We start from the raw sequence: 260,753 nt of genomic DNA on the forward strand, positions 1-260,753 counted from the left end.
AAGGAGGCAGCCAGACAACTCTCTAATACCAAATTCTACAGGCCACTTCCCTCAGATCCCACTGAGGAATACACTAAGAAACTACAGCATCTACTCAGGACACTCCCTACACTAACACCAGAAGAAATCAACATACCCCTAGAGCCCCGACCAGGGTTATTCTATCTACTACCCAAGATCCACAAACCCGGAAATCCTGGACGCCCCATCATCTCGGGCATTGGCACTCTCACTGAAGGACTGTCTGGATATATGGACTCTCTACTCAGACCCTATGCCACCAGCACTCCCAGCTATCTCCGCGACACCACTGATTTCCTGAGGAAACTACAATGCATTGGTGACCTCCCAGAAAACACCATCCTAGCCACCATGGATGTAGAGGCTCTCTACACAAACATCCCACACACAGATGGAATACAAGCTGTCAGGAACACTATCCCTGATGATGCCACAGCACAACTGGCTGCTGAGCTCTGTGCCTTTATACTTACACACAACTATTTCAAATTTGATGACAATATATATCTCCAGATCAGTGGCACTGCTATGGGCACCCGCATGGCCCCACAATATGCCAATATCTTCATGGCCGACCTGGAACAACGCTTCCTCAGCTCTCGTCCACTCACACCCCTTCTCTATCTACGCTACATTGATGACATCTTCATCATCTGGACCCATGGGAAGGAGACTCTGGAAAAATTCCACCATGATTTCAACAGCTTCCACCCCACCATCAACCTCAGCCTGGACCAATCTACACGGGAGGTCCACTTTCTTGACACCACGGTGCAAATAAGTGATGGTCACATTAACACCACCCTATATCGAAAACCCACCGACCGCTATGCCTACCTTCATGCCTCCAGCTTCCATCCCGGGCACATCACACGATCCATTGTCTACAGCCAAGCACTGAGGTACAACCGCATCTGCTCTAACCCCTCAGACAGAGACCAACACCTACAAAATCTCCACCAAGCATTCTCAAAACTACAATACCCGCATGAGGAAATAAGGAAACAGATCAACAGAGCCAGACGTGTACCCAGAAGCCTCCTACTGCAAGACAAACCCAAGAGAGAAACCAACAGGACTCCACTGGCCATCACATACAGCCCCCAGCTAAAACCCCTCCAACGCATCATCAAGGATCTACAACCCATCCTGGACAATGATCCCACACTTTCACAGGCCTTGGGTGGCAGGCCAATCCTTGCCCACAGACAACCTGCCAACCTGAAACATATTCTCACCAGTAACTGCACACCACACCATAATAACTCTAGCTCAGGAACCAATCCATGCAACAAACCTCGATGCCAACTCTGCCCACATATCTACACCAGCGACAACATCACAGGACCTAACCAGATCAGCCACACCATCACTGGTTCATTCACCTGCACATCCACCAATGTAATATACGCCATCATATGCCAGCAATGCCCCTCTGCTATGTACATCGGCCAAACTGGACAGTCTCTACGGAAAAGGATAAATGGACACAAATCAGACATTAGGAATGGCAATATACAAAAACCTGTAGGAGAGCACTTCAACCTCCCTGGCCACACTATAGCAGACCTTAAGGTGGCCATCCTGCAGCAAAAAAACTTCAGGACCAGACTTCAAAGAGAAACTGCTGAGCTTCAGTTCATCTGCAAATTTGACACCATCAGCTCAGGATTGAACAAAGACTGTGAATGGCTTGCCAATTACAGAAGCAGTTTCTCCTCTCTTGGTTTTCACACCTCAACTGCTAGAACAGGGCCTCATCCTCCCTGATTGAACTGACCTCGTTATCTCTAGCTTGCTTGCTAGCACACATATATATACCTGCCCCTGGATATTTCCATTACATGCATCTGAGGAAGTGGGTATTCACCCACGAAAGCTCATGCTCCAAAACGTCTGTTAGTCTATAAGGTGCCACAGGATTCTTTGCTGCTTTTAAGTCCTGGGGTCTTTTGGGGGCATTTCATTCAGGGACCTCTGTCCCCTGTGCTCTTTGTACCAGTCCAAACCAGCTTTCTGAGGCATCCTCAGCTTTCCCAAAACACATGGCTTCAAGGATGCAAGACTCTGTTTTCCCCCTCTCTGACCTTTACTGTCTCACCAGTTTTGCAATCCCCTGCCAAGCTGACCCCCCCACCCTTTTCCCACATTTGGCTGGGATTGGGTAAGATGCAGATGTGGCTAGAGGTTTCTTGGCTGCATAGAGTCTGTTTGAGCACCTTGACCTTGAACTGGAGCCAACGTCTTATCGTTGGACTGAGCTGAGAGCTGAGGCATTGAGTTAACCCGTTCTCTTCTCCCTTCCTCCCCCTTTGGCCTCTCGCAGCTGCAAAGGAATCTTCTACTCCACACTCACACCTTTAACCCTTCCCAAAGTGCCTTGTGATGCTTGCAACAGCATCAGCAACATACAATGCTGATCTGCCTCCCCAGGGGACCCCCTGAGGAAGGGTTCCACTGGGTTGTGACTGAGGGAGGGGGCCACTGGGTTGTGACACTGGGACAGGGATCCAGGTTCATTCCCCTATCTCTGTCAGAGAGGCAAAAGAATTTGAACAGGGCTCTGCCATCTCTCAGGAGTGCTCTAACCACTGGACTGTGGGATACTCTGCAGTGGGGCTCCCTCACTCTCTCCTGCTGCAGCTGTTCTGCTGTGGACAAATCATGAATGAGTGACTGGCCTGGACCCAGGGTCTCCTGCCCCAACCCCCTGGACTCACTCTCACATCCCCAGTGATTGTTCCATGCAGGCTAAATACTGTGACAGTCAGAGGGTGAGTGTGTGAAAGATTCTGTGGTCCAGTGACTAGGGCACCCAGCTGGGAAATGGGAGACCCTTGGTCCAGGGCCCTGCTCCAATCAATTTTTCATTGTTTATAGTGTGACCATATTTCCCTAAACTGAAAATGGGATGCCCCCAGCTGAGCCAAGTAGCAAAGCTGGGAGTAGGAGGAGGAGAAATGGGTCTGGGCAGCAGCGCAGGGTGTGACTGTGTGTGAGCCCTTTCAAGCTTGGAGCCAGGAGGTGAAGCAGGCAATGACTTTTTGGGGGCTGGGAGGGCAGAAGGGCAGGAACGAGGCTCCAGGTAGTGGCAGGGACCAAGAAGACTCCAGAGAGCAGCCCTGGGGAGGTCGAGGAAGGCTGGGATGCAGGACCAGCATTTCAGATTTTGATGTGGGGGAGGCAATGTCTGGCCGGTGAGGGGTGGGGGGAGAGGAGCAAGTGATGCGGGAGAGGGTTGCTCCTGGAGGGGTGGGGGGAGAGGGTCACTGCTGGCCGGTGGGGGAGAGGAGTGAGCGATGGGAGGTGGGGTGGGGGAGGGAAGGTCGCTCCTGGCTGGTAGAGGGAGAGAAGTGAGGGACGGGTGGGGAGGGTTGCTACTGAAGGGTTGGGGGAAAGGAAAGAGCAACTGGGGGGGTCACTCCTGGCCGGTGAGGGGAGAGGAGCGAGGGAAGGGTGGGGGGAAAGGAGCGAGCGATGGGGGGGTCGCCTCCCAGCCAGCAAGGGAGGGGGGAGAGGAGCAGCTGAGGGGGGGGTCACTCCTGGCGGGCAAAGGGTGGTTGGGGTAGTGGAACGAGTGACTGGGGGGGGTCACTCCTGGACAGTGAGGGGAGAGGAGCAAACAATGGGGGGGTCGCCTCCCAGCCAGCAAGGGAGGGGGGAGAGGAGCAGCTGAGGTGGGGGTCACTCCCGGCCAGCAAGGGGTGGTTGGGGGAGAGGAGCGAATGATGGGGGGGAGGGTTGCTCTTAGCCAGCGAGGTGTGGGGGTAGTAGAGCGAGTGACTGGGGCGGGGTGACTCCTGGCTAGTGAAGGGAGAGGAGCGAGTGATGGGGGAGTTCAGTGGGAACGGCGACTCTGGTCCCGAAAGCGTGTGAGCCTCCTTCACTAGCAGCTAGATACGGGAGGGGGCTGTGTGCAGGCTGCTGGGTTGTTCTGCTAGCTCAGAGCTGGGAATGAGGTGCCAGGTGAGGTTACTTTCCTTCGTTTGTCCAGCAGGGCCTATTCCCGCAGCCACAGGGCTTGTGAAATCTCTTGCACTAAGGAGGAAGCCTCTAGACTTGGCCTGCCCCTGGGGTCTCAAACTCAATTTACCTTAGGGCTGGTGCCAGTCCTCAAATCCTCCCAGTGGGCCGATAATGTCACTGAAGAGGATGTTCAGAAAAGAAAACGTTTATATTTTATTTTTTATTTTGAATTTCTCAGAAATAATAAAACTGTCATACAGCTTTATACAATTCTTCTCCTGCCAGAGAGTTTTTAGTGTTTGCCAGAAACCTGGCAAGGCTTCAGTTCTGTCAGTTTGTTGATATTTGGCCTCAGTGACGGAGCAGTTGAAACCTTCAGGATTGCAGCAAGGTGTGCATCAGCTAGTTCTGTTCAGTCCACTTTCCCATGCTCTGCTGACAGCAGGCCCTGGGCTGGGCCTCCTTGGGCACAACAGCGTCTGAGGAGGAGGCACAGTCATGGTCTGCCCACTGGTCAGATGCAGGGGGTGAGGCGCATGGCTACTACCCTAAAGAGATGGGGCAGCGGGTGCTTCTAACCCTCCTTGTGTGTCTGGGATTATGCTCCCATCAGGTTCAGTGCCTCCTGGTGCTCCCGCTGACATGACCCTGTTCTACACAGCCTGCCAACATTACATGGGACAGTGGGTAAAAAAGGGCCCAATTTCATTACACAGACCTGCAGTGCCAACAGCTAGAAAGAACCTCTTTCCTTTCTTCTTATCTTCTCCTTATCTTATCTGCAGGCATCAGACACATTGGCTCCGTGCAGGCGCCACCCCCTGGAGCTCCCATTGGCCCCGGAGTCAGCGCTCGGGAAGGGGGGACGGAGGCAGAGTGCCCCCTCCCGCTGTCATTGGAGCCTCATGAGTCACACCACCTCCCAGCCCGTTTCCCACCCTTTTCCCTTGCTCCCTTGGCCTCATGCCACCCTGCTGACTCTGCCCGCTGACTAGTGATGCTGCCTCCATGGCTGACTCTGCCCAAGGACTAGTGATGATATCACTGACCCTCTCCCCCCGCCCCCCTGGGCTGGCAGCCACGAGGGCTGGATGAAAGAACTTTTTTAAAAGTTCCTGCAGGCCACACTGGGGAGGTTCTCGTGCTGCAGATGGCCCACAGGCCGGGACTCTGAGACCCCTGGCCTACCCAAAATACTGAGTTGATGACCTGCCAGGGCTGCACCTAAGTGTATTAACTGGGGCTGATCACAGCTTAAAAATGGAAATGCAGCACACAGAAAGCTTGCATGCTGGGACCTGGAGCTCCTCAAAGGTATTTAGGCACCTAACTTCAACTGATGTAAATGGGAGTTAGGCACCTAAACATCTTTCAGGGTCTGGGCCTTTCTGCTTAAGGAGGGCACAGGGCTGCGGGCTGCAGTTGACCACTATGCCCACGGGCCTTGGTTTGGCTGCCCTTGCCCTTAAAGGAAGCCCTGCCTGGATCTGGTGACAGGGTTGTTCACAGTAACAGATGTAGGCCCAATTACAGTCCAGCACCCAGCCCCAGAACACTGGGGAGGAGCTGGGATGGAAGGGCCTGGCTGTGAGGGGCAAGAGATGCCCCAGTTATGGAGTGATTGAGAGGCTGAGGCGGGAGACCTTCCTCAGGGAGCACATACAGTGGAACTCCGTTAATAGCTGCTTGGATCAGAAAACCAGTGAGCAGCTATAGAGAAGCCTGATCTCAAGGAGGACTGAATGAACTGCTTTGGGTAGAATCGGAGCTGACTGACCCTCTGCCCACAGCTAAAACCAGCTGAACCATGGATTTTTGTGAGGATTCTTTGTTCCCCCTCCCATCTTCATGTTGATTTTTTGCAGCTGCCTTTGCCATTCTAGGTTGTGGGAGTGGATCTGATGTGGGGACCCCTGCTGCAGAAACCCCATGAATAATGAGCATCTGCATCAGAAGTTCCATAATCCAAGCTTGGCTCCAATTGGAAACTGAACCTGAAGCCCATTCCCCAGACTGGCATAAGTGAATTATGTTTTAATGTAAGGATTTACCTAGGCTGCAGCTAAGGACAGCTGCAAATTCTAGCACTTCCTCTGGTATGTTTTGGACATGTCAGCAGTTTGGATCTGGCTTGCTACGTCCTTGGTTATTCTGGGACCAGAAGCAGATATGCTGTGCTGGAAAGGTTGTTGTCAGGGCCGGCTGCTGAATTGTGACCGAAGAGCCGGATGTGCCGCCCCTTTCCGTTGGCAGCCCCAAGCACCTGCTTGCTGCGCTGGTGCCTGGAGCCAGCCCTGGTTGTTCTTGTGAGATTTCCAGACTTGAAGGAAAATTCTCTGCTGGTGTTAATTGGTGGTACTCCACTGACTTTCATGGAGCTGCATGGATGAGCACCAGTTAGTCAAGGGGCCCACGATGTGAAGAAAAAACACACTGTGGGGTGCTTACTGGAACCAAAGTTTAATTTTGTGAGGTTTGCTCATCACTACCTGAAGGTCCATCAAACCAAGAAGTGAGCCAAGGAAAATCTAACCCGACTTGAAGCTTTGCAGGTTAAGACTTTGGAGAAATGGAAGTCCTGGCACAGTCAAGGAACTATGATGTAATTGGAATAACAGAGACTTGGTGGGGCAGTTCACATGACTGGAGCACTGTCATGGATGGATATAAACTGTTCAGGAAGGACAGGCGAGGGACAAAAAGGGGAGGAGTTGCACTGTATGTAAGAGAGCAGTATGATTGCTCAAAGCTCCAGTATGAAACTTGAGAAAAAACTGTTGGGAGTCTTTGGATTGAGTTTAGAGGCAAGAGCAACAAGGGTGATGTCGTGGTGGGCATCTGCTATAGACCACCAGACCAGGAGGACCAAAAGGACCAAACCCCAGACCCAGGACAATAAACAAGTCAGATCTTACCCACAAATCATGCTGTTGCCAATCCTTTAGCATCTATATCTAAAGGTTTATTCACAAAAGGAAAAAGATATAGATGAGAGCTAAAATTGCTTAAGTGGAATCAATTATATACAGTGATGGCAAAGTTCTTGGTTCAGGCTTGTAGCAGTAGTGGAATAAACTGCAGGCTCTAATCAAGTTTCTGGCGTACATCCCCAGCTAGGATGGGTCATTCAGTCCTTTGTTCAGAGCTTCAGTTTGTAGCAAAGTCCCTCCAGAAGTAAGAAGCAGGATTGAAGACCAGATGGAGGAGATGCAGGAGCCTTTTATAGTCTCTTGCCCGTGGAAGCACACCATTGTTCACATGTTAGTTTGAACATTTCTAAGAAAGCTCAGATGTGGATTGATGTCTCCCAAAGTTCATTCTCAGTTCAATGTTTCTTGATTGGCCACTTACTGGGAATAGTCCCTTCTTAAGAAGCTGATCAAATGCTTCACTGAGGCTACTTAGAATCAAAACATATTGATATACAAGTACATAGCCACTATTCATAACTTCAACTACAAAATGGCACACACATACAGATAGCATAATAATAACCAGCAAATCATAACTTTTCCCTAGACACCTTACAGGACAACTTCTGTACAATATTTGCTGCAAATATATAACAGTGATTGCAACAATGATGGTCACATGTTTTGTTAGTAATGTCACAGGAGGAGTATAAGAATATTTCTCAAGCATGCAGGGGTGTAATCAGGAAGGCCAAAACACAACTGGAGTTGCAGATAGCAAGGGATCTGAAGAGTAACAAAAGGGGTTTTTACAGGTATGGTAGCAATAAGAAGGTGGCCAGGGAAAATGTGGGACCCTTACTGAATGGGGGAGGCAGCCTAGTGACAAATGATATGGAAAAAGCTGAAGTAGTCAATGTCGTTTTTGCCTTGGTCTTCACAGACAAGGTCAGCTCCTAGACTATTGCACAGGGCAGCACAGTATGGGGAGGAGGTGAGCAGCCCTCAGTGGTGAAAGAGCAGGTTAAGAACTATTTAGAAAAGCTGGACGTGCACAAGTCCATGGGGCCGGATGCAATGCATCTGCGGGTGCTAAAGGAATTGGCTGATGTGACTGCAGATCCATTGGCCATTATCTTTGAAAACTCGTGGCGATCAGGGGAGGGCCCAGATGATTGGAAAAAGGAAAATATAGTGCCCATCTTTAAAAAAGGGAAGAAGGAGAATCCTGGGCACTAGAGACCGGTCAACCTCACCTCAGTTCCTGGAAAAATCATGGTGCAGGTCCTCAAGGCATCTAATTTGAAGCACTTGGAGGAGAGGAAGGAGATCAGGAACAGTCAACATGGATTCCCCAAGGGCAAGTCTTGACTGACCAACCTGATTGCCTTCTATGATGAGATAACTGGCTCTGTGGTTGAGGGGAAAGCAGTGGATGTGATATGGCTCGACTTTAACAAAGCTTTTGATACGGTCTCCCACAGTATCCTTGCCAACAAGTTAAAGAAGTATGGGCTGGATGAATGGACTATAATGTGGATAGAAAGCTGGCTAGATTGTCAGGCTCAACAGACAGTGATCAACAGCTCGCTGTCTAGTTGGTAGCTTGTATCAAGCGGGTTTTTTTCAACATCTTTATTAATGATCTGGATGATGGGATGAATTGCACCCTCAGCAAGTTCTCAGATGACACTAAGCTGGGGGGAGAGGTAGATACACTGGAGGGTAGGGATAGGATCCAGAGTGACTGAGACAAATTGGAGGATTGGGCCAAAATAAATCTGATGAGGTTCAACAAGGACAAGTGCAGAGTCTTGCACTTAGGACGGAAGAATCCCATGTACCGCTACAGGCTGAGACCGACTGGCTAAGCAGCAGTTCTGCAGAAAAGGCCCTGGGGATTACAGTGGACGAGAAGCTGGATATGAGTCAACAGTGTGCCCTTGTTGCAAAGAGGGCCAATGGCATATTTGGCTGTATTAGTAGGAGTATTGCCAGCAGATCGAGGGAAGTGATTATTCCCCTGTATTTGGCATTGGTGAGATCACACCTGGAGTATTGTGTCCAGTTTTGCCCCCACCCCCACCCCGAAGGGATGTGGACAAATTGGAGAGAGTTCAGCGGAGGGCAACGAAAATGATTAGGGGGCTGGGGCACATGACTTATGAGGAGAGGCTGAAGGAACTGGGCTTATTTAGTCTTAGGGTAACCAGATGTCCTGATTTTATAGAGGCAGTCCCAATTTTTGGGTCTTTTTCTTATATAGGCTCCTATTACCCCTCACCCCCATCCCAATTTTTCACACTTGCTGTCTGGTCACCCTATTTAGTCTGCAGAAGAGAAGAGTGAGGGGGGGATTTGAGAGCAGCCTTCAACTACCTGAAGGGAGGTTCCAAAGAGGATGGAGCTAGGCTGTTCTCAGTGGTGGCAGATGACAGGTAGAAAGCCAAGGCCCTGGGAGTGAAGGCACTGCTCTTCTGCTGAAACATGAGGCTTTGGAAAGAAAGCAAGTAAGTTTATGGGTTGGTTGAGATGAAAATGGGATATTTGGTCGAAATTTTGGTAGAAACTTGGGATGCAAGAGCAGGGAGATTTTGTCCGTATGGAATGTGGTGAAAGATGGGGTCGGTCATCATGGCTCCAAGTTCACCTGCCCTTGTTCCCGAAACAATAGCCACTAGCAAGGTGACCTTCATGAAAAGAAGGGAGAGAGACCATGAAGCCAGTGGCTTGAAGGGTGGTTTCATTAATGCTGAGAGAATGAGGCTGAGTTCCTACTGTGGGGGCGGAGGGGGCATAGGTTGTATGGATGGGAAAATCCTGAGACCATTTCAAAACCTGGTAATCAAGGGATGTGTACATACTAAGTGCCCTTTCTGGTGGGACGAGGGGAGTGAAAGGCACTGATAGCAGCTATGTGGACCTAAAGAAAATTGAGGGTGAGTCCCGACATCTTTAAGGCTAGTCCAAAAGAAGAGGAATGTCCACTTCCTCTGGGCAAAGCCCTGCTGGGCCCAGGAGGCAAAGCATTTCCACTTGGCCCAATAAGAAAGCCTTGTGGACTCTTCTCTGCTGCCTGAAAGGATGTCTTGCACTGCTGACAAACACTCCCATTTTAGAGATGTACGTCCAAATACAGTAAAAGCTTTGTTATCTGGCATAATGGGGGTGCTGGTAAGTCAAAAATTCCGGTTAACTAAGAGGGAGAGAGTTTGGCTGCGGGAGCGGGCTCAGAGCTGGGGTGCAGGAGGGAGTATGGGGCATGGGGTCTGGGAGGAAGCTTGGGTGTGGGGGATTGGTATCTGGGAGGGGTTTTGAGGTGCCAGATCCAGACAGAGCTCACCTTGGGCAGCTCCCCACAAGCAGCAACATGTCCAGAGAGGGACGGTCAGGCGGCTCTGCGTGCTGCCTCTGCCTACAGGTGCTGCCCCCACAGTTCCCATTGGCTGCATTCCCCTGCCAATGGGAGCTGCGGAGCCAGCACTGAGGACGGGGGGAGTGGCAGCACCCACAGGGAGGGATAGCTCAGTGGTTTGAGCATTGGCCTACTAAACCCAGGGTTGTGAATTCAGTCCTTGAGGGGGCCACTTAGCGATCTGAGGCAAAATCAGTACTTGGTCCTGCTAGTGAAGGCAGGGGGCTGGACTCAATGATCTTTAAGGGTCCCTTCCAGTTCTAGGAGATAGGTATATCTCCAGTTATTTATTTATTTTATATTTATAAGCCCCCATGGCCATTCCGCCACCTAGGAGCATTGATCACAGCCAATGGGAGCTGCAGGGTCAGTGCCTGCAAGCAGAGGCAGCATGCAGAGCCCTCTGCCCCAGCCCCCCACTCCAGGGACTGCAGGGACGTGGTGCAGGCCACTTCCGGGAGTGGTGTGGGGCTGGCAATCCCATGGGCCGGAGCCAAAGCCCTGATGGGCCAGATCCAGCCCGTGGGCCGTAGTTTGCCACCCCTGAGCTAGGCTTTTCTCAGTGGTGGCAGATGACAGAACAAGGAGTAAGGGTGCGCGCGCGCGCGTGTGTGTGTGTGTGTGTGTGTGTGTGTGTGTGCGCGCGTGAGAGAGAGAGAGAGAGAGAGAGAGAGAGAACAGGGGGTTGGACTAGATGCCTCCTGAGGTCCCTTCCAGCCCTGATATTCTATGATTCTCTGATTCTGTGAAATACCAGAGCTCTGTGTGTGGGATAGGCAGGGCTGAAATACCAGGGGTGCTATAGTTAGCATAGAGGTGCACCAGCAGAACTGTGGATGAGAGGAGCAGGGCTGGGCTAACACAGATAAGGTGGAGTGGGTCAGGACTGGAACAGCAGAGGAAAGGAAGGATGGTGCAGCATTACGAGTGTTAGCTCAGGGCTTAGAAAATTCCGGTTCAGTTCCCTGCTCTGTCACAGACGTCCTGGGTGATGGCAGGAGACTCACTCAGTCTCTCTCTGTGCCACCCATAAAATGGGGCTTCTGTTGCTGTGCTCCCAGGCTTAAGGCATGCACAATGCTCAGCCCCTACGGAGAGGGAAGTGCAGGGAGCCTGCCGCCCATCTGCAGGGATATGAATAGAGTGTAAATAACTCTGAGGTGGAGCAGGGTCCCTGCTGCTGAGTGCAACCTGCTAGGGAGAGCCTGGGCTTGAGAGGGGAAAGGTGCTCTCGGGCAGGGCTGGGCACTGGAATGTCAGCAATGTTGGCAAGGCCTGCCGCTTTTCTGGAGTCCCCATTGTTCTGTGTGTGCTGGCAGTTCACTGGCATTAGCAGTGTCCCAGCCCAAGGGCATCAGAGCCAGTGCCTAGATGAATGGGTCAAGGCTGTCTGTCACAGCCAAGAACCTGGTGTGGCCACGGCTGTGCCTGAAGAGCTAAGCAGGGGCCCTGCTGGCTAGGCAATGACCCTAGTAATGACCCCTTCAGCCCCTGGGCCTCTGGAGAGCCTCCCTGGATGGTTGACAAGTGAAAATTAATGATGGCCCCTGGTGCTTGGGCAGAGGAACCCAAAGGCCAGGGGTACTGGGACAATGCGTATAGTGGGGGTGCTGTAACCCCTATATATATGGAAACCACTTCAAGCCAGGGGGAGCAGCAGCCCCACCCCCTCACCCCTATTTCCAGCACCTGTGCCAAAGGTTCCTTCCAGCACTCATCCATATCGCTGCAGAGAAGCATGGGGCCAAGGTTTGGAAGCTGGTGCCCGCAGCAATGATGTGGGGGTCTCAGTCAGTAGCTGCCAGGGAGTCTTGTTTTCAGTGACTGTATTTCCAGGACTAAGGCCTTGGGGGTTGTAGTCCTCTCACAGGCGCTCCTTGCCCAGGGCAGCCATCTCTGGGTCATGGCATGGCACAGGAATACACAGCTGGTGCTGCGCCTCTCTGGCTGGCAGCAGCGCCTGGACTGGGCTCTGAACCTGAAACCAGAAACTTCCCTGGGGATGAGCCCCTGAGGAGGCAGCGCTGGAGGGCGAGATCTCATTGAGCGATGGAAGCTGCTGCCCTCCTGATGCGTAGTGACTGCAGACGAGCCCATCAGCAGCTGATGTTTCGGAAAGGAGCTCGTCCTAATGGGTAGGGGCGAGGGAGTGTATGGGTAACCTATTCACAACAGCGATAACAAGCTCAGGAGATTGAAAAGCACTTTAGGAAAGGGTCAATATTGTTATCCCTGATTTCAGCTGGGGAAACTGAGGCACAGATACAGGACATGACGGTCCAAGATCACCCAGCAGCAAAGCCAGGACTAGAACCCAGGTCTCAGCACAGTGCATTGTCCCTTAGGACACACTCGTCACAAAGTGATGCCGCTGAGCTCAGCCTGGTTGAGCCTAGACTTGGTGTTTAATTCCCAGTCTCACTGCCATCTCCAAACCCCCACGCGGCTGCCCCCGAATTCAGCACCTACGTAGTCAGGGCAAAAGGTGCCTCAGCACATGTGCTGCTGCCTCTGGGCATGTGCACTAGGCATCCGGCCTTCCCAGAGCAACGCACAACCCAGGGGAAGATCGTACCTACGAGGCCAGGCTCAGCGCATGCTGAAAGGATCGAGCCCTATGTGATGGCGGTGCCTGCCTCATTGCTTTGAGCCCACTGGTTAGAGCCCATTCCTGAGAGGTTGGAGAGCCTGTTCAAGCCTTTTCCCTCTCGGGCCCAGGCCTGCCACATCCCACGTGCGTGCACCAACCACGGGGATGGGCACCGCCATGTCACTGTGTGGTGCAGGCAGATAGCTGACTCAGTCCTGCCAGCATGCTGAGTGCCTGAGCCGCCTGCCCCAGAGCGAGTGCCTGCCTGCAGCCCAGACATGGCTCCTAGCTCCAGGACACGCTTCTCATCAGGTCTCCCATAGGTGGCTCCGTTAAGCATGCTGGCTTTTGGGGAGCACGTTCTTAGGTGCTGGGCTCTCCCCATTCATTGGCTTTGTGCACCCCAGGGATGTACCCATGGCCCCTAAAATGTAGCCCCTGCAACGCTCAGCATTGCCACATTTAAGTCCCTCTGTGGATCCAGGTCATTGTGTCCAGCCCTAACTTCCCTCTAAGCTGCGCCTCTCCCCGCTGGCCCCAGCCCAGCCCTTGACCTCCCATGGCCAGGGGGACCTCCCTTGGCCCCAATCCAGCCCCAGCCCGGACCTGTCGCTGCCCGGGGAAAGGCACCTATCCTGTGGCCCCCTCCCACACTCCAAACCCCTCGGCCCCACCCACGCAACACATCACCTCCCTATTGGTGCACATAAAATTCATTCTGCGCATGTGAGGGAAAAATCAGAGGGACGGTGGTCTGGCCTCTTCTGGGCTTAAGAAGAAGAGCCTGGACCTGTGTCATGAGGGAATTCCCTACTGCCCCTGTAGTCTCACCAGAGCTGTAAGGCCCAGAGCTGCTAGGTGTTTACATCGAGTCATTTAACTCCAATGCCAGCAGCTGTTGCCTAAACCCCTCCCCACAGAAGCAGGAATTGGCCCAAAGGAGCTGGAAGTGCTGCCACAGAATATCAGGGTTAGAAGGGACCTCAGCAGGTATCTAGTCCAACCCCCTGCTCAGAGCAGGACCAATCGCCAAAGAGATTTTTACCCCAGTTCCCTAAATGGCCCCTTCAAGGAGTGAACTCACAACCCTGGGTTTAGCAGGCCAATGCTCAAACCACTGAGCTATCCCCCCCAAACCAGGCTTGATGATTTGCTTGAGTCTTTGGGGGCCTGGAGTTTTTCTAAAAATGTGTTGGGGTGAGGTGAGGTGCGTGATGTGGTAGTGTGGGAGCAAGGGGGCTTTCCCCATGCAAGCCCAATGAATGGGAATGTCTCTTGCTCTAGCATCTGGTGGGGCTCTGTTTAGACTGGGGTATTCCAAAGTCCTTGTCTCCATTAGCCTCCCAGGAGACTTGGGACTGAATCCTGCACTGGGTTGTGATTGAAAAGGAATATATTTGCCTGCCTTGCAAAATTCCCAGCCAGCTGAGCAGTCTCTTGTCAGAAGAAGCTGAGGCCCCATAAGTGGGTTAGAGAATGGGACCTTTCTGGAGAGTTTTTAAGCCAAGCTATTGAAGTCTAGTGTAGCGGTAGGATGCTCCATTCAGTTTCCTAGAGGTTTCTGGAGAGGCCTGGTTGATTATTGGTTACATTCCTAATACATTCTATAGCAACTGTCCTTAATGGCTGGAAAGGCGGGGAGGTTGGGACTACAGGTCAGGTGAGATGCAGGCGCTCAACCACCTTTGTGATGAGCCCACTAGAGATGTCGGGCTCAGCTGGGAGCTGCCTGTTTCCCAGCGCTCGCTCTGCAGGCTGTACCCTTTGCTGCCCCTGCAACCCGGCCTGTTGCTGTGCAGCTCCTGTCCCTGCTTGGCCGCCAGGGGCCCTCTGTCTCTGCCCGTGCCACTGCTCCTGCCTCCTTGGCCGCTGGGGCTGGGGCCGGGTTAGCACAGCCCTGGCAGGGGGGACACCCCACAGGCCACCTGGGCACCAGGCCAGGCCAGCAGCAATAGGGTCATGGCACCATCTAGTGGCTCTTGGGAGCATGGCACCAGCGAGGACAAGATCCCAAGGACAAGGCCCCAAAGCCGAGCAGGTGTCTTGCAGACAGCTATGCACTGGTCCCCAGTGAGGCCTGATCCTGGGCCTCAGCTGACACTGGCCGGGGGAGAGGCCCAGCGGGGACTAGCACGGGGACAGCTGTTTCGGGGGGGGTGGGGGAGAGCAGGAAGGAACCCAGTGAAGTCCAGCTAGTGGGACCCCCCGAGCTGGAGACCTGCGGGGAGCAATGCGCCCAGCCATGTGGCTGCTGGGCTCGGCTTGGCCCTGGTGCTCCGGAGTCACTGGGTCCCAGCCTGGGGTCATGGGCGCTGGCTTGCAGCAGGCCCCCACACACTTTGTCTTGCTGTGGCTGAACCTAGGGGTGGGGACCTGCCCCGACTCCATCCTCTTTGCGCTGGCTCAGGGCTCTGGGGAGGCACATGGCGAGGTAGCTTTGCCTAGCAGCTGCAGCACAGCCCCCTGGAGGGCAGGAGAGCAGGGGAAGAGGGGGTTGAGCGTGACTGACACCGAAATGCCTGGGGCTTGCTTTGCAGAGGTGCGACCTCACTGATTTCAATGGGAACGGGGAGGTAGCTGGCCCTTTTGGAAACAAGGCACAAGGGCCTGTAGCCTCAAATATATCACTCCTCCTAACTGCTATTGATTTCAATGGATGAGGTGCCTCAATGGCTCTGGGCCAAGGTGCTTCAGGTGAGACACCAAAATCAGGGAGCACCTTAAAAAATTATCCTTAATCTGCATCAGTGTCACAATCTGAGAAATGGGGCATGTGGCGTAGCCTTGCCTTGGAGTGGGATTTACCCCATCACAACTGAGATCCTTGAACTATGCAAAGTATCATCCCTGTCTGGATGGTTCAGGGCCAGGCCAGATGCCTTGGTCCTTGGCCCCCTGCTCCCGAAACCCACCTGGGAACTGCTCAGGGAGTTCATTTTACTTTCCAACCTGTGTAGCCTAAAAATCATTTTTGCAAAGAGCATCATCTTACAATGGCGATAAATAGAACTTTATTTTATACATATGTCACCAGAAACACAAACACAAACACAATCTCGGATTTAAAAAAAAATTAGTTTCTGAACATTAATTTAGAATTGGATCCAATGCATTTTATGTTGCTTTAAAAAAAAAGGAATACAACACAGACATAAAATACCCTGGGTGTTCACAGCATAGTTATATTACATAGACAGTAGGCAGTTTCAAATTAAATACATACACATCATGGCATTGTACCTTCCTGCCCGCAGAGGAAGCCATTTCAATTTTTTTTTTTACACTGTGCTGTGCATGCCCCCACATGAAAACAGACCCATGCCTACACACCAGCTCATCCGACTTCAGGAGCTAATGGACTCGGAGTGGCTGGTGACCCCTGTGGCAGCCAGGAAGCTGCTCTGGAGAGCAGCACAGGTCTGCTCTTTGCAGTCCATCATGTGCTGCCCATGACCCGGGGCAGTGGCACAGAAGAGGTTAATATCACAGCTGGCAGACTTTCCCCCCCAAAATGTTTTTTTCCAACAAAAAAGGTATTTTTCAGCAAAATGATTTTTTTGGGATCCAAAATTTTTATTTTGGTAACATTTCCCCCCCTGCCCAGTTTTTGTTGTTTTGGGGGGGGGGGGCAGGGCTGGCTAGGTTCAGGGACTCCTGGCACCCTGTGTCACTTTAGTCAAAATGTTCCTGTCAATGAAAAAACATAAATGGAACATTTCTGGATTAAAATATTTTCAAACAAAATTGGAAATTTGACCAGAAAGGTGTTTGTGAAAACTCACCATTCAGGGGTTTCGGGTCATTTTTTTCATAAAAAAAAAAAAATACTGCAGGAAGCTTTCTGGGAAAAAAATATTTTTTTAAAAAATCCCTGAAAAAATGAATTGGCTTTTCCCGCCCAGGCCTGTCGACCCTCCCTTGCCGCTGGGCTACTGGTGCAGCATGTCAGCTAGCTGGCCAGCCGCCTGCAGCAGGAGCCGGGGTTCACCTGTGTGGCTGCGATGGGTCTGCCAGGCGCCATGGCTCTTTGGGATAAACAGACTCTAAGGGCATGAGGCGTTTGCCCAGTCCTGGGTTCACACACTCTGATTCCATCCTGCTCAGGCCTGGGTGCCCCCGAGCTGGGCAGTCGTGAAACCGAATGCAGCCGAGCTCTCACAGACCCGTCTGGAGGCACTGCCCCCGCACTGCTCCTCACAGCCATTCGCATGCCCCACCCGGCCCACAGCGCCCAATTGCTCTCCGCACGACTCTGCTTCCAGGGTGTTAAGAAGAGAGTGGGGGCTGAGCGCCCCTGGCTGGCCACGGGGCAGAGCTGCAGTGGTGTTTGTGGAGAGTATGAGCCTCACTAAGGGCAGGAGGGGAGCAGTGTGCACAGGGAGCCCCTGTGCTGGGGCCCAGGTGAAGCCCCCCCCATGCTGCCAGGCCCATGGAGCAGCTGGGACATAAGGTGCCAGACCGAGGGGACTCTGCATAGGGGCACTGCGCAGCCCTGTGTTACCAGTGGGGGGATGCTGAAAGTCTGGGCTAGTGTCCCACAGCACTGGGACACCACCGGCTTTTGCCTCCATGCCCAGGCCAGCCACACCCTCACTGGCTTGCGGAGGTGAAGCAGCCCTCCCTCTGGCAGGGAAGAGCCATTCCAGGCCTGGCTCTTTCCTCCGCAGCCTGGGCATCAGCCCAGTGCCAGGGCTGCTGTTCAAGGCCATGCTCGGTGGCTGTGTACAGATGGCGGTGGGGGGGGTATATACACCTGCCACTGGAGATCGGCCAGCCTGTCGGAGTGCTGCAGGGGGGCTGGCAGTGCACAGCTGGAGGCACGGCCTTCCAGGCCAGGGCAGGGTCAGACCTTCTCCCTTGGACCAGGGTCCCACTGCTAGTTTGCCAAGTCTCCCAATCCCTCCTTCCCCCAGGACTCCTCCCTATCCTGGGCTCTTCCAGTGACAGGCATCCTTCACCCTAGATACCATCTATGTGCCAGCCTTCCTCCTCTGGGGCTGGGTCAGATTCCCAGGGATGGCCTTGAGGAGGCTCTCAGGGTAAGACTGGCCAATGTGGGGAACGGGGAACAGCTGGCCGGGAGAGGTGGGGGCTGGAGAGTCTAGCTGCCACGGGTGATTGGCCCGTCAGTGGGGAGTGGCTGGGCTCTAACACACCATGGCATCGTTCCTGGCAGCTGAGTGTCGAGGTTCCTTCAAAGCCTGCCAGGTGCCCTGGGCTGCAGGACATGTCCCAGGGTCCAAGGGCTGGGCATGGATGAAGTGTTTGGCACGGCATGTCCCATCAGGAAAGTGCAGAACAATCCGAGCTCTGGGTGGGGACTGGGGACATGACGGGCAGGGCCATCAGGAATCTCTTCCAAGGTCTTGATTGCTTGCGGGAGAGGCTTTTTGGGCACAGGCAGATGGCCTGAAGCCTCCTCAGCCATGTGGTGGGACCTTCCCACTGTGCCACGCTGGCTCTCAGGCAGCCAGTGCCTGGCCGCATTGTGGGAAGGGAAGGAGGGAGCTGGCCTGGCCATCTTAGGCCACAGGCTTCGGCTGCTGGCTTCAGTGATGGGCCAGTCGTCTTCAGCTGTGACAGAGGTCAGGGCCCTCCGCAAGCCCTTCAGCTTGTGCTTCTTGTGTGGGTGCTGCAGGCGAAGGAGAGTGGGGCAAGGGCGCTGGGCACAGGCCGTAAGAATCCCCGTCTTCTCCAGGCTGGGGGAGAACAGAGACGGGGGTAACCATGGGTACGGAGGCGGAAGGGATGACAGGCCAGAGGGTGGGACATGAGGAAACACAATCTGTGCCCCAAGATCTGAGAAGACCACGGCCCAACAGGAGAAGGGATCCCACAAATGATCCATCTGCCAGCTGACCTTGGGGTGACTTCCTGCCCTGGTGCTGGCAGGTCCCAGAGCCCTGCGCTTTCTGCACATGTGGAGACAGCTCTGCGTACTGGGCAGAGCACGGGCCATATGCCAGCTAGGCCCTTGGCGTGGGCTGGGAAATCAGGATTCTGGGTTATGAGTGGGGGATTTCTCGCCCTCCAGCCACCCTATGCCAGCTGTCGACTGGGACTAACAGATGCAATGGGGATCCCCTTGGGGGGCCTGGAAAACCCCTTGCCCAGGAGCACTGAGGAAGCAATACAGGCAATCCACAGAACGTGCTGCTCTCCATCGCCTCTTTCATGGACGGGGAAAGAATGGGGCAGCCCAGGAGCTCTGCCCACCCTGGACACAGAGGGCAGCTCAGAGCTGGCTCAGCAGCTCCTGGGCCGGCTGCTGACATGGCACAAGGCAGCTGCCCAAAGGCCCAGGGCCCAGCTCAAGTGCCACTCCCAGCACACAGCAGAGCAAAAATCCCAGGGGGGTGGGAGGGCACTTGTACTCCCAGCAGGAGGGGGAGACCTACCCCCTCATAACCATCCTGCCCCAGGTTCCTGCAAAGCCCTGTCCACCCACCCCCCATAACTATCCTGCCCCAGGTTCCTGCAAAACCCTGTCCACCCCCGCCCCATAACCATCCTGCCTCAGGTTCCTGCAAAGCCCTGTCCACCCCCGCCCCATAACCATCCTGCCCCAGGTTCCTGCAAAGCCCTGTCCACCCACCCCCCCTAACCATCCTGCCCGAGGTTCCTGCAAAGCCCTGTCCACCCCCACCCCCCATAACCATCCTGCCCCAGGTTCCTGCAAAGCCCTGTCCACCCCCACCCCCCATAACTATCCTGCCCCAGGTTCCTGCAAAGCCCTGCCCTTCCCCCAAACCGTCCCTCTCCAAGCACCAGCAAAGCCCTGCCCCCCATAACCATCCCATCCCCAGGCACTGGCAAAGCCCTGCCCCCCCCATGATATCCCACCCCCAGGCACCAGCAGAGCCCTGCCCTCCTCCCGATAACCAGCCCTCCCCAGGCTCTGGCAAGCCCTGCCCTCCATCTCCCCAACCATCCCACCCCCAGGCACTGGCAAAGCCCTGCCCACCCACCCCCCATACTATCCTGCCTCAGGCTCCAGCAAAGCCCTGCCCCCGCCATAACCATCCCTCCCCAGGCACTGGCAAAGCTCTGCCCTCCCCCCCATATCCATCCCTCCCCAGGCTCCAGCAATGCCCTGCCCCCCCATAACCATCCTGCCCCAGGCTCTGGCAAATCCCTGCCTACCCCCCCATAACCATCCTGCCCCAGTCTCCAGCAAATTAGGCAGGACTGAGGGTGCTGACCTTCGTGGGATGCACGTCCACGGAGACTAGGTGAGGGACTAGCAGCTCTGCATGGACAGACACACAGACCGGGACATTAACCGCAATACTGGGGTCACAAACCAACCCACAGAGAGCCACCACTTCGGGGTTCATCCAGCCCTGGGGCAGACGTGCCCTGGGTTCACCATCAGCCCAGCCACAGAAGGGTTTACTAGTTCTCCGTCTGGCATGCTGGCTAGGCCAGAGCGAGTGGCTGTTCCTGGCCCAGGGATTGCGGCCCCTTGCCCTGCAAGCAGGGACCAGGACACTTGGTGCCTTTGGCTAACGTGGCCCAGCCCTGAATGCGGGAGCAGACGGAGACTCAAAGGCAAATCTGGGATAAGGGTGAGTTAGAAGTATTTGACCCACAGGCCACAGGCTGCACGTTGACCCCAGGGAATCTGGATAAAAGCTGTCTCCTTGAGGGCAAAGCGTTGTCCACTGGTGCTGAGCCTACGACAGCTGCATGCAGCTCCGTGAGGATCTCTGGAGCCCCAGACCAGGGACACGTTCGGGCTCCCAGACCTGCCACAGGCAGGATGGTGGAGTGCCCAGAGCTGGGTCTGTTGTGGTTCCTTTGCAGTCAGTGGTGCTAGCCATCTCGGGGGGGGGGAGGGCATGCAGTCCCTGCTGAGCGCTTTGGAGAATCCCACTTCATACAAAAGGTTCCTGCCCCCGCCCCCGTGCACCCCCTTCTGCTGCTGTTGGCCAATGCCTCAAAGCAGGGGTGATGGAAGGCTCAGAGCGTCCTGCATAGGGGACATAGCAAGGGCCAGAACGCTGCAGCTAGACGGGCAAGGCCGCCCAGAATTGGGGGGCATGGCGCCACGTTCACAGGCCTGAGAGAGATGGTTAGGAATTGGCCCTCTATGCGCCAGGCTCTCAGGTTGGGGAGGGGAATGGACACTGCTTCTCTTCTGCAAAGCCGTGCTGGTGTCAAGGTGCTGAGTAGTGGGGGCTCCTCAGGGTGGCACTGGAGTCCCTCTAACCTCCCCCACTCGCGGGCAGGCCCCATCCTGCATGCAAACTCCCCCTGGCCTCTCCCCAGGGCCCTGCCCCTTAGCCCCAGCACACTAACCAAGGAGGGCATGTGCCGCTCAGACCTCTCCAGCTGGATTTTGATCTCCGGACAGGCAGGGTCTCCAGGTTTCCTGGGCTCTGGCTGGGGAGACTGGGAGGGGCCTGGAAGGCAGAGTCAGATGAGGATGCGAGACGCAAGTTCCCAGCACGGCCAGGAGAACTAAATGCCTGATGCTTAGTAGCCAGAGACCTGGTGCACAGGCAAGTGGTGGAGCCATGTTCATAATGGATGACACAGGGGACTGATTCCCATTTGGCCCAGGCCAGAGCTTGGGCAGGAGTCGGGGAGAGGATGGGGGCTCTGAGTGCTCCTCTTCTAATGGAGCCACGCAGAGGCCTGCATGGCACCCGGTGTAAATTACTGCTCCCTTGGGGCTGCTCTAACTTACGCCCTGCTTCCCGGAGCCCTCTGGGGAGCAGAGAATAGCTGCAGGGCAACGTCCCTGACCACAGCCTAATCCGCCCTGGTGTGCCTCCCGCCCGGCCTGGCTGGGAGCAGGGCAGGTACAGAGTGTTTCACTGGCCGTGGAAGCCCCCTGCACATGCAGGCTTCACTGACACCATTTCTGCTTCCCTTTAAGGCTGCTTGCCGCTTCCCCGAGAGGCACAAAGGAACCTGGCTACACTGAAGCCAAAGCCAGCGTGCTTCGCATTACCAGCTAGCTGTGCTTGCGCCCTGCTGTACTATCTCCAGCAGCCTAGAGCAGCGTGAGCAGAGACGGCAGCTTCAGCGTGCCGTGGCCTGAACTCAGGGCTCTGCCTTTCCGCCAGCAGCATCTCCCTCCTGTGGCATTTCTAGTGCCCCCTGAGCAGGCTGCCCAGCTGGCAGCAGGAAGATTTCCTGCCAGCTGGAAAGTTTGAACCCTTGCAGTTCTTTTCCTGATGTTACGGGCCCCTGAGGCTCCACTCCCCAAACTGTATGCCCCACCCCCCACCTCTCCACCCAGCATGGCCTAGTGGACAGTGCACTACACTGGGATTCAAGAGACCTGGGCTCTATTCCCAGCTCTGCCAGGGGCCTGCTGTGTGAATTTGGGTGCCTCAGTTCCCCCATCTGTAAAATGGAGACTCAGATCCCCCTGCTAATGGCATCTGAGTGCCCAAGCACTTTGACATGTTATACAAGAGCTAGTGATTTCACCTGCCCCTTTGGTGCAACCAGCCCCAGATGCCAGACTATCCTGTCCATCCCCAGAGCCGTTCGCTGGCAAGGTAGGTGCACAGCTGTCAGGCGGACACACAGGCAAACGCAGAAGCTTGAGGTGCTACAGAAGGGGTCACTGTGCCACAGTATGGGAGGTGTGGGGGGGCACTTGGCTTCCCTTTCCCCCATGGCTGGGGTTCGGGGCAGTGTGATCGCAGTCCCCTGCTGGAAGGTCTGCGGCAGAGGCCAGGCTCCTGCCCCATAGATGCATCAGGAGCATCTCAGAGAGGCAGTGCCAGGGGAGGGCGGAGGGGACAGGTGGTATGGGGGGCTGGGGCCGGCGGGGGCTGGGGCCGCACTGGGTGGGGTCCCGGTTGGGTACCTGGAGAGCTCCCCCTGCTGGCAGTGCTGAGGCTGTCATCCAGCCATGTGCTGTAGATGAAGGAGTCTCGCTTATGGGGCGTCCCCGAGGCCTGGCTCTCCTGCAGGACACACAGGAGAGGGATGCAGGGCAGTGAGGCAGACACTCCCCAGCTGATGAGCTCTGGAAATGGGCTCTTCCTGGGAGACTCAGAGCCTCCTCCCAGCTGAGGATGCTGGGCCCCCCCAGCAGCCGAGCCCCCCTGGGCCCAGCTGACAGGAACCTCCCGCTCAGGCTGCGATCCCCCCTCAGGGCCCCGTGATCAGCAGGGACCTGCCCTGTGCAGTAAAGGCCCCTCCAGCCCGAGGCTGGGAGGGCAGGGAAAGGGGCCAGTGTGCCAAGCTCCATCCTCACTTACCACGCCCGTGTCATCGTCAGCACCCTCGTTCTCCTCCACCACGCTGCCGAAGCTGCTGGCGCTGGATGACGAGGAGAAATCCCGCAGCACCTCGGGCCTCTGCAATGCTGGCTCCCCCCTGCAAACATGGGGCAGTCAGACCCAGTACCCCCCTAAAGCCCCTCCCGGAACACTGAGCAGTCAGACCCAGCAGCCCACTGTATCCCCCCAAGACACAGGGCAGTGAGACCCTGTTCACCCCGAGACACTAGCCAATGAGACCCAGCACCCCGTGACGTTATTGGCATGAACTGTGACTGTATAGATCATTGTTGCAGCCAAGGTCCTATAGTTGCACCAAATCTGGTACAAAGGAGGTCAAGTAAGGTGTCTATAGAAAGGTTGCAATTTGCTGGTTATGATTATGCTGTCTGTATGTGTGTACCATTTTTGTATGTGAAGTTATGAATATGGTCTATGTACTTGTATCTCAATGTTTGATCCCAAGTAGCCTCAGCAAAGCATTTGTTCAGTTTCTTGAGAAAGGACTATGCTCACATAAATTTGAGAGTCTCTAAGGTGCCACAAGTGCTCCTGTTCTCAGTAAGTGCCCAATCAAGAAACACTGAACTGACAATGCGCTTTGGGAGACGACAATCCACATCTGAGTTTTCCTGGGAACTTTCAAACTAACTTGTAAATAATGGCGTAGGCCTGCACACTGAGTCATGCATGGACATGTGATTTGCCCATGTGACTCCAGACTCCATCTTGCTGCTGGGATTTTCCACAGTAAGAACGGAGGGGTGTCCTTCCACATGCAGAGAATATAAACGGCCCTGAAAACGGCTCCATTTTGTCTTCAATCCTGCTTCTTGCCTCTGGGGGAACCTTGCTACAAACTGAAGCTCTGAACAAAGGACTGTTGACCCATCCCAGTGGGGGATGTTCTCCAGAAACCTGATTTGAACCTGCAGTTTATTCCATCACTGCTATAAGCCTGAACCAAGAACTTTGCTGTTATTGTATGTAATTGATTCCATTTAACCAATTCTAGCTCTGATCTACATGTCTTTCTTTTTATGAATAAATCGTTAGATTGTAGATTCTAAAGGATTGGCAACAGCGTGATTTGTGGGTAAGACCTGATGTGTATATTGACCTGGGTCTGGGGCTTGGTCGTTTAGAATCAGGAGAACCTTTCCTTTTACTGGGGGGTTGGTTTCATAACCATTCATCCCCAGGACGGGTGGTGATACTGGGAGACTGGAGTGTCTAAGGAAATTGCTTGTGTGACTTGTGGTTAGCCAGTGGGGTGAAACCGAAGTCCCCTCTGTCTGGCTGGTTCGGTGATGCCTTAGAAGTGGAGAAACCCCAGTCTTGGGCTGTGACTGCCCTGCTCTAAGTAATCGATACTCTCAGTAGTGTCCCGCCAAAGGCTGCTTCGTTACACTCCCCTACATCCCTCCCCAAGACACAAGGCAGTGAGACCCAGCACCCGCTCCGCACCCCCCTGTGACTCAGGGCAGTGAGACCCAGCACCCGCTCCGCGCTCCCCTGTGACTCAGGGCAGTGAGACCCAGCACCCGCTCCGCGCCCCCCTGTGACTCAGGGCAGTGAGACCCAGCACCCGCTCCGCGCTCCCCTGTGACTCAGGGCAGTGAGACCCAGCACCCGCTCCGCGCTCCCCTGTGACTCAGGGCAGTGAGACCCAGCACCCGCTCCGCGCCCCCCTGTGACTCAGGGCAGTGAGACCCAGCACCCGCTCCGCGCCCCCCCTGTGACTCAGGGCAGTGAGACCCAGCACCCGCTCCGCGCTCCCCTGTGACTCAGGGCAGTGAGACCCAGCACCCGCTCCGCGCTCCCCTGTGACTCAGGGCAGTGAGACCCAGCACCCGCTCCGCGCTCCCATGTGACTCAGGGCAGTGAGACCCAGCACCCGCTCCGCGCTCCCCTGTGACTCAGGGCAGTGAGACCCAGCACCCGCTCCGCGCTCCCCTGTGACTCAGGGCAGTGAGACCCAGCACCCGCTCCGCGCCCCCCTGTGACTCAGGGCAGTGAGACCCAGCACCCGCTCCGCGCCCCCCTGTGACTCAGGGCAGTGAGACCCAGCACCCGCTCCGCACCCCCCTGTGACTCAGGGCAGTGAGACCCAGCACCCGCTCCGCGCTCCCCTGTGACTCAGGGCAGTGAGACCCAGCACCCGCTCCGCGCCCCCCTGTGACTCAGGGCAGTGAGACCCAGCACCCGCTCCGCGCCCCCCTGTGACTCAGGGCAGTGAGACCCAGCACCCGCTCCGCGCTCCCCTGTGACTCAGGGCAGTGAGACCCAGCACCCGCTCCGCGCTCCCCTGTGACTCAGGGCAGTGAGACCCAGCACCCGCTCCGCGCCCCCCTGTGACTCAGGGCAGTGAGACCCAGCACCCGCTCCGCGCTCCCCTGTGACTCAGGGCAGTGAGACCCAGCACCCGCTCCGCCCCCCTGTGACTCAGGGCAGTGAGACCCAGCACCCGCTCCGCACCCCCCTGTGACTCAGGGCAGTGAGACCCAGCACCCGCTCCGCCCCCCTGTGACTCAGGGCAGTGAGACCCAGCACCCCCATAACCTGCCCATCGAGACACCCCCTGCACCCCCCTCAGACACTGGGCAGTGAGACCAAGCACGCCCTCTGTGCCCCCCTAAGATACAGGGCAGTGAGACCCAGCACCCCCCAAGACACCGCCTGCACCCCGCTGAGACACTGACTAGTAAGACCCAGCATCCCCCTATTCCCCCCGAGACACTGGCCAGTGAAGCCACTGGCCAGTGAAGACTCCCTGTGGCCCCCCCCCCATGAGACACTGGGCTCTTAGACCCAGCACGTCCTCTGTGCTCCCCTGAGACTCAGGGCAGTGAGACCCAATATCCCCCTTTTCCCCCCCGAGACACTGGCCAGTGAGACCCAGCACCCCCCCTACACACCTCCCCCAAGACTCAGGGCAGTGAGGCCCAGCACCCCCTAACCCACCCATCGAGAAGCCCCCTGCACCCCCGAGACACAGGGCAGTGAGACCCAGCACTCCCCTCCCCCCGTGCCCCATAAGACACAGGGCAGTGAGATACTGCATCCTCCCTGTACCCTGCCCAAGACACAGCATCCCTCTGGTACGCCCCCAAGACACAGGGCAGTGAGACCCAACACCCCCTTAACCTGCCCCCCGAGACACAAGGCAGTGAGACCAAGTACCCTCTGTGCCCCCCAAAACACTGGGCAGTGAGACCCAACACCCATCATGTACCCCCCCAAGACACAGGGCAATGAGACACACCACCCTCCCTGTACCCCCCACCCCGAGACAGAGCAGCCCCCTGGTACCACCCCAAGATACAGGGCAGTGAGACCCGGCACCTTCCAACCCACCCCCAAGACACAGGGCAGTGAGACCCACCACCCTCCCTGTACCCCCCACCCCGAGACAGAGCAGCCCCCTGGTACCACCCCAAGATACAGGGCAGTGAGACCCGGCACCTTCCAACCCACCCCCGAGACACAGGGCAGTGAGACCCAGCACTCCCTATTTGACAAAGTGGGGATTCCTCAAGGAATCAATTCTGAAGCACTTAGAGGAGAGGAAAGTGATCAGGAACAGTCAGCATGGGTTCACCAAGGACAAGTCATGCCTGACCAACCTAATTGCCTTCTATGAGGAGATAACTAGCTCTGTGGATGAGGGGAAAGCAGTGGGCGTGTTATTCCTTGACTTTAGCAAAGCTTTTGATATGGTCTCCCACAGTATTCTTGGCCAGCAAGTTAAAGAAGTATGGGCTGGATGAATGGACAATAAAGTGGATAGAAAGCTGGCTAGATCGTCGGGCTCAACGGGTAGCGATCAACGGCTCCATGTCTAGTTGGCAGCCAGTATCAAGCCGAGTGCCCCAAGGGTCAGTCCTGGGGCCAGTTTTGTTCAATATCTTCATTAATGATCTGGAGGATGGCATGGACTGCACCTTCAACAAGTCTGCAGATGACACTAAACTGGGAGGAGTGGTAGATACGCTGGAGGGTAGGGATAGGATACAGAGGGACCTAGACAAATTAGAAGATTGGGCCAAAAGAAATCTGATGAGGTGCAACAATGACAAGTGCAGAGTCCTGCACTTAAAGAATCCCATGCACTGCTACAGACTAGGGACTGAGTGGCTAGGCAGCAGTTCTGCAGAAAAGGACCTAGGGGTTACAGTGGATGAGAAGCTGGATATGAGTCAACAGTGTGCCCTTGTTGCCAAGAAGGCTAACAGGATTTTGGGCTGTATATTGCCAGCGGATCAAGAGACGTGATCATTCCCCTCTATTCGACATTGGTGAGGCCTCATCTGGAGTACTGTGTCCAGTTTTGGGCCCCACACTATAAGAAGGATGTGGAAAAACTGGAGGGCAACAAAAATGGTTAGGGGGCTGGAGCACATGACTTATGAGGAGAGGCTGAGGGAACTGGGATTGTTTAGTCTGCAGAAGAGTAGAATGAGGGGGGATCTGATAGCTGCTCTCAACTACCTGAAAGGGGGTTCCAAAGAGGATGGATCTAGACTGTTCTCAGTGGTAGCAGATGACAGAACAAGGAGCAATGGTCTCAAGTTGCAGTGGGGGAGGTTTAGGTTGGTGTAGCAGGGTGGGACCGGGGCTCAACCCTCCCTGAGGGTGGAGGGGAGCCACACCGGCTCACCACACTCTGTTGGACCGGGGCCCACCCCTTGCTTCAGGCTGTGTGGCGCCACCCAGTCACTTGGGGGCTCAGACCCTCTGTTGCAGGGCTGAGCAAACAACCGCAGTTAATAGGCAGCTCAGGGCTCAGGCCCTTCAGGAGGGGCTGAGCAAACACCAGGAATGGCCTCCCCAGGCGAGGGAGGAGGGGGAGTTTGCCACCCTTGGAGGGGTGGCAGGGGGGACGCAGGCCCTCCCACTCCACTGCGTTCCAGCCTGGGGCCCTAGCAGCTGTTAACACCGCTGACGGTCAGTGGGGGATCGTGACCGAAACACACTGACATCGACTCAGGTGAGTCTGCAACCTGACTGCAGTCGGCTGCCCCCGGGCCACTTCCAACCTCCCCATCACTGGGTACCTGCCATCCGCCGGTGTCGCCTGGTGGGTCCCAGACCATGGGTTCCTCCGGGTACCGGGAGGTCCAGTCCACTCCTCTGGGTACTGGGCATCGGGAGGTCCCAGCCCCTCCTCGGGGTACTGGGCATGGGGGAAGCTCAGGCAGCTCCTCTGGGTACCGGGTAGGTCAGGCCAGCCCTCCTCGGGGTACCGGGCGCGGGGTAGGTCAGCCCAGCCCTCCTCGGGGTAGCGGGTAGGTCAGGCCAGCCCTCCTCGGGGTACCGGGCGCGGGGTAGGTCAGCCCAGCCCTCCTCGGGGTACCGGGCGCGGGGTAGGTCAGGCCAGCCCTCCTCGGGGTACCGGGCGCGGGGTAGGTCAGCCCAGCCCTCCTCGGGGTAGCGGGTAGGTCAGCCCAGCCCTCCTCGGGGTACCGGGCGCGGGGTAGGTCAGCCCAGCCCTCCTCGGGGTACCGGGTAGGTCAGCCCAGCCCTCCTCGGGGTACCGGGCGCGGGGTAGGTCAGCCCAGCCCTCCTCGGGGTACCGGGTAGGTCAGGCCAGCCCTCCTCGGGGTACCGGGTAGGTCAGGCCAGCCCTCCTCGGGGTACCGGGCGCGGGGTAGGTCAGCCCAGCCCTCCTCGGGGTACCGGGCGCGGGGTAGGTCAGGCCAGCCCTCCTCGGGGTACCGGGCGCGGGGTAGGTCAGCCCAGCCCTCCTCGGGGTACCGGGCGCGGGGTAGGTCAGCCCAGCCCTCCTCGGGGTACCGGGCGCGGGGTAGGTCAGCCCAGCCCTCCTCGGGGTACCGGGCGCGGGGTAGGTCAGCCCAGCCCTCCTCGGGGTACCGGGCGCGGGGTAGGTCAGCCCAGCCCTCCTCGGGGTACCGGGTAGGTCAGCCCAGCCCTCCTCGGGGTACCGGGCGCGGGATAGGTCAGCCCAGCCCTCCTCAGGGTACCGGGCGCGGGGTAGGTCAGCCCAGCCCTCCTCAGGGTACCGGGCGCGGGGTAGGTCAGCCCAGCCCTCCTCGGGGTACCGGGTGCGGGGGAAGCTCAGGCAGCTCCTCTGGGTACTGGGCACGGGGTAGGCTGGGCCCAGCGGGAGCTCATGCAGCAACGTCTGTCTTCTCCAGCCACCTCCTCCCAACTGAGCGCTGGGGTCGGACTTTTATACTTCCAGTCCCACCCCTTGACTTCCAGGGGGCGGGGACAGGTGGCGGTGGCTCCGCCCACTGCCGTGCCTGTTCTGGCTTGTTCCTCTCAGGCGCAGCGGGGAGTGAGGCCTCCTTGCTACAGTTGGATATTAGGAAAAACTATTTCACTAGGAGGGTGGTGAAGCACTGGAATGGGTTCCCTAGGGAGGTGGTGGAATCTCCTTCCTTAGAGGTTTTTAAGGTCAGGCCTGACAAAACCCTGGCTGGGATGATTTAGTTGGGAACTGGTCCTGCTTTGAGCAGGGGGTTGGACTAGATACCTCCTGAGGTCCCTTCCAACCCTGAGATTCTATTATTCTATGGTATTACTTTGCATGGATGCTGTGTGTGCCTCAGTTTCCCTGTGTACTGCACCAATGTCTAGGTGCTGGGATTAAGCATATGTGCCTTTTGCAGGGGTTGCTCCATCTGCCTGCATGGGTGCTATGGCCACTCCTTCATAACCTGAGACCCAGGAGGGGAATGTGACCAGGTGACTCTTGGCGAGATAAAGACCTGAGGAGGAGGAGCGGGCAGGGTGGGGGCAGGCAGCTAGAAGCATCGGGCTCAGGGAGAGGACCAGCACCCTGGCTCTGGGACCCCCTTCTTGCAAGATGGACTTGGCTGAAAGTCACTGATTTCTGTGCTAACAAGTTCTGCCCTACGTTGTGTTCCTGTTGATTAATACACCTTCTGTTTTCCCGGCTGGCTGAGAGCCATGTCTGACTGCGGAGTGGGGGTGCAGGGCCCTCTGGCTTCCCCAGGAGCCCTGCCTGGGCGGACTTGCTGAGGGAAGCTCACGGTGGGGCAGAGGATGCTGAATGCTGCGATGTCAGACCAAGGAAGGTCAAAGCTGTGTAAGCTTCTTGCCCTGGAGACAGTCTGCTGAGAGAGAGGATGCTCCCCTAGAGTCCTTACTGGCTTCATAGGGAATAGTTCCAGAGCACCGCCCTGGTGACTCCGTGACAACTGGTGGCAGTAGTGGGATAAACTGCATCCCGTGGACAGCATCCTGCAGTAAGGGACTGGAGAAGAGTAAAACGAAGGGGGATTAGCAAGAGACAGGTGTGCTGGAGGCTCCAAGAGGTGCGGTTCCAGGAGGCAGAGGCTCAACCCTGAGAGAGGCGGACCTCCAAGATGGGCTGTTGCACTGAAGGGTTCCACCCAGAGATAGTGGGGAGCTGAGAGAGCAGAGGCCTGAGAGTCTGAGGGACAGGCAGAGCTGGTGTAACCACTAGAAGAACTAGGCGGCCGCCTAGGGCACCAAGATTTGCGGGTGCCAAAAAGCGGTGCCCCCCAAATTTTTTTTACACTACTGTATTCATTTTTTAAAGTTTATAATAAGCGATGCTCTGAGGGGAGGAGGGGAGCAAGGTGGAAGTTTCACCTAGGGCGCAAAATATCCTTGCACTGGCCCTGGGGACAGGCATGCTGAATGCCCAGAGAGGTGTGGTTCCAGGAGGCGGGGGAGCCTACGGTTCAACCCAGAGAGAAAGTGGACCCCCGAGAAGGCTGTTGCACTGAAGGGGCTCCTCCCAGGGACCGTGAGGGAGCTGAGACAGCACAGCCTGTGAGTCAGACTACTTGGGAACAGCGTGGAGATGGCCTATAACCATCTCCTTAAGAAGGACACTGTAGAGCTGAGCAGAGAGAGGGCTGTGCATTGGAAAGCTTACTAAGGCACAGCTGATTGCTCTAAGGAGCCGGTTCCTAACCCAGCTGAGGCCAGAGAGGCTGGAAGCAGCCAGGCAGCCCCAGGGTTCACACCAGTTCCTGACCCAGCTGGGGCCATGAGAGAGGCTGGGAGCAGCCAGGCAGCCCCAGGGTTCACACCAGTTCCTGACCCAGCTGGGGCTGCGAGAGAGGCTGGGAGCAGCCAGGCAGCCCCAGGGTTCACACCAGTTCCTAACCCAGCTGAGGCCAGAGAGGCTGGAAGCATCCAGGCAGCCCCAGGGTTCACACCAGTTCCTGACCCAGCTGGGGCCGCAAGAGAGACTAGGAGCAGCCAGGTAGCCCCAGGGTTCACACCGGTTCCTGACCCAGCTGGGGCCGTGAGAGAGGCTGGGAGCAGCCAGGCAGCCCCAGGGTTCACACCAGTTCCTGACCCAGCTGGGGCTGCGAGAGAGGCTGGGAGCAGCCAGGCAGCCCCAGGGTTCACACCAGTTCCTGACCCAGCTGGGGCCGTGAGAGAGGCTGGGAGCAGCCAGGCAGCCCCAAGGTTCACACCAGTTCCTGACCCAGCTGGGGCCGCGAGAGAGGCTGGGAGCAGCCAGGTAGTCCCAGGGTTCACACCGGTTCCTGACCCAGCTGGGGCTGCAAGAGAGGCTGGGAGCAGCCCGGTGTCCTGGAGACCCGTGTCCCTGACCAGCAGGGAGGTCTCCGCCGGGTTCCCCGTTGGTGGATCTGAGATAGATGGAATTGTGGAATTGGAGCTGAGATCGAAGGAGTCAGAGGACCATGAGAGAAAGGAAAGACTCCGGTGTCTAGCCCCCTTCCTGGATCTCAAGGCCATAGAGCTGTTTAGCCAGATGGGCGGGGTGGCAGACTGGCTCTCACTTTGGGCCCCAGCGTATATGTCTGCGTGGAGTCTCCTGGGCTCAGGCCCCTCGGACCCTCAGTGGGAGCGGAAGGTGGTGGTCAACGGGGAGACCTGTCTGGGGTGGCGAGACCCTGGGACACAGAGAACTGTTGTCAGGCCCTGGATAGTGCAGCCTCATCAGATGCTGCAGGGCTGTGTGACCTGGGTGAAGGTCCCTGGGATGAAGACCCTTGCCCCACCTATGGCTCGGATCCCTGTGCAGACACAGAAGGGGTCACGCTGGCTGGTTGTTCGGGATCTCCAAGGTATCGGCTGTGAGGTCCAGTTGGGAGGTGACTGTGTCTCTTTGGGACAGGATCCAGGCCCTGCTCCTCTAACGGCCAAGGATTTGAATTTGAATCCAGGGAACGAATTGGCTAGGATGGAAATGGTCAGTGAAAATACAAATGACCTGGCTGGCAGCGGGGAGGAGCTGCTGGGCTCAGGATACCTGCCTGTCTGTAACCAGAGCCCTGGGGTTGAGTGGGAGGGAGAGATGCTCCCTGTCCCCCTACACATGGGGGAAGGGGCTCACACTGGCTGATGCTGTGAGCAAAGCAGCGGGCTCCCTGCCTGCCCTCATTGGGACAGCAGGGGCAGAGCTGAGCCCAGGGGGATCAGAGACCCCAGCTGAGTGTGGGGAACCACAGCCAGCGGGGGACAGCTGCCAACCAGGGCTGCCTTGTCCAGAGATGCAAATAGCCTGGGGGTAAAGCAGCTTTGGGACACCTGCTTGTCATGGAGGAGCCTTTCCAGAAGGTGGCCCTGGACTTGGTGAGGGATGAATAGGAGGGGGAGGCCTCCCTTGATGGAGAATCAGTGGTGGAGCATGTACTGACTTTCCGGGAAAAGCTCACTGAGCTCATGGGTCTGGCCAGGGAGAACCTAGCCAGGGCCCAAGGGAGGCAGGTCCGGTACGACCACTCAGCCTATAGTACCAGGAACCAGGGGAGGGGTCTCGTCCCGGTGAGGAAGAATAAACTGCAAGCTGCCTGGGACGGGCCCTTCAAGGTCATCAAGCAGGTGAATGAGAAGAACGATGTGGTGGAACTGCCCAGTCGGGCTCACAGCCACCAGGGGACAAGGTCAACATGATGGAGCCGAACTGTGACAGGGAGAGGCTGGTACTGGCCGTGTGTGGCCATGGGGAGAAGGGGGAAGATCCCCTGGTGGGTCTCTTCCCTGAGACCAGAGCCGGCCCCTTGCTGGAATCAGTTCCCCTCTCTGACTAGCTAACCCTGCCCAGCAGGCAGAGATCAGAGAGATGCTGCATTCATACCCACAACTGTTTTCCAATCAGCCTGGGCTCACTAACCGAGCTGTCCACTGGGTGGAAATGGGAGCCGACCCTCCCGGCAGGTGTTCCCCATTCAGAGTAACGGGGAACACAGCCCAGGAGGGAGAGGTCAGATACATGCTCTCTTTAGGGGTGATCCAGCCACCCACCAGCCCCGGGGCCCTCTCCCAGGGCCTCTCCCGTGGTCCCCAGGAAAGATGGGCCGATTCTGTGTGGCCTGTCAGAAGCTCAAGGCCTTCACCATGTCTGCCCATATCGAGGCCTGATGAGATCCTAGACAAGTTGGGGGGGACTTGGTACCCCATGACCAGGGATTTCACCAAAGGCTACTCACAGATGCCAGGTTGAAACCTGCTTTTATCACCCCTTAGGGGCTGTACAAGTCCCTAGTCCTATCTTTTGGCCTCAAGGAGGCACCGGTCACCTACCAACACCAGGTGGATCAGTCACTGAGGGGGATGGAGAATTTTACCCTTCCGGACATTGATGATATTTGTGCCATTAGCCAGACCTGGGAGGATGAGGTGTCCCAGATGAAGAGGGGGCTGGGGCATCTCCAGGAGGCAGGGCTGACTGTAAAAGCTGGGATGTGCCAGGTGGGGGTGGCAGTGGTGTCGTACCTGGGCCACAAGGTGGGGAGTGGCTGCCTAAAGCCAGAGGCGGCCACGGTGGAGGCGATCAGAGATTGGCCTGTTCCCCAGACCAAGAACCACATCCAGGGATGGCGTGGAACCAGCGGAGGTTGGTACCCCACTTGAGCTCCCGAGCTGCCCCCATCACTGGGCTAGGCAAGAAGGGGAAGCCAGACAAGCTGGTCTGGACCGGGCAGTGCCAGAGGGCTCTCTGCGTGCTGAACGAGGATCTGGTCAAGGGCCCAGTGCTGGGAAACCCAGACTTTGACAAGACCTTTATGGTGTTCACCCATGCCCCACACACAGGGCTGGGCGCGGTGCTGGGGCAGGACAATGCAAAGAGGGAGAAACACCCCATCATGTACCTAAGCAGGAATCTGCAGCCCTGGGAGCAGGGCTATGCAGCTATAGAGAAGGAGTGCCTGGCCATGGAGTGGGCCCCTAAAAGGCTGCAGCCAGATCTATTTGGGTGGCGCTTCCCCATGTACTTGGACCACTCGCCCTGCCGTGGCTGCACCAGATGAGAGGGGCCAATGCCAAGCTCCTGCGGTGGAGTCTGTCCTCCCAGGATTGTGAAATGGAGAGTGCAAATGTTATAGTTGATGCTATCTTCTGGAGAGGGGGGCCTGAGCTTCCCCAGGTCACTGGCTAAGGTGACCCCGCTCAGCTTGGCCTCAAAGGGGGGAGAGATGTGACAAAGTGGGGATTTCCCCTTGCTATGTTGTATGTGAGCCTTACAGTTTTGCATGTGTATTGCACCAATGTCTAGGTGGTGGGATTAAGTGTGTGTGACTTGTGGGAGTTGCTTCAGCTCCCTGCATGGGTGCTACGGCCGCCCCTTCGTAACCTGAGACCCAGGAGGGGGCTGCGACCAGGTGACTCTTGGCCTGGGAAGCGAGACAAAGGCCTGAGGAGGAGGAACAGGCAGGGCAGAGGCCAGGCAGCTGAAAGTGTGGGCTGGCTTGGGGCTCAGCGGGAGGACCAGAGCCCAGGCTCTGGGCTCCCCGCCCCGCAAGATGGACTTGGCTGAAAGTCACTGATTTCTGTGCTAACAAGATCTGTCCTACCCTGTGTTCCTGTTGACTAATTAACCTGTTTTACTGGCTGGCTGAGAGTCACTGCTGACTGCGGAGTTGGGGTGCAGGACCCTCTGGCTTCCCCAGGACCCTGCCAGGGCGGACTTGCTGCGGGAAGTGCATGGTGGGACAGAGGATGCTGAATGCTCCGAGGTCAGACCTGGGAAGGTCGAAGCTGTGTAAGCTTCTTGCCCTGGAGACAGAGAGAGGAGGCTCCCCCAGAGTCCTGTCTGGCTTCGTAGGGAATAGTTCCAGAGTATCGCCTTGGTGACTCCGTGACACCCCGTGCCCCCCAAGACACTGGGCAGTGAGACCCAGCACTCCCCAAAACTCCCCACTAAGGCACAGGGCAGTGAGAGCCAGCACCCCCCTAACCCACACCCAAGACACCCCCTATGCCCCCACCCTGAGACACTGGGCAGTGAGACCCAGCACCCCCCAAAACTCCCCACTAAGACACAGGGCAGTGAGACCCAACACCCTCACATACCCTCCCGAGACACAGGGCAGTCAGGCCCAGCACCCCTCCGTACCCCTCCAAGAGAGAGGTCAGTCAGACCCAACACCCCCCTAAACTCTCTCCCCCCCTCAAGACAAGGGCAGTGAAACCCTATGTTCCCTGAGACACTGGGCTGTGAGACACAGCACCCACTCTGTGACCCTCCAAGACACAGGATACTGAGACCCAGCACCCCCCTAAACTACCCCCAAGACACCCCCTATGCCCCCACCCTGAGACACAGGGCAGTGAGACCCAGCACCCCCCTAACCCACACCCCAAGACACCCCCTATGCCCCCACCCTGAGATACAGGGCAGTGAGACCCAGCACCTCCTCCACACACACCCCAGGACACAGGGCAGTGAGATCTAGCACCCCCCTAACCCTCCCCAAAGATACAGGGCAGTGAGACCCAGCACCCGCTCCACACACACCCCAGGACACAGGGTAGTGAGACCCAGCACCCCCTCCACACACACCCCAGGACACAGGGCAGTGAGACCTAGCACCCTCCTATGCCCCCACCCTGAGACACAGGGCAGTGAGACCGAGCACCCCCCTAACTCTCCCCAAAGATACAGGGCAGTGAGACCCAGCACCCGCTCCACACACACCCCAGGACACAGGGTAGTGAGACCCAGCACCCCCTCCACACACACCCCAGGACACAGGGCAGTGAGACCTAGCACCCTCCTATGCCCCCACCCTGAGACACAGGGCAGTGAGACCAAGCACCCCCCTAACCCTCCCCAAAGATACAGGGCAGTGAGACCCAGCACCCCCTCCACACACACCCCAGGACACAGGGCAGTGAGACCCAGCACCCCCTCCACACCCCCCTCCGAGGACACAGGGCAGTGAGACCCAGCACCCCCTCCACCCCACCCCCCAGGACACAGGGCAGTGAGACCCAGCACCCCCTCCACCCCGCCCCCCAGGACACAGGGCAGTGAGACCCCGCACCCTCCTATGCCCCCACCCTGAGACACAGGGCAGTGAGACCCAGCACCCTCCAACATGTCCCATTCTCCCCCTCCCCCACCCTTGGCGAGACAGGGAACTCAGACCCCTTACTGGCTGCCCCTGGACAAGTCTCTTTTCCTGGTCCCACCCACGGGTGCCCAGAGCCCTGCGGCAGGGCTGGGTCTGGACCACCCTCTGATGGGCATTTTCAGAGTACAGCAAATGAGTGCAGATCAAGTGAAAAGGACCCTCTGCCCCCCAGCCCAGCACCCCACGTAGGAAATGCTCTCGCTCTCTGCTGACAGCCCATGTGGCTCCCTGGGAATCCCAGCCCTGGGCCAAGGAGGAACTGACTTGTTCTTCGTGGTGGGCATCTCTGGAGAGCTCTGGTTGGACGAGTTCTCCGACTTGGGCTCCTGGGACATGGGGCCGCTGTCAGGCGTCTTCTGAGGACCTGCTGGGTTCTCCCTGTGAGAGGCACCAGGGACATGCTTGGGCCAGAGCGGGGGGAGCCATGCTCGCTGCTGGGCAGCTCTCAGACCCAGCTGCCCTCCCAGGGGGCACCAAGATTTTCCCGCCCATAGCATGGCAGGGCTGGCTTGGTGACTGGTGACCCTGTCCTGGTCTCCCGGGCTCAGTGCCAGCAGCAGTGAAGCACAAACCCCGGCTGTGGCCAGGCTGGCCTGGCCCTGGCAGTGCTTGGCAGCATCCCCACTCCCCTTGGGGTCTAAGCCAGGCTGAAATCGGGGTGAACTGCAGGAAGCTGCCCTCACAGGGAGAGCACATACCCAGCCTGCCCGCCCTGCCCCGCCCCACCCCGGCAGTCTGCTGGGAGCAGCCTCGGAGAGACGGAGCCGCGTAGCCACCGGGGAGGCTCTCTGTGCTCACTGAGGTGGCCCCTCCCTCCTCCTCCCCATCACTCTACTCCCTGCCCCTGCTGTGCCCTGTCACCCATTGGCACGGGTGCAGCACAACGCGGCTGGGGCAGGGCAGGTGGGACCCAGTTGTCTCTTCCTGGGGTGGGGGGTGAATGGAGCTGGTGCTCCCTCTTGCAGGTCTTGGTGCCCCTGCTCCTCCTCTGCCAGGGCTTCACCCACCTTTTCTCCTGCACCTCTTGGATGTTCTCAATGCCGATGGCACTGCTTCTCCGGGGGCTGAAGGGGCCAGATTTCTTCCGTGTCGGGCTCTTCCCAGGAACAATCAGCGACTGGAAAAGACTTGATCCCATCAGCCAGACAGTGCTGGGAAGCTCTGACTCCCCGCGGGACACTGCCACCTTGCTCCTCACTGGAGCCAACCCTGCAATGGGCAGGTGCCCCCATCCCAAGGGCTGCTCCCCCTACAGCGTTTGCCAGGGCACCGGAGTCCCCTGCTTAGCCGGGTCGCATGGGTTACTGCTCACACACATCTCCCACTAGGGAGCCCTGGGTGCCACCAGTGCTGGGCATCAGGCTTAGAGCCTCCTCCAGCTGGAGCCCCATCAGAGTGCCAGGGGGCCGGGTGGAGAGGAGGAATTGGGCGATGACTCTGCCCCATTGCATGGTGCCAGCTGCTAGCCATGGGGCAGAGACTGGGGCTGGGCAGGGCTGATGGGGTCTGGGTGCCTGATGCTATGGGGGAGTGAGCATCTGTCCAACCGACAGTGCCCAGCATTGGAGGGGTACTGCTGGGGTGCCTGCACCATGCCAGAGGGGCTGGAGGGGCAGCACCTGGCAGATAGCATGGCCTCTCAGCTGGGCTTCCTGACATGGGGAGAGGTGACCCGGGCCTGTGGGGCACTCCAGCACAGCTTGAAGCAGTCACAGCCCTTTGCAAAGCCCTGCATCCATCTCTGGCACCTTTCACCTGAGGATCTCCAAGTACTGCATGGACTGGACCAAAGCCCTGTGAGGAAGGTACCATCACCCCCCTTGTAGAGGTGGGGAAACTGAGGCACAGCGAGGTGCTGTGACAGACAGAAGAACACAGGAGTCGGTACTCCCATGCCCCTTTCTCTAACCACTGGCTTGCACTGCCTGCCAGCTCAGGCAGGGCCATGCACGGCGGCTGTGTCCATAGCTGGATCTCAACTTGGAACCAGCGACACTGGCTGGGGACAGGGTGGAGAGCAGTCTGGATTGACCCCAGTTATGCAGAGGGGCTAGCCCAGCTGGGGACCCAGTCGTGTCAATGAATTAACATTTGTTAGCCCTCGGCCAAGGTGAAGGGAAGGCGAGGGGGCCATGTGGGAACAAGCAGGGCTGGGCTGTGGGCACTAGCCTCCTGCTGGCATCTCACTGGGCAGGGGGGCTGTCTGCATTGTGGTTAGCCTGAGGGGTGTATGCCCAGAGACTCCTCTGGAGTCGGCTCAGCCCCGGGGAGCTCGGCCACACTGTGGCATAAGTCTCCCCTGCTGGGCTTGTCGCACTGCAGGGGGCTGGACTGCGCTGTGCTGCTCTGTGAACACCTTCTCAATGGATAGCAGGAGAATTCATCTGTCCTTCCGGGCACAGCAGCTATGGTGGGATGCTCCTGCAGACTGGCACCACTGGCAGCTAGCTGCAGCCTCACTGCAGAGTGGTCACTGTAGCAGCTGACGAGTGCTGCACACTGGAGCTCCGTCTGTACCCGCCGGGTCAGCCACAGCCACGGCCTGGCATGTGCAGAGGGAGCGGGAGGGGCAAGGCGGGTGAGAACCCCAGTTCACTCTGCAGTGAGGCCAAGCTTGGGGCAGAGGGCTGGAGGGGGAATCGCTACACGTTGCTGGGCCTGAGGAGAGGAAAGGCGCTGGGCTAAGAGGAGGGGAGGCCGCAGGACCAAGGGACTGTGGGTGCCAATACCCAAGCAGGGTGAAAGCAGCAGGTGCCAGGGACGCTGACATGCCTCTCTCCCTACCCAACCCCCCGAACTTAGCTGCAGAGAAGCTGGGCTCCCAGCACCTCCCTGCAGCACCAGAGGCCCAGCCGGGCTGCCCTGCATGCTGGGATGGCATCCAGGCCCAGCCAGCCAATGTCCCCACCGCGGCCCAGCTCCCCCATCACATGTACAGCGCTGGCTCCGGGGGTGGGGGAGAGAGAGAAAGAGAGCGAGAGAGACATCAACCTCTTCTATGGTTCCTATCCCTATGGCGCTGCCTCGACGTCCACACCTACTTGGCACTTTTCCAGGGACAAGCAATGACTGGCAAGCAGACAGAGGAGAGAAGCAGAGCGGGGGAGAGGGAGAAGAGGGGGGAGAAAAAGAGAAGAGAGTCATGCAAAAAAAATGGCTTGACCATCGTAACAGGGCTTGTTAACAGCACCCTGTAGCTGCCCGTCACCGGGTGAGCATGTGGGTGTCATGGTGGCCTGTGCGGGGAGACACTGTATCTGTGGTGGGGATCCCCACTGAGCAGCTACTGGCTCTGGATGGTTGATTTGGAGTTGGCAGCTCTCATGGGAAGGCCTGAGAGGGTGTTGTGGAGCTTGCACAGTGGGGAGAGAGGAGGGTGGGTGGGGAGCAGCTGGGAAAGGGGGCAGGGCTGCATGACACAGAAAAGAAGGGGGCTAGCTCAAGGCAACTTTTGCAGACAAAAGCAAACTCTTCCTTCCACCCCGCCCCAGGCAGGTCAATCTCTCACAATTGGGGAAACTGAGGCACAGAGGAGGCCATGGTTTGTCTAAGGCTACACTGCAAGTCAATGTCCAAGCTAGGGACAGAACCCCAGATTGCTGGCACCTCTCCTCCCCTGAGGCCCAGCCAACCATCCCTGGGCATCGGGGTCTCAGCTCCTGCTGTCACTGCCAGGACCGGCAGCGTGGCCATGGCTTTCCGTAGGAGCAGGAGCCCATGCTGGGGGACTGGCCATTGCTGCGCTCAGCACAGCCGTGGAGCCCTGGCATTCCAGGGCAGTAACACCAGCAGGCAAATTATCCACCAAGTGCAGCCCCATCTCCTTCCCTGCCAAACTTTGGGGCCTCATTCCTCCTTTGGGGGCACATGGACATTTAATGCAATCAACAGGAGCGGCGCCAGGGTTTCTGATGCCCTAGGCGGACGGCCATTTTGCCGCCCCCCAGGGCTCCAGTGGACCTACCGCAGTCATGCCGGCGGACAGTCCGCTGCTGGAAAAACTCCGGTGGAGCTGCTGCAGTCATGCCGGCAGGCGGTCCGCTGGTCTAAAGGCTCCGGTGGACTTGCCGCAGGCCACCGGAGCCTTTAGACCAGCGCACCGTCCGCCGAAATGACTGCGGCAGCTCCACTGGAGCCTTTCCAGCAGCGGACCGTCCACCGGCATAACTGTGGTAAGTCCACTGGACGCGCGTGCCGTCCCCCCCTGCAAAATAGCGCCCCCCCAAAATTCTGGCGCCCTAGGCCATTGCCTAGGTCGCCTAAATGGTAGCGCCGGCCCTGGCAATCAAGCCCTCTTTTGCCCAACATGCACAGTAGCTGGCACATCCTGTACATCCCTCAGACCTTCTCTGGCTGTTGCCCTCACCAAGCAGGGCCAGGGCCATCACTGGACAAGGGGGGAACCGCAGACGGGTGCAGGGCTTGGCTGCTGGATTGTAAACTGAGCTGCAGCGCAGTGCAGTGAGGTGCAGTGCGGTGCGTGGCATGGCCACACGATAGCGGCAGCACCTAAGAATTTGGCAGTGGGCTGGTTCTGAGGACGGTGAACTCACATCCTGAAGCTAGTGTTTCCTCTTCCCGCTCCCAGTGGGGACAGACACCGGTGCTTTGCCCTTCCCTAGCCCCTTCCCTCCGGGGTCTCCATGCACTTTGCAGGCATCGATCAGTATGCCTCACAGCCCCCACTCTCTCCCTGGTACAGATGGGGAAACTGAGGCACAGAGCGAGGCTATGACTCACCCCACGTCACAGCCAGTCAGTGACAGAGCCGGGCAAGGAACCTAGGAATCCTGAATACAAGCTCCCCTATGCTAACCACTAGACCACACAGCCTGCTGGGTGGGCTTGGCCACACAATGGGGAGTTAAAGCTGTGGGGCTCAAAGCAGGGGGTGGGCTCAGGTCCAGGGGCAGGGCTCAGAGCAGAATGGGGTCAGACAAGTGGGACTCAGAGCAGGGGTCGGGCTCAGAGCAGAATGGGGTCAGACAGGTGGGGCTCAGAGCAGGGGGCGGGGCTCAGAGCAGAATGGGATCAGACAAGTGGGGCTCAGGGGCGGGGCTCAGAGCAGGGGGAGGGGCTCAGAGCAGAATGGGGTCAGACAAGTGGGGCTCAGAGCAAGGGGCGGGGCTCAGAGCAGAATGGGGTCAGACAGGGCTCAAAGCAAGGGGCGGGGATCAGAGCAGGATGGGGTCACACAGGTGGGGCTCAGAGCAGGGGGTGGGGCTCAGAGCAGAATGGGGTCAGACAGGTGGGGCTCACAGCAAGGGGTGGGGCTCAAAGCAAGGGGTGGGGCTCAGAGCAGAATGGGGTCAAACAGGTGGGGCTCAGAGCAGGGGGCGGGACTCAGAGCAGAATGGGGTCAGACAGGGCTCAGAGCAAGGGGCAGGGATCAGAGCAGGATGGGGTCACACAGGTGGGCCTCAGAGCAGGGGGCGGGGCTCAGAGCAGAATGGGGTCAGACAGGGCTCAGAGCAAGGGGCAGGGATCAGAGCAGGATGGGGTCACACAGGTGGGCCTCAGAGCAGGGGGCGGGGCTCAGAGCAGATGGGGTCACACAGGTGGGGCTCAGAGCAGGGGCGGGGCTCAGAGCAGATGGGGTCACACAGGTGGGGCTCATAGCTGATGGGGTCACACAGGTGGGGCTCAGAGCAGGGGCGGGGCTCAGAGCAGATGGGATCACACAGGTGGGGCTCAGAGCAGGGGCGGGGCTCAGAGCAGAATGGGGTCAGACAGGTGGGGCTCAGAGCAGGGGGTGGGGCTCAGAGCAGATGGGGTCACACAGGTGGGGCTCAGAGCAGATGGGTCACACAGGTGGGCCTCAGAGCAGGGGGTGGGGCTCAGAGCAGATGGGGTCACACAGGTGGGGCTCAGAGCAGATGGGGTCACACAGGTGGGGCTCAGAGCAGGGGCGGGGCTCAGAGCAGATGGGATCACACAGGTGGGGCTCAGAGCAGGGGCGGGGCTCAGAGCAGAATGGGGTCAGACAGGTGGGGCTCAGAGCAGGGGCGGGGCTCATGGCAGGATGGGGTCTGACAGTGGGGCTCAGAGCAGAGGGTGGGGCTCAGACCAGGGGCGGGGCTCAGAGCAGATGGGGTCACACAGGTGGGGCTCAGAGCAGGGGCAGGGCTCAGAGCAGATGGGATCACACAGGTGGGGCTCAGAGCAGGGGGCGGGGCTCAGAGCAGATGGGGTCACACAGGTGGGGCTCAGAGCAGGGGGCGGGGCTCAGAGCAGATGGGGTCACACAGGTGGGGCTCAGAGCAAGGGGCGGGGCTCAGAGCAGGGGGCGGGGCTCAGAGCAGAATGGGGTCAGACAGGTGGGGCTCAGAGCAGGGGCGGGGCTCATGGCAGGATGGGGTCTGACAGTGGGGCTCAGAGCAGGGGGTGGGGCTCAGAGCAGGGGCGGGGCTCAGAGCAGATGGGGTCACACAGGTGGGGCTCAGAGCAGGGGCGGGGCTCAGAGCAGATGGGGTCACACAGGTGGGGCTCAGAGCAGGGGGCGGGGCTCAGAGCAGATGGGGTCACACAGGTGGGGCTCAGAGCAGGGGGCGGGGCTCAGAGCAGATGGGGTCACACAGGTGGGGCTCAGAGCAAGGGGCGGGGCTCAGAGCAGGGGGCGGGGCTCAGAGCAGAATGGGGTCAGACAGGTGGGGCTCAGAGCAGGGGCGGGGCTCATGGCAGGATGGGGTCTGACAGTGGGGCTCAGAGCAGGGGGTGGGGCTCAGAGCAGGGGCGGGGCTCAGAGCAGATGGGGTCACACAGGTGGGGCTCAGAGCAGGGGCGGGGCTCAGAGCAGATGGGGTCACACAGGTGGGGCTCAGAGCAGGGGGCGGGGCTCAGAGCAGATGGGGTCACACAGGTGGGGCTCAGAGCAGGGGACGGGGCTCAGAGCAGATGGGGTCACACAGGTGGGGCTCAGAGCAAGGGGCGGGGCTCAGAGCAGGGGGCAGGGCTCAGAGCAGATGGGGTCACACAGGTGGGGCTCAGAGCAGGGGGCGGGGCTCAGAGCAGAAGCAGGCCCAGCAGGGATGCGGGGACGGTCACACTCACTATGCCTGTGGTTTTGGCCATGTCTGGGTTGTTGTGGCTGAAGCTGCCGCTGTGGCTGGTGGACACTGTGTTCTGCTTCTTGCTGCTGAGGCCCACGGCATCCATGGACTGGCTGCGGCTGCGGATCACGCGCTGGAAGGGAATTCAGTCAACATCACTCACTGCCTGTGCCGCTTTGGCTGTGTGCCCAGGGCCACCAGCCCACAGCTGCTGGCCATCCCTGGGCCTAAGCACAGAGCTGCAGCAGGCTGGAGGGGAGAGACACCGGGACACGCTCTGGGGAGCAAGGAGGGGGTTGTGGGAAGCAGAGTCTGAGACAAACCCCATCCCTCAACACCGGCTCCCCCGACAAACGGCAGTGCTGGGCCCGTCACCTTGAACATGGGCTGTGCTGGGTGGGCCTGGACCACGAGCCAGACCCTGGCAATGGAGAACTCTTGATGCTCCAGAAAAAGGCTAAAGTCCCCTTCCCACTAATGTATGTAGCAAGGGGTGTCCATGGTGGGGCTGAGGGTTCCTGTAGCTGCTGTCCTACAGCATGAGAATTGAGAACCAGCCGCCAGCCTGCGTGAATGGCTGTAGGACGACCCACTCACTGGACGTGGCCTATGAGCCCAGGTGGCAGGGAACTCCACACAGTGACTTCTCACCTCGGGAACAATGAACTCCTAGTGGTTAGGGGACAGCCGAGGCCAACAGCCCCCGCAGCACAGAAAGCATGAGCAGATTGGAGTGGCATTGCCCAGCTGTGGGGGCAAAGTAAAGCTGCCCACTCCCGTTGCAGGCTTCCCAGTGCTGTTTGCCAGCTTGTACCAAGCTCCCGGCCCAGTGCTAGCCCCATCTGAGCAGCTTCTCCTCCCAGCCCCGCCATAGGGTGACTGCATTTCCCTGACACCCCCAGCTGGGCTGGGGGCGGGGGCTGACTGCGGCTGGCTCAGTGCTGGGACAGCATATCCGGCTCCTGGCCTGGGGCTGTAACTAGCGGAAAGGAGCACTGCATGCGTCAGTTCACCTGTACTTCCTTGGGGGATGCGCAGGACTTGGCTGGCACAGCCTGGGACACGTTTCACTCTCCTGTCCCACCAAAGGAACCACAAGCCAACGTGGCTAGTGCTGAGAGCAAGGACTGGCACCAGGACTCCTGGGTTCCACTCTCGGCTCTGGAAGGGATCGTGTCTAGTGCTCAAAATGGCACTGGCAGCCAGGACACCCTCCACGCTGGAAGGGAGTAGGGTCTAGGGCAGCCAGGATTCCTGAGTTCTATTCCCAACTCTGCCTTCCTATGGACCTTGAAGAAGTCACCTAGACTGGCGTTTTCAAAGGTGTGGAGATTCCCTGGGCATTGGGCACCCAACTCCTTCAGTCCCTTTCAACCCTGCAGCCATAACTTCCCAGTGCCCTGACCCCCCTGTATAGGAGTGACCCCACTGCCAAAGGGGCTGCAATCCTGCTGGGCTGGGCAAGCTCAGCACCCTTCCTGTGCATGGAAGGCGTGCCTGGAGGCAAGTGCCATGGCTGAATCCTCAGGAAGGGGCATTTGCCTGGAGCAGCTTTCGCTGCAGTAGGGTGAGATGGGTGCCAGCATGGCCCACTGCCAGGCTCTGCCCCAGCTCCAATGCTGTGCTTCAGAATGGACCGTGGTGAGTGCCACATGCAGGCACCAGATTGGTGGGGTGCCAGAGTCATGCAAAAGGCTGACAGGTGGGTGCTTGCCAGGCAGGCTGGGAGGGAGACAGATGTGGACAGGGGGAGACAATGGGAGTCCTGCTTATTAGTGTTTCCTGCTGACTAATACGGAGAACTGCGGATGTGCCTGAGAGTCGGGGAAGACACTATGCACCTCACTGCTAGTCTGCAGCCACGTCCCCTCTCTCCTCCTTGGCTAGATCTGTCCCCATGCCAGGGGGCATGCAGGAGACGGTGCAGCTCTCATCAACCTGCTTAGTGCAGGCCAAGGCCTGCAGGCCAGACCCAGAGTCACCCTTGTCCTCTATGGATTTAGGGCTCCTCTGAGAGCTGACATATCCCTTAGGTCCCTGGGGAACAGTTGGACACTTCTCTACCCCACCCGTCCAGACCAGGTTAGCAGGGCCAGGCGAGTCCGTCTGTGCCCTGTGTGACACAGCGCTGCTGGGAACTTGGGTGCGCCCCCTCGGCCAGGTGCGCAGGAGCCAGAGCCCCCAGAGGTGAAACCCAGACAGCAAAACTGATGAGCAAACTCAGCACACTGGCCACTCGCAGGCAGCTCTGTCATGAGGACCATTGAGCCCTCCGCAAAGATGGCTGGGCCACCAGGCCAGCCTGTGACATTGCACTCCATATGCTTTTATGAAAATATGCTAATAAGTGTGAATATAATGTAACTGAAATATGCTTCATGCAAAAGGTCTCTTGGAAGGTATCATTACAAAGCTTATAATCTACTGAGTGTGGTCATCCTATTTGTATAAATGTATCATTCCTGTATCTGAAACTAGAAATATGAACTATAACTCTGAGATCCTATTGTAATTACGCAAAGTGGGGGCCATTAATGGTGGTTTGGAATCTTGATGGCTCCCATCAACTAGGACATTGGTTGTTGTCATAAATATAAACGGAAGGGTAATAACCTTTATGTATGAAGTAACATAAAATCCCTCCTGGCCAGAGGTACAGAATCATTTTACATATAATAAGGTTAATCAGTTCAATTAACCTAGTTGGCACCTGACCAGAAGGACCAATGGGAAAAGAAGATACTTTTAAATCATAGGGGAGGTGTTGTTGTTGTTTATGTTCTCTGTTGGTTCCCTCTGGAGAGAGAGAGAAAGAGAGAGAGACCAAGCAGGTAACCCATCTCTTGAAAACATACCCTAAAATGATACATCTAAAATTACAGAAATTGTAAGTAAAGGCAAGGAAATGCATTAGATTATCTTTTATTTTAGCTTGTGAATTTTCCCTATGCTAAGAAGGAGGTTTATTCTATTCCTGTCTTTGTAACTTTAAAGTTGAGCCTAGAGGGAAATCCTCTGTGTTTTAATTCTTTTTATCAGCCTATAAAATTACCTTCCATCCTGATTTTACAGAAGTGCTTCTTTTACATTTTTCCTTATAATAAAGTTCTTCTTTTAAGAACCTAATTGATTTTAGTGTCCTAAAAATAAAGAGTCTGGTCTGTACTTTTATTAAAGGTGATTGATTGGTATATTATTCTCAAGCCCCCCCAGGAAAGGGGGTGAAGAGGCTTGGGGGGATATTTTGGGGAAATAGGAACTCCAAGTGGTTCTTTTCCTGAATCTTTGTCTAAATCACTTGGTGGTGGCAGCAATACTGTCCAAGGACAAGGAAAGGATTTGTGCCTTGGGGAAGTTTTCACCTAAGCTGGTAGAAATAAGCTTAGGGGGTCCTTCATGTGGGTCCCCACATCTGTACCCCAGAGTTCAGAGTGGGGAGGGAATCCTGACATGGTGGCAGCACAGTGGGATCATTTTGAACCAGAAGCACGGACTTCAGGATATTAAGAGGAATTTTTTTTATTTTAGGCTTGAAAACCAGGGAGATATTTTTTTAAAAGGACACTTTTTCTTTTTTTTTTCTTTCTAGCTCTCAGGTTAGGCTAGGCTAAGTGCAGGAAGGCTACGATGACAGAAAGTGAGGTCCAAAAGAAACTAGAATTAGCCAGATTGAAAGCTGAAGAGAGACAGAAAGAACGTGAAAGACAGATGGCCTTAAAGTGCTTGGAGTTGGAAGCAGAGGAGAGAAAACAGGCAAAATACTTGGAGACGGAAATGGAGGCAAAATACTTGGATACAGAGTTAGAGCTGAAGTGCTTATATCTGGAAAGGGCTAAGCTGGGTCTACCAGGTAACCCTAACAATCCTTCTCCAGGTACCGCTCCCCATTCCAAATAATTCCCCACCTGCAAGGAAGGCGATAATACAGAGGCCTTCTTAGAAAATTTCGAAAGGGCCTGCCTTGAGTACAGCATCTCTACAGACCAGAATGTGGTGGCACTGCAGCTGCAGCTCAGTGGACCCTTAGCAGAGGTGGCAGCTGAAATGCCTAAGGAACACGTGAACAGCTATAAACGCTTTTTTATAAAGGCCAGAATTAGAATGGGGCTAACACTGAGCATGCTCATCAGCAGTTCAGAGCCCTAAGGTGGAAACCAGACGTGGCATTGTCCCAACATGCCTACCACATTGTAAAAAATTGGGATGCCTGGACATCAGGAGCAAACGTTACATCTCTGGAAGATCTGTCTTTACTAATGCAAATGGAGCAGTTCTTAGAGGGTGTTCCTGAGGAAATAGAAAGGTACATTCTAGATGGGAAGCCCAAAACTGTAATCGAGGCGGGGGAGATCGGAACCAAATGAGTGGAGGAGGCGGAAAAGCTAGTATCAGTTGGAGCGGATACCAGAAGGGACCACCCGAAACAACACCCTACCACTGGGGGCAGCCCACAGCCCCGCCTACATCACAAGGAAAACCCCAAACACCTTATCGTCCCACCACACCAGTCTCCAGCAACTCACCTCGCCCCAGTGACCAGTCAGCTGGGCAATGTTTTAAATGTACTAAGCTGGGGTATGCGAAGGCCAACTGCCCCAAGAACCCCAACAGATTGCAGATCCTTACACCAGAATCACACCAAAGTTCCCCAGGCCCAGATGCCTCCCAGATACCCTCAGAGCGAAGGGAAACTGTGAGTGTGGGTGGGAAGAAGGTTATCGCGTGGAGGGACACTGGAGCACAGGTGTCATCAATCCTTAGTGGACCCTAAATTCATCAACCCAGAGGCCCAAGTGACAATTCAATCCTTCATGTCAAACTCTTTAAACTTGCCTACAGCCAAGTTACCTGTCCAGTATAAGGGCTGGTCAGGAATGTGGACTTTTGCAGTCTATGATGATTATCCCATTCCCATGTTGCTAGGGGAAGAGTTGGCCAACCATGTGAAGCTAGCCAAGAGGGTGGGAATGGTCACCTGCAGCCAGGTTAAGCAAGCTTCCACACCTATCCCTGTTCCTGAGCCGTCCATCAGGGCCCAGTCTCTGTTACCAGAGCCCGAAACTGATCCCCTGCCAATGACTGCAACAGCTGTAGTGGATTCAGTCCCAGAGACCCAGCCAAAGCCAGTCTCAGAACCAGAATGGGCTGAGCAACCAGCACCAGAACTATTGCCAGCACTGAATCCAGCACGTCAACCCCGTCTGCAACTCCAACGCCAGAGGGCACTACGGAGCCCGCACAGGCAGCAGCAGCTAAACCAATGCAAGAGGCTCAGCTGGAGCCTGAAATACCACACAGTGCACCAGCGGAGAGTGGTTCACAGTCAGCTGAAACAGCCCCATCACCTACATCTCTTCCAGCGGGACCAAGCCCAAGTCCACAATCCAGTGAGGAACGGATGTCTCCAGCATCAAGGGAACAATTCCAGGCTGAGCAGGAAGAAGATGACAGCCTCCAGGGAGCTTGAACGGCAGCACGGAGCAACCCACCGCCTCTCAGCTCTTCTAACCGATCCTGGTTTGTTGTAGAAAGAGGAATTTTATACAAGGAAACTCTTTCTGGTGGGCACCAGGAAGACTGGCATCCTCAGACACAGTTGATAGTTCCAACTAAGTACCAGGTAAAGCTCTAAAGCTTAGTCCACGATCCTAGTGGCCATGCTCGGATGAACAGGACCAAAGACCCTTTGGGGAAGTCCTACCACTGGGAGGGGATGGGCAAGGACATTTCTACTTATGTCCGGTCTTGTGAGGTGTGCCAAAGAGTGGGGAAAACCCAAGACCAGGTCAAAGCCCCTCTCCAGCCACTCCCTATGATTGAGGTTCTGTTTCAGAGAGTAGCTGTGAATATTCTGGATCCTTTCCCAAAAAAGACCCCCAGAGGAAAGCAGTACATACTGACTTTCATGGATTTTGCCACCCAATGGCTAGAAGCAGTAGCCCTAAGCAACACCAGGGCTACAAGTGCGTGCCAGGCATTAACAGACATTTTTGCCAGGTAGGTTGGCCCACCAACATCCTTACGGATTCGGGAACTAATTTCCTGGCAGGGACCATGAAAAACCTGTGGGAAGCTCATGGGGTGAATCACTTGGTTGCCACCCCTTACCACCATCAAACCAAGGGCCTGGTGGAGAAATTTAACGGAACTTTGGGGGCCATGATATATAAATTCATAAATGAACACTCCAATGATTGGGACCTAGTGTTGCAGCAGTTGTTCTTTGCCTTCGGGGCTGTACCACATCCCAATTTTTACCATTTAAACTTGTGTATGGCTGTGAGGTTAAGGGGCCATTACAGTTGGTGAAGCAGCAATGGGAGGGGTTTATGTCTTCTCCAGGAACTAACGTTCTGGACTTTGTAAACAGCCTAAAAACACCCTCTGAAACTCTTTAGCAATTGCTAGAGAAAACCTAAAAGATGCTCAGAGAGAGCAAAAGGCCTGGTATGATAAACATGCCAGAGAATGTTCCTTCAAACTAGGGGACCAGGTCATGGTCTTGAAGATGCTTCAGGCCCATAAGATGGAAGCATTGTGGGACTGGCCATTTATGATCCAAGAGCACCTGGTAGCTGTTAACTATCTCATAGCATCTCCCACCTCAACTCTAAAGCCTAAAGTGTACCATGTTAATTCTCTAAAGCCCTTTTATTCCAGAGAGTTAAAGGTTGTCAGTTTACAGCCCAGGGAGGAGATGACGCTGAGTGGTCTGAAGGTTTCTACTACGAAGGAAAAAGTGACGGTGACATGGAAGAGGTGAACCTCTCCATGACCTTCGGACGTATGCAGCAACAGCAGATCAAGGAGCTGTGCACTAGCTTCGTGCCGATGTTCTCAGCCACCCCAGGACAGATAGAATGGGCATACTACTCCATTGACACAGGTAATGCTCGCCCAATTAGAGCCCAACCTTACCAGGTGGCTCCTCAAGCCAAAACTGCTATAGAATGGGAGATCCAGAACATGCTACAGATGGGAGTAATCCACCCCTCTAAAAGTGCATGGGCATCTCCAGTGGTTCTAGTTCCCAAACCAGATGGGGAAATACACTTTTGCATGGACTACCGTAAGCTAAATGCTGTGACTCGCCCAGACAACTGTCCAATGCAGTGGTTCCCAATGTGGTGCCCTTGGGCGCCATGGCGCCCACCGGGGCATTTATGTGCGCCCACTTAGTGCCCAGCAGGGGAGAGAAGCCGCAGCTCCGTGCCTGCTGGGGACCAAGAACTCCGGGGCTGCAGGCTGCGGGTGTTCTCTGTCCCTGGCAGACGTGGGACTGCGGCTTCTCTCCAGCTTCCCCGGGGCTGCAGGCGCCAGTGTTCTCGGTCCCCGGCAGGCGCGGGGCCGTGGCTTAAGCCGGAGAGAAACCACGACCCCACGCCTGCTGGGGACAGAGAACTCCGGGGCTGCAGGCTTCATTCTATGTTAAAGTAAGAATAATAAATATATTTGGACCAGCAGTTCAACAATGTTTTACTTTTTTAAAATAAATAAGATGAAAACTGTTTATGATATTTATTTTGTAAAAAACCCTTAATTTTTCTTACAGGTAGATAAAAAAGAGCAAATTCACATAGTAAGGTGAAAGAGTAATTGCAGAATAATTTAATTAATACCTTTTACATGTAAAATTACCCTTTTTATCTTTCAGATTCATATATTATGTAATATTAAATATGATGTTTTTCATATTATTTAATGTACAAATACAAAATAAGCTTTGAAAAATTGTTGGTGCCCGCCACACTCTTCTGAAAACATGAATGTGCTACTGGCCACAAAAACGTTGAGGACCATTGATCCAATGCTATGCAAAGATGAGCTATTAGAGAAACTGGGACGTGCCCAGTTCATCTCTACTTTAGACTTAACCAAGGGGTACTGGCAAGTACCGCTAGATGAACCCGCCTAGGAAAGGTCAGCCTTCATCACCCATGCAGGGCTGTATGAATTTAATGTGCTCCCTTTTGGGCTGAGAAATGCACCCGCCACCTTCCAGAAACTTGTAGATGGTCTCCTAGTGGGATTGGGAGAATCTGCAGTCACATACCTTGATGACGTGCCCATCTTTTCTGATTCAAGGGCAAAACATCTACAAAAAGTCTTTGAGCGAATAAGGGAGGCAGGACTAACTGTTAAGGCTAAAAAGTGTCAAATAGGCCTAAACAGAGTGACTTACCTTGGACGCCAGGTGGGTCAAGGAACTACAACCCCCTACAGGGCAAAGTGGATGCTATCCAAAAGTGGCCAGTCCCAAAGTCCAAGAAACAGGTCCAATCCTTCTTAGGCTTGGCCGGATATTACAGGCAATTTGTACAGCACTACAGCCAAATTGCCACCCCCACTGACAGACCTAACCAAAAAGACACAGCCAAATGCAGTTCAGTGGACTGAAAAGTGTCAGAAGGCCTTTAACCAGCTTAAAGCGACACTCATGTCTGACTCTGTGCTAAGGACACCAGACCTTGACAAACCTTTCCTAGTAATCACAGATGCATCTGAGCGTGTTGTGAGAGCAGTTTTAATGCAGGAAGGACCAGATCAAAAATTCCATCCTGTTGTGTTTCTCGGTAAAAAACTGTCTGAGAGGGAAAGCCACTGGTCAGTCACCGAAAAGGAATGTTACGCCATTGTGCACGCACTGGAAAAGCTATGCCCATAAGTTTGGGGATGGTGTTTCCACCTGCAAACTGACCATGTTGCACTGAAGTGGCTTCATACTGTCAAGGAAAAAACAAAAAATTTCTTCAGTGAAGTTTAGCTCTCCAAGATTTTGATTTTGAAATACAACACATTTCAGAAGCTTCTAACAAAGTGGCTGATGCACTCTCCCGTGAAAGTTTCCCAGAATCAACTGGTTAAAATCGTCCTTGAAATGTGGAAAATATTGTTAGTTTTTATATAATCAGTAGTATATCTAAAGGTGCATGTGTCTTAGTAACTCTGTTGTCTCCTACCGCTCCAGGAAGAAATCACAGCCAGTGTGGAATAGGCTGCCCAGCACTGTCTGTGATTTGGGAGGAATGTCATAAATATAAAGGGAAGGGTAACAACCTTTATGTATGCAGTAACGTAAAATCCCTCCTGGCCAGAGGTACAGAAAGAGGTACAGAATCATTTTACCTGTAAGGGGTTAATCAGTTCAATTAACCTAGTTGGCACCTAACCAGAAGGACCAATGGGAAAAGAAGATACTTTTAAATCTGGGGGGAGGGAGCAGGGTGGCGAGGAGGTTTTGTTTGTGCTCTCTTTGTTGTTTACCTCTGGTGAGAGAGAGAGAGAGAGAGACCAAGCAGGTAACCTATCTCTTGAAAAGATACCTTAAAATGATACATCTAAAATTACAGAAATTGTAAGTAAAGGCAAGGAAATGCATTAGATTATCTTTTGTTTTAGCTTGTGAATTTTCCCTATGCTAAGCGGGAGGTTTATTCCTGTTTTTGTAATTTTAAAGTTAAGCCTAGAGGGGAATCCTCTGTGTTTTAAATCTTATTATCACCCTGTAAAATTACTTTCCATTCCGATTTTACAGAGATGCTTTTTTTTACATTTTTCTTATAATAAAGTTCTTCTTTTAAGAACCTGATTGATTTTAGTGTCCTAAAAATAAAGGGTCTGGTCTGTACTTTTACTAAATGCAATTGGTTGGTATATTATTCTCAAGCCTCCCTAGTGTGGAAACAGGGTCAAAGGATTTAAATATAGGCCTGTTAGTTATAAGAAACAGAGCAACTCTCATGCTAAGTCTTAGCCTAATATCGCGGGACCTGTAGAAGCAGAGCTTATGTCAGAAGCGGGTGGGAAGATAGCAGAGTTGAATCAGCGTGACCCAGCCTTGAGATAGCGATGTTTGAGCACAGAAGTGAGAAAATACAGAAATGGGCAGGACATAACATAAACAAACTGCAGATGTTTGTAATTAATGCATTAATGACACTAAAATGTTGCTTGTGTGATATTGCTTGTACTTTGAAGAAACTGAGGCAGAGATGCTCTCTGTCAGCTGTGTTCTTCCCTTGCAATTGCATGTCCTGAATAAAGCTGTCTCTGATTTTGTTGCTTTCAACCTGAGAGTGGAGTTCGTTTCTTCCACACCAGGAAGAACTGGGGTTTGGAGGGATATTTTGGGGAAATAGGAACTCCAAGTGGTCCTTTTCCTGAATCTTTGTCTAAATCACTTGGTGGTGGCAGGACTCCTGCTTCCCAGCCCCTGCTCTAACCATTGGATGCTACTACATCCCTTTAAGGCAGAGCCCCACAACGTGGGGGGCATGGAGGAACTTTGGGGTGAGTGCAGTGGGGCCCTGGCCAGCCCTCATGAGGGGCACAGTGGGAGTACCATGCAGCTCCCCTCTGGCCCCAGGCTCCCAGCTCTGCTCCAGCCACGGCCGCAACCCCAGCCTCGCTCCCAGCCTTCACCCTCGACTGTGGCCCAGCCACGGCTTCCACTCCCAGCCCTTGCCTTAAGCCCTGCCCCCACCTATGGCTCTGCTCTCAGCCCCAACCCCAGTCTTGAGCCTAGCTTCAGCCTCCATCCCTGTTCCTGGCCCCAAACCCACTCCCAGCCTTGGCCCCATTACCCCTGTCCGCCCCCTCCCCCACCCAGGAGCCATGGCCCTGCTCCTGGCTCTGGCTCCTGAGGGGTATGGGGGTGGGGATGCAAAGAGGTGTTGGGGAGGCATGACGGTGAAAAGTTTGGAGATCACTGCTTGAAGGGCTAAAAGTGTGGGTTCCCCCTGCCCTCCAACACATCCCTAGATCGTCTGTCCCCTTCCCAGTGCTCTGAGCTGACGTGCTGCTTCCCAGGGCTTGGCGTCCCTGGCTGGGGAGCTGCGCTGCCAGGTACTGGGCCACGCCCCTCTCACCTTGAAGGACTCGAAGAAGCCTCCGCTCCCCCCGCTGCCATTCTCCAGCTTGTCCTCGTCCCCACCCAGGCCCATCATGGACTGGCTGTTAACATGCAGCTCCTCGTACAGCGTCTCCAGCAGAGCTGCCCGCGTGCGCTCCTGTGGCAGGAGGGGCACAGGCGGCATTAGTGGCATTGGAGGCACGGGCTGCGGGCAGTAGCAATCAGGAACAAAGGGAACAGAGGGGACTGAGTATTGGGGGGACAGAGGACGAGTTGTGATTCTGTCCCTGGCTCCTGCTCGGTGCCCGGCTGTCGGTCCTGGAAAGCAGGGGTGTCCCCAGGAGCCTTTGGCATATGCTGCACTGCCACAGGACCAGCTCAGTGGCTGTATCCTGGGCCCGGCGTAACAACTGCATGCAGCTGTGCAGCGAGGCATGGCCCTGACCCCAGAGCCGACGACCGAGGGCACTGTCTCGCCACCCTTGCTCCCAGAGCCCTAACGCAGGCACTGAGGCACATCGGCTCTTACAGGAATGAGGGTTCATGGATAGAGAGATGGGGCCAGAATGAGGCATGGGGCAATGGGTGAGGGGAGGGCAGGTACTCGGCATTGCTGGGGGGGCTAGGGAGGATGCCAGCTCAGAACGCAGCACCTGGCACGTGGCTCCTGACCCACCTCCAGCTTGGCAAACTTCTCAGCTTTGTAGCAGGCATACTCGGCATTGATCAGCTTGGTCAGCAGAAACTCCTGGAACTCGATGCCCTGCGGGAGGAGAAACCCCACATCAGCCTCTGCCTTTCCCTAGGGAATGAGCTGGGTAGGAGCCAGCATCAGCCAAGGCACTTGGCAGCGGCCGAGAACCCCTGGTGGTGGGACCAGCACGTAGCAGCAGGAAGCTCCACCCACCCTGGGCCCCGCCTGCCCCAGAGTTCCAGGCATTACCGCAGTGGGACAGGGCAGTAACCAGCAGACTCTATGGCTGGCTGCCCAAATCCCTGCTCCGAGGCCCCCCTGGGCTCCCTGTCCAGTGAGCGCGGCATTCCCAGCAGAGAGCGTGATTCCCGCACAGCACACAGCCCCAGCCAGCCTGGTCTGGAAGTTGTCATAAACAGATAGTTAAGGGTTAACGTCTCTTTTACCTGTAAAGGGTTACAAGCAGTGAACCTGGACCACCTGACCAGAGGACCAATCAAAAGACAAGATACTTTCAAATCTCGGTTGAGGGAAGTCTTTGTTTTGTGTTGTTTGTCTGTTGTTCTCTCTGGGTTCTGAGAGTAACCAGACGTACCTATAGGCGCTCTAATTTTCTGTTCAAATAGTGAGTATAAGTACAAAGGCGGTTTAGTCTTTTTGATTGTTTTCTTTATTTGCAAATGTGTATTTTGCTGGAATGATTTTAATGTGTATTTGTGCTGGGGGGAAGGCTCCTCTCTAGTGTCTATAAGCTGAAAGACCCTGTAACATTTACCATCTAAATTACAGAGACAACTTTTACTTTTTTTCTTTCTTTTATTAAAAGTTTTCTTTTTAAGACCTGATTGATTTTTCCCCTTGTTGAGGCTCAAGGGAATTGAGTCTGTACTCACCAGGGAATTGGTGAGAGACAGGGAGAGAGAAGGGAGGGGGGGAAGGTGGAATCCCTCTGTTTTAGATTCACGGAGCTTGAATCTGTATTACCTCTTGGGGAGGGGAAAAGAGGAGGGGGAAAGATGCACTCCTCTCTGTTTTAAAATTCAAGGAGTTTGAATCACAGTGATCTTCCAGGGTAACCCAGGGAAGGGAAGCCTGGGAGAGGCAATGGTGGGGGAAAGGGTTTACTTTCCTTGTGTAAGATCCAAGGGGTCTGGGTCTTGGGGTCCTCTGGGAAGGTTTTGGGGGGACCAGAGTGTACCAGGCACTGCAAGTCCTGGTTGGTGGCAGCACTACAAGATCTAAGCTGGTAATTGAGCTTAGGGGGATTCATGCTGGTACCCCATCTTTTGGACGCTAAGGTTCAGAGTGGGGGTTATACCATGACAGAAGTGCAGACAGATGAGCTGGCCCCAGGGGGCTCCCTGGGACTAGGAAGTTCAACATGTCCCCTCTGGGGAGGTCAGTGCCTGCCTGGGGCAGCAGCTGGCCTCAGGCTTCCTCGCCTCTCACCTTTCTGAAAACGGCTGGGTCAGGCAGTGGGGGGCCAAAGAAAGGCACATCGTCGCGGGCTGTGACGGAGACCTGCAAGACATGGCACGGTCAGTCCCACCTGAGCCACATGCTGCCAGGCCAGCGGGTACATCTAGACAAGGGAGGGCCCAGATGGGGTGGGCAGCTGGGCAGCTCTTTCCTGCAGGGCCTCCTGTCTTGCCCCACTTACTGGACGCTGGGATGTCTTCATGGCACAGGGGAACCACCCTCCTGACAGCCTGGGCAGGAGCGCTGGGGCCTGTAGTGCCCGGGAGCGGAGCATCCCTCCGAGCGGTGTGCCTGCCCAAGATCTCACCCCTCCCTCCCCACTAGGCTGTGCTGAGCAGCGGCCTCCAGCCCCCTGACCATGGGCCTAGCCCTCTGGCCAGGACTCTCTGGAAGCATGTGGTGAGAGCAGTGCTGCTCCCCCCAGAGCTGCCATCTCCCCAGATCACTGGGTCCAGGGGCTTAGCACTGAACCAGGACCTTCCACTTCAGGTCCGCAGGGTGTCCTTGGGTCAGCATCAGCCTGGCTCTGGGTGCAAGCACCTCATGCCATGTGCTCTGGACAGGGCTCTCCCTCCTCCGGTGATCATCCCAGGGGGAGCAGTGATAACACCCATGCTTCAACTTGGGACTCACATGATCATTAGTCCTAAGAGATAACTGAAGCACAGAGACTGGCTCCATATCACACAGAGTCAGTGTCAGAGCAGGAACAGAACCCAGGAGTCCTGACTACCAGCCCCCTACTCTAATCTTGAGACTTCACCCCCTCTCAGAGCTGGGAACAGAACCCAGGAGTCCTGACTACCAGCCCCTATCTATAACTACTAGGGACTGTCACTCCCATATTAAGAACCTTGTGGCCAATTTCTGAGTGTCATCGATTGCTTCCCATGCCCAGTGCTCTTCCCAGGCCTTTCCCTCAGCTCCCGGTCCCTAGCTGGGAGCAGATCTGTGGCCCAGCCCCTGCCCTGTTAGTGCCATGGTAACTTGGTGGTGCCGCACCAATTGGGCTGGGTCCCTGGCGGGCTGCAAGCAGGCCCCCAGGTGTGTGCTCACCTTGTAGAGCGTGCTCTCGGAGCAGGGCTTCTCCGCCTGCACCACGATGTAGGCGTGCAGGAAATTGGAGGCGATCATGTCTGGCACGAAGGGTGTGTTTTCATCCTGGAAGACGATGGCCACAATGTCGTTCCCGATGTGCCTTTTCCTCTGCAACTGAGCGCAGTGGGGAGGGCATTACTCCCACAGCCCAAGCCCCATGCCGCACAGATCAAGAAGGGGAAGTGGTGGGAGATAGAGCAGGGAGACTGGGAGCTCGATGGGGGGCAGGAGCATGGACAGGCTGAGCTAGAGGGACAAGGGGATCTCCTGGCTGCCTCTTGTCGATATCCCCTCTCCCCTCTGGGCCGAGACGGGGCCTTGGTACTGGTGAGTGTCTCTTCAGTCCAGTGGGGGAATGGGGCTGGGTTAGAACTCATGGGGAGCAGGCCAGGGGCTGTGTGGGACGGCTATGTGTCACACTGCTCACAGTGACTGCGTAGAAGAAGGGTGATATGCGGGTGCATGAAGAGGGTGGGGGGTGTGTGTGTGCCCATATATGTGCAGACATGCATGCCCGTGTGCAGCCCCTGCCAGGGTGGGTGGGGTGCACATGCAGGGCTGGAAGGCTATGTGGGGCTGTACTTTAGGGGGTGTATACATGTGTGTGCCCATACACGTGCAGACATGCATGCCCGTGTGCAGCCCCTGCCGGGGGGTACTGCAGCTCTCTCCTACCTGCTGGGTGTCGCCCTCGGTGTAGGGCAGCTTTGTGGACACGTGAAACATGATCTCCTTGCTGTGGAAGGTGCAGTAGACGGATTCTGTTCCTGTCTGGCCATGGGTCACATCCAGCCCCCCCCGGAACCTGCCACCAAAAAGACCCAGGCCTCAGGCAGATGCCCACCCTGCCCTGTCCCTCCACTCCCAAGGAGCCTGGGACAGCAGCTGCAAGGCCAGGCCAATCTGTGGTACCGCGAGTGGCATAGGCTTAGCAAAGAGGGGCCAGAGCAGTGCAGGGGGCCAGCCTCCCTCCTCTCCACACACAGGCCCAGCAGACCCAGGCTGGGGGGAGCTCGCTCACCCTTTGAAATCCTGCAGCTGGACTTTCTGGCCCAGGAAGTCGAGGAACTCCACGAAGGCTGGGCTCTCCTCGGTGGTGCCAAACAGCTCCTCCTCGGACGTCTGCAACATGGCCAGCAAAACAGAGGAGTTAGGACAGGGCTGGGCCCCCTGCCCAGCTTAGCATGAGCCCAGGGCTGTGCTGGGTTGAGGCCTGTCCAGACAGCCTGGCTGGAGAGAAACTGAGTCTGTGAGAGGGGGCAAAGGAGCCACTAGCAGAAGTGGTGCTTGTAAAGGTGCAGGGGTGAAGAGCCTCTGCTACGGCCGAGTCTCCCCCGGGTCTATGCCATGAGCTGAGCTCTGACCTGCAGAGTGAACCCGTCACACCCCCGATGGCAGTGCCTGCAGAGAGCATGACAGCCACTGGGGCCCAGCTCTGGGGAGTAGCCATCACAATCCTTCATCTGGGGCTGTCACAGCCCCTCACCAACAGCTTGTATGTGCACCCAGCTTCGGGGTTCTCCCCATTTAACTGGTGGGGAAACTGAGGCATGGGTGACATGACTTGTAAAGGGTCATGGGAGAAGTACGTAACAGAACTCTCCAGACTCACAGTTCCGAACCTTAACCATTAAATGATGCTCTTCACCCCAGCCTACCTCCAGTAACAGAACCAGGACAAATGCTATGTAGTCAAGGGTACGATTTAGCTGGATAGCCCCTGCCATGGCTCCTGAATCCATTACAGCTCTTTGCAAAGCACATGGGCCATTGCTGTGCTGAGATGAAAGCAGCTGGGAGAGCGGGATGCCAGGGAGATGTCCCTGGTGTGCTCGGGAAACCCGGCTCCAGCCGCTCCTGTTCACCAACGGCCATGCTGAGCTGGAGCGGCAGCCGGAGGGTTGGGGGCTCCCGTCCCCGCCGCAGGCTGCTTGTCAGAGGGGAAAGCCGGAGGTGGAGGCTGGCAGGCTAGGGTAGCCCCAACCCCCTGTGAGATCAATTCACTGTCCCGGAAAGCCCAGCCTCCGCTCCACAGAGACTGACCCACCTGGCCCAACTTCTGGTAGATGACACCGAACTTGAAGTGATTGCTGAGGACATGCTCGTCGAAGGTGACAATGAGACGGGAGGCCTGGGGAGACGGGAGAGGCTGGTTACATCTGGCTGCCAAGAAAAGACGGTTACTCACCTTTGTAACTGTTGTTTTTCGAGATGTGTTGCTCACATCCATTCCAGTTAGGTGTGCGCGCGCTGCGTGCACATTCGTCGGAGACTTTTTACCCTAGCAACACTCGGTGGGCCAGCAGGTCGCCCCCTGGAGTGGCGCCGGCATGGCGCCTGATATATACCCTTGCTGGCCCGCCCGTTCCTCAGTTCCTTCTTGCCGGCTACTCCAACAGTGGGGAAGGAGGGCGGGTGTGGAATGGATATGAGCAACACATCTCGAAGAAGAACAGTTACAAAGGTGAGTAACCGTCTTTTCTTCTTCGAGTGATTGCTCACATCCATTCCAGTTAGGTGAATCCCAAGCCTTACATAGGCGGTGGGGTCGGAGCGAGATTTTGCGGACAGTAAAACCGCTGCGCCGAAAGCGGCATCGTCTCTAGCTTGCTGGACCAGTGCATAGTGTGATGCAAAGGTGTGCACAGAAAACCAGGTGGCCGCACAGCAGATTTCCTGTATGGGGACATGAGCCAAAAACGCGGCAGAGGAAGCCTGAGCCCTGGTAGAATGGGCGGTAAGGGCCCCCGTTGGCACGTGGGACAAGTCGTAACATGTCCTGATGCAGGACGTGACCCAGGATGCGATACGCTGGGAGGAGATTGCCACGCCCCTCATGCGTTCCGCTACTGCCACAAACAATTGTGGTGAACGTCGGAAGGGTTTAGTTCTCTCAATGTAGAACGCGAGAGCCCTTCGGACATCCAAGGAATGGAGCTGTTGCTCTCGTCGGGATGAATGCGGCTTTGGGTAAAAGACTGGCAGGAAGACGTCTTGGTTAATATGGAAGGTGGAGACGACCTTAGGGAGGAATGCCAGGTGCGGTCGCAGCTGTACCTTGTCCTTGTGGAAGACAGTGTACGGGGGGTCGACGGTCAGAGCCCAAAGCTCCGAGACTCGCTGAGCTGACGTGATAGTGACTAGGAAGGCCACTTTCCAGGACAGGTACAGCAGCGAGCATGTGGCTAAGGGTTCGAAGGGGGGCGCCATGAGCCTGGTCAAGACAAGGTTCAGGTCCCAAGTAGGGGTAGGCCGTTTGACCTGAGGGTATAGTCGCTCCAGGCCCTTGATGAATCTTGACACCATAGGCTGGGAAAACACGGACTTGCCAGCCTCGCCTGGGTGGAAGGTGGATATAGCCGCGAGATGGACGTGCAGAGAGGAGATCGCCAAGCCCTGCTGCTTGAGAGACCACACGTAGTCCAGAATGGTGGGGACTAGCACGGAGAGTGGGTCGTGGCTGTGCTGGTTGCACCAGCAGCAGAAGCGTTTCCATTTCGCTAGGTAGGTTGAACGCGTGGAAGGCTTCCTGCTGCCCAACAACACTTGTTGTACTGCATCCGAACAGCGCAACTTGGACTGGCCTAACCAGTCAGGAGCCATGCAGAGAGATGGAGGGACTGTAGATCCGGATGGCGCATCCTGCCGAAGTCCTGTGTGATCAGATCCGGCCAAGGAGGTAGGGCAATTGGATTTGCCAGGGACAGATCGAGCAGCATGGTGTACCAAGGCTGTCGCGGCCAAGCCGGAGCAATCAGGATGAGGCGGGCCTTGTCTCTCTGGACCTTGATTAGGACTCGGTGGACGAGAGGGAAAGGTGGAAAGGCGTAGCAAAGACGTCCCGTCCACGGAATGAGGAACGCGTCCGACAGGGAGTCCGGGGAGTGACCCTGTAGCGAGCAGAATATCTGGCATTTCCTGTTCGATCTGGAGGCGAACAGATCTATCTGGGGAAACCCCCACCTCCGGAAAACGAAATAGAGGACGTCCCGACGGATGGACCATTCGTGGGACAGAAAGGATCTGCTCAGGTGATCTGCCAGGGTGTTCCGCACTCCCGGGAGAAAGGAGGCCACTAGATGAATAGAGTGGGCTATGCAAAAGTCCCACAGACGTATTGCTTCCTGACACAGTGGGGAGGACCGAGTCCCGCCCTGCTTGTTGATGTTATACATGGCCGTTGTGTTGTCCGTGAATATCGCGACACAACGGCTGTGTACATGGCGTTGAAATGTCTGGCATGCCAGGCGAACTGCCCGCAGCTCCCGCACATTGATGTGAAGAGTCAGCTCTCTCTGTGACCACAGACCCTGTGTACCCAGGGACCCCAGGTGCGCACCCTAGCCCAGCGATGACGCATCCGTTGTCAAGGACACTGAGGGCTGAGGGGCGTGAAACGGTAGGCCCGCACACACTTGGGAGGGCGTTGTCCACCAGTCTAGGGAACCTAAAACATTCGGTGGAATCGTTACGATTGTGTCTATGGCGTCTCTGCCTGGTCGATAGACCGACGCGAGCCAGGTCTGCAGCGGGCGCATGTGGAGTCTTGCGTGCTTGGTGACGAAGGTGCATGCGGCCATGTGCCCCAGGAGAGCGAGGCACGTTCGAGCAGACGTGGTCGGGAAGGCCTGTAGACTCGTGACCATGGACACTATGGCTTGGAATCGGTGCCGGGGGAGGCTGGCCATCGCGAGGTTGGAGTCCAGCATTGCCCCAATGAACTCTATGCTCTGCGTAGGCACCAGAGTGGACTTGTCCGGGTTGATGGTCAAGCCTAGACTCGCAAACAGCTCCCTGATGATGGTGATGTGCCCGGTCACCTGCGTCTCCGACGTGCCTCGAATGAGCCAGTCGTCGAGGTAAGGGAAGACATGTATACGACGACAGCGCAGGGCAGCGGCGACGACCGCCATACACTTGGTGAATACCCAGGGGGCTGAGGAGAGCCCAAAGGGGAGGACCATGAATTGGTAGTGGTCCTGATTTACCACAAAGCGAAGATATCGCTTGTGTGGGGGAAAGATCGCAATGTGGAAGTAAGCGTCCTTCATGTCGAGAGCGGCGTATCAATCTCCGGGATCCAGGGAAGGAATGATGGTTCCTAAGATTACCATGCGGAACTTGAACTTTTTGATGAATTTGTTCAGGCCTCGCAGGTCCAGGATGGGTCGAAGGCCCCCTTTTGACTTGGGGATTAAGAAGTACCGGGAATAAAACCCCTCGCCCCTTAGCTCCCTTGGCACCCCCTCTATAGCTCCGATGAGCAGGAGCTTGCGAACCTCCTGGACGATAAGTAGCTCATGAGAGGGGTCCCTGAAGAGGGACGAGGAGGGAGGATGGGAGGGGGGTGGAGAAATAAACTGAAGATGGTAACCAAACTCCACCGTGCGCAGGACCCAACGATCCGAAGTTAGATGGGACCATGACGGCAGGAAGGGGAGGAGGCGGTTGAGGAAATGAAGAGGATCCAGGGAAGGGATTGGTAAGCTGCTCTCGGGCGCACCTTCAAAAGTTCGCCTTGGGTCCCTGTGTTGGCTTGTCGGACCCAGAAGTGTTACCCCTTTGAGGACCTGACTGACATCTACGGTTCGGCCGGCCTCGCCTCCGGTTAAAATCTTGTCTGGGGCGAGGCAGGGGGTAAGTGCGCTGATGGTAGGGGCGGAATAGCCTTCTCTGAGTCTGGGGCGTGTGCATTCCCAGTGAACGCATGATGACCCAGTTATCCTTCAGGCTCTGTAGCCTGGGATCCGTCTTCGCAGAGAAGAGGCCCTGCCCGTCGAATGGCAGGTCCTGAATCGTGTACTGTAGCTCCGGCGGTAGTCCGGAAGACTGCAGCCACGATATACGGTGCATGGCTACGCCTGACGCCAGTGTTCTTGCTGCTGAATCTGCGGCATCTAAGGACGCTTGTAGCGAGGTCCTGGCTACCCTCCTGCCCTCTTCCAGGAGAGATGAAAATTCCTGGCGTGAGTCCTGGGGAAGCAGCTCTGTAAATTTGCCGATGGCCTCCCAGGTGTTGTGGCTGTAACAGCTCAGGAGGGCTTGCTGGTTCGCCACACGGAGCGGAAGGCCTCCCGCAGAATAAATCTTGCGGCCCAGCAAGTCCATGCACCTGGCTTCCCTGGATTTTGGCGCAGGAGCTTGCTGGCCGTGACGTTCCCGCTCGTTAACTGATTGTACCTCCAAGGAGCAGGGAGCGGGGTGTACATAGAGGTACTCATACCCCTTGGATGGTACCATATATTTCCTTTCCACTCCGCAGGCCGTGGGTGGAATGGAGGCCGGAGACTGCCATATGGTGTCCGCCTTCGCCTGTATCGACTTGATGAAGGGGAGGGCTACCCTGGTCGGTGCCTCCGCAGAGAGGATGCTAACCACTGGGTCCTCCACTTCTGGGACTTCCTCTACAGGAAGGTTTATGTTCTGGGCAACTCGCCTCAGAAGGTCTTGATGTGCCCGGAGATCAATCGGCGGGGGCCCTGATGAAGATGTGCCCGCTACCACCTCATCTGGGGACGAAGAAGAAGACACCCCAGGGAGGAGTGGTTCCTGAACGGAAGCCTCGTCGAGAGGGACCTGCACTTCCAGGGCATCCTGGTGCGCCAGGGGATCCGCAGGGTCTTCCTCCATACCTGAGGGGGGAGGTCGGCTGACTGTGGCCTATGGTGCACGATGCTCCGATTGACTGGAGCGAGCTGGCCCGAAGGTTCGCCCTGGGCTTGGTGGTATGCCCAGGGCGTCCAAAAGGACCATTGTGGTGGTCCCTGGTCCTGGCGGGCCTGAACATCCGAACCCCCGTAAGAGGCGCTGTCCATACGGGAAGAAGCGGACGAGTGCCTTGAAGGCCATGGAGGAGCCGTCAATGACTGCGGCAGGCCTCTGCGCACCCCGACGTCGCTGTGCGGTGCCAGCGAGTGGTACCAGGAGTCATGGCGGTACCTCGATCTGGACCGGGACCTGCTACCAGTTCGGTGCCGGGAGGTTGACCGGTGCCGTATGCTGCCGTGCCGGGATCGGCTGCGGTAGGAACGTCGGTGCCACGATCTAGACCTGTGCCGAGAGTAATACGACGGCGACTGGGATCTTGATCGGTGCCGCGAGTATGACCCGGTGCTGCTGGGAGCGGTCCCGGGACTGCGAGCGTCGTCTGGATCTCGAGCGGCGACGCTGCAAGTGGTCCCTCGATTTGGAGCGGGACCGATGCCCAGTAGTGCCTGGCGAATGCAGCCACACCATGGCGGGCTTGCGCATCGATTGGAGAACCCGCACCGACGGTGCCGGGGGTTGGGGCAGCTCGGGCTCTGTCATGGCGATGAGGTCGCGTTCAACGGAGAAGGTCTCCTGCGTGGAGGGCATGACAAGCTCAACCGCTGTTCTCACTGGGGAGCTGAGATGCACCGGACTCAACGGTCCCTGAGGAGCCGGAGTCGACGGTGCGATGACGCTCGGTGCCGCGGCGGATGACGGTGCCGGGCGGTCAGGTTTGGAGGCACGCTCTGACTGCGGTGCAGTTGTAGGTACCGCAGGAGCCCTGTGCTTCTTGCTCCTCGGGGAGAGGGAGCAGTGCCGGCTAGGGTGCCGGGCCGGTGCCGAGCGGTAAGTTGAAGCCTTTGCCGACGCCGGGCGGTCCGGAGCGGAGGTGACACTTGGTCCCGGTGCCGGAGTCGGTGCCGACGGTGGGGGAGTCAGCGCTGCCTCCATCAGGATCTGCTTCAGGCGACTGTCCCGCTCCTTCTTCGTTCGGGGCTTGAACGCCTTGCAGATCCGGCACTTGTCCACAAGGTGGGACTCGCCTAGGCACCTCAGGCAGGAGTCGTGCGGATCTCCTGTGGGCATCGGCCAATGACAGGCCGCACAAGGCTTAAAGCCGGGTGAACCGGGCATGGGCCCCGGCACCGCGGGGAGGAAAAGGGGCGAACCCCTGATCCTCTGTATAACTATTTACAAACTACACTTAACTAACTTTATAACTACAACTATTACTATAATTACAGAACTATATACACTATACCGTAGAAGAGTGAAATGCTAGGGAGGTGGAGAACGGCTAGCCATGCTCCACAGTTCCAACGACCGACACGGGCGGTAAGAAGGAACTGAGGAGCGGGCGGGCCAGCAGGGGTATATATCAGGCGCCATACCGGCGCCACTCCAGGGGGTGACCTGCTGGCCCACCGAGTGTTGCTAGGGTAAAAAGTCTCCGATGAACGTGCACGCGGCGCGCGCACACCTAATTGGAATGGATATGAGCAAGCACTCGAAGCACTCGAAGAAGAACCCCTGCTCCCTCTGGGCTGTGACAGGGACCTGGCCCTGGGGGGGACTCACGATCCACACATGGCGGGGATGCTGCATGGAGCAGGTTCCTCTCAGGGCAGTAGGTGTGGGGTGTGAGGCATGGGGCAGTGCAGAATCTGGATTTTTGCGGGGAGGAGGGTGTCTCATGATTTCAACATTTCTTCTGTCCCAGAACATTTGAAATTTCCCACAAATCAATTTTCTGAAAGAAAACTCATCTGGGGCTGATTGAAGCTCTGACAAAATCTGACCCTTCCCTTCCCAGCGCCACTTTTTGCCCCATTTTTATAATACATAATACTCAAAAAAATGGAAGGAAACGTTGTTTCAAAATGGAAAACCGAAATGCTGCGTTTGGAAAAGATCAAAGTGGAGCACTCTGAATGGTACCTCCCAAGCTTTGCACCTGACAAGGACGCCCCGTGCCTGGCAGGACACGTATGGCACCACGCAACGGCCCCGGCCCTGCACCCAGCACTTCACTTCCATTTGGAAAGGAATTTGCCAAGGCGAGACGATTCCATGGAATGTTCGCTGTCTCTGAACTGGCATTTCCAATGGAAAAACATCCCATTAGAAAATTTCCTCCCACTGGCAGGTGGGCGAGGGGAGCCCTTGTAGCAGAAACAAGCCACACAGACAGGGACTGGGCTGGCTCTAACAGGCTTTTCCCATCTCTGAGATCAAGGACTCTGGTTCTTGTCTCCACCTGGTGCAAGCCCAGGTCCCTCACACAGCTCTGTGCGAATTCCTAGCACTGTGACCAGGAAGTCCCACAGAGCAGGGCCCTGAGGGTTGGGGAACTTTGGAGCAGAGGGCCATGAGTGCAGCAGGGACCAGAGCTCTTTTCCAAATCCAGCCGTTTGTGCCTTCATCCATGTGTAGTTACTCACAATGCTTTTCTGCCTGTCAGCAGACACAGGATGGAGCCAGAGCTCTGGGACATTTGGGGGGGCATGTGTCTGGGAGTCACCCAGGGATGCCCCTCTTTCCTGTGAGCTGGTGAACCAGAGTGCTGTCTGGTGTCCCCCTCCCCGCCTCAGTGGACTTCAGGTATGTGCTGTGGGAGGGAAGGACTCTCCCAAGTCCAGGGCTTCCTCTGACCCACCCCAGGGATGGGAGCTTCGCCATGGAGCAGCTGGACCCCAGCCCAGCCCAGGACAGAATGCCCTGAGCTGAGCGCTCTGCCCTCAGCACTGGAGTCAGGGAGCAGAAGGAGGCCAGCCCTGTTATAAACCCCGTCAGTGAGGTAAGCCCCTAGGATGGAGGCACCTCTCCTGCAAAGAGGAAGCTCCTCCAAACCCCTGGGTGGGGCCCTATGCTGGGCTGGGAGCACTCTGAGACAGGCTCCCTCGGGAGAGGGGGGGTGCTTGGCACTGCTGCCTCTGGCCATGGGCAAACCTGGCAAAGGAGCCAGCCAGGGTCAGGTCTGGGGCTAAAGCTGGACTAAGGGAATGCCCAGCCTGCCCGTCCAACATCCTGGTGCCTGCTGAAGGCTGGGGTTCCCTGCTGGGACCCCTGGTGGGAGCCCCCAGTGGTGAAGAGGCAGGCTGGGTGTACATGGGCACGCGGGAGCTGTCAGAAAGCGCAGGCTGGCTTCCGTCCCCCTGGCATGCTGCCTCCAGCCTACCTTTGGGTACAACACGGGATAGAACCGATCCACGTTCACGTCCTCGCACGCCAGCTGAAACACAGATGAGAGAGTGAAAACGTGCATGGCACGGAGTGTGGGGGAGTCCAGGCCCTGCACCCTCACTTCCTGCGATTCATTGTGACTCTCAGCCAGCCAGTAAAACAGAAGGTTTATTAGACGACAGGAACACAGTCCCAAACAGGGCTTGTAGGTACAACCAGGACCCCTCAGTCAGGTCCCTGGAGGACGGGGGGGAGGGGGTCAGGGAGCTTAGACCCCAGCCTTGGGGTTCCCTCCGGTCCCCCAGACCACTTCAAACTGAAAAACCTCCTCCAGCCGTCTCACCCAGCCTTCCCCTGGCTCCTCCCCCAGCCACACAGCCTGCCCCCAGCATCTCCCCCAGCCACCCAGCCATCCCCCGGCTCCTCCCCCAGCCTTTGTCCAGGTTCCCAGGCGTGGCCACAACCCCCCTCCTGGCTCAGGTCACAGGCTCAGGTATCATCCCTCAAGTGAAGTCACCCCCTGCTCTCCCATCCCCCAATGCAGACAGTCCCAGTAAACCCCCCTGCGCCATCCCCAGGTCACTCCTCCCCACTCCCTGCTCTGTCACATCTCTCCCCTTCAAGACTGAACTGAGCGGGGTCACTCTGCCCAGTGACCCGGGGAAGTTCAGGGCCCCCTCTCCAGGACAACGCGTCCGCTATCAGGTTGGCACTTCCCTTCACATGGACCACGTCCATGTCATAGTCCTGCTGGAGCAGGCTCCACCTCAGGAGCTTGGCGATGGCTCCTTTCATCTGGTGGAGCCAGGTCGGGGGGAGTGGTCGGGGTACATGGTGAAGTGTTGCCCAAACAGATATGGCTCTTGGTTCTTAAGGGCCCACACCATGGCCAGGCATTCCTCCTCGATGGCTGCGTAGAGGAAAATCACGTATAGTGAAAATTACCATAAAGTACAGTCTACACAGTACACACTGTCTACACTAGAACAGGGGTCCTCAACCTACGGGCACGCAGGGCCGGCTTTAGGCCGATTCGCCCGATTCCTGGGAATCGGGCCCCGCGCCTAAGAGGGCCCCGTGCTTTAGGCGCCTTTTAAATTTTTTTACTTACCCTGGCTGCGGTCTGCTCTGGGGTCTTCCATGGCCCCGCTCCCCTGACCAAACCGCTGGCGGGAGCGCGGCTGCCCCACAGCCCCGGTCTCTCAGCTGGAACTCTGGCCGGAGCGCGACAAGCCCCGCGGCCCCGCTCTCCCGGCTGGAGCTCTGGCCGGAGCGCGACAAGCCCCGCGGACCCGCTCTCCTGGCTGGAGCTCTGGCCGGAGTGCGACAAGCTCCGTGGCCCTGCTCTCCTGGCTGGAGCTCTGGCCAGAGCGCGACAAGCCCCGCAGCCCCGCTCTCCTGACTGGAGCTCTGGCCGGAGCGTGACAAGCCCCGCGGCCCCGCTCTCCCGGCTGGAGCTCTGGCTGGAGCACGACAAGCCCCCTGGCCCCGCTCTCCTGGCTGGAACTCTGGCCGGAGTGCGACAAGCTCCGTGGCCCTGCTCTCCTGGCTGGAGCTCTGGCCGGAGCGCGACAAGCCCCGCGGCCCCGCTCTCCTGGCTGGAGCCCCGGCCGGAGCGCGACGAGCCCCGCGGCCCCGCTCTCCTGACTGGAGCTCTGGCCGGAGCGTGACAAGCTCCGCGGCCCCGCTCTCCTGGCTGGAGCTCTGGCCGGAGCGCGACAAGCCCCGCGGCCCCGGCTGGAGCTCTGGCCGGAGCACGGCAAGCCCCGTGCCCCCGGCTGGAGCTCTGGGCCCTTTAAATAGCCCCCAGAGCCCTGGGATAGTGGAGGGCTTGGGGGCTATTTAAAGGGCCGGGGCTCCAGCTGCCTCTGCTGCACCCCCTGCCCTGCCTGCACCAGCCCCGCCCCCCGCTGCCTGCAGCCAGCTCTGCACCCCCTGCCCACAGCCAGCCCCTACCAAACCCCCTGCCTTGTCTCCAGCCAACCCGCCACACACCCCTGCCCGCACCAGCCCTGCACTGCCCACCCTGCCCTGTCTCCAGCCAACCCCTGCTGCACCCCCCTGCCTGAAGCCAGCCAGTCCCATACTCCTGTCTCCAGCCCTGCCAACCCCTGCTGCACCCCCCTGTGGCCCTGCCTGAAGCCAGCCTGCCCCACACTCCCCTGTCTACAGCCAGCCCCGCACCCCTTGCCCTGCCTGCAGCCAGACTCTACCTCCAGTCAGCCCCTGCCCTGCCTCGAACCAGCCCCATGTCCACTGCTGCCCTGCAGTTCCCAGGCCAGTAACCTGCACACCTGCTTCAATGAGGGGGGCAGGAAGCAGCGGGGACCCACACATGTGAAACGGCAGTCATTAATAACCAATCAACAGCATATATGATGCAATGTACATAATATACAATTTTATTATTTATATAGTTATGGAAAGTAAATAATACATGGAAGAAATGGAAGGCTTTTTTTTACACTTTTTTCTTTTTAAGTCATCCCTGCCAGGGCCCCGCCGAAAGTGTTCGAATTGGGCCCCGCACTTCCTAAAGCCGGCCCTGCGGGCACGCATGCCACAGGTGGCACGTGAGCCGATTTTTTTTGAATGGCAGGTTGCGGGTCCTGGCCACCGCTGAGCCCTCTGCTGGCCTGGGGATCCCTTCACTCAGCCGGCAGCGGGCTGAGCGGGCTGGAGGCTGGGGGTCCCAGCTGCCGGCCTTGCTCAGCCCGCTGCCAGCCAGAGTCCCAGCTGGAGGCTCCACTCAGCCTCCTGCCAGCCTGGGTGAACAGTCTGGGGTTCCGTTCACCCAGGGTTCCATCTGCCAGCCTGGGATTCCGTTCACCCAGGGTTCCATCTGCCAGCCTGGGGTTCCGTTCACCCAGGGTTCCATCTGCCAGCCTGGGATTCCGTTCACCCAGGGTTCCATCTGCCAGCCTGGGGTTCCGTTCACCCAGGCCACCAGGAGGCTGAGCGGAGCCGGTGGCTGGAACCCCAGCTGGTAGGAGCCAGTGGACGGAACCCCAGACCGGCCACCGGCCCCGCTCAGCCCACTGACAGTCTGGGGTTCTGGCTGCCGGTCCTTTGCCAGCTGGGGTCTCGGCCGCTGGCCTCGCTCAGCCTCCTGCCAGTCTGGGTGAATGGGACCCCAGACTGGCAGCGGGCTGAGCTGCTCATCTCACTGCCAGTCTGGGATTCAATCTGCCGGCTCCTGCCAGCTGGGTTCCTGGCCGCCGGCTTGCTCAGCCCGCTGCCAGCCCCGTGCAGCCCACTGCCGGCTGAGCGAACAGAACCCCAGGCCAGCAGCAGGCTCAGCGGCGCCGGGGACCCGCAGCCTGCCATTCAAAAAAGACCGGCTCGCGTGCCACCTTTGGTGTGTGTGCTGTAGGCTGAGGACCCCTGTTCTAGTGTACACTGTGTGTATGCTGTATGTACTGTGTGTACACTGTGTGTACTGTGTACACTGTGTGCACACTGTGTGTACTGTACTTTACGCTAATTTTCACTATACGCGATTTTCACTACACGTGATTTTCCTCTGACCTTAGAACCTAACCCCCACGTAAGATATGACTCCACTGGTTTCATTTTTGAAAGTTTATAATAAGCCAGGGGGAGGGGCTGGGAAGGGAGAGCGCAAGGTGGAAGTTTCGCCTAGGGCACAAAATATCCTTGCACCGGCCCTGGGGGAAGGCATCAGATACAGTGATGGCACTGAGCTTTCGATAGTCCACACAGAACCGGATTGACCCGTCCTTTTTGGGGACCAGCACCAGTGGCGAGGCCCAAGGGCTGGAAGATGGCTGGATCACCCCCAAAGTGATCCTCTCTTTCCAGGTCCTGAGCAGTTTTCCCTGTGACTCCGAAGGGGGAGCATTTATAGGGGGATGTGACCCTGTCTCCACTGAGTGGACAGTCAAATTAGTGCGTCCTTGGAAAACACCTGTCGGTATAGATACAGCACCCCTCTGATCTCAGCGTGCTGGGCCGGGGTCAGCTGATCAGAGAGGGGAATTGTTTCCAGGGAGGAGCCAGCTCTTGTTCCAGGGAATAGATCTGCTAAAGGGTCATCTCCCTGCTCCTCCCAATGTCCACACACGGCCAACACCACATTCCCCCTGTCATAGTATGGCTTCATCATATTCACATGGTACACCCGGCGGCGGTGCGCCCGGTTCGACAGCTCCACCACATAGTTTACCTCATTTAGTTGCTTGACAACCTGGAAGGGACCTTCCCAGGCAGCCTGGAGTTTGTTCTGTCTCATGGGGATGAGAACCATCACTTGATCCCCGGCGGCGAAGGCGCGGGCCCGCGCTGTGCGGTCATACCAGACCTTCTGCTTCCTCTGGATTCTGGCCAGATTCTCCTTGGCCAGACCCATGAGCTCAGCAAGTCTTTCCCAGAAGGTCAGGACATACTCCACCACTGACTCTCCCTCGGGAGCGGCTTTCCCCTCCTATTTGTCTCTCATCAGGTCTAGAGACCCCCTTACCCGCCTTCCATACAACAGTTCAAAAGGTGAAAACCTGGTAGACTCCTGGGGCACTTCCCTGTATTTGAACAGCAGGTGAGGTAAGTACTTGTCCCAGTCCTGCGGATGCTGGTTCATAAAGGTTTTCAGCATCATCTTTAGCGTTCCATTGAACCTCTCCACCAGCCCGTTGGACTGGGGGTGATATGCTGAGGCTCAGCTGTACCGGAACCCACAGTTCTCCCACAAGCACCGGAGCGAGGCTGACATGAAGTTAGCTCTTTGGTCTGTCAAGTCTTCCTTGGGGAACCTCACTCTGCTGAAAATGGTCAGCAGCGCATCTGCCACGGTGTCTGCTTCAATGGAAGCTAAGGGCACTGCCTCTTGGTACCGGTTAGCAAAATCTCCCACTATCAGAATGTATTCCTTTCGCAACCGTGTTGTCTTGCCGAAAGGCCCCATTATGTTCATAGCCACCTTCTGGAAAGGCTCCTCTATGGTGGGCAAAGGTCTCAAAGCTGCTTTCCCCTTGTCCCTGGCCGTCCCCATCCTGAGGGTCACAGGATTGGCAGTACTGTTGGACGGTGGTAAAGACCCCAGGCCAGTAAAAGTTCTGTAGCAGCCTCTGCCTGGTGCGCCGGATTCCCTGGTGCCCTGCGAGAGGGATATCATGGGCCAGGTACAGTAGCTTGTGGCGAAACTTCTGGGGAACCCCCAGCTGCCTCCTGATCCCCCATGACTCTACTTCCCCTGGGGGAGCCCATTCTTGGTACAGGAACCCCTTCTCCCACAGGAACCTCTCCTCGCAACCTCTCCTCATGGTCTGTACTGCACTGAGGTCGGCCAGGTCCCTTAGCTTCCACAAGGAGGGATCTTTCTGAAACTTGGCCTGGAACTCAGCAGCTCGGGAAGGGATGAGGACCTGCACCCTCCTGCCGGCTGGGTGTGAAGCTGCAGGCCTTCTGAGATTTGTCCCTGTGCACTCCCTCCCCACCGGCGTAGGGTCTTGCACCTCTAGTGAGGTACCCTCCCTGAGGTCAGGGCATAGTGCCCTTCACCGGCTCTGGATACAGGTCATGAGTAGGGCATTCTGGGGGTTGCTTGGCCATTCCTCTAGGTCACCCCCCATCAACACCGCAGTGGGCAAATGGTGCTGCACCCCCATGTCCTTGGGGCCCTCCTTGGCCCCCCATTTCAGAAGCACCCTCACCACAGGCACCTTGAATGGGGTCCTACTCACACCTGTCAGGGTCAGGTAGGTATCAGGCACTACCCGATCTGGGGCCACCACGTTGGGCTGGGCCAGCGACACCTCAGCACCCGTATCCCAGTATCCATTGACCTTCCTTCCATCCATCTCCAGGGGAACAAGGCACTCACTCCGCAGGGACCATCCTGTGCCAACACTGTAAACTGAGAACCTTGAGTCTGGAGCATCCAGCCCCCCAGAGAAGCTGGCCTGGGAAACTCCTCCCTCCTGAGCAACTGATAAGCTGCCAGCCCCCCTTGCCTGGGAAGCCTGCCCCTCGTCCGGCTGGGTCCCTACCCAGTTAACCCTGTGCCGGTTTGGTCTGCTCAGTCTGTCCTTGAGCCTGGGGCACTGGGTCCGTATGTGGCCTCTCTGGCCAGAGTAATAGCAGCTCATGTCTCGTTGACCCCCTCGATCCGGTTGGTTGGTCCTGACACCGGATGTTCCCCTTGGGAGGGTGTTTTCCATATTCCCCCATTGGGATGTCCCAGGGTGACTCTTTTGTGGCATCGTGGCGGGCCTGTTCCTTTGGGACTCCTCCCTGCCACCCCCTGACCAGCTGTTCACAAACTTCTCGGCCAGCTGCCCTGCGCGTCGTGGGTCCAATGGCTTTTTATCCATCAACCATAGCCTCAGGTCGGATGGGCACTGTTCATACAGTGGCTCCAGGACAATCAGGTCAAGCAGGTCCTCCTTAGTTTGGGTCCCCTCTGCCCACTTGTGGGTGTATCCCTGCATCCGGAGGGCCAGTTCTAGATTGTGACCTCAGGGGTTTCACGCTCACTCCAGAACCTTTTCTGGTACATCTCAGGAGTCAGTCCAAACTTGTGTAAAAGGGTTTTTTGACCAGTTCATAATCCCCTGCCTCTGCCCCTTTCATTCGCTGTACATCGCCACAGCTTTGGGGCCCAGTAAGGAGATGAGAAACTGGAGCCTGTCTGCAGGGTCAACCCTGTGCAGCTCACAGGCATTCTCAAAGGCATTCAGGAAGTCATCTATGTCCTCCCCTTCCTTACACCAGACCAGGACGCACTTATCAAATCTTCACACAATCCTGGGTCCCCCATCACTCACCACAGCCGGGGACTCGCTGCTCCTCAGCCTTGCCACCTCCAGCTCATGCTGCCTGTTTCTCTTCATGCTGTCTCTGTTTCTCTTTGTCTGCCAGTTCCTGCTGCTTCAACTCCAGCTCTTTCAGTTTTATCTCTCTCTCCCATTCCAGCTGCCTCAGCTCCAGGGATGGGGAGCTCCACTGGGAGGATCCCCTGCTGGCTGCAGGGATCACGGTGCCCTTGGTATTCACTGGGCTCCTCCCAGCCCTTCCCCTAGGCACAGATAGGAAGGGTCCCAGGATGCCCGTGGCAGCTGTCTGACCACTCCCAGCTGGGACAGATGCTGGTGCCCACCCTGCATCTGCCAGGCTGCTTCCCTCAGAGACAGGGATTAGTTCATTCGAGCAATCTCCCTCCTCCAGCTGGGCAATCAGCTGTTCTTTGGTGAACCTCCCAATGCGCAGCTGCCACTGCCTGCGCAGCTCGACCAGGTGGCTCTTAAGGTGCTCCTTACACATCTTCCCATTGACCGCTCGCAGGCCTGGGTGCTCTCAGGTCCCCACAGATTCCAGGAGGAACCCCTAGTGTGCCAGCCCTTCTCCAGGTCACCATCTCTCTCCCAGAGCCAAACTGCAGACTCCTCCACCCCGAGCCTGCTCACCACAGTCCCCAGAGGGACCCTGTTACTGCAACAGTCCTTCTCGCTGGTCACACATTCCCAGGGGTTAAGCATAGCTCATCTGCCCCCCGAAACTGCTCCTCTCTGAATCTTCAGCACACCTGGTCCTTGTCAATCCCCCTTCATGTTACTGCTTCCCAGTCACTTACTGCAGGAGAAGTCATCCATGGGGTGCAGTACATCCCACCTCTGCTACCAGTTGTCATGGAGTGTGGAGGAGTCCGGGCCCTACACCCTCACTTCCTGCGATTCACCGTGACTCTCAGCCAGCCAGTAAAATGGAAGGTTTATTAGAAGACAGGAACACAGTCCCGAACAGAGCTTGTAGGTACAACCAGGACCCTCTAGTCAGGTCCCTCGGGGAGGTGGGAGGGGGAAGGGAGCTTAGACCCCAGCCTTGGGGTTTCCTCTGTTCCCCCAGACCACTTCAAACTGAAAAACCTCCTCCAGCCGTCTCACCCAGCCTTCCCCCAGCTCCTCCCCCAGCGTTTGTCCAGGTTCCTGGGCAAAGGTGTCGCCGGGCCACAACCCCCCTCCCGGCTCAGGTCACAGGCTCAGGTATCATCCCTCAAGTGAAGTCACCCACTGCTCTCCCATCCCCCAATGCAGACAGTCCCAGTAAACTCCCCTGCGCCATCCCCAGGTCACTCCTCCCCACTCCCTGCTCCGTCACAGTGCAACTCAGAACCACGTGTGTGCATGTGCCGGGGGGAGGAGGAGGGAAGCGTGTACTACTGCCCCCTGCTGGATGGCAGCAGCCAGAGCCCACGTGTGTGGGATTTCAGGGTGACATTCTCTGTTCTCTCAGGCTCCCTTCGGGGAGCAGGGTGGGGGGTTGTATGTGTGCCCCTGTGACAAAGTGGGAATGTTCTTGATACGTTATGTGAATGTTGCGTGGGGAGTATTAACCTGGGAAGGTTGCAGGGGCGTTTGGGACTGCCTGCATCTGTTTTACTGGCTGTCTGAGAGTCATGGTGAATCCCAGAAAGCTGGGGGTGCAGGGCTCTGACTCCCCAACGCTCCATGACAACTGGTGCCAGTGGTGGGATCTACTGCACCCCAGTGGAGGGCGCTTCCTGCAGTAAGTGACTGGGGAACAGTAAAACGAAAGGGGACTGATGGGAACCAGGCGTGTTGAAGAGTCAGTGAGTGACAGTCTCAGGGGGCGATTAAACCCTGGGAGTGTGTAACCAGCAAGAAGGACTTTTGCAGTAACAGGGTCCCCCTGGGGACTGCAGCGAGTGGTCCCAGGGGCAGAGAGGTGGTGACCTCGAGAAGGGCTGGCACACTAGGGGTTTCCCTGGAAACCATGGGGAGCGGTGAGCACCCCGGCCTGTGAGTGGCCCGCAGGAAGAGGTATGCCAAGCGGCTTAAGGGCGACCTGGTGGAGCTGTGCTAGCAGAGGGGGCTGCACAGTGGGAGGATCACCAAAGAACAGCTGATTGCCCAGCTGGAAGAGGGAGATCGCTTGAATGAACTGATCCCTGTCTCTGAGGGAAGCAGCCTGGCAGATGCAGCGCAGGCACCAGTGTCTGTCCCCGCTGGGAGTGGTCAGCCGGCTGTGGAGAGCTTCCCGAGACCCCTCCTGCCTATGCCCAGGGAAGGGCGGGGAGGAGCCCAGCGAATACCAAGCGCACCATGCCCCCCCCGGCCAGCAGGGGATCCTCCCGGCGATGCTCGGCATCCGTGGAGTGGAAGTGGCTGAAATGGCAGAGAGAGCTAAAAATGAGAGAGCTGGAGGATCACGAAAAACAGAGACAGCATGAAGAGAGACAGAGGCAGCATGAACTGGAGGAGAAAGAGAGACAGAGGCAGCATGAAGAGAGACAGAGGTAGCATGAACTGGAGCTGGTGAGGCTGAGGGGCAGTGAGGCTGCGGTGAGTGAGGGGGGACCCAGGACTGCGCGGAGCTTTGATAAGTGCATCCTGGCCCAGTGTAAGGAGGGGGAGGACATGGATGACTTCCTGGATGCCTTTGAGATGGCCTGCGAGCTGCACAAGGTTGATCCTGCGGACAGGCTCCAGGTTCTCACCCCCTTACTGGATCCCAAAGCCATGGGATTGTATCGCCAACTGGAAAGAGCAGAGAAAGGGGACTACAAACTATTCCGAAAAGGCCCTGCTATGCAAGTTTGGGCTGACTCCTGAGATGTACCGGGAAAGGTTCTGGGGTCAATATAAAACCCCTGAGGTCTCATATTTGCAACTAGCCATCTGCACGGAGGGATAAGCCAGCAAGTGGGCAGATGGGGCCCAAATGAAGGGGGACCTGGTTAAACTGATCATACTAGAGCAATTGTATGAGCGGTGCCCATCTGACCTGAGGCTGTGGTTGAGGGATAAAAAGCCAGAGAATCCACAACATGCAGGGCGGCTGGCCGATGAGTTTGTGAAGAGCCTGTCAGGGGTTGGCAGGGAGGAGTCTCAAAGGAACAGACCCGCCATGATGCAGGAAGAGAGTGACCCTGGAACCTCTCATAGGGGAAACATGGAGAACCCCCTCCCAAGGGGAACATCTGGCATCAGGGCCAACCGGCCGGCTCGAGGGGACCAATGGGACATGGGCTGCTACTACTGTGGCCAGAAAGGCCATATATGGACCCAGTGCCCCAGGATCAGGGACAGACTGAGCAGACCAAACCTACAGAGGGTTAACTGGGTAGAGACCCAGCCAGACGGGGGGCAGGCTTCCCAGGCAAGGGGGGCTGGCAGCTTATCAACTGCTCAGGAGGGAGGAGAGCCCCAGGACAATTCTCTGCAGAGCTGGATGTTCCAGACACCAGGTTCTCCGTTTATAGGGTGGGCGCAGGGCTGTCCCTGCGGAGCGAGTGCCTTGTTCCCCTGGAGGTGGATGAGAGGAAAGTCTATGGATACTGGGACACGGGCGCTGAGATGACGCTGGCCCAGCCCAAGGTGGTAGCTCCAGATGAGGTGATGCCCAATACCTATCTGACCCTGATGGGAGTGGGCAGGACTCCATTCAAGGTGCCCGTGGTGAGGGTACACTTGAAATGGGGGGACAAGGAGGGCCCCAAGGAAGTGGGGGTGCACCACCATTTGCCCACTGAGGTGTTAATGGAGAGGGGACATGGAGAACAGCCCTGGTCGTGACCCGTAGCCAGAGCCTGCAAGGGACACTGCACCTTGACCTCGGGGAGGGTACCTTGCCTGAGGCGCAGGACCCTAACCTGGTGGGGAGGGAACACCCAGAGACACAGCTCAAGGAGGCTGCGGCTTCAGACCCAGCTGGCGAGAAAGAGCAAGTCCCCATCCCTGTCCCAGCTGCTGAGTTCCAGGCCGAGTTGCAGAAAGATCCCTCCTTGCGGAAGATAAGGGGCCTGGCCGACCTCAGTGTGGTACAGACCATGGGGGGAGGTTGCCAGAAAAGGTTCCTGTGGGAGAAGGGATTCCTGTACCGAGAATGGGCTTCCCCAGGGGAAATGAAGTAATGGGGAATCAGGAGGCAGCTGGTGGTACCCCAGAAGTATCACCATGAGCTGCTGTGCCGAGCCCATGACATCCTTTCTCAGGGTACCAGGGAATCTGGCGTACCCAGCAGAGACTGCTATGGAATTTGTACTGGCCTGGGGTCTTTATTACTGACCGACAGTACTGCCGATCCTGTGACCCCTGTCAGAGGGTGAGGAAGGGACAAGGGGAAAACAGTTTTAGGACCCTTGCCCAGCATAGAGGAGCCTTTCCAGAGGGTGGCCAAGGTAAAAAGGAGGGCTCTTAACCAAGAGAGCCCGAATCACAGCCCTCCAGACTGGAACGCTGGGAAAAGACCCCACCCCAGTTTGAACCCGTTTGAACCTTTGGGGCGGAAAAGGCACGGGCCGCATTAGCCTTCCCACATGCAGACTATGAGTGCCCTCGAGCACACCCGACCTAAGTGGGGGTAGGAATCTGGAAGGCCCTGGTGTAATTCTCCCCCAGGAAGGGGGGGATACTGGGGTGTCCATGGGAACATGGGTAGGTTCGAACTTCAGTCACTGGCTGAAGTGACCTGCTCAGTTCGGTCTCAAAGAGGGGAGAGATGTGTCGAAGTGGGAATGTTCTTGATGTGCTATTTGAATGCTGAGTGGGGAGCATTGACCTGGCAAGGTTGCAGGGGAGTTTTGCTGGGATTGCCGGCATTGGGGAAGGGAGGATACCTGAGCATGGAACCTGAAAACCCAGGAGAGGGGTTGGAGGCCAGGTGACACCTCTGCCCGGGAAACTGGACAAAAGACACAAAGGCTGGCGGAGGAGCTAGGGGGAGGCTGGGGGAGAGGCTAGAGGGAGTTTCAGTTTGGAGCTGGCTGGGAAAGAGAGGGGCGACCCGACCAACAGGGCTGTGGCCTCCCTGGGGCCCCCAGATGGACCTAACTAAAGGGGGTCCTGTTGTTTGTATCGGCAAGACCTGTTTTGGACTGTGTCCCTGTCATCTAAATAAACCTTCTGTTTTACTGGCTGGCTGAGAGTCACGGTGAATCCCAGAAAGCGGAGGTGCGGGGCTCTGACTCCCCCACACTCCGTGACAGACCCAGCCCAGCCCCTGCCCCCCACCAGGCTATCAACTTCAGCGCCCTGAGAGAGAATGGGCCATACAGCCACAGTGCCTCGGACTGCCTGCCACGGTCACCAGGCAGGCTGCAGACAAATGAACCCCTGTTGAAGCCAGGAATGGCCCCAGCCATAGGGCACTAACTGGCCCTCACGGCCCAGCGCTCTCCTCAGCCCTAAGGCAGGGAAACAGGACCTGGCCTGCACAAGGGCTGAGTGAGATCAGGGTACAGGCTCAGTCCATGGAGCTGGAAGGGTCCCGCCGAGGTACCTGCCTTGGCCATTTGCACGATGTTGGGGAACTCAGTCAGGCAGGAGATGGGGATGACATCGTGGTACGTTCGGCACTTGGTCCTGCAATAAGAGACGACGGTGTCACAGGATCTGGCAGGGCCCCCGAGAGCCCTGGCCTCTGGCCCCTGCAGTGCGGGGAAGGAGGCACTATCCAGGCCCCTGTGGCTCGGGCATTGCCCCGGGGACACAGAGGGCCCCGCACGCACCTGAGCAGCAGCCGCAGGTGCTCCTGGTCACCAATGACATCATACTTGAGAGAGAAGACAAGGTGGCCCAGTGCTGTGTCCAGGGAGTAGTAGTTGAAGTGCTCCTGGGGAAAAACAGATGAGCCACTGAGAGACCAGAGCTCAGCCTCCCACCAGGGGTTGGCATAGCTCTTTGGTCCCGTCTCTGGTGGGGGACACAGTCCATTGCTGCCGTCGGGGGTAACGGCTGCCCTCCTGGCTCACATGACAGCCTGACTCCCGTGAGCAGGAGCTAAGGATTTCTGCCCCTTGGGCCCCAGCGCTGGGCAGGATGGGGTGCCCCCCACAGGGCCTGGGGCACCTCCAGGTAATAGAGGGAGGGAGGGGCAGTTTGCTGGCTAGGGCCTTGCACAGCCTGGCAGGTGAGGGCCAGCTGGTGACCACGGAACAGGGCTGGGGGGGGGCAGTTAGGCTCAAGCAGCAGATCAGACACCTGCCACCATGCGCAGGAGGGCAGGGTCCTGCAAGTGGCTGACGTGTCCCATGTCGGCTACTCCAGCTCATGAGCATCTTGTAAGAGGCACACACCCCTGCCACTCCCCGGCATGCTGAGCACTGCCCCCCACAGGCTGCTGGGCCAGGCTGGTATGTCCTGCAGAGCCCCTGCCTTGGGACTTGGAGCAGGACCCCATGACCTGGAGATGTACCACAGGGTCTGTCAACACCTCATGCCCCTCCACGGCCTGTTGCAGGGCCAGGAGTCAACAGAGCCAGGGACCCGACAAGCCCCAGAGACCAGTGGGCAGCACAGGTAGGGGATGCACCTGGGAAACCCCAAAGAGTCTAGGCTGCTGCTCCCACTTCCCCACCAGCTGCAGGTGAACTTGGCCAACAAGCCATTCCCAGCTGCCAATGGGGCACCCCTTCATGCCACAGCTCCCTCAACTACTGGCTGCATGAACCAGGGCAGGCCGGGACCTGGAGGTGCCCTCCGGGGGGGCTCAGACGCTCTAACACAGCGGCACAACAGGCCTTTCCCAAGTCCCCCAGCCCCAAGCGAGGGGCACTCAGAGCAGCTGTGTTGTGGAATCCACCCCATAGCACAAACCGCCCCCTCCGTGATTGTGGCGCAATGGGTCAGCCTGGCCCACGGGGAGACGGAAGGGCCGACACACGGGGAGCAAACCCCAGAGCGGTATGGGCCATCCCCACCCCAAAGGCTGTGTAGGTTTCCCACACTGGCAGAGCTTGGGCTGCCAATCCCATGCCTGGATTTGAGCATCATCCCTGGGACCACTGGGCATGGCCCTGGGCACATCCCAGAGGGATTAACCATGGGTAGCCCTGACTCACGCCAAGCGACTGGGGACATGCAGTAAAGCACTGCTGGGGGCCTCACACCCTTTCCCCAGAACATTTCTCCCTACCAAGACAACAGCACTGCCCAAAACACTGTGACGCAGCCAGCAACGCGCTCCAGCGTGCCGCAATCCCCAGAGTCCTGCCAGGAGCGCAGTGCAAACAAACAGCTGAGTCCAGGGAGCATTTAAACCCCCACGAGGCGGATACAGCCAGAGTTCTATGGCATGTAAACAAGGCCCCAGCACAATGCTCTGCTGGGACAGCAGGAGCAGAAGGGATGCAGCAATGCAATCAGGGGGCGTGCTCTCGCCATTGGAGGTGGGTGCAGGGTTGATTCGTGCTAGCATGGCTCAGGGCCACGGAAGAGACAGGCTGTGTGCAGGTGCCGGGAAATTAATCCCAGCAGCAAGGGGTGCAGAAAAGCAATAGTTTGTAAGTACTCCAGCAAACAGTGTGAGAACCTTGTGCAAACAGAGCCTGGGACTGCAGCCCACACCCTGAAGGAGAGCCCAGGGGCCTCAGGCCACCGCATGGGCTTTCCCAGGCTTAGGCCTGTTTGACTGAGGACAACAGAGGAGTGCTGCTATTCTAACTATGCAGCTTCTTCTCAGCAACGAGCAGCACTAGCAGGATCCTGTGATCCGGCCTGCGGGGGCTAGAGACGGTGCCAACCTCACCCGCCCTCAGGTACCCCAGTTCTGTGCATGTGGGGGGCAGGGAGAAGCCTGAAGCCAGCTTTGAACTCCCACTTTTTGGTGACCTGCCCAGCCCTTGGAGTGGGGTAGAGGGCCCCTGGGAAACAGAGAACTGCTGTGGAGCAGCAAATGCCAACCATGCTCCCAATCCACCCCCTATGCCAGGGCTGGGAGCATGGCTGGCACAGAGCCCTGACACCAACTCCGTACTGCTCAGGGAGGCCACCGTATAGGGTGGCTTTTCAGGAAGTCTTTTCTGCTCCCTTAAAGACCCCTTTATGCCCCCAGAGCATCTTAAAGGGGCCTCAGCACAATGACTAACCAGACCCCTAAACTGGATCCAAACACTAGCAGTATCCACTCCACCCCCTGAGCCCCAGGAAACTGGCTAGTCCTCAGCTGCATGTCACCTGGGAGCTGGTGAACTGCGGGAGCAGCTGGGGAGCACTGGGCAGGACAGGGCTTTTGGGGGATCTGAAATCAGACTGTGGTTTGTGTGTTAAAGCGCCCTGACAGTGGGACATCCCGGGCACCCCCGATGGCAAGATGTCCCAGGTCACCATTGCCTTCCCCACGCCCCTCTCTGCAGACAGGAGTTGAGTTCTTTTCCTTGTTCGATTCCCACAAATCCAATCCCCCCGTCCTGTTCACACAGGAAATTTGCTACATGGCTTCCTTGGGGGGCCCAATGGGGCTCGGCTGGGTTGTTCCAGGGACAGAGAGCACATGAGTTAGCCCCAGCCTGGGCTGTCCCCAGCCTGCAAATGAAACAGAGACCCAGTATGAGCCTGCTCCAAAGTCCATTGAAACCAGGGGGAATCAGAGTCCCACAAGCACCTGGAGCCAGAGAAACCGTTCTGGGCGGGGAATCACCAGCAAAGGGCTGGAGACCAGCCAGTCTGTGCTAAAGGCAGCGCATGGCGAGCGCCTGGATCATCTTCCTGCTGGGCTGGGGCTGAGGGGTGGGTGGAGAAGGGGTGCCTACCTTGCCCAGGAAATGCTTCCTGTAGATCCTGGCCATGTGGTTACATTCCAGTTTCCCCTTGGAGGTTGGAGACGGAAGCGACTCCGTTTCAGGGATGCCGGTCAACTCATGGTTGGTGCCTTCGATCCAGTAGCCCCCGAACTGTGGAAGCAAGATGAGGGGAAACGGCCCCTCACGCCCCAGCACCTGGAGAGAGGGAAGCGCAGGAAACTGCACTGAGGAACGCTGACCGGCTTCCCAGAGCAGCGCCCCAATCCTGGTATGGAGACCCACAGCCCTGTGGAGCATGCACCTAGGGTTTCTACAACGCCACTCTTCCAAAGGAGCCCAAGGGCCTTCGCAAACAAAGTGTTCTCCTCGTCAGCCTTGGGGGCCCGAGGCAGCAGCCAAGGGCACAGTGGAGGAACGGGAAGCCGAGAGGGCACTGAGGGAGTCAGACAGTGCTCACTGTCAGGAACCAGGCCCATAGGGAGCACAGGCTCAGCACTGACACAATGGGATGAGGGAACATCTTTCGTTGGGCCAACTCCTGCACCTTGAGGTGATGAAAGGTCACCTCTCCCCCGTGGCTCTCTAATATCCAGGGACCAACCCGACTACACCAACACTGCAAACTGCAAAGGGGCTTGGTTTTACATCCAAAAGGCAGAGCTGACAGGAGCACAGCACTTCACAGCGCCATGCTGGGGTAGTCGGGAGACGAGCACCCAGTACTGGCTAATCACCACCACTCCCTGCTCACCGATCCACAGCCTGGCCAGGCCAGATGCTGCACAGCTTAGGAGATCTGCTAGGATTCTAGCCCAGCCTCACACAGCTGGGGACAGACACTGTGTTGGCTCACCAGCAGGCTTCCAAAAGAGGGGTGCACTGAACCCTCTTACCTTATAACTTGCTTTGGATCAAGATAGCAGGGACTAGTGCTTAGTGTACTGGCCTGGGCCTCAGAAGACTTAGATCTGTTCCCAGCTCTGCCCCTGGCCTGTGGAGTGACCTTGGCAAGTGCCTGCCCCCTCCATGCCTCAGTTTCCCTGTCTGTAAAAGGGGGCTGTAAAGCACCTGAAGAACTCTGGGTGTAAAGTGCAATCAAAGAGCTACAGCTTGTTCTCAGAGCGACTGACACTTAGCAGCGCCCTAGGAAATCAGCCAGCGGAGGCCCTGGGATATCTGTGCAGGAATTGGCTGATGGGGCGGCAGCTGAATTTCAACAGGAAGTGCTTCCCTCTTGGTTTCTATTGAAGCAATCCCCAGCCTGCTGCCAGAGAGATGGATGCCTCTGCCAGTTGCTATGGCAGGGCAGGCCGGCTAATGGTTGTTAAAGACCCTGAAGCCCCTTCCCTACATGTTGGAGCCTTGGCCTCAGTACCCTGGCCTAGTAACCACGTCCATCCCTTCCACTCCAACCCCACCCCCCCAGTGCTACATGCCCGCCGAGATCCCTGGGGAGCTGGGAGATTTACCAGCACCCCTGTGGGCTGCCACCATCCCTACGAGTGCCCAGCGTGTACCCTGTGATCTGGCAGGGCCAGCCAATCACTGCAAGACTCAGGTGCTGGTCTGGCAGGGCAAGGGGAAGATCAGCAAGTGGTTGGGACGCAGCAGAACAGCCCGCCCTTCCCTGCTTGTCCCCTCGTTACCCACTGCACTCCCTACCCCTGCCCACCTGTTCATCCCATTCACTCTGTGCCTTCCTAGGGACTCTAATCCCAGGCTGGCCACTGCCCTCCTCTAGACCTGCCCTGCTGCAATGCCAGACGCTGGTGGCTGGTCAGAGTGGGCCCCACCCTGCCTTTGTCACATGTCTCCTTAGACTGAAAGCTCCTTGGGGCAGAGACCAAGCCCTGGGGTATGCACAGCACCCCAGACCGGGTTCTGGTCTCCACAGCAATGTAAACATGACACAGGCAGAGCATGGGCACCTTCATTACCTCATGGACGCTGGGATATGGGATATAATCCTCTTCAGTCTGAAAAAGACAAACACAGCAGAGGATCATCGACTGGGAGAGTTCACCCTGTGTGAGAGCCAGGCCTGCTGCTGCCCTCCCTGGGCCCCGGCCCCCCAGCCAGGCCTGGCCTTCCTTCAAGAACCTGCCAGACAGAGAAGAGGCTTATCCTTAAAGCCCAGCATCCACATCTCCCCTGGGGGATGGAGCTCAGAGAGCAGAGCACTTTGGGGTGCGTACTGGTAGTGGAAGCTGTAGTGTAGACAGGTCTCTACCACCAGAGGAGCTGCGCTGGTGCACAATAATGGGACGCCTCATTGTAGAAAGTGGTGCTGCACAAGGGGCCTAGGAGGCACTCGGAAGCAGAGCAAATATCTGTGATGGGGCAGGCAGGACCCACCAGACGCCAGCCCCCTGCGAAGGCGATCGAGGAACAAAGCCAGACAGGTCACTGGTGACCCCCCTAGAGCTCATTAAAGGCTGAACATTCGGATCAGCAGGGACACTGATGAGTGCCGTTGTGGGTAGCATGTGGTCAGGCCAATGAACTGTGCCGGCCCGCTGTGCATCTGTCAATCAGCCGTCCCTTCTCCTGCCAACAGCCCAGCAGGGACGTCTCCACGGCCACTGGGCACCCCGCACAGCGGCTGGAGACAGGGTGCACTCGCTACGGTCAGCCCCTGGGAACAGGCGATGGCTCTCAGGGATGCCCATCCCAGCTGGAGCTGCTCTCTGCTGGCTGAAGGCATTAGCTTGTCACCTTTGGAGATTGGGGTTCAAATCCCGCCTGAGGTGACCAGGAGAATGAGTCAGATGGTCTTCCCACTTGAGCACAAGAGCAAACCACACTGCAGAACAGCTGACAGCTTCTATGTAGGAGGCTGCGGGCCAGCACTGAGGGGTGTTGGCAGAGCAGGGGTTGGGTACGACTGGAAAAGCAAGGAGGGCGGTGTTCAAAGTAAAGCACAGTGGCAGAGCAGAGGCTGGGAACCCTGGACAGCTCCTGCTGAGCAGCCCTCAGAGCTAGGGGCCAGGGGGGGCATCGATTTCTCTGCCTCTAGTCAGAGCCTCTTTGTGGGCGCTGAGCTCAATACAGAGCGCAAGGGGTGCCAGAGCCAACTGCAGCCAGGTGGTGCAAAGCACCGGCCCCATCCGACGCTGCAGAGGGAATCCCAGCATGAGTGGGTAACCCCAAATGTGCTGGGGGAAGGAGAGCCAATGCCCCTGCCCCCATGCAGCATCCTCTGGGGCCTACCTTGAGAGGGGGTGGGAAGGAGCATCGCTGTTCATCCATTCTGCTTCCCTGTGAGAGACAACAAGGAAGAGAGAGTCAGTGGGTGGCCCTGAGCACAGGCCCTGGCACCAGAGTGCGTGTTTGCTCTGCGGGTGGGGGCTGCTTCCTGCTTGGCACAGATCTGCAGGCAGCTGTGGGTCACAGCCGCGTGGCTGTCCCTGCTCTTTATCCTCCTCTGAATCGATGGCTGTGGGAGGGACTTGGGGGTTGTGTCCATCTGCGGCAGTGCCTGGCAGGATCTCTGCAAGTGTGTCCATGTACTCACAGCTGGGGGTGGGGGGCTGGTTGCCACTGTGGCTGCGCAGCCTCTGCTAGAGTCTCTGCATCGTCGTGTGTCTGTGCAGTGCATCAGGACAGGGACAAGTCCCAGGGCTGCAAAGCCCCAGGAAGCCATTCAGCTCTGCTCATTTGGAGAGGTCGGCTTTGCACGCTGAACTGGCTGGGCAGAGCCTTGTTCCCAGTCTGGGCCCTGCTCCTGCAGATGCCTCTGCTTGGCGACTTAGCCACTGCCAGCAGCCTGCTTAGAAACGCCAGTCCCAGGAGGGGATGACGGAGCAGCTTCATCCTCAATCCCAAGTCAGGGTCCACAGAGAGACCCCTCCCGAGGGGAGCCCAGTGCAAAGGGCCTTTCTGGAAAGCACCTAGGGGTTTGCAGGGCCCCCATCCCCCTGGCTCTGCTCAACCTGCAGCATCAGAGGAGACCCTGCTCGTACCCGTCCCCTCCAGAAATGTATTGAATCAGCTGCAGCGAGACACTGAAAAACTCAGTTAAAAGCTCTCTAGGCTCCAGCCACAGCAACAGCCTCTGCCGAATGTACCGAGTCAACACCCTGTCCAACCTCCTCCAATCTCTGAGCCTCAAGGGCTGCTCCTGCCCGGGCTCTCCCATGGGACACAGGGGCCCTGGCGGATCTCTCATCGGGAAACTCCCCGGGCTGAGATGGGCCCAGAGCAGGGTCCTGCTGGGAATCCCTTCCCCAAACCAGCCTCCACTTCTTGGGTGGCTCCCCAGAGTCCGCCTGCCCCCCAGCCATGCCTCCTAGTGTGCACTGCACCTTCCCTCCTTCCTTTCTTCTGCCCAGCCAGCCATGGGCCCAGCTCCAGGGAGGTGACTCACCTGCATCTTTTCGATCATCTCAAACAACTCTGAAGTCTGCAAGAGAGAGAAAGCAGCCTGCATCAGTGCGAAGGGCCGAGACCCTGCTCTGCAATCCCAGCAGGCCTAGAGTGCCCATTGTCATAGGGCTGCCACCAGTGCCCTGCACGGGATAGCCAGGCTGCCCCCATGAACCTCAGGCAGGGCAGGCTGGGATAGCGCGAGCACTTCAGGGGTAGGTCTGATGAGACTCAGAGACAGCCAGGTCTCAGCCCCTGCCCCAGCCTGGCCCTCACTCCTCCCATCTGCCCCACCACTGCTCTCAGTAACTGTGCTGGCCTCAGGCCTCCGCTGACACTCCCACTGCCAGGGGACTCCCTCCCCAGCTGAGTCTAATCTTGGGGCAGTCAGTGAATCCAGGGGGAACGCTCCCTGCTCGAGCCCATTAGCCCTTGTCCCAAATGGGATGAGAGCTGTCCTCCTTTTAGGCCATGCACCCCTCAGCCTGCAGGGTGGGGGCAGTTCTGGCCTGTCCCAGGTGGGAATTGTCTGGCCCATTGATGGGGCTCGGATACGATGGGCTGGATTTCCCAAGACATTACATGGAGAGCCCCGATGTGCCCTGCCCTTTGGGGACCAGCACAGGGTGGGGGTAGGGGGAGCTTGCTCACCAGAGGACAGAGCTGCTAGATGGGCGAACCCCACCCCCCGACACTTACTGAGATACCTGTGTGCAGGGTTAGCCCCCGAACAAATACGTAGCGACAAATATACACTCACTTGTGTTGAGATACAGCCGTGTACACGGGCACATGGCCAAACACAGACATGCACCCATATAGGAATCCACACACACAAGGAGAGAGAGACACACACACAACTTTCCCTCCCCCTCCATAAACACCCTTGTGCACCCAGACATGCTCCTGAACATAGACACACCTGCCAACATGCATGTGCACACAGACACCCTCCTCACACACCCACATGCAAACTACAGACACATTGCACACACACCTACGTGCACCCCCAAGAACTCATTCACATGCACTCCTGGACACACACCCCACATGCGCACATACGGTACGGGCCCCTGTTCACCCCTAGGCATGCAGGGTTAACCACTTTCCCTTCTAACACAAGCAATTGCGCTTAATTACTTGTCTTGGCAGCAGCTCCCAGCTGGAGTGGGCGGAAGGGCTGGAACACAGAGCCCTGAACTTCATATGAAACAGCTAGACTGGAAGCAGCCCTGGCTGGTTCGGGGGCTCCTCCCCCTCACTGATCCCCCTCCAGGCCAGCGCTTCTCACTGCCTCCCCCACATCCCAGCCCCATTCACCCACTTTGGTGTGCGTCCCCTCCTGCCCTTCTGTCGCCCCAGCCTGCAGACCTGCTACAGCATTGGCTCTCTGGGCCAGTGGTCAAGGGTCGGGGTCACTGTCAGGCACCACCCGAGCAAACCCAGCCAGGACAGGCGGATGCTGCTGGAGGCCCCAGGGTCCCCGATGCTGATGCCACTGAGTGCCCGAGACGCTGCTCTTGAGCAGACTCACGTTCCAGCCGTACTCAGCTGAGTCGCTCCTGTGCAGCCCTGGTGCACCAGAGGAGAAGGGCTGCAGCCGAGCCATCCTGATGGGCTGGGACTCTCCTGGGGCACTTCCCCAAGCACCACACAAGCCCCAGCTGCTCTGAGCTCCTGTGGAGCAGCCAGCCCCAGCCCCCGGCCCCTCAGCCCCGGGATACCAGGAGGCACGGAGGTGAGTAGTGGCTCACCCGGTGCTGGGATTCGCTGTGTACTTTATGGGCGTGGAGCCAGGTGCAGGAGAAAGCCGTGCCAAGGGGCAGGTCTCTCTGCTCCAGCCTGCCCCAGGGTGTGCAGAGGAGCCAGGGAGTTGGCTTCAGATCACCTGGATGGCCAGGGGTCTCCACCACGACGTACCCCAGCGGCTGGGTGTGTGAAAGACTCAGGCTGCTCCCACCTGCTCCCAGGCTCACGCTGTAACAGACAGCAGCTCAACTCAGCCCATGCCAAGCTCTCTGCTGAGCCCCAGCCCTGCATCCTCAAATACCACCCCGGTTATTGGGGAGGGGGCAACTTTCTCAGCACTACTGCTCAGAGGTCATGTGAACAGCAGACCAAGGCTGCTTTCACACACAGCCCTCGACATGGGGGAGCAGCACCCACTAGGCCAGTGGTTTTCAAACTGCAGGTTGTGACCCAGTACTGAGTCACGAAATGTCAGGCTCTGATCAGCACTGCCGACCGGGCCGTTTAAAGTCCCATCGGCAGTGCTGTTCGGCTAAGGCAGGCTAGTCCCTACCTGTCCTGACACCGCGCTGTGCCTCGGAAGCAGCCAGCAGCAGTAGGCAGGGCGGGGCAGGGGGCCCACTGGGCTCTGTGCGCTGCCCCTGCCCCGAGAACTGCCCAATGGGAGCTGGTGGGGGGCAGTGCTTGTGGGCGAGAGCCACGTGGAGCCACTGGCGCGCCTCTGCCTAGGAGCCAGACCTGCTGCTGGCCACTTCTGGGGCACAGTGTGGTCCGTGGTGCTAGGACAGGCAGGCAGCCTGCCTTTGCACCCCCACTGTGCCACTGACCAGGAGCTGCCCAAGATAAGCCTATGTCCCAACCTTGCACCCCAATCCCCTGCCCCAGCCCTGAGCCCCTTGCAAACCTGGAGCCCCTTCCTGCACCCCAAACCCCTCATCCCCAGCCCCACCCCAGAGCCTGCACCCCCAGTCCAGAGCCCTGACTCCCTCCCTCCCTTCCGAACCCCAACCCCAACCCCCTGCCCCAGCCCAGAGCCCCCTCCCACAACTGAACCATTCACTCCCGGCCCCACCCCACAGCCCTCAGACCCACACCCCAACCCTGACCCAGCCCTGAGCTCCTCCTACTCTCCAAACCTCTCATCCTCAGCTCCGTTGGGTTGCGGGCATCAAAAATTTTCTTCAGAAAAAAAGTTTGAAAACCACTGCACTAGGCCAGCCAGCCACCAGCGGTCCCCTATCCTGTCCAGCCCCACTGATCCAGAGCCAACTCCCCTCCCCCAAGTTAGGATGCTTTAGTGCCCCTGCCAGAGTCTTGGAGCTAGGAGCCCAGAGTTGTCATCTCAGCTCTCTGTTGACATGGGTGACACACAGCCTTCCATGCCTCAGTTTCCCCTCTTGGATAAAGGGACCAATCCCCCTTCACAAAGGGTTAATTAGGTAGAGACCCAGCTGGACGAGGGGCAGGCTTATCTAATGCTCAGGAGAGAGGAGGGCCCCATGCCAGCTCCTCTGGGGGGTTGGATGCTCCAGACTCCTGTTTCTCGGTTTACAGGGTGGGAGCGGAGTTGTCCCTGCAGAGCGAGTGCCTTGTTCCCCTGGAGGTGGATGGGAGGAAGGTCAATTAATACTGAGACATGGGCACTGAGGTGACGCTGGCCCGGCCTGAGGTGGTAGCTCCAGATTGAGTGATGCCCAACACCTACCTGACCCTGATGGGGGTGGGTGGGACCCCATTCAAGGTGCCTGTGGCGAGGGTACACTTGAAATGAGGGGCCAAGGAGGGCCCCAAGGAAGTGGGGGTGCACCACCATTTGCCCACTGAGGTGTTAATGGGGAGGGGACCTGGAGGATTGGCCAGGCAACCCCCAGGGTGCCCTGGTCGTGACCTGAAGCCAGAGACAGCAAGGGGCACTCTGCCCTGACTGCAGGGGGAGTACCTTACCCGAGGTGCAGGACCCTACCCCGGAGGGGAGGGGGTGCCCAGGGACACGGCTCAGGGAGGCTGAGGCTTCAGAGCCCGCAGGCGAGAGGGAGCTAATTCCCCGTTCCTTCATCAGCTGCTGAGTGTCAGGCTGAGTGCAGAAAGATCCCTCCTTGCAGAAGCTAAGGGACCTGGCCGAACTCAGCGCAGTACAGACCATGGGGAGAGGTTGCCAGGAGAGGTTCCTGGGGGAGAAGGGGTTCCTATACCGAGAATGGGCTCCCCCACGGGAAATGGAATCAGGGGGGATCCAGAGACAGTGCTCCTGTGTGCAGGGTTAGCTCCCCAACAAATACAGAGCGACAAATATATACTCACTTGTGTTGAGTAGGCGCGGAAGTTCCACAGAAGTTTCACCACAGGCTACTGTACCTGGCCCATGACATCCCTCTCGCCGGGCACCAGGGAATCCGGAGCACCAGGCAGAGGCTGCTACAGAACTTTTACTGGCCTGGGGTCTTTACCACTGTCCAACAGTACTGCCAATCCTGTGACCCCTGCCAGAGAGTGGGGAAGGCCCGGGACAAGGGGAAAGTGGCACTGAGGCCTTTGCCCATCATAAAGGAACCTTTCCAGAAGGTGGCCATGGACATAGTGGGACCTCTCAGTAAGACGACTTGGTCAGGGAAGAAATACATTCTGGTGGTGGTTTCAGAGTAGTAGCCATGTTAGTCTGTATCCACAAAAATAACAGGAGTGCTTGTGGCATCTTAGGGCTTGTCTACATCACAAAGTTGCAGCGCTGGTGAGGGGGTTACAGCGCTGCAACTTAGGAGGTGTACACATCTGCAGGGCATCACCAGCGCTGCAACTCCCTGTTTGCAGCGCTGGCCGTACTCCCGTTTTGTCTCGGGTGTAGAGGATCCAGCGCTGGTGATCCAGCGCTGGTAATCAAGTGTAGACACTTACCAGCGCTTTTCTTGACCTCCGTGGAATAAGCAGGTATCCCAGCATACCTGAGGAAGCCTCTGGTAATCAAGCAGGTCTCCTTCCCCGGTTTGCTCTCGCGTTCCCCGAACCCCCGAGCAAGCAGGTCTCCTTCCCTGCGGTTTGCAGGGGGGATCGGGGAACGCGAGAGCAAACCGCGGCGAAGCTGGTCTCCTTCCCCGGTTTGCTCTCGCGTTCCCCGAACCCCTGAGCAAGCAGGTCTCCTTCCCTGCGGTTTGCAGGGGGGTTCGGGGAACGCGAGAGCAAACCGCGGTGAAGCTGGTCTCCTTCCCCGGTTTGCTCTCGCGTTCCCCGAACCCCTGAGCAAGCAGGTCTCCTTCCCTGCGGTTTGCAGGGGGGTTCGGGGAACGCGAGAGCAAACCGCGGCGAAGCTGGTCTCCTTCCCCGGTTTGCTCTCGCGTTCCCCGAACCCCCGTGCAAGCAGGTCTCCTTCCCTGCGGTTTGCAGGGGGGTTCGGGGAACGCGAGAGCAAACCGCGGCGAAGCTGGTCTCCTTCCCCGGTTTGCTCTCGCGTTCCCCAAACCCCCGTGCAAGCAGGTCTCCTTCCCTGCGGTTTGCAGGGGGGTTCGGGGAACGCGAGAGCAAACCGTGGTGAAGCTGGTCTCCTTTCCCGGTTTGCTCTCTCGTTCCCCGAACCCCCGAGCAAGCAGGTCTCCTTCCCTGCGGTTTGCAGGGGGGTTCGGGGAACGCGAGAGCAAACCGCGGCGAAGCTGGTCTCCTTCCCCGGTTTGCTCTCGCGTTCCCCGAACCCCCGTGCAAGCAGGTCTCCTTCCCTGCGGTTTGCAGGGTGGTTCGGGGAACGCGAGAGCAAACCGTGGCGAAGCTGGTCTCCTTCCCCGGTTTGCTCTCGCGTTCCCCGAACCCCCGAGCAAGCAGGTCTCCTTCCCTGCGGTTTGCAGGGGGGTTCGGGGAACGCGAGAGCAAACCGCGGCGAAGCTGGTCTTCTTCCCCGGTTTGCTCTCGCGTTCCCCGAACCCCCGTGCAAGCAGGTCTCCCTCCCTGCGGTTTGCAGGGTGGTTCGGGGAACACGAGAGCAAACCGTGGCGAAGCTGGTCTCCTTCCCCGGTTTGCTCTCGCGTTCCCCGAACCCCCGAGCAAGCAGGTCTCCTTCCCTGCGGTTTGCAGGGGGGTTCGGGGAACGCGAGAGCAAACCGCGGCGAAGCTGGTCTCCTTCCCCGGTTTGCTCTCGCGTTCCCCGAACCCCCGAGCAAGCAGGTCTCCTTCCCTGCGGTTTGCAGGGGGGTTCGGGGAACGCGAGAGCAAACCGCGGCGAAGCTGGTCTCCTTCCCCGGTTTGCTCTCGCGTTCCCCGAACCCCCCTTGAAGCCGCCCAACAGCGCTGCAGTGTGGCCACATCTAACACCACTTGCAGCGCTGGTTGCTGTAAGTGTGGCCACTCTGCAGCGCTGGCCCTATACAGCTGTACTAATACAGCTGTAACAACCAGCGCTGCAAAATTGTAGATGTAGACATACCCTTAGAGACTAACAAATTTATTTCAGCATAAGCTTTCATGGGCTATAGCTCATCAACGGGCTGGTGGAGAGGTTCAACGTGACACTAAAGATAATGCTGAAAACATTTATCAACCAGCACCCGCAGGACTGGGACAAGTAGTTACCTCACCTGCTGTTCGCATACAGGGAAGTACCCCAGGAGTCTACTGGGTTTTTTCCTTTCAAACTGTTATATGGTAGGTGGGTGAGGGGGCCTCTAGACTTGCTGAGAGACGAATGGGAGGGGAAGGCCACTCCTGATGGAGAGTCGGTGGTGGAGTATGTCCTGACCTTCCGGGAAAGACTAGCTGAGCTCATGGGCCTGGCCAGGGAGAATCTGGCCAGAGCCCAGAGGAAGCAGAAAGCCTGGTATGACCGCATGGCGCGGGCCCGCGCCTACGCCACTGGGGATCAGGTGATGGTTCTCATTCCCGTGAGGAAAAACAAACTACAGGATGCCTGGGAAGGTCCCTTCAAGGTTGTCAAACAGCTAAATGAGGTAAACTATTTGGTGGAGCTGTCGAACCGGGCAAACCGCCGCCGGATGTACCATATCAATATGATGAAGCCATATGATGACAGGGGGAATGTAGTGTTGGCCACGTGTGAGGAGCAGGGAGCTGACCCTTTAGTAGATCTATTCCCTGGGACAAGAGCTGGTTCCCCTCTGGAACAATTCCCTCTCTGAGCGGCTAACTCCTGCCCAGCAAGCTGAGATCAGAGGGGTGCTGCATCTGTACTGACAGATGTTTTCTAACCAGGCTGGATGCACTAATTTGACTGTCCACCAGGTGGAGACCGGGTCACATCCTCCTAAAAAAAGAACAGGAGGACTTGTGGCACCTTAGAGACTAACACATTTATTTCAGCATGAGCTTTTGTGAGCTACAGCTCACTTCTTCGGATGCATAGACTGGAACACACAGACAGGAGATATTTATCCATACAGAGAACATGAAAAGCTGGAAGTAGCCAGACCAACAGGAAGAGTCTAATCAATTGAGATGAGCTATCATCAGCAGGAGAAAAAAAACTTTTGAAGTGATAATTAAGATGACCCATAGAAGGTGTGAGGAGAACTTAACATAGGGAAATAGATTCAATTAGTGTAATGACCCAGCCATTCCCAGTCTCTGTTTAGGCCTGAGTTAATTGTATCTAATTTGCATATTAATGCGAGTTCAGCAGTCTCTCTTTGGAGTCTGTTTTCGAAGTTTTTTTGTTCCAAAATTGCCACCTTCAAGTCTGTCAGTGAGTGGTTAGAGAGGTTGACGTGTTCTCCCACTGGTTTTTGAATGTTATGATTCCTGATGTCAGATTTGTGTCCATTTATTCTTTTGCATAGAGACTGTCTGGTTTGGCCATGTACATGGCAGAGGGGCATTGCTGGCATATGATGGCATATATCAGGTTGGTAGATGTGCAGGTGAACGAGCCTGATGGTGTGGCTGATGTGGTTAGGTCCTATGATGGTGTCACTTGAATAGATATGTGGACAGAGCTGTCATCGGGCTTTGTTGCAAGGTGTCACGGAGTGTGGGGGAGTCTGGATGTGATGGAGTAGGGGCTGTCTGCATGGGGGATGGGAGAGCAGGGGAGGACTTTAGGGGATGGACAATATCTGAGCCTGTAACCTGAGCTAGGCAAGGGGGGTGGGAAGTCAACACTTCTGCCCGGGGAAGCTGGACAAAGGAAGGGGCCGGCAGGAGGGGGTTAGTTTCAGTTTCATTTTGGGACTGTGTGGGGGGAATTCAGGGTATCCTAAGCTGGGATCCAAGCACCCTGAAACTCCAGAAGGACTCGGTGGAGGGGTCCTGACTGTGCCTGGAAGCTCTGCTGTAACCTGTGTTCCTGTTGTCCAATAAACCACCTGTTTTACTGGCTGGCTGAGAGTCACTGTGAGTCCCAGGAAGAGGGGTGCAGGACCAGACTCCCCCACCCTCTGTGACAACTGGTGGCAGTGGCGGGAGATACTGCACCCCGTGGATGGCGCTTCCTGCAGTAAGTGACTGGGGAGCAGTAAAACGAAGGGGTGACTAACCCCTGGGAGTGTGTGCCCAGTGAGAAGGACTTTGCAGTAACAGGGTCCCCCTGGGGATTGCAGCGAGCGGTCCCAGGGGCGGAGGAGTCTGCAGCTCGACCCTGGCAGAGAGGTGGTGACCTCAAGAAGGGCTGGTGCACTGGGGGTCTCCCTGAAAACCGTGGGGAGCGGCGAGCACCCCGGCCTGTGAGTGGCCAGCAGGAAGATGTATGCCAAGTGGCGCAAGTGCGACCTGCTGGAGCTGTGCAAGCAGAGGGGGCTGCGCGGTGGGAGGCTCACCAAGGACCAGCTGATTGCCCAGCTGGAGCAGGGAGACCGCTTGAATGGACGGAGCCCTGTCTCTGAGGGAAGCAGCCGGGCAGGTGCAGCGCAGGCACCAGTGTTGGTCCCAGTTGGGAGTGGTCAGCCGGCGGCTGAGGGCTTCCCGAGACCCCCCCTTCCTATGCCTAGGGGAAGGGTGAGGAGGAGCCCAGCAAATACTGAGGGCACCGTGACACCCCCCAGCAGGGAATCTTCCCGGCGAAGCTCACCCCCCAGCAGGGGATCCTCCCGGCGAAGCTCACCCCCCAGCAGGGGATCCTCCCGGCGGCACTCGGCATCCATGGAGCGGATGCGGCTGGAATATGACAGGAAGCAGAGACGGGAAGAGCTCGAGTTAAGGAGGCAAGAACTGAAGGAACAAGAGATCCAGCATAAACATGAAGTGAACCAGCGCCAGCGTGAGCTGGAGGACAAGGAGAAACAGCGCAAACATGAGCTGGAGCTGGCCTGGCTGGCGAGCAGTGGGGCCCCGGCTGCGGTGAGTGAGGGGGGACCCAAGCCTACAAAGAGCTTTGATAAGTGCTTGCTGGCCCGGCGTAAGGAGGGGGAGGACATAGATACCTTCCTGACGGCCTTTGAGAATGCCTGCGAGCTGCACAGGGTTGACCCTGCAGACAGGCTCCAGTTTCTCACCCCCTTACTGGGCTCCACAGCCGTGGAGGTGTACAGCCGACTGAAAGGGGCGGAGGAAGGGGACTACGAACTGTTCAAACAGGCCCTGCTCTGCAAGTTTGGGCTGACTCCTGAGATGTACCGGAAAAGGTTCTGGAGTCAGCATAAAACCCGTGAGGTCACATACCAACAACTGGTCAACCGGGCGCAGGGGTATGCCCACAAGTGGACAGCTGGAGCCCCAACTAAAGAGGACCTGCTTGACCTATTCATACTGGAGCACCTGTACGAGCAGTGCCCGTCCGACATGAGGCTGTGGTTGATGGACCAGAAGCCGGAGAACCCGCAGCACGCAGGCCAGCTGGCCGACCAATTTGTGGACAGTTGAGCAGGGGATAACAGGGAGGAGTCTTGAAGGAGCAGGCCTGCCTCAACGCAGAGAGAGAGTCACCATGGGACCTCCCAGCGGGGGCCTATGGAGAATCCCCACCAAAGGGGAACATCCAGCATCAGGTCCATCCAACCCACTCAAGGGGACCCATGAGACATGGGCTGCTATCACTGTGGCCAACGAGGCCACATACGGGCCCAGTGCCCCAAACTCAGGGACAGACCGAGCAGACCCAAGCCGCAGAGGGTAGACTGGGTAAAGACCCAGTCGGAGGAGGGGCAACATTCCCAGGAAAGGGGGGCTGGCAGCGTACAACCTGTGAAGGAGGGAGGAGGTCCCCAGGTCAGCTCCTCTGGGGGGCTGGATGCTCCAGGCTCTGGGTTTTTGGTTTACAGGGTGGGCGCAGGGCTGCCCCTCCGGAAAGACTGCCTTGTTTCGCTGCAGATAGATGGGACGAAGGTCACTGGGTACTGGGACACGGGCGCAGAGGTGACGCTGGCCCGGCCTGAGGTGGTGACCTCAGATTGGATGGTACCCGACACCTACCTGACCCTGATGGGCGTGGGCAGGACCCATTCAAGGTGCCCGTGGCGAGGGTACACCTGAAGTGGGGGGCCAAGGAGGGCCCCAAGGACTTGGGGGTACATGCACATTTGCCCACGGATGTGTTAATGGGAGGGGACCTCGAGGACTGGCCAAGTAACACCCAGAGTCCCCTGGTCGTGCCTCATAGTCAGAGTCAGCGAAGGGTACCTGAGCAAGAAGACACCTCAGAAACCAGTCTTGCACCCCTCTTCCTGGGACTCACAGTGACTCTCAGCCAGCCAGTAAAACAGAAGGTTTATTGGACAACAGGAATGTAGGTTACAGCAGAGCTTGCAGGCACAGTCAGGACCCCACAACTGAGTCCTTCTGGGGGTTCAGGGTGCTGGATCCCAGCATAGGATTCTCTGAATTCCCCCGCCCCAGCCCAAAACCGAAACTGAATTGCCCTTCCTCCAGCCGGCCGATTCCTTTGTCCAGCTTCCCGGGCAAAGATGCTGACACCCTCCCCCCTACCTGGCTCAGGTTACAGGCTTAAAAATTCTGTCCCTCACCTAAAGTCCGCCCCGGCTCTCCCATCCCCCACACCGACAGTCCCTAGTCCATCACATCTCTCCCCCCTTCGAGACTGAACTGAGCGGGGTCACTCTGCCCAGTGACCTGGGGAAGTTCAGGGCCCCCTCTCCGGGACAATGCGTCCGCTATCAGGTTGGCACTTCCCTTCACATGGACCACGTCCATGTCATGTTCCTGCAGGAACAGGCTCCACCTCAGGAGCTTGGCGTTGGCTCTTTTCATCTGGTGCAGCCAGGTCAGGGGAGAGTGGTCGGTGTACACGGTGAAGCGTCACCCAAACAGATATGGCTCCAGTTTCTTAAGGGCCCACACCATGGCCAGGCATTCCTTCTCGATGGCCGCATAGTTCTGTTCCCAGCATAGCAACTTCTTGCTCAGGTAGACGATGGGGTGTCTCTCCCCCTTTTCATCCTCCTGCATTAACACCGCCCCCAGTCCCGTGTCTGAGGAGTCGGTGAACACCATAAAGGGCTTGTCAAAATCTGGGTTTGCCAGAACTGGGCCACTAACCAGAGCCTCCTTCAGCGCCCGGAGAGCCTGCTGGCACTGCTCAGTCCAGACCACCTTGTCTGGCTTCCCCTTCTTGCACAGCTCAGTGAGGGAGCGACTATGGCACTAAAGTGGGGCATGAACCTTTGATAGTACCCCGCCATCCCAATAAAGGCCTGGGCCTGCTTTTTGGTTTGGGGGGCAGGCCAGTTTCTGATCACCTCCACCTTGGCTGGTTCCGGCTTCAGGCAGCCGCTCCCCACCCAATGGCCCAGGTAAGATACTTCAGCCATCCCCACCTTGCACTTCTCAGTCTTTACTGTTAACCCAGCCTTTCGGAGTCGGTTCAGCACTTGTTTAACCTGGGACATGTGGTCCTCTCTGGTCTGGCTAAGGACGCAGATGTCATCAATGTACGCCATAGCAAAACTCTCCATCCCCCTCAGTAGCTGATCCACCAGGCGCTAGAAGGTGGCCGGCACTCCCTAGAGGCTGAAGGGCAGAGTCAGAAACTCGTAGAGCCCCCGAGGGGTGATAAAGGCCGATTTAAGCCTGGCATCTGCGTTCGGCAGCACTTGCCAGTAGCCCTTGGTAAGATCCATGGTGGTGAGGTATCGAGCACCTCCCAGCTTGTCTAGGAGCTCGTCAGACCTGGGCATGGGGTAGGCATCAGATACGGTGATGGCATTGAGCTTTCGATAGTCCACACAGAACCGGATTGACCCGTCCTTTTTGGGGACCAGCACCACTGGCGAGGCCCAAGGGCTGGAAGATGGCTGGATCACCCCCAAAGCCAGCATGTCCCTGACCTCTCTTTCAAGATCCTGGGCAGTTTTCCCAGTGACCCGAAAAGGAGAGCATCTTATAGGGGAGTGTGACCCGATCTCCACCCGGTGGACAGTCAAATTAGTGCGTCCTGGCTGGTTGGAAAACAGCTGTCGGTACAGATGCAGCACCCCTCTGATCTCAGCGTGCTGGGCCAGGGTCAGCTGATCAGAGGGGAATCGCCTCCGGGGGGAACCAGCTGTTGTTCCAGGGAATAGATCCACTAAGGGGTCATCTCCCTGCTCCTCCCAATGTCCACACACGGCCAACACCACATTCCCCCTGTCATAGTATGGCTTCATCATATTCACATGGTACACCCGGCGGTGGTGCGCCCGGTTAGACAGCTCCACCACATAGTTTACCTCATTTAGTTGCTTGATAACCTTGAAGGGCCCTTCCCAAGCAGCCTGGAGTTTGTTTTTCCTCACGGGGATGAGAACCATCACTTGATCACCGGTGGCAAAGGCGCGGGCCCGGCCGTGCGGTCATACCAGACCTTCTGCTTCCTCTGGGCTCGGGCCAGATTCTCCCTGGCCAGGCCCATGAGCTCGGCAAGTCTTTCTCGGAAGGTCAGGACATACTCCACCACCGACTCTCGATCAGGAGTGTCCTTCCCCTCCCATTCGTCTCTCATCAGGTCCAGGGGCCCCCTTACCCGCCTTCCATACAACAGTTCAAAAGGCGAAAACCCAGTAGATTCCTGGGGTACCTCCCTGTATGCGAACAGCAGGTGAGGTAAGTACTTGTCCCAGTCCTGCGGGTGCTGGTTCATTAATGTTTTTAGCATCATCTTCAGCATCCCGTTGAATCTTTCCACTAGCCCATTGGACTGGGGGTGGTACGCTGAGGCCCAGTTATGCTGGACCCCACATTTCTCCCACAAACACCAGAGCAGGGTCGACATGAAGTTGGACCGCTGGTCCGTTAAGACTTCCTTGGGGAACCTCACTCTGCTGAAAATGGTCAGCAGCGCATCTGCCACGATGTCTGCTTCGACAGAGGACAAGGCCACCGCCTCGGGGTAGCAAATGGCGAAATCCACCACCACCAGGATGTATTTCTTCCCCAACTGGGTCGCCTTGCTGAGAGGTCCCACTATGTCCATGGCCACCTTCTGGAAAGGTTCTTCTATGATGGGTAAAGGCCTCAAAGCCGCTTTCCCCTTGTCCTGGGCCTTCCCCACCCTCTGGCAGGGTTCACAGGATTGGCAGTACTGTCGGACATGGGTAAAGACCCCAGGCCAGTAAAAGTTCTGTAGCAGCCTCTGCCTGGTGCGCCGGATTCCCTGGTGCCCTGCGAGAGGGATGTCATGGGCCAGATACAGTAGCTTGTGGCGAAACTTCTGGGGAACCACCAGCTGCCTCCTGATCCCCCATGACTCTACTTCCCCTGGGGGAGCCCATTCTCGGTACAGGAACCCCTTCTCCCACAGGAACCTCTCCTTGCAACCTCTCCTCATGGTCTGTACCGCACTGAGGTTAGCCTGGTCCCTTGGCCTCTGCAAGGATCTTTCTGCAACTCGGCCTGGAACTCAGCAGCTGGGACAGGGAAGGGGATCTGCTCTCTCTCGCTGGCTGGGTCTGAGGCCGCAGCCTCTCTGAGCTGTGTCCCTGGGCATTCCCTCCCCACCATGTTAGGGTCCTGCACCTCGGGCAGAGTACCTTCCCCATTGTCAGGGTGCAGTGCCCTGCGCCGACTCTGACTACGAGTCACGACCAGGGCACTCTGGGTGTTACTAGGCCAGTCCTTGAGGTCCCCTCCCATTAACAAGTCCGTGGGCAAATATGGGTGTATCCCCACGTCCTTGGGGCCTTCCTTGGCCCCCCACTTCAGGTGTACCTTCGCCACAGGCACCTTGAATGGGGTCCCGCCCACACTCATCAGGGTCAAGTAGGTGTTGGGCACCATCCGATCTGGGTCCACCACCTCGGGCCGGGCCAGCGTCACTTCTGCGCCTGTGTCCCAGTACCCAGTGACCTTCCTCCCATCTACCTCCAGGGGAACTAGGCACTCTCTCCGGAGAGGCAGCCCCGCGCCCACCCTGTAAACCAAAACCTCGGAGCCTGGAGCATCCAGCCCCCTTGAGGAGCTGACCTGGGGCCCTCCTCCCTCCTTCGCAGGCAGTACGCAGCCAGTCCCCATTTCCTGCGAATGCTGCCCCTCGTCCAGCTGGGTCTCTACCAAGTTAACCCGGTGTGGGGTCGGTCTGCTCAGTCTGTCCTTGAGTCTGGGGCACTGGGACCATATGTGGCCCCTCTGGCCACATTGATAGCAGCTCACGTCCCGTTGGTCCCCTCAAACCGGTCGGTTGTCCCTGACGCTGGGTGTTCCCCTTGGGAGGGGGTTCTCCCTATTCCCCCTCTGGGAGGTCCCAGGATGACTCTCTCTCTGCATCATGGCGATCCTGTTCCTTTGAGACTCCTCCCTGCCACACCCCGACCGGCTCTTCACAAACTCATCAGCCAGCCACCCTGCATGTCGCGGGTTCTCTGGCTTTTGGTCCCTCAACCATAGCCTCAGGTCGGATGGGCACCGCTCATACAGTTGCTCCACTACCAGCAGTTTAACCAGGTCCCCCTTCGTCTGGGCCCCATCTGCCCACTTGCTGGCGTATCCCTCCATGCGGACGGCTAGCTGCAGATATGAGACCTCAGGGTTTTATCCTGACTCCGGAACCTCTCCCGGTAAATCTCAGGAGTCAGCCCAAATTCGTGCAGCAGGGCCTGCTTGAATAGTTCGTAGTTCCCTGTCATAAACAGATAGCTAAGGGTTAATGTCTCTTTCACCTGAAACACCTGACCAGAGGACCAATCAGGAAACCGGATTTTTTCAACTTTGGGTGGAGGGAAGTTTGTGTCTGAGGTCTTTGTTTTCTGGCTGCCTGCTTTCTCTGAGCTTTGGAGAAGTAGTTCTGTTTTCTAATCTTTTGTTTCTAAGTGTAAGGACAAAGAGATCAGATAGTAAGTTATATGGTTTCTTTTCTTTGGTATTTGCATGAATATAAGTGCTGGAGTGCTTTGATTTGTATTCTTTTTGAATAAAGCTGTTTATTCAATATTCTTTTAAGCAATTGACCCTGTATTCGTCATCTTAATACAGAGAGACCATTTGTAATTTTTCTTTCTTTTTTATATAAAGCTTTCTTTTAAGACCTGTTGGAGTTTTTCTTTACTTCAGGGAAATTGAGTCTGTACTCACCAGGGAATTGGTGGGAGAAAGAAATCAGGGGAGATCGGTGTGTGTTGAATTGGCTAGCCTGATTTTGCATTCCCTCTGGGGGAATAGGAAAGTCCTTTTGGTTTCCAGGACCGGGAACGGAGAGGGGGAGTCACTCTGTTTGGATTCACAGAGCTTGTGTCTGTGTATCTCTCCAGGAGCACCTGGAGGGGGGAAGGGAAAAAGGATTATTTCCCTTTGTTGTGAGACTCAAGGGATTTGGGTCTTGGGGTCCCCAGGGAAGGTTTTTCAGGGGGACCAGAGTGCCCCAAAACACTCTAATTTTTTGGGTGGTGGCAGCAAGTACCAGGTCCAAGCTGGTAACTAAGCTTGGAGGCTTTCATGCTAACCCCCATATTTTGGACGCTAAGGTCCAAATCTGGGACTAAGGTTATAACATTCCCTTTCTCCTCCTCTCCCAGCTGGCGGTACAATGCCACGACCTTGGGGTCCAGTAAGGGGGTGAGAACCTGGAGCCTGTCTGCTGGAGCTACCTGGTGCAGCTCGCAGGCCGTCTCAAAGGCATCCAGGAAGTCATCCATGTCCTCCTCCTCCTTACGCTGGGCCAGGATGCACTTATCAAAGCTCCGCACAGTCCTGGGCCCCCCCTCACTCATCGCAGCTGGGGGCCCGTTGCCCCTCTGCCTCACCAGTTCCAGCTCATGCTGATGCTGTCGCTCTTTCGTCTCCAGTTCCCGCTGTCTTTATCTCTCCTCATGTTCTCTCTGTCTCTCACGATCCTCCAGCTCTCTCAGTTTTAGCTTTCTCCCATTCCAGCTGCTTCCGCTCCACGGATGCCGAGTGCTGCCGGGATGATCCCCTGCTCGGGGGTGAGCATCGCCAGGAGGATCCCCTGCTGGCCAGGGGGGTAACGGTGCCCTCGGTAGCCGCTGGGCTCCTCCCCGCCCTTCCCCTAGGCATAGGAAGGGGGGGTCTCGGGAAGCCCTCGTCCGACGGCTGACCACTCCCAGTGGGGACAGACACTGGTGCCTGCGCTGCATCTGCCCGGCTGCTTCCCTCAGAGACAGGGCTCCATTCATTCATGAGGTCTCCCTGCTCCAGCCGGGCAACCAGCTGGTCCTTGGTGAGCCTGCCCCTGCGCAGCCCCCTCTGCTTGCACAGCTCCAGCAGGTCGCACTTGCGCCGCTTGGCATACATCTTCCTGCTGGCCACTCACAGGCCGGGGTGCTCGCCGCTCCCCACGGTTTCCAGGGGGACCCCTAGTGCACCAGCCCTTCTTGAGGTCACCACCTCTCTGCCAGGGTCGAGTTGCAGACTCCTCCGCCCCGGGACTGCTCCTGCAATCCCCCGGGGGACCCTGTTACTGCAAAGTCCTTCTCACTGGGCGCACACTCCCAGGGGTTAATCACCCCTTCGTTTTACTGCTCCCAAGTCACTTACTGCAGGAAGCGCTGTCCACAGGGTGCAGTATCTCCCGCCGCTGCCACCAGTTGTCACGGAGGGTGGGGGAGTCTGGCCCTGCACCCCTCTTCCTGGGACCCACAGTGACTCTCAGCCAGCCAGTAAAACAGGTGGTTTATTGGACAACAGGAATGCAGGTTACAGCAGAGCTTGGAGGCACAACCAGGACCCCCCAATCGAGTCCTTCTGGGGGTTTAGGGTGCTTGGATCCCAGCATAGGATTCCCTGAATTCCAATCACTCAGCCCAAAACCGAAACTGAACTGCCCTTCCTCCAGCTGGCCGATTCCTTTGTCCAGCTTCCCGGGCAAAGGTGCTGACACTCTACCCCCCTACCAGTTTACAGGTTTAAAAATCCTGTCCCTCACCTAAAGTCCTCCCCGGCTCTCCCTTCCCCCACACAGACAGACCCTACTGCATCACACAAGGATAGGTTCCTGGGTTAGTGTTTATGTTGTATGGTGTGCGGTTGCTGGTGAGTATTTGCTTCAGGTTGGGAGGCTGTCTATAAGCGAGGACTGGCCTGTCTCCCAAGCTGTAGCTCACGAAAGCTCATGCTGAAATAAATTTGTTAGTCTCTAAGGTGCCACAAGCACTCCTGTTCTTTTTGCGGATACAGACTAACACGGCTGCTATTCTGAAACCTGTCATACTCCTATAAGATGCTCCCCTTTCCGAGTCACAGGGAAAACTGCTCAGGACCTGGAAAGAGAGGTCAGGGACATGCTGGCTTTGGGGGTGATCCAGCCATCTTCCAGCCCTTGGGCCTCGCCGGTGGTGCTGGTCCCCAAAGAGGATAGGTTGATCCAGTTCTAGGTGGACTATCGAAAGCTCAATGCCATCACCGTATCTGATGCCTACCCCATGCCCAGGCCTGACGAGCTCCTGGACAAGCTAGGATGCACTCGGTACCTCACCACCATGGATCTTACCAAGGGCTACTGGCAAGTGCTGCTGGATGGAGATGCCTGGCTGAAATCGGCCTTTATCACCCCTCTGGGGCTCTATGAGTTTCTGATCCTTCCTTTCAGCCTCAAGCCAGCACCTGGTGGATCAGCTGCAGAAGGGGACGGAGGGTTTTGCAGTAGCGTATATTGATGATATCTGTGTCTTTAGCCAGACCTGGGAGGTCCACATGTCCCAGGTTAAACAAGTGCTGGACCGACTCCGGGAGGCTGGGCTGACTGTAAAGGCTGAGAAGTACAAGGTGGGCATGGCTGAAGTATCTTACCTGGGCCATTGGGTGCGGAGCGGCTGCCTAAAGCCGGAACCAGCCAAGGTGGAGGTGATCAGAGACTGGCCTGCCCCCCAAACCAAAAAGCAGGCCCAGGCCTTTATTGGGATGGCGGGGTACTATCGAAGGTTCGTGCCCCACTTTAGCGCCATAGCCGCCCCCATCACTGAGCTGTGCAAGAAGGGGAAGCCAGACAAGGTGGTCTGGACTGAGCAGTGCCAGCAGGCTCTCCGGGCGCTGAAGGAGGCTCTGGTTAGTGGCCCAGTTCTGGCAAACCCAGATTTTGACAAGTCCTTTATGGTGTTCACCGACGCCTCAGACACGGGACGGGGGGCGGTGTTAATGCAGGAGGATGAAAAGGGGGAGAGACACCCCATCGTCTACCTGAGCAAATAGTTGCTATGCTGGGAACAGAACTATGTGGCCATCAAGAAGGAATGCCTGGCCATGATGTGGGCCCTTAAGAAGCTAGAGCCATATCTCTTTGGGCGACACTTCACCGTGTACACCGACCACTCTCCCCTGACCTGGCTGCACCAGATGAAAGGAGCCATCGCCAAGCTCCTGAAGTGGAGCCTGCTCCTGCAGGACTATGACATGGACGTGGTCCATGTGAAGGGAAGTGCCAACCTGATAGCGGATGCGTTGTCCCAGAGAGGGGGCCCTGAACTTCCCCAGGTCACTGGGCAGAGTGACCCCGCTCAGTTCAGTCTCGAAGGGGGGAGAGATGTGACGCAGTAGAGACTGTCTGCATGGGGGATGGGAGAGCAGGGGCTGACTTTAAGTGAGGGACAGGACCTGAGCCTGTAACCTGAGCCAGGTAGGGGGGAGGGAGAGTCAACACCTTTGCCCGGGAAGCTGGACAAAGGAAGAGAGCCGGCAGGAGAGGTTTTTAGTTTCAGTTTTGGGCTGGCTGGGAAGAGGCAGGGAACCCGGAATCTGGGGTCTAAGATCCTTGCCCCCCAGAGGGACCTGACTGAGGGGTCCTGGTTGTACCTACAAGCCCTGCTTGGGACTGTGTTCCTGTCGTCTAATAAACCTTCTGTTTTACTGTCTGGCTGAGAGTCACGGTGAATCGCAGGAATTGAGGGTTGCAGGGCCTGGACTCCCCCACACTCTGTGACACTGTCCCCTCGCGGAAGCCCTGTGGGCAGGGCCTTGCTTGCTGTGGGTACAGCCCAGCAAATGGAGCCTTGGCTCTTGGCAGGGACCTCTGGGGACCCTTGCAACACAAGTCATTCCTGATACTTTGAATCAGAGGCAGCAGCTCTTTGGATTACCGTCTCTTTAAGGAAAGTGGCTGGCAGTAGCTGTGTGCTGTTAGCCAGGTGAGGGTAATTAAAGTAATTAGCAGGCTACAGGAATGAATCTCCCACCTGTGAGTCATGCCGAGCAGAGCCAACGGGTTTCACCGGCAAAAATGAAAGGGAAACACAGGTCCCCTGCTAGTCTGGTGCCGCTTGTGACAGATGGAGCCAGAGAACAAAGGCACAGGAACTGCAATGACTCAAGGTATCACATATAGTCTGTGTGCGTCATGACACCACATGTCAGAAATAGCAGCAGTTAATCCCAGCACATCCCACAGTGCTTAATACCGGTATGCACAGGATTCCTTTCACCCCTCTGGGAAGGAATGCCGCAGCCACTCTCTACAAAACTGCACAACATTTTAGGACAGGCAGGAAGAACACCACCTCCAATTAAACTGAAGGAATTTAGGTAGGAAGAATGTAGTTACTATTGCCAACTGCAGTGTGTCCAGGACATCAGCAATAATGACCCAGTTTATGTGAATAGTCCCATGGGATCTTTGATGCCAAGTGCTCCGGGCTTTGGTTCTGTAGGCACTTTAACAGGGCTGAACATATATGTCTATATCTAGCAACAAAGAATGCTGGTCACACTTACAGCAGGGGGGCTCGATCCTGGGCAGCAGTGACTCTGAAAACAATTTGGAGTCATGGTCAGCAGTGCCGGAACCGGGGAGGCCAGGAGGCCATGCCCTCCCACTTTTTAACAAAAGAAACATATGTGCTCTCGGTGGGATATTTAAGCATTAATTCTTCCACTACTTTGGCCCTGGCCCCCCAACTTCTACAAAGATCCCAGCACCCAAATGGCCATTGTCTCCCTCTCCCCTTTAAAACCTGGCTGGGAGGGAGCATGCAATGACCTGGCCCAGTTGGTCAGCACCAAGGTCCTTCTTTGCACTGACTCACATACTGGCAGCTGGGCCCTCACAAACAGCAGCAGAGGCTTCAATAGGTGCTGGGGACCTGACAGGTCTGGGAAACAGGAAGGACCTGTCACCTGAGGGCTTCAGGCTGGTCAGAAGGGAAAGTAAGGTAAGGAGGGGGCTGGGAATCTGGGAGGGTCAGGCCATTGTGGGGCAGGGGCTGGGGAGCTGGGAGGGTCAGGCTGTTGGTTGGGAGGGGGCTGGGGAATTGGGAGGATCAGGCCGTTGGGGGGTGGGGGCTGGGGAGCTGAAGGCATCAGGCCGTTGGGGGGTGGGGGCTGGTGAGGTTGGAGGGTCAGGCCGTTGGGGGATGGGGAGCTGAAGGGGTCAGGCTGTTGGGGGGTGAGGGCTGGAGATCTGGGAGGGTCAGGCCATTGGGGGATGGGGACTGGGTAGCTGGATGGGGTCAGCAGTGGCGGATTAACAAATTTGCCGCCCCTAGGCCCTCAAAAAATTGCCGCCCCCCTCCCCCCGTGCCAGCTCAGCTCTGCTCCCCCATGGCAAGCCTGGGAGGGAGGGAGGGAGATGTGGCGCGCTCGGGGGATGGTGGGGGTGGAGTGATGGTGAGCTGGGGCAGGGAGCGGTTCCCTGCCCCCTCTCCCCGAAGAGTTACTCCCTGCGCCCGCCGGCCTCAGGTCACCCCCGCTATCCCCTGAGCACCGATACTCACTTCTCCCCCCTCCCAGCGCTTTCGCGCAGCGAGGGGGGGAGGGGAGTTGCGGCATGCTCGGGGGATGGCGGAGGTGAGCTGGGCAGGGAGCAGTTCCCAGCCCCCCTGGGTTACTCCCTGTGCCCGCGGGCACCAGCTCACCCCTGCTCTGCCTGGGAGGGAGGTCGAAGGAGGGAAGTGCGGCGTGTCTGGGGGAGGAGGCAGGCCAGGGACTTGGGGAAGGGGTAGAGTTGGGAGGCATGAGCAAATTTGCCGGCCTAGGCCTAGGCCTTGTTGGCCTAGGCGATGATACGCCGCTGGAGGTCAGGCCGTTGTGGGGTGCAGGCTGGGGATCTGGGAGGGTCAGGCCATTGGGGGCTGGGGATCTGGGAGGGTCAGGCTGTTGGGGGCTGGGGGCTGGGGAGCTGAAGGCCAGGCCATTGGGGGATGGGGATCTGGGAGGGTCAGGCTGTTGGGGGATGGGAATCTGGGAGGGTCAGGCTGTTGGTTGGGGGATCTGGGAAGGTTAGGCTGTTGTTTGGAGGCTTGGCCCAGCACTCTTGCAGTCCTTCCAGCAGCCGTGATCATGGGGGATGATCAGCTGAACATGACTCCCAGTGCAAGGTTGTGACTAAAAGGGGCTAAAGCAATCCATGGATGCCTTAACAGGAGAATGGCTAGTATGACATTTTCCTCTGTGCTTGGCACTGGGGCACCTGCTCCTGGCTCCAGCCACAGCTCAAGGAGGATGCTGATAAACTGGAGAGGGATCAGAGAAGAGCCAGGGAGATGATTAAACTGGGTTAGAAAACCTGCCGCATAGAGACTGACTCACAGAGCTCCATCCATTTACCCTAACAAAGAGAAGGCTCAGGGGTGACTTGATCCAAGCCTGTAAGTACTTACATGGGGAACAAATACTTCATAAGAGGCTTGTCAGTCTGACAGCGACAGCTCTGACCCGACCCGGTGGCAGGAAGCTGAGGCTGGACACATTCAGACTAAGGCGAACATTTTTACCAGTGACAGTAATTAACCGTTGGACCAATTCACTGGGGTCATGATGGATTCTCCATCCCTGACCATTCTCAAAGCTCTGCCCTGGGGATTACTGGGGGCAGGTCTCTGGTCAGGGCTCTCCGGGGTCACACTAGATGGGCACAAGGGTCCCTCCTGGCCTTGGAAGCTATAAGCACAATGCTAACTGAAAGGGAAGAGGGCCCTCTACTGAATCATCACCCGCGTCTCCACAGCACCTCAAGTCTCCCATCCAAGTACCATAGAATCATAGAATAGAATCACAGAATATCAGGGTTGGAAGGGACCTCAGGAGGTCATCTAGTCCAACCCCCTGCTTCAAAGCAGGACCAATCCCCAACTAAATCATCCCAGCCAGGGCTTTGTCAAGCCTGACCTTAAAAACCTCCACAGGAACCCGTTCCAGTGCTTCACCACTCTCCTAGTGAAAATGTTTTTCTTAATATCCAACCTAAACCTCCCCCACTGCAACTTGAGACCATTACTCCTTGTTCTGTCATCTGCCACCACTGAGAACAGTCTAAAGCAGGGGTTGGCAACCTTTCAGAAGTGCTGTGCCGCGTCTTCATTTATTCACTCTAACTTAAGGTTTCACGTGCCAGTAATACGTTTTTAGAAGGGCTCTTTCTATAAGTCTATAATATATAACTAAACTATTATTGTATGTAAAGTAAATAAGGTTTTGAAAATGTTTAAGAAGCTTCATTTAAAATTAAATTAAAATGCAGAGCCCCCTAGGCCGGTGGCCAGGAACCGGGTAGTGTGAGTGCCATTAAAAATTAGCTCACATGCCGCCTTCGGCACGTGTGCCATAGGTTGCCTGCCCCTGGTCTAGATCCATCCTCTTTGGAACCCCCTTTCAGGTAGCTGAAAGCAGCTATCAAATCCCCCCTCATTCTTCTCTTCTGCAGACTAAACAATCCCAGTTCCCTCAGCCTCTCCTCATAAGTCATGTGCTGCAGCCCCCTAATCATTTTTGTTGCCCTCCGCTGGACTCTCCAATTTTTCCAGATCCTTCTTGTAGTGTGGGGCCCAAAACTGGACACAGTGCTTCAGATGAGGCCTCACCAATGTCGAATAGAGGGGAATGATCACGTCCCTCGATCTGCTGGCAATGCCCCTATTTATACAGCCCAAAATGCCATTAGCCTTCTTGGCAATAAGGGCACACTGCTGACTAGAGTACATCTGGAGTACTGTGTCCAGTTTTGGGCCCCACACTACAAGAAGGATGTGGAAAAATTGGAAAGAGTCCAGCAGAGGGCAAAAAAAATGATTAGGGGGCTGGAGCACATGACTTATGAGGAGAGGCTGAGGAGAGGCTGAGGGAACTGGGATTGTTTAGTCTGCAGAAGAGAAGAATGAGGGGGGGATTTGATAGCTGCTTTCAACTACCTGAAAGGGGGTTCCAAAGAGGATGGATCTAGACTGTTCTCAGTGGTACCTGATGACAGAACAAGGAGTAATGGTCTCAAGTTGCAGTGGGGCAGGTTTAGGTTGGATATTAGAAAAAACTTTTTCACTCAGAGAGTGGTGAAACACTGGAATGGGTTCCCTAGGGAGGTGGTGGAATCTCCTTCCTTAGAGGTTTTTAAGGTCAGGCTTGACAAAGCCCTGGCTGGGATGATTTAGTTGGGAATTGGTCCTGCTTTGAGCTGGGGTTTGGACTAGATGACCTCCTGTAGTCCCTTCCAACCCTGATATTCTATGATTCTATGACTCATACCCAGCTTCTTGTCTACTGTAATCCCCAGATCCTTTTCTGCAGAACTGCTGCTTAGCCAATCAGCCCCTAGTCTGTAGCAGTGCATGGTATTCTTCCTTCCTAAGTGCAGGACTCTGCACTTGTCCTTGTTGAACCTCCTCAGATTTCTTTTGGCCCAATCCTCTAATTTGTCTAGGTCTCTCTGTATCCTATCCCTATCCTCCAGCGTATCTACCTCTCCCTCCATTTTAGTGTAATCTGCGAACTTGCTGAGGGTGCAGTCCATCCCATCATCCAGATCATTAATGAAAATATTGAACAAAACCGGCCCCAGGACCGACCCTTGGGGCACCCCGCTTGATACCGTCTGCCAACTAGACATGGAGCCATTGATCACTACCCGTTGAGCCCGACAATCTAGCCAGCTTTCTATCCACCTTATAGTCCATTCATCCATCCCATACTACTTTAACTTGCTGGCAAGAATACGGTGGGAGACCATATCAAAAGCTTTGCTAAAGTCAAGGAATAACACGCCCACTGCTTTCACCTCATCCACAGAGCCAGTTATCTCCTCATAGAAGGCAATCAGGTTGGTCAGGCATGACTTGCCCTGGCAGAAACTGGATTGGATGTCAGTGTTCATATGCCCCTGCACCTGCACCACATGCTTGGGGGTAGCCAGCACATCAGAGGTGTGAACACGCAGACAGAGCCATCTCGCTTGAGCACAGGAACAAGTTGTTATCTGAGGGTGGTGAGGAGTCGAGGCAGGATGGGCCACGAAGATGGCTACGTGCTCAGCATGGCCCACAGAGCCCAATCCCCGGGAAGTCCTGACAGCAGCAGCCGAGAGCTGAGCCCAGCTCCGAGCATTTCACCACGGAACAAATGAACCAGGCTATTCTGGGCAATACCTGAAGGTGCTAGATGAGGACAGCAGCAGCCAGTCTCTGGAAAGTATCATCCTGAAATGCTATCATCAGCCCCGTCCCCACGCAGTGCTCCAAGGGGGGCCAGCCCTCCTCCTGTCAAACCAAAGTGGCATTGCCTGTGTGAGCGACATGCTCCTGCTATTGGAATGTTTGTACAGAAAGGGAAACCAGAGTCTCTGGCTGGCACAACAGGTGGCTGAATAACAGAGTGAGATCACCACGCACAGAATGTCGCGGGGCCCAGGCTTGCAGCTGGCTACAGGAGACGGCCCAGTGCAATTGAGGTGCATATGAAAGGCGACACCCCTTAAAGCAGAGGCGATGGCCCTGCTCCATAGAGCTCCACTGGTTCCACTCCTGGGGTGCAGTTCTGGCCCGAAACGCTGCTCCAGGGAGAATTCCCCTGGCACAGGGCACATGCTGGGGGGCAGCACATGCTGCTACAGCATTTCTGGCTGGCACTGCAAGTCATAGGAGCCTACAGGAGGCTGCTGCAGCTTGCTCTCCCTGTTGCACCCCTGGCCTACACCTCCTATACCACACCTGCTGGAGGCCAAATGCTGCCTTCCCAGCCAGCATGGCACTGCACTGCTGGGCCATGGGGAGCTTGGAGACAGGGTGATGTCGATGTGGCTTGGGAGAGGATCCCAGTCTGGGAACAGGCAAAGGCTGCAAACCCCAAGGAGGGGGATGCATTGTTGGATCTGGCACACAGGGTCGTGGCTGGGACTTGTGGGAGGAGAGGGCGTATATATCAGAAGAAACATCCTGACCTGGGGGCAGAATAGGCTAAAGCACAGGAAAAGGGGCAGATCATCTCTTCCCTCCCCGCCTGCCCTGGTGCTGGGACATCCCAGGCAGTCAGGGCAGATGCCAGGGTAAGTGGGGGGTGGCTGGCACACGTCACACTGGCCATCACATGCCTTGCTGGCAGTGACATTGCCCAGCTGTATCTTGTCTGTTTGTCATGCAGACCAGCAGAGGCAGATAGCCAGCAGCTGGCAGTAACAGGCTCTGGGCTGGTGGGGCAGAGGGTGGGTGCCAGCACAAGGCAGCATGGAGCTGCACGCTGCAGGGGCATTCAGAAGGGCACTGAGAAGAGGGGGGAGGTGATTTTAGGGGCCCTGGTTTCTAAAAACCCAGCAATAATCTCGAATGGCGATGCAGGACTTTTATCTTCTCCAGGAAGTGACAGAGCTGTCGATGGACTGGGTGAATGGAGGGATCGTAGCAGACACACAGCTCTCCTGGATAATTCCTTCCCTTCTATAGGGCAGTGTGCTGGCAACTAGGACGGGCACAGAGACTGGGGGACACCAGCAGAACTGGGGCAGGGAGAGCCCAGGACTGGGATAGCAGGGGAGAGCTGTGGGTTGGGCTCTGGCACAGCAGGAGTGGGGGTGGGAAGAAGTTACCGTGGATTTTCTTCATATCTGCAGGGATTAACTTGCTGGGGGAAAAGGATCCCTGCCCGGGCATGGGGGCTGGTCCTGGGATCGAGGGGAGGCAGTCTGCACCTCCGTGGTCAGGAGCTCTCCCATTGCTGGGGCTCCCAGGGGGCCTGCAGAAGCAGGGCATCCTGAGCATGCAGGCTGCAGGACAGGGTGCAGCATACTGTGGGGCACTGAGGCACCGGGTGTAAGGGTGACAGGAGGAAGGACCGAAACTGCCGTGTGCAAGTGTAACCCACATGCCTCCTGGTTGTGGTGTCTGTCCCATCTAGTGGCACCAAGACCACTAAGAGAGAGAGATTAATGAGTCTGCTCTATAGCCTTATCATACCATGGGTACTGTGCTATAGAATTGGTTATAGTTTGGCTATATACAGTGTACGTTTTATAGTAAGAATTAAGGTATCAGAATAAATGAATAGGATAGTGGATACACCTCTACCCCGATATAACGCAGCCCGATATAAGGCGGGTTCGCATACAAGGCGGTAAAGTTCTAACACTCTGCTCTGAGCAGCATGTTAAGGGTGCTGGGCCAGGCTGGGGCCGAGGGGTTCGATAAGGGGCAGAGGGTCTCGGGGCGGTCAGAGGCTCCCCCCCCACAGGGTACAGGGGGCAGGAGCTGTGGGAGGGCACTTTTGGGGGCCCCGCAGTCCCAGAGTGGCCTGAGGGATTAGTGGGGGGCCAGGAGCAGCCCACTCTGCTTCCCTTGCCCCAGCCCCAGCCGTGTCGCTCAGGGAATGGGGCTTGGGGGAAGGGACCCCCCCCCGCACTCACCAGCAGCGGCAGAAGTGGAGCAGCCCGGCCCCAGCCCACTCCACTCCGCCAGCTCCCAGCCGCAGTGCTCTGCTTCCTGCCACAGGTGAGTACGGGGGGCGTCCTTTCCCCAACCACCCTGCATTCACCGGCGGTGGGAAGCAGAGTGCCACGGATGGGCAGTGGTAGAGTGGAGCAGGTTGGGGCCTTCTCGCTCCACTTCCCGCCACCGGTGAATGCAGGACCTTTCCCCAGCCTCCCCGCAGTGATACGTTGGGGCCAGGGCAAGGAAAGTGGAGCAGGCTGGGGCCACGTCACTCCGCTTCCCGCCGCCAGTGAGTGCCGGGGGATGTCCTTTCCCCAACCTCCCCGAACTCACCGGCAGTGGGAAGCGGAGCAGCCCAGCCCCAGCCAGCTCCACTCCACCATCTCCCAGCCGTGGTGCTCTGCTTCCCGCCGCCGGTGAGTGCAGGGGGGCGTCCTTTCCCCAACTTCCCCACACTCACTGGCAGCGGGAAGCTGGGATGTGGCGGAGTGGAGTGGGCTGGGATCAGGCTGCTCCGCTTCCCACCTCTGCCAGTGAGTGCCTGTCAGGGGGTAGGGGGGTGGATGGGGGTTGGAGCAGTCAGGGGACAGGGGGGTTGGATAGGGAGTGGGGTCCCAGGGGTGATTAGGGACAGAGGTCTCTGGGGGGAGGGCGGTCAGGGAACAAGGAACGGGAGGGGGGGTTGGGCAAAGCAAGTTTGATATAACACGGTCTCACATATAACGTGGTGAGATTTTTTGTCTCTCAAGGACCACATTATATCCAGCTAGAGGTGTACTAGTATTAGCCATTTTCTTTTTATTCATTCCTTGCAAGTAACAGACAGGATCTTGTCTGTGTCTGCGTTAATTAGATTAGAGGAATTTGAAAGGCCTAGGCCCCAATGTAGGAAAAGATAGTTGCAAAATTTAGTAAGGCCTAATTTACGATGCCTTTCTTGTTCAACATAAACCACTGCTATTTGTTACCTTTTGAAGGTCTCCGTAAAGAACTGTTGGTGTGGAGGAGTGCATGCATCAGGAGAAGATAAGGTGTGAAGGCCATTGCTGAAGCCAGATGGCCAAGGGAGGAGGAGTGAAGAGACTTAAAGATGCCAGAGAACGATCAGCGCACATCCATGGCTGAGGAGGGGCAGACTGACAACCCTGAGGTGAAGTCTGCACCCTTAAAACACAAGATAATTGATTAAATCGAAACCAGACAGGATCACCCTCCCGGAGGTGTTTTGGGCCAGCAAAAAAAGATAACAGCCCCTGAGGAGTAACTGGTCATAAACTGACACAGCAAAATCCATAGACTTCAACGGAGAAGAAGGACTATAAGAACAGAGTGCTTTGCCATGGGGCTTTGGGTTCGTCTTGCCACCATTCCAGGAGCATCAGGTTGCGACAGATAGAGCCTGGCTCCCCTCTGCGACCAATCTGGCTGGCCACTAGATTGATCCAGACTCTGGACTGGTAACTATAAACATCGACTGGCAGGACTGTGTGCATGGGGGTGTCTGTGTGACTGAAAAGCATATGCTAATTGCTGTATTCTCAATAAATGCGGCTTGTTGCCTTTTCCGCTATGAAAAGACCTTGTGTGGTTTGTTTAAGCATAACAGCTTTAGCTAACAGCCAGTTGGCTCTTAGCTTATGCGGCAGAGGCTCATGCGCTGAGCTCCAGAGATCCCCGGGTTGATCCTGCTCGCCGCCAACCGGGGTCTGTCGGCGTTACACAAAGAAGGGTGGAGAATCCTACGAATGTGCAACTAGCCACTGTGACGAACTCGGAATGTTCTTACTGTTTGCTCTGAATACGGTGTTGGTGCCTCAGTGTCCCCTATGCAGTTCTTAAGTATCTAGGTGGTGCAATAAGGGTGTGTGGTTGCTGCAGAGCAAAAGGCCAGTGCACCTAAATGCCTGGCACTCTGTCTCCTAGCAACTGATGGCCTGGGCCCCTTCTCTGCAAAGGTGCCAGCTGAAGATGTTGGAGACAAAGGGATCAAGTGATCTCCTGGCCCAGGAAAGGGGCTGAGCAGACAGGAGGGGCTGGAGGGGGTTATTAGTCTGGAGCTGGCTGGGGATGAGGAGTGAGGGCAGACGTGGGGGTCTGGCTCACTGACCCCCAGAATGGACCCAGCCGAGGGGTCCAGTTCACGGTACCTACAAACTCTGTTTTAGACCATGATCCTGCCATCGAATAAACCTCTGTTTTACCGGCTGGCTGAGAGTCAAGTCTGACTGCAAAGTAGGGGTGCAGGACCCTGTGGCTTTCCCAGGACCCCGCTGGGGCAGGCTCGCTGTGGGAAGCGCACGGAGGGGCAGAGGATGCTGAATGCTCCAAGGAGAGACCCAGGAGGTGAAGACGTGTGAGCTTCTTGCCCTGAACAAGTCTGCTCCGAGGGAGAGGAGGCTCCCCAAAGTCCTGACTGGCTTGGTGGGGAGCAGTTCCAGAGCATCGCCCAGTGACTCCGTGACAGCCCCTAAGGCAGAGCTGGAAAGAGAAGGGCCCCAGATCCAGCAGGAGCTAAGGTCGCTTCCTGAGCAACCAGCTGGAAGATCCAAGGGTAAAAAATGCCTGTGCAATGAGTGGAAAAATTGGAGCAGCAACAAAAGAAGGAAGAGAGTCAGCCATGGCTGCAGGGCTGGAGAAGGGCAGAGACAGGCTCTGCAGAGTGAGCTCATGCTGCCACAGCGGAGAGGATCTGCAACCACTTGAAGGGGGAGTCTCAGAGAGTCGGCTCTTTCCTAAGCGACATGGGGGGCTCTAATATGACTGGGGGCTAAACCTTTTTTCCTCCTGTTCTCTGTCCAAAGGAGAAGACATTCGATCAACCTGGAGGGATGGAAACCTCCTACACAAAGGAGGGGATACTTGGAACTATCTGAAGCTGGACGCGTGCCAAACAATCAGTGGGGCCACTGGACAACTGAGGTGGTAAAGGAGCACTCAAGGAAAACAAGGCCATTGTGAAGAAGCTAACTTAATTCTCTGCATCAGTCTCCACTGCAGAGGGTGTGAGGGAGATTCCCAAACCTGAACCATTCTTTTTAGGTGACAGATCTGAGGAGCTGTCCCAGATTGAGGTGTCATTAGAGGAGGTTTTGGAACAAACTAATAAATGTAACAGTGATTGGTCACCAGGCCCAGATGGGATTCACCCCAGAGTTCTGAAGGAACTCAGATATGCAACTGCAGAATTACTAACAGTGGCCCGTGACCTATCACTTAAATCAGCCTCTGTACCAGGTGACTGGAGAATAGCCAATGTATTTTTAATGGCTATTTTTTAAAAAGGCTCTGGAGCCAATCCTGGCAATTACAGGCCAGTAAACCTAACTTCAGTACCACGCAAATTGGCTGAAACTATAATAAAGAACAGAATTAGCAGACCCATAGACGAACACGATTTGTTGGGGAAGAGTCAATATGGCTTTTGTAAAGGGAAATCATGTCTCACCGTTATTAATTTACTAGAATTCTTTGAAGGGGTCGACAAGCATGTGAACAAGGGTGATCCAGCGGATGTAGCATACTTGAACTTTCAGAAAGCCTTTGACAAGGTCCCTGACCAAGGCTCTAAGTAATCTAGCAGTAGAGCAGTCATGGGATAAGCAGGAAGGCCGTCTCATGGATCAGTAACTGGTTAAATGATAGGAAACAAAGGGTAGGTAGGAATAGATAGTCAATTTTCAGAACAGAGAGGTAAATAGTGCTGTCCCCCACAGGTCTGTACTGGGACTTGTGCTCTTGAACATATTCATAGATGATCCAAAAAATGGGTAAACAGTGAGGTGGCAAAATTTGCAGAAGATACAAAATTATTCAAGACAGTTAAGTCCAGAGCTGAAGACTTACAAGGGATCTCACAAAACTGGGTGACTGGGCAACGAAATGGCAAATAAAATTCAAGGTTAATAAATGCACACTTATACACAATGGAAAACAGAATCCCAACTATACATATACAATGATGGGGTGTAAATCAGCTGTTATCACTCAAGAAAGGTCTTGGAGTCATTGTGGATAGTTTGCTGAAAATATCCACTCAATGTGCAGCGCCCGTCAAAAAAGTGAACAGAATGTTAGGAACCGTTAGGAAAGGGATCAATAATAAAACAGAAAATATCATAATGCCATTGTATATATCCATGGTGCACCCACACCTTGAATAGTGTGTCACCCCGTCTCAAAAAACCCACCAGATATATTAGAACTGGAAAATGTTCAGAGAAGGGCAACAAAAATGATTAAGGGTATCAAGCAGCTTCCATATGAAGAGAGATTAAAAAGACTGGGACTGTTCACCTTAGAAAAGAGACAATTGAGGGGGGATATACTAGAGGTCTATCAAATCCTGACTGGAGTGGAGAAAGTAACTAGGGAAGTTTACCCCTTCACATCACACAAGAACTAGGGTCACCGGAGGAAATGAATAGGCTGCAGTTTCAAAACCAACGGAAGGAAGCACTTTGTCACACAATGCATTGTCAACCTGTGCAACTCATTACCAGGCGACGTTGTGAAAATCAGAAGTACAGCTGGGTTCCAAAAAGAGCAAGGTAAGTTCCTGGAAGATAGGTCCATGAATGGCTATTAGCCAGGGTGGTCAGAGATATAGCCTCATGCTCTGAGCGTCCCTAAACCTCTGACTGCCAGAAGCTGAGGCTGGACAACAGGGGATGGGTCACTTGAAATTGCTCTGTTCTGTTCATTCCCTTTGATACATCCAGCACCAGCCACTGGGCTAGATGGTGGACCATTGGTCTGACCCACTATGGCCATTCTTATGTTCTTAGAGAGACAAGGTGGGCGAGGAAATATCTTTTAATGGACTGTCATCTATTGGTGAGGGAGAAAAGCTTTTGAGCTTACACAGCACTCTGGAAAACATATTCTTATGTTACGTTAACCTACAGGCTCAAATCGGCAAGTCCAGACAACCCATCCTAGGAGTGCAGGGGGAGAGAGAGGACAGACCTTGAGAACCTCTGCCAACAAGATCTGACACATAAGGGAGAGTTGAAGTGAGGTCAGAGGATTAAGAGGGACGCAAACCTGATACTGATCTGAAAGGGATAGCAGAGCAATCCCGGCAATTCTCACTGCATGAGACTCAATGTAGTGCTGAGTCAAAGAAAAACTAGGAGAAAAAAACCGAGCACCAAACAGTCAATAGGAGTCTTTCTATTTGCTTCAAGGCCCTTTGAGTCTGGCCCCGGGGAGAAACAGTCCCAGGAGCAATTAGCCTCCTGAGGGTATAGAGATGAAAACCTGCCAGACAAAGAAAATCAACCCAAGTGGCTGCAGGGCTCACAGAGGGTATCCAGGTTGAGGACTGGCTGGGCTTGGATCCAGCAGCAGCAGCTGTGGCCTTCCTCGGAACTCTGGCTACAAGGTCTCCCTAACCCTCGCTCCACAATTAACCCAAAAGGAGCCAGAGAGATCAGAACCTTGGGTGTGGCAGATGCAGGCTCCCATTTGGGGTTGGCAAGGGCACCTCAGGGTGTGAGAGGACAGCAACGCAGAGGGGGGCTGAGACCTTGATAGGGAAATGGGCAATGGGCTTCTGAGTCATGTCCTCAGATGCATCGTGTCAGCCAACAAGGAGGGACCAGTGCCCTTGTCCACAGCTCCCCCGCAGTCACTCTGGGTCTCTGAGGACATGGCACCAAAGGGAAGGACCCTGCCCTGGCAGGGGCTGGTCTTGGAGATGGGTCTGTGCCATCTTTGATGCCCATCCTTGCCCTCTGCCGTGGCACCCCCACCCCACTCATCCTCCTTTATGAGCTAGGCTGATGAAGCAGGAGCAGGGCAGGGGCTGGCTGGCAGGGGCCAGAACCCTCTGCCCTCTATGCAGGCCCCAGCACCAGGCAGAGCTGCAGGCTCTCACCTCTGCCCTGTGCTCATTTCCCTTGCAAATACTGCAGGGGGGATCAGCTGGGGAGGATGCGGGAGGGCCTGGGCATGAAGGGGGATGGAGTGCACTCTTCAGAGGAAAGAAGCTGGTCCAGATTGCACTCCTGTCGCTCTGCTGACCCTGGCAGGGTTACCCCAAACCTGAATCTGGCCTGCTGTGTTTTGAGGGCGTTCACCTACCCAGTGTGGGGGAAGTGTCCTTGGGACAAAATCCCCAGCAGGGCACTACCTGCAAACACAGGTTCCTTCCTGCCCAGCTTGTGCCCGGCCCAGGCACCAACTTCAGGAGCTGGCACAAATCCTGGAGTAGGGTAACCCCAGCTCGAGGGAGTTTGGCTCTATTCTGCCAGTGCAGAGGGGGGCTGGCAGCTACCCACCTCAGACTGCACAGTGGTGGTATTTCAGGGTAAGCATCCCACAAGGTCTCTGCCCCTGAAGTGCCAGCCTGTCCAGGCTGCAGAGACCTACCCATGTCACCTTCACACATGGTACTCACATCCACCAAGCAAAGCCCCCGGCAGCAGCTCAGTATCATGACCCTCCAAGAAATAGAAACTGAGGCACAGAGCGGGCAGGGACTTACCCAAGCTCACACTAGTCAGACACAGGGCTGGAAGTGCAAGCTCAGAGTCCTGACGACAGGCCTCCTGCTTAGGCCACTATACCCCGCGCCTACCATGGCTCCCCCTGCAGAGCCAGCAGCTGGGGCTTGTCTGCAGCCAGGGCCCCCAGCTGAGTTACTGCTGCAGGGACCCACACCTGGGTTCTCGGGAGGCTGAGGAAGACACCGTGGCATGGGGGGTACGGAGAGGACTCTTACCTTGGGGTGGGGTGGAGCAGAGCCCACCCAGGGCAGCTCTACAGTGTGTGAGACATGCTGGCTTGGCCCATCGTTCTTCCTGAAAGAGAAGAAACCCGCACATTACAGCTGGCCCCATGGCCGTGACCTCTCCAGCTGGGCTGGGGCTGGAGGGGCCGGGAGGAGAGAAGCCAGCAGTAGGGATCCCAAGGGAGTCGAGGAGAGGGTAGACCAGGGGAGCCACCAGGTGCCACTCAGCTGCCGCATCAGAGGGGAGATGTAGCCTGGTAACGCATCCAGGAGAGACACAGCGCTGCAGGGGCCCGTCAGGAGCTAGCTTCAGGTCAATTGCATTTAACGAAGATCCCCAGGAAAAGGCAGCAGCAGCTCTGCCCAGCTGAAAACCAGCTCAGCCCCCAGCCTTAGAAACCCACTTCCCGGGTGGCCTGAGAGGAAGCAGATTGCAGCTCCCTTTTTCTCAGGCAGCAAATCGAGGCCACAGATCCCAGAATGCATCATTGTCTGATCCAGCAACCGGTGCTCTCATTGGGCGCACCCAACAGGGCAGCGCCAAACTCTGGGGTGCATTTTGGTTGCCCCACGGCAAAGGATCCACATGGCCCGTTCTCAGCATGCAGGAACCACAGATCCCAGTGCAGGTGGCTGCATTACCTGCCTTGGACCCAGCCCCTGCTGCTCAGATTCACTGCTGGGCAGACATTCCCAGCTGTGTTTGCCTTCCTCCGGCAATTATTAACGCTGGTACCGCCAGACAGGCTCACCAGCTACGACAGGGGCAGTGCTATCATGCTCTGCACTCAGTGAAATCCTTCTAATTGCCATGCAGACCCCGCGCCAGCGAGTCTCACATGCCTGCTCCCCGAACGCAGGGGCCACAGTCTGCCACCCCCCCCCTCGCAAGGGTCTGTCTCACAGCATGGGCTGGGCTCCAAGTCCACGTACACCAGCCCAACCCAGTCCCTGCACTGGGGTCAGGGAGTCACTCTGAATTGACACCACCCACATTTTCACGCTCATTACAGCAGCACCTGGAGAGCCCAGCTGAGATCAGGGCCCCTGCACGGGCACTGCACCGACACGGCGAGCCAGGTCCTGCCCAAAGGGCTGAGTCTGAATGGGCCAGGCAGCCGTGCGGGAGCAGCAAGCCGGAGGGGGGAGGGGAGGGCTGTGCCCAGGCCAGCAGCAGAGCCAGGGACAGAACCAGCTGCACTAGCCACTAGACCATGCTGCCTGCCACTGGGCGCTCTGGGACTAAAGGCCACTATCTCCAGGGAGTGACAGGCCCAGCCCCTCAGCAAAGGGCCTCGGCCAGGCGAACAGGGAGCTTGGTCTCTGGGCTGCACGCACTCCTTGGCTCCACTGGCCTGCCAACAAGAGGCCAGGCATCAGGGCAGCAGCGTGTCCTGGGGCCTGAGCGAGCCCTAGCTCCTTGCTCCATGCAGAGCCAGACACAGACACCCTAGGTCCCTCCTGACACACGGGACTTGCACCTGTAGCTGGCTCCATGGGTGCATGCCAAGGCTGGAGAGTGACTCACAGGAGAGTCACCAAGGAACCTCAGCAGGGCCCCTCCAGTGTGCAGCACCAGCAGTGACTCCTGGGCACCCACTTCCCTGCCACCCTCCTCCCAGGGCCCAGAGCCAGGGCATGCTGGGCGCCCTTCCCCTAGAGCTATGGAAAGCTGGGTGCTCCTCCCCCAGGGCTCAGAGCCACGCCATGCTGGCTGCCCCTTCCCCGGAGCCACGGCATGATGGGCATCCCTCTCTGAGGGCTCAGAGTCACGGATGCTGGGCACTCCCTTCCCCCAACCCTTGTGGGGTCTAGAACTGCAGCACACCGGGCACCCCCCACATTCCTTGCAGTGTGTTCGGTGTGACACCCTAGCACCTCAGTATTCACCACTGTCATGTAGTTAGGATATGTTTTGTACAAAGTGCGCCTTGTGATGTATCGTTCTCAAAGTTTTGATCTGTTAGACTTTACTATCTTGTGGGATTGTATGTGCTATCGTTGTATGTGAAGTTATGAAGTTTGGCTACGTGTGTGTTACTGAAACATGTTGTGAGGCCGAACGTACCCACAAGCAGCCTTTCAGGTACAACAGTAAAAAGGCCAAACAGTGTTAATGGCTTATTGAGGAAATGCACACAAGCAGCAGGATTGTCCCAGGAACTGCGTGCTATAGAAACCTCTCCAAGCCAGCACTGCACAAGGGGAACGGTCTGACCCAGGTCACAGCAAAAGAGCTTTCCAGTGTGGGAAGAAGATATAAAAGGGAGACACTGACATCCTGGGGGGACCTCAAACTCGCTGCAACACCACACCTGGGAACACCTGAGGAACAGAGACTGACCAGGGGGAAGTGATGGTCCCCGGCTAGAGGGATTTCTAGCCTGTGTATGAAAACCTGGGAAAGCCAGGCTGCAAAGCCAAGGCAGCGTGCGCCTTAAGAATCTGCCCACCTGTTTATCACTCAGGGTGGGAATTTGCTAATTCATATCCTACCTATCTAGTATGTTACGCTCAGTTTGTAGGTTTATTTGCCAGGTAATCTGCTTTGATCTGTTTGCTATCACTTGTAATCACTTAAAATCTATCCTCTGTATTTAATCAACTTCTTTTATGTTTTAATCCAAACCAGTGAGCATTTGACTAAGGTGTCTGGGGAAAATCTCAGCTTGGTTACCGTAAGTGTGCATGGTCCACACCACATTGAGGGAGAGGTGGATGGGCATTAAACACATAGACTGGCCACATTTGACCAGGGCAGGACGGTACTGCTCTGGGGTCTTAGGCTGGGAGGCTGGTGGCTAGAGAGCCTGCATGTAACTGCAGCTGGGTGTGTCCTGACCTGTGTGAATGCCGGTGAGAGTGCAAGCTGGGAGGGCTTTGCAGCTTGTTACAGTAGTACAGAGCAAAGGGAGCCCAGGCTGGTGGGTCAGAGGGCTCAGTAATACTCCAGTTCCAGGTGGCATCCCAGGGGGAACCTGTCACACATGGCACACTGGGCACCCCCACAGGTAGGGTTGCCAGCTCTCCAGGATTGCCCTGGAGTCTCCAGGAATTAAAGATAAATTTTTAATTAAAGATTATGTCATGTGATGAAATGGCCAGGAATACATCCAACCACAATTGCCAACCCTACTCGCAGGGCCCAGAGCCACAGCACAGCTGGGCAAGCCCCTCCTCCACCCCTCACAATGCCCAGAGCCACGGCACACCAGGCACCTCTCCCCAGGGCTGAGGCTCAGCACACCAGCTGGGCTCTGTGATCTAAGAAAGTCTCCCCCAGGGCTGTCAGAGGGAGACCCAGGCCACTTCCTTCTGTAGGGCAAGTTTTGGGAATGCTCCCTCGGGGGCTGGCTGTCGCTGCAGACATCTGTGGCCCCAGGTCTGCTTAGATCCTAGCAGAAGGCAGACACAGTAAATCACTGGCCAGCATCTGTCTGGGAGCAGGATCAATCGGGGAGTGTGGGACTGACATCAGCATCTGGGGATCCAGAGCTGCCTGGAGTGACCCTGAGTACAATCAGCTTCTCCAGCCTGGCATTAGGGGGTATCACGGCCCGCAAGGCACCAGCGCAGCTTCAGCACCCTTTGGAAACATCACCTAGCTTCATGGGGCAGCTCTCTCCCCTCAGCACCCTACACTACAGGTGGGGAAACCGAGGCACTGAAGGGGCCCACAGTGACAGTGGCAAGGCTAGAACCTAGCTCTTCTGAGGTCACTGAGCCATGCCCCTTCAGCCCCTGGAAGGACCCAGAGCTGTAGAGGGGGCTGGTTCGTGTCCCTCGTACCCGCACCTGTCCCTATGGCACCTGGCAGGCACTGCTGAGGACAAGGCTGCCAGAGCCTGGAGGAGAGGAGGGCATCAGCATGAGCGGGCAAGGCCGCCACATAACAGAGGTGTCCCCAGAAGATGTAGGGGGTCCCCAGAACACCCCTGGGGGATGCCCCATGTCACTCTCTGCCTAAGGATCAATGTGGTGCAAGTTCAGCCCCCTCAGCCAAACCCAGACACACCCCAGGCCCCTGCTCCCTGCTAGAAGGAAGAGGAGGGTTTATCCATGGCGGGATGATGCCCCCAGGGGAGCCGCTCGGTCAGAATTGCCCAGCACGGTCCCAACAGCTGCCATGCTCGCCTGCCAGGCCGGACATGAGGGATTTGCAGTTCTGGGCCTAACCAAATAAAGGATTCCTGGGCCGGGCTTGAGCTGGCCCAGCAAGGCAGGAAATGGGCAAGTTTCCCACAACTCAGCTCAGCTCTCCGATGCCCCTCAGTCCTGACCCGCAGCTCCCCACTACTCCAGTGCTGGACCTGTCCTAAACAGCACAGAGATCTCACCAGGCCCATTTCCCTTCACATCCATCCTGGCACTCACAGACCCCAGTGAGAGTTGGAGGTCCTGGGGGGCCTTTGACTCTGACCCTGGAGTGCAGAACCCACGGTGGGGACTGATGCCAGCAGGTGCCCTGGCTGCTGCAGGCCCCAGGCAGGAAAGGAGGGGTGTGCAGAGAGAGGGCTCGCTCCATGGGGGCACAGGGCTGTTTCTGATGCATTCAGATGCATCTGGGTCACCCCGTGCCTTTCTCGTCCCCCACACGGCATCCCTGGGCCGATCAGGGACACGACCTGCCCTGTAGCTGCACTCCCTAGGCAGCCAGGAGTGTCTCACTGCTCAGTCAGGGAAAGCTTTGCTGATGCAGTCACTAAGGTCCTCAGCTTTTGGCTCTCTGCTGCTCACCCAGGGAGTGCTCTGCCGGCCGGGGAGCTCTCTGCTCGCCTGCCTGCCTGCCGGCCCGGGGAGCTCTCTGCTCGCCTGCCCGCCTGCCAGCCGGGGAGCTCTCTGCTCGCCTGCCTGCCTGCCGGCCTGGGGAGCTCTCTGCTCGCCTGCCCGCCTGCCGGCCTGGGGAGCTCTCTGCTCGCCTGCCCGCCTGCCGGCCGGGGAGCTCTCTGCTCACCTGCCCGCCTGCCGGCCCGGGGAGCTCTCTGCTCGCCTGCCCGCCTGCCGGCCTGGGAGCTCTCTGCTCACCTGCCCGCCTGCCGGCCCAGGGAGCTCTCTGCTCGCCTGCCTGCCTGCCGGCCTGGGAGCTCTCTGCTCGCCTGCCCGCCTGCCGGCCCGGGGAGCTCTCTGCTCACCTGCCCGCCTGCCGGCCCGGGGAGCTCTCTGCTCGCCTGCCCGCCTGCCGGCCCGGGGAGCTCTCTGCTCGCCTGCCCGCCTGCCGGCCCGGGGAGCTCTCTGCTCACCTGCCCGCCTGCCGGCCCGGGGAGCTCTCTGCTCGCCTGCCCGCCTGCCGGCCCGGGGAGCTCTCTGCTCGCCTGCCTGCCTGCCGGCCTGGGAGCTCTCTGCTCACCTGCCCGCCTGCCGGCCTGGGAGCTCTCTGCTCACCTGCCCGCCTGCCGGCCTGGGGAGCTCTCTGCTCACCTGCCCGCCTGCCGGCCTGGGAGCTCTCTGCTCGCCTGCCCGCCTGCCAGCCGGGGAGCTCTCTGCTCGCCTGCCCGCCTGCCAGCCGGGGAGCTCTCTGCTCGCCTGCCCGCCTGCCAGCCGGGGAGCTCTCTGCTCGCCTGCCCGCCTGCCGGCCTGGGAGCTCTCTGCTCGCCTGCCCGCCTGCCAGCCGGGGAGCTCTCTGCTCGCCTGCCCGCCTGCCAGCCGGGGAGCTCTCTGCTCGCCTGCCCGCCTGCCGGCCCGGGAGCTCTCTGCTCGCCTGCCCGCCTGCCGGCCTGGGGAGCTCTCTGCTCGCCTGCCTGCCTGCCGGCCTGGGAGCTCTCTGCTCGCCTGCCCGCCTGCCGGCCCGGGGAGCTCTCTGCTCGCCTGCCCGCCTGCCGGCCTGGGGAGCTCTCTGCTCGCCTGCCTGCCTGCCGGCCTGGGAGCTCTCTGCTCACCTGCCCGCCTGCCGGCCGGGGAGCTCTCTGCTCACCTGCCCGCCTGCCAGCCCGGGGAGCTCTCTGCTCACCTGCCGGCCCGGGGAGCTCTCTGCTCGCCTGCCAGCCAGGGGAGCTCTCTGCTCGCCTGCCCGCCTGCCAGCCCGGGGAGCTCTCTGCTCACCTGCCGGCCCGGGGAGCTCTCTGCTCGCCTGCCAGCCAGGGGAGCTCTCTGCTCACCTGCCCGCCTGCCGGCCCAGGGAGCTCTCTGCTCGCCTGCCTGCCTGCCGGCCTGGGAGCTCTCTGCTCGCCTGCCCGCCTGCCGGCCTGGGAGCTCTCTGCTCGCCTGCCTGCCTGCCGGCCCGGGGAGCTCTCTGCTCGCCTGCCCGCCTGCCGGCCTGGGAGCTCTCTGCTCGCCTGCCCGCCTGCCGGCCCAGGGAGCTCTCTGCCCGCCTGCCCGCCTGCCGGCCTGGGAGCTCTCTGCTCACCTGCCCGCCTGCCGGCCCGGGGAGCTCTCTGCTCGCCTGCCCGCCTGCCGGCCCGGGGAGCTCTCTGTTCGCCTGCCCGCCTGCCGGCCCGGGGAGCTCTCTGCTCGCCTGCACGCCTGCCGGCCCGGGGAGCTCTCTGCTCGCCTGCCCGCCTGCCGGCCCGGGGAGCTCTCTGCTCGCCTGCCCGCCTGCCGGCCTGGGAGCTCTCTGCTCGCCTGCCCGCCTGCCGGCCTGGGAGCTCTCTGCTCGCCTGCCCGCCTGCCGGCCCGGGGAGCTCTCTGCTCACCTGCCCGCCTGCCGGCCCGGGGAGCTCTCTGCTCGCCTGCCCGCCTGCCGGCCTGGGAGCTCTCTGCTTGCCTGCCCGCCTGCCGGCCCGGGGAGCTCTCTGCTCGCCTGCCCGCCTGCCGGCCTGGGGAGCTCTCTGCTCACCTGCCTGCCTGCCAGCCAGGGGAGCTCTCTGCTCGCCTGCCCGCCTGCCGGCCTGGGAGCTCTCTGCTCACCTGCCCGCCTGCCGGCCTGGGGAGCTCTCTGCTCGCCTGCCCGCCTGCCGGCCCGGGGAGCTCTCTGCTCGCCTGCCCGCCTGCCGGCCTGGGAGCTCTCTGCTCACCTGCCCGCCTGCCGGCCCGGGGAGCTCTCTGCTCACCTGCCCGCCTGCCGGCCCGGGGAGCTCTCTGCTCGCCTGCCCGCCTGCCAGCCCGGGGAGCTCTCTGCTCGCCTGCCCGCCTGCCGGCCCGGGGAGCTCTCTGCTCGCCTGCCCGCCTGCCGGCCCGGGGAGCTCTCTGCTCGCCTGCCCGCCTGCCGGCCCGGGGAGCTCTCCACCTGCCGGGCGCATACATGGGCTCCCAGATACAAGGAAAGCTTCGGAGCATGCACGGAGTAAACGGGTAGGAAAATGCACTTACAAAGTGATTCTCCATCGGCCTGGGCCTGCCAAGGGGAGGAGATAGTCTGAATTATTACAACACAACATCACAGCAACACAACAACACAATCCCACCTAGCACAGAGCCACAACACCACAACACATCCCCACCCAGCACACGACCACAACATAGCACAGAGCCACAACACAGCATAACAAAACCCATCTAACGCAGAACCACAATACAACCCCACCCAGCACAGAGCCAGAACACAGAACCACAACGCAATCCCATCCAATCCCAGAGAACACAACACAACAAAACCCCCCTCTAACAGAGAATCACAACACCAGCACACAGCACAACACAATCCCATCTAGCATAGCACAGAACACCAGTATAGCACTGCATTGCAACACTGAAACATAGCACAGTGACAAAAAACCAGCACAACACAGCAACAGAACAGCAACACAGGACAGTACAACTGTGCAACCCAGACCTGCACTTAAGCCACAAAGTAAGGCATAGCAAAGCCACAACACAGCCCCATGAGCAGAGCCTGCAAACACTACATACCGTTATCAAAACAGAACAGTCCAACCCCCTCCTCTCCGCTGCTGGGTTTTGGCCTGAGTGCAATGCCAGTCCCACTGCAAGGGATGCGGGGTTCTGGGATCCTGGCCAGCCCCCGATCGGTCTCACAAAGAGGGGACACTACACACTTTCCTGCTCTTTCTAAGCAGCAGCCCTAGGCATGGGCCTGACTCTGCTCGTACACCCCAAGACAATACCACTGCAGCCTGGCCCGGCCCTGCCCTGCCCAGTCCCAGACACTACAGAGAAAGGGCCAGGATTCAGCCACCCCCTTTCTGCCGGCCTCCTGCCCACTTGGTTTGACATGGTTGAAGGTCTAGGCTCTGAGCTGTGGGGAAAGCGGTGCTGGGAAGCCAGGGGTGACCCGCCGGGGTCCTGCTGCAGCCCTTCTCAGGGATGGAGTGCCTCTGGAGGAGGGAATCTCTCCCTCACCTGTGCGGTTCCAACATCCCATCCCACCCACACCAGGAAGCAGCAGAAGCTTCCCAAATGCATCCCTGGCAGCAAAGTCCAGCAGGGTGAGGGCAGGCCCTGCCCCATGGGCTGCAGACTTGCAGCTCGCACCGTGGGTGCAAACGTCTGCCAGGGAAGAGGCGAGTGACTGATTCATTGCCCTATGACTGGGAAGTAACAAGGATCAGGCTGGCCACAGGGAATGGACAGCGTAGGAAGTGGAGCGCCCAAGAGAGACCTTCTCCTGTGTCAGGCACGAGCATCCACCCCAGGAAGGCAGGCAGCACAGAGCACTGGCTCTGCGGGGAGCAGGTTTTCCTACTGCTCGATTCCCCTCTGAGCCAGGAATGAGCCTTGTCTGGAGCACGAAGGGGTCAACGGCGAGTCGGCCCATGAGGAACTGATGCCAGAGCAGGCCCAGTGCCTCCTTGGTGGCTGGTGGGGGGGTTGCAGGGCACAGCGCTGGAGAGGGGCTCTGCTTGTGTGACACGGTCAGTTCCTGCTTGGTGGAACTTGACTCCTGCAGCTGGAACCAAGAGCACCAGGACCGAGTTGGCAGGGTGACAAGAGTCGAGGGGTTACAACACGGCACCAGCTCCTGCTCTACACAGTTGCGCGTGCCGGCCTATGCCAGGCAGCAGGTTGATGATCCCAATGGCCCCTTCCCATCTCACATTCTAGGACCCCAGGAACCTCTGTCGGGAGAAGGGGGCTGGGATGAGCCAAGGGGGAGGCAGAAAGCTGGGAACCCTGGGAGTCTTTGCACTGGGACAAAAACGCTGCTTCCCTGGCAATAAGTGTTGGACCAGCCTGGCTGTTGGGGTCTCAAGTGTTTATGCTGAATATCCCGTCCCCCAGGCGCAGGCACTAAAAGCATCTACCCAAGAGCCACCTTTGCATGCCAGGCCCAGAGGCCTGCGGCCTTCTGCTGTTTGGCAAACCCAGGGCCAGGGCCGGTTTGCAGGAACCTCGCCCAAGGCACAGGGCTGGTGCAACCATTTAGGCGAACTAGGTGGTCACCTAGGGCACTGGCATTTGGGGGGTGCCATTTTCTTCGGCAGTAACCGCAGCGGCCAGATCTTTGGCTGCCCCGGTCACCGCCAGCATTTAGACAGAGGGAACAGGGACAGGGGGGTGTGGGGAGGGCCGCCTGCAGCAAGTAAGGGCAGGGAGGCGGCACCAGGGGAACTCCCTGCCCCAGCTCACCCCTGCCCTGTCTCCTCCCCGAGCACGTCGTGGCTGCTTCACTTCTCCCGCCTCGCAGGCTTGTGGTGCCTAAGCTGATTGGCGCCACAAGCCTGGGAGGTGGGAGAAGTGAAACAGCGATGGCGTGCTCGGGGTGCTCGTGCTCGGAGCAGGGTGAGCTGGGGCGGGGTGGGTGCCTCAGGGCGGAGGTTGGGGAACTGCCGTGGGGGGGGTGCCTCAGGGAGGATAGGAGGAGCTGCTGCGGGGGGGGCCCACAGGGCAGAGGTGCGGGGGGGGCGCAAGGTGGAAGCTTCGCCCGGCTCCCCATTGCCAAGGGGACAGGAGAGCTCCAGCAGGCAAGAGTGCATGGCCTTGGAGCTGCAGCAGTGAAGAATGTGCCAGGACTCCCTGACCCCTGCCTGATCCAGCCTCCGAGACAAACCTCCCCCCACAGACTGGCTCCATTCGAGGGCTCCCCCCAACCTCCCAGTGGGTACAACACCCCCTGTATCATTCCCATCCCTAATGCAGCACCCAGCCTGTGGCTCACCCACATCCTCCAGCCCTGCTCATCTGTTGCCTTCGCAGGATTCCAGAGCAGCCCCACTCTCCCTGCGGACCCCTCACCCAGGCCATGATGCTGGCAAAGCCACTGACCCTGTGCTGGGACCCAAACTCCCCCCCTCAGAATGGAGGTGCTCTGCATTGGGTCTGGAGAGCTGTCACTGGGCTGCCTTCATCTCAGTGTGGTGCATTAGAGAGACGGATGGGGTGAGTGGAGCTGATGACGGGTGAGTCTCATTAGAGATTGTCCTACAGACACATCTGCTCTCTCCGGCCCAGCCCAGGCCCACACCTCTGCTCCCGTTCAGTATTTATCACCACTGGGGACCAGGCCCCCAGGGGGCTCAGACCGGAAAAATGGTCCCTGGCCCTTCCAAGGGCTAACAGGCAGATACCGACAGGAGAGGGGAGCCCAAGGAAACAAGGGAGCAGTGCCAGGCGGTATGATGGGCAGGGCGCAGCCCAGCCATTGTCTAGTGTGTGGTAAGCATCCTGGCAGACAAGAGTTTTTAGAAGGACAGCAAGGCCCATTGCATGCCTCCACCCTCCCATTTGCTATGGGATGAACCACTCCCCCTCCCCATTGCAGCACTGGAAAGGGGGTGGGTTATTTCGAGCATCTGTGCCATGCTTTAGCAGGGGAGCTGCGGCGGACTCAGCCTGCTGTCTGCAGGGCTTGGGTTGAGAACCACAGACAGAGGGACCTGTTTGCCAATGTCCACCTCTCCTTAGCACCTGCATGAGCAGCTAGCCAGCATCCTCCCTGAGGTGAGTGCTCAGTGCCCGAGTGGTATCCCTCCATCCATGCCAGAGATCAACCTGTCATTAACCGCACCCATGGCGGACAAGCTGCTGCCAGAGCCCTGTGCACCCCCAGCACCACTGTGCAGGGAGCTCTGAGCAGCTGGACTGCAGCGCCTTCCCAAGGACTGAGCATTCAGCAGTGCCAGCCACTGCAGCAGAGGCAGGTTAATCAATGTAACTAATCTAGTAAAATTCATGCTTCTCCTGGCCCAGGCTGAGCCACAGGGCAGTGGGCCCGGCAGCACCTCTGAGGCTGCCTGGCAAAGCTGAGGGCCCCTCTGGGGCTCTGGCTCCTAGGAAGGAGGGGTCAGGTCCCTGGGGGCAGGTGCTGAGATCATCCTGCTGCTCTCAGTCTCTCTCCTCGACAGGGCCTCGGTGTGCTCTGCACTCTTTCCAGCAAGGAGGAGAGGGAAGAGCTGGACTAGATTATCATCCCAGGACATTTCTAGCCTCTCTCATGGCTGGAGCCTGGTAGTGAAAGGACACCTCAGGCCTTGAAGAAGCTGTCACGGAGTGTGGGGAGTCCAGTCCTGCACCCCTCTTCCTGGGACCCACACTGACTCTCAGCCAGCCAGGAAAACAGAAGGTTTATTGGACAACAGGAACACAGGTTACAGCAGAGCTTGCAGGCACAGTCAGGACCCCTCCATTGAGTCCTTCTGGGCTTTCAAGGTGCTTGGATCCTAGCTAGGATACCCTGAATTCCCCCCACACAGCCCCAAGCCCAAACTCAAACTGCTTCCCTCCTGCCACTCCCTTCCTTTGTCCCCCTTCCCGGGCAAAGGTGTTGACCTTTCCCCTCCCTTACCTAGCTCAGGTTACAGGCTCCGGTATCATCCATCCCCTAAAGTCCTCCCCTGCTCTCCCATTCCCCACACAGACAGCCCCTACTCCATCACAGAAGCCCTGGACTTTTGTCCGTCAGCAGGGCTTGGGGACATCACATGGCGTGGCTGAGAGACAGAGGGGTTTGCTGGTCCTTCTCAAGCACATATGCTCCCAGTGCTGGTGTGGCTGGGAAGAGGGGCCGTCGCACCGCCTGGAGAGGTGAGGTGAGTTACAGACCCACCGCTCCCCCTGGCCGCCAGCTTGTGAACCTCAGCCTCCAGGGAGGGCGGGAAAGCCAGGCAGGTGTTTGACTCTGGGGTGGGACAGTTGAGGGAATCAGCCGCATTGGGATCCTCCAGGAGCATGCCTGCTACAAGCCTGCCCGGGGAGGGCGGCTGCACCTGCAGGTGGGATGGCTGGCTCAGAGCCATAGGCTGTGCCTCCTTGTCTGCAACCTCTGGGGGCTGGGCAAGTAGGAAACAACCATCCTAGGTCTTCCCCTTAGCTCGAATCATAGCGGGGAAGACGCTGTACATTTTCCCCAAGCTATTTAGTTCTACTGAAGTGGGCTGAACGTTTTCCACCTGTGAGCAAGTATCTACGAGCCACATACTGTCCAGGCCCGCTCGTGCCTCCTTCTGGACTCCCTTCCCGGAAGCACAGGCAAGCCCTGGTCACACTAAGGAGCAGTGTCTAAATACCCCTGCCCGCTGGGGCTAAGCCTGGCTTGGCTCAGCCATGCTACCGGCATTTGAAGGCCCCTGTTTCTTAGAACAGCTCGAGGAGGTAACTGAAATGCTGGCAGCCCTGCTACCCTATAAGTCTCTCACTCTCTGCAAAGGCCACATGCTTGTCTGTATAACAGGGGGTCTGCCCCTCTCGGGGCTGGGGGCTGGGGCCTGCGGCCAGCCAGCCTCGCGGTTATCAAACCCAGGGGATCCCTACAAAGAGCTCAGAGCGCACAGCTGGTGGGAGAGTTGGGGACGTGGTAGCCTTGGAATGGGGGAAGAGATTCAAGGGTAAGGCCCTGGACGCTAGCAGCCTGCTCTGTCGTGGTGTTGGTTTAGGCATCTTATGTTTGAAGAAGGGCTGGTGCACACTGCCCACGGTTAGTCCTTCCTGGGCCAGCAACTTACAACCAACCAACGGCCCGGTACCACGCCACAGCTGCTCCTGCACCCACTTGGCTCTTCCCACCTTACTTCTCTCCACCCTGTCACTTTCACGGGAGTCTGTCCTGACACCAAGCCTTTGAGTCTTCAAAGCTCATCAACTGCAGCTGGGATTCTTCAGCCACTGACGAATCAAGGGTCAGTGAGGCTGCTAGGCCACGGGGAGCTCTGGAGCATGGGTCTGCGAGAATGCATCCCAGGTATACAGGCTGGGACTGCTGGAAACAAGGAGATGCCATTGACTCAGCTGGAGGAAACGGTAGCTCCCAATTGGTTCCACCAAGTGTTTGTCTCAGGCCCATGGTGCTTCAGATTGTAAAAGAAATCCTGGTACAGCTGGCACCAGAAAGAGGGCTGTGCGAGGTCTCAGGCTGTCACTGGTCTCATCTGGCCATGCGTGCTAGGGCTCAGCTCCTTTGGTGCCAGCAGCAGCCTTCAGCTCAGGCTGACACAGACCCCAGCAGCAGCAGAAGGCACCTTACGCTCAGCGGTGCTACAGCCAGACTCCTGGTGCTCAGCAATTCCGCCTTCAGAGACGGCTCAGCAATGCACATTCGCCCGGCACAAATTCCGAACAGTCCATGGACACAGGGTAACTCGGGGCACAGGGTATGAGTCTCCTCTTGCTTGCCCCTTAGCGTCACTGGTGTGCCTCCTGATCTATGCCAGGGCAAGAGATGGATGGGCCAATGCTGCTGAACAGCCAGTAGAAGCCAGACCCCCGTCCCCCCGGCTTCTCCGGTAGATCGAGAGCTGTCTGATCTCCATATGCAAATATGCAGATGAGATGTTTGTTTGCTGCTGCTGCTGCTGTCTCCTCAACAGGGAACTAAATGGCAGCTGAACCTCGCCTCTGCTGCAAGGCGCTCGACCTCTCCCGCGTCTAGCTCTGAGCCCCATCCTCTCCTCCGAGTTACCTGCCCTGCCAATCTAGGCACTGCTCAGGCTGCAAGGACCAAGGGCCCTGTATGCCACTGAGCACGGCCAGTGAACACCACACCAGGCTCCTGGGGAGACAGGGGGGAATGCAGGGAAAGGGTGACCAGCTGTCCTGGACAAAGTCCATTCCAGGTGGCCCCAGAAATCCATCTGGGGTTCTCCTTGCACCAGCAGCATCGAGTCCATTCCAGATGGGCCATCCCACCTCTGGATCTTCCCCTTTCAGGGCACAGGACTCAGACCCCAGCCTGGGCAGTTAATTTCACATCCGGTGACACGTCTTCTCCTTCTCTGTGCATGCCCCAGGGCAGACACTGCAGCAGTACCAGGCTCCGTGCACAGCCTGTCCAACTGCAGCTGCTGCCCAGCTTGAACTCAAAGCCAAGGGGCCACAGTCAGGCCCTGGCAGGCAGGGTCAGTGCCCGGGACCTGCCTGGCCTTGCTTCAGTACTGATTCAGTTGCAACAGCTCGGATCCCCCTCCCTGTGAGGGGGTAACGAAGCTGCTGCCATTCAGTCCCCAAATAACCTTTGCAACCTGCTAGGCGATGCAGAGCTGCCCCCTCAACAGCTCCCTGCACAGCAATTCCATCAGGTGGCTCGTGCAGGGCCCCGGAAACGCACCGTGTGGGGACTCCTCTTCAAACGCTAGTGAAAACCCTGAGGCTTGCTTTGATGTCTCATGTTCCTGCTCCTGGGTCCCCCTTAGGCAGGGGGTTTGCTTTAGATTCCCCGACCCTTAAATCCAGTGAATTCTTTGGGGGGCGGGGATCCAGCTCTGCTGCAGGCGGCCTGAGGGATGGCTGCAGTCCCCCGATTGCTCCTGAGCAAGGGGGCAGCACCAGGTCCTTCCAGTGAAAGGGAGCAGGGATTTCCCCGATGCTGCAGGCTATGGGCTCTCGGAGCTCTGAGGGTCCCACTTGGTAGAGTGGGAGACGGAGCGCAGAGCTGGGAAGTGGCTTGTCCGTGGTCTTGCAGCATGTCAGGAACAAGCCATGGTCTTCTGGCTCCCAGGCCTGGGCCTTAGACGCTGCTCCTGCTGCCTTCTGACCTTGCCCATGGTAATGTCTCTTGGGATGAAGAGCCGGTGTCACAAACCTAGAGTAAGAGGATTTGGGGAGCCACATGGAGTGTGAAGAGCTTCAGTGCTGCAGTCTCAGGTCTCAGAGACTGGAAAGGCCCTGCTGAGGCCCTCGGGAGTCACAGCAAGAGTGGTCAAGCCAGTCATTTTCTCTCCCCCATGCCACCGTGGCTCTCTTCTCCACAGGCTGCAGCAGCTCTCTGGTCAGCCTACTCACTGCCCAGAGTTATGCTCAGGGTTTAGCTGATCGCCATATTTGGGGTCGGGAAGGAATTTTCCTGCAGGGCAGATTGGCAGAGGCCCTGGAGGTTTTTCGCCTTCCCCTGCAGCATGGGGCATGGGTCACTTGCTGGAGGATTCTCTGCAGCTTGAGGTCTTCAAACCACGATCTGAGGACTTCAGTAACTCAGACATAGGTTAGGGGTTCGTTACGGGAGTGGGTGGGTGAGATTCTGTGGCCTGCTTTGTGCAGGAGGTCAGACTAGCTGATCATAATGGTCCCTTCTGACCTTAAAGTCTATGAGTCTATTTCCATCCCCGGGATCTCAACGAGGGCGTTAATGGGTTAAGACTAAGATTCTGTCATGGTTATTTTTAGTAAAAGTCACAGACAAGTCACAGGCATAAACAAAACTTCCCGCAAGCCATGACTTGTTGGTGACTTTTGCTGCTGCATCTCCATGGTTTCCCTCACCGCCGTGGTAGATGGGAGCTGCGGGGTCCCCCTCCAGCCCTGCTCAAGGCCCCGCTGGCTGCCAGCTCCAGTCTTGGCTTCTGGGGCTGAAGCAGAAAATGTCACAGAGGTCTCTGGAAGTCATGGATTCCGTGACCTCTGTGACATAAAAGTAGTCTTATTATTGATGGACGCATCTCTAGGGCCACAGCAAGGCAGGGCACCTCATAGTGCTCTCCCTAAGGACCGAGAGCCGAACTCTGCCCCCCGTACTCCCATGCAGCCCCTCCTCCTCTCTCAGTTACCCCCTGGAGTAAATCAGGAGGAGCTGCACTGGCACCACTGGAGCTCCTTCCATGTTAACGTAGGGAGAGAAGAAAAGAATCAGGCCCAGCTAGAACACGATGGGGAGGGGGAAAGTGGAAGCCTCGAGAGGAAAGCAGGGCTCCCACCATGAGTCCCCAAGTCACAGGTCAGACGCGTCAGTTCTGGTACCACTCCCTGCCCCTGTGCACTGGCCACAGTCACCCAGGAAGGCTGCCCAGGCCACTGCACGGTACTCTGGAGGGACAAAGCCAACCCTGGCTTTTCCAGCACTGGCGGGAACTTGCTGATGGGTGTCGCTGACTTGACTAGCAGAGCTCTCTGCCAAGCAAACTTTCAGCCAATGGGCTTCCGAAACCCCAACTGCATGATGCAATAGACACAACGGACCTGACCTTTACAAGTTCCCGCTGCGTAGACTCCAATGCCAAGCACAAAGCTGAGCTGCACTGTGCATCACAGCACTGGGCAGCTGTATCGGCCAGCATGTGCTGGGCCTTGGTGGGGCTGACAGGATGCCATGCTGGCCCCCCTCCCCAGCCCCTGCCTAAGGGTGCCTTACAGGACTAAGTACTGCACCTGCCATACCTTGAACTCATTGGAGCCCCAGCTTCAAGCCCTGCTAGGGTCAGCTCAGCTGACCCCCCACCCCTTTGAGGTGACAAAATGGAGTCCCTTGAAAGTTTATCCCACAAAGGTTTTCTAGGTAAGGCATCTGCTCTGAGGGCATGAGAACGCGCCGACAGAGGAGGAGTTGTAACCACCACAGCCCCACTCCCTGCTACCACAACAAAGGGAGGTTCACATGGAAAGACATTATTATTGCAAATAGTCCCATTACATGGTGCCCAGAGCTCCGCTGGTGTGCAGCCTGCTGCAGGCTGTTGTCAGCAGCACTCTGGATACATCCAGACCAGAGCCAAACACCAGGGTCCTTGCTCCAGCACATTCTCCTTGACTTCATTCAGAATAGACTGAGTGAAAACAAAATGAGAGGCCAGATTCTCCACTCACTCACACCAGTGCAAATTGCAGCCCCTGGAGCCACCCCAGGGTAGAACTGGGGTGAGCCAGTGGTGAGTCAGGCCAAGGATTCAAGGCTGTGGTTTGTGAAGTGCTTTGGCAGGAAAAGTGCTAACCCTGCTTTCAGCCCATGCTCTGGGGTGGGCATCGTCCTCTCCTCGGCTGCACAGGACCTAGTGTGAAACGCGGGCTGACCGCTAGCATGGCCTGGCATATTCTGAGCACCCTGCGCAGGAGAGACACCAGATCAAACCCAGTCCCCGTCTGACCCCGCACAATGGAGCCCAGCAATGCTTTTCTCTTTGCACTCTGCGTCCCCAGGGGGCACACGCTGTGTCTAGCTTCTCTCCACCAGACTCCGGGGGTGTAATCCTGGCTCCCACCCCAATCGCCAGATACTCAAGTGCACCAGTCTGACTCCAAGGTGGCACCACGTCAGCTTAGAAGTGACACTACTTTGGGGTGAGCAGAGCAGCAGAAAAGCATTGACACTACTGGACACTGAATAGATTTGGGAGACAGACGTCCACTGAAATTCAGGATGGCAGAATAGGATTAAATCCATAGAGCCCTGGACTGCCCAAGGGGATGGGCTACCCCAGGGGTTCTCAAACGGGGCGGTCAGGACCCCTCAGGGGGTCGTGAGGTTATTACATGGGGGGTCGTGAGCTGTCAGCCTCCCCCACAAACCCTGCTTTGCCACCAGTATTTATAATGGTGTTAAATATATAAAAAGGTGTTTTTAATATTTAAGGGGAGTTGCCCTCAGAGGCTTGCTGTGTGAAAGGGGGCACCAGTACAAAAGTCTGAGAACCCCTGGGCTATACTCTGCTATTACAGGAACTGGCCATTAGGTGACACTTTCGCTCCAAGCAGAGCTCTGCAATAAACCACATTTCTAGTCTGAGCGAGGAAAACGAAATCCTGACAAATATTAGAGCAGATGGGCCCAATCCCCAGCTCCAAACACCTTGACCCAGCGAACACTAGACTCAGCTGAAATAACAGAGGGGATTCTGGGTAGGCCCTGCTCCAATAGGAAAAATAATGCTTAGCGCTTGTGCTTTGCAAAGTAGGGTGCTGAAGGCCCAGTCAGTGCACCCCCGCTCCTCTGAGCAGCTCTTGGGATCCAACAAGATTGCAGCTGCAGTCATGCAACTCCCCCTTTGAGACTGTTCTGTGTGCGCTCCGGTGCCATCCTGAGACTTCGGACACCTGTTATTCTAATCCTGGCTCTGCCATGGATGGCTGGCTGACCTCCATCCCTTTATCTGCCCTGTCCATTTAGATGGTGAGGTCTTTGGCTCAGGGCCTGTCTCTCACCTTGGCTACAGAGTCTGGCACAATGGGGGTCTCTGGCAGCTGCCGGATTACAAATACTGAGAGTAACTTCTGCCTTTTCATACCATGTGATTCTATGCCCATCAAAAGTCACACTGCTTGAGATTGTGTTTTGTTTCGCACTGAGAGCGGGAACGTGTTCACAGGGCTAAGCCTCCTGTTCTTCAGACCGGCCTGGTTCTGAGCCACCTGTTTGTGAGACTCAGTGTGTACCATGAAAACAAGAACACAGCCGTTCTCCTGATGGAATGGGAAAGAACCTGAATTTGCAGCACTCCTGCCTGTTGTCATGGCCATTTCAGAACCATTGCAAAACACACCTTGATCACCTGAGCTACGGAAGCAACTTCATTACTACCAGCAGCGCTATGCTTTCATCCTCTGTTTGGACCAGCTGCTAGAGAGGAATGGCACACAGTTCCCAAGCTCGGTACCTTGAATATGTGAAAGTTTCCAAGCACTGGAAAGTGTCAAGCCAGGCGTTTAGTGTGCATCGCACTTCGATCCAAATTAGACGCCTGTTTCAGTTCCAATCCAGAGGCTTCTAAAATCTTGCATGGTTTGGGTGCCATCAGCCCAAAGCCAACTTCTGCTCCTGCCTCAGCCTCCAACCCAAACCCTGCCTGAACAGAAGCCCAAACGCCGACCTAAATCCCCAGTGGGTGTGGATAGAACACCAAATCCCTGGCATTGGCTAGTCCCCCTGAGTTTGTCTTGTTGGTGAGAAATGGGGTCAGCTCTCCTTCCATTACGTTCAGTATTTTTGCTGTGCAGTGGGTGGGCTGAGCTGTGGCACCAGGACACATGTGTTTCCTGGTAGACATCCCTGAAGTTAGACATGTTACTCCCTTCCAAGCCCCAAGCTGGTCAAATTCCCCATTTGCCACTGTCTTCTGTGCCAGCCACAAGAGGGGACCTACAAAACCTGCTGATGGGGAATTCCTTTATTAATGCCATTCTGGGCCCAAACTCTGTGGGTTCTCTCTCTTCTCTTTTTTAAAGATGGGCAATATATTTGCCTTTTTCCAATCGTCTGGGACCTGCTCTGATCACCACGAGTTTTCAAAGATAAAGGCCAAAGATGACTCTGCCTGGCGATCAGTGATGCTATCGCTGAACCTCTCCCCAAGCCAATGGGAGCTGCGGGGGATGGCGCCTTCAGCAGACAGAGCCGGCAGCTTGGCTGCATTTCTCCTGCCTGCTCCCCTCCTACCTCTCCCCTTGTCCGGCAGCCACAAGGGCCGGATGAAAGAACTTTTTAAAAAGTTTCCGCAGTCTGCAGTGGGGAGGTTCCTGGGCCAGGACTTTGAGACCCCTGGCCTAGGCTGAACAGCATGGCAGAGTCAACATAGATTGAGTCAATCTCCTTAACTTTGGGGATTTCCTCACATGTTCTCTTACCCTGCCTCCTCCCCCTTTGAAACACAGTAACATACACACAGTATTGTGTAAGAGACACTCTCAGTCCACAGCTGGGTAAAAACTGGAGGGAAAATTGTAGAGAAGCAAGGCCAGAAAGACCCCGCTTGGTGCTGTACCACCCTTCTGTCCCCAGGCTAATGCTCTATATTGCACTGTGTTGCAAAGACCCCACTGGTCTCTGTCTGAAGCTTCAGGTGTTACGTGGGAAAGCTTCAGAGGAGCTGCTTGTGGGGAATGTGTTTAAGATCAGCGAGGATTTCACTGTTAAGCCAAGCTGGTCGCTTGCCATATTTACTGTTCTTTCTATACATCGGGATGGTTTGTTCCTGCAACCTCAATAAGGATTCTTTAAAATTCAGCCAGCTCTCCTGGACTCCTTTCCCCCTCATGTTATTCTGCCCATCAGTTCTCTGAGGGAGTCAAAGTCTGCTTTTCTGAAGTCCAGGGTCCGTATTCTGCTGCTCTCCTTTCTTCCTTGTGTCAGGATCCTGAACTCGACCATCTCATGGTCACTGCCTTCCAGGTTCCCATCCACTTTTGCTTCCCCTACTAATTCTTCCCGGTTTGTGAGCAGCAGGTCTAGAAGAGCTCTGCCCCTAGTTGGTTCCTCCAGCACTTGGACAGGAAATTGTCCCCTACACTTTCCAAAAACTTCCTGGATTGTCTGTGCACCGCTGTATTGCTCTCCCAGCAGATATCAGGGTGATTAAAGTCTCCCATGAGAACCAGGGCCTGTGATCTTGTAACTTCTGCTAGCTGCCAGAAGAAAGCCTCGTCCACCGCATCCCCCTGGTCTGGTGGTCTATAGCAGACTCCCACCACGACATCACCCTTGTTGCTCACACTTCTAAACTTAATCCAGAGACTCTCAGGTTTTTCTGCAGTTTCATACCGGAGCTCTGAGCAGTCATACTGCTCTCTTACATACAATGCAACTCTCCCACCTTTTCTGCCCTGCCTGTCCTTCCTGAACAGTTTATATCCATCCATGACAGTGCTCCAGTCATGTGTTATCCCACCAAGTCTCTGTTATTCCAATCACATCATACTTCCTTGACTGTGCCAGGACTTCCAGTTCTTCTTGCTTATTTCCCAGGCTTCTTGCATTTGTGTATAGGCACTTAAGATAACTCGCTGATTGTCCCACTTTCAAGGTCTGAGACAGGAGTCTCCTCTCTTGCACTCTCCTGCTCATGCTTCCTCCCGGTATCCCACTTCCCCACTTACCTCAGGGCTTTGGTCTCCTTCCCCTGGAGAACCTAGTTTAAAAACCTCCTCACTAGGTTAGCCAGCCTGCTTGTGAAGACGCTCTTCCCTCTCTTCGTTAGGTGGAGCCCGTCTCTGCCTAGCACGCCTCCTTTTTGGAACACCATCCCATGGTCGAAGAATCCAAAGCCTTCTCTCCGACACCACCTGCGTAGCCATTCGTTGACTTCCACAATTCGACGCTCCCTTCCCAGGCCTTTTCCCTGCACAGGGAGGGTGGACGAGAACACCACTTGCACCTCAAACTCCTTTATCCTTCTTCCCAGAGCCACATAGTCTGCAATGATTTGCTCAAGGTCATTCTTGGCAGTATCATTGGTGCCCACGTGGAGAAGCAGGAAGGGGCACCGATCTGAGGCTTGATGAGTCTCGGCAGTCTCTCTGTCATATCGTGAATCCTAGCTCCTGGCAAGCAGCACACTTCTTGGTTTTCCCGGTCAGGATGGCAGATAGATGACTCAGTCCCTCTGAGGAAGGAGTCCCCAACCACCACCACCTGCCTCCTTCTCTTGGGAGCAGTGGTCGTGGAACCCCCATCCCTAGGACAGTGCATCTCATGCCTTCCAATCAGTGCAGTCTCCTTCTGCTCCCTTCCCTGAGATGTATCGCCTAGTCCACTCTCCACATTAGTACATGTGGAGAGAACAATGCCTTTGCTAGCCTCTCTGGTCATCACTTTGAACTCTACTGCCCTGCCCTCAGGTGACCAACTGTCAGACTCGCCCTTTAAATTCTCTGGCAATTTTGAAAAATCCCTTCCTGTTTGCTCAGCCAGGCGTGGAGTGCTCTCAGCGCAACTTTCCAGGTGACCATGCCTCCACATGCCAGGTGAGCCCCAGTATGGAGCAATGGTGAGTAGCTGGACCTCATCAGTGTTGAGGCGGGGGAAAGCTGTCCAGTCCCCGCTGCCCTACAGCTGTAGGAATTACGATACCTTCGGGCAGACATCAAGAGACATGCTGGAAAGGGGCCACAGCCACGACGCATTACAGTGCAGGATTAAAGTGAAGGAGCTGTGGAATGCCTACCACAAAGCCCGCAAGGCAAACTGCTGCTCCAGTGCTGCCCCCGCGACCTGCCATTTCTACAAAGAGCTGGACACGATACTTGGGGGTGACCCCATCTCCACTCCGGGGACCACCATGGACACTTCAGAGCCCAGTGCAACAAGGCAGGAGGAGGAGGAGGAGGAGCAAAGCGGGAGTGAGGGTGCTGAGGAGGAGGAAGAAACTCCGACATCCCTAGATGCATGCAGCCAGGAGCTGTTCTCAAGGTAGGAGGAAGGTAGCCAGATGCGGCGGCCGGTGCTTGGGGAAGGACAAACACCAGAGGAGGTGCCCAGTAAGCAGCTTTTATTTTGGGAAGGAAATTATTCAGTGCGAGCTCTTGGGGCAAGGAGGGTTAGGGCTGCATGCATGCCTAGATGCGGAATAGGGCATTGATGTGCTCTCTCACATCGGGATAATCGGCCTCAGTGATCTCTTCAAAGGTCTCATCCAGAACTCGGGCAATGCACTTGTGCATGTTTCTTGGGAGAGCCACTGGGTCCTTGTCCCAGTCAGGCTAACGTGTCTGCGCCACTTCTGCCGTGAGGGGCGGGGGGACCATTGCTGCACACAGGCAAGCTGCATATGGGCCAGGGCGGAAGCTGCATTGCAGCAGAAGATCCTCTCTTGCTTCCCAGGTCACCCTCAGCAGCGAGATATCTTCCAGGACGAACTCCTGTGGAAAATGTGGAGATAGTGTTCAGTATGGGGGCCCCCTGCCACTGCTGGCTCTCCCCATGGCACAGAAACCCAGATGACAGTATGGCTGTAAAACAATCGGTCAATAATGCGAATCATCATATTGAGTTAGTTCATGAGTATATTATAGTTGGCTGGTTTAGTTGTATTATGCAAGTAGATAGAGTGCCGTTTTGGGTTTGTATAGATAGGAGAGCTACTAATAGTGGTAAAGATCCTGCGAGAGTGTAGAATAGGAAGTAGGTTCCGGCATTTAGCTGTTCTATTTGGTTGCCCCATCGTGTAATGATTACTAGTGTTGGAATTAGTGTAGCCTCGAATGCAATAAAGAATATAATTAGTTCTGTGGCAGAAAAAGCTAGGATTAATGAAATTTGTAGTAAAATGATGGTGAGGATAAAGGTTCGTTTTCGTGAGGTTGGTTCTATAGTTAAGTGGTTTTGACTAGCTAAGATTATCAGGGGGGTAAGTCAGCATGATAAAATTAATAGTGGGGCGGAGATTCGGTCTATTCCTAGATAGTGGTTGGAGAAGGTTATTAGTTCTATGGAAGGTCTGAATCACTGTAGGCTTAAGAGGGCGATTCCAAGGCTGTGGATTAGTGTGGTCGGTCATAATTGTTTTGGTTTACATAATGTAACTGTTGGTAGTAGAATGACTGTTGGGATGATAATTTTTAGCATTGTAATAAATTTAGGTTTTGTAGGCGGTCTGATCCATGAGTTCGTGAGGATGCTACTAATAGTGATAGGCCCATGCCGGCTTCGCAGGCTGAGAAGGATAGTATTAGTATTGGTACGAGCATGAATGATGAGGTTTGTAGTCGAATGGGTCATATGGATAGGGCAACAAATAGGGACAGTATTATCCCCTCAAGACACAATAAAGTTGAGATTAGGTGGGTTCGGTGCAGTGAGAGGCCTATAATGCTGATAATAAAGGCAGAGTAATAGCTGAAATGTGTTGGTGTCATTTTGATAGCTGTGAAGTTTAATCACGATTGACTAAGTCGAAATTAGTTGTCTTATGTTAGACTAGTTATCTACTCTGCCCATTCTAGGCCTCCTTGGACTCATTCGTATATAAGGCCTAATGTTAGTAGTAGCAGAATGATAAAAGCCCAGGTGAAAGAGTGGGTTGGGTGTGGGAGCTGAATTGCTCACGGCAATGGAAGTAATAGTGCGATTTCTAAATCAAACAGGAGGAACAAGATTGCTACTGAGGAAGAATCGAATTGAAAATGGTAAGCGAGCAGATTCTAATGGGTCGAATCCGCATTCATATGGAGATAGTTTTTCATTATCTGGTTTTATTAGTGTAAGTCAATAGTTTAGCGTTATTAAAATCATGGATAGAGCAAAGGAGATAATTATAATTGAGATTGTAACGTTCATTACTTTTCTTTAGCATTAAGCTAAAACTTAGTGATTGGAAGTCACTTGTACTATTATACTAGAAAAGTATGAGCCTCATCAGTAGATTGACACGTATAGGAACAGTCAGACAACATCTACAAAATGTCAATATCAAGCGGCTGCTTCGAATCCAAAATGGTGGGTAGAGGTGAAGTGGTATTTGATTTGTCGCATTAGGCATACGATTAGGAATGTAGATCCAATGATTACGTGTAATCCATGGAAGCCTGTTGCAACAAAAAATGTGGAGCCGTATACACCATCGGCAATTGTGAAAGGAGCTTCGTAGTATTCTATGGCTTGTAGTACTGTAAAATATAATCCAAGTAAGATTGTGAGACCAAGGGCCTGAATGGTTTGATTTCGGTTTGATTCTATTAAGCTATGGTGGGCTCAGGTGATTGTTACGCCTGAAGCTAATAGGACGGCTGTATTTAGTAATGGAACTTCAAATGGATTTAGTGGGGTAATTCCTGTTGGTGGTCAGCAATCACCTAGTTCTGGTGTGGGAGCAAGGCTTGAGTGGTAAAAGGCTCAGAAGAATCCAATGAAGAAAAATACTTCTGATGTAATGAATAGGATCATGCCGTATCGAAGGCCTTTTTGTACTGGTGGAGTATGGTGTCCTTGGAAGGTTCCCTCTCGTACAATATCTCGTCATCATTGGAGTATGGTGAGTAATATGGTTAATAGGCCCAGAGTTATTAATAGTATCGAGTTATAGTGAAATCATATGGCAAGTCCCGAGGTTATTAGTAATGCTGCTGTTGCACCTGTTAGTGGTCATGGGCTTGGGTCTACTATGTGGTAGGCGTGTGTTTGGTGGGTCATTAGGTGTTTTCTTGTAGGTAGAGGATAAGCAATAGGACGAATACGTAAGCTTGAATTATAGCTACTGCTAGCTCTAAAATTGTTAGCAGTAAAAGAATTATTATGGTTAGAATTGATAAGGTTATTATTGTTGGTAGTAGAGCTAGTACCGCGGTAGAGGTAAGTTGAATTAATAAGTGGCCGGCTGTTAGATTGGCTGTGAGTCGGACACCTAAGGCTAAGGGTCGGATAAAGAGTCTGATTGTTTCGATAATAATAAGGATTGGGGTGAGTGGAGTTGGGGTGCCCTCTGGTAGTAAGTGTCCTAGTGATGTTGTTAGTTGGTTTCGTAGGCCTGTGAATACTGTGGCCGCTCATATTGGGATGGCTAGTCCTATGTTTATAGAGAGTTGGGTGGTTGGGGTAAATGTGTATGGTAACAGTCCTAATAGGTTGATTATTAATAGTATAATTATCAATGATGTCAAGATAATAGATCATTTATGTCCTGTTTTATTGATTGGCAGTATTAATTGTTTTGTGAATGAATTTATTGTTCATAATTGTAGGGTTGAAAATCGGTTAGTTAGTCATCGGTTATTTTGGGTTGGAAAGATGATTGATGGTATAAGTATGGCTAGAATAATTAATGGAATTCCTAGGATTTGTGGGCTCATGAATTGGTCAAAGAATGTTAAGTTCATGGTCAGGTTCATGGTTTTGTGTGGGCGATTTTATTGTTTTTGTTGGTAGGATTATTTATTGAAAGGTAGGATGAAATTTTTGGTTGAAGAATTATGGTGTATGTCAATCATGTGGATGAAAGAATTAGGAATCATGGGTCTGGCTTGACCCTGTGCTTACTCACCATTTTGGGGCTCCCATGGGTTATGTGCACTCACTTTGGGATGGGCAAATTATGCTATTGTGTAGACTGTGCTTGCCCTTAAGTACAGAGGAATCATTGCACTGTCTGGTGTGAACAATGCTGCCTCTGTAAAGTGTTGCATTTTGCCTTTACAGATGCAACCTTGAGATCTCAGCCGTCCATGTTATCATCGTCCGAAAGACTCCAAAGAATCAGAAAGAAGCCACATAGAAGCAAGGTAGACATATTGCGTGAAGTAATGCAGCATTCAAGTAACGAAAATCAAAAAGTGCAGGAGCGGTGGGAGAGTGAAAGGAGGGTCCACCAGCAGAATGCGGATTGCTGGCACCAAAGCACAGAGCAGCTGCTAAGCCTCATGGAGGACTCGATACAGGCGCTCGTAGCAATGCAGGTGGAGCACTACCGTGCCTGCCCCCCTTCAGCCCTTCTCCCAAAACTCTTTCCCTTGTGCCCCGACGTCACCTCCAACCCACTTTCCCCAACGTCCGGGTTCTTACCGCCACCAGCTGCCTCCAACACCTGTAGCTTCACCACCCAACCCTGAAAACTATGATCCTTACTCACTACACTCAACCCCATCCCCATGCAGTGTAGCTAGCCTGAAGTGCAGCACTCGTTGCACAGCACTCCAGACAGGACATACGCAAATCTGTGATTGTACCGTTCCCCACCCCCTTGCCCCTTCTGTTTCTCAAGCAGTTGTGTCTCCTTTCAATAAATGGATTTTCTGGCTTTGAAAACACTCTTTATTATTGAATGAAGTAAACGATACCTTAGCCCAGGAGAGCAACAGGCACTGCAAGTCAGTGTAGCAAACAGATTCCTACTCACATTGGAACCACTGCACTTCACTCCCATGCAGGCCACCAGACATTACTAGTGGCTTTCAGCCTCAAATTGCTCCCTCAAGGCATCCCTAATTCTTGCAGCCCCCCACTGGGCCCCTTTAAAAGCCCTGCTCTCTGGCTGTTCAAATTCAGCCTCCAGGCGTTGAACCTCCGAGTTCCATGCCTGAGTGAATCTTTCACCCTTCCCTTCACAGATGTTATGGAGGGTACAGTACGCGGATATAACCGCGGGGATGCTGTCATTGGCCAGGTCCAGCTTCCCATAGAGTGGCCCTTTAAATGGCCAAAAGCACACTCCACAGTCATTCTGCACCGGCTCAGCCTGTTGTTGAACTGCTCCTTGCTACTGTCAAGGCTCCCTGTGTAGGGCTTCATGAACCACAGCATTAAAGGGTAAGCGCGGTCTCCAAGGATCACAATGGCATTTCAAATTCCCTTACGGTGATCTGCTGGTCTGAGAAAAAAGTCCCGGCTTGCAGCTTCCTGAACAGGCCAGTGTTCCGAAAAATGGGTGCATCATGCACCTCTCCGGGCCAGTCTGCAGTAATGTCAATGAAACACCCATGGTGATCCACAAGCACCTGGAGAACTATAGCGAAATACCCCTTCTGATTAACATACTCAGAGGCTAGGTGGCTGGTGCCAGAATTGGAATATGCGTCCCATCTATTGCGTCTCCGCAGTTAGGGAAACCCATTTGAGTAAAGCCAGCCACAATGTCCTGCATGTTACCCAGAGTCAGTGTTCTTCTGAGCAGGATGTAATTAATGGCCCTGCAAACTTGCATCAACACGATTCCAACGGTCAACTTTCCCACTCCAAACTGGTTCGCGACCGATCGGTAGCTGTCTGGAGTTGCCAGCTTCCAGATTGCAATAGCCATTTGCTTCTCCACCAGCAGGGCAGCTCTCAATATCGTGTCCTTGCGCCGCAGGGTGGGAGTGAGCTCCTTACACAGTCCCATGAAAGTGGCTTTTCTCATCCGAAAGTTCTGCAGCCACTGCTCATCATCCCAGACTTGCATGACGATGTGGTCCCACCACTCAGTGCTTGTTTCCCGAGCCCAAAAGCGGCGTTCCACGGTGCTGAGCATTTCCGTGAATGCCACAAGCAAACTCATGTCATTTGTATTACTCGGGTCAATATCGTCAGAGCTCTCACTGTCACTTTGATCCTAAGGAATAACTCGACTGCCAAATGTGACACACTGGCGAGACTTGTCAGCATACTCCTCGGCAGTTTGGGCTCTAGTCCCGCAGACCAAAAGGGAAGACAGAAGCGCGAAGTACAAAAAATGTTGAAAGATGGTGCCAAATGTGGACAGAAGCACAGGTAATGCTGGGATGCAAACAGGTGCATCACAAGGTGTTGGGACAGGACTCAGAATGCCCCACATCCCCCGCCCCCTTCCCACAACCCACGGTGCCAGAATGGGAAGAGGTGCTCTGTGGGATAGCTGCCCACAATGCACTGCTCCCAATCATAGACTCATAAAATATCAAGGTTGGAAGAGACCTCAGGAGGTCATCTAGTCCGATCCCCTGCTAAATAAAGCAGGACCAGTCCCCAACTAAATCATCCCAACCAGGACTTTGTCAAGCCTGACCTTAAAAACCTCTAAGGAAGGAGATTCCACCACCTCCCAAGGTAAGAAGGCCAACAGCATATCGGGCTGCATTAGTAGGAGCATTGCCAGCAGATCGAGGGAAGTGATTATTCCCCTCTATTCAGCACTGGTGAGGACACACCTGGAGTATTGCGTCGTTTTGATTCACTCACTACAGAAGGGATGAGGACAAATTGGAGAGAGTCCAGTGGAGAGCAACAAAAATTATTAGGGGGCTGGGGCACATGACTTATGAGGAGAGGCTGAGGGAACTGGGATTGCTTAGTCTGCAGAAGAGAAGAGTGAGGGTGGATTTGATAGCAGCCTTCAACTACCTGAAGGGGGGTTCCAAAGAGGATGGATTTAGACTGTTCTCAGTGGTGGCAGATGACAGAACAAGGAGTAATGGTCTCAAGTTGCAGTGGGGGAGGTTTAGGTTGGATATTAGGAAACACTTTATCACTAGGAGGGTGGTGAAGCACTGGAATGGGTTCCCTAGGGAGGTGGTGGAATCTCCTTCCTTAGAGGTTTTTAAGGTCAGGCTTGACAAAGCCCTGGCTGGGATGATTTATTTGGGAATTGGTCCTGCTTTGAGCAGGGGGTTGGACTAGATACCTCCTGAGGTTCCTTCCAACCCTGATATTCTATGATTCTATGGAGAAAGCATCATTAGTTGCCAGGCAGAGTCAGCCATGGAGGCAGCATCACTAGTCAGCGGGCAGAGTCAGCAGGGTGGCATGAGGCCAAGGGAGCAAGGGAAAAGGGTGGGAAATGGGCTGGGAGGTGGTGTGACTCATGAGGCTCCAATGACAGCGCGAGGGGGCACTCTGCCTCCATCTCCCCTTCCCGAGCGCTGACTCCGGGGCCAATGGGAGCTCCAGGGGGTGGCGCCTGCACGGAGCCAATGTGCCTGGTGCCTGCAGATAAGATAAGGTGAAGATAAGAAGAAAGGAAAGAGGTTCTTTCTAGCTGTTGGCACTGCAGGTCTGTGTAATGAAATGGGGCCCTTATTTACTTTTTTACCCACTGTTCCATGTAATGTTGGCAGGCTGTGTAGAACAGGGCCATGTCAGCGGGAGCACCAGGAGGCACTGAACCTGATGGGAGCATAATCCCAGACACACAAGGAGGGTTAGAAGCACCCACTGCCCCATCTCTTTAGGGTAGTAGCCATGTGCCTCACCCCCTGCATCTGACCAGTGGGCAGACCATGACTGTGCCTCCTCCTCAGACGCTGTTGTGCCCAAGGAGGCCCAGCCCAGGTCCTGCTGTCAGCAGAGCATGGGAAAGTGGACTGAACAGAACTAGCTGATGCACACCTTGCTGCAATCCTGAAGGTTTCAACTGCTCCGTCACTGAGGCCAAATATCAACAAACTGACAGAACTGAAGCCTTGCCAGGTTTCTGGCAAACACTAAAAACTCTCTGGCAGGAGAAGAATTGTATAAAGCTGTATGACAGTTTTATTATTTCTGAGAAATTCAAAATAAAAAATACAATATAAATGTTTTCTTTTCTGAACATCATCTTCAGTGACATTATTGGCCCACTGGGAGGATTTGAGGACTGACACCGGCCCTAAGGTAAATTGAGTTTAAAACCTCTGGTCTAGGTAGTTTGTCATAAACATGCAGCTAAGGGTAGCATAAAATCCCTCCTTTACCTGTAAAGGGTTAAGAAGCTCAAATAACCTGGTTGGCACCTGACCAAAAGGACAAATGAGGGGAGAAGATACTTTCAAATCTGTGGGGGAAGGTTTTTGTTTTCTCTCCCTACATGCATCTGACGAAGTGGGTATTCACCCATGAAAGCTCATGCTCCAAAACGTCTGTTAGTCTATAAGGTGCTATAGGATTCTTTGCTGCTCTCCCTTCGTTGTTCTCTCCAGGTCAGCGAGGAGTCAGGGCAGGGAATATACACCTCCCAAAGCCATACCTAAACTAAGCATCTAAGATTAGAAATTGTAAGTAATAGGAAGGAAATGCATTAGATTGTCTTTTGTTTTAGCTTGTAAATTGTCCCTATGCTATGAGGGAGGTTTATTCCTGGTTGTTTTTTTGTTTTGTTTTGTTTTTGTAACTTTAAAGTTTTGCTTAGAGGGGAATCCTCTGTGTTTTGAATCTGATTACCCTGTAAAATTACCTTCCATCCTGATTTTACAGAGGTGCTTCTTTTACTTTTTCCTTATAATAAAGTTCCGCTTTTAAGAGCCTGACTGGTTTTTAGTGTCCTAAAAACCCAAGGGCTGGTATGTGCCCACTTTGTTAACCTATTTGGTTGGTATATTATTCTCAAGCTTCCCCAGGAAAGGGGATGTAGGGGCTTAGGGAGATTTTGGGGGAACAGGAACTCCAAGTAGTTCTTTTCCTTGAATCTTTGTCTAACTCACTTGGTGGTGGCAGCAGTATTCATCCAAGGACAAGGATGGATTTGTGCCTTGGGGAAGTTTTTAACCTAAGCTGGTAGAAATAATCTTAGGGGGTCTTTCATGCGAGTCCCCACATCTGTACTCCAGAGTTCAGAGTGGGGAGAGAACCCTGACATGGTTAATGACAGCGGTTAATAGACTCACAGTTTAAGGTCAGAAGGGACCATCGTGATCATGTAGTCTGACCTGCACATGGCAGGCCACAGAACCCCACTCACACACTCCTGTAACAGACCCCTAACCTCTGGCTGAGTTACTGACATCCTCAAACCATGATTTAAAGACTTCAAGTTACATGGAATCCACCATTTATTCGAGCTCAAACCAGCAAATGACCCATGCTGCAGAGGAAGGCGAAACCCCTGCTAGGTGTCTGCTGATCTGACCCAGGGGAAATCCCTTTCCAACCCCACATATGTCGATCAGTTAGACCCTGAGCATGTGGGCAGGGCCCATCAGCTAAACACCTGGGAGAGAAGTCTCTGTAGTAACTCAGGGTATGTCTATACTGAAAACTTCAAAGTGCTGTCGTGGGAACGCTCCTGCAGCAGCGCTTTGAAGTGTGAGTGTGATTGCGTGCGTGTTGACCGCTGCCGCTCCCCCGTTGACTCCGCTTCCGCCTCTCATGAGCTGGAGTTCCAGAGTCAACAAGGAGCGCAATCGGGGATTAATTTTATCGTGTCTACACTAGACATGATAATTGACCCCCAATAGATCAATCACTACCTGCCAATCCAGGGAGTAGTGAAGACCTGCCCTGAGCTATCATCCAGACTCCACTTGCTCCTCCCTGGGGGCTGGCTTTATGGCTAACTTAGGCACAATAATACAGCATAACCCTCAGAGGCCAATGTTTCCCTGGGCTACCTCCACTCCTCCAACTCCCATGGCCTTGGGGAGTAAACAAACAGACCTGCCCCCAAGTCAGCACAACTGCAGCAGTTTTATGCAGGGCTCCAACATCCAGCAGGCGAGACATGACCTGGGCTGACATGACCATGTAGATCACTGTTACCACCACCTTTGGACAACTGCGACAGATCTTACACAAAGTATGTCATGTAAGGTGTCAAGGGAAAAGTTATGATTGGCTGGCTATGATTAGCCTGTCTGTATGTGCATATCATTTCTGTATCTGCAGTATGAATACTGACTATATACCTGTATTCCAAATGTGTTTGTTCCTGGGGTAACGCCACATGGTGGTTTGCATCTAGTCTAGCCAGCACATTGTGAATGGACCATTCAAGCTGATGGCCCATTAACAAACACAATGGGCCACTGAAGAGGCTTATCCCTGCCCGGTGGGCCATCCTGTGGACACCTTAGCCAGAATATGGGTAATGGCTCCTGTTATGACTCATCAAAGCATTGAAAGGCATGTGACTGGCTCGTGTGACCCTGGACTTTCCACAGACTAGGAGAGCTGTCCCTCTGTAGCCCGCATCCCTGCTGGGGGTGCTGTTCTGTCCTAGTGGTGGCACCAAGGCCACTTAAGGATTAATGAGTCTGCTCTGCAGCCTTAGCTAAGAGCCAGTTGGCTTTTGGCTCATGCACTAAGGTCCAGATGTCCCAGGAACTGAGGGCCCAGGTTCAAGCCCGTCTGCAGATGGCCAGGGTCTGTTAGCGTTACACCTCCACAGGGGAGAAGGTATAAAAGACCCTGGAAGCATCTCCATTTTGCCTCCTCTCTGCTCCGATCTCTGGACTATGGACTTACCCTAACAGCAGCATTACAACCAATGGACTGAGGACCTTCCAATCTTTCGCAAGTTACCAGAGACGGTACAAGCCAGCAGTTTATTCAATCACTGCTACAAACCTGATCCAGCAACCTTGCAGTGCGTGTATGTGTTTGATTCCTTTAGCCATTTTAACTCTCTCCTCTTTCTTTTCTCTTATACATAAACCTTTAGATATTAGCTACTAAAGGCTTGGCAACACTGGGATTATTGGGTAAGATCTGAGTTGTATATTGAGCTGGTCATGTGGCTGATCTCCTGGGATTAGAAGAAATCTTTGTTTGATGAAAATGATTTTAAACGACCACACATCATATAGTCTAGTGTCTGGGTGGTGAAATAAGTGCTGGGATAGCTAAGGAGACTGCATTTCTGATTTCTTGGGAACCAGTGTGATGAGACAGATGTTTACTTTTGTTTCTAATAGAAGAATAACCAAACATTTGGGGTAGGTCTGCCCCATTTCTCAGCAGTTTGTCTTGAATCTGGTTTTCTTAGCTGTGACCCACTGGATCTGATCACACTTGCCAAGCTTTGACACTGGGGCAGCCCCAGTCGCTCCAAAAGCAGCATACCCCCCCCCCCCCCCCCCAAGGAAGCCTCCAAGGGTTATTTGCTGCATTACTACCCATTGCTTTGTTTGAACATCTCCGGTCTGGTCCGGTCCAGTGTCGCCCCGATTAATCACTCCTGCTACCAGCACTGCTCCTGTCTGCTGCTCTCTGTGCTAGGGTCCCACCCACCCCAGTGAGTGCAGGTGGGAGAGCAAGAAACTCGGTTAACCCCAAAGCTCCCATTTTCTAAAGCCAGGGCCTTGCTCCCCAGCTCTTTAGACCTGGTCTATGCTACAACTTTAGGTCGAATTTAGCAGCATTACCTTGATTTAATCTTGCACCCATCCACACAACAAAGCCCTTTTTTCCGACTTAAAGGGCTCTTTAAATCGATTTCTGTACTCCTCCCCGACAAGGAGATTAGCGCAGAAATCGGCCTTGCTGGGTCGAATTTGGGGTAGCATGGACGCAATTCGATGGTATTGGCCTCCAGGAGCTATCCCAGAGTGCTCCATTGTGACCGCTCTGGACAGCGCTCTCAACTCAGATTCACTGGCCAGGTAGACAGGAAAAGCCCCGTGAACTTTTGAATTTCATTTCCTGTTTGGCCAGCATGGAGAGCTTATCAGCACAGGTGACCACGCAGAGCTCATCAGCATGATGTGCACATTGCCGGGGCACATTGCCTGGCCCGTACTTTGTGAGAAGTCTATGACCATGTCCCTCTCATCACCGCGCTGCCATCGCCTCTTCGCCTGGTTTTGCATGAAACAATTGTCTACCGTTGCTCTGACGGAGGGAGGGGCGACTGACGACATGGCTTACAGGGAATTAAAATCAACTAAAGGGGTGGCCTTGCGTCAAGGAGAAACACAAACAATTGTCACACAGAATGGCCCCCTCAAGGATTGAACTCAAAACTCTGGGTTTAGCAGGAAGCTGATTTCACAAAACAAATCGGGTTAATTTCTTGTTTTGATCCACTCCATCTATCTTTAACATCTTATGCTGGCAGCAGACAGTGCAGTTTGACTGCCAGCCATCATCATCTCCTGGGTGCTCGGCAGAAAATGGGAATGCGTGGCTGAGTCACTCCCATGTCTGCCCAGGTGCCCCTGACCGCCCTCACTGAGGTTGTCTAAAAGTGCACCGATGAATATGACGACGATGGCTACCAATCGTAATGCACCATGTGCTGCCAAATGCAATGAGCTGCTGCTGTGTAGCAATGCAGTCCCATATCTGCCAGCACCCAGGAGACGGACGGTGACGGTGAGCTGAGCGAGCTCCATGCTTGCTGTGGTATGGTGTCTGTTCAGGTAACCCAGGAAAAAAGGCGTGAAATGATTGTCTGCCGTTGCTTTCACGGAGGGAGAGTGGGGCCTGATGACAAGTACCCAGAACCACCCGCTACACCTTTTTTTGCCCCATGAGCCATTGGGATCTCAACCCAGAATTCCAATGGGCGGCAGAGACTGCAGGAACTTTGGGATAGCTACCCACTGCACAATGCTCCGGAAGGCAATGCTAGCCTCAGAACTGTGGACTGAGTCCACTGACTTTATGCACTTAGAGCATTTTGTGTGGGTACACGCACAATCGACTGTATAAAAACGATGTCTGAAAAACCGACTTCTATAAATTCAACCTGACTTCGTAATGTAGGCATCCCCTTAGAACATACTTGAGCAGCCATCAAAACAACTAGCAAGGACCAGTGCAATCAATAGCTGATTTGCTGGCAAAACAATCCTGGTTCTGAGATGAAAGCAGAGGCCTCATGGTGGGTGAACCTGATGAGATCTGCCAGTGCCCAGAGGAACAGGGTGAAGGGCGCGAAGGCTGCTTGCAGGGAAAGCTACTTATGACTCTTACTGGTGGGCTGTAGGGCCAGTACAATGCGACACACATTCCTGCATGGGCAGCTTGGCCCCAATGTGAAAACAGTCCCTGTTGTGTGTCCTGGCCAGGGTGTGGAGAGGAGAGGAGCTCAGCATGACAATCTGCATGGTAACACCCAGAATGAGCGCTGGGAGCCAAATCTGTCCTGCCTCTTCCGGGGCTGCTGCTCCCTGGCAGCACAGCCAGAATCCAGCTCCTGAGCGCACTCCCCAGCCTGTCTGTTGAGCGCGGGCACCTGGGCGGTCTCAGCTCCAGCAGCAAGTTAATGGCCAGTCTCAGCTCTCTTTCCTTCTCTCTCCTTACTGTTTTCACTCTCATTTTCTCTGGTTTTCCTTTTTTCCCCTCCTCTCTGATCTATTCCTGGACACTTCTGCATGCCTTGTGGGATTTCAGCCTCTGCTGCCCACTCCTTCAGGGACAAGGTCCCCGATCAGGGTGCAAGTTACTTTTGGCAGCCCCTTTGCAACACAAGGAAGAAAATGGGTGAAATGTCCATGCGAGGGGGAGGGGGTTCTCTCCATGCTGCAGCAGGGAGGTACAGCATTTGCCCATCACAGTCCAAACCTCCCACCCATTCCTCTGCTAATTGCTAAGAGCAGCCATCCCCCAGTGTGACTGCACAGAGGGAGGTTACCTGTGTCCCTGCAGCTGGGACATGGATGGAGCACTGGGGAGTGTTAGGTCCCCAAAGAGACAGGTGGTGCATGCAGGGCTATGTCACTAAGCCCAGGCCACAGAGGCTCATGCTTTCCGATGCTAGGTCCCCAGGTTTGAGCCCTGCTGCCAGCGACTCAGACTGAGAAACTTGCTTTGCTTTTGGTCAAAACAGATTTAACTCCAATGCCTAATGAAAATGGTGGAGAAAGGAGTTCTTTGTCAGATATCAGCCAATCCCCCATGTTCTCCCCCTCTCACATAAGGTAGGAGCACCCAGCAAAGCCTGACTTGCCAGTCCTGACCTTTGGAAGGTACAACTCAAGCAGGAAAACCCCACAGTACCAACATCTCTTTTTCAGGCTTCTTTGCAAGCCTAAAAAAGGAAAAAAGAGGGTCCAAAGCCCGTTTAGCCCTGATTTATTGCCCATCTCCTGTCACTTTGGGTTGGGTTGAACTCAGGGCTTGGGAAAAGAGGCACATTGACATACCTGGGGACTGGAATCTTCAAGTCACAGAACGGACCCTGCTCATTTAGCAACAGCGCAAGCACCCCCTCTCCTGCCCACTACTGCAGGTCCAAACCCAGGGTGACAGGCAGTCAATCCATTCAACACTCAGTCCTTGGCCTCTCTGGGCCCTGTGGAGACTGCCTGTGCTTTGGGGTCCTGTCCATTAGGAACCAAACTGAGAGCCAGCAACTCATTTTACATCAGCCACTGACCAGCTTCCAGCCGATAGTCATAGTACATTTGTATGACATTAGCACCCACAGGCATCAACCAAGCTCAGGTCCTAGTGTGCCAGGCGCTGCACAAAGGGTAGGCAACAGCCCCTGCACCGAGTTCCCCCCTTAGTCGTCTTTTCTCAAGGCTAAACATACTCAGGGTTTTTTAAGTGTTCCTCTTCGGTCAGGTTTTCGAATCCTTTTCTCCATTTTCATGCTCTCCTCTGGACTCCCTCCCATTTGTCCACATCTTTCCTAAAGTGCGATGCCCAGAACCGGACACAGCACTCCAGCAGAGGCCTCACAAGTGTCGAGCAGAGCGGGACAATTACCTCTCACGTCTCACAGTCCTATTAAAACCCCTCACAATGATATTAGTCTTTTTCACAACCATAGCACATTGTTGACTCATATTCAGTTTGTGATCCACTTTGTCGGACCTGTTTAGCTGGTCCGCCCTTGCTGGGGGGCCCAAAAAAATGTTCTCACCGGGGCCCAAACCTGCTCTCGGCAGCCATGGGCGTGGAACCATCCTCAGACCCTTCCCTTCTTTCCCACCTCAGGAGAGACTGCCCAAGCAGAAACCGTCGGCAGAAGCAGATCTCCCTGTGCAGTGACCCACCAACTGACTGGTTACTTAGATGTGCCTGTTCTGAAACTCTGGCAAATTTCCTCTCTGTGCAGGTTGGTGAACTTCCCTTTCCCACCCCAGCCTGCGTGGCTGCTGCAGAGATCCAGGTGAGCAGCAGAGACACAAGGGGAAGGTCTCTCTCTTCTGCTTTAGCATCTGCCAGGTGAGCCCACCTGCTCCTCTGGAGAGCTCCTGCTCTTCAAACTGCAAGCCACCAGGAGACCCCAGCCCCCTCCCTGGGGCTGTGGGAGGTAAGGGAGTCTCCATTAACACACCCCAGCTGTCTCTCTGGGGCTTGATGACCCTGGAGCTGGATTGCCACAGAAGAAAGTGCGTGGAAACCACCCCCTCGCCATCATCCGCTCCCAGCTGCTCACCACATGCAATCAGGCTGCACTGTGCCGGAAAAAGCCCACTCTGGGTTCACTGCACCACACATCAGGCCCCACCACCCCCACCCTGCCCCACCTCGCCTCATGCCATCCTGGGCCCAGCTGGAGGCTCGTTCTGCTAGAGGAGGTTAAACAGTCTCCAGGACTGAGCAGCTAGTGCTGGCTGGGAGCAGATGCTGTGCTGAGCTGCTGGCTGTGCAGTTCAGTGCTGGGGGGGTGGGGGGAGTCTGTGGGAGACTCTGCTCCAGAGGTTGGGCTTGGATCTGGCTAGGCATGGGCAGCCTTGCAAAATGAGAAGGGGGTTGGTAAGGGGGTCGCTGGTGAGGAAGTTCCACAGCACTGGGATGAGGGGCAGGATCAGGAAGAGTGGGGGGCCAGGTTGGATCACGGGCTAAGAGGGATACTAGCAAGAGGCCTCATAAAATGATCCAAGCACTTCACTGGGGCAGCCTCACCCTGCCACTGCTCCAGTTACCCCTATAGGCCGAACCGCAGAAACTCAGTGTTCACAGCACAAGCCCCACGAACCCACCTCTGGGAATGGAATGGAAGCACAGGAGCAATCCACACTCAGCAGCCCCCTCCCAGACACAGAATCCGAGCCCCCAGCTGCTGTCACTTTCAAGCCAAAGCTCCCGCCAAATGTTACTGGATCGCAGCTCCCAACCCCCAGGAATGGTGGGTCACTTGTTTTATTGCCATTGTACAAAGAGGGAAACTGAGGCACAAAGTGCCCACACAGCTGGTCAGCAGCTGAGAGGGAACAGAGCCCTGATCTTCTGGCTCCCAACCTGGTTGTTCTTTGGCTGTCTGTGGAGAGCATCACAGCACTGAACACACGCTCCAGGAAGGGAGTGTTGTCTAGTAGCTAGCACAGAGAACATCAGGTTGGACTCCTGTGTTCTCTGCAGCTGAGCTACCATGCAAATTTGGGCAAGTCTCTTCCCCTTCTTGTGTCCCTGTCCCCCCGCGTCCCCACTCTTTGGATTGCGATCTCGTCGGAGGTCCCCCTGGGTCTGTTCAGCGCCTGGCACAATGGGGCCCTGACCACCAGTGGGCCATTGGGTGCTCCTGGAACTCCCCGCTAGTGCCCCAGGGCTCACACTATCCTAGTGCCTGACATGGGGCTAAGCAAAGACTGCACTGGGGGCAGGTCAGCTCCACGGGCGAGGGTGGGGCCAGGAAAAGAAGACTGCGCTGGCGGCAGCAGCAATGCCCTTCTGTCGACATTTAGGCAGAGGCCGTGTCAGCACAACGGAAGGGAAGTGCACAGCAGGAAGGACAATTGATGGTGGGGGCTTGGTGCAGCCAGGTTTCCTGGACCAATTGTTGCCTTGGGGCTCCCAGAACCAGGGTCACGCTGGCCTCAAGTGGCAGTGCCTGCAGGGTGCTCACTGTGCAAGCCCCAGGGGATGGAGCTGACAAGCCAGCGTCTCCAAACAGGCTTTCAGACCCATCCTTAGGGAGCCTGCATCCCACACACAGCTGGGGCTGCGTGGTCTCCAGGGAGCAGCTAGGTTCTGAGGTGGCCAGAGGTGATGAGCCACGGTCCTCGGGAGAAAGGGCTGTTGCGCTGCAGCCTGCTTCCTGCAGATGCCACATCAGCCTGAATGCCCTGGGGAGCAGCGAGATCCCACAGCTCAGCAGAGATTGAGGCATCTCCTCTTGGGTGCTGAACTCTTGGCACCTCCTCTCCCGGCAAAAGACTCTGGGGCTTAACTAGATCGAGTCTGTCCGTCCAGGGAGCACTGAAGCAAATGAATGACACATCTCAGCCCCATGCAGGGGTCAAGGCACGAGGAGGAGCTGATCCTAGAACCGTCAGATCCCACTGGGGCTGAAAGCTGACTGCAGTTACTACTGGGACAAGGCTCCTCCTCTGCCTTGGTGGGTCCTGCGCTTATTGGCAGGTTTGCTCACCTCAGTGATCTTCCCCACAGTCTGGGTCAACTCCTCCTCTGTCTGATCAGGAGTTGCGAGATTTGGGGGGAAACCGGGCCCGCCCTCTACTCTGGGTTCCAGCCCAGGACCCTCTGGATTGCAGCTGTCTATAGTGCCTCTGCACCAGCTGCATGACAGTTACAACTCCCTGGGCTACTTCCCCATGTCCTCCTCCAAACACCTTCTTTATCCTCACCACAGGACCTTCCTCCTGGTGTCTGGTAACACTTGTACTGCTTAGTCCTCTAGCAGCACAGCCTCTCACTCTCAACTCCCTGCACCTCTTGCTCCCAGCTCCTCACACACAGATCACAAACTGGAGTGAGCTCCTTTTTAAACCCAGGTGCCCTGATTAGCCTGCCTTGATTGGCTGCAGGTGTTCTAATCAGCCTGTCTGTCTTAATTGGTTCTAGCAGGTTCCTGATTACTCCAGTGCAGCCCCGGCTCTGGTCACTCAGAGAACAGAAAACTACTCACTCAGCAACCAGTATATTTGCCCTCGACCAGACTCCTGCACCCCACTGGCCTGGGTCTGTCACACCAGCTAGAATGCTCACCAGTGAGCCCTACCCACCTCCCGCAGCCCTGCCCACCTCACCAGGGCCATCCTTAGCCATAGGCAGAATAGGCAGCCACCTAGGGTACCACTAGGTCTGGGGGCACTGCTCTGCTGGGAGCCCCAACAGATGGGAAGCAGTGGAGCACGTAAGAGCAGGGCATCTGGGTCCTAGAGAGAGATGAATGCAGCACAGTCTGAGGGAGGCTGCTGGGGTCTCTGGGAAGGGGTGGGGGAAGGAACTCACCTGTAGGGTGACCAGATGTCCCGATTTTATAGGGACAGTGTCGATTTTTGGATCTTTTTCTTATATAGGCTCCTATTCCCCCCACCCCCATCCTGATTTTTCACACTTGCTGTCTGGTCAGCCTAGGTGGGGGTAATTGGTATCTATATAAGACAAAGCCCCAAATATCAGGACTGGCCCTATAAAATCAGGACATCTGGATCTGGTCACCCTAGCTGGGAAGCGTGTCTCTCCCAGGGCTGGCAGCGATCCATCTCATCCGGGAAGAGCTGCACAGCATGGCTCCATGGGTGCCTTGTCCCTGAGATCAGATGCTGTGCTAACTTCACCATGGTCTGTTGGGTTGGCAGTAGTGCCCATTGGCATGTGATCGGACTTGAGGGTTTGCCACTCTGCACCCCAAGAGGTGGATTTTGGGGTCCTGCAGTTTTCCACCTATCTCCTCCTCTACTGCAGCTGTTGGACCAGGAGGCTGGGGGGGCAAGCTAAGCATGAAAGCAGTACTGTGTTGCCATTTAACAAATTTGTTCACCAAAAATGCTTGCTAACAATCCTGAATTCAATTTCATTTTTTTTTTAATCAGTATCTTAGCCAAAAACAGAAAATTAAGTTGTTGACAATTATCTGTGACAAGTTTGGTACGGGGAAGGGAGTGGGCCAGTTTTCATCAGAGAAACAAAAAATGTTGACTGACTTTCCTATAGCCCTGTTACTGCTAAATTGAGCCCTCCAACAACAGTAATATGCTCATCTCCTTACTAATGTATAGAGCAGGGGTCGGCAACCTACAGCACATGTGCCAAAGGTGGCACACGAGCTGATTTTTGATGGCATGCAGTGGTGGGCTGAGCGGCTCAGCCGGCCGCTGCTCTGGGGTTCCGGCTGCTGCCCCATTGCCACCCGGGGTCCCGGCTGCCAGCCCCACTCAGCACCCGCTGCTGGCCTGGACACCCCCAAGGAACCCAGGCTGGCAGCGGGCTGAGCAGGCCGGCGGCTGAGACCCTGGCTGAGCCACTCAACCCGCTGTCGGCCTGGGGTTCCATTCACTCAGCTGGCAGCGGGCCGAGTGGGACTAAATTCAACAAAATAGGAAAACAAGAGCAACTAATGACAAAGTGCAAGAACCTAGAGCAGTGGTCCCCAACCTTTTTAGTCTGGGGGGCGCCAGATGAAGGACCATGGCAATGAATGAGCATCCGCCAAAATGCCGCCGAAATTCGGCAGCATTTCAGCTGCGATGCCTCTGGATGACGCTGCTTGTTGGCAGCAAGCGGCGTCATCAGAGGCGTTGCTGCAGAAATGCCGCTGAATTTCAGCGGATGCTCGTCCACCGGCCAGTACGCGGGTGCACTGAGAGGCCCCGCGGGCGCCATGGCACCCTCAGGCACCACGTTGGGGACACCTGACCTAGACAGCCTCTTGAAGCACGGCGATCATTTTGATTTAAATGGACATGAACTGTAGGAAGAATTGAGTACACTGTCATCAATGTTGCCATATGCAAAATCGATGATGGACATTGTATAGTTTACTCATACCAGCAAACTTGTTGACATATATCCTAATGTGTCCATTGCCACTCGTATTCTACTGACAATTCCTGTAACAGCAGCATCAGGAGAACGGAGTTTCTCAAAATTAAAGCTCATTAAAAATTATCTCCGCTCTACAAGGAGCCAGGAACACTTGATTGGTCTTGCTATTCTTGGAATCAAACAAGACAACACTTTGTCTTTGTCACAGGATGACATTATTACTGATTTTGCAGCCAAAAAAGCCAGAAAAATTGCTTTTAATTAAAAACAAATCCTTGTTTCAATACCTCTTCATAGAAATTTCCAATAAAATGTTGACAAATGAACAAAATTATATTATTTGCATCATTCTGTCAAATCAGAATTTTTTCTATCATGCCTCCTCTTTAGTGCTAGTCCATCAGTGTTACAGTGTGCTTAATTAAGTTAAACTGGTTTTAATAACATGCATGTGGAAAGTTTTCCAATAGTGTAAGCTTATGTTTGTGTTGCTAAGAGCAAGACAGGCACAGGGGCACCACCTTAATAATCCTGTCTAGGGCACCATAAATCCTAAGGACGGCCCTGCACCTCACGCAGCCCTGCCCGGCCCCGGGCCCTGCCCACCGCACGCAGCCTTGCCTGGCCCTGGTTCTGGGACCTGGCCACTGCATGCAACCCTACCCGGCCCCTGCTCACCGCACGCAGCCCTGCCCGGCCCTGGCTCTGGGCCCTGCCCACCGCACGCAGCCCTGCCCGGCCCTGGCTCTGGGCCCTGCCCACCGCACGCAGCCCTGCCCAGCGCTGGCTCTGGGCCCTGCCCACCGCACGCAGCCCTGCCCAGCGCTGGCTCTGGGCCCTGCCCACCGCACGCAGCCCTGCCCGGCCCTGGCTCTGGGCCCTGCCCACCGCACGCAGCCCTGCCCGGCCCTGGCTCTGGGCCCTGCCCACCGCACGCAGCCCTGCCCGGCCCTGGCTCTGGGCCCTGCCCACCGCACGCAGCCCTGCCCGGCTCTCAGCCCTGCCCACTGCATGCAGCCCTGCCTGGTCCTGGCCCATGTGCTACAGACGAGCCTGCCCAGCCCTACACCCTGCCTGCCACAGACGGGCCTGCTCAGCACTAGGTTCTGCCTGCCACAGACAGGCCTGCCTGGGCCTGGGCTCTGCCCACTACACCCAGCCCTGGGCCCTCATGACCACAGATGGGCATGCCCAGCGCTGCTGTCATGGAGTGGGGGGGAAACAAGGCCCTGCACCCCCGGCTTCCTGCGATTCACCATGACTCAGCCAGCCAGTAAAGCAGAAGGGTTATTTAGACAGCAGGAACACAGTCCAAGACAGGTCTTGCAGGTACAGACAACAGGGCCCCTTCAGTTAGGTCCATTTTGGGGGGCCAGGGAGGCCAGAGCCCTGTCTGGGCTCCCTTCCATTTCCCAGCCAGCTCCAAACTGAAACTCCCTCCAGTCGTCTCACTCAGCCTCCCCTAGCCTTTGTCCAGTTTCCCAGGCAGAGGTGCCACCTGGCCTCCAACCCCTCCTGGGTTCTCATGTTACATGCTCAGGTATGCTCCCCCAAGGCAAGTCTCCCAGTCCGAGCCAAACTTCCTTGCAACCTTCCCAGGTTCCCAACTCCCCACTCCGTATTCAAAGAACACATCAAGAATATTCCCACTTCGTCACACCTGCCCACTGCACGTGGCCCAGCCCTATCCAGCCTCAGGCCTATGGCCAGCCTTGGCCTGGTTGGGCTTGGGTGACAGACTCATATGGCCAGAAGGGACCATCATAGTCATCTAATCTGACCCCCTGCACATCACAGGCCACAGAACCCCACCCACCCACTCCTGTAACAGACCCCTAACCATTTATTCTAGATTAAACCAGCAAGTGACCCATGCCCCATGCTGCAGAGGAAGCGAAAAAACCCCAGGGTCTCTGCCGATCTGACCTGGGGGAAATTCCTTCCCCAACTCGAATATAGCAATCAGTTAGACCCTGAGCACGTGGGCAAGACCCACCAGGCAGACACCTGGGAAAGAATTCTCTGTAATGTCTCTGGGCCCTGCAGCAGCTGCGGTCTTAGTACCCAAGCCCACTCCCAGAGCAGCTGGAGGCACAGTTGCAAGCTAAATCTCCTGCCCCGGGGAGGGAGGGCGGGCTGGGACCAGAACCCCCATGCCTTCAGCACCCCAGAAACAGCCTTCTACCCTTGATGCTAATAGAGAGCGCCTTCAGCTGGCAGTGGTTACCAGCCCAACCTCTAGGGGGCACTGTTCTCTGCGACATACCAAGGCAGGGCACAGCCCAGTCTCCTGGGCCTCTGAATCTGGCTTGCCAATGGCAATGCTGAGTGCTGCTCCCCACACTGTGAGAATGGGGCCGCTAGGACCCTGCTCCCTGACAGGGACAGTGCCAGGAGGGTGCATTGGGATCCTATTCCAATTCTTTATCTTTGGCTTAACCCACACGCGGTGCTGGTAGAGCTGGTGCTGCAGAGCCATGAAGCACTGCCCATGGGCAGCGTGGGCACAGGTGTCCAGATGCTGTCCCCTCAGCCCCACCCAGGTGTCCGTCGCCAGGACTCGGTCACTTCTCAGCTCTCCAATGAGCTCGCCCCAGTTAGTGCCAATGGTGGTGAGGCTGAGACTCACAAGCTCATTTCATACGCACCACTGAGCCATGGTCAGATGTGAACAACCGAAGGGCTAATCCCAACAGTGCTGCCTTAGCAACTCATATCGGAGATTGCCTCCTAGTCACAGGCCGCTCTTCACACCCAGCTAGCCATGCAGGGGGACAATGGGAACTCTCCTTGGCCTTCATCCTAGTCTCTGAAAGTAACCAGGAGGCAGATGAGGGATCTATTCTATAGATGAGGAAACTGAGGTAGAGGGGCACTGACTTGCTGAAGGTTCCCCAAGTCAGTAGCAGAGCTAGAAACAGGACCCACACATGCTCTGACCATTAAACCACACTCCCTCCCAGAAGGAACACTGCTTTACAAGCACGGCTTTTGTTCCAGTAGCAGGCAGCTTGCTTTCGGTCAGACACATGAAGCTGAGGATGGATCTAGCCCAAGGATTCAGGGACAGACAAGGCATCAACCGTCTCAAGTGACTCCTCAGCAGAGCCTGATCGGCCCTTTCTGAGTGGGCCACATCTTACACAGTTCATCCAGTCTCAACCATCCAAGTTCCAGGGATGTCCTTGAGACCTGCACCCGCTGCCAAGCCTGGGCCATATCCCTTCTTCAACATGGCTTGTTGGGAATTTTTCGACCAAATGTGGGTCTTTCCCTTTGCCCCTAGAGAATGCTGAATCATCAAAACCCAAACTTTTCACGGAAATGTATCAGCTCCAATACAAATGGCATCAGGAAAGTTTCCTAGGCCTAGCTGGAATTTCTGGTCCAAATGAAAGACGGCAGGACTCCCAATGAGTTGATAGCCAGGCGGCAGGGCACTCTCCTGAGGAAGATTCATGTTTCTGCTCTCAATCAGGCTGACCGAGGACTTGTACAGGAGCCCCCTGGCACCTCCCAGACTGCCCTAAACAGCTGGCTAGTTGGGGCTCAGTCGCTCTTCTTTTTCAGGAAAAATTTCAAATTTTGAATGTTTTTCCAAAACGCCATTTTCGTGTTTGGACAGTCCCATTAGTCAGAGACACAGTGGGCAGGAAACTGCTGTCCAGGGCACAGCCGGATTAACTTTTTGTGGGCCTGGCGCCAAACATATTTGTGGGCCCCCAATGGGGAAACGGGGCATGTGATGGGGGGCAGTCTGCAGAGCGAGGGGCTGGTTGGGGGCAATGAGACGCAGCACAGCAGGAGTGGCCCCACTCAGCCCAGCACAAGGGCGCTGTTTACAAACCCCAAACTGCTAGATGCGCACTGGCCTGCCCAGCCCTGTGATGCCAGCATGCCCCTTCCACACTGCCCCCCTGCCCAGTGCCCTGCCCTTATGCCAGCGTCCCTCACCCAGAGACTTCCCTATGTCCAGCACCTCCTGCCTAGAGACTCCTCCCACTGACCTCCCACCACCACTACACAGCACCCTGCACACCATACCCCTGCCCAGCTCCCCCACCCACAGCTCCCCTACTGTCCAGCACCCCTTCACAGTCCCACCATCACAGCTGTACAGTGCCCCATATTCCTGAGGGAATTCTGCCTTGAGTTCTGTGCATATTTTAAAATTCTGATTTTTTTGTTATAATAAATAAATGTGGAAGCTCCACCATGGCAGTGGGGAGCACAGGCCACTGGCTGCATGGAGGTGGGAGAATACCCTACAGCCTCCCCCACTCCTCCCTGAACAGGGACTTGGCAGTGAGACTGGGGGTATGTCTACATCTAAAATTTTGCAGCGCTGGTTGTTACAGCTGTATTAGTACAGCTGTATAGGGCCAGCGCTGCAGAGTGGCCACACTTACAGCAACCAGCGCTGCAAGTGGTGTTAGATGTGGCCACACTGCAGCGCTGTTGGGTGGCTTCAAGGGGGGTTCGGGGAACGCGAGAGCAAACCGGGGAAGGAGACCAGCTTCGCCGCGGTTTGCTCTCGCGTTCCCCGAACCACCCTGCAAACCGCAGGGAAGGAGACCTGCTTGCTCGGGGTTCCGGGAACGAGAGAGCAAACCGGGAAAGGAGACCAGCTTCGCCGCGGTTTGCTCTCGCATTCCCCGAACCACCCTGCAAACCGCAGGGAAGGAGACCTGCTTGCACGGAGGTTCGGGGAACGCGAGAGCAAACTGGGGAAGGAGACCAGCTTCGCCGCGGTTTGCTCTCGCGTTCCCCGAACCCCCCTGCAAACCGCAGGGAAGGAGACCTGCTTGTTCGGGGAACGCGAGAGCAAACCGGGGAAGGAGACCAGCTTCGCCGCGGTTTGCTCTCGCGTTCCCCGAACCACCCGGCAAACCGCAGGGAAGGAGACCTGCTTGCACGGAGGTTCGGGGAACGCGAGAGCAAACCGGGGAAGGAGACCAGCTTTGCCGCGGTTTGCTCTCGCGTTCCCCGAACCACCCTGCAAACCGCAGGGAAGGAGACCTGCTTGCTCGGGGTTCGGGGAACGCGAGAGCAAACCGGGGAAGGAGACCAGCTTGATTACCAGAGGCTTCCTCAGGTATGCTGGGATACCTGCTTATTCCACGGAGGTCAAGAAAAGCGCTGGTAAGTGTCTACACTTGATTAACAGCGCTGGATCACCAGCGCTGGATCCTCTACACCCGAGACAAAACGGGAGTACGGCCAGCGCTGCAAACAGGGAGTTGCAGCGCTGGTGATGCCCTGCAGATGTGTACACCTCCTAAGTTGCAGCGCTGTAACCCCCTCAACAGCGCTGCAACTTTGTGATGTAGACAAGCCCTGAACCTGACCCTGATACAACACAAGGGCCAGGCCTGCCATAGAAACACCCTGGGGCCCTGCCCCTTTTGTGCCAGGCACACAGATGAGGGCAGGGAGATTCAGCCCGGCAGCAGGATCCACATGCAGAAGGGACTTAGTGTGGGGGTATCCAGAGGGGGATAAGAGGGTTCTTTGGGGGACAGTCTGGGTGCAGTCAGCTCAGTGGGGGATCTGGATGCACAGGGAGGTGCCAGGTGCAGGGGCAATTCGAGTCTGCAGGGGGGACCAAGTGAAAGTGGTTGAAGGGGTCTGGGTGCAGGGGAGGTGGGTTTGTTGTACTTAAAAGTACTGCACAGGATCTTTTCAGGGGGAATAAGGCAAATGCCACATTCATTGGTAATACATGCATCGATCAACACTGTATCACACGCATATGATCTATATTACAGTCACATACACACACAACCACACTCCCTCTTCTTGTTGCTACCAACTAGTTGCTCCCCTTAACTTCACTGTTGACAAGACCCAGGGTCCACTTCAAGACACCTCACACTTATAGCAACTTTCATCTCATGCAAATCTGTGCCAGATTCAAAATTCTTTGTGCTGCTTCCTTCTGGGTGTTGTCCCAATACTGTTCAAAGAGGATGTTTCCAAAAGAAGGTGCTTGATTCTACCCCCCCCCCGCCCCTCCCCAGGCCATCAACATGTCTGCTCTTCTTTAGTGAGCCCACTTGACAAGTTTGATTGTCCTTGGGACTGGTTTCCATCCCCTCTCCAGCTAGCTGTCTGGAGGTGCTGCCTTCCTCCTTTGCTCATTCACACCTCATTCATTCAACACGGGCAACTGATTAAGGGAGTGTGGGGAGGGGGAATCTTATTCTACTCCAAGCAAAAAGACATTTTTCTTCTACTTTAACTATCCTGGGGGGCTATAACGTTATACCAAGGGCTTAACACAAAGTTTTTCTACACAGGGATCTGATACAAAGTTCCTATATCAAAGGACTTGATACAAAGTTGTATGAAAATAGCTTAATACAGGGTTATATGAAGAGGCATAACACAAAGTCATATGGAAGTTATGTAAAGATGCTTAATACAGAGATTTATCTACAGGGTTCCTTTGGGTTGGGGTCTAGATGTAGGTGGTTGGGGCTCAATGGGGAGGGTGTCTGGGAGGGTTCATTGGGGTGGTACAGATACAGGGGAGGTGGGGCTTTCCAGGGCGAAGGTTTGATAAGCCTGCTTAACAGGGGAGCCCCGGCTGCTGCCAAGGGGATCCGCATGCTGGGCCCCCGTTAACCTTCAGCACGTGGTCCACCAGGGTAAGCCCCCTGGCGGGCCAGGCCGGTTTGTTTACTTGCCGAATCCACAGGTTCAGCCGACTGCGGCTCCCACTGGCTGTGGTTTGCTGCTTCAGCCCAATGGGAGCTGTGAGAAGCTGCAGCCAGCATATCCCTCGGCCTGCAGCCCCCATTTGCCTGGAGCCACGATCGGCCGAACCTGCGGACGCGGCAGGTAAACAAACTGGCCTGGCCCACCAGGGGGCTTACCCTAGAGGGCCACGGGCGGAAGGTTGCCGATCCCCTTCTCTTCCCCATCCCATGCCCCTTCCTCACCACTCCATCTCCTCCCCATCCCACCCCCTTCCTTCCCCACTGCCTCTGTCCCCCCACCCTGCCTGCCCCACCATGGGCACTCACTGTTGTACAAGATGAAGGGTGGCTCCCAGCGCACGGAAGGGAGCTCAGCCAGCACTAGGACCCAGAAGGCGGTGTCCGGCTGCAAAGTCCCGGGAGCTGAGCAGTCCCTTCTTTTTTCAGCCTGACCGTGTCAGGGTAGGTCTGCTCCTTCCACCCCCCTCCCAAAGGCCCCGCCCCACCTCTTCTCTGCCTCCTCTCCCCAGGTGAGCATGCTGCGGCGGTGCTCCTCCCCCACCCACCCGCTGCTGGCAAACAGCTGATCGGCAGCAGGGACAGGTAGCAAACTGAGAGAGGAGGCGGGGGGGAGGAGTTTGGCTGCTCTACTGCAGCAGGAGCCTCAGTGCCAGGAGCACCAAGCTTCTGCCCCCCACAGGAGAGAGCGAGGGGCTGGAGAAGAGTGGCCCTGGCCAGGGCCCACCTGGAGTGTGGGCCCGGCTCCATGGTGCCAGTGGCTTCATGGTAAATCCGCTACTGGTCCAGGTAGGTTCCTGGGGCACCATTTGCTAAAGACGCTTCTGAAAAAAAGCCTCCTAGAAAGCAAATCTGCAGCCGTCGCCTGTGCATCTGGACTTCTCTGATTGCTAAGGTGCAGCTGCGCGGGAGCAGGGGTCTCTGGCATGGAAGAGCTCATCTGTTCCCTGGGCTTAATCCCCTCCTGAAGTCACAGTCCTTGGGCTGGAATATCAGTATCCACGGCCTCTAGCACTTTGGATAATTAATTCAGTGGAATAATAGAGTGAGTGGAGTCCTTGGCAAATGTCCCCCGTTAAGAACGGAACTGTCAGCAACATGTATAATTGAAGAACCACAACAGCAGGCATGGCCCTGCTAGGTTGGCTGGTATTTCACAGCCCCCACACCACTAATTAGCTGGTGTCTTCCTTTCTTGTTGCATTCCCATGACATAACCCCCTCATTAATCTCTGTCCTGCTCAGCTCCTCATTAAGCATTCCAGAGAGCCCCAGGAGCCGATGTGAACAGGGGATTGCCTGTGAGCTCCCACCCTTACAGGGCAGGGCAAAGGTAGTGCAGAGTGAGATGGGGGAGAGAGATCCAAAAGAACCCGGAGATACTCACTGAGTCCTGGAAGGAGCCCCAGCAGCTCTTGGGAAGCCCTTGGGAGGGCACAGAGAGGGGGAGAACAGGGTCCCCCTCCAGGGGCTCAGCTTATTGGATTTTATGAAGACATGAGAGCTTTGGTGCAAAGCTCCTCTCTATCAGGGACACAGCCCCAGGAACATGTGTCAGAAGGCTGACATGGGAGCCAAAGCAAGTGCCTCTGAGCGTGCTGCAGGCAGGTTGGAGCATGATCGATTTCCTCTCCATTTCAGATGAGCAAGGCTGACGAGATTCTGAGAGCGACTGATGCTCTGGACACCCTAGTCAGAGCCAGATTAACCTTTTGTGGGCCTGGCGTGGCACCAAACGTATTTGTGGGCCCCCATGGAGGCAATGGAGCATGGCGTGGGGAGGTCAGTCCCCAGCGCAAGGGGCCAGCCAGAGGCAATGGGGCATGGCAGGGGCAGCCCTGCTCTGCCCAATGCGAGGGCACTATTTACAAACTGACAATTGCCAGATGCACAGTGGCCTGCCCGGCCCTGTGCTGCCAACATGTCCCTTTCCCTCGGGGCCACACCATACTGTCCCACCCTGCCCAACTCCCTAGGGCCAGAGGAGCCCCAGACCTACCCACAAATGCACAGCACCCTGCACAACACCAACCCTGCCCACAGCCCCACCACAACTCCAGCCCCTTAGGAGTGGTGTGATCAGCCAGGCCAGGACCTGCCCCGGCCAGGGTCCCTCAAGACGCACTTGCCTGGAGTCTGGCCGGGCTTCTGCACCAGTCCCAGGTGGCTCAGCTCTGGTGAGACAGGTGGGGCCCCAAAGGTGGTGCTAAACCCAGGGTTGTGAGTTCAATCCTTGAGGGGTCCATTTGGGGATTGGTGCTGCTTTGAGCAGGGGGTTGGACTAGATGATCTCCAGAGGTCCCTTCCAACCCTAATAATCTATTCTATGATCCATTCTATTCTAAGCAGAGACTGCCCGGAGATGGAGGTGCATCATGTTGTCATGGTTTTTGTTCCTATGGCAACTGAGTTAGATTATTAGGGGATAGCCCAGCCGGTTAGGGGAGCTCTGTGTCTGTAAATAAATGATAGTTTTGTTAGCTGTCTGCTGTCTGGCCTCAAGTGATTTCTTCCTAAACCGGCTGCCCCCAAGGATATAACAAGTGGCGACGATGGATGGGATTCCGGTGCTGCTCCAGTAACAGAAGGAAGTAGAAGTCAAGGTAAAGAACAAACAAACAAACAAAAACTGCTTGTTTGCACTGACTGTGAAAGTGAAACTAAAATCATGGCTACTCTGACCAGGCCACTGGAACCTTTTGATGAGGATATAGTGCAGTGGCCTGTGTATACCGAGCGTTTTCAGCTTTTTGTTATTGCAAATGACATTACAGAAGCCAAGAAGGTGCCAATATTCTTAAGTGTTGTAGGGGCTAAAACCTACTCGCTGCTACGCAGCTTACTGCACCCTCGTAAGCCTGAGACTAAATCTTACAGTGACATCGTGGAAATCCAGGGGTCCCATTTTTCCCCAAAACCACTGGTAATTGCTGAAAGATACAGGTTGTACAAAAGAGACCAGAAGGGAGATGAAACAGTTGTACAATTTGTAGCAATTTTAAAAAAGCTGGCAGAACACTGTGAATTTAAAGAGATGTTAAATGATGCCCTGCGTGACAGGTTAGTGTGTGGCCTGCACAGTTAAGCTATACGGAAGCACCTACTGACAGAGGCTCAGCTTACCTTACAGAAGGCTGTTGATATTGCTGTCTCCATGGAACTGGCTGCAAGGGAGGCGCAATACATCGGTGCATCCCCTAGAGTGCAAAAAGTGTCACAAGAACCTACCCACAAAACTGTGCAGAGTCAGGAATGTTACCGCTGTGGTAAGCTGGGTCACCAGGCATCAGAATGCTGGTGTAAGGACCTGGTGTGTCGACACTGTGGCAAAAAGGGACACATTGAGTGTGCCTGTAAACAAAAGAAAAAGAGGCCTGTGGTCTGGCCGACAAAAAGAGGAACCTGCATACCCTAGAGCAGACCCAGGATGATCAAGGTGACACTTCATTGCAAGACGAAGTGCCACTGCATGTTTTGTCTTTTGCAGTGGGCTCACATGAATACTGTGTAACCCCATTGTTGGGTGGCAAACCTATACGCATGGAACTGGACACCGGTGCAGCCATCTCGCTGGTCCCCGAGACTGTGTATAAAGAAAAGCTACAGCATCTTCCGCTTAAGGCAACAAAAACTGTTCTGAAGACGTATATGGGAGAAGCTGTGCCCATGTTGGGCACTATTGATGTTAAGGGGGAGCTCGGTCATAAACGGATAGTTAAGAGTTAATAGAACAGAAGTACTTCATATCTCTTTTGCCTGTAAAGGGTTAACAAGATCAGTGAGCCAGGCTGTCACCTGACCAGAGGACCAATCAGGGGACAGGATACTTTCAAATCTTGAGAGAGGGAAGTTTGTGTGTGTACTGTTAGTGTTTGGTTGTTGTTCTCTCTAGGTTCTGAGAGTGACCAGATGTGCAACCAGGTTTCTCTCCAATCTCTCTGATACAGTCTCTTATATGTCCAGAATAGTAAGTACTAGGTAGATAAGGCGAGTTAGACTTATGTTTGTTTTCTTTATTTGCAAATGTGTATTTGGCTGGAAGGAGTTCAAATTTGTATTTTGCTGAAAGGATTTTAATTTGTACTTGTATACTTAGGCTGGGAGGGTATTCCCAGTGTCTATAGCTGAAAGACCCTGTAACATATTCCATCTTAAATTTACAAAGATAGAAAAACAGTAAAAATTTTCTTTAATTAAAAGCTTTTCTTGTTTAAGAACCTGATTGTTTTTTTTAATTTTGGTGAGACCCCAGGGGAACGGGGTCTGGATCCACCAGGGAATTGGTGGGGAGAAAGGAGGAGAGAAAGGTTAATTTCTCTCTGTGTTAGGATTACTGTCTCTCTCAGGGAGAGTCTGGGAGGGGGAGAGAGAAGGAGGAGAGAAAGGTTAATTTTCTCTCTGTGTTAGGATTACTGTCTCTCTCAGGGAGAGTCTGGGAGGGGGAGAGAGAAGGAGAGGGGAAGGTGCATTTTCCTCTCTGTTTAAGATTCAAGGAGTTTGAATCACAGTGAGCTTCCAGGGTAACCCAGGGAGGGGAAGCCTGGGAGAGGCAATGGTGAGGGAAAGGGTTTACTTTCCTTGTATTAAGATCCAGAGGGACTGGGTCTTGGGGGTCCCTGGTCCAGGTTTTGAGGGGACCAGAGTGTACCAGGCACTGGAATTCCTGGTCGGTGGCAGCGCTACAAGTACTAAGCTGGTAATTGAGCTTAGAGGAATTCGTGCTGGTACCCCATCTTTTGGACGCTAAGGTTCAGAGTGGGGAATTATACCATGACAAGCTCAATGGACAGGCTGCTAAATTGCCACTGTTTGTGGTGAGAGGTAACTACCCAGCCTTAATGGGTAGGTCTTGGCTTGGGAAGATTCAGCTGAACTGGGCAGAAGTGCACCAGATGACTAAAGAAGAAACCAGTCTAAGCCCTATACTAAGGAAACATGCTGCTGTTTTTTGGAGAGGATCTGGGAAGTATGAAGGGAATCACTGTGACACTGAACATTAAACCTGACAGTCCACCAAAATATCTGAAAGCCCGAACTGTGCCATATGCCATCAGGCCAAAAGTTGAAGCAGACCTGGAGCACCTGGTCACCAATGGAGTCCTAATACCAGTTACCCATAACTCATGGGCCACTCCTATCATTCCTATAGTGAAGAAAGATGGCTCTCTCCAGATTTGCGGAGATTTTAAAGTCACTGTCAACCCAGTGTTGTGTGCAGATCAATACCTGCTTCCCCGCATCGATGACCTCTTTGCAGGCCTGGCTGGGAGACAAAAGTTCAGTAAGATTGATCTGAGTCAAGCATATTTACAGATGCACATCGATGAAAAGTCCCAAGAGCTGTTGACTATTGTGACTCGTAAGGGGCTTTATTGATACTGTCGCCTACCCTTTGGAATAACATCTGCTCCTGCCCTGTTCCAGAGGGCTATGGACCAGATCTTGTGTGGCTTGTCAGGAGTTCAGTGCTATCTGGATGATATCCTGGTCACTGGAAGGAATGAAGAGGATCACTTAAAGAATTTAGAGGCTACCCTACAAAGACTGGAAGAGTATGGCCTACGAGTTCGCAAAGACAAGTGTGAATTCTTCAAGCCTTCTGTTGAATATTTGGGACACATAATTGATTCTGCTGGTCTTCATAAGGCCCCTGCAAAAGTTAAAGCTATTGTGGAGGCTCCCCCACCTCGAAATGTAAGCCAGCTGTGCTCGTTTCTAGGACTACTGAACTATTATGGAAAGTTCATCTCACAGTTAGCCACACTGCTAAAACCACTTCATGAGCTCCTGGGGCAGAACAAGGCCTGGAAGTGGACTGAAGCCTGTGATGTTGCATTTAACAAAGCTAAGGATGCGTTGCTAAATTCTGAAGTTCTAACGCACTTTGATCCATCCTTACCCCTACAATTGGCCTGCAATGCCTCCCCTTATGGAGTGGGAGAAGTCGTGTCACACATTATGCCTTCGGGAGAAGAGAGACCTATTGCTTTTGCTTCATGCACTCTAAGCAAAGCAGAAACTACTACGCCCAAATCGAACGTGAGTCATTAGGAATTGTTTTTGGATTTCGGAAGTTTCATCAGTAGCTGTTTGGGCGAAAGTTTACTCTTCTCACAGACCATCGACCTCTGACGTCAATTTTTGGACCCTACGCAGGCATTCCCCCATTAGCTGCTAGTCATATGCAACGTTGGGCATTGTTACTTTCAGCATACACACATGAAATCAAATATCGGAAATCCACTCTGTACGGCAATGCAGATGGCCTCTCAAGGTTGCCTTTGCCGGTCAAACATCAAGATAGTGCCCAAAAGGAAATCTTCTACTTTGAACAGGTAGAGAATACACCCATCACTGCTACTCAGATAAAGAAGGCAACTTGCATTGACTCAGTATTGTCCCAAGTTATGGACCTGGTGATGCATGGAAAATCTCGACAAACCTCTCCAGTCTCACCCGACCTTGTTACCTACATATCCAGGAGGACGGAGTTATCTGTCCAATCCAGTTGTTTGTTGTGGGGGGAGACGTGTCATTATTCCACCACCACTGAGATCCCAGATGTTAGAACAGCTACATTCCGGTCACTGTGGAATAGTGCGCATGAAGGAAATTGCACGAAGCTATTTTTGGTGGCCTGGATTGGACAGTGCTATTGAAGAGGACGCAAAAGCTTGTATGTCATGTCAGGGTGTGAGGAATGCACCCCAGTGGGCACCTCTACACCCATGGGACTGGCCTGAAAACCCATGGCAACGTATTCACATTGACTTCGCTGGCCCTCTTGAAGGAAGCATGTTCTTGGTGGCAGTAGATGCCCATTCTAAATGGCCAGAAGTCTCTACACACAATGCAGTCCACTACTGCAGAGAGTACTATCCAAAAACTACGGGGACTCTTTAGTCGTTTCGGTCTGCCAGAACAACTTGTGAGCGATAACAGACTGCAGTTCGTCTCTCAGGAGTTTCAAAATTTTATGAAGGCAAACGGGATACACCACATCACGTCAGCACTATATTATCCATCCACCAGCGGATAAGCCGAAAGATTTGTGCAGACAATGAAACACGCTTTGAAATCAGCAAGGGGACAACACTCCATTCAAAGCGTCTGGATACCTTCTTACTTTCCTACAGAAACACACCTCATGCTACGACCCAGGCATCCCCAGCCTTTCTAATGATGGGACGACAGCTACGCATTTGCTTTGATCTGCTGAAACCTTCTGAATCTCAACAAATTGTGCAACATCAGCAGCAATATCAAGTCATCAGACGGGCACCCAGAGCAAAAGACAGAACCTTTAGCCCGGGACAGCCAGTTTTGGCTCGGAATTATACTTCCAGAGCTAAATGGGTTCCTGCCACGATCATCACTCAAACAGGACCTGTTTCCTACACAGTCTGGACTGCAGAGAATCTTACCTGGCGGCGACATGTAGATCAGCTGTTGCCAGGTCATGCCAGTCCTCAGGACACATCTGCAGTTGAGTGGTCTGACTTCACCTCTTCTGGTGAGACACCGAATCACGTATCACCTGTTCCTGACTGTTCTCCTCCATTACTGCCAGCGGCTGAGATACCCCTTTGCCCAGCACGAGCTGATACCACCTCCTCACCTGTTCGTGCTGCGGACTCTGAGCCCATGGTACTTTTGGGTGCAACAACACCAGAAGTTCGCTGTAATCCACCTAGACACAGAAGGCCCCCTCATCGGCTGGATCTTTAGCTAGGGCGAACCCACAGTTATGGGGCAAAATAATCCCCAGGGTTTAGCCGGGAATGGAGGCAGTCTACCCTCCTTCTCTAGTCTAGTGTGTGTTTTATTTAGGGGATGTTCTTATTGGGGGGGAGGAATATGTTTGTGTATTTGGTTGTCATGGTTTTTGTTCCTATGGCAACTGAGTTAGATTATTAGGGGATAGCCCAGCCAGTTTCGGCCGGTTAGGCGAGCTCTGTCTCTGTAAATAAATGGTAGTTTTGTTAGCTGTCTGCTGTCTGGCCCCAAGTGATTTCTTCCGAAACCGGCTGCACACCGGGATCTGGCCGGGGCGGAAAGCAGCCCTCAGCGAGCAGGCCGAGAGGAGCAAGCGGTGGGCGGGTGGAGCCAGTGGGGTCTCGGGGCGCAGTGCAAGCGGAGCAGGCCGGGGCCCCTTCTGAGCACCACTGGAGCCATTGTAAACCTGGCACTGATAGTGCCTGGGAAGCCAGGGCCCTGGCCCGAGGCCAGTCAGCTTTTAGGGAAGATCGATCAGGCGTGGGGGAGGAATTCAAGACTGACTCCTTCAAGCCTAGCCCCTCCCCCCCACACTCTCCAAGCCTCCTGCCCTGGGATACAGGAGAGGGGCTGGGTGAGCTGGCCTCAGTGGCTGCAGGAGGCTGTTCTGTGCTGTGCTGCTCTGCTGAAACCTGCTCTCAGCCAACTCCTGTCCTCAAGTCCCCATGGCTTTGTCCCTTCCCCTAGCTGCTCCTCCAGTCCCATTCTGTCTCCCAATTCCAGCCAGCCTCACCCGGCACTGTGCTTCAGGGCCTGATGCTAGAGCAGCACCCCCAGGATGCCCCCTCCAGGCTGCTCCAGGATACTGCTCTGGCTCTGTGGGCGAGTCACCCCTAGTGGCAGATGTGACAAAGTGGGAATGTTCTTAATGTTTTCTCTGAGTGCTGTGTGGGTGCCTCAGTTTCCCCTATGCATTTCTTGAGTGTCTAGGGGTGTGTGATTGTTGCAGAGCCCTAGGGGGGGCAGTTTGAGCCTCACTGCACAGAGAATGGCCGACACCCTGTCTCCTGGCAACTGATGGCCTGGGCCCCTCCTCTGCGAAGCCAACCGAAGGTGTTGGAGAACAATGAGATCAGGTGACCTCCTGGCCCAGGAAAGAGACAAAGGCCAGAGGGTTTTCAGTTTGGATCTGGCTGGGAAGATGGAGGGGAGCCCAGATGGGGCTCTGGCCTCCTTGGGCTCCCTCCCCCCAAAATGGACCTAACTGAGGGGTCCTGTTGTCTGCAGCTGCAAGACCTGTCTTGGACTGGGGTCCTGTCGGCTAAATAAACCTTCTGTTTTGCTGGCTGGCCGAGCGGCGCGGTGGATCGCCCCCTAGTGGCAGGCCCACAGAGAAGCACAGGCGGCTGTCAGGGAGCTCCGCTAGTTGGTGTGGTAGGGGCCTCTGCTTCCGAGCAAGGGGCCAGTCCCAGGGCTGGACAGCAGCGGCTGAGGCAGCGAGTGATGACACCGTGTCTCCTCCTGCAGGGTGCTGCGCAGGCCATGGCGTGGGGGTGGGGGAGGGGGACCTCAATCCCAGAAGAGGCACCTGGGACAAAATGATAAAGGAATCCTCCCCAGAGTCGCTGCCTTGATCTCTTTTCCCCTCCCCAAAACCTAACCCCTACTCAGGTGACCTGGGCAGGCAGAATCCCTGCCCCCACCAAGCTGATTGCAAACCTTCCCCCACTGCGCCAGGTGCCTCCAGAGCACCCAGGCCCCTCTGCTGGGAGGTTCACTGCTACCTGTGGGCACTGCCTGGTGGGCATGTACTGGGGCCACACAGGCACGCCAGGGACGTGCAGGCCCCCACCTGATGGTGGTGAGTTCTCTCCAAGGGGCCCCGCCACCCTGCAGAAGGGGGGGTCCTAGGATTTGGGGACATTGCCCCTTGAGCAGTCCATGATGATCGCTCCCTGACGAGGAATCCCCACTAGATGGACCAGTTGTCTGATGAGATCAGCCAATTCTGCTCAGTAGTTTGCAATCTTTTCTATACTGTCTGTGACACCTTTTTCCATACTGGGATGGCCCCACGACTCCCTTTTTGGCTAGGTAGGATCCAGCTCCCCCCGCACCATGTAACGATCTGGGAGGGGCAGGATGGTTGCCACCCCACCCCATATTCACAACGCTCCTGGTGGTCATGACCCCCATCCCGATACCCTCTGCCCTCACTGGTACCTACAGCTGTCAATGTCGTCTCCCTCCCACTCCTCCTGTGCCAACAGCCTCACTCCCCTTAGAACCTAGCCATCTACTAATAGCCCCAACTAAAACCTCTCCAGCGCATCAAGGATCTACAACCTATCCTGAAGGACGATCCCTCACTCTCACAGATCTTCGGAGGCAGGCCAGTCCTTGCTTACAGACAGCCCCCCAACCTGAAGCAAATATTCACCAGCAACCACAGATCACACAAGAAAAACACTAACCCAGGAATCTATCCTTGCAACAAAGCCCGTTGCCATCTCTGTCCACATATCTATTCGGGGACACCATCACAGGACCTAATCACATCAGCCACACTATCAGAGGCTCGTTAACCTGCACATCTACCAATGTGATATATGTCATCATGTGCCAGCAATGCCCCTCTGCCATGTACATTGGCCAAACCAAACAGTCTCTACGTAAAAGAATAAATGGACACAAATCAGATGTCAAGAATTATAACATTCAAAAACTAGACGGAGAACACTTTAACCTCCTTGGTCACTCGATTACAGACCTAAAAGTTGCAATATTACAACAAAAAAACTTCAAAACCAGACTCCAACGAGAGACTGCTGAATTGGAATTAATTTGCAAACTGGACACCATTAAATTAGGCTTGAATAAAGACTGGGAGTGGATGGGTCATTACACAAAGTCAAACTATTTCCCCATGTTTATTCCTCCCCCCCTCCCCACCACCACTGTTCCTCACACCTTCCTGTCAACTACTGCAAATGGACCATTTTCATCACCACTACACAGGGCCAGCTCCAGGCACCACCATTCCAAGCTGGTGCTTGGGGCGGCAATCCCTGTTGTTTTGCCCCCAGCAGCACACTGAATTGCCACCGTGGACGGTGGGGGCAGTGCGTGTGCCCTTAAGGCGGCATGTGCGTTTCCACGGTGGCGGCAATTCAGCGGCAGCTTCTATATTTAGCTGTTCGCGGCGGCTTCAGCTAAACATAGGAGCTGCCACCGAATTGCCGCTGCCGCGGAAACGTGCCTGCAGCCGTAAGGGCATATGGACTGCTCCCACTGCCCGTGGCAGCAATTCGGTGCTTTGCTTAGGGTGGCGAAAACTGTAGAGCCGGTCCTGCCGCTACAAACAGTCTTCTTCTCTCCTGCTGGTAATAGCTCACCTTAACTGATCACTCTCATTAGAGTGTGTATGGTAATACCCATCGTTTCATGTTCTCTGTGTATATATATCTTCCTTCTGTATTTTCCACTACATGCATCCCATGAAATGGGCTGTAGCCCACGAAAGCTTATGCCCAAATAAATTTGTTAGTCTCTAAGGTGTCACAAGTATTCCTGCTCTTTCTACTCAAACCGTCACCCTCAAACGAAAGGCATTAACGGTTCATATTTCGATAGCCCCTTCCAACCTACAGGATCTTGATATGAGTTATGGATGGTACATATGGTGAACACTGCGTCAGCCACCACCACTGAAATGCAGCCATCTCTGGTGTGGGGAACCACACAAACAGCTGAGGACAGGAAGTGAAGAATCCTTGCTCCAATTGAAACTGCATAGGAAATGTAGGAAGGCAGGAAGTAATGACCCACGTTGGAATTTGGCCAGGACACCAGGATTACCGATGCTGATGTTCCCAAAAGTGCCATGGGAGCCTCTTGGGAGACCCAACCACTGAAACCTGAAGAGGATTCATGCAGTCTAAATCCTGGAGGAGGCAGGAGCCAGGATACGGCCCCAGGAGGCTGCTGGTCTCTGCCAGGCAGACATTTCCACCATGGGTTTTCATGTTATCTGGGCTCCTGCAACAGGTGGGTCATTGCTGCTGTGCAACCCACATTGATTTCCCCACATGCCCCTGGATTGTCAGTTACAAGGCAGCTGGTCTCTGCTGTGGGAATGATTGAAACAAACAATGCAGCTCTGCATGCCAAAGCCAGACATGGCTCTTGCCCTGAACTATGCAGAGACAGGCACTGATGTGGTCCCCGAATCTGCAGTCTGGGCACCGCTGCTAGGCACAAAGATGCTCCCCCATTACCCGCAATGCCCAAGGATACGCACATGACCCACAGTCCCTGGAGATGCACATTATCCAAGACAATTCAGGGACTACCCACTACCCACAATGCCCAGGGAATGCACACACATTACCCACAATACCCAGAGAACATGCAGTGCCCAGGGAATGCACACACATTACCCACAATACCCAGAGAATATGCAGTGCCCAGGGAATGCGCACACATTACCCACAATACCCAGAGAACATGCAGTGCCCAGGGAATGCACACACATTACCCATAAATGCCCACGTTAAGTATCTGCAATGCTAATTGTTGCACTGGAGCTTGTGCTGAGCATGCAGCTACTGTCACCCCATGCTGCTCACACATACCCAGACTGACTGCAAAGTGAAGTCCCAAGCTAGTCACACCCCAAACCCACTCACTCGCACATGGTTGCTGATATTCTCCTTCTTCCCACTAACAGCCTAGAGGTGAAAGGCTCAAAAGCTAATTGCCAAGCCCCTGACTCAGCTAGTTCCCATCTACTGTCAATTCCATCCATCCCATGCTGATCAGAAGGGCTACTGTGTTGTGACCCTGCCCGGCCTTCTAGATGATCTGCAGAGATTCCCCTTACCCCTTCAGGAATATGTCTGGATGGTGAGCAAGGGGATTCCTCTGCTCTCCCCTGATTGAATCTCTCTTGTTCCTAGGAAAATCCAAGGAGTTCTGCTGCATTAAACAATCATTAGCTGTGGCTGCGTGCCCTGCATAGAATTCATTGAGTTACTTAAAACACAGGGAGAGAGTGAGCAGCCAAACTGTTATATGTTGATAAGGGGAAACGAGCGAAACTGCCAAGAAATTAGATCTCATTTTGGATAATTAAAGGGAAGGTGGCAGCTTTCACCCTATGCTGCATCTTCTCAAGGAACAATAAAATGCGCAGAACATTGCTGGCTGCATCTCTGCAAACACCTAATGCCCTGGCTGCCTAGGGGGTGCCACCCTGGACATGTCTGTGACTCGGGAAGTGGAAAAATTGGAAAGAGTCCAGTGGAGGGCAACAAAAATTATTAGGGGGCCGGAGCACATGACCTATGAGGAGAGGCTGAGGGAACTGAGATTGTTTAGTCTGCAGAAGAGAAGAATGAGGGGGGATTTGATAGCTGCTTTCAGCTACCTGAAGGGGGGTTCCAAAGAGGCAGGAGCTCGGCTGTTCTCAGTGGTGGCAGATGACAGAACAAGGAGCAATGGTCTCAAGTTGCAGTGGGGGAGGTTTAGGTAGGATATTAGGAAACACTATTTCACTAGAAGGGTGGTGAAGCACTGGAATGGGTTCCCTAGGGAGGTGGTGGAATCTCCTTCCTTAGAGGTTTTTAAGGTCAGGTTGACAAAGCCCTGGCTGGGATGATTTAGTTGGTGTTGGTCCTGCTTCAAGCAGGGCGTGGGACTAGATGACCTCCTGAGGTCCCTTCCAACCCTGATATTCTATGATTCAATTAATTAACATCCCCTAATGAGGGCTGAACTCCTCTGGCAGGGCTGTGACAGTAGGAGAGGCCTGGCACCCAGGGCATCCCACAGGGCATGGAGGGAGCCCATGTAGCTCATCTATAATGGGGCACCTCCATTACAGCCACAGCATGGACCAGCCTGAGGATAACCACCTGCAATGAATCCCTGTGCTACTGACAACTGCTGGGCCAGAGCCATGCATGTCCTGCAGAGCCAGACCTGGTGCCCTAACAATCAGCTCCAAGAACACAAGCCTCCACCACTTGACCTAGAGGAGAACTTCCTGGGGTGACACTAGGAGCAGGTCTCTTATCCTCTCTGCACCAGACGCTCTGATGCATACACCCTTTTTTCTGGTGACTGGCACAGCCTTAATCACAGCCCCTGCCTCTTGGCACTGCTTCTTATGAAAAATAAAAGCAGGACATGGGAAGAGGGGATTCTGAGTGCTGCTGCAGGGGGAGGTTGTTTTGAAAAGTATGTTTCTGGTCAAATTGAAATAAAAATCATGGAGCCATTTCCCTGGGTCTTTGTCTGGTCCCTCAGCTGCCAGCAATATGCTGCAGAGTAACTGACGCTCAGGACATTTGTCACTGTGCACCTTGCGGCTTGCTGCTGTTTGCATCCTGAGCACTATAAGACCCACTGTGACACTACTGGGGAGGAGGTATGGGGGGGGGACTGCTTGGCAGCAGGATCAGGACGGGGTTTTTCCTATTCAAATCCGCATCAGAAGGTGCAGTGAGAGGATCTGGGAGAGGCTAGCTGGCTGATGGGCCATGGCACCAGTTAGACAAGGAGATTCACCTCCAGCCTTCTCCCCCGTGCCATACGACCTGGTGGGAATGTGAAGGCTCCACAATGGCTGTGCAATCCCTGAGGGCTTCACTGCTCTGCCAAAACCACAGCATGCACTTCCGAAATGTGACATCTCTGAGACACAAAGGGACTGGCTGCAGCCGCTTTACCATCCCAAACCGAGCAGTTGCTGGCATTCCCCTCCAAAGGAGGAGCTTTCAGACTGGGGCATCAGTGATGAAGTGGGACTGTTCTTAATGTTTCCTCTGAATACTGTGTGGGTGCCTCAGTTTCCCCTATGCATTTCTTAAGTCTCCAGTGCGTATAAATAGCCAACACTCTGTCTCCTGGAAACAAATGGCCAGGGCCCTTCATCCTGCAAGGGAATAGCTAAAGGTGAACAAAGAGGTCAGGTGACCTCCTGGCCCGGGAAAGGAACTCAGCAGAGAAGGAGGGGCTTGAGGATCCTGGGCAGACTTGCTGCAGGAAGCACAGGGAGGGGGATATGCTGAATGCTCCAAGCTCAGAGCCAGCAGGTGAAGCCGTTTGAGCTTCTTGCCCTGCAGACAGTCTTCTCCAAGGGAGAGGAGGCTCCCCAAAGTCCTGACTGGCTTGGTGGGGAGCAGTTCCAGAGCATTGTCCAGGGACTCCATGACAACTGGTGGCAGAGGTGGGATGCGCTGCACCCCGTGAATGGCGCTGCTTGCAGTAAGTGACTGGGGAGCAGTAAAACAAAGGAGGGATAATGAAGATCAGGCGTGCTGAAGGCTCAGAGACGGACGGTTTCAGGGGGCAGTTAACCTCTGGGAGTGTGTGACCTGCGAGAAGGACTGTTGGAGTAATGGGGTTCCCCTGAGGACTGCGGGGAGCAGTCTCGGAGCAGAGGAGCTTGCTGCTCAACCCTGGGAGAGAGAAGAATTTTTGCAGTAGCAGGGTTCCCCGGGAGATTGCAGCGAGCAGTCCCGGGGCGGAGGAGTCTGCAGTTCGACCCTGGCAAAGAGGTGGTGATCACGAGAAGGGCTGGCACACCAGGGGTTCTTCCTGGAAACCATGGGGGAGCTGAGAGCACACAGGCCTCTGAGTCCAAAGTAACTTGGTAACAGCGGAGTGATGGCTTATCACCATCTCCTTAAGAAGGACATTGTGATCCTGTGCACAAAGAGAGGGTTACGCATTGGGAAGTTCACCAAGGCCCAGTTAATCGTGCAGTTGGACGAGGAGGACCGCTTTAAGGAGCGGATTCCTGACCGATATGGGGCTACAAAAGGATCTGGAAGCAGCAGGAGCAGTAGCCAGGCATCCAAGAGTCTGGTCCCCAACCAGATGGGGGTCTTCACAATCAGGTTCCCCATCAGGGGGACCGGAGATGGATGAGACCAGTTGAGTCAGAGAGCGAGAGGACCATGAGAGAGAGCAAGACCCCAAGGAAAAGCTGCAGAAGCAGCAGCAGCAGGGACCAGCGACGGTGGAGCGGAGAGGCATAGAGGGCTCCCCAGGGGTGAGTGGGGATAGACCATGGGCTGCCAGTTCCGCAGGGAACTTCGACACTAAATTGCTGCCCCTGGTTAAGAAGCGGGGGATGTGGATGCCCACCATACTGCCTTTGAGCAGGCTGGTGATTTGAATCAGGGGGACCCTGCGGAAAAGCCCCGGTATCTAGCTTCCTTGCTGGGTGTCAAGGCCATAGATGCTGTCAGCCAGATGGGTGGGGTGATGGACAGACTCCCACTCCTGGCCCAGGCCTATATGTCTGCATGGAGTCTCCTGGTTTCAGGCCCCTCAGTCCCCCAATGGGAGAGGAAGGTGGTGGTCAATGGGGAGACCTGCCTGGGATGGCGAGACCCTGGGGCAGAGAGAACTGTTGTCAGGCCCTGGGTGGTGCAGCCGCAGATGCTGAGGGGCTGGGTGACCTGGGTGAAGGTCCCCGGGGTGAAGCCCCTCACCCTGCCTATGGCCTGGATCCCTGTGCAGACTCAGGAGGAACCAGGCTGGCTGGTCGTTGGGGTTCTCCAGGATATCGGCTGTGAGGTCCTGTTGGGGGCTGTCTCCCCTTGGGACAGGATCCAGGCCCTGCTCCTGTAATGGCCGAGGATTTGAATTTGTAGCCAGGGAACCAATTGGTTAAGATGGAAATGGTCAGTGAAAATGCAAATGACCTGGCTGGCAGGGGGGAGGGGCTGCTGGGCTCAGGATACCTGCCTACCTGTAACCAGACCCCTGGGGCTGAGCGGGAGGGAGAGATGCACACTGGAGAGCAGGCTCACCCTGGCTCTGATGCTGGGAACAGAGCAGAGAGCTTGTGGCCCGTCTGCACTGGGACAGCAAGGGCAGCGCTGAGCACAGTGGGAACTGAGACCCTAGCTGAGTTGGGGGACGCATAGGCAGGGCAGGTCGGCTGCCAGCCAGGTTTGCCTGGTCCAGACATGCTGCTGGGAAGTGATTCCACAGCAGGGAGGGAGCTACCAGGGACAGGGCTCAGGGGGGCTGTGATCTCAGGCCCAGCCAGCGAGAGGGAGCAGGTCCCACTCCCTTCCCCAGCTGCTGAATTCCAGACCAAACTGCAGAAGGATCCCTCCTTGGAGAAGCTGAGGGAACTTGCTGGCCACAGCGCTGCAAACTCCTTTGGGGAAGGCTGCAGGGACAGAGTCCTGCGGGAGAAGGGATTCCTGTCCCGGGAATGGGCTCCCCAAGGGAAAGTAGAACTGGGGGGAATCAGGAGGCAGCTGGTGGTGCCCCAGGAATCCACAGGGTTCTTCCCTCTCAAGTTGCTGGATGGGAGGAGAGTGAGGGGCCCCTGGACCTGGAAGGGGAGAATTGAGAGGAGAAGGGGGAAGACCCCCTGGTGGATCTCTTCCCTGAGGTGGGAGCCAATCTCCCCATCAGGCGTTCCCCATTCAGTCACTGGGAAAGCAGCCCAGAACCTGGAGAGAGAGGTCAAGGACCTCAGACTCATAGACTTTAGGGTCAGAAGGGACCAATATGATCATCTAGTCTGACCTCCTGCACAAAGCAGGCCACAGAACCCTACCCATCCACTTCTATAACAAACCCCTAACCTATGTCCAAGTTATTGAAGGCTTCAAATTGTGGTTTGAAGACCTCAAGCTGCAGAGAATCCACCAGCAAGGGACACATGCCCCACGCTGCAGAGGAAGGCGAAAAACCTCCAGGGCCTCTGTCAATCTGCCCCGGAGGAAAATTCCTTCCCGACTCCAAATATGGCGATCAGCTAAACCCTGAGCATGTGGAAACTCACCAGCCAGCACTCAAGAAAGAATTCTCTGCAGTAACTCAGATCTCATCCCATCCAACATCCCATCACAGACCACTGGGCATACTTATCTGCTGATAATCAAAGATCAGTCGCTAAAATTAAGCTATCCCATCATACCATCCCTTCCATAAACTTATCAAGTTTAGTCTTAAAGCCAGATATGTCTTTTGCCCCCACTACTCCCCTTGGAAGGCTGTTCCAGAACTTCACTCCTCTAATGGTTAGAAACCTTCGTCTAATTTCAAGTCTAAACTTCCTAGTGTCCAGTTTATACCCATTTGTTCTTGTGTCTACATTGGTACTAAGCTTAAATAATTCCTCTCCCTCTCTAATATTAATCCCTCTGATATATTTATAAAGAGCAAGCACATCCCCCCTCAGCCTTCTTTTGGCTAGGCTAAACAAGCCAAGCTCTTTGAGTCTCCTTTCATAAGGCAGGTTTTCCATTCCTCGGATCATCCTAGTAGCCCGTCTCTGAACCTGTTCCAGTCTGAATTCATCCTTCTTAAACATGGGAGACCAGAACTGCACACAGTATTCCAGATGAGGTCTCACCAGTGCCTTATATAACGGTACTAACACCTCCTTATCTTTGCTGGAAATACCTCGCCTGATGCATCCTAAAACCACATTAGCTTTTTTAACAGCCATATCACATTGGCGGCTCACAGTCATCCTGTGATCAGCCAATACTCGAAGGTCCTTCTCCTCCTCTGTTGCTTCCAATTGATGTGTCCTCAATGTATATCTAAAATTCTTGTTATGAATCCCTAAGTGCATGACCTTGCACTTTTCACTATTTAATTTCATCCTATTACTATTACTCCAGTTTACAAGGTCATCCAGATATTCCTGTAGGATATCCTGGTCCTTCTCTGTGTTAGCAATACCTCCCAGTTTTGTGTCATCCGCAAACTTTATTAGCACATTCCTGCTTTTTGTGCCAAGGTCAGTAATAAAAAGGTTAAATAAGATTGATCCCAAAACTGATCCTTGAGGAACTCCACTAGTAACCGCCTTCCAGCCTGACAGTTCACCCTTCAGTACGACCTGTTGGAGTCTCCTCTTTAACTAGTTCCTTATCCACCTTTCAATTTTCATATTGATCCCCATCTTTTCCAATTTGACTAATAATTCCCCATGTGGAACCGTGTCAAATGCCTTACTGAAATCGAGGTAAATTAGATCTACAGCATTTCCTTTGTCTAAATAATCTGTCACCTTCTCAAAGAAGGAGATCAAGTTGGTTTGGCACGATCTACCTTTAGTAAAACCATGTTGTAATTTGTCCCAATTACCATTGACCTCAATGTCCTTAACTACTTTCTCCTTCAAAATTTTTTCCAAGACCTTACATATTACAGATGTCAAACTAACAGGCCTATAGTTACTCGGATCACCTTTTTTCCCCTTTCTTAAAGATAGGAATTATGTTAGCAATTCTCCAGTCGTACAGTACAACCCCTGAGTTTACCGATTCATTAAAAATTCTCGCTAACGGGCTTGCAATTTCATGCGCCAGTTCCTTTAATATTCTTGGATGAAGATTGTCTGGGCCCTCCGATTTTGTCCCATTAAGCTGTTCGAGTTTGGCTTCTACCTCAGATATGGTAATATTCACCTCCATATCCTCATTCCCGTTTGTCATCCTTCCATTATCCTTAAGCTCCTCATTAGCCTTATTAAAGACTGAGGCAAAGTACTTGTTTAGATATTGAGCCATGCCTAGGTTATCCTTAACCTCCTTTCCATCCTCAGTGTTTAGCGGTCCCACTTCTTCTTTCTTCGTTTTCTTCTTATTTATATGGCTATAGAACCTTTTACTATTGGTTTTAATTCCCTTTGCAAGGTCCAACTCTACATGGCTTTTAGCCTTTCTCACTTTATCCCTACATGTTCTGACCTCACTAAGGTAGCTTTCCTTGCTAATCCCACCCTTCTTCCACTCCTTGTAGGCTTTCTGCTTTTTCTTAATCACCTCTCTGAGATGCTTGCTCATCCAGCTTGGTCTACAACTCCTGCCTGTGGTTTTTTTCCCCTTTCTTGGGATGCAGGCTTCCGATAGTTTCTGCAGCTGTGACTTAAAGTAATTCCAGGCCTCCTCCACATTTAGATCCACAAGTTCTTCAGTCCAATCCACTTCCCTAACTAATTTCCTTAATTCTTTAAAGTTAGCCCTTTTGAAATAAAAAACCCTAGTCCCAGATCTATTTTTGTTTATCCTTCCATCTAGTTTGAACTGAATTAGCTCATGATCACTTGAACCAAGGTTGTCCCCTACAACCATTTCTTCTATGAGGTCCTCACTGCTCACCAAAACTAAATCTAAAATGGCATCCCCTCTTGTTGATTCTTCAACTACTTGGTGAAGAAATCCATCTGCTATCACATCCAGAAAAATCTGAGCCCTCGCATTAGTGTACAGACATCTTAATTTTTGCTGCTTGGTTTCACTGACATTCTTTACCCAGTTCGGCACAGACATTCTACCACCAGCATCACCTGTTAGACTGGTATCTACACTACCCTTCCTCCTTATGTCAATTCTTCTGTCCACGGCTGTATCCCCTTTTACTTTGTTTTCTTCCCTCTCGAGGTTAAATTCCGGCATGGAGATCACCTGGACATCTCCCAACCATCTCCCCCAAATTCCTAGTTTAAAGCTCTCTTAATCAGTTGGGCGAGCCTCCATCCTAGAAGTCTATTTCCCTCCTTACTCAGGTGAAGTCCATCCCGAGAGAACAGTCTTCTGTCCATAAATTCTTCCCAATGGCCGTACATCCCAAAGCCCTCCTTATAGCACCACTGCCTGAGCCATCCGTTGATTGCCATAATCTTGTCAGACCTTTGTTGCCCTTCTCTAGGAACCAGCAGAATCCCACTGAAGATCACCTGAGCCTTGATTTCCTTAAGCGTCTTCCCCAGTCTGGCATAGTCTCCCTTGATACATTCCAGCGAGAATCTAGCCATATCATTCGTTCCCACATGAAGGACAATCAATGGATTCTTTCCCACTCCCGCTAGGATCCTTTTCAGCCTCAGGTCCACATCCTGTATCTTGGCACCTGGCAGACAGCACACCCTTCTGTTCTCCTGGTCAGCTCTAGTTACAGGCCTGTCTATTCTTCTTAGTAAGGAGTCTCCAATCATGTAGACCTGCCTTTTCCTGGTGGCTTTAGATGGGATCCAGCCGTTCAACAGCCCATGGGCCTCACCAGTGGGGCTGGTCCCCAAGGGAGACGGGATGATCTGGTTCAGGGGGGACTATTGGAAGCTTAAAGCCATCACGGTGTGCGATGCCTACCCCATGCCTAGGCCTGGGGAGATTCTAGACAAGCTGAGGGGGATGGAGAACGTGACCCTGGTGTACATCAATGACATGTGTGTCTTTAGCCAGACCTGGGAGAAACAGGTGTCCCAGGTGAAGAGGGTGCTGGGCTGCCTCAAGGAGGCAGGACTGACGGTAAAAGCTGAAAAGTGCAAGGTGGAGATGATCAGAGATTGGTCCATTTCCCAGACCAAGAAGCAGGTCCAGGCCTTTATCAGGATGGCGGGGTGCTACCGGAGGTTGGTATCCCACGTTAGCCCCCTAGCTGCCCCATCCCTGAGCTATGTGAGAGGGGTAAGCCAGACGAGGTGGTTTGGACCGAGCAGTGCCAGAGGGCTCTCTGTATAATGAAGGAGGCTAATCCTGGGCCCAGTAAATCTGGTAAATCCAGACTTTGCCAAGCCCTTTGCAGTGTTCACCGACGCCTCAGATGCAGGGCTGGGCACAGTGCTGATGCAAGCTGGTGCTGAGCAGGGGGAGACACCCCATCGGGTACCTGAGCAAGAAACTGTAGCCCCAGGAGCAGAACTCTGTGGCCTCAGAGAAGAAATACCTGGCCATGGTGCAGGCCCTTAGAAAGCTGCAGATGTATCTATTTGGGTGGCGCTTTACTGTATATACTGACCACTCTCCTCCGACATGGTGGCGTCTCATAGTCTCATAGAATCTCAGGGTTGGAAGGGACCTCAGGAGGTATCTAGTCCAACCCCCTGCTCAAAACAGGACTAATCCCCAGACAGATTTTTACCCCAGTTCCCTAAATGGCCCCCTCAAGGATTGAACTCTCAACCCCGGGTTGTCAAATGCAAGGGGCTGATGCTGAGCTGCTGGGGACAGAGACACCTGTTCAGAGAGTGGCCAAGGTCAAGATGGGGGCTCATAACCAAGAGAGCCCAAATTGCAGCCCTTCAAACTGGAGCACTGGGAAAAGACTCAATCCCAGTTTAAACCCCACGGGTATTGGGGTGGCAAAAGGGCACAGGCTGTATAAACCTTCCCACATGCAGCCTGCAAGCGCCATCAAGCACAACAGACCCACAGGAGACCCTGAAACTGGAAGGGCCTGGTGTAACTCCCACTAAGGAATGGGAGAGATGATGGGGCATCCACGAGAACGTTGGTGGGTTCGAACTTCCCCAGGTCACCGGCTAAAGTGACCTTGCTCAGTTCGGTCTCGAAGGGGGGAGAGATGTGACGAAGTGGGACTGTTCTTAATGTTTCCTCTGAATACTGTGTGGGTGTCTCAGTTTCCCCTATGCATTTCTTAAGTCTCTAGGTGGTGGGATAAAGGCCAGTGTGTATAAATCACCAACACTCTGTCTCCTGGCAGCTAAGGGCCAGGGCCCTTCCCCCTGCAAGGTGATGGCTAAAGGTGAACAAAGAGATCAGGTGACCTCCTGGCCCGGGAAAGAGACAAAGGCCAGAAAGGAGGGGCTGGAGGGGGGTTTTCAGTTAGGAGCTGGCTGGGGACAGGAAGTGAGGGCAGACGGGGGTGTCTGGCTCGCTGGGCCCCAGAACGGACCAGGCTGAAGGGTCCCGTTCTCTGTACCTACAAGCTCTGTTTTAGACCATGTTCCTGTCATCGAATAAACCTCTGTGTTACTGGCTGGCTGAGAGTCATGTCTGATTGCGAAGCGGGGGTGCAGGACCCTGTGGCTTCCCCAGGACCCCACCTGGGCGGACTCACTGTGGGAAGCGGGCGGAGGGGCAGAGGATGCTGAATGCTCCAAGGTCAGACCCAGGAGGTGAAGACGTGTGAGCTTCTTGCCCTGGAGACAGTCTGCTCTAAGGGAGAGGAGGCTCCCCAAAGTCCTGCCTGGCTTTGTGGGGAGCAGTTCCAGAGCATCGCTCAGGGACTCCGTGACACAGGGGTCCGCTCCTAGGAGCTTTACAAATGGATGATGCTCTGTTGGAAACCCATAGCAGGGCCCCAGCCCCACGGACAGAGCAGAACGCCCTCGCCCCCCCCGCCCCCCCCAAGCATAGAACCACCGCTCAGCACCCACTCTGCATTGTTGCCCCATTCCTTTCCTCTTGTTAGTTACTATTACGTATATTGGGTTAGCATCTAGAGGTCTCAGCTGAGATCGGGGGCCCGCCCTGCCAGGCGCCGGCTGGACCCTGCTGAGATCAGGAGGTGCCCATGCCAGGTGCTGCTCAGACTCCTAGTGAGAGCCAGTCCCTGCCTCAAAGAGCTTCACCTCAAAATAAACAAGATACTCGCTGGAAGGGGAAGTGATTTGCCTGAGCTCAGGACAGTGGAATCACTGGAATCAGAGTTCACAGCTCCTGCTCTACATCTCTATCTGCTGGACTTTCAATTCAATGTAATGGGGTGATGAGGGGAGGGAGACAGATGGGGGCACTTCTGGGGGGCTGCTGCCCACACCTCTGTCTGGCGGGATGAAGCTCTTGGTCAGGGGCTCCTTGCTGGGGGGGGATGAGGTCTTTCCCCTTGCACTGGGTCCCACTGCTCCTCCCGGAGGGTTCTCCCTCCAGCCAGTCACAGAGGATGGTACCATCCTGGTGCCCTGCTGCCTGGCCCTGGGTGCATACACGCCCCTTTCCATGCCGGGGCAGGGTGTTGGTGCCCAGGGTGGCAGATGTGGGTTTCCACAGGTGCCAGCCCCACACCCTGTGGGGCTGCTTGGGGTCAGATGACTGCAGAGGCCACAGGCACATTCTTTCCCACATCCATGGGGCTGCGGCAGCACATCAGGGCCCCCAGCATGCTCCTTCCAGGGCCCCCAAGCCCTCCCTCCCTGTCACCCCTCCCGCGCTGCTCCCTCCATGCACTGTATGGAGCAGGTCTCAGTCTCTCCCCTAGGGGCCAGCACAGGCTCTGGCCCTGTCGGGCCGGAGCCAGGGGCTGCAGCTCCCTGCTCTCTCTGCCTGCACTGGAGAGGAGGCGACAACAGGCGCTGCAGGATTGTTGCTGGTTGCTATGGCTACAGAAAGAGTGAAATGGGGGGACGGGGGAGGGAAGAAGCTGGCGGAGTCCCCCAGGGACTCCGCTCTCCAAGCTGCAGCATGGGCTTGGCTGATGCCTATTAGCGCAATGGCCCTGACACACCCAGCCGCCAGGGAGCACAGCGCGAGGCCAGCACAGCACGGCACGGCACGCCCCTTCTCGCGCATGCCAGAGCAATGGGCCCCTCCAACCCAGCCTCTCTGACACCCCAGGCCAGTCTCCTGCCTCCTGCTGCAGTGGATCAGACAAGAGCCCATCTAGGCCAGCCTCCCATCTCTTCCACGGCCGTAAACCAGATGCTTCAGAGGATGATGTGAGGGGGGAGGGATAGCTCAGTGGTTTGAGCATTGATCTGCTAAACCCAGGGTTGTGAGTTCAAAACTTGAGGTGGCCACTTAGGGATCTGGGGCAAAAATTGGTCCTGCTAGTGAAGGCAGGGGACTGGACTCAATGACCTTTCAAGGTCCCTTCCAGTTCTAGGAGATTGGTATATCTCCAATTATTATTATTATTGGTATAAGCCAGTAAAGGATGAATGGGAACCAATCTGCCCACAGGGGAAGTCCCCCAATCCCTGGGCACAGCTCCTCCTGCGATTTCCAGCAGAAAACTGGCAGTGCCCTGCCAAGCACAGAGAGCCATGTGCCAACCCTGGCCAGACTGCAATGCGGGATGGTTCCAGCTGCCCTCTGTCCCACAGGGCTAGTGCTCTCTCCTGGGGATGGAAACTTCTCAAGTGAGACCAGAGGCTGCATTTCCTGCCCTCCCAAAACCAACATCCATGGCTGGGGCTCAGCCTCCCTAGTGATTCCTGAGGAAATGCCTGCCCCATAGCGCCCCAGATGGACGTCAGTGCTCCAGCCCTGTGCCACAAGCACCATTCTCCTGGCTCAGACCATGCTAGAAGGGGTCACTAGAGAGCGATGCTCAGCACACCCACGGATGGCCCCAGCCTTGTTAGCTCTGTGAACTCAGGACCTGAGCTCACATGGCTGGATTGGCTGCAGTGTGGCTGGGAAACTATACTGGCCCCAAAAACCACACTAAGGAAAGTGTTGGGTGGCTTCAATGCCTCACAGATGGGTGTATTTTATCCACACAGCACCAGCACCGTAGTACAGATGGGGAAACTGAGGCACTGGGAGGGGAGCTTCCCAAAGACACCTAGTAGGTCAGTGGAAGAGCGGGGAACAGATCACAGGGCTCTGCCCAATTCTTCATCCCCACTACAACTTCTAATGCATCTCAGCCTAGGCCAGCCCAGGCCAGCCCCTAGTTTGATCTATTCTCTCAGATGGAAGAATTCCCAACAGCCACCACCCCAGTGAGGGCAAACCCTCTTCAGAAGGGGGCAGCATAAAACAGCAGGTAGTGTAAGGGTCTGGGATGCAGGACACGGGCTATTTCTGAACATAAGAACGGCCAACCTGGGTCAGACCAAAGGTCCATCTAGCCCAGTATCCCGTCTTCCGACAGTGGCCTGTGCCAGGTGCCCCAGGGGGAATGCATAGAACAGGGAATCATCAAGTGATCCATCCCGTCGCCCATTCCCAGCTTCTGGCAAACAATAGGCTCGCTATGGACACCATCCCTGCCCAGCCTGACTGATAGCCATGGATGGACCTATCCTCCGTGAACGTATCTAGTTCTTTTTTGGACCCTGTTATAGCCTTGGCCTTCCCAACATCTTCTGGCAAGGGGTTCCACAGGTTGACTGTGTGTAGAAATACTTGTGTTTGTTTTAAACCTGCTGCCTAGTAATTTCATTTGGTTACCCCCTAGTTCGTGTGTTATAAGGAGTTAATAACATTTCCTTATTCACTTTCACTACACCAGTCATGATTCTACAGACCTCTATCCTATCCCCCTGTTGGTGTCACTAAGCATAACCCTACGTAACTCGGGAGGGTGGAAGGCCACAAGAGTATGGAGCCTTCCTGGTTTTAGGCCTCAGCAGACAAGAGTCCCTCCATGTTTGAACTTTAATCGACCTAAAAGGCCAGGTGTAACAGCCGTTATCAATTGCAACAGTTCTAACTGGTCTAAAGCAGAAATAATGAGGCCTGTGCACCTTTAGCAGAAGGACAAGATAACTTGCAGAAGGAAAACTTACTAACGAGCTGCCGCGGCCAAGATTACTTAATGCACCTGCGCTTACGTAATTGCTACAGGGGGAGGAAGGAGGAGGAGGGAGGAGAAACGGGGGATTGCTAGTCAGTGAGAAAAGTTCTCATGGATATAAAGGAACAGACTGCTTGTTTTAGGTGTGCTTGATCTGAGTCAATCTCCCTGCACCGCTTTGAGATCTCAAATAAACTTGGTTTGCTTCTCCACCCTGGTGTGTTTATTGGCGCGGCACACCAGGCGACGGACCCCCCCCGCTGTTGCTTGGCCTCAGGCAGTTATCTGCCGGCAACACCCCCTTAGTCATCTCTTTTCCAAGCTGAAAATTCCCCTCAGTCTTATTAATCTCACCTCACATGGAAGCTGTTCCATATCCCTAATCATTTTTGTTGCCCTTTTCTGAACCTTTTTCAAATCCAATATATCTTTTTTGAGATGGGGCGATCACAGTTGCATGCAGTATTCAAGATGTGGGTGCACCATGGATGTATACAGAGGCAATATGATATTTCCTATCTTATTATCTCTCCCTTTCTTAATGATGCCCAACATTCTGTTCGCTTTTTTGACTGTCGCTGGACATTGAGTGGATGTTTCCAGAAAACTATCCACAATGACTCCAAGATCTATTCTTGAGTGGTAACAGCTAATTTACACCCCATCATTTTATATGTATAGTTGGGATTATGTTTTCCAATGTACATTACTTTGCATTTATTAACACTGAATTTCATCTGTCATTTTGTTGCCCAGTCACTCAGTTTTGAGAGATCCTGTTGTAGCTCTTCACAGTCTGCCTGGGACTTAACTATCTTGAGTAGTTTTGTATCATCTGCAAATTTTGCCACCTCACTGTTACCCCTTTTTCCAGATCATTTAAGAATATGTTGAATAGGACGGGTCCCTGTACAGAACCCCTGGGGGACACCATTATTTACATCTCTCCAGTCTGAAAACTGACCATTTATTCCTACCCTTTGTTTCCTATCTTTTAATCAGTTACCGATCCATGAGAACACCTTCCCTCTTATGCCATGACAGCTTACTTTGCTTAAGAGCCTTTGGTGAAGGACTTTGTCAAAGGCTTTCTGAAAATCTAAGCACACTGTATCCACTGGATCCCCCTTGTCCACATGCTTGTTGACCCCCTCAAGGAATTCTAGTAGATTGGTGAGGCATGATTTCCCTTTACAAAAACCATGTTGACTCTTCCCCAACAAATTATGTTAATCTAACTGTCTGATAATTTTGTTCTAGTTTCAACCAGTTTGCCCAGTACTGAAGTCAGGTCTGTAATTGCCGGGGTCCACCTCTGGAGCCCTTTTTAAAAATTGGTGCCACATTAGCTATCCTCCAGAAGCTGATTTAAATGATAGGTTACAAACCACAGTCAGTAGTTCTGCAATTTCACATTTGAGTTCCTTCAGAACTCTTGGGTGAATCCCATGTGGTCCTGGTGACTCACTGACTGCCTGTGGGACCAAGCCCACCTCCTGTCCCTGTGTCTTGCCTCCCCCAGCTAGGAAATGGGGGTCAGATAACACCAATCTACACCCCTCACCCATTCAAAGCACTCTGAGTTCAAGAGCCCAGCGCCCTGATCCAGCAGAGCTCCAGGCCCAGCTGATGCCATTGCTGGCGGGGAGGGGAGGCGGGGGGTGGAGAATCTCTTCCTAGCGCAAGTACTTATCCAGCACCGGGATCGTGGTATCCAAGTGCCTCAATAATAGCTGTCACCTTGCACCTGGTGAGCAGGGCACAGCTGTTACCCCCACTGTACAGATGGCAACTGCAGCAGAGAGGCTAAGGGACAGGCCTGAGGACACACAGGAAGGTTGTGGCAGTGCTGAGGATTTCCCAGGTCTTAGCTAGTGCCCTGGCCACTGGGCAGTGCTTTCTCCCCTCTGAGTGGCTCTGTGGTGCTTCAGGGAGCCTGGAGTCTGCAGCTCCCATTTCAAAGCAGGAGACAAGCTAAGCCTCCCCCATGCGCTGCAGGGGAGGATGGTACTATGGGGTTAAAAACCCAGAGCAGCTGCCCCTTGGCTCAGCAACACTGACACTCCAGCTCTACGGTGCCAGCTAATGGCTGCCTGGTCCAGCCCCCCACCCGGGCCGATGCAATGCTAGGCTCAGGGGCTGACACACAGCTGGTGCGGGTCACCGTGCACCCAGGCCCCCAGCCGAGCCCTGCCCTCTGGAGGACACCTCCTGCCCTGTACAACGCATGCCAGAGGAACCTGCCAGGACCCAATGTGGCCAATGACCCTCAGGCCCGCATCAATGCCAGACTCGGCCAAGCTGGCAGCATCTCTCTCACAGGGAGAACACCCCTTTCAGCTTGGCACCACCAATGCACCCAGCGTGTCTGAGAGGTGCCTGTTGTCAGCTCTCAGGCTGCTTTGGCCCCGTTGCAGGATCCCTGCAGGGGATGTGCTCCTGGCCCTCATGTCCAGACCCCAGCTACAAACTTGGTCCCAGATATCCCCGTCCTGCCCCTCCCTTCACTCCGGTCCTGCCCCACACACTGCCACACACTGCTGTGGGCGCTGAGCCAGGCAAGCACCTCTCACTGATCCCTGAGTGCCGACTCCATGCTTGAAAACCCGACTCCTGCTCATTCAGCACAGACAGTGGCCCTAAGACCCAGGATCCCACGGGATCCTCAGGGCCCCCTGGCATAACCCCAGACCCTCAGCCTCAGGATGTCTGCTCTACTGCAGCTCCTATTAGCCATGGGCAGAACAATGGTGATTGGAATCCTTCAGCTCGGCCATTCTAGAGCCAACCCAGCTCCTCAAGTAGTGTCCTGGATAGTCAGGTTCCAACTAGTTCCAGCCCCTCCCTGCATCCCTGGCAGCTGGCTCTGAGCCCATCCCAGCTCCCTGCAGCCCCCCACACGTGGCTCTGAGACCACCCCATCTCTGTGCCCCACAACCCTCAGTGGGCTAGGCCTCCTGCTAATATTTCTCTGTCCTTCAAAGTGGGGGCTCCAGAAACTGCCCTGAGAGCCAGAACATTTACAGCCTCTCCCAACCCCCAACAGCCTGAGCCCCTGGCCGCCCCATGCCTCGGAGAGCCCTGTCTGTCCCCACTCCACCCCGGCCTCCTCCAGGATGGAGCAATGACCACAGGGCCAGTCACCTACTCACCGGAGGCTTCTGTGATAGATGAATGACTTGTCCACCCTGAAAAACAAGATGGAGAAGCTAGTTAGACGGGTGGCCATGGCCCAAGGGACAAGGACCCCTCCAGCCTGCAGGGCTCCCTCATCCGTCCCTTGGTGACCACCTGCCTCCAGGGGGCCATCGGGGCTGCGAGGAAGGGGAGCTGTGTCCGGAGACCTGGAGAGTAGGCAGGGAGGGGCAGACTGCTCTAGATGGAGCAGCTGCAGAGGAGAATGCTTTCTCGCTTGCGTGTGAGGGGGTGGGCAGTCAGGGCTAGCCATGCAGGGCAGCACCAGGGGGTGAATGGGACACAGGGAGCCACAGGGGAGAGTGCCTTGCAGGCAGCGGAAACCAGGCAGGAAGAGGAGTGATCCACGCCAGGCCTGTAGCCAGCTGAGCCCTGTGGTGGAGCTGTGCTGAGCTGAGCAGAGGAGGCGATGATCTGGAGGGAACAAACCTCAGGCCCAATCAGCCAAGCTGGCAGAGAGAAGCCACGAACCCAGGCAGAGAGGGCACCAGCACCAGGGAGAAGCAGTCCCAGAGAGCCAGCTCCCAGGCCCTGGCATCGGGCAGGACTCAGCTCAGTAGGACTAGAGGGCTTTGGAAAGGCCAAGCATTCTCCCCCATGACCCCACAGCTTGAGGTGCTGGGACCCCTCCAGGCCAACCCCACGCTCCCTACCCCCTCCCTTCACGCCCATTGACTGCAGGGAGCACTCCCAGGACTGGACCCTACTGAATTGTGGCTGGTGCTTGGGACCATCTTGGAGAAAGGGCTGAATGGCCAGGCCTGCTATTATTAGCCACCATTCATGCAGGTCCTTCACAGCCCCCACTCTACCTTGCTCCCTTCCCCCAGAACTTCCCACCATCTGGGGGGAACCTCTCAAATGCCCTGGAGCTGTGGGCAACAGCAGGGGAGAGGCAGGGGCAGGAAGCTGGGCAGAATGGTGCTGGGTGGGATCCTAGTCCAGTCTCATTCAGTCCAGAGAGCCTGGTGAGCCGTTATTACTGGGTATGCTGAGGAGGCGCATAAAGGCCACAATCATGATCCAGGCCCCCACTGTGTTTGGTGCTGTGCAAACCCAACAAAAAGCCAGTCCCTGCCCCTCCCCCATTTTGCCACTTGCAGCCCAATCTGTCCTCAGAGCAAGGATAAAAACAAGCCTTGAGTCCTGGAACCTGTCCGGCCAGCTCAGGCATCAGGCAGCTTCCTGCACAGCCCTGGGTCCGGTTTAAACTAGACACTGTCTGGAAACACACCATGGACACTGCTTCCCCCAGCAGCAACCTCATCTCCAGCGGCTGTTTCACCTGGGAGGCTCCCCACCCCCACCCAATCACTGAGACACAAACCGCATGAAATGCAGCCACCTCTGGCATGAGGCACAGCTAGGGTGACCAGATGTCCCGATTTTGGGGTCTTTTTCTTATACCGATTCCTATTACCCCCCACCCTGTCCCAATTTTTCACACTTGCTGTCTGGTCACCCTAGGGCGGCACAGCAGCCAGGAGCTGCAAAACACAGCAGGGGAGTGACATGCTGAGCCAAGGCAAACCCCTCTGATTATGCAGAAACCAAAGGGGCTTGGAACAGCCCCCAAGCCAGCCTGGCCTGGGCCTTCATTAAAATGGGGAGAATTTTAAACTTGGAGGGCCAGATTTAATGCTGGTAGAAATCAGCATTGTGCCTGTCAAGGTTCCTTCCCCACTCTGAACTTTAGGGTACAAATGTGGGGAACTACATGGACACTTTTAAGCTTAATTACTAGCTTAGATCTGGTAACTCTGCCACCATCCAGAAATTTCAGTGTCTAGAGCACTTTCTGTCCCCCCAAAACTTTCCCCTCCCTGGGTTGCCTTGAGGGACTTCACCAATTCCCTGGTGAAAACAGATCCAAACCCCTTGGATCTTAAAACAAGGAGAAATTAACCATCCCTCCTTCTTTCCCCCCACCAATCCCTGGTGAGTCCAGATCCAATCCCCTTGGATATTAAAACAAGGAAACATCAATCAGCTTCTTAAAAAGAAAGCTTTTAATTAAAGAAAGAAAAGTAAAAAAAATCATCTCTGTAAAATCAGGATGGAAAATACTTTACAGGGTAATCAGATTCCTATAGCCCAGAGGATCCCCCTCTAGCCTTAGGTTCAAAGTTACAGCAAGCAGAGGTAAAATCCTCTCAGCAAAAGAGGGACATTTACAGGTTGAGAAAACAAAAATAAAACTAATCCGCCTTGCCTGGTTGTTACTTACAATTTTGAAACATGAGAGACTGGTTCAGAAAGATTTGGAGAGCCTGGATTGAGGTCTGGTCGCTCTTAGTCCCAAGAGCGAACAACACCCAAAACAAAGAGCACAAACAAGACTTCTTTCCACCAAGATGTGAAAGTATCTTGTCCCCCTATTGGTCCTCTGGTCAGGTGTCAGTCAGGTTTACTGAGCTTCTTAACCTTTTACAGGTAAAAGAGGCATTAACCCTTAACTATCTGTTTATGACAGTGCCATTGCCTTCAATGGAGCAGCAGCAATTCACAGCAGCTGGGGTTCACGACCACTGACTTCATTTGTGTTACAGCCAATTCTCACCAGCTGAAGATCTGGCCCCTCATTTACTCTTCTCCATGCCCTCTGGCTGCATCTTCCTGGTCTCAGTCAATAGCCAGGCTAGTGAGTTTCCCAGTCTGTTTCTAGTAGTTTCACTTCCAGGTTGTCCTGTAGGGCTCTGGGGGCTGAACGTCCAGAGAGGAAGGGTCAAATCCCAAATCAGAGTTTTGTTTTAAGGTAACTAAGCTCTTCCTAACCTCTTTGGTCTGGGTCTCTGGGGACTGCTGGCTGCCTCCTGGGAGGGGGCCCTTCTGTTTCCCAGGCAGGGCTCTTGACTCAGGACTGGAAGCTTCGGCCTGGTCTATCTGAGCAAAGAGACAACAATTTAACTAAATCAATGCACTGAAACTGGGGCAAACTCCTTAATGCCGATGCACTTAAACTGGCTTAACCATGGCTGACAGCACTTCAGCTTGCATCATAAGGTAAACTGATTGATACAAGGGTTAAACCAGGTTCAGTGCATGCGTGAGTGGCTGACGCTGAGAATCAATCAGGAACTCCAAGGCTAAAAGCAGGAGCTGCTGCAGCTCTCTAGTCCGGTTGTAACAGACTCGGGCCCTCTGCAGATTCTGAGCCCAGCCGGGGAAGAGATTTCTCCATTGAACTAGCTCAGTGCAGTTAAACTGGGGCAGCTCTCCTCAGACGCATCAGGCCTCAGCCCTCCAGGTGAAAAGCAAATGCCCCCAGCTGAAAGGTGGCACAGGGATCATGTCGCTGCTGGTCTCACTGCTGACTGAAGAGACTGATGCTGAACTGGGAGCAGGTCACAATAATGCCAGCTGAGCTCAGCGAACAGAAACTTGGCAACATTTCCCAGTCCCGCAAGTGCTGTGGACACTCGGTCAGGCAGCAAGATGGGCAAAGGAGGGTGTTACGGGTGCGCCAATTCCTCTGTCATTAGCACTGTGTGGGCAGTGCAGCGCAGGGCCGGCTCCGGCTCCAGCACCAGCCCAGCAAGCAGTTGCTTGGGGCAGCCAACGGTGAGGGGGGCAGGTCCGGATCTTCGGCAGTGGGTCCCTCACTCCCTCTCGGAGAGAAGGACCAGCCAGCGAACTGCCGCCAAAGACTGAAGCGGCGGCGGTAGAACTGCAGATCGCGATCACGGCTTTTTCTCTTTTCCTTTTTGCTGCTTGGGGCAGAAAACCCCTGGAGCTGGCCCTGGTGCAGCATGTGCTGGGCGGAGCTGGGGCTGGAGACACTGTACAAAGAGCAAGGAGCTGGCAGTGACCAAAATTGGCAGGCAGGAGCTCTGGGGTCCAGCCCCAGATCTAAGTGCGGCTGACACAGCGCCATCGCACAGGAGTGTGACCAATCCACCCCGAGTGATGCAGTGAAGCCAACATAACAGCCGGCACAGACAGCCCTAGGTTCTTCCCTCAGCCCAGGGGAGCTGGATAAACTGGGAGAGCCCCTTGGGCTGGGCAGTTGCAGTGCACCAGCTGGCACCGGGCAGTGACTAAAATGCACATCACCCCTCAGCAGTGCTCCAGGGAGCTCAGCGTGTGGGGCTGTGCCCACAAGTGCCAAGGTGCACATGTGTGGGAGGGGGTAGCCTTGGTGTGAGGCACCGGGCAGTGACTAAAATGCACATCACCCCCCAGCAGTGCTCCAGGGAGCTCAGCGTGTGGGGCTGTGCCCACAAGTGCCAAGGTGCACATGTGTGGGAGGGGGTAGCCTTGGTGTGAGGCACTGTGCAGCTGTGCTCAGCAGTTGCCTAGGCAACAGTGCGCACCCCACCTGGTGCGTGGAGGAGCCCTTCTGGTGCTATTTGCAAGGCAAGGTGCCCTGGAGAGGCAGGTACGTGCTAACCTGCCTGAGCCCTGAGGATGTACTGAGGGAACAGGGTATCCTGGCAACTAATGCACTGTGAGCCCGGCCGCAGAGCAGTAAACACATTCCAGCCAGATGAGGGTGAATTGTCATTTCTCCCCCAGCCCAGCCCAGCCCAGCCCAGCCTGGCTCCATCCCCAGCCCTTCAGAACAAGATTAGGGGTCATGGGGAATGATCAGCTGAACACGAGCTCCTAGGGCAACACCCTGGCCAAACGGGTAATCAGGTACCTGAGTTATGCATTCAAGTATCTCAAGGAGGAGCAGAGAGGTTAATTTACCTCTGTGCTTGGCACTGGGGCACCTGCTCCTGGCTCCAGCCACAGCTCAAGGAGGATGCTGATGAACTGGAGAGGGATCAGAGGAGAGCCAGGGAGATGATTAAACTGGATTAGAAAACCTGCCGTATAGAGACTGACTCACAAAGCTCCATCCATTTAGCCTAACAAAGAGAAGGCTCAGGGGTGACTTGATCCCAGCCTGTAAGTACTTACGTGGGGAACAAATATTTCATAAGGGGCTTGTCAGTCTGGCAGCAACAGCTCTGACTCGACCCAGTGGCAGGAAGCTGAGGCTGGACACGTTCAGACTAAGGCAAACATTTTTACCAGTGACAGTAATTAACCATTGGAGCAATTCACTAAGGTCATGATGGATTCTCCATCCCTGACCATTCTCAAAGCTCTGCCCTGGGGATTACTGGGGGCAGGTCTCTGGCCTGGTAGCTAAGGGGTGTCGTAGACAATGGAGTCAGCGTCACCCCCAGTCTTGCTCCAACATCTCTCAGCAGAGGCACAGCAGGGGTAGATCGGAGCACTGGCTGGAGAGCTCCCAGGAAGCCAGTCCCAGGCCTGTGTCTCTTGCCATTCCCCAGCCCTTGTAACACCAGCTCTACGGTGGGGGCAAGCTCAGAGCCACTCCCAGAGTAGAATCCATCCCACCTCCACCCCAAGAGACGGGATTTTTAGCCACCTTTGTGCAATGGGGTGCCTGCCCAAGGGAGGGTGCCATGGCGGGGGCTGAGCCCGGCAGGCGAGACAGGGCCAGGAGGCCAGGCCGGGGCTGTCCAATCAGCTTGCACCCCTCAGCCAAGGCGAACAAGGGACCGAGTAGTGACTGCACCGATAAAGCCAGTCTGACCTCCAAACAACTCATGGCATCTCAGCTGTGGTCAGACACGCCTGGGCCCTCCCAGGGCTCTCTGCTGACCAGGGCAGGGCTCAAAGCAACACAGAGGTGAAACGCTGCAGCTCCCATCCCCAGGTAGCCCCCCAGCCCAGTCCTTCATCCTCCAGCCCAGTCCCCCAGCACAGCACCTTTCCCCAGCACAGCCCCCCAGCACAGACCTTTCTCCCAGCACAGCCCCCCATCCCCCAGCACCTCCCCAGCAGCACAGCCTCCCCATCTCCTTAGCACAGCACAGCCCCCCATCCCACAGCACAGCACCTCCCCCGCAAGCACAACACAGCCCCCCATCCCAGCACTTCCCCCACATTCCTCCAGAGCACAGACCCGCCAGAGCACAGGGCCCCTCCTCCCTCCCACTGCCCTGCACACACTGGCCTCCTCCAGCCAAATCTCCCCAGGCTGCCTGATGAGTATCCTCCAGCTCCCTGGGGCTCCCATCAGACACCTGCCCCCTGGCTCCCAGGCTGGGTCCAGCCCCAGGAGGCACCGAACTCCTGGTCCAGGTGTCACAGGGCTTGGAGGTGACTCCCCCGTAACGCTGGGCCCAAGGCCCTCAGCCTGGAGGCAGCAGGCCCATTGTCCAGCCCCTGGGGCAGCCCCGTCCTGGCTCCCTGCCAGGGCTCATGTGCTGAGTCCTCTCAAGGGGCCGAGAGCCACGATTCAGCAGGAGGAAACCACTGCAAACAGCATCGGGGCAGGCGGCCCCCTGAGCCGGGGCAGGCAAGTGCTGCGTGAATCACATGCACCATGCAGCTCAGCCAGTGCTGACCTGCAGCCCCCGGCCAGCCCTGCCCTGTGCCCCCCCAGCTCTGCCAGGGCCCCTCCATCCCCCACCCACAGTCTCACCCTGTCCCCCCCAGCACTGCCAGGACCCCTCCATCCCACGCCCACAGCCCCACCCTGTCCCCCCCAGCACTGCTAGGGCCCCTCCATCCCCCGCCCACAGTCTCACCCTGTCCCCCCCAGCACTGCTAGGGCCCCTCCATCCCACGCCCACAGCCCCACCCTGTCCCCCCCAGCACTGCTAGGGCCCCTCCATCCCCCGCCCACAGTCCCACCCTGTCCCCCCCAGCACTGCTAGGGCCCCTCCATCCCCCGCCCACAGTCCCACCCTGTCCCCCCCCAGCACTGCTAGGGCCCCTCCATCCCCCGCCCACAGTCCCACCCTGTCCCCCCCAGCTCTGCCAGGGCCCCTCCATCCCCCGCCCACAGCCCCACCCTTCCCCACTAGCTCTGCCAGGGCCCCTCCATCCCCTGCCCACAGTCCCCCTTGCCCCTCCCAGCTCTGCCAGGGCCCCTCCCTCCCTCCTTCCCTACCCCCTGCTATCCCCGCCCTTCCCCCCCAGCACTGCCAGGGCCCCTCCATCCCCTGCCCACAGCCCCCCCTGCCCCCTCAGCTCTGCCAGGGCCCCTCCATTCCCCACCCTGTGCTATCCTCCCCCTCCCCCCCAGCTCTGCCATGGCACCTCCATCCCCTGCCCACAGCCCCATCCTGCCCCCCAGCTCTGCCAGGGCCCCTCCATCCCCACCCCATGCTATCCCCGCCCTGCCCTCCCAGCTCTGCCAGGGCCCCTCTTACTGTTCCATGCTGATTGGCCTGGGCAGTGATGGTTAATGGCTCATGAGGGCAGGGGGTTAATCCGTGTCTGGCTGGCGCTATGATGGGTGCAGCAGGCTCTGAGCACCCAGTGCCATCATGATTATTGGCTCAGTGCAAGTCTACCAGCCCCTCCAACCGCAGTGCACTGCTGAGAACTCTGAGCCAGGAGCCTGCCCCAGCTGACTCTGCAGGGCCAGGTCCTAGCCCGCTGCTGGGACCCACATTCTGACGCTGGCCGCCAGCCCCGCTCCCAGCTACAGACCCCACCAACAGTGCAGGGGCAGAACTGGACTAGCAGGTACTGCCACAGGGCAGCAGCACGGGAAGATCACAGAACCAGGGGAAGGGTGGCCAGAACTGGACTAGTAAAGCAGGCAGGAAACAGGCTGCAGATCAGGACTCGCAGAGCTAGGTGTGGTGGGGAGCCGAGGGCTGCAGGTCAAGATTAAGGGGGGCCAGCAGAGCTGTGTGTGGGGAGCCAAGGGCTGGGCTAGGAAGGGGGGTGCAGGTCAGGATTAAGGGGCACATGCAGAGATGTGCTGGGGGGAATCCAGATCTGGGTTAGAAGGGGGCTGTGGGTCAGAAGTGAAGGGCACTGTCTGGGGGGAGTCCAGGGGTAAGCAGGGGGATGTGGGTTGGGAGTGAGGGGCACATGCAAAGATGTGTTGGGGGGAGCCCAGATCTCGGTTAGAAGGGGGCTGCAGGTCGGAAGTGAAGGGCACTGTCTAGGGAGAGCCCAGGTCTGGGGTAGCAGGGGGATATGGGTTGAGAGTGAGGGGCACTGGCAGAGATACTGGGGGAGCCCAGATCTGGGTTAGAAGGGGGCTGCGGGTCGGAAGTGAAGGGCACTGTCTGGGGGGAGCCCAGGGGTAGCAGGGGGATGTGGGTTGGGAATAAGGGGCACGTGCAGAGATGTGCTGGGGGGAATCCAGATCTGGAGTAGCTGGGGGCTGTGGGTCGGAAGTCAAGGGCACTGTCTAGGGGGAGCCCAGGTCTGGGGTAGCAGGGGGATGTGGGTTGGGAGTGAGGGGCACTGGCAGAGATATTGGGGGAGCCCAGATCTGGGTTAGAAGGGGGCTGCGGGTCGGAAGTGAAGGGCACCGTCTGAGGGGAGCCCAGGGGTAGCAGGGGGATGTGGGTTGGGAGTGAGGGGCACTGGCAGAGATGTGTTGTGGGCAATCCAGATCTGGAGTAGCAGGGGGCTGTGGGTCAGAAGTCAAGGGCACTGTCTAGGGGGAGCCCAGATCTGGGTTAGAAGGGGACTGTGGGTCGGAAGTGAAGGGCACTGTCTGGGGGGAGCCCAGGTCTGGGGTAACAAGGGGATGTGGGCTGGGAGTGAGGGGCACTGGCAGAGATATTGGGGGGGAGCCCAGATCTGTGTTAGAAGAGGGCTGCAGGTCAGAAGTGAAGGGCACTGTCTGGGGGGAGCCCAGGGGTAGCAGGGGGATGTGGGTTGGGAGTGAGGGGCACTGGCAGAGAAATTGGGGGGAATCCAGATCTGGAGTAGCAGGGGGCTGCAGGTCGGGAGTAGGGGACACTGTCTGGGGGGAGCCCAGGTCTGGGGTAGCAGGGGGATGTGGGTTGGGAGTGAGGGGCACGTGCAGAGATGTGTTGGTGGGAGCCCAGATCTGGGTTAGAAGGGGGCTGCGGGTCGGAAGGGAAGGGCACTGTCTGGGGGGAGCCCAGGGGTAGCAGGAGGATGTGGGTTGGGAGTGAGGGGCACTGGCAGAGATATTGGGGGGAGCCCAGATCTGGGTTAGAAGGGGGCTGCGGGTCGGAAGGGAAGGGCACTGTCTGGGGGGAGCCCAGGTCTGGGGTAGCAGGGGGATCTGGGTTGAGAGTGAGGGGCACTGGCAGAGATATTGGGGGGAGCCCAGATCTGGGTTAGAAGGGGGCTGCGGGTCGGAAGGGAAGGGCACTGTTTGGGGGGAGCCCAGGTCTGGGGTAGCAGGGGGATGTGGGTTGGGAGTGAGGGGCACTGGCAGAGATATTGGGGGGAGCCCAGATCTGGAGTACCAGGGGGCTGCAGGTTGGGAGTGAGGGACACTGACAGAGCTGCATGAGCAACTTTGCCCAGCCCCCGTCCATTCTGCCCAGCTCCGTTGCTCTCATGTGTGCGGGGCTCACGGACCCCTCCCTGCCCAGAGATGCCGGGGGCTGCGCGGGGGCACCTACCCTCCATAGGCCCCGAAGGTGAAGCTCCGCTTCCTGGAGCTCATGCTGGCAGGCACGGGCAGGCCCAGCTGTTGGAGCCGGGGACGCCGGTGACAGCCTGTCCCGATCCCCGGCTGCTGCAGCTGCAGAGCCAGTTACGCTACCGGCCTCGTCTCGCTGCCTCCCCTGCCCGCTCCAGCTTCTGTCCCGCCCAAACTCTGCCCGGCTCCAGCCAGCACAGACAGGGCAGGCCCTGGCTCTGCCAATAGGCAAGTGTCGCCTGGCAACCCAGCCGTGCCTCGCAGGGCCCCTGAAGCAGGGAACCACCTGGAGCAGCTGGCAAGGAGCTGCCCAGGGAGCCATTAACTCCACCTCTCCGCTGGGCACCAGGGAGCCCATTAGCTGAGTGGGGCTGGTGCCAGCCATTCACCCACAGGAGCCTCATCAGCACCAGCCATCTGTCTGACGGGAACAGAGACCCCAGCCCCCGGCACACCATCACCGCTGGGGCCTCGGCCTGGGCCCCAGCCACACCGCTCCTGGAGGGTTAGCATCATTCGCACAAGGAGCCACATGCCGGGGGCGCTCTCCTCTAGGCCACAGCTGGTCCCCAACCCAGCACTGCCATGGGGAAGCCGCACCGGAGTCCCCGGGCGATGCTCTGGAACTGCTCCCCACAAAGCCAGGCAGGACTTTGGGGAGCCTCCTCTCCCTTGGAGCAGGCTGTCTGCAGGGCAAGAAGCTCACACGGCTTCACCTCCTGGGTCTCTCCTTGGAGCATTCAGCATCCTCTGCCCCTCCGCGCACTTCCCACAGCGAGTCCGCCCAGGTGGGGTCCTGGGGAAGCCACAGGGTCCTGCACCCCCACTTCACAGTCAGACATGATTCTCAGCCAGCCAGTAACACAGAGGTTTATTCGATGACAGGAACATGGTCTAAAACAGAGCTTGTAGGTACAGAGAACGGGACCCCTCAGCCTGGTCCGTTCTGGGGCCCAGCGAGCCAGACACCCCCGTCTGCCCTCACTTCCTGTCCCCAGCCACCTCCTAACTGAAAACCCCCCTCCAGCCCCTCCTTTCTGGCCTTTGTCTCTTTCCCGGGCCAGGAGGTCACCTGATCTCTTTGTTCACCTTTAGCCATCACCTTGCAGGGGGAAGGGCCCTGGCCCTTAGCTGCCAGGAGACAGAGTGTCGGTGATTTATACACACTGGCCTTTATCCCACCACCTAGAGACTTAAGAAATGCATAGGGGAAACTGAGACACCCACACAGTATTCAGAGGAAACATTAAGAACAGTCCCACTTCGTCACAGAAGCTCACAGCAGCATCACAAACCTACACACTGGGCATCACAGCATCGAGCTGGAGAGAGGGAGCTGTAAAAATGGGGGTGGTGGGCATGTTTGGGGGGCTACACAAAATGTGGGAGAGCCCGGGCATGTTTAGGGGGGCTTCATAGACCAGGAGGGGAGCTGGGCGTGTTTGGGACCCGCACAGAACAGGAGGGGGGCTGGGAGTGTTTGGGACCCGCACAGAACAGGAGGGGGGCTGGGAGTGTTTGGGACCCGCACAGAACAGGAGGGGGGCTGGGAGTGTTTGGGACCCACACAGAACAGGAGGGGGGCTGGGAGTGTTTGGGACCCACACAGAACAGGAGGGGGGCTGGGAGTGTTTGGGACCCGCACAGAACAGGAGGGGGGCTGGGAGTGTTTGGGACCCACACAGAACAGGAGGGGAGCTGGGCGTGTTTGGGACCCGCACAGAACAGGAGGGGGGCTGGGAGTGTTTGGGACCCACACAGAACAGGAGGGGGGCTGGGAGTGTTTGGGGGCCACCAACCACAACCCCCAGGCAGCATGAGCCCAACAAGCCTGTGGATTGTTCCCAGGGGAAGGTGGGTGACCAGGAGGGTAGGTCGCTCAGCAGTGGGGGGAGGGAAGGGACACTGGCAGCCCTTGTTCTGTGCCCCAGGGCAGCGCCCACTCAGCCCAGCTTGGTTCCTGGGGCGCCTGCCAGGCTGTGGGGGAGGGGACTGGGAGGAATTCCTGGCCGCAGGGCCAGGATGGGCCCAGCAGGAAAATCAGTTGGGATGGGGGCAAAGTATCGGGTTATGTGGCTGCCAAGCACCGACGCCCATCGCCCGCCCAGCCCCCAACTATACACCCCTGCACAACCCACACACACATTATATTCCTACACATGCACGAACACACTGTACTCCCTATCCAACCCTACACACGCACACTATACCCCCTGCACAACCCTACACACACATACACACTATACCCTTTGCACCTTCCTACACACACACATAGTATATCCCCTGCATGCTATTCAGACACACTGTACCCACTGCACAATCTTACACAGAGACACACACTGTACTCCGTCCACGACCCTCCACACACACACTGTACACCCCTGCATAGACTCACACACTACTTTCTGCACACACAGCTGCACAAGCCTGCTCCACACACTATACCCCCTACACACCCACAAACACACACACTATATCTTCTGCATCATCCAAGACACACACACTGTATGTACTCTGCACAATCCTACACACACACACTGTATCCTCTGCATCATCCTATAAACACACACATTATACCTCCTGCACAACGCTCCTACACAGACACACACAATACCGCTGCACAATCCTATATACACACACACTATACACCCTACCCTCCACTGTACTCTCCTTTACAACCCACAATACCCCTTGCACAGCCCCCCACGTTATACCCTCCAGCGCAACACACAAACAGTATACTCAACATACACACTTTCCCTTGTGCAATCTTACATTCCCCAAACAATACCCCCTGCACAACCGTATACATACAGAATATACCCTCTGCACAACCCTATGCACAGACACACACACACACACTACACCTTCTGCACCTAGATGCACACAGTATGCACTCTGTACAATCCTACACACATTATACCCTCTGCACCATTCTATACTCCTACAGACACACACAATACCCCTGCACAACCTTATACACCCTACACAACCCCCCACTGTACCCTCCTTCACAACCCACCTACACACACACTACACTCCAGCACAATCCCCCACACACTATGCACCCCACACAACCCCCCCACAAACACACACTATACCCCCTGCAAAACTCCTCCACCCACACTATACAACTCTGAATACACAATATAACCCCTGCACAAGCCCATCACACACACACTATACCCCTGCAAAATTCGCACAATACCCTCTGGCACAACCTATATAAACACTACCCTGTGCACACCTCCCTGCAGGACGCCCCTCCACAAACACACTAGAGCCCCCTGCACAATATCCCATCCACACAGTATACCCCCCAGCACAACCTACACACATACTCTGCCCTCTGCACACATACAACCCACACTTTACCCTCTGCACAACCCACCTACACACACACACACTATCCCCCCTGCAGAACCTATACACACACACACACCCCATACAGCACAATCTAAACACACTACACCCCCTGCACAACACACACTGTCCCCCTGCATGCCCCCCACTATATCTCCTGCACAACCTCTCCCACACTACACACACAATACTTTCACAATACACCCCAGCACAACCCGCCACACTATACCCCCCATCACACTCACACACCCTTTCATAGAATCTCAGGGTTGGAAGGGAGCTCAGGAGGTCATCTAGTCCAACCCCTGCTCAAAGCAGAACCAATTCCCTATACCCCCTGCACTCACACCAGACCCTTCCAGCACAACCCCCTCACCACACACACATACGCACATACCCACTGCTGCTAGCTTCCCACACAGCAGCACACCACAGCCCACACCAGACACCTCATTGCTGGGCACCCTGATTCCTGCTCTGCCCCCCCCCCCCCCGCTGGCACCTCCTGGCTCTGCCCTCCTGCAGCCAGGCAAAGGGGCCCCAGCAGCCCCCACAGCCTGGCTGTGGCTGTGTCCAGCCTCACATGCTGAGCAGGGCAAGGCTGGGCTGGGCTGGTCCATGCCTGGGCACAGCGCTAGCAATACCCCGACTGCGCACAGAGCACTGGGAGCTGCTGCGTGAAACATCACACCACGACCCGGCCCACCCTGTCACTGGACGTCTCATTGCCCCTTCGCATTCAGGGCCACCCCTGGCCTCCTGCCCAAATCCTGGCTGTGGGGATGTCCCTGTCCACCTCTCCAAAACAACCCCGGCAGCAGCAGCGAGATGGGGAGTCACAGTTGCTCAGTGGTGTTGTCATGAGCTGTTAAACAGCACCCCAGAAGTGGCTGCACCTCAGTAGCTGGGAAGGCAGAAGCTCCTTCTGTCCTGGAGGAATCCCCATTAACACTCATGAGACTCATGCAGCTCCAAGACACCCCCTCACCCCCACCCCCAGACACACAGGAATAGCTCAGGGCTGGGCAAAGGGACTGGCCTGAACTCCAAGACAGCCATGCTCAGTATATCCCTGCCCTGCTGCCATGGGCTCAGGCATGACCCCTTGCCCCCCAATGAGTCTGGCCCCTGACATCTCAGGCTCTATCCACCCAGGCGAGAACCCCCCTTGTACGTTACACATGTTGAGTAAGTACCCCTGTGCCAAACCCATCTCTTCCCCTCTCCACACCCAGCAGCCTGCCATGCCAGCGTGCCTGCTGCTGGGGCACTGGGCCTCCTGGAGGGCAGCTCCAGGGGGCACTGCTCAGAAGCCAGGGATTATTAACGAGCCACGGTTCCTAAGACTGGGGGCACGGCTCTCCAGCGCGGGCGGGATGCGCAGCCCAGCGAGGGGAGCAATGCCACCGGCTAACACGCCAGGGGGCAGGCTCACACCTGTGGCTGCTTTGCCCTTCCCTGCCAGACCCTGCCAGTCCTCCTACGGCAGGGGCAGCACCGGAGACATCTCAGCCCCCGTGGCGCCTTGCTGTCACTGTGCCCAATCGCTGCTGCTACCTCTGGGAGATGGGGCCACCAGCGGAGCCTCTGTTCAGGCCTGGTGCTCCTAGGGCCCCCGACTCCAGTGTGAAGGAGGCCAGGTGCCCGTTCTCCTCACCTGCCTCTCTGAAAAGCAGGAGCAAACCAGTCTTGGGCCCACTGAGGGCAAGGCCAGGCAGCCCCAGGAACCACCGAAAGCAGAGTGCTGCAGGAGGGGAAGGAACCACCCAAGCCAGCATCTCCCTGGGGCCTTTCTGCTGGAGAAGGTGGATTTTAGCACCTTAATGATGATGCTGCAATGAGAAGGGGGAAGGGGCCTGGGGAGGGGCCTGGTCACATGGGCGTGGACAGCTGCACAACTGGATCTAAATCAGGGGTAGGCAAGCTATGGCACGGCTGCCGAAGGCGGCACACGAGCTGATTTTCAGTGGCATTCACACTGCCCGGGTCCTGGCCTCAGGTCTGGGGGGGCTCTGCATTTTATTTAATTTTAAATGAAGCTTCTTAAAACATTTTTAAAACCTTATTTAGTTTACATACAACAATAGTTTAGTTATATATTATAAACTTATAGAAAGAGCCCTTCTAAGAACGTTAAAATGTATCACTGGCATGCGAAACCTTAAATTAGAGTGAATGAATGAAGACTTGGCACACCACTTCTGAAAGGCTGCTGACCCCTGATCTAAATCACAGAATATCAGGGCCAGAATGGACCTCAGGAGATCATCTTGTCCAACCCCCTGCTCAAAGCAGGACCAATCCCCAAATGGCCCCCTCAAGGATTGAACTCACAACCCTGGGTTGAGCAGGCCAATGCTCAAACCACTGAGCTATCCCTCCCCCAAAGCCAATAAAGGCTTTGAAATCCACCTCTACCCCCAGGAGCTCACTCTCTGAGGCTACCTCTCAGCTGTGGGGGGGGGGGGATAGGGATGGTCTTTCTGTTGCACAGAGGCAGCGTGGCAGGGGAGGGGGGAGCGAGTGCATTCTGACCCCCCCCAACCACTCCCCCCAAAGCCTTTGAAAGCAGAGCCAGCCTCCCCTCCAGCATGTTCTGGCACAGCCACTTGAAAAAGCAGCAGCGATCAATAGGGCTCCTCTGAGACGCAAATGCGGCGAGCGAGTGGCGCAGCAGAGACCATAATGGCCCACAATAAATAACCCTGGAACTGGCTAGATAACCCGGGGTGCCAGGAAGGGGTGTGAACCCAGACAGAGCATCCCTCTGCATGGGTGGCAGGTTTGTAGAAATTTTGGTGGTGCCCAGAACCCGTCCCCCACAACTCCGCCCCCAACCTGCCTAAGGCTCTGGGAGGGAGCTTGGGTCGGGGGAGGAGGTCTGGGGTGCAGATCCTGGCCTGGGGATTAGGGCACAGGAGGGGTGCAGGCTCTGGGATGGAGTCTGGGTGGGGGTCTGGGGTCCAGGATCTGGGATGGAGTTTGGGTGCAGGCTCTGGCCTGGGGGTGAGGGCGTAGAAAGGGATGAGGGTGCAGGCTCTGGGAGGGAGTTTGGGGGCAGGGGGTGTGTGGGAAGGGAGAGGGGGTGCATGCTCTGGGAGGGAGTTTGGGGATGCAGGTGCAGGGGGATGAGGGCTCTGGCTGAAGCTGAGAGGTTCATGATGCAGGCGGAGGCTCAGGGCTGGGGCAGAGGATTAGGGTGCTGGGGGTGAGGGTTGTGGCTGAGGATGACGGTTTGGGGCATTGGAGAGGCTCAGGGCTAGGGCGGAAGGGCAGTCTGCCTTGCCATTAGTGATTGGGGGGTACTAGGACCCGGGGGCAGCAGACGCAGTTGATGCTGGGAGCCGGTGTAGTGTAGGGTACCACTCCCCGTAGGAATGTGCTACCCTGGCAGCACAAGCGGGCACGGGAGAGGCATGCACCGCTTTCTTTCAGGCAGGGCACGGCAGGGCGGGGGGGGGAGATGAGCAGGGGGAGGGGCGGCAGGCAGGGGCCAGGGCCCGCTCCAGGCAGGGCCAGGGGAGAGACCCAGCTCCAAATACTGGTAGAGCGGAGCCCCTGGCCCTGAATATTCCTGGAGCCCGGGCACCACAAAAGAATACAACTAGCCGCCTATGTCTCGCTGGTAGCGCAGCACACCCAGGCATGTGCGCGCACACACACACGCACACGCAGAGAACATTCCACACTCACACTCACAGCCAGGCACTAGCTCACACGCACGTATACAAGCAAATGAGTACAATCGTACAAACATGGGCATGCCCCCTGCCCCCACGCTGAGGGTGTCGAGGGAAGGGGCTCCTTGGTCATTAGCCCACCTCCCCTAGAGGCAGCAGCTAGCTCAGCCTTGCAGTGTGTATGCAGGGGAGCGCTGGTTCTCACATCCCTGACTGATGCAGCTAGGTCACCCTAAGTTGTGGGTACAGAGCAAGCTGGGCCTCAGCGACATCCACCTGCAGACATGGGCATATGCCCATGCATGGATAACACATGGCTCTCATACCCCCTCCCATAAACAGACACAGACACCCCTGTCACGGAGTCGTCAGGCGATGCTCTGGAACTGCTCCCCACAAAGCCAGGCAGGACTTTGAGGAACCTCCTCTCCCTTGGAGCAGGCTGTCTCCAGGGCAAGAAGCTCACATGACTTCACCTCCTGGGTCTCCCCTAGGAGCATTCAGCATCCTCTGCCCCTCCGCGCGCTTCCCACAGTGAGTTCGCCCAGGTGAGGCCCTGGGGAAGCCACAGGGTCCTGCCCCCTCACTTTGCAGTCAGACGTGACTCTCAGCCAGCCAGTAACACAGAGGTTTATTCGATGACAGGAACATGGTCTAAAACAGAGCTTGTAGATACAGTGAACCGGACCCCTCGGCCAGGTCCATTCTGGGGCCCAGCAAGCCAGACACCACCGTCTGCCCTCACTTCCTGTCCCCAGCCAGCTCCCAACTGAAAAACCCCCTCCAGCCCCTCCTTTCTGGCCTTTGTCTCTTTCCCGGGCCAGGAGGCCACCTGATCTCTTTGTTCACCTTCAGCTATTCCCTTGCAGGGTGAAGGGTCCCAGCCATTTGTTGTTAGGATACAGAGTGTCGGCAATTTATGCACGCTGGAGACTTAAGAAATGCATAGGGGAAACTGAGGCACCCACACAGTATTTAGAGGAAACATTAAGAACAGTCCCACTTCATCACAACCCCAATGCACATGCAGCCACGCTGCACAATGCAAGCATGGGCAGGCACAGGCACCGTGGCTGGGGCCCCCCCCTCCATCTCAGCACCACTGTTGGGCCAGGCTTCGCCACCCCATAAGGACAATGAGGTGTCAGCAGAACAGCCCCTTCTCCCAGCCCAAGGCAGCGCTGCAGGCTGGCCAAGGGCACCCTCTGCTGCACAGCCTGCGAATGAGAGCTGGGAGCAGCGAGGGCTTTGCCAGCACCCTGGACAGCACCAAGCTGCCTGGGGAAGCATGGGAGGGGGAACTCGGGCTCGCGCCCAGCCCTCCATGTTTCCGTGCAGAGCCAGGATTTCCTGAGGCCCCGTTCCCCTTGGTCACCTGCTGTCCATGGTACAAGGCCACTGCACGGTGTCCTGCACAGAAGGGCAGGCGCACAGGGGCCAGTGTCTCCATTAACGGCCAGACACGTGCCACGTACTGGGCTGGAACTGACCGTGAAGCTGAGGGGTGGAGAGGAATCCATCCCCGGGGTCCCTGAGCAGACAGCCGGGGGGTGGGGTGGGGATCCCCAGATCTCAGCTCAAACCAGGCTCTTTCCCAGCTTCTCCTCTCCACCCTTGCTTTGATCGCCTCCTCTCCTGCATTTCCCCTCAGCTGCCACCCACCTCAGCTCCCTGGGTCAGTCAGGGCTGTGGTGTAACCGAAGGGTCTCTGCAGCAACCCCCCATTGCTGTCTGCAGGGCGAGCTGGTTCCATCAGACTGGGGGGGATGGGAGACGATTGAGACACCGGAGCCAGTGCCTGCGGGGGCAGACAGTCAAACAAGCATTTTGGGCAGGGGGGGCCAACCTGAGCCTGAGAAGGAGCCAGAATTTACCAAAGTACATTGCCAAAGAGCCACAGTAACACGTCAGCAACCCCCCATCAGCTCCCCACCCCCAGCACTTCCCACCCACCAGCAGCCCCCCATCAGCTCCTCCACCCCCACCACCTCCCACCCACCAGCAGCCCCACGATCAGCGCCTCCCCCTCCCTTCCTGCATCTCCCGATCAGCTGTTTCCTAGAGTGCGGAAGGGTCTGGGAGGACGGGGGAGAAGCAAAGGCACGGCTGGGTGGGGGGGGGAAGGGGTGGAGTGGGGCAGGGCCTGTGGCAGAGCCAGGGGTTGAGCAGGGAGCACCCCACCCCCCGGAACACTGGGAAGTTGGCGCCTGTAGCTCCAGCCCGAGTCGGTGCTTAGACAAGGAGCCGCATATTAACCTCTGCAGAGCTGCACGTGGCTCCAGAGCCACAGGTTGGCCACACCTGACTTTGGGGGTTTCTCCCACGCTGCCCCTCGAGCCCAGCAGGCGCCACGTAAACTTCCACCCAGCTCTCACTGCCCACCTGCAGATCCCACCTTAACAAGCCCAAAGGATGGTTGGGCAGGGAGCTGCCAAGGGCACTGCCTGGCCTGCTGACAGCAATGTCTCCTTGTGCTCCCGTCTTACTTACATCGCCAGCTCCCTTGGGCCCTGACTCTGTTCCGCATTTGTACAGCACCTAGCACACTGGGGCCTGCAGCACGACTCCCAGCTGACACACACAATGCAGATGGGGAATGCCCTGGGCTCAGCTGTCCCTTTGCATAGGGGCCCAGAAGAGAATCGCTCCTGGAACAAGCTGTGCCCTGCTGGCTCCACTGCAGGGGAACCAGGCAGCCCAGCTCTGGCTCTTCTCTTCCCTAGCGGCAGTGGAGAGCTGGGCAGGCGAAGCTGCCTGCCGCTACAAATCAGCACGGAGACGCTTGGGGCAGAGATGGAGTTTTCGAGGGGGATTTTCCACTGAGTGGACAGAGCTGGGCCCATGCGACCACTTTACCCTCTCCCTGGGCTACTGGAAAGGAATTCAGATCACACACTGCTTCCCAACGCCAAGCCACCGCCCCCAAACCAGGTTCAGCGTGAATCCGAGCCTACGGCCACAGTGAATCCCTCCCCGCACACCCACCAAGCGACAGCCACTGGCCAAACCACGTCCCAGCCGTCCCCAGCCTCAGGAGCCAGCTGCGCTCGCATCGAGAGCCTGCGGGCAGGTCACCAGCCTGCAACAAGCACTGGCAAGCCGGCCTGTCGGGATCGGGATCGCAGAGTGCAGGGGTGACAGTGGGACTGGTTTTAATGTTCCCTCTGAATACTGTGGGGTGGCCTCAGCTCTGGCCGACACTCTGTCTCCTGGCAACTAATGGCCAGGCCCTCCCTCCCGCAAGGGGATGCTAAAGGTGTGGGAGAACAAAGAGATCAGGTGACCTCCTGGCCCGGGAAAGAGACACAGCACAGAAAGGAGGGGCTGGAGGTGGGTGGGGGGGGTTTGGAAGCTGGCTGGGAAATGGAGGGGACCCCAACGGGACTGTGGCCTCCCTGGGGCTCCAGATGGACCTAACTAAGGGAGGTCCTGTTGTCTGTACTGGCAAGACCTGTTTTGGACTGTGTTCCTGCCGTCTATTTTACTGGCTGGCTGAGAGTTACGTCTGACTGTGAAGTGGGGGTGCAGGACCTGGTGGCTTCCCCAGGACTCCACCTGGGTGGACTCGCTGTGGGAAGCACTCGGAGGGGAATATGCTGAATGCTCCAAGGTCAAACCCAGGAGGTGAAGACGTGTGAGCTTCTTGCCCTGCAGACAGTCTGCTCCAAGGGAGAGGAGGCTCCTCAAAGTCCTGCCTGGCTTTGTGGGGAGCAGTTCCAGAGCATCGCCCAGGGACTCCATGACATCAAGCCACCAGGGCCCACCGGCCCAGTCCGGGACGTTCACCAGCCAGCCAGGTCAAAGGGCTTGTCTCTCATGGGAGGGGAGCAGGTGGAATACACTGGGCCAAAGTGTAGACGTGACAATGTCCCATAGCGAAGGGCAGGAACGGCTGAGCAGGGGCGGCCACAGCCTCGCATTTCCCATCCCTGCTACTGGCACCAGCCCAGCCAGGCCTCAAAGAGTCCAAAGTTTTGCAACCAACTGCTCCAAGTGCTGCATGTGGGGCTGCTATGTGCAGCCATGAGGGGCAGTGCAGGAGCTGGGCACTCCAGGAGCACCAACACTGCTGCCTTGTGTAGGCAGCCCCCAGATGACCTGCCATGTGCCTTCTGCTAAGCAGCAGGTGATCAGAGGAGCCCCCACCCACAGCTCTAAGCACAGCTCTGATCCAGAGCTTGGCTGGGGAGGCAGCGGTTGCCTCTGGGGTGGAGCACAACGAGGACGGCTATAACTGTGGGTGTGTTTGCAAGCCAGGGCATGGTGCTGCCCCCATCTGAACAGCCGCCAGTTCAAATTCTATCAGTGCCTGCCTGGGAGGGAGCCGTGGCTGGTGATGGACCCGTGATGTGATCAACATTTAGGTGTCATGACCCTTCAAAGCCAGCTGTGGGGTGGAAGGGCAGACGGGTGCCCTCTACAGCCAGAGCCAAGCAATTAGGGGTCCCAGCGGATATGGCACCTTCTCCCTGCTGGTCAGACTAGCCTAGAGAAGACAAAGACCTTTGCCCAACCAGTCCCCACGGGGCTGCATTTAACGGGCCAGAGAGAGGCCCTTGGTGGGAGATGCTGGCACTGCTGAGTGCCACGCCCGGGGGGCAGGAGGTGAAAAGCCGCTCATGAGGTGTCTACTGGGATCGTGGCTTGGGCTCTGGGCTGAGCCAGGAGCCAGCACTCCAGGCGTTAAATCCTTTCCTCAGCATGCAGCCCGACTGGGCAGTGACACTCAGGGGAGGGGGCGTACGCTCAGCAGAGCAGCACTGGGAGAGCTAACGAAGCCATTGCTGTGGCACCCCAAGGCAATGTGGGCACTGACTGCTCTTCCCTGCTAGATGGGTATGACTGCCAGGACCAGCCGGAGCAGATGCTGCACTCAGCGGGCATCCCTCCAGTGTCCTCCTTGGGCTCCCAGCCCTGGGGGAAGAGGGTCCTTGGCTCTGAAACCAGCTGTTCACTGCAGCTGCTCTCGGCTCCTTTCTGGCTGCGAAGGGCTTTGCACATGTCTGCTGCTGCAGCAGGAGGGATCCCGGCTAAGGGCAGGCAGCCTGGAGTGTCACCCTGGGAAGGGAGTCAGGCAAGCAAAGACGCTGACTTCGGGGGGAGCTGGATTCAGGCTACAGTGGGCAAGCCATGCTGGGCCCAATTTGTCCCCAAAGAAGCCTGTGTCTCCAGGGGCTTGACACCCAGGAGAGGTTTGGCCCAAGCAGCCAGGGCTACGAAGGGGTTTTCTTTGCAATGGATTCAGAGCTGACCTTGGAGGTTCTTCACCAGCAGGCGCCTGGTGAGGACTCCCCAGGCAGCTCACTGTGTCTGCAGCGTTAGGGTCCGAGGTGCCCTGCGTGTCTCGCACAGACAGACCCCTGCTCCTACGGATGGGGATTCCTGGGAGCGCAGCCTCATCTGCCACAGACCCGATGGCTCAGCAGGGGTGAGTCCAAACCTAGCCAACCCGGCTCAGGCACCGGGGGCATAACCAGGGGGCCTCCATTCAGCAGCCCACCCAGCAAATCCATTGCATGTGGATCAAGAAGCTGTGCAAGGTCTAACGTGATCACATGCAGCACCACTGTGGTCAGCAAGTCCTTTGCCAGCCTATCCTGCTCGCTGGGCCTGGGGCCATGCCAGCAACCTGGCACACACTTGGGAGCCACTGCCCAGCCAGAGTCACGCACACAGCAGAGAACCCAGCGCCAGAACAGCCCCCTCCTCCCACACTCCTGCAGCGCCACACCCAGGAAACCAGCAGGCAGAGCTCGCAGGGAAGGCCCTTGGGGCCCTGAGCCAGCACTGCGGGGCGTGGGCAGGGCCACGCAGCAGCTCAGCGAGAGCAGCGTGGGTGCGAGTGACAGAACAGCAGTGCCAAGAGGGGAATGAGTCACCCAGAGAGACCCCGGGGGTATGCAACCATGCCAGGCAGGCACGCACCACTGTATCATCAGGCCTGGCAGGGTGCCCTGCTGCAGGGCTGGGCGGTGCCAGGAGAGGATGGCACAGAATGAGATTTGACACCACTGTGCCATGAGTACCTGCTCCAAGAGATCCAGACGGGTGCCCGGGGCACCCCTCCCAGCCGGGCCAGTTCTGCACAGACCTTCATGCATCTCCTTCCAGACGAGAGGCTGCTGTGCACTGACACGAGTGTCACCAGGCCTCTCCTACCCATGTCCTTTGGCCTTAGCCCCAGCCCCAAGGCGAGGCGCCATCTTGCCCTGCCCTCCACCTGGAGTTAGCTCACCCCAGCGCGGGCAGAGCGGGGCCGGGCAGGGGCAGCGCCTGGTGTGGAGGAAACACAATTGTTAGCAGCATTAAAAGCTCCTTCCCCCTGGTGTTCTCCCATTTCCTGTTCGCACCGACAGGCCCCACGGCCCGGTCAGATGGGGCAGCAGGGCACTTAGGGAGCTCAGCCCTTGCCCTTCTGGGGTTCTGGGAGAGAGGGTGTGACTGACCCAGAGCCCCCCCAGGCTTGGATGAAGGCAGAATGTTAAACTGAAAGATAGCACAGCCCTGCATGCGCCCCAGCCCCTGCAGAGCACCCTACCACACTCCTCCAGTGTGAGTGTAAGTTACCGGGGAGACAACAGCTCCCAGGAGAAACACCACAACTATATATAACCTGTGCATACACCCCTCCTTCCAATGCACCCCTCCCATGCCAACATCCTCTTCTTCCAACGCACCCGTCCCCCGCCAACCTGCCATCCCCGCACACACACACACACACACACACACACACACACACACACACACACACACACAGAGCACTGCCAGCCCCAGCGTACAATACGCATGTGACAAGATCTCCACAAAATCAGGAATTGGCTTCAAATCATGAGGTTTAAAATCTCTCTTCATTTCCGTCACCCTGAGTGCTCTGCCCCTGCACGCTGATTTCAAGCTGCCGAGCACCAGGAACTTTTTTTAAAAACTAAAGCAAGAGTCTCACCGCAGGACCTGACTCCTAGAGCTGGGGCTGGAAGAGAAACCAAAAACTGTGAGACTTTCTGAAGCACTTAGAGGAGAGGAAAGTGATCAGGAACAGTCAACATGGATTCACCAAGGGCAAGTCATGCCTGACTAATCTAATTGCCTTCTATGAGGAGAAAACTAGCTCTGTGGATGAGGGGAGAGCAGTGGATGTGTTATTCCTTGACTTTAGCAAACCTTTTGATACAGTCTCCCACAGTGTTCTTGCCGGCAAGTTAAAGAAGTATGGGCTGGATGAATGGACTATAAGGTGGATAGAAAGCTGGATAGATCGTCGGGCTCAACGAGTAGGTATCAATGTCTCAATGTCTAGTTGGCAGCCAGTATCAAGTGGAGTGCCCCAAGGGTCGGTCCTGGGGCTGGTTTTGTTCATTATCTTCATTAATGATCTGGAAGATGGTGTGGATTGTACCCTCAGCAAGTTTGCAGATGACACTAAACTGGGAGGAGAGGTAGATATGCTGGAGGGTAGGGACAGGATACAGAGGGACCTAGACAAATTAAGAGAATTGGGCCAAAAGAAATCTGATGAGGTGTGACGACCTGGGACTGTTCTTACTGTGGTCTTTGAATACTGAGTGGGGGGTGTTGGCCTGGGAGGACGGTCTGCATTGGGGAATGGGAGACTGGCTGGAGGGAGGAGACCTGAGCATGTAACGTGAGAACCCAGGAAGGGGTTAGAGGCCAGGTGACATCTTTGCCTGGGAAACTGAACAAAGGCTGAGTGAGAGGCTGGGGGGAGTTTTTCAGCTTGGAAGCTGGCTGGGAAATGGAGATCTCCGCCCCACGGGGGCTCGGGCCTCCCTGGGGCTCCAGATGGACCTGATTTAAGGGGGTCCTGTTGTCTGTACCGGCAGGACCAGTTTTGGACTGTGTTCCTGTCATCTAAATAAACCTTCTGTGTTACTGGCTGGCTGAGAGTCACGTCTGACTGTGAAGTGGGGGTGCAGGACCCTGTGGCTTCCCCAGGACCCTGCCTGGGCGGACTCACTGTGGGAAGCACACGGAAGGGCACACGCTGAATGCTCCTAGGAGACACCCAGGAGGTGAAGCTGTGTGAGCTTCTTGCCCTGGAGACAGTCTGCTCTGATGGAGAGGAGGCTCCCCAAAGTCCTGCCTGGCTTTTTGGGGAATAGTTCCAGAGCATCGCCCGGGGACTCCATGACATGAGGTTCAACAAGGACAAATGCAGAGTCCTGCGCTTAGGAAGAAAGAATCCCATTCACTGTTACAGACTAGGGACCGAGTGGCTAGGCAGCAGTTCTGCAGAAAAGGACCTAGGCGTTACAGTGGACAAGAAGCTGGATATGAGTCAGCTGTGTGCCCTCATTGCCAAGAAGGCTAATGGCATTTTGGGCTGTATAAGTAGGGGCCTTGCCAGCAGATCGAGGGACGTGATCATTCCCTTCTATTCAACATTGGTGAGGCCTCATCTGGAGTACTGTGTCCAGTTTTGGGCCCCACACTACAAGAAGGATGTGGAAAAACTGGAAAGAGTCCAGCGAAGGGCAACAAAAATGATTAGGGGGCTGGAGCACACAATTTATGAGGAGAGGCTGAGGGAACTGGGATTGTTTAGTCTGCACATGCCAGTGATACATTGTAACGTTTTTAGAAGGTCTCTTTCTATACGTCTATAATATATAACTAAACTATTGTTGTATGTAAAGTAAATAAGGTTTTTAAAATGTTTAAGAAGCTTCATTTAAAATTAAATTAAAATGCAAAGCCCCCTGGGCTGGTGGCCAGGACCTGGGCAGTGAGAGTGCTACTGAAAATCAGCTCGTGTGCCACCTTCAGCCCCCGTGCCATAGGCTGCCTACCCCTGAGCTCGGTTGTTTTCAGTGGTGGCAGATGACAGAGCAAAGAGCAGTGGTCTCAAGTTGTAGTGGGGGAGGTCTAGGTTGGATATTAGGAAACACTATTTCACTAGGAGGGTGATGAAGCACTGGAATGGGTTTTCTAGGGAGGTGGTGGAATCTCCATCCTTAGCAGTTTTTAAGGTCAGGCTTGACAAAGCCCTGGCTGGGATGATTTAGTTGGGAATTGGTCCAGCTTTGAGCCGGGGGTTGGACTAGATACCTCCTGAGGTCCCTTCCAACCCTGATATTCTATTAAAACCCTACAAGACCCAGCAAGAGCTGACTGCACGGCCCCCCCAATCCACTCGTCAGAAGGGCATATGCACACATGTTGTGTGTGTGCACACACACACACCCTGTACATGTACACACACATTCACAGTATTTGCACACATGCATGCACACACGCACACCATGTGCACACCCATGCAGGCATATGCACGCGCACACCCATGCATGCACACGTGTGCACGCACACCCCCTGTATGTGCACACCCATGCATGCGCACACCCACACCCTGTACATGCACTCATACACACGCGCTCACGCATGCACCTCCTGTACGTGCACACACACACACACCCTGTATGTATACACACACACACACACACCCCTAAACACACATGCACCCCCATACATACGCACACACCTCCCACTATGCACCTGCACACCCAGCTCAACACCCAGCAAACCACTACTCCAGCTCAGCACGGGGACCCACCCCACCCTCCCTCCAGCCACCCCCTGACACCCTCCATTAGCACCACCCCTGGCTTCTCTGGTCCCAGGGCTGCCCAGGTGCTCGAGACCCAGCCCAGTGGATTCAGGCCAGTCCATGAGCTCTCTGGAGATGGGCCCCAGGCCTGGGTGGAAGAGAAGGGATGAGCTGGGGTTTAGGTCTGGCTGCCCCTAGGGGCAGATCCTCCAGAGAGCTTGGCACACCAGGAGAGGCTCCTTTGGCAAACCCACCCCAGGTGCCGGCACGGAGCAGCTGGACTGCTGTCCCCGAGCCTCTCGGTGGGAGAGGCTGGTACGTAGTGCTTGGGAAACCCTGGCTGTGGGCTGGAGACACAGCACCAGACCCCCGCCCCACCCAGTGCCACAAGCCAGCAGAGCTCTCCTGGCTGCAGCACAGCTCCACTCCAGACACGGGTCTGGCCCATGGAGAGCAGCAGAGGACGGATGGAGAAATGCTCCAGCCTCGAACACCCCATCCTGTCCCTGTACCTGGCAGCACTGGTGGGGTGGCAGGAGACACCAGTGCACCATCCCCAGGATGGGGTGCGAGCATGGCTCTGGGAAACGTCAATGGGGAGATTTCTCTGGGGAGGGAGATCAAAAGCACCTCGCCCACCCTGCAGCTCCCCCTTTGTCTGGCTGTGCAGGTGGCTGCTTGTCCTGGTTACAGAGCGACTGGCCTGGCCCTGCCTGCAGCTAGAGAACCGGTCCATCTCTAGGTGAGAGCAACCAGATCGTCTCCGCTGAACACTGCCCGGCCCTGGCCCTGCACACGGAGCCCATCAGAGAACGCAGCAGCCTCGCAGCCCACGGGAGCCGGGGGCTCAGTGCCAATGGCAGGGCAGTGGGTCAAGGAGATGTCCCGCGATAGTCCTGGCAAGGGACCCACACGCTGCAGAGGAAGCAAAACTCCCCCAAGGGCCCTGCCAATCTCCTCCCGCCAGCACCCAGGCTGACCCAGTAGGCCCTGATCACATGACAAAAACCAGGCAAGTCCCTGAGAGAAAGAATGCGCAGTGCCACCTCAGACCCCTGGCCCACCTCACCCAGCATCCCAGCACTAGACCTGATGCTTCAGAGGATGGAGATTGAAAAAATCCTTCCAGAATATACTGGTGGGGGGGAGAGAGAATTCCTTCCTGAGCCCTGCCAATGCCAATTGAAACCCTGAAGCATGAGTGTTAGAAGATAAAGATGTAAACCAGAGGTGAGCAGCAGGCTGCTGAGCACTGCTCCCCACCATCCAAGCAACCCCTCATAAAATTGCATGCACAAATATGTCCAAAAATCAAGGCCTGCGCTCTGACCCCTTCCCCCCTCCCGATGCTCATCGCACATTCCTTCCAGAGCGGTGCCAGCTGCAGAGCTGCAGCTGCACAAATGAAGGAGCCAATGCCACAGACTACACCAGCTCCGCTAGAAAACTCGGGTGCAGGGAGCCTGGGGACAGAAAACCAACAAGGCCTGAGAGCTCTGGCAAGCAGCAGGGAGGAAGGACTCCGGAAAAGCTGTCCATGCGACTGGCCCTGCAATGGCCGAGGCAAAGTGCACCAGGTTTGTATGGAACAGGCACTCACAGGGCCTCCCATCTGGTCACTGAGAGACAGGTGCCAAGGGGCAAAGGCCCCCCAAGGCTTGAAATGTGGTGGGGGAGTGCCGATGTAACAAATTAATGCAAAGCAACCCAGCAAGAGGGGCAGGGAGCACAGTGCCAAGCAAACACCGAGACAGCCAGCAGGGAACTGAGCCCCACAGCAACGGGAGACACTGCAGCAGCCTCCCACGGCTTGGCTCGGGGCGCAAGACAGAGACGCTTGGGCAGACGGTGAGATGGAAGTGCAAAGAATGGGACTGTGGGAGAGAGGAGTGTGAATGGAGAGTCAGCGCGTGAGGAGCCCGGGCGCACTGGTGTGCGAGTGCACGTGCACACATCGCTGGCGGGTCAGGCTCCGTGCATGCAGCGTGTGCAGACAGCATGGGTGTGCAGTGCATGTGCTAGGTGCGGGCGGAAGCACGCTGCACACGGCTGTATGCTGAGAGCCCGCGTGCCCACAGCCTGGCTGAGTGAGTGGATGAGACAGAGCCAGGCCATGCAGCTTGCGCCGGCCGATTGCTGTATGGTCCCTGCGTGCGCCTCTTGGGGGGCAGGGGGGGAGAGAAGGGCAGTGAGAAAGAAGGTAAAGAGCAGGGGGAAGGGGCAGTTTGTTTGCACCCAGGCAAGTTCGGCAGCAGCAGCCCAAAGAAAGTCTCACCATAGCTCTGCCAGTGCCCCTCAATCCCGACCCACAGCCCCCTCATCCAGCCCTGTCCCCGCCAGCTCTGCCAGTGCCCCTCCATCCCGACCCGCAGCCCCCTCCTCATCCAGCCCTGTCCCCGCCAGCTCTGCCAGTGCCCCTCCATCCCGACCCGCAGCCCCTCCTCATTCACCTCTGCCCCCCCCAGCTCTGCCAGTTCTCCTCAATCCCGACCCGCAGCCCCCTCCTCATCCAGCCCTGTCCTCCCCAGCTCTGCCAGTGCCCCTCAATCCCAACCCACAGCCCCCTCCTCATCCAGCTCTGTCCCCGCCAGCTCTGCCAGTGCCCCTCCATCCCGACCCGCAGCCCCTCCTCATCCAGCCCTGTCCCCGCCAGCTCTGCCAGTGCCCCTCCATCCCAACCCGCAGCCCCCTCCTCATCCAGCCCTGTCCCCCCCAGCTCTGCCTGTGCCCCTCCATCCCGACCCGCAGCCCCCTCCTCATCCAGTCCTGTCCCCTCCAGCTCTGCCAGTGCCACTCCATCCCGACCCGCAGCCCCTCCTCATTCACCTCTGCCCCCCCCAGCTCTGCCAGTTCCCCTCAATCCCGACCCGCAGCCCCCTTCTCATCCAGCCCTGTCCTCCCCAGCTCTGCCAGTGCCCCTCAATCCCGACCCGCAGCCCCCTCCTCATCCAGCCCTGTCCCCGCCAGCTCTGCCAGCGTCCCTCAATCCCGACCCACAGCCCCCTCCTCATCCAGCCCTGTCCCCCCCAGTTCTGCCGGTGCCCCTCAATCCTGACCCGCAGCCCCTCCTCATCCAGCTCTGTCCCCGCCAGCGCCCCTCAATCCAGACCCACAGCCCCCTCCTCATCCAGCTCTGTCCCCGCCAGCGCCCCTCAATCCCGACCCACAGCCCCCTCCTCATCCAGCTCTGTCCCCCGCAGCTCTGCCAGTGCCCCTCAATCCCGACCCGCAGCCCCCTCCTCATCCAGCTCTGTCCCCCGCAGCTCTGCCAGTGCCCCTCAATCCTGACCCGCAGCCCCCTTCTCATCCAGCCCTGTCCCCTCCAGCTGTGCCAGCACCCCTCAATCCTGACCCGCAGCCCCCGGCTCGTCCAGCCCTGCCCCTCCCAGCACCCCAAATCTCAACCCACAGCCCCCTACACATCTAGCCATCCCCCCCACAGTTCTGCCAGTGCCCCTCAATCCCAACTCCCTGCAACAGCACATGCTGGCCAGAGGCTGATCTAACCAAGCACTAAGGATCAGCCCTGGCCTGAGGGTGGGGGCTTGCTGGTCTGAACCAGCCCATTTAGCACCACTCTCCCTGATGCTGCCCAATCCCACCACTGCCACCAGCACCCATAAAGCACTGAGAGCAGTAGCTCTCATCCCAGAGCAGGCTGCGACCCCGGCCCAGGCCGGTTTGTGCAATGCAGCACGTGACAAAGAGCCTTCCCGACCCCAGCAGTCCCTAGCCTGCTGGTGGGTATTGCCTGACACAAGCGAAGAGCCAGGCTCCCACCTTTATGCGAATCTTGTGCACCCAGCTCCTTCCATTGTCAGATAGCACAGAAATACCACGCTGAGCTGCAGTCTAGGATCCAGGACACCTGGGTTCTATTCAAGGCTCTGATACTGATTCCCTGAATGCCCGGGGACCAGTCACCTTCCCCCTCTGTCAACAGGGACTGAAAAAACCAACCCACCTGGGCAAAGAGCTTTGAGATCCTCAGAGAACAGGGGCAGGCAGCCTGGAGCTTCCCCTAACTGGGAGAGAGCAGCGCTACCCTCGCAAAAGCGGAAGTGACTCTGGGATGCACATTGGGAAGGGATCGCTGGGCACCAGCCACAACGTCTTCCTCCCTCCTTCACCTGGCAGGCACCAGCTGTCCTAATGCCCTGCGGGAACCCGTCCAGTAACTCAACCCTACGCAGCCTAACGCAGGGCTCCTCTTGATGGTAACAAGCACACAGATCAAGGTCACAATCAGCTCGGAAACCCAGCACACACGCCCATCAAGGAGCCGCACCACGCAGAGACAAGGAGATTTCAAATGCTCCTTTCCCCAGTGGTCCATGTGCCACATTCCCCTGTAACTCTTGCCAGCTGTGGGAGCTCAGCTGGGCACACTGCAGCCTCTGGAGGACAAGGAAAGGCCTGGCAGAACATTTCTGCCCATTCTCACACCCTGGAAATCTCTCCCCTCTGTCACGTTCCCCCTGCCAAGCCCAGCTCCACCAGCCCAGAACAGCTGTATGCACTTCACCAGGCACCACTGGGGGCTGGACAAGGGAAGCCAGCCCTGGCCTGACACACAATGGGAAGCCAAGTGCTCCGATCTGCAGCAGGCCAGATTTCACTGGGCATTTGCCCTGCTTGTTGTGCAGGAAGGAGGTGGCTCCTGGCCAGCTCACGGAATCAGAGGGGAAGCAAGTCCTTTCACCTCTAGGTCACCAGTCTGAGTCCTGTCCAGAATTGTAGCCACAGAGCTTCCCCGGGGTGAAGTGAATTGGGGAACTCTCGCTTCAGCGGATCCAGAGCTGCCAAGGAGTGAACGGGCCATAGGTTTGGGACTCACCTGGGCCCTGCAGAATGTCCTGAGCATTATTACCCTGCTGGCTCTGTATGGGTCCCCCTGGGCTCAGCAGATGCTGTCTGGGACCCATGTCCTGGTGGAGAGACCAGTAGCTAAAGTACCGGCCATGGGGGCCTTGTGCGAGCTGCCACGCGGTCTGCATGTGCCCACGCTAGGAACCCTCATCCTGTGCGCGCCAAGGGTGGCATGGCAGCTGCGCATGCCTGGCAGGGTGGGCACAGCTGGCTAGTCAGGACCAGCAAAGCGATCCCCAGCTCTGCTTGAAGGGTGCTCCAGCGCCCCCTCTGGCCCATGGACTACACACAGAGCTGCTGGTTCTCGCCCCACTAGCCCAGGGAGGTTGGGCTGGGCTGGGCTGCCCTGTCCAGCTGGAGCAAGGCCCCAGGGAAGCAGGGTCGCTCTGGCCGGCGCCAGGACTCACCTTGCTGAGGCAGCAGGAGGCACTGGGGCAGAGTGAGCCTTGGCACAGGCAGTACCAGCAGGAGCAGCTGGTGCCAACGCGCCAGCACCCGCAGCACAGCTGGATTCCTGTCCCTAAGGCAACAAGCCCTTCCCAGCCTGCACCCAGGGCTGCGGTGGGTGGGACACCCGGGAGGGGGCTTCGCTTCCCCTGCGCATTGCGAGGGGGGTGGTAACATGGGTCCCCTGGGGAGCTCCACGCCCCCGCGGCTTCAGGAGCTGCCAGCCGTGTGGGGAGCGCGGGGGTGGGGGGGAGGCAGCTCCACCCACAGCCCAGCTCAGAGAACGGGGCCGGCGAACACCCCCAAATCCAAGCCCCGGCCTCTGCCCATCTCGGGGCGCGTCAGCCCGGCGGGCGAGCCGCACCGTCCGTGCGGGCAAAGACGGGAAACTGACGGGAGGGGAGGCGACTTGCCCGAAACCGGGGTTGGTCGAGCCGAGAAAGGGGACCCAGAAGTCCGGCGGGGGGGGTCTCTTACCGCAGCCGGCGATGCCGAGCCGTGCCGTGCCGTGCCGTGCGGTGCGCTCCCCGGCGCAGCCGCTGCAGCTCTGAGCCGAGCGAGGCAGAGCCCGGCGCGTCACGTGAGCCAGCCCAGCCCGGCCCGGCCCGGCGCTGCCATTGGCCCCTGGCCCCGGCCCCCGGGCCGAACGCCGGGTGCAGCCGGCGGCACGGGCCAGCCTGCCCCGGGAGCTGTGCGGAGCAGGGTGCAGGCCCTGGGCACTTCCCCTGTCATCCGGGCCAGCCCCGGCCCCTCAATCCCCCGTGCGCTCAGCTGCGCACAGATCGCTGCTCTCACCCAGAGGCAGCTGCATTTGCGGAGCGGGGGCTCACACTCTGGCTCTCAGAGAGAGCAACATCGGGGCAGGGAGAAGGGCCCTGATCCTGTGAGGTGCTCAGCACCCTCAGCAACCACTGCCATCAACAGGGCGAGGGCGCTGAGCACCAGGCAGGACAGGGAGGCTCCAGAATGAAAAGAGAAAGGCTCTGGCCCGTCTCAGCAGACCCCGGCTCAGGTCCCTGCTCTGGGTGACCTTGGGCAAATCATGTCACCTATGCTGAGTCTCCGAAATGCTGAGCTTTCAAACCCCCCCCCCCCCCAGCGGCTGGTGTGCTCGACCTCTGCTAGGCCGCTCTGCACAGGGCAGGCTCCAACCCCCTCCCCCCAAGGGATGGGGGCAGGGAAGGGGCTGCCAGCCTCAATTAGTCTCCAGTATCAGCATTGGGCCAAAGGAGAGCTCCACTCGGGGGCCTGTTGGAGGCAGGGAAAGGAGCTGTAGGCTGGCTGCGGGTGTCACAGCGATGGCAGTGAGAGCGGGGCAGAAATGGCAGTGGGGGTGGGGCATCGAGAAGAGCAACAGGGTGCTTGGGGGGGATGCTCAGAGGGGTCTAGCTTCCATCCAGAGGGTAAGAAAGGAAGGGCTAATTGTAGGGGATACGCTTGAAAAGCAGCATGTAAACAGAACTGGGAGAGCGGGAAGCTGCAGATTGGGAACAAAGGGCATCAGCAGAGCTATTGTGGGTGAAATATCTGCATTGCTAAGGACTCCAGAGTAGGGAGCTCAGGGCCCCCAAGCCCTCCACCAGGGCAGGTGCTTCGAAGCCGTCTACAAGTTGCAAAGTAACATCCTGTGAAGACTTGGCCTTGCACCAGCCATTTCAAAGGCAGGCGGGAGAGAGGGAAAGGGGCCGGCCTGTATCTGATGAACCCTCTGGGGGCCTGGGGTCAGCCATGACTGTGTGGGGAGAGGGCACCCTACTGAAAACTCAGCGCCATCCTGCAGGGGCTGGGTTTCCCTTGGAGGTCCCCCATCCACACCCTGATTAGGACCCACCCTAACTAGTACAAGCAGCCCAGGGCATGTGGCTTTTGGTATCCGGCATGGGGTGGGTGACCAGACATTCCATTTAGGCCAGGACATAGGGTGACCAGACAGCAAGTGTGAAAAATCGGGACAGGGGGTAGGGGGTAATTGGAGCCTCTATAAGAAAAAGAGCCAAAAATTGGGATTGTGCCTATAAAACTAGGACATCTGGTTGCCCTACCAGGACAGTCCCTGTTTAAGCCCTGTCCCAGCCATCTGGCTTGATCAGTTGGCAAGAGGAAATGGGACAAATGCCCACTTTTGTGAAAAAGTGGGGTGAGGTGTAGAGGAACGTGGTGGGGAGGGAGCAGAGATGCCAGCCCAACGTGGTGTGGGAGGCAGCCAGAGGTGAAAGTAAGCTGGTACCCTCCAGTATGGTGTACCGGCAAGAGCCAGTACACTGTGCCGGACCGCACCAGCTTCTGCAGTGGGGATTTAAAGGGCTCTGGGCTGCCCACTGCAGCGGGCAGCCCAGAGCCCTTTGAATCCCGTCCACGGGTCGGGGGGCTGCGCTGGGACTGGATTTAAAGGTTCCCCCAGAGTTCCCCCAGCTGCAGGCAGCCCAGAACCCTTTAAATCCTGCCCGAGGCTCCGGCAGCCGGAGCTGTGGTGGGGATTTAAAGGGCCTGGAGCTCCGCGGCAGCTGGAGCCCCAGGGGCTCCCAACCACCTCTTCAGTTGGAAGCCCTGGGTTGATTTAAAGGCCCTGGGGCTCCCAGACACATCTGTGCCCCAGGATCTTTAAATCTTAGAGGCCCTGCCCCTTCTGATTGAGGCCACACACCCCTCAGGACACCGGTAAGTCCTGTAAGTTACTTTCACCCCTGGAGGCAGCATTCCAGAAAGCAGGGGGCTGGTAGGGTTCCAGCGACTGGCAACAGCCTCGCGGGGGGGGCCTTTGTTGTGTGGCTGGGAGTGTCCCATTTTCCCATGAGTCTGTGGGGGGAGGTATTATGGGGACATGGGCCCCATCCTTCCCCAAAGGGCATTGGGGTGAGCGGGGAAACCTGAGAAAAGGCCTCGCAGATACAACTGACCTGAGAGCTCCAAGTATTTGGAGAAACAGGAGCTGGGAAGGGCCATGCACTGGGTCCATCTAGGGGAAATAGGCCGGCCAGCTGGGGAGGCAGGAAGCAGGGTGGTTCGAGGTTGGGGAGCTGCTCAGCGTGCCCCATGGAGCACAGGGGCTTGGAGAGGCTGATGCAGGAGGCAGGGCTGTCAGTGATTCTATCACAAGGCAGTTAGTCAATTAACCTGGAGGAGAGCCTGGGCTCAAGGGAGCCCTGTGGAAGATGAAGGAAGAAGCAGGTTGGGCCTGTAGAAAGGGATGAAGCTGAGACCAGAGGGGGCCAGCACTGGGCCTGGAACTCAGGGTGTCTCAGGCGGCTGGAAGTTACGGTGACAAGCTCCAAGGGATGAGGAACGGCTGCATATTAAGAAGAAGAAACACAGACTAGAAATATCTGTCTCTGACGAGGGAGCAGGCAGGGCTGGCAAGGGAGTGGATTGGTAATTATCCAATCCCTTGCTGAAGCTATTATTCCCTTGAAAGTTAATTTTTTTTTAAATGAATGGAGCTCTCCTAGAACTGAAAAGGACCTTGAAAGGTCATCAAGTCCAGCCCCTGCCTTCACTAGCAGGGCCAAGTACTGATTTTGCCCTAGATCCCTAAGTGGCCCCCTCAAGGGTTGAACTCCCAACCCTGGGTTTAGCAGGCCAATGCTCAAACCACTGTGAAGTGGGGTGTGATGGGCTGGATCACAGAAATCCCTGTGGGGCTGCCAACTGATGTGCCAAGACTACTTCTGCCCCTGCTTTCCCAGGTTGGGACTTCAGTGCCCTGCCTGGTTTGAGCCAGACCCACTAGCCTGCTGCAAACCCAGACCCAGGGTCTGAACCACATCCCCGAACAGTTGTAGGCTTAATTGAAAGCAGGTTAAGAAGTAGTCTTGGCACATCAGTTGCCAGCCCCAAGGGGGTTTTTGTGATCCAACTGTCAGAGTGGCGTAGTCGGCAGGATCTGTGCACAGCTGATTGCTTTGAGATACTGGTGGTGATTTTAAGTGAGTTTTAAGTGTGGTGACTGGAGAACAGACAAAGTGGTTACTGGTTTGTTATTTTCTGTTCGCTTTTCTGTTTTGGGTAAGGGCAACAGGGACAGAAAAGGAAGCAAAATAAGTAAGAATGAAAATCAGAAGAAGCTAGAACTGCACAAGCTGCAAATTGCCCAGAAAGGCTGAACACTGGGCACTGGGAAAGTCTCTGTTAACTAAGAAGCCCCTGAGCTGAGGGCATCTCAATGTCAGTGAACTGCAGACAGGTGTGGCCCAACCTCTGTGTCTGTGCTGAAGCTGACTGAAGTGACTAACTTAGCAAGACAGAAGTGGAGAGGTGCTGTTCTGGCAGGTGGGGATTCTCTGTGGTATCCCAGCTCATCGAGTGGCAGTCTCAAGGGAAGACAAATGAAATTGATGTACAGTTTTCCCAGGAAAAGGCTACCCTGGAAAAAGAAAAGGCTGCCCACCAGCAAACCCTGGTCTTAAAAGACAAAGCAAATTGAGACCCAGAAGCACAAACTGGCTGTAATGGAGTGGAAGAGGTGCACAGAGACGTGTATCCTGGAGCTGGAAGTTGGGGTCCTGGTGACTGCTGTGGTGGGAACAGGGATTCTGTAGCTGGAAGCAAGACCAACCTGAGTGAAGGGAGGGCGGGGATTTTGCTGGCCAGTGAAAGGTCTGTCACAGCTGGTAGCTGTGAGCCTATAGCTGGATCAGGGTCTCTTTCCCTTTTGGGGGACACAGGAGTGTTGTCCTCAGAGAGGAACCCAAAAACAAATTTTAAGTATGCTGCCTCCACGATGGTCAGTGTCCAAGTCTCTGGCAGTAAGTTCAGGAGGCGGGTGTGACATTGCGCTCTATAGGATTTTATGAAAATATGCTAATGAGTGTGAATATAATGTAACTGGAATATGCTTCATGCAAAAGGTCTCTTGGAAGGTATCATTACACAGCTTATAATCTACTGAGTGTGGTCATCCTATTTGTATGAATGTATCATTCCTGTATCTGAAACTAGAAATATGAACTATAACTCTGAGGGCCTATTGTAATTATGCAAAGTGTGGGCCATTAATGGTGGTTTGGGATTTTGATGGCTCCCATCAACCAGGACAACTGACTGTAAGTGGCTGTTTTACTTGTAAGCAGGGCCAGCTCCAGGGGTTTTGCTGCCCCAAGCAGCCAAAAACAAAAAGCCGCGATCGCGATCTGCGTAATTCAGTGGGAGGCCCTTCGCTCGAGCGGGAGCGAGGGACCCTTCGCTGAATTGCCGCCGAATACCTGGACCTGCTGCCCCTCTCCAGAGTGGCCGCCCCAAGCACCTGCTTGATAAGCTGGTGCCTGGAGCCGGCCCTGCTTGTAAGTCTTCCTGGCAAGTGGGCAATGACGTCTTGCAGCGACATATGATCATGAAACCTGAGCTGGAATCCATCTTTAACCTGGTGCTTTTCCATTGAGAAGGAGAGGTGGGAACCCAGAGAGGGACAGAGGATTCCTGCCTTGTGCCAAAGAGATATAAATGGGTGGAACAGAACAAAGAGGGAAATCCCCAAGCTACCACCTGAGCTGGAACAAGGGCTGTACCAGGGGAAAGGATTGGGCCCAGACTAGGATGGCATCCAGTCTGTGAAAGAAAAATATGGAAACATCTTTGAGGGTGAGATTTTATCTGTATTCAGTTTTATTACTGTATTAGGCTTAGACTTGTGTGTTTTGTTTTATTTTGCTTGGTAATTCACTTTGTTCTGTCTGCTGTTACTTGGAACCACTTAACTCCTACTTTCTATATTTAATAAAATCACTTTTTACTTATTAATTAACCCAGAGTATGTATTAATACGGGGGGGAGGGGAAATAGCTGTGCATCTCTATCAGTGTTATAGAGGGCAAATAATTTATGAGCTTTAGGGTAAAATGGATTTATTTGGGGTTTGGATCGCATTGGGAGTTGAGTATCTGAGTGTTAAAGACAGGAGCACTTCTTAAGTTGCTTTCAGTTAAGTCTGCAGCTTTAGGGCGTGTGGTTCAGACCCTGGGTCTGTGTTGGAGCAGACGGGCATGTCTGGCTCAACAAGACAGGGTGCTGGAGTCCCAAGTTGGCAGGGGCAGAAGTAGTCTTGGCACATCAGTTGGCAGTCCCAAGGGGGTTTCTGTGATCCAACCTGTCACATGGGGGATCTATTCAGAATGCAAGTGGAGATTTATTACTAAAAGGAGACATAAGAACAGGCTGACAAAGTTCTTTAAATGACAGTTTTAGGGAAAGTAAAAGTAATTTGCCAATTACCTTTTCATGGCAGAAGCAAGAGGGGAAACGTCAGGGATTCCACTAGATGTGACAGAGACTGAAATTTAAATGGGGTCCAGGTGAAGACCAAGTGCTGCTTGTTAAGTGGCTGATTAGCAGGAGAGGGGAGAACAAAAACCAACCAGAGCCATTCGAGTAACATACGGTACCAAAAGGGTTAATAGAAGGTGTCAACTCTTGAGTTAAACCATCTATCCTGTTGTAAGTGTCCCAGGTTTGGGCATGTGGCAGCTGTCTGGGAGGGGAAGACGTGGGAATGTGGAGAACACTCGGCCGAGAACTGTCTGCAAAGAAGAAACAGAACGAAAATGCAGCAGTTGTGGGATACGCGCAGTGCAGCAGACAAAGGGTCTGTCAAACCAGAGAGAGAGACAGAAAATTAAAATGACCCATAATGTATCTTATGCAGAAGCTACCAAAAAATATTCACAGCCAAGTGTGGAGAAGGCGGAAAATGCCAGTGAGGGGGAAAAGCTGCTGATACAACAATCTTCAGTTCAGGGCAGTAGAGTGAATATCAGGGGAATAAATGGAGAGGTGCTGCTTGTAGGCACAGAGGAATTTGTAGCATTTATGACAGAAGTGATTAATTGCACTTTACAGACAGGGAAGAAGATTGAAAGAATAAACATAATAAAAATGGCAGAATCGTATTTGCATGTAGGTAATCTCTCGAAAGACTGTATCCTGCAAGTTTAAAGGAAGACAATGTAGTTTAAACAACATGGTCCTAATGGCTTTTTGCTGGAACACACATAGTGTAATAACACATGGCAAGTGGTTCTGAAATGAACAACAAACCTGATGTGATATACATACAGGAAACATTGTTTAGATTTCCAGGATCTGATGTAATCAGGTGTGACAGAGAAGTAACAAGAGGAGTGATCTGTAGATATAGATGAACAGAACGTACATTTTAAGTACAAACCTGTTGAGAGTCCTCTGCAAAATACTAGCACCTTTCTATGAATCTGTACTGTTTACAATTGATATAAAACACTAGACAATCTTGAAGGGGAGGAGTTGGGTGTCAAAGGCCTGGATATTATTAGTGGAGACCGCAATAGCCATAATGAATTCTGGGGAAGCTGATTAAAATGGCAAATGCCTGGAACAGTTTGTTGCTCAGTCCTAGAACACCTGCTATGGTTAATTTGGAGACTGGAAACTTTGCATATTTAGATCTGGGAACAGCAGCGTAGCTGGGGGAAGCAGGGGGAGTGGCTGCTCCCCCACTGAGGACAATCGGCGCCTTGTCAATTTCCTGGCGCCTTTGTACTCACCCGGGGGAGCAATAAAAAAAAAATAAGAAACCACCCGCTGCGGCGCTTTTATTTTATTTTACTTACCCGGCAGCACTGGGTCTCTGGCGGCGGGACCTTCACTCGCTCCAGGTCTTCGGCGGCACTTCGGCGGCGGGACCTTCACTCGCTCCAGGTCTTCGGCGGTACTTCGGCGGTGGGACCTTCACTCGCTCCGGGTCTTCAGCGGCGGGACCTTCAGTTCCTCTGAAGACACCCGGGGTGAATGAAGGGCCTGCTGCCGAAGACCCAGAGCACCGCCAAGTGAGTAAAAGGGCCGCAGCGGGTGGCGCCTTTTTTTTTTATTGCTCCCCCTGTCCCCTCCACCTGGCTACGCCACTGTCTGGGAATTGCAACAAGGAGGATAGCAAATAAATGCACCGTGGAAATCTATAAAGATAGAATGGGAAGTGATCACTTCCCTGTGCTAATTGCATATCATGGCCAAGGTAATGTTGAAAACACTGAAGGAATTCCTACCAGGAGCCTTAGAAAAGCAAACTGAGGACTCTTTAAGAGTAAGCGGGCTGAGTGTCGAAGTACCAATTGTATAAGTGATAATCTAGAGGCATTTCATGATAATAGAATAAAGGGAGTTGTAGCAGCAGCCAGCCTAGCTATCTGTCAGACACTGAATGCCACAAACTCAGAAATCCAGTTCCCTGGTGGAACGAAGACTGTAAAGCAGCAGTTAAAGAAAGCAGGAAGGCATGCAGGCATGTCTACATACATACAAACAAAAACTACAATGAATAGCAAGAGAGAAAGCAGTGGCACAAAGAATTATGAAAAAGGCAAAGAGGGAAAGCTGGAAAAAGTATTGTCAGGAATGCCAAAGATCCCAAGGTTTCAAAGCTACATAACCAAAAGAATGAATGAGTGAAAGAATGAATAAAACCAAATTTATACCTGGACTTATGGTAAATGATAAAGATGAAAGGTGTAACCTAGGAAAAGTGGACATTTTAGCAAAGAAGTTCCAAAAAGTTAGTAGTGATACAAATCAAAGTTAAAAGTTTTGTGAACAAAAAGGAATGTTTGCGGAAGAAGATGGTGGTCTCTTACATGGCTAGGTAGAATATAAAGATGACACCTAACTAATATGTCAGCATACAGGAACTCAGAAAAGCTACAGACAAGAGTAAAAATACAGCCCCAGGTAAATATAGCATGTGCAGTGCAATGCTTAAGTACCTGCCAGGAGGGAGTTTAAGAATGTTACTGAAATTATGTAACATATGGTGGAAAGAAATACTACGGGCAGAATGGAAGCAAGCAGTGGTTTTACTGACAGGAAAACCTAGCAAATTATGCACAAGACTTGATGCATACAGATCTAGAGCCCTCCAATCATGTGCGGAAAGAATGAGAAATTAGTACCATACTTGGAAAAAAAATGAAATTATCAACTGTGTACAAAGTGGACTCAGGAAAGGGTGATGCAGAGCTGATCACATTACAAGATTAGAAACAGAAATACAAAACCAGGAGGAACAGAGTTTCTGACAGCTGTCTTTTTGGACCCTGAAAAAGCATCTGACATGCTATGGAGGGAAGGCTTGCTCTATAAACTAGCTGTCCTGGAATTAAAGGAAGAATGTTCTGGTGGATAAGAGACATCTGAAGTGACAGAACCCAGCAAGTGAGGGCCGACGTGCTGGAACAAGGTGTGTAGTGGGGGTGCTGAGAGCCATTGAACCAAACTGTAAACCCTGGGTATGATGGAAACCACTTCAAGCCAGGGGGTGCGGCAGCCCACACACACCCGTCGTTCCAGCACCTAGAAGTGAGGATGGGGGTAGCTTTGTTGAATATTTATACACTTACTAATGGCATTGCCCCTGGGAGTGTTATCGGCCCAGCCTTCTAACAGTACGATTAGCTATCCGCCTGACAGCACACAGGCAGAAACCGGTATTACCCTATTTGCGGAGGCTGTGATATATGATGTAAGCAGAGTCAGGATGAGCTCTACCCTGACATCTGGTGGTAAATTGTGGTGAGTTGTGGAAAAGAACTTCAGGGGCTGGTCTTGTTTGCATAGGCACACCCACCCCGCCTAGCATGAGCCCACAGCCGCCCAAATGGTCACTTTGGCTGCTGTGGGATCCCCAGTTTCTCTGTTATTGGGGCAGGAAGAATAAAGTGGTGTTACCCTGATTATGTGAATGAGGGACTATGAACCTGTTTTATGACAGAGAATTTCACCATCAACTTAGTAGCACTCACTGGACAAGGGACATGGGTTCCAAACGCCCCCCCCCCCACCCCAGTGAATGGAGAGAGGCTGAGGATAGGCATTTGTACCTGAGGGGATGGGCCCCACCCTTTGAGGGTCTGAAACACCAATTGCACCTTCACTCCACTGTTAAATAGCAGCATTAATTTTGATTTTATTAAGAGTCTAGTTACAGGCTGGTGTGCTGAATTTGCTTTGGGCCAATGGTGCACCAGCACTGGGGCTTCCCTACTATGAGCTGAAAACACTTGAAGAGCTAAAATTACTAACAGCTGAGATCACTGAGTGCTGTGTTATCTAGTGGGGGAGCCTGAAGATATGTTGCTAAGTGGCTAGCAGGGCAGAGCTGAGCAGTTTGTGGGACGGCTGGAGTGGCCCACGGGATGGCGAGTGGAGTGGAGTGGGGCGGAGTGGAGCAGCTCATGGGGAAGGCTGCAGCAGAGCCCCACGGAGAGGCGGGGCAGTTGGTCTCGGACCATGTAAGGTGCCTCTTAATGCTTCGCGTGCCCCTCCCTTCCATTTCCACCCAGGCTGGGGGTGGTAAAACTCTGCAGATAAACTTTTGAACTCTGGGGCTGCCCTGACAGAGGTTGTTGGGTTGTTGGACTTTTGGGTGATTTTTGGGTTGCTGGACTTAAGACCCTGAGGGGAAAAGGATCCTGCCAAACTCACTTGGGGCTTGAGCGGGTTTTGCATTGTGTTATGGAAATGGAACCCCTAGACACTGAACCCAGTCCTTGCTGCTGCCCACTCAGACAGGCAGAGGGGTTACATGGTATCCCACAGAAGAGAGAAGATAGCTGTGGAGAGATGCAGTGAGGTGCTCAGAGGAGATCAGAATGGGGAGCTATTTGGGGATTTCAGTTCTCACTCACTAAAACAGCGGAAATGCTATTCACCCACAGGAGGCTTGGGGCAGAATGGAACCTCTCCCTGTGCAGGAAGAGCCCAGGCAGTTCACTGAGGTACATTCCTGGGAGTTATGTAAGGAGAATATCAAGACAGTGTAAAGATGGGATGAATCTGCTTTCAGGTGTTGCTGGGTGCGGGTGAGAACAGGCTGAGGGTGCTGTGGAGGGCACTAATACCAGCTGTTGATTAGGGATTTCAAGCCTTCATTCAGCTTCTAGGTCAACACTTACAAAATGAGACCCAAGCCCAGCCCAAGCTCTCACTCACATGTGGTGCGAGTATTCCAACTCCGTCGTGTGGGCTGCAGGTAGCAGCCGGAGAAGTGCCTGTACAGTTAAGAGTGAAACTTAGAGGTAACCATCTGGGCAAAGGTTAATGGAACAGTACGAGCACTGAACAAATATACAAAGACTGTTGGGAATTAAGCAGACAAGAAATATCTGGGCACTAGAAACACCTATGTGCCAACAGGGTCAAAAGATGATAAAAGATTTGGGTGAAAAGGAAGAACTGGAAGAAAGTGAAATCTTTAGTCATGGGAAATCAAGCCATAGCTCAACGGCTGCCTCTCCAGCTGAGGATTTGGAATTGTGAGATCAAACAAAGGGAAAAGCAGGACCATTCAACGTGATGACTACGTTTTCGGAGTTTGTATGTGGCAATTGGGGCCAGCGTGGCCAAGTCGTTATCGAAAGCTCTAGAGATGGCAACACGGGTAGAGAGGGAACAGCCTTTTGTAGCCCTGAATTTGGAGACTATCCAATTGTGTGGTCATTATAATGGCCAAACTGATGGGCAAATGGTTGGCACTTAGCACTGGCTAAGGGCTGCACACCCAGCTCTGACTGCTGTCCTGTCTGACGCATTATCGTATACACTGTGGATCAGAAAAGGAGCCTCGGAATGCAGGATTGACTTTATCAATGGAATATTGGTCTCAGCTAAGGAGCTAATACCACTAGGTGTCCATACAGTCCTAGTGTGGATCCCAGCGAACGTTGGGATATCGGGCAATGAAATGGCAGATAAAACAGCAAAAAATGCCTTCCAAAGGAGAAGGTTGGTCTGGACACCCATCTGAGTAAACAGGACTCCAGAAGTTTGGTTAAGAGAGAACTTAAGAAGGATTAGCAAGAACCATGGGCCAAAGAGAATGAATGATGCCCTCAACGCAAGGCTAATGGCATGCTGAATACTATGGTAGAAGAGGGGCAGTCACTGTATTTAGAGGGCTACCAGGTTACAGTAACTGAAATGGGAATTCACATTGACTAAACAAGCCCAAAGAGCCATTGTGTGACACATGCAAAGGCCAAGAAAGAGCTGAGTATCTGCTGGGGCAATGCAGAGAGAATGAGACAGAAAGAAAGATTCTTTATGAAGCTCTGAGATGCCTCAAGGCGACAAAGCATTGTCTGAGGACCGGGGAAGTGGGGTAGCAGTAAAAAAGCATCCCTGGGCTTGTTTAAGGATGCAGGGCTGAGTAAGAGGATACAGATTTTTGCTAATGTGAAAGCTGTGGTGGGTGGCGGTCGTGGTTTCGTGTCTGCGGCTGCTGCGCCATGCAGTGACCTGGAAACAAAGAAGAAGAGGGGAGCTGCAAGGGAAGTTGTTGGCGGTCACTCCCTGGGGGGAGGGAGTTCAGACTCCTAAACGCAGAAGTGGGGCAAGAAGATGGAGAGGGGAAATGGCAAGGAGGCTAGGGATAGCAGCAGGATCTGGGAGCCAGCAGACTGTAGTTGCTATGCATAGGATCTCTGGGCTGGAACCAGGGCCGGCCAGAGGGTTCAGAGGGCCTGGGGCAAAGCGGGGGAGCAGACATAAAGAAAGGCACCACCCGCTGCAGTGCTTGTACTCACCGGATGGCGCTCCGCATCTGCGGCGGGTCCCTCACTCGCTCTGCATCCGTGGCGGGTCCCTCACTCGCTCCACGTCTGCGGTGGGTCCTTCACTCACTCTGTGTCTGCGGCAGCACAGAAGGAGCTGCCGCTGAAGAACCGTCGAAGACCCAGAGCGAGCGCAGGGCCCACCACCGAGGATCTGGAGCAAGTGCAGGGCCCGCCGCTGAAAAGCCGCTGAAGACCCGGACTGCCACCAGGTGAGTAAAAATTAAAAAGGCTCCTCTAGCCAGAGAACGGATTCTTGGCCAGGGCTTGCGGGGCCTCTGCAGGACCCGGGGCAAATTGCCCCACTTGCCCCTCCCCGCCCCCGGGCAGCCCTGGCTGGAATCTGGAGTAGTGGGTGGACCCAGGTTCCCCTACCAGCCACTGAGAAGGTGGCACAGGACCTGGCCTTGGGCCAGAAGACCACCTGGAATGACATGCAGCCTGCAGATCCAGTGGGACTTTGATATCCTGAAGGGCAGGACTGTACAATGACCTGGGTGAAGGGCTGAGTCACAGAGGCAGCACCACAAGCCCTAGAGAGCCGGGGGGGGGGGGGAGCAGGGGGACGACACAGTGTGAGCAATGTGGGGTGGGGCAGGGGAGGAGTCATCAGAACTGACAGGAGCTAATCCCCAGACATGGCCACATCGAGGTGCCCCAGCGGCGAGTGACCCCCGTGACAGTAGGGCAGGGAGCAGGATGCCAGGAGGTGGGGAAGCAGCAGAAACTGAACGCTGCCCAGCTGGGGCAGGAGAGTGGGGCAGGAACCAAACCAGCCAGGGCCAGTAGCTAGCAAGTCACTGAGGGACCAGGGTCCAGCTGCTGCTGCCAGGCCAGCGCAGGGCTGGGTCATTGCCTCCAGCTGCCAGCACAAGAAAAGACGGTTACTCACCTTTGTAACTGTTGTTCTTCGAGATGTGTTGCTCATATCCATTCCAGTTAGGTGTACGCGCCGCGCGTGCACATTCGTCGGAAAACTTTTACCCTAGCAACTCAGTGGGCCGGCAGGTCGCCCCCTAGAGTGGCGCCACCATGGCGCTCCATATATACTCCTGCCGGCCCACCCGCTCCTCAGTTCCTTCTTGCCGGCTACTCCGACAGTGGGGAAGGAGGGCGGGTGCGGAATGGATATGAGCAACACATCTCGAAGAACAACAGTTACAAAGGTGAGTAACCGTCTTTTCTTCTTCGAGTGATTGCTCATATCCATTCCAGTTAGGTGAATCCCAAGCCTTACAAAGGCGGTGGGGTCGGAGTGAAATGTGGCAGAATAAAACTGCCGAGCCAGAGGCTACAGCCTCTCTTGAACCAGGGCATACTGCGAAGCAAAGGTAAGGACCGAGGACCAATGGAGCTTCGCGACAGGTCTCGTGGGTAGAAACACGAGCCAGCAAGGCGGCAGATGAAGCCTGAGCCCTGGTAGAATGCACGGTAATGTGGCTCGGGGAAATATGAGCCAAATCATAACAAGTGGGGATGTCCGCCATCACCCAAGATGAGATCCTCTGAGAGGAAAACAAGCAAGCCCTCCCTTTGGCCCGCTACCGGGGCAGAGCTGGGGCACCTTAGGAAATGATTCTGTCAGCACAACTAACGCGAGCACTCCACAGATGTCCAAGGAGTGCAACGGTTATGCCCATTGCGTTGAGCTGTGGGTAACATAAAAGGCCAAAACACCTTAGGGAGGAAAGCCGGGTGCGGTCATAACTGCACCTTGTCTTTGTGGAACCTTCGTAAGAGCTCTGATCTCAGAGACCCGTCTGGCCAAGACTAGGTTGAGGCCCCAGGGCGGGGCTGGGCGGCGCACCCGAGGGTGCAAGCGCTCCAAGCCCTTGAGGGACCTCGAACACATAGTGGGACACTGAACGTCCATCTTAGCCTGCTGGAAGGTAGGGATGGCTGCTGAGAGTATCCTCAGCGATGATACCGCCAGATCCTGCCGCTGAAGGCCAGAGGCAGGCCAAATAGAGGGGATCGAGACCTCAGCAGGAGCAAGATCGAGCGTACTGCAGCTGTAAAGGAAACGCTTCCACCTGGCTCGGTACGTTGACCAGGCGGAAGGCTGCCTGTCACCCCGACTCAGGTACGTGAGGCGAAGAGGCTGCAGGTCCAAGTGACGAAGCCTGTCATTGCCCTGAGTGATGAGGTCTGGGCTGACAGGCCGAGCAACGTGGTATGTCAGTGCTGCCTGGACCACTCTGGAGTGATCATGATGATGATGCACGCTCCGCCCCTGCGGAATTTGAGCAGGACGTAACGAACCAGTGGGAACAGCGGGAAGGCATAATGCAGTTGGCCGTTCCACGGCATCAGGAATGCGACCAAGGTCGATTCCGAGGAGAGACCTTGGAAGGAGCAGAACATCTGGCATTTCCTGCACTCGCGGTGAGCGAACAGGTCTGTGCGAGGAACCATTTCCACTTCCGGAAAGCGGGACGCCTCACATGGGGCAGAGTGATGACTCGTAAGACAGGAAAGACCTGCTGAGTCAAAGAGATAAGACGTTCCGAACGCCTGGGAGAAAGGACGTCGCCAGCTCCATCGAGTGGGCCATGCAAAAGACCCGGAAATGGATGGCCTCCTGACAAAAAAAGGGGGGAGGACTATGTCCCCCCTGAATGCTTATGAAGCACCTGGCCATTGTGTTGGCTGTAAACACCGAGATACAACGGCCTCGCAGCTGCCGATGGAACCCCTGGCATGCCAGGCGGACTACTCTCATTCTTGGGGCATTAATGAGGAATGCCAGCTCCCTAGAAGACCGAAGGCCTTAAGCTCGGAGGTGACCATGAGCACTCGAGCAGAGAGATGATGCGTCCGCCGTCAGGGGCAGTGAGGGCTGGGGCGGATGAAACCGCATCCTGTCCACACCAAGGAGGGAGTTAGCCACCACTCTAGGGAGCCTAAGGCGTTCGAGGGAACGGTGACTACCATGACCATTGGCTCCCTGTCCAAGCGGTACGCCGAGGTGGGCCGGACTTGGAGAGGACGGAGGCGGAGCTTGGCGCGTTTGGTTACAAACTTGCGGGCAACCATGGACCCAGGAGACTGAGACAAGAACGAGCTGAGGTCGTTGGGAAAGCCTTCAGACCTCAGATGATTGATGCCATCGCCTAAAACCGCAGTTGCGATAAGCAGGCTCCGGCTAGGTAGGAGACCAAGATAGCCCCTAGGAAGCCCAACCTCTGCGTGGGAACCAGAGCGGATTGCTCTATTAGTAAACATCAGGCCTTGATCTGTGAATAAGACCGTGACGATGCCCACTGGCTGAGTGGTTTGTGTGTCAGAGTCTCCTCGGATAAGCGAATCGTCCCAATACGGAAAAACGCATATCCGACATAGCTACGGTAGGCGGCGACTATGGCCGTAAACCGGGAGTATTCACCGCTGGCTATAAAGCGGAGGCATCTCCCATGCGGAGGGAAGATGGCATTGCAAAAGTACGCGTCCTTCCTATCCAGGGCGGCATAGTAGCCCCCCGGAGGCAAGGATGGAATAATGGTTCCCAGGGATACCATGCAGAACTTCAACCTTATCCCAAACCGGTTGAGTCCATGCAGGACCAGGAAGGTCTGACCTGTGTTCGAGTGGGGGACTAGGGCATAACGGGAGTAAAACCCCTAGCCCCTTTCGTCCGCTGAAGGGGGACAGGGCTGGAGCAATTTTAAGGTGGTACCTATGCTCCATCGTGCACAGGACCCAGCGACCTAAAAGTAACTGGGGCCATGCCAGGAGAAAGCGGGATCAGGATCCCGTCCTGCGACTGGTACACCGCCCTCCGGTGAACCTTGGAAGGTCCGTCTTTGGTCCCAGTGGTAATTGCGAGGGACCTCGACTTTGGCTTTTTAGGGGGCCTGACGTTTGTCTGCGACCACCTTGGCCTTGCCGTTTTCCAGAGTTCTGCCTCTGGCTAGGCACAGAGTATGGCGGCTGGGGCCATAAAGGCCTGCGTTTGGTCGCAGGCGTATACATGCTGAGACGCATTAGGACCCTATTGTCCAGCAGGCTTCGCAGTCTGGGGCTGTCTCTGCCGCGAAGATGCCTTTACCAACAAAGGGTAAATTCTTTCCCCCGTCCTCCAAGACGGCAGCGAACTCTAGGTGGGAGGTTCGAGGGAGAAACTCCTCCACCCAGGTGCTATAATTATCGCAGCTAAGCAAGGCTTGTTGCTTTGCTACCCAGAGGTGCAGGGCCCCTGCAGAGTACACCTTGCATTCGCCAAGGCTCTTTCCGCTTCGGGGCTGGCGCCCGCTGGCCATGATATCAGGATCGTGGTCCTGAGCATAAAATCCGCGCATATGGGGTGACACGGATGCGTGTCCGGACGGCCATGGAGGTACTAAAAGAGGGCACGGGCCGAGTCCCTGACTCACTCGGACCTTGCCCAACTCGGCACCGGGGACCGGCATCGGGAGGCGTATCGGTACCTGGAACGAGATCCAGACCCGCAACCAGAACGGTGTCGGGAGGTCGACCGAGATCTCGAGGCTCGGAGAAGAGCTACAGGAGTCAAGGTACCTGCCCCGGTGCCAGATGTCGGAACGGTGCCGATAGCGGGTCGGCGAACGGGATACCGATCGGTGCAGTGAGTGTGACCAGTACCGAGGAAAACAGTACCGGGACTGCCAGTGGTGTCCGGCGTGCCGACAGGACTTGGAGCGTCTGCGGGACCGTGATCATAGACGGTGCCGCTCTGCTGTACTGACAGGGGACAGTCCCTTGAAGAGACTGTATTACCCGTACCGGCGGTGCCCGGGTCAGGCAGCACTGACTCCGTCATGGCACTGAGAGCCCTCGCCGTTGGTAACATCTCCGGCGCGCAGGGAACAGCAGGCTCAACCACAGTGCGTACTGGGGAGCTGTCAGGCACCGGATTCGACGGCCCTCGTGGGGCCGGGATCCATGGTACCGAGGTCATCAGAGCTTCGGTAGGTGCCGGTGCCGGGAGAACCGAGTTAGATAAGCCGTCTGGCTGGGGTGCCGTCAGCACTGAAGCAGCGGGAGTAATACGCTCAACCACGGCGCGTGCCGGGGAGCTGTCGGGCACCGGATTCTACGGCCCTTGCGGGACCGGGATCGACGGTGCCGAAGCAGGTGTCGGTGCCGGGCGATCCGACTTAGACTAGCCCTCTGGCCGCGGTGCCGTGGGCACGGAAGCAGCCGGAGAAGTAGCTCGACCACGGCGCGTGCCGGGGAGCCGTCCGGCACCGGATACTATGGCCCTTGCGGGACCGGGATCGACGGTGCCGACGTCATCGGTGCCGCAGCAGGTGTCGGTGCCGGGCGATCCGACGTAGACGAGCTCTCTGGCTGCGGTGCCGTTGGCACGGAAGCAGCCGGAGCAATACGCTCAACCACGGCGCGTGCCGGGGAGCCGTCAGGCACCGGATTCTACGGCCCGTGTGGGACCGGGATCGACGGTGCCGACGCCATCGGTGCCGCAGCAGGTGTCGGTGCCGGGCGATCCGACGTAGACGAGCCCTCAGGCTGCGGTGCCGTTGGCACGGAAGCAGCCGGAGCAAAACGCTCAACCACGGCGCGTGCCGGGGAGCCGTCAGGCACCGGATTCTACGGCCCGTGTGGGACCGGGATCGACGGTGCCGACGCCATCGGTGCCGCAGTAGGTGTCGGTGCCGGGCGATCCGACGTAGACGAGCCCTCTGGCTGCGGTGCCGCTGGCACGGAAGCAGCAGGAGCAATACGCTCAACCACGGCGCGTGCCGGGGAGCCGTCAGGCACCGGATTCCACGGCCCTTGTGGGACCGGGATCGACGGTGACGACGTCATCGGTGCCGTAGCAGGCGTCGGCGCCGGGCGATCCGACTAGACGAGCTCTCTGGCTGCGGTGCCGCTGGCACGGAAGCAGCAGGAGCAATACGCTCAACCACGGCGCGTGCCGGGGAGCCGTCAGGCACCGGATTCTACGGCCCTTATGGGACCGGGATCGACGGTGACGACGTCATCGGTGCCGTAGTAGGTGTCAGCGCCGGGCGATCCGACTAGACGAGCTCTCTGGCTGCGGTGCCGCTGGCACGGAAGCAGCAGGAGCAATACGCTCAACCACGGCGCGTGCCGGGGAGCCGTCAGGCACCGGATTCTACGGCCCTCGTGGGACCGGGATCGACGGTGCCGACGTCGTCGGCGCCGGGCGAGCCATCTTAGACGAGCTGTCTAGCTGTGGTGCAGCTGGCACAGAAGCAGCAGGAGCAGTAAGCTCTACCACGGCGCGAGCCGGGGAGCTGCCAGGCACCGGATTCCCTGGTCCTGGGGGACTGGAATCGACGGAGCCGAAGTCATCGGTGCCTCTGCAGGCCGGATAACGCAACTGAGGCGAGCTCTCTGGCTGCGATGCAGGTGGCACGGAAGTAGCGGGAGCAGGGGGCTCAACCACGGCGCGTGCCGGGGAGCCGCCAGGCACCAGCAGGAATCGTAGACTCTCTCGACCTCGGAAGAAGGGAACGGTGCCGAGTCGACATCGGTGCCGGCGACGGTCGGTGCCGGAAGGCCTTGGTGGTACCGGCGGGGTCCGGTGCCGAGGAGGCACTTCCGCCCGCCGCTTGAACATCGCTCCGCGCCCAAGGTGGAGGGGCAAGTGAAAGCCCCGCACCTTTTTGTTCTCGGCTTAAAAGCCTTGCAAATGGGGCACTTATCTGTCAAGTGTGATTCTTCAAACAGGAGTCATGTAGATCTCTCTTCGGCCGCGGCTTCTGGTAAGCCGGGCCCCTTTTGAAAATCCGGTGAGCCATGCATGGCTCCGGCACTGGGCTCATGGAAGGGGCTACTTCCTGAACCCCGCTAACTAAACTAACCATGTTAGCAAGGAAAACACGTATAACCATACAAATATATATATATAAAAGTGTTATAACTGCATAATTATATACGAGAAAACGAGTAGCTAGGGAAGTGGAGGTCAGCTAAGCCGCGCTCCACTGTTCCAACGACCGACACGGGCGGTAAGAAGGAACTGAGGAGCGGGTGGGCCGGCAGGAGTATATATGGAGCGCCATGGTGGCGCCACTCTAGGGGGCGACCTGCCGGCCCACTGAGTTGCTAGGGTAAAAGTTTTCCGACGAATGTGCACGCGCGGCGCGTACACCTAACTGGAATGGATATGAGCAATCACTCGAAGAAGAACAGCATTTTCCTCTATGGTAATTCCTCAGGTGGGTCATCTGCCTCAGGCATGAGTCCCCTTCACGGCTCTGCCGGTGCCCCTCACTCCCGACCCGCAGCCCCTGCTCCCGGCCCTGGGTTCCCCACACACAGCTCTGCCGGTGCCCCTCAATCCTGGCCCGCAGCCCCTGCTCCCAGCCCTGGGTTCAGCTCTGCCGGTGCCCCTCAGTCCTGACCCACAGCCCCTGCTCCCAGCCCTGGGTCCCCCCCACCCACAGCTCTGCCGGTGCCCCTCAATCCTGACCCACAGCCCCTGCTCCCGGCCCTGGGTTCCCCACACACAGCTCTGCCAGTGCCCCTCAATCCTGACCCACAGCCCCTGCTCCCGGCCCTGCGTTTCCCCCACACAGCTCTGCCGGTGCCCCTCAATCCTGGCCCGCAGCCCCTGCTCCCGGCCCTGGGTTCCCCCCACACAGCTCTGCCGGTGCCCCTCACTCCTGACCCACAGCCCCTGCTCCCAGCCCTGGGTTCCCCCCACACAGCTCTGCCGGTGCCCCTCACTCCCGGCCTGCAGCCCCTTCTCCCGGCCCTGGGTTCCCCCCACACAGCTCTGCCGGTGCCCCTCACTCCTGACCCACAGCTCCTGTCCCGGCCCTGGGTTCCCCCCCTCTGCCACAGCTCTGCTCTCCTCAGGTTCCCCCTAGACTAACAGCCTCCTCTCCAAGGCCTGGTCTGGCATCAGGAACTGGGATCTTGATTTGGGGAGGCTCCTTAAACCCTAACTGTGTGTTTAGAGCAAGAACACGAGCAGTGACTCATCTGCATCCAGCCCCAGTCCTCATCCCAATCCCAGCCCCCACCTCCTCCAGGAGCTGCTATTGTGCGCAGCTCCTTTCAACGCTCCCAGGCACCTGGGCAGACAATGGGCACCAGCTGCCCCATCCCGCAATCAGAGAACGACCCCAATCAGCAAAGGAGCTGCCTAATTGCAGCCAGCTGGAGACAGACCCCCCCCCATCCCTTGGCCGGGGTCTATTGTGAGGGCCCAGTCTCACCCCCTCCCCTGCTTTGTTCCAGACTCAGCCTCAGGAGCTGCCCTGGTTTTAGGACTCTCAGGGCAGCATCCAGAATGGCTGGAAACTCTTCGGAGCCAGGTATCCAGGGCCGGCGCTACCGTTTAGGCAGCCTGGGCAATCGCCTAGGGCGCCAGAATAAATGGTGGGCGCCGTTTTGCCGGAGGGGGCTGCAGGCTCCTCTGGTGGAGCTGCCGCAGTCGTGCCTGCAGACAGTCAGCTGCTCGCGCGGCTCCAGTGGAGCTCCCGCAGGCACCACTGCGGCAGCTGCCACGGAGCACCGGACCCTCCGCAGGCACCACTGCGGCAGCCCCAGCGGAGCCGTGGGACCAGCACGCCGGGCGGCAAAATTGCCGTCCGCCTAGGGCGCTCAAACCCCTAGCACCGGTCCTGCATGTATCCAGGACAGAGAAGATGAAGGGTGGGTAGTCGGAGCCCCCTGCCCCCCACCAGCCCATCTGGGGGAGCCAGAGCTAATACAGCTGCTCCAAAGGGCTCGTCAGGCCTTGGCCCCAGGCCCAGGCAAGAGCCAAGCAGCCCTTTCCAACGGGACAGGGCCAAACAAGGCAAGGAGGGGGGGCGGGGCTGTTGGCCCCTCCTGGCTGGTGCCTCCCTGGGGCAGGGGGCAAGCACCCACCATTGGATTATTTTATTCCTGAGCCCCCTGGCACCTACTTTTCAGGCCAGCAGCTCCATCTGGCTTCCCCATAGCATCCTGGACAGCAGCCCTAGAGGGTCCCATTGCCCCCCATCAGCAGTGAGTGGGTGGGGATATTTCATAACTGGTGGGGGGTTTCTTCTGAGCATGCGCCTGGTAGCTGATGCCAGTGCTGCATGTGCCAGGGGAATGGGGTGGGACCAGCTTGTTTAGCAGCCCTGGAGGTGCCAGCCTGGCTTGGGGGGCATGTCCCAGCTGATCACTATGCAGTCCCTCTCCAGGACACCTGCTGCCTTGGCATGGCCACACCAGCCGGTGGTGCTGCATGGGAATTGGCACAGCCCCTTCCTGTCCCTTACCTTGAGGGAGCACTGCCTGCCCCCCAGGATCCTGGCGTGCTGGGGGCTACAGACCTCCAGGTGAGAAACAGTCATTGCCAGCCTGGAGTGTGTGACATTCCTCTGGTGTTATCCGGACCAGTGATCTGATAGATCACCCCAATCCTCGACTCTGGGAGCCAGCCTGACCCTGCTCTGCTGTGAAAACCCCCACTCCTGGGCTGGTCACACACAGCCTCTGGCATGGAACCTGCTCCTTGGATTGTGCAACCGAATGGCACTAGCCAGTATCTCCGGTCCCAGACACAACCCTAGGATCCTCCGTCTTGCCGTGTCCAGTTACGCCCACTGGACGCTGCAAATTTATACGAGTTTGTCAATTTAACGAAGAACTTGATATGTGCCAGGCTTGTTATCCCAAGGGGGCACGCTTCATACCAAACGCACTGCTTCAGGGAGAATAAACAAACACATTTATTAACTACAAAGTCAGCTTTTAAGTGATTATAAATCAAAGCATAACAAGTTGGATTTGGTCAAGTGAAATAAAAGCAAAACACGTTCTAAGCTGCTCTTCACACTTTCAGTGTCCTTACAAACTTGGATGCTTCTCACCACAAACTGGCTGGTGGCCCTTCAGCCAGGCTCTCCCCTTTGATCAGTACTTCAGTCACTGGGTGGTGGTGTCTGCAGATGTAGGTGGAAGAGAGAGAGATGTCTCTCCCTTTTATCATGTTCTTTCTTCCCTCTTGGCTTTCCCCCCCCCCCCTTCAGACTCAGGTGAGCATTACCTCATCGCAGTCCCAAACTGAGGAAAGGAACGGGGGTGACTCACTCCAGAGTCAAAAATCCTTTGTTGCTGCCTAGGCCAGTGTCCTTTGTTCCTGTGAGGCTGGGCTGGGTTTGTCCCATCCAGGCCGATGAGGTGTGAACTGCCTCTCTGCTCTTGGGGAGTTTTTTCTTGGGCTTGTTTTAAGCCATGAGAACACATGTTCAGCCTTATAACTACATACATGAAATTATAACCTACAACATCACTATAACAACCATGCTGAGTGCATCATGAGCCTTCTGAAGACACCAACATGACAAACTTTGCACTGGACACCACACAATCATTTCACAAGGCTGAACATGGAGGTGCTGGGTGTTCCCTGAGTTACAGAGCATCACATAGAGGGAGTCCCCAGAGTTGGGGAGCGACTCTTTAGCCTCCTTCCCACACCCTGCCCTTCTCACAGCAGTGCAGCACTGGGGAGAGCAGCTCACAGCTCATCCCCACACGCAGCCCCCTGAGCCCGGGGACCCTGACACAGCATTTCACACACCACTAGTCTGCCAGGAGCTTTCACCTTTGCTTGGCCAGCTCTTCCCCTCACACCAGTGCCGGGCATTGTGAGTAATAAGCTACTCCAGCCTCTGCCCCGAGCTCTTGCCAGGCCCAGCACTGCCTCTCCTGGGTCCCACCCTCTCGCGGTGCCCATGCCCGTCCATCCCACTGAGGGCAAAGCTGGTACATGGTGCCCGGCCTTGCTGCTCACACCCCAAAAATGACTATCACCCACATGTGACTCACCAACTCTGGGGGAACCACAGATACTTATGCCTGCCTAGACCGGCGCTCTGGCCACCCAGTTCTGAAGCTGGCGTGGTGCCCGGAGCCTGCCAGTCACTCTGCCCTGGCCCAGCCTATGGTGATTCTGGGAGAGCAGTCGTGGGAGGGGACAACCAGCCAGCTCATTCCAGCTGTGCCCTTCTCCAGCTGGTGGGGGTGAGTCTCCGGCCCTGGAGAGGCCGGGGAAGGACTGCTTCATGCACTCACTGGGGAGGCATGGGTAGGTCTGATGCCAGCGGGCATCTCTGTATGGACACTGCGCTCCAGCAAGTTGCTCCAAAGCAGGAGCCCCCCCTGCCAGCAGTGAAGATGCTGTTGAAAGGCAGGATCCTAGGTTAGATGGACCATTGGTCTGACGCCCGCCCAGCCCAGCCGTGGGGAGTGTGAATGGACTCATCACCTTGGTGTGAGTGGGGATCGCAAAGATGACAGGGTGGCAGCTGCTGCCTGTGCCAACACCTAGTGCCAACTGCATGCAGCAGCCAGGTGAGCTGACAGCAGGAGAGCTGGAGTCCCTCCCCTCATCTTAGTGGGGCTGGAGTGCACCTCTTGGCTGCTGCAGGGAATCCTGCCACACAGTTATGGGGAATGCTGCCAATGACATGGTGTATCAGCACCCAGGGTGAAACGTGCCCTAAAGATGCCAGGCACCCAGGTGGGTCGCTAAGGGGAGCGTGTTGGGAAGACGTTTGCCTCTGGCTGGCAGGGAAGCTGTGTCACTTAGCCGGCTGGCAGAGCAGCCCCGCGGGAGAAAGGTAGATGGCAGCTGACTGTGCCAGGCCCCAGGCTGTCTGGAAGTTTGGGGCCAGCTGGGGGCCCGGGCAGGAAGTGGGGCCAGCTTGTGAAGCAGCGGGAACCGGGAGAGAGACATGTGCGTAACGGCTGCTCGTGGGGCAGGGTGGAGCATCTCAGGCGAACAGGGGCTGCAAACAGGGAGTTTCGCAAGAGAGTTCTCTAGGTGAAGGAGGAACAAATACAGCATCTGTGGGGTACGTGACTGTGTGTTTGTGGTTGGGGGTTACTTGCTGTGTGCTGAGCTTGTGTTTGTCAGTGTGTTTGTTTGGTTGTTTGCAGGACCCTGTGCTGTGGCTGGCAGTTGGAGGCTGTGAGCTTCAAAGGAAGGTTTGAAAGCTAGAAGCCTCTGGTAATTGGCTGAGCCTTAATCAGTGGGCGGGGCATTCACAGAGGCCAGGGCTTTATGAAGCCACGCACAAGCGACCAGGGGCTGCTAACAGGGAGTTTCGCAAGGGAGTGGGGGTCCCTTGTCAGTTTTATCTGTGCCCCTTTATTCCCCTTAAAACCTATAAACCAAACTACATTCAAGAGTCTTGCTTTAAACAACCCTTCATTAACTAGCAGACAGTGCAGGCAGAAGCCCAGCAGCAGAGTGGGGGCTATCCAGTTTATTGCACTGAGTGTAGCATGTATGATTACCTGCCCTGTGGGCGGGTGGCGTATGTGTGCAGTCGGTGCAAGGAACTCCTGGCCCTCAGAGACCACGTATGAACTTTGGAGGCCAGGGTGGCGGAACTGGAGGAGCTAAGGGAGGCAGAGAGATATGTTGATGAGGCTTTCTGGGACACTGTAGAATTGTCCCACCTCCAGTCAGCCAGCCCCTGCGCTGCTGAGGAGGATGAAAGGCCCAGGGAAGCAGAGCAGTCAATGGGAGCAGAGGGAAACCTTCCCATAGTTGGGACCCTCCTTCCAGACGGTGCTGGGGTTGCCTCTCGCACTGAGGTTACCTCTCTTGGGGAGGGAACTCCAGTTTCTAGGAAAAGGCAGGTGTTAGTAATGGGAGATTCAATCATTAGAAATGTAGATAGCTGGGTTTGTGATGACCGGGAGAACCGTATGGTGACTTGCCTGCCTGGTGCAAAGGTTGCGGATCTCTCGAGGCATCTAGACAGACTTATGTGTAGTGCTGGGGAGGAGCCGGTGGGCGTGGTACATGTAGGTACCAATGACATAGGGAAGGGTAGGAGAGATGTCCTGGAGGCCAAATTTAGGCTGCTAGGGAAGAGAATGAAATCCAGGACCTCTATGGTGGCATTCTCAGAAATGGTCCCAGTTCCACGCGCAGGGCCAGGTAGGCAGGCAGAACTTCAGAGTCTCAATGCGTGAATGAGATGATGGTGTAGAGAGGAGGGGTTTATGTTCATTAGGAACTGGGGAAACTTTTGGGATGGGGGGAGCCTGTACAGGAGAGATGGTCTCCACCTAAACCAGAGTGGAACTAGACTGCTGGCACTAAACATTAAAAAGGTTGTAGAATAGTTTTTAAACTAGGAGATGGGGGAAAGCCGACTGCTGCAGAGGAGCATGTGGATCGGACACAGACTTCTCTTAGGGGAGAGTCTAATGATAGAGATTCTCCAGGTTATAGTTAGGAGCAGAGGATGGAAGAGGATAACGTACAGGCCAGATCAGATGATAAATAGTCACAAAAAAGAATCTGACACATCAGAAAATGGCAGACAAATAAACAGGGACAAGTTTTTAAAGTGCTTGTACACAAATGCTAGAAGTCTAAATAATAAGATGGGTGAACTAGAGTGCCGTGATAAAGGAGGATATTGATATAATAGGCATCACAGAAACCTGGTGGACTGAGAGCAATCACTGGGACACAATCATTCCGGGATACAAAATATATCGGAAGGACAGAACAGGTCATGCGAGGGGGGGGGGGAGAAGGGAGGGGGAGTGGCACTATATGTGAAAGAAAATGTAGATTCAAATGAAGTGAAAATCTTAAGCGAATCCACATGTTCCATAGAATCTCTATGGATAGAAATGTCATGCTCTAATAAAAAAATAACATTAGGAATCTATTATCAACCACCTGACCAGGACAGTAATAGTGATGATGAAATGCTAAGGGAAATTAGAGAGGCTATCAAAATTAAGAACCCAATAATAGTGGGGGATTTCAATTATCCCCATATTGACTGGGAACATTTCACTTCAGGATGAAATGCAGAGATAAAATTTCTCAATGCTTTAAATGACGGCTTAATGGAGCAGCTGGTACAGGAACCCACAAGGGGAGAGGCAACTCTAGATTTAATCCTGAGTGGAGCGCAGGAGCTGGTCCAAGAGGTAACTATAGCAGGACCGCTTGGAAATAGTGACCATAATACAATAACATTCAACATCCCTGTGGTGGGAAGAACATCTCAACAGCCCAACACTGTGGCATTTAATTTCAAAAGGGGAACTATACAAAAATGAGGGTGTTAGTTAAACAAAAGTTAAAAGGTACAGTGACTAAAGTGAAATCCCTGCGAGCTGCATGGGCGCTTTTTAAAGACATCATAATAGAGGCCCAACTTCAATGTATATCCCAAATTAAGAAACACAGTAAAAACTAAAAAAGAGCCAGTGTGGCTTAACAACCATGTAAAAGAAGCAGAGAGAGATAAAAAGGCAGCTTTTAAAAAGCTGAAGTCAAATCCTAGTGAGGCAAATAGAAGGGAGCATAAATGCTGCCAAATTAAGTGCAAGAGTGTAATAAGAAAAGCCAAAGAGGAGTTTGAAGAACGGCTAGCCAAAAACTCCAAAGGTAATAACAAAATGTTTTTTAAGTACATCAGAAGCAGGAAGCCTGCTAAACAACCAGTGGGGCCCCTGGACGATCGAGATACAAAAGGAGCGCTTAAAGATGATAAAGTCACTGCGGAGAAACTAAATGGATTCTTTGCTTCAGTCTTCACAGCTGAGGATGTTAGAGAGATTCCCAAACCCTGAGCTGGCTTTTGTAGGTGACAAATCTGAGGAACTGTCACAGATTGAAGTATCACTAGAGGAGGTTTTGGAATTAATTGGTAAAAACTCAACATTAACAAGTCACCGGGACCAGACGGCATTCACCCAAGAGTTCTGAAAGAACTCAAATATGAAGTTGTGGAACTATTAACTAAGGTTTGTAACCTGTCCTTTAAATCGGCTTCGGTACCCAATGACTGGAAATTAGCTAATGTAACATCAATATTTAAAAAGGGCTCTAGAGTTTTTCCCGCAATTACAGACCAGAAAGTCTAACGTTGGTACCGGGCAAATTAGTTGAAACAATAGTTAAGAATAAAATTGTCAGACATAGAAAAACAAACTGTTGAGCAATGGTCAACATGGTTTCTGTAAAGGGAAATCGTGTCTTACTAATCTATTAGAGTTCTTCGAAGGGGTCAACAAACATGTGGACAAGGGGGATCCAGTGGACATAGTGTACGTAGATTTCCAGAAAGCCTGTGACAAGGTCCCTCACCAAAGGCTCTTACATAAATTAAGCTGTCAAGGGATAAAAGGGAAGGTCCGTTCATGGATTGAGAACTGGTTAAAAGACAGGGAACAAAAGGTAGGAATTAATGGTAAATTCTCAGAATGGAGAAGGGTAACTAGTGGTGTTCCCCAAGTATCAGTCCTAGGACCAATCCTATTCAATTTATTCATAAATGATCTGGAGAAAGGGGTAAACAGTGAGGTGGCAAAGTTTGCAGATGATACTAAACTGCTCAAGTTAGTTAAGACCAAAGCAGATTGTGAAGAACTTCAAAAAGATCCCACAACACTAAGTGACTGGGCAACAAAATGGCAAATGAAATTCAATGTGGATAAATGTAAAATAATGCATATTGGGGAAAAATAACCCCAACTATATATAATATGATGGAGGCTAATTTAGCTACAAGAAGTCAGGAAAAAGATCTTGGAGTCATCGTGGATGGTTCTCTGAAGACGTCCATGCAGTGCGCAGAGGTGGTCAAAAAAGCAAACAGGATGTTAGGAATCATGAAAAAGGGGATAGAGAATAAGACTGAGAATGTATTATTGCCCTTATATAAATCCATGATACACCCACATCTCGAATACCGTGTACAGATGTGGTCTCCTCACCTCAAAAAAGATATACTGGCACTAGAAAAGGTTCAGAAAAGGGCAACTAAAATGATTAGGGGTTTGGAGAGGGTCCCATATGAGGAGAGATTAAAGATGCTAGGACTTTTCAGCTTGGAAAAGAGGAGACGAAGTGGGGATATGATAGAGGTCTATAAAATCATGAGTGATGTGGAGAAAGTGGATAAGGGAAAGTTATTTACTTATTCCCATAATACAAGAACTAGGGGTCACCAAATGAAATTAACGGGCAGCAGGTTTAAAACAAATAAAAGGAAGTTCTTCTTCACGCAGCGCACAGTCAACTTGTGGAACTCCTTACCTGAGGAGGTTGTGAAGGCTGGACTATAACAGCGTTTAAAAGAGAACTGGATAAATTCATGGTGGTTAAGTCTATAAATGGCTATTAGCCAGGCTGGGTAAGGAATGGTGTCCCTAGCCTCTGTTTGTCAGAGGGTGGAGATGGATGGCAGGAGATAGATCACTTGATCATTACCTGTTAGGTTCACTCCCTCTGGGGCACCTGGCATTGGCCACTGTTGATGGACAGATACTGAGCTAGATGGACCTTTGGTCTGACCCGATACTGCCATTCTTATGTTATGTTCTTACCTGAGGATCCAGGCCAAGGAGATGGGACCTGTGTATGCTGCCCATGAACAACTGGACTTGACCCCCACTGTGCCAACTTCTGCGCCTATGGGCAAACTGAGCTGCTGCCTCACCACATGTTGGAGGGCGGGTCCCTAGTGCCCCATTGGGCAGCACCTGGGGGCCAGACGGAAGGTTTGTATGCAGCGTTTCTTTTGGGCAAATTAAAACACGTGGGTTGCCAAACATTGGCATTTCCTCCTCTCTGGCTGCTCCCACCAAGGCTGGGGAGAATTAAAGGGGATGAAACATTTTAAAATCCTATTTGCTTGAGAACATTCATGAGCTACTCGCCTTTGTCTTTCTCTTGACTGACACTGAAGACATACAGTCACGTTCCCTTTACTCTACAGGCAGGTACCTCCTGGGTTTCACACACTGCAGGGGAAAATTGCTTCATTTAAAGCTTCCTGGACTGCTGTGGAGGCCTTTTCACAGGCTCAGCTTTGTAGGCTGCCTTATCTTTAGAACATTTTAACCAGAGCCAGCTCTACAGTTTTCGCCGCCTCAAGCAGTGCGCCGAATTGCTGCCACAGAGTGCGAAATATTGGGACAAATTGCATCCCAACAAATTGCATCCCAACCAAAACACTGGGGTTTTTTTTGTTTGTTTTTTTCTATGCCAGCGCCCCCCACCCCCCTGTCCCAATATTTTCTTCCTCTCATCTGGACCAATTCCCAAATAAATCATCTCAGCCACGGCTTTGTCAAGTCTGACCTTAAAAACCCCCCTAGGGAACCCATTCCAGTGCTTCACCACTCTCCCAATGAAATAATTTTTCCTAATATCCAACCTAAACCTCCCCCACTGCAACTTGAGACTCCTTGTTCTGTCATCTGGTACCACTGAGAACAGCCAAGCTCCATCCTCTGGAACCCCCTTTCAGGTAGTTGAAAGCAGCTATCAAATCCCCTCTCATTCTTCTCTTCTGCAGCCTAAGCAATCCCAGTTCCCTCAGCCTCTCCTCGTAGGTCATGTGCTCCAGCCCCCTAATCATTTTTGTTGCCCTCTGCTGGACTCTTTCCAATTTTTCCCACATCCTTCTTGCAGTGTAGGGCCCAAAACTGGACACAGTTCTCCAGATGAGGGCTCACCAATGTTGAATACAAGGGAATCATGTCCCTCAATCTGCTGGCAATGCCCCTACTTATACAGCCCAAAATGTCATTAGCCTTCTTGGCAACAAGGGCACATTGTTGACTCATATCCAGCTTCTCGTCCACTGTAACCCCTAGGTCCTTTTCTTCAGAACTGCTGCCTAGCCACTTGGTGCCTAGTCTGTAGCAGTGCATGGGATTCTTCCATCCTAAGTGCAGGATGTGCACGAGCGTCCATTCCACATTAGATTTGTGTGCACCACATGCACAAGCGTCGGAAACCTTTTCCCTTAGCGGCTCCTGCCACTGCGCTGTGCATATATACCCCCGCTGGCCCGACCTCCTCCAGTTCATTCTTGCCGGCGACTCTGACAGAGGGGTAGGAGGGTGGGTGGCAGAATAAATGTGAACAACACATCTCGAAGAACAACAGTTATGAAAAGGTAAGTAACCATTTTTCCTTCGAGTGCTCGTTCACGTCCATTTCACATTAGGTGAGTCACAAGCTTACCTTTGGAGGAGGGTAGGACTCGCGAAACAATCGATCAGAGGACCACCTTGCCAACTGCCACATCCTCCCATGCCTGCTGGTTGACCGCGTAGTGGGTCGTGAAGGTGTGCACTGATGACCAGGTGGCCACCCTGCAGATCTCCGGGGGTGGGAGGGATAGCTCAGTGGTTTGAGCATTGGCCTGCTAAACCCAGGGTTGTGAGTTCAATCATGGAGACCATTTAGGGATCTGGGGCAAAAAAAATCTGTCAGGGGATTGGTCCTGCTTTGAGCAGGGGGTTGAACTAGATACCTCCTGAGGTCCCTTCCAACTCTGATAGTCTACGATTGGGACCTGTGCCAGGAAGGCTGTGAAAGCTGCCTGTACTCTGGTCGAGTGGGCTGTGACCGCCGGAGCTGGGACACCTGTGAGGTCATAACACACCCGAATGCAGTCCATAATTCATGATGAGATTTGCTGTGCTGATACCAGAAGGCCTCGCCTTCTCTCAGCTATGGCCACAAACAGCTATGTGGATTTACAAAAGGGCCTGGTGCACTCCAAGTAGAATGCCAATGCTTGGCGGACATCTAGGGTGTGCAGGCTGCGGTGACTTGGGTCTGCATGGGGTTTGGGAAAAAAACCCAGCAAATGTCCTGGCCCAGATGGAATTGAGAGACCAC

General features: G+C 55.7%; 1 protein-coding gene across 8 annotated transcripts; it reads right to left on the minus strand.

Moving 5' to 3' along the window:
* Nucleotides 1-15,898: 15,898 nt before the first annotated feature.
* On the minus strand, nt 15,899-230,115 carry RAP1GAP (RAP1 GTPase activating protein). 8 transcript variants are annotated; one of them, XM_030537280.1, is made up of 26 exons: nt 207,631-207,740; nt 198,214-198,249; nt 120,863-120,941; nt 87,474-87,509; nt 86,318-86,365; nt 85,045-85,083; nt 83,117-83,302; nt 80,096-80,199; nt 79,871-79,949; nt 67,607-67,660; nt 59,726-59,809; nt 58,700-58,800; nt 58,354-58,483; nt 57,637-57,792; nt 56,551-56,622; nt 55,084-55,170; nt 54,424-54,564; nt 43,557-43,688; nt 39,498-39,575; nt 37,514-37,623; nt 36,771-36,884; nt 23,131-23,248; nt 22,734-22,833; nt 21,206-21,309; nt 20,107-20,153; nt 18,525-18,603 (listed from the first exon to the last, which is right to left on the minus strand). In XM_030537280.1, exons 1-25 carry the CDS (start codon nt 207,672-207,674, stop codon nt 20,145-20,147), a joined length of 2,241 nt encoding a protein of 746 aa, XP_030393140.1. In that variant the 5' UTR covers nt 207,675-207,740; the 3' UTR covers nt 18,525-18,603; nt 20,107-20,144. The 8 variants fall into 8 exon arrangements, with proteins under 8 accessions (XP_030393142.1, XP_030393138.1, XP_030393139.1 ...); XM_030537282.1 differs by lacking the exons at nt 20,107-20,153; nt 207,631-207,740 and adding an exon at nt 230,049-230,115 and having other exon boundaries at nt 15,899-18,603; XM_030537278.1 differs by lacking the exon at nt 20,107-20,153 and having other exon boundaries at nt 15,899-18,603.
* Nucleotides 230,116-260,753: the final 30,638 nt, after the last annotated feature.

This window comes from Gopherus evgoodei, chromosome 18 (assembly GCF_007399415.2).
Source record: "Gopherus evgoodei ecotype Sinaloan lineage chromosome 18, rGopEvg1_v1.p, whole genome shotgun sequence".
In the NCBI taxonomy this organism is placed as follows: domain Eukaryota; kingdom Metazoa; phylum Chordata; order Testudines; family Testudinidae; genus Gopherus; species Gopherus evgoodei.

Bases quoted from the DNA above. Each gene is read 5' to 3' on its own strand.
- RAP1GAP (XM_030537278.1), bottom strand. From the start codon at position 207,674: ATGAGCTCCAGGAAGCGGAGCTTCACCTTCGGGGCCTATGGAGG. The intron at 83,303-85,044 runs GTAATGAAGGTG...CCCTCTCTCCAG, and splicing joins CATATCCCAGCGTCCATGAG to GTGCTGGGGCGTGAGGGGCC. The intron at 36,885-37,513 runs GTGGGTGAAGCC...TGCCTCTCACAG, and splicing joins CAAGAGGTGCAGGAGAAAAG to GGAGAACCCAGCAGGTCCTC.